Here is a 249,429-nt window from a genome sequence, read left to right as displayed (position 1 = left end):
GATGGCTCAGAGGTTAAGAGCACTGACTGCTCTTCAGAGGTCCTGAGTTCAATTCCCAGCAACCACATGGTGGCTCACAACCATCCTTTATGAGATCTGGTGCCCTCTTCTGGTGTGCAGATATACATGGAAGCAGAATGTTGTATGCATAATAAATAAATAAAATCTTTAAAAAAAACAGAAAAAAATTGCTCAATATACCATACTAATATAAGATATTCATAATTAAGGAAGCCTGGGTATGAGGTACAGGAAAACACTTTGCACTGTCTTAATTTTTCTGTTACTCTAAACTTTTCTGAAACAAGAAGCTTCTCTCTCTTTTTTTCAAGCAGCTTCTTTTGTTTTTTGTTTGTTTGTTTTTGTTTTGTTTGTTTTTTGAGGCAGTGTTTCTCTGTGTAACAGGTCTGGCTGTCCTGGAACTCATTTTGTAGACCATGCTGGCCTTGAAGTCACACAGATTTGCCTGCCTCTGCCCATCCCACCCCCTCCTCAGTGCTAGGACTAAGGTGGGTGCTATCACTGCCTGGTCAACAAACAGCTTCTTAAATGAACAAATCTGCCCTAGTCCTGACACTGAGTTATGGAAACAACATATTGCTTCCAGAATGTTCAGTATAGTTGTATGGGGCTCTAGACATGTAAAAATGCTATCGTTTGTCCTGACTGATAACAATCATAAGAAATGGTATGTGTGTGTGTGTGTGTGTGTATCTTGTTTTGTCATTGAATATACTGAAGTCCAGAAGATCAGTTGTAGAATTAGGAGACCTCAAAGAAACTGACAATCTGTGCCTAGACAACCACTCCTGGGTATATGGTGTACAATGTTATCAGGCATTTTTGTTTATTCCTTAGTATATTTAAATGTATTTACTCATTCTTTAGATTTATTTATTTTATGTGGACCCAGGTTCCGCTCCCAGCATCCACATGGCAGCTCAAGAGTCTCACCACAACTCCAGTTCCAGGGGATTTGGCACCTTCTTGTGACCTCTGGGGTACTAGGCAGGCATATGGTGCACATATGTACATTAAGAAAAACACGCTGGGTTGTGTTGGTGAACGCCTTTAATCAAAGCACTAGGGAGGCAGAGACATTCGGATCTCTGTGAGTTTGAGGCCAGCAGGGTCTACGAGTGAGTTCCAGGACAGGCTCCAAATCTATAGAGAAACCCTTTCTCGAAAACCAAAAACCCACCAAACAAACAAAACAAAAAATTGTTCATCCAGAGCTGGGCGTGGCAGCGCACAGCTTTGACGCTGGTACTTGGTAGGCAGAGGTGGGTGAATCTCTGTGAGTTACAGGCCAGTCTGGTCTATAAAGAGAGTTCCAGGACAGCTAGGGCTACCCAGAGAAAAAGTATCTCAAAAAATACAACACAGGCAGGAGATATGGCTCAGGGGTTAAGAGCACTGACTGTTCTTCCAGAGGTTCTGAGTTCAATTCCCAGCAACCACATGGTGGCTCACAACCATCCTTAATGTGATCTGGTGCCCTCTTCTGGCATGCACTGTATACATGACAAATAAATAAATAATAAATCTCTAAAAAAAAGGGGGGGGCTGGAGAGATGGCTCAGCGGTTAAGAGCACCGACTGATCTTCCAGAGGACCTGAGTTTAATTCCCAGCAACCACATGGTGGCTCACAACCATCCATTACAAGATCTGGTGCCCTCTTCTGGTGTGCAGATATACATGGAAGCAGAATGTTGTATGCAAATAAACAAATTTAAAAAACACAAACAAACAAAAAAGCACAAAACCAAACCCGAAATGCACATCCAGTCAGGTCTGACTGGTCACTCCGTCCTGTGAGGCTGAACTACAGGCCAGCCTGAACTACAGAAGGGGCCCTGCCTCAAAACACAAACACAAATTCTCTGCGAGCCTGAGGCCAGCCTGGTCTACAGAGTGGGTTTCAGAACCAGCTCCAAAGCTAGAGAAACCCTGTCTCAAAAACAAACAAAACAAAACACCCAAAGCCAAAACTCTGGTATACAGAGTAAGAGCGAGTTCTAAGAGGACACAGAGAGGATGTCTCAAAATAGAATAAAACAAACCTGTCTCAAAAAAGGACAAAACAAACACACACACAAAAAAACAAACAAATAAATAAATAAAACAAAACAAACAAACAAAAACAACCCATCTTTCCTGTCTCCCCCCCAACAAAAAAAAACATCTTCCCTGGGCGGCAGCCATAGGGGCGGGTTCTAGTACCCTAGCAACAAGTCCTTTCTGTGGTGCCCAGCGGCCCACACAGTGGTGGTCATGCGCAGAGAAGCATCAATATTTCCACAACTTTCTACAGAAATGACTGAACACAAACCCTAGCCAAACAAGGTCCCCACCATTCCTCAGCCAAGCTGCATCTTCCCTGGCCTGTGCGAAGCCTGCGCCACACTGGACCAGGCAAGGGGCGTGCCCAGAAAGTTCCCTGGGATCCCTCCCTCCTCTGACAAGAGAGAAAGGCAAGCAAACAACAAACAAAACCCGGTAGCCCTCCCTGCTGCCCTCAGGTTATGCGGCTGAAGTCTACCAAAATGTCGCTTACCTGGGGCGTCGAGCTCATGACACCAGAAGTGTCTGAACAGGTGATGACCACCAACATGAAGCAAACCGGAAGGAAAAGGCGGTGAACCGGAAGGAGCCCTCGCTCTCCTGAGGAGAGCTCGGGAAGAAACCCGCTGGTTCCCAGAGGTCCTCAAGACCAACCATGTGAGCCCAATAAAGACTGTATGAAGACAGCCTCATCCAAAAGGACTCCCTTTAATTAACCGAGGTCCCCATTTTCCTTATTTCTAGCGATTGATAAAGCTATTTTCTCAGTGAATAGGAAGAAACACATGTAGCCCAGAAGGGTCTGGAACTTACTATGTAAGCCTCCTGAGTGCTGGGCTCATACATATGGGCCACCCATCTGGCTCTTAGCTCTTTCTTTCCAAGTTGTCTGACTTCCTTCCCTTCAGTATTCTCTATTACAACACTCACCTCCTACCTGCTTGCTTTTGTCGGTCTCTAGTGCACCCAAGCTTCCTAAGACTACAGATCTGGGGGCTGGAGAGATGGCTCAAAGGTTAAGAGCACTGACTGCTCTTCCAGAGGTCCTGAGTTCAATTCCCAGCAACCACATGGTGGCTCACAACCATCCTTTATGAGATCTGGTGCCCTCTTCTGCTGTGCAGATATACGTAGAAGCAGAATGTTGTATACATAATAAATAAATAAAAATCTTTAAAAAAACATGTTGATAAAGTGAAGATCAGTATAAAAAAAAAAAAAAAAAGAATACAGATCTGCCAAGAGTGTATGCTGGTCTCTGCTTGACATCACATACCCGCAGGATAGGGAAATGAATTGAGAGGGATTTGTTTTTATTATTTGTATTATTTTATTTTATTTATTTATGTTTTGAGACAGGGTTTCTCTGTGTAGTCCTAGTTGTCCTGGAACTTACCCTGTAAACCAGGCTGTCCTCGAACTCAGAGATCAGTCTGCCTCTGCATCCCAAATGCTGGGGTTGAAGGTGTACATCAGCATGGATGGAGAGGAATTTTAAAAACTTGGTATTGTTGTGCATTCTAATAATCCCAGAAATGGGAATGTGGAGGCAGGAGATTAGGAGTTAAAATCCAGCTTCAGTCACATATGTAGTTCAAGGCCAGTCTTGGCTATTGAGTGAGTTGTAAGCCATTGTAAATTCCTGTCTCAAAATAAAATGAAAGAAGGGAACAAAAAAAGAGAAAGGAAAGAAGGGAGGAAGGAAGGAGCGGGGAAGAGTTCCTTCCCCGCTCTGTGGATCTCTGTGAGTTTGAGGCCAGCCTGGTCTACAGAGTGGGTTTCAGAACCAGCTCCAAAGCTAGAGAAACCCTGTCTCAAAAACAAAACAAAACACCCAAAGCCAAAACAAAACAAAAAAAAAAACCCAAACAATGTGGTTAAGAACATTGGCTTCTTTTCCAGAAGACCTGGCTTCAATTCCCAGCACCCACATGGCAGCTCACAACTGTCTGTAATTCCAGTTCCAGGGGATCTGACACCTCACAAAGACATACATTCAGGCAAAACACCAATCAATGCTCATAAAATAAAATAAAAATAAATTATAAAAAAAAGAAAGAGAAGGGGACAGTGAGATGGCTCAGTGGTCAAGAGCATTGACTACTCTCAGAGAGGACCAGGGTTCAGTTCCCAGCACCCATGTGTGAAAGGAAGAGAATTGGCACAGGATACGCAAGACCAAGTTCTTGGACCAAGTTCTCAGCACAAAAGAGATTTTTTTTTTGCCTCAGAGGCACAGGGTGGGGGGTGGGGAGTGGGGGTGGGCAGGGTTAAGGGGACAAAAGACAGGAGATAGAGGGAGAGGGAGAAGGGGAAGGGGAAAAGGAAAGGGGGGTGGTATTTGTCCCAGAGGGACAAAGGACTGTCTCTGGGTAGAGAGGAGACAGACATGGCACATAGGAAAATGGTAGTTTATAAAGGTACAAGGGGAAACCCGTGTTAGGATGAAGTGCTCAGTTTTAATTGGGCATGTTAATTAAGTGAGCCAAAGGTGGCTTTTGATTGCTGGATTTCAATACTTTGATAGGTGGACCTTGGTAGTCAGCCTCAATAGGAGGGATTGGCCACATAAGGGAATGGACCTTGGGGGCTAGCTTTAAGAATGTGATCTAGCCGTTTTTTAGCAAGGCAGAGGCAATGGGGGAAAGTGCAAGGCCTGCCAGAGCCAGATGCTCAAGTGGGTTAGTGTCCTTCCAACCTATTTGTTCACAACCATCCCTAACTCCACTTCCAGGGAATCTAATGCCCTCTTCTGACCTCTACTGGCATCAGACATGCATGTAGTATACATACATTTGTGCAGGTAAGCACTCACACATATAAATAATGAAAAATATTGCCAGGTGGTGGTGGCGCATGCCTTTAATCCCAGCACTTGGGAGGCAGAGGCAGGTGGATCTCTGTGAGTTTGAGGCCAGCCTGGTCTACAGAGTGGGTTTCAGAACCAGCTCCAAAGCTAGAGAAACCCTGTCTCAAAAACAAAACAAAACACCCAAAGCCAAAACAAAAAAAAAAAAAACAAACAAAAAAACAAGGGTGGGGTGGCACTATGAGGTGGCTCAGCAGGTAAAGGCACTTGACTCAGAGATCTGATAACGGACTTTGAACCCTGGAATTCACATAAAGGTGGAAGGAGAAAACTAACTGCACAAAATTGTCCTCTGACATCTATATTACATGTACTGTGGTACACCAGTACCTACACCCACAAACAAATCACGCGCACACGCACCACAATAATAAATAAAAAGTTTTGGGGTTTTTTTGTGGGGGGTCGTTTTGAGACAGGGTTTCTCTGTGGCTTTGGAGCCTGTCCTGGAACCAGCTCTTGTAGACCAGGCTGAACTAGAACTTACAGAGATACTCCTGCCTCTGCCTCCCGAGTGCTGGGATCAAAGGTGTGCGACACCACTGCTCGGCAATAAATAAAAAGTTAAAACTAAAATTTAAAAGCTGAAAGACAGAAAGAGGGAGAATGAGAAGAAGGGGGTGTTCACTGATACGGCTCAGAGGGTTAGGGCAGTATCTCCGAAGCCCGAAATCCTGTGTTTGGTCCTCAGGACACACATGGTAGAGGGAGAGAATTGACTCCCACAAATTGTCCTTTGATCTCTGTTCAGACACCCTGGCACTGTGTGCCTACACATATTCACACAAAAATAAGTAAATAAAAATATAATTTAAAAAATTAAACAAAAGCTGGGCATTGGTGGCGCACGCCTTTGATCCCAGCACTGGGGAGGCAGAGGCAGGCAGATCTCTGTGAGTTCAAGGCCAGCCTGGTCTCCAGAGCGAGTGCCAGGATAGGCTCCAAAGCTACACAGAGAAACCCTGTCTCGGAAAAAAAAAATTAAACAAAATGTGTCAGGTATAGTGGTGCACACCTTTCATCTCAGCACTCCAGACACTGAAGCAAGTGGATCTCTGTGAGCTCCAGGCTACTCTGTCTAAATGGAAAAAAAGCTGGGATCAGGAGTTCAAGGTCATTCTCTGCTAGATAGCAGATTTGAGACCAGCCTGGGTTATGGATGGTGGTGGCGCACGCCTTCACTCCTAGCACTCAGGAGGCAGAGGCAGGCAGATCTCTGTGAGTTCGAGGCCAGCTGGTCTACAGAGCGAGTTCCAGGACAGCCAAGGCTACACAGAGAAAGCCTGTGTCAAAAAGCCAAAATAATAATAATAACAATAATAAAAATGAAAACAGATGAGGATTGCATTAAACTAGATGGAGGGCTTATTTGACTAACATATACAAGGAACACTGACCACATCTTTATCGAGTGCTGTAATTGCAGGGGTGTGTCACTGTAGCTGTCTCTGAACATTTTACTTTTAAAATAATTACACACATACTGCACAGTGGCGCATGCCCTTAATCACAACACTCAGAAGACAGAAGCAAGTCGATCTCCATTTGAGGGCAGCCTGGTCTACATAGTGAGTTCCACTTAAGACAGAGCTACATAATAGAACTTGTCTCAAAATGTTTACGTTTTTGTGTGTGAGGGGTATGTATGTGTGTGTGTCTGTGGGTCGGGGAGGGGTGCACATGTGAGTATCACAGGACAAATAAAAGAGTGGGTTCACTCCTTCTACCTTGTGGTGCCTGGGCATTAGACTCAGGTTATCAGGTTAGGTGGGCCATCTCACCTGTCCATTATATTTTTTTAAAGATTTATTTATTTATTATGTATACAACATTCTGCCTCCATATATGCTTACACCCCAGAAGAGGGCACCATATTTTATTATAGATGGTTGTGAGCCACCATGTGGTTGCTGGGAATTGAACTCAGGACCTCTGGAAGAACAGTCAGTGCTCTTAAACTTTGAGCCATCTCTCCAGCCCCCATTATTTTTTTATTTTTTAGTTTTTAAAGATTTTATTTATTTATTATGTATACAACATTCTGCTTCCATTTATATCTGCACACCAGAAGAGGGCACCATATTTTATTACAGATGGTTGTGAGCCACCATGTGGTTGCTGGGAATTGAACTCAGGACCTCTGTAAGAGCAGCCAGTGCTCTTAACCTGTGAGCCATCTCTCCAGCCCGTCCTGTCCATTATTTTAAAAGAATGCCTTATTTTATCTTATGTGTGTGAGTGCTTAGTCTGCATGTATGTCTAGCTCTGGTTCTACACAAGTAGAAGAGAAAATTGGGTCCCCTAGAACTGGTTACAGATGGTTATGAACCACCATGTAGTTTCTGGGACTTAAACACTGGTTCTCTGCAAGCTCTTAATCAATGGGCTATCTCTCCAGCCCCTCACTTCAAAAAAGTTCTTATTGTTGTTTATTTAGATTTATTCTTATTTATATGTTTGTGTGGATCCCCCTGAAGCTGGAGTTACAGACAGTTTTGAGCCACTCTACGTAGGTGTTGGGAACTAAACTTGGGTCTTCTGCAAGAGCAGAATGCACTCTTAACCACTTTCACAGATTAAAAACAATGAAATTATTCTATATCAGAAAACAGAGGAAATGTACCACGTCAACAGTGATGATTTTTCTTATTGCTGAATGGCAGTCTTATGAACCGTTCTCTGAACATACCGTCTATTCACTGGTTTAGAGGCCACTCCATGTTCCCATGAGCCCACCTCATGCCTCTACTAACCTGTAAGCAACTTAAGAGCAGGGAAATTCTGGAGCGATTCCTTCGCAGACCAGCTGCATCCCACGTGGAAGGAGTTTGCTGTGTATGATGTAATAAAGGAATGGTGATGGCTTGCCAAATGGTGATAAGAGAGTCACAACTTTGATGCCACAGGCATTTGGCCAAACAGCCATGCATGGCACAGCCAAATCTGTAATTGCTTCTCCCCTAAAGACTGGCTCCCCTGGCCTAACGCCTCTTCTGAACCATGACCTATTACCCCTGGAGTCCATTCAAATCTCTGGGGTTTACACTAAAACATCTGTTCTCATTTGATGGTGATGGTGAGGAGGAAAGTGAGCAGGGTGTGTGTGATGTATGTGTATTCACGTGGGTGTGTGCAGACATGTATGCAGGTGTGTGTGCATCTGTGGGGGGGGCAGGGGTCAACCTTGGGTGTCTTCTATTACTCTCAACCTTTTTTTTTTTTTTTTTTAAAGATCCTCACTGAACCTGGAGATCACTGATTGGTCTAGGATGCCTGGGCAGTGAGCTCCAGGGATTTGCCTGTCTTTTTCCTGCCAGCAGCACTGGAGTTACAGATACACAGGATGGGGTCCAGCTTGGATGTATTTTACTGTCCAAGTCATATCTCCAGCCTGAAAGTCAGCAGTTTCATAAAAAGAGGGCCCATGCTCTAGTTTGCTCTCTATTGCTATGATAAACTACACGGTCAAAAGCAACTTGAAGAGGAAAGGACTTATTTGGCTTACACTCCCACGTCACAGCTCATCACCATGGAAACCCAGGGCAAAAACTCAAGGCAGGAACCTGGTGCAAAGAACTGAAGCAGAAGCCATGGGGGAGCATTGCTTATTGGCTTATCCCCATGGCTTGTCCAGCTTGCTTTTGTTTTCTTTCTTCCGCAGACAAAATCCCACTATATAGCTTTGGCTGGCTGGCCTGGAACTTGCTTTGTAGCCTCACTGTCCTCAAACTCTCTCTGTAGACCATGCTGGCCTAGAACTCATAGAGATCTGCCTGCCTCTACCTCTTGGGGATTAAAGGCGTGAGCCACCATTAGTCAGATTCAGCTTCCTGCTACAATCCAGGACTATCTGGCTGGTCTCTCCTACATCAATCATTAATCAAGAAAATGTCTTTACTCCCAGCACTCGGGAGACAGAGGCAGGCGGATCTCTGTGAGTTCAAGGCCAGCCTGGTCTACAGATCGAGTTCCAGGACAGCCTCCAAAACAATACAGAGAAACCCTGTCTCGAAAAGCCAAAAAAAGAAATAGAACTTGCCTACAGGGTAGCTTTTTTTTTTTTTTTTTTAAGTGTATATCTCTGGATGTACTGGAACTCACTATGTAGACCAGATCTTCAAATTACAGAGATCTACCTTCTTTTGCCTCCCAAATGCTGGGATTAAAGCTTGTGTAGGTGAATTTTTCTTTGAACACCAGCTCACAAAAAAACAACGTGGAGACTTATTATTAATTATGAAAGCTTGGCCTTAGCTTAGGCTTGCTTCTAACTAGCTCTTATAACTTAAAACTAACCCATTTCTATTAATCTACATGCTGCCACATGGCTCGTGGCTTTTGCCTCTCCTCCCTGTATGTCCTGCTTCCTCTGTGTCCATCTGGTGACTCCTCCTTTCTTCTTCCCAGAGCTCTCTCTGTCCAGAAGTCCCTCCTATACCTCCTGCCTAGCTATTGGCCATTTAGTTTTTTATTAAACCAATCACAGGGCTGGAGAGTTGGCTGAGAGGTTAGGAGCATTAACTGTTCTTTCTGAGGTCTTGAGTTCGATTCCCAGCAACCACAAGGTGGCTCGAACCATCCATAATGAGATCTGGTGCCCTCTGCTGGCATGCAGATGTACATACAGGTAGAACACTGTATACATAATAAATAAATAAAATATTTTTAAAAAATCACAGTGACATATCGTTACACACTGTAATTAAATCTTGCAGCATTTGCCTCTTTTTCTCTAAATAAAAAGGGAAGGGTTTTAACTCTAACATAGCAAAACTATATACAATAAGAATTGTAGGGCTGGAGAGATGGCTCAGAGGTTAAGAGCACTGGCTTCTCTTCCAGAGAGGTCCTGAGTTCAATTCCCAGCAACCACATGGTGGCTCACAACCATCTGTAATGAGATCTGGTGCCCTCTTGTGGTGTGCAGATATACATGGAAGCAGAATGTTGTATACATAATAAATAAATAAAATCTCTAAAAAAAAAAAAAAAGAATTGTAAAGTGGGACTGGATTGATGGCTCAGTGGTTAAGAGCACTGGCTGCTTTTCCAGAGGTCCTGAGTTCAATTCCCAGCACCCACATGGTGGCTCACAACCATCTATAATGAGATCTGGTGCCCTCTTCTGGTGTGCAGATATACATGGAAGCAGAATGTTGTATACATAATAAATAAATAAAATCTCTAAAAAAAAAAAAAAGAATTGTAAAGTGGGGCTGGATTGATGGCTCAGTGGTTAAGAGCACTGGCTGCTTTTCCAGAGATCCTGAGTTCAATTCCCAGCACCCACATGGTGGCTCACAACCATCTGTAATGAGATCTAGTGCCCTCCTCTGGCCTGCAGGTGTACATGCAGAGCATTGTATACATAATAAATAAATCTTTAAAAAAAAAGAATTGTAAAGTAAGAATTACATTTACAATATCCAGTCCATTTGTATTTTGCAAATTTGGAGAAATTACGCAATTATCTATCTTATCTTTATGAATTCAAAGTTTTATCTTAAACCATTTTTATCATAATTTGTATTATTACCAACCCAAGATTATCTTTTTAGACCTCAAAACATTTTCTTAGATAAATAATTTAAGCTTTTTATGTCTCTCAATCTTATACACTTTATACCTCCTTTGTGAGCTTCTTTTTTGAATTTGGTAACAAGGGAAACAGTAACTATAATTATCTCATCTTCAACTCTATCAGAGACCCAAGAAGGACATAATATGACCTGAATAAACAGAAGCGTAGGGCAAACAACTTCTAAAACTATAGAAAGGACAGAAACAGCTGGTTTCCTGGACAGGCACCAAGTTTCCTCTGTAATGTTGGGCATCCATCTTCAGCCTACAGGCCTAGAATATCTGACAGACTTTTTGTGAAGCAGGAATTTTGAAGGACTATTGTACCTTGTCTTGGCAAGGTTTGGCAGTCACTTTCTTTTGTGTCTACTTGTCTTGTTTACAGTATACTATCAACAGTCGAGGCAGGGGCAGTTTCTTTGCCCAGTGGCTAACTTTACTACAATAAAAGCAAACTTCCATTTGGATGTTCTTCGATGCCTGTCATCCTTTTTTTTTTTTTTTTAAATAAATTGGTGCTACCAGGAACAGATGTGCCTCACTGCCACAAAGAGCCTTATGTCATTAAAACATTTTAAATGGTGTATTCTGTAGGGCTTTGAAGAGTTTGAAGATCACCTATCTAAAATATATCTCAGTTTGACCTTGGAAACATACCTAACATGACTACAAGTTTGTTACAGATGGCTAACTATGAACCTGTATTTCTTTATTATTCTAAATGGCTTTCAAAGATTAAAATTTTACATTACATTGTTAAGTGATGTGCATTGGTACAATAACTTAAAAATAGTAGAAACATATATATAATATAACAAAATAACCTTAAATTTGTATCAATATACCAAAATCCATACAATGTAAACTATTTGAGACTAGTGGTTGTTCAAAAGTAGACTCAACAATCTACCACGTTATCCCATCATTTTTATACCAAATCACCCACTTTTCCCTTCAGAAAGAGATCCCTGAATCTAATCTCCTTTGTTTAGCTTTTTTTCCTGACTATGACAGATAAAACTTGTAACCAGTCCCCCTAAATGATGACAAAAATCAATAACTCACCAAATGACCAAAAACCACTCACCCTACCTCTTGGGAATGTGGGCATCATGTTCTCTAGACTGCTTCCTGTTGTCTGGGGGAGAGAGCATCTTTAGGAAACTCTGGGAATATTGGGATAATGATCAAGTCCTGGGAGAACTAGCTGTATTGCTTGTTGTCCAGTCTCTGTGATGGGAAAGTGCAGAGCTTATCTGAAGTACTGGCTGAAGTAATCTGTGAGGCTGGACTATCTCAGCTAGCAGCTTTGAAGTTGTTCTGGATGCAGAATTTTGAGGAAACTGCAACAGAGGCATTCTGAGAGGTTGGGGCACCTAGGCTACTTGTCTTTAGTGGTATCTGGTCCTTTTTTTTTTCCGAAAACACATAAACTTTTAAAGGTAACATATATATCTGTATTAACACAATTATGGAATATAAAGTGTGCACAAGTCAGTTAAGATGATTGTTTTATGTTTGAACAAATAAAAGGCATTTGTTAACTTTATGTTTGTTTGGACTGTATAACCAAACTGTAATACAAACCTCTATCCATGCCATATGAAAGGATGGCATGTAACAGTCATGAGGACTCTGTAGCCAACAAGATTTATCATGACTCTTCCCACACAAACTTCATCTGACTGGACCTCTAGTGAGTATGAACTAAGAAGACGAAGGCTTGGAAACAGTCTGAAGAATCAGCAGAAATTGAAATAAGGGGACAGGTGACCTCAGAGCAAGACTCTACTCAGACAAGCTTCCAGTTTGTGAAAAGGAAAAGCCTAATGAAATTTCTACACTTAAAAAGCAACAGCAAATTAAGGCTACTGGAAATGTGATCCAAGGAGGACTGGGCTCCATCCAAGGCCAGCAGCAAAACATGGGAGAATTGTTCACGTGGTTCTGGCTTTGGAGTCTCGAGGGATAAAGGATAAAGGGGGTTGCGGAATATCCCTTCACATCTAAGGAGAGATGCTGAGGCCAGGTAGGTAGCAGGGTTACAGATGTGCTAGCCCTGGCAGGCCATTGCATGAAGCTGTAAAAAGAGGGCCTGGATTGTACTGGAGACTCCAAGATGTTGGACATAGCAGAGCTGTAGAAGGTCTGCTAGGCAGAGCTGAAAGACCCGCTCGAAATGCCCCTGAGCCCCCTGCCCCGAAGCTGCCAGAGCCTCCCAAGCCTTCACCCCGGCAGGGCTCGCGCCCCCGGCCCGCCCCGCCTGGCACCGCGCCTCGGGGCTGGGGCCGAGCAACGAGCACCAGGTGGGCAGGCCCGAGAACGAGCACCGGGTGGGCCGGCCCGAGAATGAGCACCAGGTGGGCCAGCCCGAGAACGAGCACCGGGTGGGCCAGCACGAGGGCGAGCACCAGGTGGGTCGGCACGAGAACAAACACCGAGTGAGCCGGCCTGGAGCCCTGCCCCTGAGCCCCCGCCCCGCCCGAAGAGAAACACTCCGTCCCAAGGTCTCCGCCCCCAAGGTCAGCCATCAGGAAGGGGGGGGGAATTGAGTCTGCTGTACCAGACACCAGACCTTGAGAATATGCTGATCTGGAATGGCTCTGTGTCTCATTTGAACCATCCAATGGAAATGATTCTGTATTTCGCCTCATTTGAAAGACTCTGTGTTTCACCTCATTTGAATAACTCTGTACTTTGCCTCATTTGAATAACCCTGTATAGCGCCTCATATACATTGACCAATGGGAATAGCTCTGTATAATGCCTCATTAGAATTATCCAATAGAATCCCTGCTCCTAGCTTGCGCCTTTTTCCCTATATAAGGACCCCTTTCCCTTGGCTCGGGGCGCTTAGCCACACAAAAGCTAAGTCGCCCCGGGGTACCCGCGTCTCCAATAAAGCCTCTTGTTTTTTGCATCCAGTTTGTGGCCTCGCTGATTCCTGGGTGTGTGGGTCTCCCTCTACGAAAGTGCCTCTTCGGGGGTCTTTCAGAGCTATGTACAGGGAATGGAGTCAGCCCAGGAGAGAGCAGCAAGACCGGAAGTGTGGGGCGATCTAAGCCTTTGACACTGGACATGGAGCTACAAAATTTGGAGTTTGTCATGCTGGGTCTCAGTCTTGCTTTGGTCCAGTATCCCCCCACTTTCCCCCATTTCCTCCTGTTTTGAATGGTGGTGCATATTCTCTGACATTGTATGTTCGTTGTATCTGTAAAAGGATATCGAGAGAGGGTCCCATTCACTAGGCATGGTTCATGACTATAAAATCCCAGCACTCGGGCTGGAGACGTGGCTCAGTGGTTAAGAGCACTGCCTGCTCTTCCAAAGTTCCTGAGTTCAATTCCCAGCAACCACATGGTGGCTCATGACCATCTGTAATGAGATTTGGTGCCCTCTTCTGGTCTGCAGGCATACATGCAGGCTGAAGACTCTACACATAATAAATAAATAAATCTTAAAAAAAAAAAAATCCCAGCACTGTGAGGAAGAGGCTAGAAGATTAGGAATTTAAGGTTATCCTCCACTACACAGTTTGAGGACAGCCCCATTCATACAAGACCCAAACCTTTCCCTCCAACAAGAAAATAAACAGTGCCTAGTTCCTTACGCTTTTGGATGAGATCATTTACTGAGAGTGTTTAGAATGGGGCCCACACACATGCTCTGTGAGCAGCACCTTCTTGGTTAGGGCTGGCTTTCTCAGATGAAGACTCTGCCTAGAACGAACAAGCAGATTAGTCAGGTAAAGAAACTTTCCAAGTTGTGTCTTCTGTGATCCAGATAAAAAGAAAATCCAGGGCCTGAAGGATGGTTCAGCAGGTAAATGGGGGAAAGGCACTTGCTGCCAAGCCAGATGATCTCAGTTGGATCCCTGGAACCCTCATGGAGGAGGAGGGAGAGAAGATGTTCCCACAGTTGTCCTCTGTGTCTACTGAGCACACTGTGACATTTACCCTGATCAACGCCCCCCATGCACACAAAATAAATAAGTGGCATTAGTTTTTCTAGATTTGTTTAATTCTAATGTGTAGGGATATTTTTCCCAGATGGATATATGTGCAGAGGGCATCAGATCCCCTGGAACTGGAGTTGCAGATACTTGTGAACCATCATGCAGGTGCTTGGGGTCTGAATCCAATTTCTCTGTAAGAGCAACAAGTGCTCTTAACTGCTTAGCCATCTCAACAGCCACCAATTTACATTAAAAACAAAGTAAAAAAAGTGATGAAGAAGAGAGAGAAAGAAAAGTAAATTTAAGAAAATAATAAGGCCTAAGGTTTGGCCTTTGTGGCTCAGGACTACAGGAGGTCAAGTGAGGAGAATTGCCAGGAGTTTGAGGCTACAAAGTGAGATCCTGTCTCAAACAACAACAGCAAAAACAAACAAACTAACATGATGGTACAAACTTTTATCACAGCTCTTAGGTAGAAGTATCAGGAGTTCAAGGTCATCCTCACTGGATACCTGGTAAGTTCCAGGCCATCCTGGGCTACACAGTGAGTTCTAAGTCATCCTGAAACACATGAGACCCTGTTCCAAAAAACCAAAATATACAAAATGTATATTTTTAAAGTAAAAAGGAATTTCAGGCCACACAAAGGTAATCAATTCATTGTTTTGCTATCTTTTCTCCCCTCCTTGCTCATTAACACTCTGACTTTTGCTATTGTCCATTTATGTTTGTTTTCGGGATTAGGGATTGGTTCAGGACTTCACACACCTAGTTTTATGCTGGGCCAAGGATCTAGTCCTATGAAGCTAGATTAAGCCCTCTACCAAGTAAGCTACACCCCCAGCCTCCAATTTCATTTAAATCTAAAACTGTTTCATATGAAACTCTAAGGCTGAGAATGTAGCTCACGATGCAGCCGCACTCACACGGTATTTGTTGGTCTGGATCTGAACATTGATATCAGATACTAGTAATGTCTAAACACAAATTCACACAGAGAGATTTATATAATATCCGATTGTACACACCACGCATTTAAGAGATTTTTCTCATTTTATAAATGCAGGAACTAAGACATGACAGAGTTTGATTACGCAATTGTTAGTAACATTCACTAGTGACATATCGGTGACTGCCCCAGAGCAGGTTACTGGTGGTGGTGGGGCTTCCCCAGAAAATTCCCTACAATGCTTAAGCTCAGTCACATGACCCACACCCCCTCCCTCAGCTCCTCCTCTGCCCCTTACACAAGTGCCACTATCTGCCAGGGCTCCAGCTGTCCCTACATCCTTCCTTCGTCTGCTACATCTAACCGTCGCTAAATCCAGGATGCCTTCCTGAGATGTTTTCCCATCTTCCCAGCCCACTCTGTTTCTCAAGGATGGATACTTATGGCCTCTATTCTGCCTCAAGTCTCACGTCCTGTCCAAACACCCCTGTCTTTCTAGTATCCACACCAGATGATCCTTTCGCCAACTACAACCTTCAGTGGTCCATACAACAGCTTTCACTATCTGCCCAAGGCCAGCCCCTCTCTCCACTGCCCTTCTCAGTGCCCCCAAACATCACATCGTTTATAGATTTAGCTCTTTATTTTCATGATGACCATACATAATGTCTTTTTCTTTTTCTGATACTGGGGCTTGAATCTAAGGTTTTCCAACGTGCTAGACAAGAGCAGTCAGCATCATTCAATTGATGGAGTGCCTGGAAGCAGCCTGGCACCCTACAGCTGTGCTTCAGTTTTCCTGATGACTCTTGTTCTGTTGGACCCAAAAGTGAAGTCCAACTCCGGGAGACAAACCCCACAGAGTCACTCACAGGACACAAGTTCGATGCAAAAGCAAAAGGATTTTATTCCAACGCGTTGGGGTCGTTCCTTGGGAAGAGAACGGCCCCGAGTTTCCAAAGCAGGCAGTTTTTGTCTTTTTGGTCACTAGGCAAGTGTATGATAACATATTGATTGGCTATAACATACATGAGTCATTCTCTGATTGGTGGGGAACTGAACTTACAATTTTGCCCGGGAGGGTTTTGGAATGTTATTTTGGTTTCTACACCTGCAAGGCCATGGGACAGCTAGTGGTTTTTCTGGGAACTTATACTTATTTTCAAAACTTGGGTGCTCTGGAGCAGGATAACCCATAACAATTTTTAGAAACCAGACAGTTGTTGAAGATAATAGAAACTAGTAATAATAACAATTTCCAGAGACTGGCCATCATGACCGACCATTTCTTGTGTTCTTTGTCCCAGAGCTGTGTGTGGCCAGAGTTGATTTTCAAATACATGCTGGTGGGTATCAGGCTAGGCTATATTTTTTGGTCTTTCAGTTCCTCCCAGTACACCAAGGAGCCACAATGAGACACCTGGCACGTGGCTTTCCCATTAGCTCTGCTACATTGTCAATTTCATTCTTCCTGCTTTGTTTTCTGAGGGTCTCACCTTGTAGGCCAGGTTATCCTCCTTAGAAATCCTTCTGCCTCAGGCTTCCTAGTTAGTGCTGGAGATTGTGTCACCACAAAAAAGAAAATCACACAAAATGTAATCTCCAGCACTTCTGACCCGTCCAGCTACTTTCTGGAAGGTGGTGGGCCCCTGGGAGTGGAGGGAGGGAAGCTAAGACTGTTCTGCCTGTCTTTGTGAAGGTGGACAGAGACAGCAATTCGATTGACAAACAGATGTAGTCAGTCTGGCAGATGCAGCGGGCCTTTAAGTGACAATCTGAGGGAGAGAAGCTTCCGCGGAAGCCTGTTGCTGGACGCCGTAGAGAAATCCCGGGCTGCCCTCTAGCGCCCAATTGTGGAACTGCAGAAGGGCCGGCCGCGAGGGCTCGAGTTGCTCGGGACCCAGCACTGGCTCCGCCCCGCCAACCCCCAGTCTCCGACACGCCTCGCAGTAGAGGCTCCAAAGCGTTCGACTCTAGTTAATGCTCGCGTCTGAGAATCCGGAAGCACGTCATAAGCACGCGTCACGGGGGCGGGAGTCAGCTGAGCTGCCTGGGCGAGGTTGTGATCACCTGGGATCGGCTAAGGGGAGCCTCCAATCTCTTGGGACTAGAGCTGGGGCGCAAAACTGCAACAGATTCTAGTGGGGGGGTTCTAGTGGTTCGATCTTCTGGTCCTATACAGCGAAAGCGAAAAGGGCCTCAGAATTTTTAAAAGGTTTTCGGGATCTGTCAGACTCAGGGGAGTCACATTTTGCAAATCCAGAACGACGGGGGTCCCACTTGTGACCCCCAGGCCCTAGACCAGAGGCCCAGAGCTCGGATACTATGGCGTCCATCCTGGATGAGTACGAGGACTCATTGTCCCGCTCGGCTGTCTTGCAGACTGGTTGCCCTAGCGTGGGCATCCCCCATTCTGGTAAGTAAGAGGCCGCCACTGCCCCTTTCAGTTCCGCTAGCGTTTGCAGGGGAGGCCGGCTCAAGAGCTTGGGGCGTGCATACAGGATCTAAGCCCCAGGCCTCTCTTGTCACGCGTCAAAGTTTGAAAGAGCCACGGGAGCAGCCGCGTGATCTAGGCCCTACCACCAAGGTCCTTCAAAAGAGGGAACTAGGCTCAGATAAGGAAGTACTTGCCTGCCAGGCTGCAGTTTGGCTTTTGGGAGAACTGAAAATAGGTTCCAGGCTTCTCCGAGAGTCTGGCTCCGTGTTTTGTTTTTCCCACCAGACTTTTCTGGGGGAAGCAGAGAGGGCGGGAATGAGTACAGGACATGGTGGGATGTCAATGTTTAGAAGGAGCTTCGATCCTAAATGGAACTTTTGTCACTGAACAGGAACGATTGGAGATAGTCTGGCTACAGTTTAGAGTGTAGGTGTCAGTTTTAAGGAGCGTGGTGCAGAGTTGGCACGGTATTGGCAACAGTATTGCAGCTGACTAGTGAGAAGACAGCTGCAGTCCGCAGAACTCTCCCCATATCTTGGAGACTCACTGAGCCATGTTACTGTGTGGACAGGGAGGAAGGGACAACTTTACTTCTCTTGGGGTTGGTGGGCTAAGGGTCAGTGAGGGAGAATTCCCACACCACCTCCCCCACACCAAACCATCCCCCATTACCCCTGGGAACAAGCATATCACGATACAGCCTCATCTCAGAGAACTAATTCCTCACTACTGTCACAAGGGTTAGAAGAGCCCAGTACCCATACTGTAAGACACCCAGAAAATTAGTGTCGAGCTCTTCATTAACCATGGGCAGGAATATATTTGGGGAGTAGAAGAGTGTCAGGTAACACTGTTGTTTCTTATGGTTTTTCTGGACTGCCCCAACCCGCTTTCTGTGGATGCCACAATTTTTTTCTTCACTGCAAACCTACAGGGTACGTAAATGCCCAGCTGGAGAAGGAAGTGCCTATCTTCACCAAGCAGCGGATTGACTTCACGCCGCCAGAGCGCATCACCAGTCTTGTTGTTTGCTGTAATCAGCTGTGCATGAGCCTGGGCAAGGATACACTGCTCCGGTAATACACGTGGGACTTGTAGCTGACTGGGGTCCTTCTCCACAGCTGGCAAGTGAAACAGTAGATGTTCGGGAGATACCCTGTTCCTTCCCAAAGAGAACCAAGCTAGTGGTTGAAGACAGATTCCAGCTACACATTCAGATTATCAGCTAATGGTCTTGAACAAGTCAGCTAATCTTTCTGGTTTTTGCACAGTTAAAGGAGGTCTCAGTCTCCAGAGTTAGCCACACAGATCATTGGAATCCTGGAATATATCTACTAGCTGACAAGTGTTGACAGAATTGTTTATCATGTGGGATAAGCCATCTGGAATAAAACAGTCAGACCTTTATCTCACAAAGACAAATTGCAGAAAGAGCGGTTGTTAAGTAGTGCTGAAGAGTGGCTCAGTGATAGAGTACCTGGCATTCCTGAGGTCCTGGGTTTGATTCCCAGCACTGCAAAATGGAATGCTGTAAAGATTGGGAGAGTGCTTATGGAGCATACAGGGTCCTTGATTAGATAGATACTCAGCATAGCTGAGATGGGGTATGCTGGTGCACATCTGTAATCAAAATACTTGGGAGGTTGAGGCAGGGGGATCTGAAGTTCAAGGACATCCTTGGCTGCATAGTGAATTTGAGGCCAGCCTGGGCTATGTGAGACTCTGTTTCAAACAAACAGACTTCAGTGTGTGGCGTGTGCTTGTAGGCACTAGGGAGGCTGATGAAGGATATTGGGGAGCTTGTTCTGGGCTGCATAGTGAGACCCTCTCTCAGAAAACCAAAGAATAAACACACAACAAACCCCTTATACATCAATAAGATAACAATTTAGAGTAAAGGGCTGGGCAAACAATACACACAAGCAGGGCACCCAGAAAGAACTTCAGGGATAGGGTCAGCCAGTAAAGTGCTTGCTTTATAAGTATGGGAACTCATATAAAAAGCTGCACTTGGTAGTGTGTGCAAATATGTAAACTCAGCCCTGAAGTAGATCAGAGAGGTGAATGCTGGGAGCTTGCAGGACAGCAGTATGACCAAATTGGTAAGCTCCAGATTCAGTGAGAGACCCTGTCTTAAAAAATAAAATGCATTGGACTTTGGTTCCTAGCACCCACATTGAGAATCTCATAACTGCCTATAACTCCAGGTTGAGGGAATCCAGTGCCCTCTTCTGACCTCTGTGAGTGCCCGTACACACACACATGATTATGTAAAATGATTTTTTTAAAGATTTATTTATTATGTATACAGTGTTCTGCCTACATGTGTGCCTGCAGGTCAGAGAGGGCACAGATCTCATTACAGATGGTTGTGAGCCACCATGTGGTTGCTGGGAATTGAACTCAGGACCTCTGGAAGAGCAGGCAGTGCTCTTATCCTCTGAGCCTTCTCTCCAGCACCATAAAATGAATTTTATTTATTACACATTATATATTTATTTATTATACACTATTCTAGGTGTGGGGGCACACACCTTTTATCCTAGCATTGGAATTAAGGACAGTTGTGAATTGAACCTGGGTCCTCAGCAAGATTAAGTGCTGTTAACCCTTGAGCCGCCTCTTATATATATAACATATATATGAGAGAGAGAGAGAGAGAGAGAGAGAGAGAGAGAGAGAGAGGGGGTTTCTCTGTGAAGTCGTCCTGGCTGCCCTGGAACTCGATGTCTCCAGGCTGGCCTCGAACATGGAGATCTGCCTATTTCTACCCTCAGGTCCTGGGATTAAAGGTGTGTGCCACCACTGCTTGGCTTAACATATATTTTTAAAATTTTAAGTTATATTCACTAGTTGATTTGTTTCCTACTTCTAACATGTGGGACCCAGGGGTCAAACTTGGGCATCAGGCAAGCACTTTTACCTGCTAAATCATTTCACCAGCCCCAGAAATTAAAAAAAAAAAAATTTAAATGTCATTAATTTATTTACCTATTGTGTTGTGGGGTTAGGGTATGCATATACCATAGTGAACATGTGGAGGCCAAAGGACAGCCTTCTAACATGTCAGTCCTAGAGTTCAAATTCATATAATCAGAACTGGCAGTAAATGCCCTTACCCATTGGGCCGTCTCACTGGTCCTTGAAAATAATTTTAACCTCTGAGCAAAAGGAATTAAAATAGGTCAGGGATGGTGGCACACACCTTTAATCTCTTCACTTGAAAGGCAGAGGCAGGTAGGTAGATCCCAGAGTTCAAGCCAAGCCTGGTCTACAGAGTGAGTTCTAGGACAGCCAAAGCTTCAATAGAGAAACACTCAAAAATACAAAAAAGTAAAATTAGAAATAAAAATCAGTTAAAATAGGACTAAGGTGCTTTAGTCATTTATTTGAACCAAGATCTCTGCTCACACTGGGAAAGCACTGCCACGCAGCTACGTCTCCATCACAGATCTCAGGTACAGAATTACAGGTGTGTGCCGCCACGCCCAGCACCAAGAGGTGTTACTAAAACCCATCCGGTTGGTAAATTCAAATCCAGTAAAAAGTAGTGCTGGCAGAGCTGCAGGGAAATGAGAAGACTGCCATGCCTGACGCACTTGAGGTCCTAGCCTTTATTTCCAGCATCTTAAGTGCTATAAAAAAACCAAACAACTGCCACGTATGGTGACACAGCAGCAAATTGCCATCATCTTTTGAACGGTAAGCTGGTGCCATGAGCGTGTATATATAGTGGTTAGTACTCTGTGTTGTGAAAAGGTAAGCTGGCAGTGTCTTAGAAGTTAAAACATCTGGACTAGTAAACTGACTTAACTGGGTATGTATGTGCACATGAACTCAAGTCTCACACATACACACACACACACACACACACACACACACACACACACACACGAAAACGTGTGCACAATTCAATTAATTTTTTTTTCCTGGTTTTTCAAGACAGGGTTTCTCTGTGGCTTTGGAGCCTGTCCTGGAACTAGCTCTTGTAGACCAGGCTGGTCTTGAACTCACAGAGATCCGCCTGCCTCTGCCTCCCGAGTGCTGGGATTAAAGGTGTGCGCCACCACCGCCTGGCTCAATTATTTTTATAATAAAGAAAACCAAAAAAACTAGCCAGGCAGTGGGCCTTTAATCAGGAGGCAGAGGCAGGCAGATCTTTGAGTTTGAGGGCAACCTGGTCTACAGAGCAAATTCCAGGGCAGCCAGGGTACACAGAGAAACCTTATCTCAAAAACAAACAAACAAAAAAATTACCTAACAGTGCATGATGGCATATGCATATAATCCTAGCATTTAGTAAGGCCAGAGAGTCTCAGATAGGCTAGCCTGGGTTACACAGTAAGACCCTGATTCAAGAAACAAGAGGAAAATAAAAGTATTCTTTAAAAATAAATCTATAAATTAGATTCAGTCATAATTTGAATGGATATGAATAAAAAGAAAAATAGCTATTTGAAGGGGTACTGACTCATAAATATTGGTCATACCATTATTTGTGGTAAGAAAAAGTTCCCTGAGCTAAATGCCCATTTACAAGGAAATAGTGGCTAAATTATAATTCAGCTATAAAGTGGAATGCCATGCAATTATTTAAAACAATGAGAGCCGGAAACATAGGTAAGCCAGTAAAGGTGCTTGCTGCCAATGCTTACAACCTGACTTCAATCCTAGGACCTGTGTACGTGGTAGAAGGCAAGAACTGACTCCACAGGTTGCCCTCTGACTTCCACATGTATGCAGGAGTGTGCATATACACCTCCCCCACACTAAATAAATTAATGCAATAAAAAAATTAAAAGGTAGGGACTGGAGAGAGGGCTCAGCAGTTAAGAGCACTGACTGTTCTTCCAGAGGACCTGGGTTCAACTCTCGGTACCCACATGGCAGCTCACAACTGTCTGTAACTCTAGTTGCAGGGGATCTTGTTACCTTCACCCCAATGCATATAAAATAAAGGTCAAATAAATTATATTAAGAAAATTAAAAGGTTAAGTGCAGGGTTTGGTGCCTGGTGCTTAGAAAGTGCTGAGTATTCTTAAGTAGGATTCTGTATACAGTTTATAGTTCTTGAGATTTGTAAAAAAAATTTTTGGCCCAGATGATTTCCAGTGGTCTGGGGTGCAGGCTTCAAAAGCTGGGCGTTGGTGGCGCACGCCTTTAATCCCAGCACTCGGGAGGCAGAGACAGGCGGATCTCTGTGAGTTTGAGGCCAGCCTGGTCTCCAGAGCGAGTGCCAGGATAGGCTCCAAAGCTACACAGAGAAACCCTGTCTCGGGGGGAAAAAAAAAAAAAAAGATTTTTTTTTTTGTGTTGGAGAGATAGAAGGCTTGGTGGTTAAGAGTCTCACTGCTCCTCCAGAGAACCTGAGTTTGATTCATGACCTCATGACAGACAGCTCACAACCACCTGTAACTCTAGCTTCAGGAATCTAATTCCTTCTGGCCTCTGCAGGCACCTGCACACATATGACATTTGTTCTCATAGATACATATACATAAATAAAAACAAATTGCTGGGCAGTGGTGGCACATGCCTTTATTCCCCGCACTCAGGAGGCAGAGGTAAGTGGGTCTTTGTGAGTTCGAAGCCAGCCTGGTCTACAGAATGAGTTCCAGGACAGCCAGGGCTACACAGAGAAACCTTGTCTCGAAAAACAAACAAACAATTTTGTGTCTACTCATAGCCTTAGACTTTCAAATCTGTGATCTTAAAAGGAACTTCCTAGGTGCAGGAGGTTGGCTCAGTAGTTAAGAGCACTTAGCATTCATGCAGAGGACCTGGGTTAGATTCCCAGCACTCACATGGCAGCTCACAGCTGTCTGTAACTCCAGTTCCAGGGGATCTTCTGACTCCCATGGGTTCCAGCATACACTTACATGCATTCATGCATAACACATACACATTAAACATTGTAAATATTTTAAGAAGGGGGATTTCCCTTCTTGAAAGTGATACTTTGACTCTTGCCCTTATAGCATTGACTTAGGCAAATCAAGTGATCCCAACCGTGTGGAGCTGGGGCGCAAGGATGATGCCAAAGTTCACAAGATGTTCCTGGACCATACTGGTAAGTGTGTTGGAGATGGAGGAGGGTTCCTGTGAGAGTTCACACCTGGATGGGTGGGGTCTGAACAGGGAGCAAGACACAGTATCTACTCAGGGGCCATTTTCCATCCACTCCAGGCTCTCACCTGTTGGTTGCTCTGAGTAGCGCCGAGGTCCTCTATATGAACCGTAATGGACAGAAGGTCCGGCCACTGACACGCTGGAAGGGACAGCTGGTGGAGAGTGTAGGCTGGAACAAAGCACTGGGCAACGAGAGTAGCACTGGCCCCATCCTGGTCGGCACAGCTCAAGGACAGATCTTTGAAGCAGAGCTCTCAGCTAGCGAAGGTGGCCTCTTTGGCCAGGCCCCAGATCTCTACTTCCGTCCCCTGTATGTGTTAAATGAAGAAGGGGGCCCAGCACCTGTCTGCTCCCTTGAGGCTGAACGTGGTCCTGATGGAAGAGGCTTTGTCATCGCCACCACTCGACAGCGCCTCTTCCAGTTCATAGGCCGAGCCGTAGAAGATGCTGAAGCCCAGGGCTTCTCGGGGCTCTTTGCTGCCTACACAGACCACCCACCCCCATTCCGTGAGTTTCCTAGCAATTTGGGGTATAGTGAGTTGGCTTTCTATACCCCCAAGTTACGTTCTGCGCCTCGTGCCTTCGCCTGGATGATGGGAGATGGTGTGCTGTATGGCTCCCTGGACTGCGGGCGCCCCGACTCCCTGCTGAGCGAGGAGCGAGTGTGGGAGTATCCAGCGGGGGTTGGTCCGGGGGCCAATCCACCCCTAGCCATCGTCTTGACCCAGTTTCATTTCCTGCTGCTGCTGGCAGACCGGGTGGAGGCCGTGTGTACACTGACGGGGCAGGTGGTGCTGCGGGATCACTTCCTGGAGAAGTTTGGACCCCTGAGGCACATGGTGAAGGACTCCTCCACTGGTCACCTATGGGCCTACACTGAGCGTGCCGTCTTCCGATACCATGTGCAGCGTGAGGCTCGCGATGTCTGGCGCACGTACCTGGACATGAACCGCTTTGACCTGGCCAAAGAGTATTGTCGAGAGCGGCCTGACTGCCTGGACACAGTCCTGGCCCGAGAGGCCGATTTCTGCTTTCGCCAGCATCGCTATCTGGAGAGTGCCCGCTGCTATGCTCTGACCCAGAGTTACTTTGAGGAGATTGCTCTCAAGTTTTTGGAGGCCCGGCAAGAAGAGGCGCTGGCCGAGTTTCTACAGCGGAAACTGGCTGGCTTGAAGCCAACTGAGCGTACCCAGGCCACACTGCTGACCACTTGGCTGACGGAGCTCTACCTTAGCCGGCTTGGTGCCCTGCAGGGTGACCCAGATGCTCTGAATCTCTACCGGGATACACGGGAGTGCTTCCGTACCTTTCTCAGTAGCCCTCGGCACAAGGAGTGGCTCTTTGCCAGCAGGGCCTCGATCCATGAGCTGCTCGCCAGTCATGGGGACACAGAGCATATGGTGTACTTTGCCGTGATCATGCAGGACTACGAACGGGTGGTGACGTACCACTGCCAGCACGAGGCCTACGAGGAGGCCCTGGCTGTACTTGCCCGCCACCGTGACCCCCAGCTCTTCTACAAATTCTCCCCCATCCTTATCCGACATATCCCTCGCCAGCTAGTAGATGCCTGGATTGAGATGGGCAGCCGACTGGATGCTCGGCAGCTCATCCCTGCCCTGGTGAACTATAGCCAGGGTGGCGAGGCACAGCAGGTGAGCCAGGCCATCCGCTATATGGAATTCTGTGTGAATGTGCTTGGCGAGACCGAGCAGGCCATTCACAACTACCTGCTGTCACTGTATGCCCGGGGCCAGCCAGGCTCACTGCTGGCCTACCTGGAGCAAGCTGGGGCCAGCCCTCACCGCGTGCATTATGACCTCAAATACGCACTTCGACTCTGTGCTGAGCACGGTCACCACCGAGCTTGTGTCCACGTCTACAAGGTGTTGGAGCTGTATGAGGAAGCTGTGGACCTGGCCCTGCAGGTAAATCTTGACCTCATCTGGGAGAGGGACCTGGGGAGTAGTAACGTAAAAAGGAAGAAAGGTTGGGGGTGGTAAGGTACTAGTGCTTGCTGGCTTCCCCGGCAGAGAAGTGCTGCAGTGTAGAGGTTGAAAACTCAAGACTGAAAGCTGAGTTTGAGGTGTGCTTGTTACCTGTAATCCTTACACTTGGGAGGTTAAGGCAGAAAGATCATGAGTCTGAGGCCAGTTTAGGCTACATAGTGAACACCTGTTTTGTTTTGTTTTTTTAAATTATCCTTTGATTTGTTTGTTTTTTGAGATACTATTTAACTGTGTAGTCTTGGCTGTCCTAGAACTCAATCTGTAGCCCAGGCTGGCCTCAAACTCACAGAGATTCACCTGCCTCTGCCTCCCAAGTGCTGGAATTAAAGTCATGCACCACCATCACCCAGCACACATTTGTGTTTTGCCTGCGTATGTCTGAGTGAGGATACCATATCCCCTGGAACTGAAATTACAGTCTTGAGCTGCCATGTGGGTGCTGGGAATTGAACCTTGGTCCTCTGGAAAAGCAGCCAGTGCTCTTAACCACTGAAGCCATCTCTCTATTGAGTCCCTGTCTTAAAAAAGGGGGGAGGGCATGGAGGAGAAGGAAAAAAAAACACTCTCTAGGACATCAGGGTTTGAACTCTGACTTTTCGTCTTGCTGTGTGATTTGGGGCTGGTTTCTGAGCCCATCTGTGCCTTAGATTATCCATTAGATGGTGATAACATCCAGCAAAGATGGCTCTGCAGGTGAAAGTTCTTACTGTACAAACCTCATCACCTGAGTTCCACCCACAGAGCCCATTGTAGAAGGAGAGAACTAACTGCCAGAAGTTGTCCTGTGACCCTCACACAGGCATTGTTCATGCCTACTCTCCCTCCATAATTATAATAAAAGAAAAAATTATAAAAGAATTCGTGAAGGTAATGGTAAGAGTATTTCTGTTTTCTTTTCTTTTGTAGACAAACCTATAGGTACAAATCTGTGTAGCCCTGGCTGTTCTGTAACTTGCTCTGTAGATCAGGCTGGCCTTAAACGCAGATCTGCTTCTCAATGCTGCAATTAAAGGTGTGGGCCACCGTCACCAGGGTAAAAGTATTTTTTACCTTATAATCTGAATTAGTACTGTATAAGTAATTCATGTGGCAGCTGATTACTGTGGCTACTTAGTGAGTTCTAGGCCAGCCTAGACTACGTGGTAAGCCACTGCTGTCTCAAAAAAAGAAAACAAATCAATCAACAGGGTCTGGAGAGATGGTTCACAGGTTAAGAGAAGTTGCTGCTCTTGCAGAGGACCTGGATTTAGTTCCCAGCACCCACATAGTGATTCACAACCTGCTATAATTCCAGTTCAAGGGATCTGATGGCCTCTTCTGGATGCCACAGGCACCAATAAATAAATAAACTAAAATAAACACTCCTGAGCATGTGGTGCCTGCTACACACATTATCAGAAGGAGAAGATGTTAACTTACAGCTCTCAGATCCTGAAAGATGGCAAGGAAGCAATAGTTACTTATTTGTTGGTGTGTGTGTGGGTGCGGAAGTGGGCGTGTGGAAGCTAGAGGAAGGCGTCTGCTGGCGTCATCCACCATGCTCTGCCTTATTACTTTGAGGCAGGGTCTCTCTCTGAACCTGGAGGTTCTGGGGTTTTTGTTTGTGTTTTAGATTTATTGTGTATACAATATTGTGTCTGCATGTATGCCTGCATGCCAGAAGAGGGCACCAGATCTCATTACAGATAGTTGTGAGCCACCATGTGGTTGCTGGGAATTGAACTCAGGTCCTCTGGAAGAGCAGCCAGTGCTCTTAAGTGCTGAGCCATCTTTCAAGCCCCCGAGGTTCTGGGTTTTGTCTACACTAATAGCCCTCAAACCCTATCAACCCTCCTGTCTCCATTCCCCACAACTCTGGGGTTACAGGTGTTTGTAAGACCAGGCCCAGTTTGTTATGTGGTTGCTGGGATCTGAACAGCCGTCTTCCCAGAGTCTCACTCTATAGGTATCGTTATGCACCCCAAACTGATGGAAATCACTGTGTAGCCCAGGCTGGCCTCAACCTGAGCCTTGACTCAGGATTTACAACAATGCAGCAAGAGCTCAAATAGTTCCCAATGTGACTTGTTTTGCTTTTTGAGGCAAGGTCTCCTATAGCCCAGGCTGGCTTCAAACTTGGCAGCATTCCTGTTTCTACCTCCTGAGTGATGGGGTATGGGTGTCAACAACATGCCTTGGCCATTACCAACTAATCCTTAAATTCACTAAAATTAGAGGCCTGCCACCAAAAATAGCCTTTTCATAATTATGATAGGGCAGACCAATATAGATTTCTGTTGTGCCTCTTGCTACCTGGGGTGCAGAGAATCCTGCCTATGCCCTCTCCTCAGGCCTGATTTGATGTGACCGTCTGTCTTTCCAGTAGTCTGATCCTATGTGGAGAGTGGCTTGACCCTGACACCCATGGTTTCTCCACAGGTAGATGTGGACCTGGCCAAGCAGTGTGCAGACTTGCCAGAAGAGGATGAGGAGCTGCGCAAGAAACTATGGCTCAAGATCGCTCGGCACGTGGTGCAGGAGGAGGAGGACGTGCAGACAGCTATGGCCTGCTTGGCCAGCTGCCCCTTGCTCAAGATTGAGGACGTGCTGCCTTTCTTTCCTGACTTTGTCACAATCGACCACTTCAAGGAGGCCATCTGCAGTTCACTTAAGGCCTACAACCACCACATCCAAGAGCTGCAGCGGGAGATGGAAGAAGCCACAGCCAGTGCCCAGCGTATCCGGCGAGACCTGCAGGAACTTCGGGGACGCTATGGCACTGTGGAACCTCAGGACAAATGCTCCACCTGTGACTTCCCTCTGCTCAACCGACCCTTTTACCTGTTCCTCTGTGGCCACATGTTTCACGCTGACTGTCTCCTGCAGGCTGTGAGGCCTGGCCTTCCTGCCTATAAGCAGGCCAGGCTTGAGGAGCTGCAGCGCAAGCTTGGGGCTGCGCCTCCTCCCACCAAAGGCTCTGGGAAGGCCAAAGAGGCCGAAGCTGGGGCTTCAGCTGGGGGGCCCAGCCGGGAACAGCTCAAGGCTGACCTAGATGAACTGGTGGCTGCTGAGTGTGTGTACTGTGGGGAGCTGATGATCCGCTCTATTGACCGGCCCTTCATTGACCCCCAGCACTATGAGGAGGAACACCTCAGCTGGCTGTAGGAGGGCTGTCCCCTTGGGTGGACGGGCAGGGATGTAGCTACCAGACCCTCCTGAGAAGGCCATACTGTGGTTGGTGTTCCGTCTTTGGGGTTGCTGGGCCTGTGATTGTGGGGTTGTGGGACCCAAACTGCCTGGCTTAGAGCAGCTCATCCCCCAGGCAGCCCGTGAGCCTGGAGAGGTCACATGATCCTTCTAACCTCCTGCATCTAATAGCTTCTTTGTTCTTGCCATGCCCTAAAGTGGTCACCCAGATGGAGTAGCATCCCTTCCTGTGTCACTCTAGCCTCTGGACCTCCAGCCCTCCCTCCTCTGTCTGAACTAGGTGTCCCCGGGGCACTTGTGGAGAAGGTGGCACTGAGGGTAGGCATGCTCATGTTGACTCTGGGGCTCCACTGTGGGGTGTCCTGAGGGCAGACCAAGGACAAGCGGATGTGGTGACAAGTGGAGAACATTAAATTGTCTGCACTACAGTGGTGACTCTAGACTTGATGGCTTTGTGTTGATGCTGAACCTGACGGGGCACGATGCCAAGAAGGGCTGGGATGCCACAAGAAGGCCTCCTGTGCTGAGTGTGGTGGTGCCCACCTTTAATCCCACATTCAGGAGGCAGAAACAGGCAGATCTGTATGCATTCAAGACCAGTCTGGTATACATTCTGAGTTCTGGGCCAGCCAAGTCTACATAATATGACCCTGTCTCAAAATTTAAAAAATAAAAATAAAAAAGACCTTCCTTGAAAGTCTATGCACATGGTCCTTCACCTTGGAGTGAGACAGGACAATCTTTCCGATTTTACTTGCTTGCTGGTTTCCCTCCCTCTGACTATAAATAAGGCTCAATTAGGGATTATCCCAAATCATAAAGCTGTTCTCCCCTCTGGCTGGCAGGTGGCACTGCTGCGCTCAGAATTCACCCAACTCTGGCACCTTGGGGCACTGATTTCTCACATTAGACATATTAATGCCTCATTTGTTATTCCCTTCCTCTTGTTGCAAGAATTTTCTAGGAGCCCCACCACCTGACCATGATTCTAAGCCCTTAATTATTTTTCAAAATGTTTTTATTAGCATGTTACTTATAATATATGGGTCCCTTAGGTCATAGTCATCACCTCTCCCGTTGCTTTCTCTTATCCCACCCACACTGATACCCTTCCTCTTCCTCACTAGTCCTTCCCTCTTTTACACTCATGTCTGCATTTGTGTGCAGGCATGCATATATTCGGGTGTGGTCATATGCCTGAGTCCCATTGAGTTCCATTAGGGAAGAGTACAGGAGCACAGTCACCTTACCAGTGTTTGCAACACTGAGGAAAACAAGGAACTTTGTCTTCCTCCCCCATCAACCCTCTTTGTTGTTTTTTGAGACAGGGTTTCAACAAAGCCCTGGCTGTCCTGGGACTCACTCTGAAGACCAGGGTGGTCTCAAACTCACCAAGATCCCACCTGCCTCTGCCTCCTGGGAATAAAGGTGTGCACCACCACCTCCTGGCTCCCCATCAATTAAGCATTAAACCCACAGGAAGGAATGGGACCCCATGCGCCCACCCTCCCCCAAGACAGTGTGAATGGACTGTGCCAGTCCTGGGCAGATCTTGTACCGGTGTGAGATGAGCAGTCGTCTGTCGCTGCTATGAGTTTGAGTGCCCAGAGGCAGTGTTCCACCCCGCCACCCCGTCGTCCTGCTTCCTTTTTGCCTCTTCTGCAGTGTTTCTTGGACCTTGCAGTGGGTGTAGCCTATAGGTGTCTCCTGTATGGCTTTAAGTCCAGAATTCTCTCCAGTGGCTCTTACACATTCTATATTCTGCTTATGCCTCTGACAGGTTGGATCTCTGCCAGCCTGGGCATGGCTTTGCTGTAGCCACTCTCAGGCGCTCTGTGGCATCCCATCTGTTTTCTTCTTATCTGGCTCCTGTGACTTTGCCTTACTCATCCCCAGACAGCACTTTCTTAGTTGGTGCCCAAAGCTATATCCTAGGACATCCTGGAGTCAAGCCTTCCAGAGACAGCCTTTGCCCTCTGGACAGGTGCATAGTACATTGTCTGGCTTGATGGATGGAACAAAGTGAGTGTTTCTGTCAGGTGCAGGAGGCCAGCTGATCTGGCTTACAAATGTTCCTTGTCTCCTCCAACCTAATGCTGTCTCGGAAATTTTTATCTAGTCCTTACTGGATCTGGTCCTGCCAAGTTCCCTAACCCCTAGAACAACATGACCTCCTATGGTCTCTGCCAGCTCAGTGACTCCCAAGGATCCTGTCTTCCAGAAGCAAGAGTGGGAGCAAGAGGGGAGAGGTGCCTGTGTGTCTAGCAGGCATCCTAATCCTATGTCTTCCTATCCAAGGAGGACCTGAGAGAATTGTGTCTCTTCCCTTGCCAGGCGCTGGTAGCACACGCCTTTAATCCCAGCACTGGGGAGGCAGAGGCAGGCGGATCTCTGTGAGTTCGAGACCAGTCTACAAGAGCTAGTTCCAGAACAGCCTTCAAAACCACAGAGAAACCCTGTCTCGAAAAACCAATAAATAAATAAATAAAAATAAAAAAGAAAGTTTCCCTGTTCCACACGGTCAGTAGGTATTGAGTATAGACCTTGTTTTCTCCACCCCCCAAACTGATTGCTTAAGTGTGGCTTAGTTGAAACAGCTTGGAACTGCTGTCTTTGTACATAATGGGTGCCTAATACATGTTAGTTAAACAAACACTGCCCTATTGCTCCCTTCTCCCAGAGGGTTTGGCCATAGCAGCCTGGGACGCCCCTACCCCTTCTGTCTTATCCTAAAGAGGCCCATCTGGTCCTAGGCTGCTTCCTCTTTCCTGGGAAAAGGCCCAGTCTTCCCTGGCACTGACAAACGGGGTTCCGGTGAGTCAGGGCAACGGGAAGCCACAGCTCTTAGATCCCTGGAAACTAAGCAAGGCTTGGAATGGAGAGTAGAGAGCAGGCCCTCGGGGCTCTGGCCCTAAGCCTGGGGAGGGGCTAAAGGGGGAGGGGAGGGAGCAGTTGTGTGGGCAGGGGCCAGGATGAATGAGCTGCTTCTGGAGCCATCACTGGAAATAGGAGGAGTGGCCACAGGCAGTGACGTTGGGCCAGGGCAGGAGGCCTGTAAACAAGGAAGCCACCTGGGGGAGATGCGGGGCGGCGCTGGTCCTAGGGAGCAGGTGCTTCCTGGGGCCCGCCCTTGACTGGGCCCTAGGGGACGCCTCGTCCAGTTGTTCTCAGGCACTAGGGGGCGCTGTGGATTGGCGTCTGGACCACACTGCTGTCTACCAGAGCTCCTAAGGAGTGTGGCTACTGGAGGGTGTGCCCACCCAGATCCCTAGGCCCCCTGTCCAACTACCCTCCCTCCTATCCCCAAAGCACACTGGCCAGGAGCACTAGCCCAGACACTGAGGACGCAGGGCTCAAGCTAACCACCCTGGGTGTGAGTTCATTCCTCTGCAACTACCAATTCTCTGGTTCCTGCCCCTCCCCTATAAGGCTCAGGTCTCAAGCCAGGGCCTGGCACCAACTCTATTGGTTGGGAGGGGGCTCCAAGGCCACCAAGCTCCTGGCTGCCCTTGACGCTGCTCCCCCCATCCCCTGGCGCCAGGGAAACAAAAGCTTAGGGGCCCAGAGGGACTTATCTGGCCCCACCACCACTGGGTGGGGGGAGGGGGCAAGAGGGGGCACACCCCCTCTACACTCCCCCAGCACTACTGATTCTTAGAGACACTTTCACAGGCGGAAATTCCCAGAGGTCAGAGGAGGGAAACGGTTAATTCCTTTTATTCAATGGGCCCCCCCTCCACACCACCCCCTAGCTTCCTCCCTCCACTTCCCGCCCCCCCCTGTGTGAACAGGAAGTGGAGAGGAAAAGGCTCTGAGCAGAGCAGCTGGGAGCAGGAGGCAGGGAGTGGGCAGCAGGCTTGGTGCCAGCCCTGCTCCTCATGGTTACTTGCAGGAGAATCAGAACAACTGTGGCTGGGTATAGAACTTACAGACTCGCTGGAACGCGGCAACTGAACTGGGGCAAAGCCCAGCCTCTATGCCCCCTTTCCCCAACCTGCTGTCAGGCCAGGCGCTGCTGTCCTGAGAGTACAAGCTATCCTTTGCCCAAACCCCAGCTGCCCTGGCCACTGTGGCCTCACCCATGCTGCGGGGCTGGGCATCCCAAGGCTGGAGGGCAGCAAGCAATTCATGCAGCCTCCAGTCCTGGCACTGGCTCCACCAGTCAGCCCCTTGGCCCTGCCAGTCCTTTGAAGCTCAGTCCGAGCTTCCTGTTTGGGGCAGAGGATGCCAAGGCCCCTCCCCCACCATTGTTTTGTAGAGACCATAGGTCCATCTGTTGCCCCCATGGTAGGGCCCCTAGGCAGTACCACACGGGAGCAGAACCACAAAAGACCCTGCTGGCTGCTTTGCTCCTTGGGAGCAAGGCTGTCCCTGCAGCAGGTTGAGGATAAACAACTGTCAGAAGCAGGCCTGGAGGGTGCTGCTGAGGAGCTCTGGTGCTTGGGCATCTCCAGCCCTCTGCTACCTCCTACACCTGAGCATGGGTATATGTAAGCCACCAGGGGAGGGGCAACATTCTCCGGCTCAGATTCCAAAAGGGAAGACAGGGTGACTTCCTTTCCCAAATAAGTTGCATTTGCTGGGTGTTCGCCTTGAAGAAATCCTTGAACCGAGAGAGCCAGTCCTAGTACTGTGATATCACAGGATGTTGAGTGGCCCCAGGTTACTGCGAGCAACTGATGCCTAAGAAGAACGAGCCAGAAAATACCTTTAGGGAAAGGGTACTAGTGTGACTCCCAGGAATGTGGTTGCTGATCCTGGTTCCTAGGCTGAGTTGGTCAAAGGTCTGTTTGTGTTTCCCAGGCACATAGCAGGTGCCATATTGTCTCTGCAGCTCACTCTTGCCCCTAAATCCCACCAGGGACCAATTTCACACATCCAGGCTGTTTCCCCCCTCACCTCTCCATAGGGGTTAAAACCTAGAAATGGTCTGGCCCATTTCTCTTACCATATCCCCAACCCAGAACTCATCCTGCTCCTGGCTCTCAGAGGGCTAGAACTCTGAAACCTTAGCTAGAGGCCATATAGTGTTATGGAAACTGCCGCAAAAGGGTTTCTGCAACCATACAACACCTGAAGTTGATATGTGAGTGTCTGGTGGAAGCCAGGATGGGGTGCCCATGCCTCCCATTCATCTGTCCTGGCCTCTCCTTCCCAACTCTAGTCTGTCTGGGATGCCAGGCTGCCAAGGATCTCGGTTCACAAACTGCTAAGCTGCCATTTCTACCTCCTGGTTTACAAAAGCTGAATCTAAGAGGAAAAATTGGTGACTATATCCAGGGTCCTCTCTTTTCTCCATGAGATTTCATGTTTGCTATGGATTAGCTGTTGTCCTCAGCCTTTTATAATGCTCCTTTTCTTTCTTTCTTTTGTCTGTTTTTGAGACAGGGCTTCTCTGTGTAGCCCCTGACTGTCCTGGAATTCACTGTGTAGACCAGGCTGGCCTCAGAGATCCACCTGCCACTGCCTCCCAAGTGCTGGGATTAAAGGCGTGCGCCACCACTACCTTTTCTTAAATCTTTTTAAAGTTACATTTATTTATTTATTTATTTATTTATTTATCTATTTAGTGTGTGTGTGTGTGCGCGTGCGCGCGCACTCGCGAGCACCTTGAAGCATATGTGAAAATCAGAGTACAATTTGTAGGAGTCAGTTCTTTCCTTCCACCATTAGGTCCTGGGAATCAAACTCAGGTCCTTAGACTTGGTGACAAGTGTCTTTCCCCACTGAGCCATCTCAGTGGCCTTCATACTCATTTTCCATCACCAGCCAAAAAACGCTTAAGCTGAAGGATAGGGAGTAAGGTATTGGGAGGTGATCTGGAAAGAGTGAGGATAAGCCTCTCCCTGGGTTTGTCAGCCATCAGCCTAGCCACACCCCTGGAGCAGTCTCTTTACCTCCCAGATGAGAATATAATAGACCTTCAAGAGTTGATATGAAGCTTCACTGAGTACAATGAGGCATGTCTGGATAGTTAGTTCAGAGCCTGGAACCTTAGCAGTCCAGGTACCCCTTTTCCCAAGCCCCACAGCAGCTCTTGATTCACAACCATTCTTATCTCAAAAGAGGCTTGCTTGGGAAGGCTTTCACGGCTTCTCGTAAAATGGTCCAAGACCAGAATGAGGACTCTCTCTCAGAGATGTGGAATGCAGCCTTGAAATGGCATAGGAATGCGTCCCAGGGCAACAGGTCTTGGGTTCCTAGAGGAACACAGGGCGCAACTCCAGTTCTCCAGGTCCAGGGGCCTGGGCAAGCATCACACTGGCCACCTACCAGGCCCAGTCCCTCTGCCAGTCTGTCCTTGTGGTCCAGTCCAGAGCTTGCACAACAATCTGGCTGGCAGGCACTCCCCTGAGAGCTTCAGGAAGTCCCCCATGTCCCACTTTGATCTTTGACTCTTGGGTCTGCTCTAGGCCGAATTCCAGACAGATGTCCTCTCTTCTACCTTCTGTTCTTGGCCATGTCCCTAAGGGCTGGAACTTGAGTTGTCCCCAAACCCCTACTTTGGGTGCGTCTTCTCCTGTGCTTTCCTGCATAGTCCAGTTAGAACCTCCAGTGGCGATGCTCCCCACACCAGCCAGTGAGACCTTTTGGCACAGACAGTTGGCACGTGGCTCTCACTTGCTTGCCATGGGTTCTCCTGTCATCAGGCATCTTTCTAAATGCTGTGCCCACTTCGATCCCTGTCCCAACAGACAAGACAGGAACAGCAGACAGAACCCTTCCCTCCCTGTATCCTCCGAAGTGTCAAGGCCCGTTGATACATTCCACGTTAAACTGTGCTGTGCCTCTCGGCACTTGGTTTCACAATCGAATAATTCCCTTTTGGTTTCCAAGTGGAATTTTTGCTTTTATTTTTTAGGGTTTCTTGGCTTTTTCCTAAAAGCAATCAGTCTAAATTTGTCATCACACATCCCCCATTTCCGTGCCTCAGGGCCTCCTTTCATCCCCAGGAATCTGGAAACCATATGTGTGGGCAGAAACCCCCCAGCATCCCCCAGTGCCCTGGCCCAGCAAGGCCCCCACAGAGCCAGCATGTTTGCTGGGTAAGAGCTTATGCTCCAGGCTGGGACTAGAAAGGGAGTTTCTCTTTGGACCTTCCCAGCTTAAGCTGTGGATAATTCGTGTGGTCTAGTGGTTAGGGCTAGAACTCATGGGGTCTGCCCCCAGCAACCTCTTTGACTAACGCCAGAAGTCTGGGAAAGTCCAGGTGTCACCTAGGGACTCAGTTTCCCTACTCATTCAGGAACTCAAGGCTTCCCTACCTATATATCTCTACATTCTGGACCTTAGCTACTGAGGAAGCTGAAGCAGAAAGATTACAAACCCAAGGTCCACCTGGGCACGGAGTGAATTCAAGGTCAACCCTGACATCTTAGGGAGAACCTATCACAGAATTTTAAAAGCTGGAAGCAGGAGTGGGGATACAGGCAAGCAGTAACACAGGTGCCAGCATGTGTGAGACGTTAGGTTCAATCCCCACTGCCTCAAAAATAAAGGAAATAAATAAATAAATAAATAAATAAATAAATAGAATTTATTAGCTTGTGGTGTGACAAGCTGCACGTCCTAGGACATGACTACACATGACTGAATTGCTTAATCTTTTTGAAAGGAGTTAATTTACTTTATTCTTGTTTTTGTTTTGTTTTGCTTTTCGAGACAGGATTTCTCTGTACCTTTGGAGCCTATCCTGGAACTCACTTTGTAAACCACGCTGGCCTTGAACTCACAGGGATCTGCCTGTCTCCACCTCCCAGGACTGGGATTAAAGGCGTGCACCACCATGCCTTTAATTTACTTTCAGTGCCCTGCACCCCCACTTTAGGGATTGAACCCAAGGCCCTATACCTGTGAGGTGAGGCAAGCACTATACCACTGAGCCACACTCCCAGCCCCACTTAATCTTTCTGGGCCTCAGTTTCTATAAACTAGAGACAGTTATTGATCCACCATTTGATTCAATAAGTAAAAAGATATTAAAAGGGCCTAGAGCTAAGCACACTGCAAAAATCTGATAAGTAATTGTTGTTAGTGTTAGTGAAAAGTCCAAAGCTTGGCAGGCAGGAGTGTATTCTCAATGCCACTCTGTCTTTCCTGGGCCTTCCCCAGCTTTAGAACCACAAAGATACAGCCCTCTTCCTTGTGAATCAAGGCTGAGGCCTGGCTGCGCTCTCCAGTCTCCATGACGACTGGAGCCCCTCCCCTCCTTCCTTCCTCCAGAGCTTTCTGTTTACTGTAAACAGCTGGCCCAGCTCAACCCCAGCTGATCCGACCAGGGCCAGCCAGACCCTCTCTGAACCAGGGCCTGGTTTGATGGATGAAGGTCTAATGCCCAGTGTCCCTAAGCTCCACAGACCTTGAGCAGGCCACCTCAGTTATTAGGGAGGGAAAAGGGATGGAGTGAGGAACCTGTCACCTCAGACCACGCCTCAGAGACAAGAAACAGATGGGGTGTAATTGAAGAGGACCACTCCATTAGAGCTTGGTGGAAAGTCTCTGGCTTGGCCTGAGGTTGACCTGGGTGCAAATTCTGTTTATTGACTTGTAAACTGCAGATGATAGTACCTTCCTTGAGGGGAATGGCTGAAACATGAGCAAATTGGTGATTATGCCTGCAATGCTGGCTCAGGGTTTGGTTCACTATGATACTGGCTGCATTTGTTATGACACTGTTCATATTCTTTTCTACACAGGGCTATTACATGCTGGGTACGAAAGGAAGTTCATGATTGCCCAGGCATGGGAGACCCAAAAGGGTCTAGCTGTTTCTTAAACCCAGGCCTGAGTATGCTGACTTTGGAGCTGGGTCCTGTGTGTGCCATGAGCCTCTGGGCTTACCTTCTCTCTTGGCACTGGGTCTCTGGGGTACCCACCTCCTAGGCCAGGACAATGTAGCAGTAACAGTAATGATGTTAGGGTAGGAGTCCCCCTTTCTGCAAGTCATGTGTTCAGGGCATGGAGGCTACTGCCTCCCAACTCTGACAGGGCTCATGCTGCCCTCGATTCTCCTGCAGCCTTAGAAGTATTGGCCTCAGATTTAGACTTGTCCTTCTTCTAACCACCAGACCCACCAGCCGTCTTGGGGCAGAAGCTGGGGTTAGGAAGGGGCATTCATTGATTTGACTCACTCCCCACAGGCCCATGAGTAAGTCCCACTCTGGATTTTCAGACCCACCTCTCTCCTGGACCTGCTTGTTGGGGGTCTTCCAGGGTTGGGTCACTGTGGTTCCCGAGTGCAACCCTAGTGTTCCCTCCAGAGCAGGCCTTAGGGGCGGGAAGCCTGTGTGGGTCTAGCTGCCTCTGCTGCTCCCACAATCCCCTTACCCAGAGCTCTGCTTAACTGGAGTTTTTGTCCTATACCAGTCTGAACTATTTGAGAAAGAAGATGAGCCCCCAGTACTGAAGTCAGTCCCAGGGACTGGCCTGGAAATCCCCCACTTCTTACCTTGGCCACTTAGGGAAATGGCCTCCCTGCAGAAGGCGGCTCCCGCCAGGGACTTTTCTCCTGGGGATGACACAGAACGCAGGGCAGCCTCAAGGACCCCAGCCTCGACGAGCAGCTCTTTAGACAAAGTAACTACCATGCTCTCCATTGCAGGAAGCAGGGTATTATCTGGGACTTAAGTTGACCTAAGGGAGACACGGAGAAGGTAGGCCCATGGAACCAGTGGGGTGACGCACCCAGAGCACCCCAGTCTCCCCTCTTCCTAGCACCCAGTCTGATAGGACAGAAGTGTCATTGGTCTTCTAGATTATTATTTCAAATTATTAGGTTATTTTTAAAGATTTATCTTTACTTTGAGTGTTTCCTATGTATATGTACGTGTACTGGTCTGTGCCTGGTGATGGTGGAGGGAAGGATATTGGATCCCTTGGAACTGGAGTTATAGGCAATTGTGAGCTTCTATGTGGGTGCTTGGAATCTAACCTGGGCCCTCTGTAGAAACACAAAGTCCCTTAACAGCAGGGTTGTCTCTCCAGCACCAATTGCCCCAAATTTTCTTCTTTCTTTTCTTTTTCCCCTCTCTTCAGTTTTGGAGACTAAACCATCCCCAGCTCTCATTTCTCTCTGTCTCTAGGTCTCTCTATGTCGCCTGCTTCCTGCTCCCTCCTCCTGCTCCCCAGCCCAAGATAATCTCACTAAATTTATCAGATTGGCATTTAACTTTCTATCCTTCTACCTCAGCCACTCCAGCAGCTAGGAACAGGACTATATTAACGGGGCCAGCAAAGATTTTTAATTTTTCCTTGTTTTGATTACTGTATTTGTGTGCATGCACACACCTGAGTATATGTTGTTTATGTATGTTGAATGTAGTGTAAAAATTAAGACAGGATCTCTTAGTGACTACAGTTTTTCCATTCAACTGTCTCCCAGCAAGCCCAGTGAACTTGGCTTTCTTCCTTTTTTTTTTTTTTTTTTTTTTTTTTTTTTTTTTTTTTAAGGTTTTTCAAAACAAGATTTCTCTGTGGAGCCCTGGCTGTCCTGGAACTTGCTCTATAGACCAGGCTGGCCTCAAGAGATCGCCTGCCTCTGCCTCCCAAGTTCTGGGATTAAAGGCGTGCACCACCACTGCCTGGTTCTCTTTCTTTTTCTTCCTTCCTTCCTTCCTTCCTTCCTTCCTTCCTTCCTTCCATCCTTCCTTCCTTCGTATGAATTCTGGAATCTGAAATCAGGTCCTCATGCTTGTACATCAAGCTATTATGTGACTAAACTTCTTCTGGGGAGATGCAACACACACACCAACTCACCCTAGATAGGGAACCCATGACAGACCAAAGTACAGATTCCGCCAAAGTCCAACTTGTGAACCAATGAGTTTTATTGGGGTTACTTATAGGAATATAGGTGAGAGGTTACTTACAGGACCAGAAATGACTCAAAGACAGGTGCATCACCAAAGCCCACCCCAGGATGGGTAACAAACAGCTCACAGAGCTGGGAACCTGTAGCACACAAGACAGTGCCCTTTCCAAGTGAATCAGCTGGTCTAACCCTCTTCTGGGCAGCTCGACTGGCTCCCGTGTCTTCCAGGCAGCTGGTCTGGTCTCAAGAGTCTCCTCTGAGCTTGACTCTGCTCCTCTGAGAGGGCCTCTCAGCTTTTACATTTTTGGTTGTGAGCCTTGCCTTTCATGGCTGAGTCATCCCTCCAGCCCTCAGCTTCTACAGAGAACTCTGGCAGGGTGAGGCCTACTGAATCTGGTCAGTTTTGGGGACTTCCTGAAGTTATTTTGAGTTATTTCGAGACAGGATCTCATTATGTCCTCAAGGTTGGCTTTGAACTCCTGGACCCAAGCACACTTGTCACATCAGCCTTTTGAGTGATAGGGTCTATAAATGCAAGCTACCATACCTGTGAAAACAGCAACTTGTATCTACTTTTAGTTTTATTTACTTCCTTAATTATTTATGTTTGTGGTGCCGTGAGTAGAACCCAGGGCCTCAAGCACACTAGGAAGGAATTCCACGACAGCTATATCCCCAAGCTGTATGAACATTTATAAACACAAAGTTTGAACAAAGGGTACAAGTGCCTTAGGCCTGTAGCATTCAAGAGTTGAAATCCTGAGGCTCAGAAGTCAAAGATCATCATCTGTACAGAAAGGTTAAAGACAGCCTGGGCTAGGTAAGAACTTATCTGAAATAAAAATAAAAAATTTTAAAAGGGCTAGTTTGGGCATGATGACACAGTCTTACAATCTGGGAAGTAGAGGCAGGACCATCAAGAATTAGATTGTTTGGGTTGTATGAAACCCTGGCTCAAGAAATAAATTTAAAATAAAAAAAAGGGCTATAGATCTACCTTAGCATATATGAAGCCAGGTACCACAGACAAAAAGAGAAAGAAAGATGGAAAGGCATATGTTAAATGTTACTAGAATTCAAGAGGCTGGAGAGATGGCCTGAAGGTTAAGAGTACCTGCTGTTAGCCAGGCATGATGACACATACTTTTAATCCTAGTACTCAGGAGGCAGAGGCAAGTGGATCTCTGCGAGTTCGAGGCCAGCCTGGTCTACAAAGCAAGTTCCAGGATTGCCAGAGCTATACAAAAGACATGTCTCAAAAATTCCCCAAAGAGTCCTTTGCTGTTCTTCCAGAGGACCTGGGTTCCATCTCTAGCAATCACACGTCCTCTTCTGACCCCCCTGGGTATCAGGCATATATGTGGTGCACATACATACATGAAACCCATACATATAAAATAAATCTAAAATAAAAAATGTTATTAGGGTCGGGCAATGGTGACCAACACCTTTAATCCCAGCACTCAGCAGGCAGATCTCTGTGAGTTCAAGGCCAGCCTGGTCTACAGAATGAGTTTCAATACAGCCATGACTGTTATATAGAGAAACTCTGTCTTGGGAAACCAAAAAAAAAAAAAAAAAAAAATGTTAATAGGATTCAGTTTTCATTTTAGCTAAAAAATAAATCTAAATAGGAATTTTATTTCCCTTGACCCTCAACCTTGATAGCTGCTTTGGCAGGCCTGACACACAGGTCACTGTGTGGTACCCACCATGCTTATGAAGAAGGAGAGACCATCTCCTTGAAGGAGATTACAAGAGTGGGCCAATTACTTTCTTTGTGCATTGCAAACTGTGACTTAGAAAGTCACAGCTGAAGTCCTTCTGTTTGTTGTCATTTTCTTTTACATTTGTTTCTTTATTTTGTGCATGTGTGTGTGTGCAGGCAAATGCACAATCCATGGCAGGCCTGTGGAGGTCAAAGGACAACTTTCTTACAGAAGTCGGTTCTCTTCTTCTTCCATGTGAGTTCCAGGGATCAAACTCAGGTCATCAGATTTGGTGGCAAGCCCCTTGACCCCGAACCATCTCACTGGCCCTGTTTGTTGTCATTAAGTTGAAAGGGACTGAGTCATCATAAGCAAAGCCCTATTGCTGGAATGCTGCAGGTTTAGCACCCCAAAGACCCTGGCACCGCAGCAGAACAGCATAGTGAGTGGGAGTTTATTGATCTGGGGATGTATCTCAGTTGGCAGAGGGCTTGCCTAGCATACACAAAGGCCCGAGTTAGGTCCCTGGCCTCCATAAACTGGACCCGAAATTCATAGTTTGAGTCCAGTCTGGAATACATGAAACTCTGTCTCAAAAAAAAAAAAAAAACAAAAACAAACAAAAAAAAAAAGGCAAGAGTTTATCAGGGAAGAACATACACACAGAACCTGTTTGCTGATGGTTTCTGCTTCTGCTTTTCTGGTCTGCTATGTGTGGGGCCTTCCTGAAGGAGGCCACAGAAAACTGAGATGCTTTCAATTAGCAGCTTTGCCTCTGTGTGTGTGAGTGTGTGTGTGTGTGTGTGTGTGTGTGTGTGTGTGTGTGTGTGTGTGTGTGTGTGTGTGCGCGCGCGCGCGCAGGCGTAACCTCCTGAACTCAGGAATTACAAACTTGAACCACTCACCCAGCTCAAGTCCAGTCGGGAGAATCTCCTGACACCGAATCAGATCATTTTAATCTGTGTCCTTACAACATGACCATCTGGGTAAGTGAGGCCGGAAATCAATAGGGCCATGTTGGAGATGCACAGCCTAAAACATAGCGGGCTGCATTGCCCAAAGCCACACTGATAGCAGAGCTAAGGTTCCTGTGTATGCTAGCTTGTGCCACAAGGTTGCCTTGGTGGTTCGGAATTTTGACAGGGAAGATGTAGTTCCTAAGGCACATGGGAGTCCATTCCACATGTCCAGGGAGGGGGAGAGTACCTTCCTGCCACTCTAGAGAGAAGGCAAACCCAGGACCCTCTCTCTCTCTGTCTTTGAACATGTAGCCTAGCTATGGGCAATACTTCTAGAAGAAAGCTAAGGAGAGGGCATGGACTTTTTCCAATCCCAAGTTAAGTCAAAGCTGCCCCTGGTGTCCAGCTAGCCTGACTGGCTTAAGGGCCAGAACTTCCTCCTTTATCCAAAAGCTCAGAGGTGGGAGGGTGGCCAAGGGACAGTGAAGGGCAACCTCAACTTCTAGTCCCCTTCCCCCACCCTGACAGCTGTAATCTGCTTGGGAAAATCTCCTCCCCCCCCCCTGCACAGGAAAAAATATTAGTTGTCCCGATAACAAGGAAAACAAAATCCAGCGCAGGGCATGCGAGACTTCCTGAGGCGGAAAACAATGTCCATGGAGAGCTCTGTGGAGAAGGGCTAAGTTGGAAGGCTGAGTGGGAGCCCTAAGGACACTGGTCCAGTCCTATCCGGCCAGCGGGGGAGGGGGATGACAGATCGAGGAACTTGGAAAAAAGATTTCCACCCCCAAAACCTTGAAGTCTGGGCCGTTGAGCTACATCCGGGAAATGATTCAGGACAGGGTCACGTCCCCACACAGGACTCCAGACCCTTGCTCAGGTGTGCTCAGCCCATCTCCCTTCCCTCCTGGATCCAGCCTGCTTTCTCAGGGACTGGCTGCAGGCCCTATGGGATTGTAAGGCAGGAGAGTCACTTCCCCTAACTGAAGCCACTGGGACCCTATAAGCACTCCTCTCCTTGCCCACAGTCACTTTCCTGGGTAATTTTCCACAGGGGCAAAAAGAGTTGGACACTTGTGAATGCCTTGCTCCTTGTCCCTGGGTCAGAAGACTCTGTTAACCATGTCACCCTCTGGGGCCCTGGCTTCTGGGACGGGCGGGTGTGTGTGCCTTCTGAACACTATAGGCTTTGGGGGGAGCACCACCCCTTACACCAGCCAGAGAGCCTTTAGAAACACCTGCCCCCTAGGCCTCATCTCAGACCAGGCCTATCAGAATCTCCAGGGAATGGCCCTAATGATTTCTGTGTGTGGCCAGGACAGAGGATTCTTGCTCTGTGCTCCTGTAACCCTTTAGTCACTTTCTCTCTTCTTCCCACCACCACCATCAGAATTGGATCCTTGGATCTCCATGTGGGAGCCCCTCAGAAGTGGCCACCTAGGATGGTGGTCTCTGGAGGTGTCTGCAGAATTCCCTGCCCCAGCTGGAGGCCAGCTGCCCAGCCCAATAGCAGGTTCTGGGTTACTGCAGCCCCTCCCTCTGCTTCTCCTTCCCCCTGGGCAATGAAGCCTGGGGCCTTTGTTCTCAACCAACAGGAGTGTGACCAGAAACCCACCCACAGTTTAATTACAGTCCCATTCAGTGGCCACAGGCTGGCCACCGTCCTCACTCAACCTGCTCCTCTTTGGCCCCGTGGGCTTTCCAACCCAGACCAGCCCAGTGCAGCTCCCCCCATGTTCAGGGTCATGCCAGCTTTGTTCCGAGGAGGACCTTGGTCTCTCTTGCCCCAGTACCTTCAGCCCTTGTTCTGCACAGAGCATAAAGGCTGTGACCTCCCCGAGCATCAGTGACCTCCCCGAGCATCAGTGACCCTGATGTAGTGCTGCTACTGTGACAATACCTCCGTGCCAAATTCTGGAATCTCTTGAACTCACAGTCAGATGTGATTTCTGGCTCATTTTTCAAAAAAATACTCTTTATTTTATTTTATGTGAGGCACTGTTTGCCTGCGTGTATAAATGTGTACCACATGCGTGCCTGGTACTTGCATAGGTCAGAAGAGGTCAATGAAGTTATGAATGGTTGTGAGTCTCCCTCCATATGGGTGCTGGGAACTGAACCCAGGTCCTCTGCAAGAGTAAAGAGTAGCCTGCTGAGCCATACCTCCTGGCCCCAACCCACTTTTTATTGTTTATAATTATGTGCAGTCAGTAACCTGCCAAACCCTAAGAGGAATATGTACTCAGAAAGTCACCCACCCTGCTCTCACAGGCCTTGTCAGACAGAAGCAAGCACCATCACAAGGTAATGTCATTTATAGTCCCTGATACCTTCCCAAGGGCTCCTACAAGTGTGGTAGGTAGAACGTTGGAATTGCTCCATCTATATTTGCTCCATCAATGAATATTTGGTTGTTAGGTGACTTTACAGCTGAAGGTAGACATCTCAGGGGCAGGGCCAGCGTGAGCTTCCCTTTTACAGCAAATGCAGGAGAGGGAAGACAGAATGAGGCTTCACCTGAAACCCGGCCAAAAAGAAGTCATTGAAGTCCTTCCTCTTTGTCTCCTGCCCAAGCATTTGGCATCTAAGGGGCTTTTAAGTGAGAGCCCATAGGTTGCCACCTTCTGCTCAAGTGGTCTTGTTCACCTAGAAGGCAACCAGAGGGGCTGGACCTCAGAGAAGCTTTTGTGTTCCCCCTGGGGCTACTTTCTCCTGTTTCTCTCTGGAGGAGGCAGACATGGTCCCCAGTTCCCACCACAGTATTTTCCAAACAGGTGAAAGATACCATGGACAACTGGCCACCTGGTTGTAGGCAAGGGGAAAGCCCCCAGTGCGTATCCCTAGGGTACATCACTGGTGAAGGCGCTGCAGCCTGCTTCTCCTTAAGCTTCAGTGCTGACCCTTGGCCTGGGTAGTGAGGAACGGGCCTCAGAAGCTTGAAGTGAGGGGGCCTAGAAGGGAGGGGGTCCAGTCCCAGCTGCCTAGCTATGGGTACTAAACAGGCTGCGCCAGGGGCAGCAGAGATGAGGGCACTCCACCACCTGCTTTCCCTTGTTTTGTTTGCAGGGCACTAATTACTGTGCTGAGCTTGGAGCTGCCTAATGAGGCCGTTTGGATTTCCTGTTGTTCTGGCTTCCCAAGACCCTTAAAGGGCCAGCATCACACTGGGCGTATGCCCTGGGTGGGGCAGCATGGTCTGACAGGGTGAACATAGAGGAGCTGTCTCTGGGCTCAGCTTGGGCAATGAGCTGAGGAGGAACCTGTTCGGTTCACTGCTCCTCTAGCCCCCAGGAGTGCCCACCCAGAAGTGCCCCCTCCGGAAACAGGAGCTTAAGAACCTTGTGGTTTGGCCAGGGCTCAGGGTGGGGTGAGCAAGGCAAGGAGGCCAGAGCTGTGGAGGAAAGGCTGGTGATGTCACCAGTGCCCAGACTGTGAGAACCACTGCAGCACCAGCAGGAGGGAAATGCTGTGACGTCCTGTCGTGTTCCCCCCTCCTCCCACTGGAAAATAAACACTTGTTGTCTGAGAAACCTGAGCTACTTCTGAAGGGCAGGCTGTAGATCAGGCTACCCCTTAAGTCAGCCCCTCTGTACCACGCCAGCGAGGCCTGCAGAATGCATGCAATCCCTTTGCACTTTGGGGTTCGCCTTGACTAGCCACTAAGGAGCTGAGCACTGGGGATGTCTGGGAGTACATTCACATGCCACATGCCACAGGCTGCAGCTGGGCTGATAGGCAGGTGAGGGGGCACCATCTGTCTGCTTGAATCCCCTTCAGATCTGATGCACAGTCTTGGCCCCAGGACCTAAATGCTACTTGTGCTGTAAATGTCCAGGCTGCAGATCCCCTGGGTCCCTAGGAGGCCTGGCCTGCAGCACCCTCCCCTACAGACAGGGTGACGACATTGTTGTTCTTATACTACAGGGCCTTCCGCCTCAAGTTCCGGCTCCTAAATGGTGGGAATGAGGGTCCCCGGGACAAAGCCGGCCTGGTTCCCGCAGCCACCTCAGAATGGACGGAATCCCCATTGTGTATGGGCGCCCCATGCCCGCCCTCCCTTACCCTCACCGGACATGCCAACAAACAGCTCATTGAGCCTGGGGAGGGGCCGAGAGACAACAATGCCCCCCAGTAGGCCGTGGTTGTGAGCTCAGCTGGGGGTGGAGGCTGCTATGGAGGCTGGAGAGCGATGATCTCAGCCTTGGGAGGGTTGGCCAAAGTGACAAACTGACCTGAGCCTGGCCTCCCCAGTGAGGCTAAGAAAGGCTGACCTGCAGCCTTACTTTGACTGCCCCACCCCCATTCTGGGAACAGACCAGCACTTCCCATACACTTAAGCTACCCCTGCCCTACCTGGCGCCATCCAGGACCAGCAGACAGGTCCTGGGAACCCAGGAGATCCTGGACCCAAGAGTCTGGTGGAGACCAGCAGCCCACACGGATCACAGTAGAACTTGTGGATCCAGGGTAGAATATACTTTCTTTCTTTTTCCCTTTTTAAATTTAAATTAGAAACAAGCTTCATTTACACGTCAATCCCAGTTCCCTCACCCTCCCCTCCTCTACTACCTATGACCAAATCTTCAAAAGACACCGGGACAGTGTCGACCTGTCTTGAAAGTCCTGTGTGGGAGGTACTCCAGCCCTCCTTAAGCAACACGGAACTGGTCTAAGTGCCTTCGAGAGCCCCCTAACCTTGAGCTTATGTAGAACTTTCCAGACACAGGGCCTCAGGTCACTCTCCCAAAACACCTTTGTGGATTCCAGGCTTGACTAAACCCTGCTCCTCTGCTGGCAGGTCTCCTCAGTCATCAGGGCATCATTTGAGGGAACCAGAAGAGGTGGGGTGCTAGCCACAAGAAAATGTGTTCAAGCTGCCTCCACTCTGCAGACACTGGACAAGCCAGGTGCAGGTTTGCAGAGGTTGACGGGGGTGGGGGTGTCTTTGGGATCAGAGTTTGGAACAATGCTTGGATTCTGGCATTCTAGACCACCCAGACATCCACCCATGGAAGCTGTCGGCTCAGGCGCAGACCTGGGCATTTTGCTACATATGGTCCCTAGCCTCAAATGCAGGAAGGCTTTGTGTCTCTGGCCTCTTTGCACCTCCTCACACTACACTTCCTACATTTCTCTGTCCACCACTGCCCAGTGGTGGCTGTACTACTACCTCTGCTCGGGAGCCCACAGTTGAGGCTGAATTCGTCTGCCTGTCAAGTTTCCACACCCCAGCCACCAGGCTCACATTCAAACTCACATTCAAGACTCTGTCCCCCTTCCCGGCCCTGTCAGCAATACCTACCCATCCCCTCCCTTATCCTGGGCCTCACTGTGCCCATCAGGAATGGTCTCCTTCTCTCTTTCCAAGAAATGCTTTAGGCTGGAGAGATGGCTCTGTGCTGGCTGCTCTTCCAGAAGACCGGAGTTAGGTCCCTAGCATCCAGGTCAGGGGTCACAACCACCTGTATGTAACTTCAGTTCCAGGGCATCTGGCAGCCTTTTCTGGCCTCCACAGGCACCTGCACACATATGAGATATGCTCACACATATATACAAATACATAAGTCACATAAACAAGCAGCAAAGGTCTGGATTTTTGTTTGTTTGCCTCCATGACTCTTCCTCTGAGCCATGGTTCCACAGGCTAGCTCCTGCATTCTTTTTCTTTTCTTTTCTTTTCTTTCTTTCTTTCTTTCTTTCTTTTTTTTTTTTTTTTTTTTTTTTTTTTGAGACAGGGTGTCACGGTGTGGCCCTAGATGTCCTGAAACTCGCTCTGCAGACCAGGCTGGCCTCAAACTCAGACATCTGTCTGCCTCTGCCTTCCAAGAGCAGGGATTAAAGGTGTGAGCTACCACTACTCAGCTTCTTTTCCCTTTGTAAAATATATTAATCAGTTAGTTGTGTGTGCATGTGGACACACATGCGTACATGTAGAGGCCATGGGACAACCTCAGGTATTAGTTCTCACCTTTCAGCTTATTTTTTAAGACACAGTCTCTCAGTGTTCTCGAGCCTCCCTTCTTGGCCTCTATCTTTCTATAGGAGCCCGGGGGGGGGGGTGATAGACACACAGGACTGTACTTGGCTTTTATGTGGGTTCTTGGAATTCAAACTCAGGTCTCTCTGCTTGTACAGGAAGTACTTTACCGTCTCTTCAACCTCCCCACCTTCTTTTTCCTGTGCCGCCATGTTATCTCCACATCCCCTGGGTAGTGTCAAATCACTTATTCCCTTATGGCCTCATGTGGTAGATCTCCTCCACAATGAGGTGGCTCTGGTATTCAATCTTTTCTTTTTTAAAAAACATTATTTATTTTTATTTTATGTACATTGATGCTTTGCCTGCATGTGTGTCTGTGAGAGGATGCCAGATTCCCTGGAACTGGAGTTTCTCACAGTTGTGAGCTGCCATGTGGGTGCTGGGAATTAATTGACCTGGATCCTCTGGAAAAACAGCCAGTGCGCCTAACTGCTGAGCTATCTCTCCAGGCTCCTGTACCCAATCTTTGTGCATATATGTTTCATCCAGGCTTGCATGTACGCACATGAACTCAGTGAAGCCTCCCTCAGGAAAATGAACCAGGAACCTATAGTACGATGTGTGTGCTACTGTGGACTGAACCCAGGCCTTTGTGCATGCTAAGTAATGCCTTGCCGCTGAACTCCAAACCCAATGCACTGTTGATGGATTTGTTTCAGCTTCCCATAGCTTCCTCTAACCTGAGAGCTACAGTGCGGAAAGGAGAGTGTGGAGGCTAGTGGAGAAGGGAGGAAACTGTGCACAAAGCATCTTGAGGTCTCAGATGCCAAGAAGACGCCAACCACGGGGGTTCTCCTGTGACCTAAGAAAGATCCCGGGGAAGGGCGAGTGGGCACAGGAGTGTTGAGACCTCTCTATTGCTGAGCTTATATAACTGAGCCTCTAGTATTGGCCATCCTGACTTTTCACCATTGCTCAGGAATTCCCCATGAGTACCCTAACCTTGACTTTCTTACACCTACAGGGCTGCAGGGAGGCACTCACAATGGCCCAAACTCCTTGGGCCTAAGAGGAAGCCCAGTTCCTAAGGCCTCTAGGCCTGTCTGGATATTTTCCTAGATACTGGGCTGGAGGTTCTCTGCTAACTACAGGCAGGTCAAGTTATTCATTAGCAAACATCAGTATGTGATTCTCATTAACTCCAGGGGAGAGTTCAACCTGGATTAGCAACTGGGATACATAGTGTAGACACTGTCACAGGAAGTTCTCCCATATGTCTAACCTAAATCCTTCCTGCCACCATTGAAGTCCATTTCCTCTTATTCTGCCTGTGCTGGGAGAAAGGGATAGCTGGATACAGTCCTCTGCTTTAGACCCATCACCTACTTGACCAAGGCAGTCAGGTCTCTCCTCAGCTCTCTCCAGGGAACAGTGACCTGCTGGTCAAGCAGCTGTTCAACGTTGGCACCTGTCCCCAGGCTCTTTCTCTCTATGTAAGAAATGTGCACCCTACTTCCTGGTTTAGACCTAACCCTTCCTTCCAGGAGACTGGGCACTAGAGCTGAGTAAGCCCCCACTCCTAGGTTCCTGCTGGTAGACAAAGCCAGGGGTGTGGTCCCATCCCCCTCCTCTTACTTGTCCTGGGTGGCAGCTGGAACTAGAGATCAGAGTTCATGTCGGGGAAATGAGAGGGCAGAGTCACTTCTAAGAGATGAGTTGTGGGTTTGTGGGAAAAGATATAGGGCACAAAAGTACCCAGGGACTCCCGGGGGTCAGGTAAGGATGGGCCTGCATGCCAAGTGCAGCTTGAAGAATCAAGGAGGGCTGAGAGGCAACCTGAACAGCTTTGCCCTGGGAAAGGCCACGGGGAGAAGTAGGCTTGTGGAGAGGACCATAGAGGTCAGCCTGGTAAGGATGGAGGTCAGCCTGGTGAGGATGAGCAGATGAAGCAGCTTCTTTGGAAAAGCCTAACCGCAGGATGAGGAAGTCAGGCTAAAAGGTGAACTGCCCCCACCCCACCATTGCCACATCCTTCAGACCAAGTTATCTTTTGATGCAGTGATTGCTTGGACACTGAGGAACACAAATCAGGAGGTCTCCAACCTGACCTGTGTTTTTGGTTTGAAATTTCTAAAGACTTTCTCCTTAAAGATGGGGTCTTATTTCATAACCCTAGGTGGTCTGGAACCTGTTATGTGCTTAGAACAAGCTGGCCTCAAACTCACAGAGATGTGCCTAACTCCAGATTTTATTTTCATTTTCAAAGTGTGTCTGTGAGTGTGTGCTGTGTGTGGCGCCGAGAAAGTTAGAAGAGGGAGTCAGATATCCTGGATCTGGAGTCACAGATGGTTGTGAGCTGCCTGACACTTGTGCTGGCAACCGACCTGGGGTCCTCCAGAAGACCATATAGTGGTATAATTAAGGATGGCCTTGAACTCCTGCTCTTCCTTCATCTACTTCCACGTGCTGGGATTACAGATGTGCCCCACTACTTCTAGTTAAGCCTGGGGTCTTTCTGCAAGGTCTTCCTGAGCCTCCTCTTCCCTCTCCTGTGCCTCTCTGCTCATTGGTAGAGTGTGGACAGGAAGGAACTGGGGAAGGGGAAACCAGGACTCTGGGCAAGTTGCCATGGAGGCTGCCTTAAGCCCCAGCCTCCTCTATAACTGGAAATACCCGATGTGTGGTTCCTGGCCCTAGCTTTCCAGGCATCTCCTGGGTTTGGCAGATGTAGCTGAAGCAGCTGCCCGGTCATCATCAAGTTGGCCCTGACCACCAGGCTTATCTCAACTCTGCAGCTGCCAACCTATACCCTTCTCTCTCCTGTTTTTTTTTTTTTTTTTTTTTTTTTTTTTTTTTATCGTTCTTTCTTTTGGTATTTTGAGGCAGGGTTTCTCTGTGTAGCCCTAGCTGTTCTGGAACTTGCTCTGTAGACCAGGCTGGTCTCAACTCAGCGATCTGCCTGTCTTTACCTTCTAAGTGCTGGGATTAAAGGCGTGCACCACCACTGCCTTCCTGTCTTTTGGCTTACCATGAACAGTTAAAAAGAAACTTCGAGAATCCTTAGCTTCTCCTCTCAGGCCTACTGTCTCTGCTCTTATTGAGAAAGCACTTATTTCAGTCCCAGGCCCCACCTGCTTTGAATGAGTGCTCTGGGAAGGCCAAGGAGACCGCATGAAATTACTCCAGGCCCTAGGTGCCTAGGACCACAGAGGAGGAGATGGAAGGTCTTCCTGTCCTTTCAGGCCACCTTAGCAAGAGGACTGCCTCGGTGGGAAGACTTTTCTCTGGGAGGCCAAAGTGTGGACAGCTATTCTCCAGGTTGTTCAGTCAGGACCTTTATCACAGTCATCCTGCAAAAGGCCCTGAACTCTTGACTTCTCACACTTTGCTTTGCCCCACTCCTGCTCCTCTTGCCTCCTCCCTTAGAAGTGTGTGTCTCTTTTCTCTTCCTTTACATAAACTCTGATACTCATTTGTGCCCTGACCCCAGGGTGGCCTCTGGTTGTCTTCGTGTTGCCTGGAGGGAAGGAAAGGAACTAAATTATTGACTCTTGCAAATGCATAGTTGAATGCAGTCCTTCACTCTCCCAGGTCACTATTATTATCACACAGACGAAAAAACAGGTGTACAGTCATGGTTAAGTTTAAAGCCCAGGACCACACGGCCAGGTCCCAGTCATACTCATTCATCAGACCCCAGGCCACCTCAGTACTCGGCCTTGCTCTGTCCTCTTCAAATCAGAACTCATTGTGAGTTAGAATACCATGCCTCTCTTGTCTCCCAAGCCCTCGGGTTTTATCATCAGTTCCTGCATCCTGTTCCTTTCTTGAAGTCCCCCAGCCACTTCTCGAGGCCAATGCTAAATCATCATCTTCCTCTCTCCTCCCTTAGCCTCAGGCCTATTCTCACGGGAATCCACTCTGACCCTGGGCAAAAACTCGAAATACGCAGTTTCTCAGTTTCTCAATGGAGCAATAGGGGAAAGTGCGCCGCGCTGCGGGGCGCTGCCTGATAAGCGGGAATCCAGATCCTAACCGCTGGCGCCCCTCGAGGGGAGGGGAGAGGGCGGAGGTGCTTCTGCGGCGGCATCTGTCCGAGGCGGGCGGGAAGCTGCTGCATTAAATTGTAAAATCGATTTATTGACCGGCAGGTGCGAGCAGCAGCAGATGGAGAGCAGCGCTGCCCGGGCGCATCTGCGGGGAGCGGCGGCATCGATCCTGGCCCCCCTCTGAAACCGTTCGTCCTGGGCCTTTCTGTCTGTCGGTTCACTCTTAAATGCAGGGCCAAGGTCCGAGAAACTGCGGCGCCGAAGTGACTAGTGTAGTTCAATTCCCTTCCCTATCCCCTCCTGTCCTCAGGGTCCGAGCTGCGCCCCCACGGCTGGCAGGCTCTGCCAGCCCCACTGCCCCAGTTGGCACGCGGCGGGCCAGCCTGACGCGTGGCAGCGCCCTGCGGCAGATGAGGCACGCGCCGGCCTCATTTCAATGTGAATGGATCGAATGAAGCAGCCATGTGGCAGCAACAGTTTGCAAATCTCCCCGCCTTCTGTGCAGCTCCCCGGCAGCGGCTCCCAGCACGTGGCCCCTTCTCCGCAGCGACCGCAGCAGGGTCTCTCAAGGCTTAAGTGCCCCGCCCCAGACAGGCCTGCTTCCCCGCCCCCAGCCTGTCCCGCGGGCGCAGTAGCCCAGACCCCACCTTGTCTCTACCCGGGTGCAGTGTGCCGGGTCCAGACCGCTGTCCCTTGGGAAGGGTAGCGGCCAAGAGGAGGGCTAACACCGCGCTGGAGGTCTCCGAGCTGCGCTGGTGGCCCTGGGGAGCGCTCATAGGCTTCCAGCGGGGAAGGAGGCCCGAAACCTCACCCCAATAACCTGCGGCCAATTTGGAGACACAGCTGAAAGAAAGCTTTGGCTTTTTTATTTTATTTTTCAGTTTCAGGGGTTGGTTCTGCATAATTGGTGAAATTGAGAAGTGGCATGCTCAGTGGCCAGGAGGAGGAACAGTAGAAGCAGAAATGCTCGAGGGAGAAAGGCTTTGACTGGCTTCCCAATACTGAGGCTTCAGAGCTGGGAAATGCTGAGGATGTCATGGAGTTGAGGAGCTGGGGGCCCAAGAAAGGGCTGCAGTTTATGGGGACTCATGTCGGTCTGGCTTAGGGACGTAGGGAGTGTCTACGTCAGGGTCAGAGTCAGCTGGCCCACAGTGACCTGCTATCCTCCGCCTCCTGCCTCCTACCCGACAGCCTCACAATCTTTCATTCCTTTGATTAACCAGGACTGGGTCGCCCTTCTTCCACTTTAGAGTCGGTTCTTTTGCTCATAACTAGGGAGTAGGAGAGAAGGGTTCCAGCTGTGCGATATGGAGAATCATTCCCTACACATTCTTGTCTAGTAATTGATCCCAGCAGATGGGAACTCCAGCAGGGACCCGAGGCTAAGAGTGGTGCCCTGGCCAGGTAAGAACCACAGGGATATTGGGAGTAGGTGCTTCTAGTGAAGAGGAAAATGTAACACTTTCCTTTCTGGGGCAGAAGTTTTCTAGGTTGGATGGCTCACATTGTCCATTTCTGAGGAAAACAGTGGTCACAACTTGTGTTTGGTCCTTGACTATCTGCAAAATATTTTGGCACATTAATGTGTATGAGTGGGTAGAACACTTCCAAGAGTAATAGATACCCTGTGTTATGTGGAAGTAGATGTCTCCCTTGAGAGGCAAGTGACAGCGTTAGAAAGAGGGAGGGAGCACGTGCCAATGAACTCCCAAGCTAGGATTTTGGTATGAGAGCTAATAGAACCTGGTGGGTTTGGTTGCATGCCAGCTCTAAGGAGAGAGTGGGAGCGTCCTCGGACACCCTAAGCAGGTCTAGGGATACACAGAGGACGCAGAGAGGGGTATTTGGGAAGTCCACTTGCCAGGACTGCCGGGAGGTACGCCCTGAGCTCCCCCTCCCTCGGGCCTGGGACTCGGCTTGCCCATAACCTACATTAACTCGCTAGTGCAGCCTGGGCCCATCTGCCGGCCCCCGCCCCACCTCGGTTCCCCACGCCAACCCGCTCGCGCCAGATGGTGGCTGGGAGGGGTAGCCGTGCGTGGGGGACCCCGGAGCCTCTCTCCTCACCTCACCCTACCCCCACCCCACGCTCAGAACCTCATGTTCCTCACCCCCCCCATCAACACCAACCAAGTAAAAAAATCAGACCATATTCGTCATTGGCAGCTGTTGGGCTCCTCTTTCCCTACTACGGCCTCCCTGGGGCTGGAGCCGCGTCCCCGCTCACCCTCCCCCCTGCCCCGCACTGATCTTATCATCCGACGACAGCCAGCCATCACCACGCGGGCGGGCTGACAGATGAAGCCACAGTGCCCCCACCGCCCTCAGTGTAGCCGAGAGAGAGTTCTCTAGCACCCCCGAGACTAGGAGAAGCCAGCCTTCCTCGGTCTGTGGCCTCCGGGGAACACGACGGGTTCTGGGAAAGCAGCTGCACGGTTTGCGCTCAGAGGCCACCCGGGAGAGGCACGCGTGCGACGTGGGTGAAGCCGCCCGAAACTCAAACAACTTGTACGCCTCCAGTTCCACCCTACATCCTGCCCTATGCAGAGAGAACGGGTCCTGCTCAGCCTCAGGCTCTCTCACCTTGCCTCTCTAGTGGCCCGTGGAAACTCCGGAGTTAGGACAGTTCCTCCCTATCCCCGTGGAGCTAGGGGACACGGGTCGGGGCCAGAATAGGCGACGGTGCCCAAGCGTGACCCAGGTGAGGAAGGCACTGAGGGAGAGGCCAGGACTTCATTACCATACAGCTGAGGGCGCACCCCCACCCCTAATTCGAGAACCACGCCCCCTACCTCCCTTTCGGACCACTAGTGCTGGCGCTAGCACGAGCCAGGAGCGGGGGCGTGGTGAACAGAAGAGAGAAGGCACGCGCTGGGCACGCCCCGCTGCTGGAGAGCGACACGCCTACCAGGTGCAGAGAAGACCAGCGCCTTAGACGCTTGGCCCCTTGCCTTGCTTGAAATGGCCACGGAAAGGTTAACGCGTCCGATGGCTTCCCTGCGGTGCTGGGGACGCGTGGTGGGTGGGTGTTCATAGGCTGGAGGCCAGCGAGGCACGAGCTACCTAAAAAGTCTGGGAAGGAAAGGGAGATCCAAGTCTCCTGGCGCTGGTTTTCGCTTCTTGGTTTAAGTTCTCCCCAGCATAGGTAGCTATGCCTGGAGCAGATACACCGCCTACCGGTACCCCTTAGAGTTTCCACCCCCAGGACCATCCCGGAACCACCTCACCTCCCGCCGATCACTGGACTACCCTCCTATCGTCTGGTGGCGAGGGTCTCAGCCTTTAACCGGACGATCTCTGAGGACTGCGCCCTGGGCACGCGCAGAGCTGGGAGCCCAGAGGTTGGAAGAGGGGCGGGGACCTGCGCCCTACTGGCTAGTTGACCGGGGGAGCGGCGGGGGCGGAGGCCCCCACCGGTGGGTGCTGGGACTGTAGCCACTAGAGGCCTGGAGGGGAGGGGAGAGTAACCATGAGCCCGTCTGAGTGACAGGCTGCGAAGAGGAGCCAATATATATAAGAAAGGCTCCGGAGCGAGCAGGTTTCAGTAGCGGCGCTGCTCGCCGGCCAGGAACCCAAGGCCAAGAGCCTCAGCCAAAGCCGCTTGGGTGCAGTGTACCCCGGCGCTAGAGCGCTTGAGGCCCTAGGATTAGCTCCAGAACACATCCTTAGAGTGACCACCGCCCGGTTGCCTTCACCTGGATTACCTACAGAGGCATCGAGCCGCGGAGTTTTCGAGAAGGTGACAAGGGAGCAGAGCGCCGAAAGGAATCAGCTTTGCAGGAACTGGGCTGGCAGACGGACGTGCGGGAGGGAGAGCGACATCCCTAACAAGCAGATTCAGAGCCCCCCGAGCGGAGAGGACACCCCAAGGCATGACGCCCGGGTCTCGGAGCGCCTTTCACTGGGCGCTGCTGCTGCTGGCGGTACTGTGGCCGCAGGTAACGTCCCGCGCCCTCTCCGCCCCCTCCCGCGGCTGCGCTCCCGGCTTGCGCCCCGGCGCCGCTGAACCTGACCGCCCTCCTCCCTCCTTCTCTCCGTCCCTGTGCAGCAGCGCGCGGCGGGCTCCGGCATCTTCCAGCTGCGGCTGCAGGAGTTCGCCAACGAGCGCGGTGTGCTGGCCAATGGGCGGCCCTGCGAGCCGGGTTGCCGGACTTTCTTCCGCATCTGCCTTAAGCACTTCCAGGCAACCTTCTCGCCCGGACCCTGCACCTTCGGCAGCGTCTCCACACCGGTATTGGGCACCAACTCTTTCGTCGTCAGGGACGAGAATAGCGGCGGGGGTCGCAACCCTCTTCAACTGCCCTTCAATTTCACCTGGCCGGTAAGCACAAACTGAATGCACTGGGGGGATCACTGAAGGCAAAAGAAGGGAGCTCCCCGAAACCAGAGCCTCTCTCCTAAGCGGCCCCGCCCCCCCCGCGCCCGCCCGGAGAGCTCCAGGGGCTCTTTCTCGCCCTCTTCCCCCCCCACCTCCATTCTCTCATAGGACCATCCCAAAAAAGGGCTTTCACTAGTCTTTCTAGTTTCTTGCTTTTCTTCCACCCAGTTTCATTGCCAATACCCCAACTCTGCACCAACCGCCCATCCCCAGCTCTCACTTACATTCCCGCATCCCACATCCCTCCCCTGTCTTCTCAGCTCGCGCTGCCCGAGCACCAGTTATGTTGACCTGAGCTCGGTAACTGTATCCTGCAATTAGATTAATTAAACAGGCTGCTGTGCGAGGCACCCCTCCTTTCCCGCCCTGCTCATATCGCTATCTCTCTGTCCCCACCCCCCTTTTGCTTCCCAGGGTACCTTCTCACTCAGCATCCAAGCTTGGCACGCACCGGGAGACGACCTGAGGCCAGGTGAGAATCTCATTCCTCAGCCACAGGGGGGCGACATCACGCAGCGCCGAAAGAGTTAACCTGTTATAGGCGGGGGAAACGCGGGCTTGGGGGTGGGGGCCAGGACGCTTAGCTTGGCCGGAGCTGCGCCCCGCGCTGGACGCTCGGATTCCGCTTGCTGCCTGGACTCAGAGCACAATTGCGTTTCCTGCGGGTTATTTTTGGCGTGGGAACGCGGGGAGCACGGCGGTGAGAAAGGCCGAGGCTGCCAGCGCCGCTGACGGGCCCCTTCCTGTATTTTACACCTTTTGCGAATTCCGCTCCTTTGGAAAGGGAATAATGGCTTTGGGATGTTGTTCTGACACAGAGGAAAAGGATATTTCACCAGCACAACAATTCTCACTTTGAAAAGGAAAAAAGAAAAAAAAAATACCTACCTCTGGAGCAGAACCCCTGAAACCTCACCAAAGAACCCCTTGCTCCCAAATCTCGGATCAGATTTTTTTTTTTTTCCATTTTGACCTCTTTTCCTCTTTCCCCTCTGTATCTGCCTCCACAACCCTGGGATATCTTAACATCCGTCTATTGTACCCTTTTTGAATGCTATCAAGCCCCCTGCACATGCACACACCCTGGGAAGCTAAGTAGCAAGGCTTTGGGACCCTCTGTCCTGTGCTTGCTGGCAGGTGGGGTTATCTGGAATAACTGGTCTGGTTGTTAACTGACCACCATAGTCACCGTGGCGAAGGAGACAGTGGTGGGCCGCGCGCAGTCTCTGGCTCTCTGACCCGGTCCTCTCCCTGCAGAGGCTTTACCAGGCGATGCACTTATCAGTGAAATCATCATCCAAGGCTCCCTTGCTGTGGGTCAGACTTGGCAACCAGATGAGCAAAACAAGACCCTCACAAGACTGCGCTATTCTTACCGGGTCATCTGCAGTGACAACTACTATGGAGATAACTGTTCCCGTCTGTGCAAGAAGCGCAATGACCTCTTCGGACACTATGTGTGCGAGCCAGATGGCAGCCTGTCCTGCCTGCCCGGTTGGACTGGGAAATACTGTGATCAGCGTAAGCAGCCAGGCCCCTACTGGAATGGAAGGAAGGGGATTTCCCCCAAGAAAATATTATATAGTTGTCTCAGCTTCCCTCAGAGTGGGTCTGTGTTACCTACTAGCTGGGCCTCAGGGCCAGCTAGGGATGCTGTAACTTGGGACTCCATAAGCCCACATGGATCCCTATTCTTCATTCCACCCAGCATGGTTCTCTCCCACCCCCTCGTCCCTGGTTCCCTTTAAGATAACCATGGCTCCTCTTGGAGGCTAATGGTAGGAAGTGAGCTCAGGAGAGCAGGACAGGAGATTGAGGCTTTGGTACCCTAACCTCATCCAGCTCTATTTCCTTTCCTTAGCTATCTGTCTTTCTGGCTGTCATGAACAGAATGGCTACTGCAGCAAGCCAGCAGAGTGCCTGTAAGTTGGGGGCAGGAAGCGGGAGTAGGGGGACTCTTCCTTGTAACCAGGCCTCTCAGCTTACACTCAGCTTCCCTTTTGCCCTTCAGCTGCCGTCCAGGTTGGCAGGGCCGCCTATGCAATGAATGTATCCCCCACAATGGCTGTCGTCATGGCACCTGCAGCACCCCCTGGCAGTGCACCTGTGAAGAGGGCTGGGGAGGTCTGTTCTGTGACCAAGGTGAGTAGGGGAAGGAGAGATGGGATGGCAGGGGCTGAAACTAGAGATGGTGACTAGACCCTCTTCCTATTACTGTTCAAGGATCTTAGGACTAGTGAATGTGCACGTGTGTGGTGTTGGGGGTGGAACTCAGGACATCACACGTGCTAGGCAAGTACTCTACTCTAAATCTTGGTGCTTTTAAAGGCTCTTTCCAACTGAATTAGAATGGATGGTGGGGCATTCTTCCCCGGGTACAGAAGAGCCAGGCTGACTAAAGAGGCCCCAAGGGTAACAGCTTGTCAGCCTGGAGCTTATACTCATAAATTCTAGCAAGACCAAAGAGAAAGGGAGGCCGAGCTCTGTTCCTCTTTTTGCCTTTAGTTACCTATTAACCCTCCGAGTGTTTGCTCACCTTCCAAGGCTGTTTGAGCAGCTCTCCCCTAAACAGCTGTCTGGTGGGGTGTACCCACTGACTGCTCTGGGCTGTGGCCAACCTGGGCCTCTGGGTGGAGGGAACATCTAACTGCCTTTTTTTAGTGTGGGCACAGCCACCTGCCTTTCTCCAGTGACACTTGCCAGGCAGCTGCCTGAGCTCACACAATTTCTACCTGGTATTTAAGGGTTGTTACTCCTTGGCCTACACAGGAGTCTGTGAGCCCCAGCCTTGAGAGAGGGAACCTTTTCTTCTCCATCCCTGTATCCTCCCAGCTGCATCCTCCCATTTTCAGGGTCAAGCACTGTGTCTGCTGCCATGGAGACACTGCACAGGGCTGGAGAGGATGGGGAGGGGGGTTGCCATGCTGGAAAAAGCTTACATAGGCCCTGACTTGTTACCAGCATGGAATTCAGTCCTTGTATGCTCTCTCTCTCCCCCCTTCCCCGCTCCATACAGAACTTCCCCCATTTTCCTGTCCCCAACACACACACACACACACACACACACACACACACACACACACACACACACCTGGTCCCTTGCTCTCTCCCTTTCTGCAGTCCATATTTGCTCCCAGGTGGTACAGTCATATACTCATTGTATGCAAACAACCCTTATAGGCCCTCTGTTTGCTTTGTCTGGCTTTCCCTCATTGTTCTTCTCCAATAATAAATAGCTATCACTCAAAACACACTTTTAACACCTCCTTTAGAAAATGCCTGATTCTGTGTTGGCTGTCTTCTCCCTGCTACTCTTTCCACCTGTTGAAATTTTACTCCTTCTAGGTCCTCATAAGCTTGCACCTCCTCCACGAAGCCTTTCGTGACTTCCTCATTGGCTAGGGGCCTTGACTTCACCTCCTTCTCCTCTTCATCCTACTGTGACTGGTAGTGTTTGTGCGCTTACACAGCAGGACGTTGACCAATTGCGCTTGACTTTCCTATATTTGTGCAGCTTATATGTGGCTTAGGGTACTTCAACACTCATGACTTCACTGTCTGGAAAACTTTGAGTTGAAGCTTCTTTGGGCCAAGTCAGGGTGACTTCTTTGCAGGTAGGTGGGACAGTTTCTGGTCTTACTCAGCTGAATGCTTCCTGTCTCCACAGATCTCAATTACTGCACTCACCACTCTCCATGCAAGAATGGAGCGACATGTTCCAACAGTGGACAGCGGAGCTATACCTGCACCTGTCGCCCAGGCTACACTGGTGTGGACTGTGAGCTGGAACTCAGCAAGTGTGACAGCAACCCCTGTCGAAATGGCGGCAGCTGTAAGGTGAGACCCAAGCCTGCCCAGGGAGGCAGGGGTCTAATTAAGTAGCATCCAGGCAGTCTTTGGATGTGTATCCATGGATAGGCACTATGGGTAAGAAGAGGCTAGCTGCCAATCTCATATGTCCTTGCCCCATCCCCAGGGTCTAACTTTAGCCTGTTTATGGTCTCTCTCCAGGACCAGGAGGATGGCTACCACTGCCTGTGTCCCCCAGGCTACTATGGCCAGCACTGTGAACATAGTACCTTGACCTGTGCAGACTCACCCTGCTTCAATGGGGGCTCCTGCCGGGAGCGAAACCAGGGGGCCAGTTATGCCTGTGAATGCCCCCCTAATTTCACTGGCTCCAACTGTGAGAAGAAAGTAGACAGGTGCACCAGCAACCCGTGTGCCAATGGTAAGTCCTTTCTGTTACCTTACTTAAGTGCTGAACTGACCCTGGGGCCAGAGAGCCTAAGCGAGAGCCCTGTCAGCTACTCAGACTGAAATGGACTCTCCTTTGCTTTGGAGGGGGAAAAGCTTGTATAATTGGGGGTGGCACATTGGAGGAGAATCAGGTCAGCAACAGGCCGTAGGTGAGGGGTAGTGCCCCATCCTGTATGACTTCCATTTTTATTCCCATGGATGAGCCCTGGTCTGATGAGAATAGCCAAGTGACCCTCCTCAGGAAGCCTTGAATTAGAAAGAAGAATGATGGAGGCTTCATATCTCTTGTCAAGGGAGCAGTGATGGTTAGAGCTCTGACTCGTGAAGCCTCATCTTTCCCCACACTCACCTAGGATGAGTGTGGCACTAAGTATCTAGAATATCCAGCACATTTTGAGACACAAAACAGGTTGGTGACGCACACCTTTAATCCCAGCACTTGGGTGGCAGAGGCAGGCGGATCTCTGTGAGTTCAAGGCCAGCCTGGTCTACAGAGCGAATGCCAGGATAGGCTCCAAAGCTACACAGAGAAACCCTGTCTCAAAAAAAAAAAAAAAAAAAAAAAAAAAAAAGGTTGGTGATCTTCGAGCATTTGGTCAACAGGTAACTGTCTATAAGGCAGACAGGCAGACAGCCATTCGGGAATTATTGAGGGCCTGGGGGTGGCAGTGTTTCCACTCAGCTCCCTGGAGCCACAGTTTTATCATCCCTGAATGGGAAGATGTAACTAAGTGTCTTTGGTGTGGTAGCAAAGATTAAATTAAATGAGAATTGTGCCTACATTGCACTTCCTGTAGGTAGTCTGCACTTGCCCTTTTATCTTCCCTACCTGAGTCTCAGAGCCACCTGTGAAGTTTAACAGGTGAAGAAACTGAGGCCAAGGGGTCAGTAAAGCCACAGGTGTCAGATCCCCCTGCTAGAGAGAGCAAGCCAAGCATATCTGTCTTACCCTAAAGTTCTGTAAGATGCCAGTGACTGCTATACCAAATCCACTGAGACATGGAGAACCAGGGTCAGCCCAACTCCAAGACTTCACAGTCTTTGTTTAGGGCTCTGTCCATGCAGGCTGGACACATGGGGTTAGAATGGCCTAAACTCATGGATTAGGCCCCATGCCCTTCACCTGGGAATTTGCAGGCTGTTGCTGACTTGGGTCCTGTGTCCTTACAGGGGGCCAGTGCCTAAACAGAGGTCCAAGCCGTACCTGCCGCTGCCGACCTGGATTCACAGGCGCCCACTGTGAACTCCACATCAGCGACTGTGCCCGAAGCCCCTGTGCCCATGGGGGCACTTGCCACGATCTGGAGAATGGGCCGGTGTGCACCTGCCCTGCTGGCTTTTCTGGCAGGCGCTGTGAGGTGCGGATAACCAGCGATGCGTGTGCCTCAGGGCCCTGCTTCAACGGGGCCACCTGCTACAATGGCATCTCCCTAGACAACTTCGTCTGCAACTGTCCTTACGGCTTTGTGGGCAGCCGCTGCGAGTTTCCCGTGGGTTTGCCACCCAGCTTCCCCTGGGTCGCTGTCTCCCTGGGTGTGGGGCTGGTGGTACTGCTGGTGTTGCTGGGTATGGTGGCAGTAGCTGTGCGGCAACTGAGGCTTCGGCGGCCCGATGATGGCAGCAGGGAGGCCATGAACAACTTGTCGGACTTCCAGAAGGACAACCTAATCCCTGCTGCCCAGCTCAAGAACACAAACCAGAAGAAGGAGTTAGAAGTGGACTGTGGCCTGGACAAGTCCAATTGTGGCAAACCGCAGAACCACACATTGGATTATAATCTGGCTCCAGGACCCCTCGGGCGGGGAGCCATGTCTGGGAAGTATCTTCACAGTGACAAGAGCTTAGGAGAGAAGGTGCCACTTCGGTTACACAGGTAAGCCATACTTGGAAGCCAGGGCGTGTCTATGGACCCTTACATAGTTTGACTGTGTCTCCCAGGCTGAGTGGGAGACTGTCATCAGGCCCTGACTGCTTTTAAACAGTAGGGATGTGGTACGAACAACAAGGCATCCCAGCTGCATTTCTGTAGGGAGTCAGGCACATACTTGTAGTCCTAATTACTTAGGCTGAGGCAGGATGATGGCAAGTTAGATGCCATCCTGGTTAACACCGCACAGCATGTCTCAAAAACAAAACGAAACAGCTCAGAAGGTAAATGTGCACACTACCAAGACTGAAGACCTGAGTTTGATCCCTAGGACCCATGTGTTAGAAGAGGAGAACAGATTTCTGAAAGCTGCCCTCTGACTTCCACAATGGTGCGGTGACAGGCACATATGCACACACATGTGTATACACACACACGTGTACACACACATGTGTACACACACACACACACAACGATTTAATTTTTTGTTTTGTTTTGTTTTTTTGTTTTTTGAAACAGGGTTTCTCTGTGACTTTGGAGGCTGTCCTGGACCTTGCTCTTGTAGACCAGGCTGGTGTCAAACTCACAGAGATCCACCTGCCTCTGCCTCCTGAGTGCTGGGATTAAAGGCATGCACTACCACTGCCCGGCCAATTTAATAATTTTTTAAGAATTCTTCTAGGGAATTTTTATTTTTAAAATGGGGTTTCTCTGTAGAAACCCCAGGGCTGTCCTGGAACTTACTCTGTAGACCAGGTTGGCCTTAAACTCAGAGATCCACTTGCCTCTGTCTCCCGAGTGCTGGGAATAAAGGTGTGTGCCACCACCGCCCAGATTCTTCTAGGGATCCATTACTAGAAGCCCTCTCGCTCATTCATTCATTCTTCACTCCCAAATACCAACTGTCTACAGGGTATCTCTTGTGACTTCCATCTTTCTACAGTATGGCTTCTCTCTAGTGGCAATATTCGCTTTTTCTAGTGGCCACATGACTTTTCTGGTTTGGTTGAGTCTGGTGGCTCTCTTAAGGGGCCTGTTCTGAAGGTCAGCATTGAGCATCCCCGGCCTACATCATTCTGAACCACTGCAGTACATACCCTTTAACTCTCTGGGATCTAGATTAGCACCTCATTGCATTTCCAGGCTCCCCTCCTCCCTCTTCCTCATTCTTACCTGCCTGTCTTGTGTTCCTTCAGTGAAAAGCCAGAGTGTCGAATATCAGCGATATGCTCCCCCAGGGACTCCATGTACCAGTCAGTGTGCTTGATATCAGAAGAGAGGAACGAATGTGTCATTGCCACAGAGGTGAGTTCTGGGCTGGCCTTCTCTGTCAGCATGTCCCCTCCTGCCTTGTGTGGATGGAAAAAAATGCCCTGCTTACCAGCAACCTCATGCCTGAAGGGGTGGGCTCTTAGGTCCCCTGCTGGCCTTATTGCCACAGAGGGTGTGAAACAAGAACTAGGTGGTATGCCTGACCTGGCAGCTGCACCAATGAAAGGGACAGAATTAAGGAGCCAGGGGAACCTCTGGTAGAGCTAGGAAGGACAGCCATGGTACTGGCTACCTTTCAGGAACTGTTTCCCACTTGCATTTGGGTGAAGACAGTTGATTGTGTCTACCTGTTCCTTGTCACTGGCTTCCTCCAATGTATTCCCACATTAGTGCAAACTCCCAGACACTTGTTGTCTTAGGGAAGAAGACTAAGGGGACTGCCCCTCCCTCAGTGACTTCTCCCAGAGAGGCCCAAAGCATTCCGGAGACAGTGCCTATCCCCAAGATGACCATTTCCCCATTTTGTTTGTGCTCCCCAGGTATAAGGCACGAGCCTACCCAGACACCCAGCTTCGGCCCAGCAGCTGGGTCTTCCTTCTGCATTGTTTACATTGCATCCTGGATGGGACGTCTTTAGTATGCACAGTGCTGCTCTGAGGAGGAGGAGGAGGAGGGAATGGCATGAACTGGACAGACTGTGAACCTGCCAAGAGTTGCACCACCTCTGCATGCCTTCAGGAGTCTGCCTGGCTTCAGATGGGCAGCCCTACCAACAAGGGAGAGAGCTGAGGAACCAGAGGACATCAGTTGAGCTGATACCTAAGGTGCCACTTGGACTTGCTCTGCCAACAGTGGCCATCATGGGGCTCTTGACTGTTCTTCAGAGAGAAGTGGTGGCCCTAGTAGGTCTTGGAGCTGCTGTAGCTCCCATGGGCATCTGTGTTTCCAAAGTGCCTTTGCCCAGGCTCCATCATGACAGCTGGGTCCAAATGAGGGAGGAGAGATGAGGCTTGCAAGGAATGGGCCTCCTGTAGGCAGGAAAGCTTTGGAGTTTGGCTTTTGTTAGGAGCTACCCTGTATGTGACGTGAGAGAAGTGGTTCCTGCCCCCATCCACAGCATGGGGGGCGCCAGCTAGCCTGGACCCTCTGGGCAAAAGTTGGTAGATCGCCTCTCACTGGTCCTGGGGCCTCTGGGCTTGTGTGAACAGATGGGCTTAGGGCCTGCCTCTTTTGCCAGCTAGGGTTTCAGGCCTAACTGGGGAGCTGAGGGCCATCATGTTAAAATTCCACTGAGGGAGATAGCGGGTGCTGCTGTGGCCTAGGCCCTTTCCTCCCTGTGCCCATTTCTGTGCCCTTGAGCCTGGGCTCTATCAGTGCCCACTGCTGCCCCAGACCACCCTTGAAGCCGATCTTCAGAAATCAATAATATGAGGTGTTTTTTTGTAGTTTATTTTGGAATCTAGTATTTTGATAATTTAAGAATCAGAAGCACTGACCTTTCTACATTTTATAACATTATTTTGTATATAATGTGTATTTATAATATGGAATAGATTGTACAGGAATTTATTACTTCTTGGGTCCTGTCTTTGTAATGGTGGAGTGGGAATCTTTTCCCTGCCTTCCCACCCCAAATAGTCGGAAGCCCCAGCTCTTGAATGCCCTCCTGGACCCCCTCGGGCCTTCGCACACTTGGGTTTGGCATTTTGTATGGAAGGCCTGTGTCTCAGTCCGATCTTTGGAGAGCCTAACCTCATCCATCTCATCCCCAGCCTAGGCCAACCTTCCAAGCCTAGTGACTTTGAGACTGGGTGCCATTATCCCACTTTATGCTCCCACCATTCCATGGGGCTATCTTTCCCCTGACTGGAATCTCTCTCTACTTTCCCCCAAGTCTGAGAAGAAGAATGGGGGCCTTGATCTTCTCCTACTGAGGAGGACTCTCTCTCATTACTTATTCAAAAGGACTCTTATTAGATCAGGAGCTAAGTCCTGTTCCATCTGGGCACTTCCTCCTACACTAGCACCTGCTGTTTTCCCAGTACTAGTGTGGAACTGACCTGAAATGGAGATGGGTAGGGGCTTTGCCCTGGGCTTTGTCTTTCTCGAAGCTGGACAGAGATGAGGGGATGAATGAGTGAGGCTACAAGGAGTCGGGGGATCAGAGCTTCCCTGAGCCTGGGTTGCTCAGGCTGAGACACTAATGGGGGAATTTCCAATCTACTCCATGCCCAGCTTCCTCTAAGGCACAGGATAGTCCCTAGGGTGCCAATCCTCTCTCTGCAGCCACAGACATACCCCATGGTGAGCAAATGATGAAAAACCAAAACCAAAACAACAACCCCAAATGAGGGAGCTGCTCAGATGCCCCCAGCTCTCGGCCTGTTTACAGAAAGCAAAGCAGACTCAACAGATACCTTCCTGATGAATCCCACTGTGGGAGGCAGACCTGCCCTCACCCCCAGCTCCATCGTGGTGCCCCAGGATCTGGGTGTTTATTAGAGTGCCAGCAGCGTGCACATGTTCCACGGCTTGGTCATCATTCTCTGTTGCTCCACCGCACACACAGGGTATCAAACAGGAAAACATTCAGGGAACCGTTCCCACAGCCTGAGCCCTGAGCCGACAGCAGGGGAAGAACAACACGACCTCACTCTTCCTGCCCAAAATGAAACAGGAAAGCAGCTCCTAGGCTCTGGGGGCGGGGGAAACAGGGCTGGGACAGAAAGCTAGATGACGAGGCTCCCATGTGGGGGACAGGTAGGACACCCGCAAGCCTGCACGTCCACACCACCAGGCTGTGTTACATTGCCAGATGGTCAGAGAAGAGCCCTGGAGGGGTCCTGGTTGCTGGCTCAACCCTTTACCACCTCAGATATCCTAACTGGGGAGCTGAGAGCTCCCAACACCTCACCCTGGCTTCCTGGTGCAAGTGGGAACCCATGCAAAGACTTAGTGTGGTATGCTTGCTGGTACTTCAATCTGCAGCCCATGCCAGACCCTCTCCCCAGCAACTCAGAAGTGGGTTCCAGTTCTCACTTGGGGTGTGAACAAATTATAATCTTCTCTCTCAGGATTTCCTGAAGGTTTCTCCTTGAGGGGCCAGGCTCACTTGATAACTCAAGCGTCTGGGAGACTTGACATTCAAACAAGATTAGACTATAGTTTTAGACTAGCTGTAAAGTGCTCTCAGTAGCCTAGCAAATGCTCGTCTTTGTTTGTATATATATATTTTTTGAGTTTAGAAGTTCCTCAGCAGCCTGGAGTTACTGTCCTCTCTAAAGAATCAGTCTGACCTCCTAGTGACCTTCGGCCCTAATGACAGCTGGTTTTCCAGAGCTTGTTGGCTGGTGACCACCTGGAGATCCTTGTCCTCTGGGTTGGGAGGGACCATGAAAAAGGCCGTGGTGTCTTTATTGGCTTGCTCAGGCAAGGCCACAGTGGATCTAGTCCAGGGGTACAACGGTTCCTACCAGCTTCTGCTCAGGCTAGTTGAGGCCACAGGACTCAAGCAACAAGTGCCAGGAGCCCTACAGAGCCCTCTGCGAACTCCCTCCTCTCGTTATGTGTTGTCTCCCGGTGGGTCTGCACCATCTGTGGGCCCAGCCCTCCGCCCCGTGTGACCCGCTGCAATCCGGGAAGGAGATGGAAGTGATTCACTCAGGGAACTGTGACTGTCCCTTCCCAGGGAGGGGATGCTCCTGGGAGGTCCCAGTAACCTTTCCCCAGGGGGGCCGCGCCCACTGCTCCTCGCGTCCCGGGCTGGGTCGGATTGGGCAGCGGAAGAGTCAGGTGCGCTCGCCCGCCTGTCGGGGTCAGCTCTCCACCTGCTGCCACCGCCGGGCGCCCGGGAGCTCTGCGGCTCCCCGCCCTCTGCTCTTTGTTACAGCCCGACTTCCTGTTTGTGGTCGCCGACCCGGGCTCACTTCCCGGGCCGGGAAGCCGCCGAAGGCCGTGAGTTTCTCGGAGACACTCCCACTGGGTCCCGCCCCCTGCCTCCTCCGTGTCTGCCCCGGCTCTTCGTCCCTCCCCCACCCCTCCCTCCCGCCGCGGGAAGCGGAGTCTCCAGCGGGCTTCACGGCGGGACGGCAGGACAGCCACCGGACACTAGAGGGCGCTGCGCGGCCGCCCAGGCTGCTGTCCCGCAGGAGGCTCCTGGGGACCAGTCCAGGAATCCCGAATTAGTTTGCACCTCTGCTCAGCAGACCTGGGTCCTGATTCTGTACCACTAAACTGAGAGAGTAACTGGAAGGAACCCAGTGCGATGCTTTCCTCCAGATAGTGTTCTGGTGTTCAGAAGAGCAAGGGCCCTTCACCCGTTAAAGCCAACTCTGACACATCCCTACCATCTTCCATCCGCCTCCTGACCTGAATGGAAGGGAGCAGTTAGAGTTAGTGACTAAAACTAAACCCCTTTCCAACGCCAAGCGATCTGGGACATCTATTTCTCTTTGAACCCCTATATTATACATAGGCCAGACATTGATGGCAGAGCGTAGTTGTTTATCTGAAGAGAAAAATCAGTCTGGAGAGGCTAACCATTCAGGTTCATTTGGCTTTGTGTTTTGTTTTTGAGACAGGGATTTAGCTTAAACTGGCCTTGAACTCCTTAAGTAGCCAAAGATGACATTGTCTTGGGGTCAGCATAAAGGGGTAAATTCACTTGAAGTCACTTGTAATAGTGAGTTACAGTGGTTGCAGTTGCAAGCTGCTGTGACTCCAGGATTGGACATAGTAATGTCCATCTTTGTCCCCAGCACTTGGAACAAAGAGTGATTGAGTTCTAGGCCAGCATGGTCAACATAGCAAGTTCCAGGACAGCTTTGGCTACAGAGACCCTGTCTCAAAAAAAAAAAAAAAAAGAGAGAGAGAGAGAGAGAGAGAGAGAGAGAGAGAGAGAGAGAGAGAAAAGAGAGAGCTCTGTGACCATGTCAGTGTTTTTGGATGGTTGGTGCCAGAGTCTTATCTGGGCCCTAACTGCCTGACAAACACTGTTTCCTGTCTCAATCCCTCCTTAGAACAGGTGACCCTAAATGACTTTGGGAGGGAATAGATCAATCAAGCTACTTCCTGCTGAGGAGGGGTGTTTAATATTGACAGCAGTTAGGACCCCCATTAAAATATCCGTCAATGACCTATGGTATCAGTTAGGTGAAAGATCCACCTCAGGTTGTATGGATGATGTATGATTTTCAATCAAGAACACACAAATAAGGTACACTCTAAGATAAAACAAGCAAATACAAATCAAAATCAATAATACAATGTATGGAAGGTGGTAGAAAGAAACAAATCCAGTATATTCTTTCTTCTGGGATCTGATCGTGCCAAGAACCTTGAGCTATGTTATCCATTAAAAAACCCTTTCTTTTTTGCTTTTGTTTTTTTTTGTTTTGTTTTGTTTTGTTTTGTTTTTTGAAACAGGGTTTTCTCTGTATAGCCTCAGCTGTCCCAGAACTCGCTGGGTATGAACTCACAGAGATCTGCCTGCCTCTGCCTCCCGAGTGCTGGGATTAAAGGCGTGCGCCACCACTGCCCAGCCTAAACCTTTATAAGGTTATCTTTGTTTTTTGATAGTTGTTCACCCCCCCACCCTGGAGTCCAGAATTGACAGGGTTCATTAGTAAGATTGCAAGTGTCACTTGCCTGAGCAGTAAGGAAGTCTAAGGCTTTTGTTTGTTTTAATTTCCTGTGTATGTGTGTTTTATCTGCATGTATACTGGTGTGCTACCTATGGGCCTGGTACCTGTAGAGGCCAGAAGAGGGTGTCAGGTCACTGGGGACTGGAGTTACAGATGGTTGGGAATAGTCAAATGGGTGCTGGGACGTAAACTCATGTTCTCTGAAACAAAGCTCTTAGCCACTGAGCCATCTCTAGCCCAGGCCTCTAGTTTTGAAGGACTGCATCAGACAACGAGTAAAAGCTCTGCTGTTGAGTTTCAGTGGCCTGAAGACCCAAGAAAACTGCAGGACTTGGGAAATTTAGTGAAACTAGTAATGGTGAAGAAACTCTTCGAGATAGCCCCAATGGTCATGGGTGGATCCACAGAAAAGCTTGGAGAAGCAGGGGTTTGGTCACATGTAGAGTAGCATCTTGAAGTAGAGAATGCTTGTTTTAGGAAGGATCACAAATTGGAAAAACCTGATGGAGGAAAGTTTGGACCTTAAAGGTCTGTGTATCAGAGAAGACATTTGCTAGGCTGTATCAACTCTGCCAGAGAATGAACAGCATTAGGCAAAGATAGGAGCCACACAAATAAAAAGCCTGCCCTTTTTAAACCAACACCAGTGGAAGGGCCATACCTGAGTCCAAATAAATGTTTTGCTGGAAGATAACCCTGTCTGAATAGTCCAGAGGGATCCCAGGGGCCCCGTAGGATAAAATCTGAAGGTCTGCCCTGGGAAATAATCATCTACATAGAGAGGCCGATCTCAGGCTGAGTGGTTATGAGGTATTTAGCATAACAGATTCCTAGAGAAAAGCAGCAGGCATGGTAGATGAGGTTAGAAACACTGCAAGTCTTTACACTCTCAAACCTATCCCCCAGTGACATATTTCTCCCAGCAGGCCACAACTCTTCAACAGCACCACCAACTGGGACCAAGTATTCAAATATCTGAGATGATGGGGGACATCTGTCATTCAAATCATTATAAGGACTGTCTCTGAATCCCTGGGGGCAGGAGCACGTAGGTGAGTTGGATAACCTTGGAAGTTGGGTCATCAAAAGCAAACAGGCATTGGAATCAGGATACAGAGGGATGTAGAAAAAAGGTGCCCATTAAGCCTAGGGCAGTAAACTGTTTGGAATTCTTTGGGGTCGGGGCCAGGAGAGTATATGGGTTGCAGCTTCATTTGTAAATCTGACATCCTGGACTTGTCTCCGTTCTCTGTTCTCTGTAAGGTTTCTCCATGAACAGGTGTGTGTTGTAGGGGCTTTTACAAGGAGTTCTGGGCTTCACTATGTAATTCTAACTGGCCTGAAGCTTGCTATATAGATCGGGATGGTCCTGGACTCACAGAGATCACCTGCCTCTGCCTCCCAAGTCCTGGCTTTATTTTTGTTGTTGCTTTTCATTTTTGTTTTTCTCTGTGTAGCTCTGACTATCCTGGGACTAACTCTGTATACCAGGCTGGCTTTGGCCTCACAAAGAGCTGCCTGTCTCTGTCCCCACACCCTAGTTCTAGAATTTAAGATATGCAAGCACCACCTTGCCCAGATGTCTTATCATTATTATCATTTTTAATGATGTAAATGCATGTGTATCTTGCAGGGGTGTGCGCACATGAGTTCAAGTACCCACAGAGGCCAGAGGTGTCATATTGCTGAGGTGGTTTGAATGAGAATGGCCTTCAAGTTCGAATACTTGGTCCCTATTGGTGGAACTATTTGGGAAGGATTAGGAGGTGGCTTTGTTGGAGAGGGTGTGTCACTAGGGTTGGCTTTGCCATTCCCAGCAGCTCACTGGCTGCTTCCTATTTGTGGATCAGGAAGTGAGCTCCTAATCTTTCCTGTCACTGTGCTCTTGCTTCACTCTCATGGGCTCTAATCATCTGAAATGAGAATCCCAACTAAATTCTCTCTCTCTCTCTCTCTCTCTCTCTCTCTCTCTCTCTCTCTCTCTCTCTCTCTCTCTCTCTCTCTCTCCCCAGGGTTTCTCTGTGTAACAGCTCTGGCTGTCCTGGAACTCACTCTGTAGACCAGGCTGGCCTCGAACTCACAGATATCTTCCTGCCTCTGCCTCCAGAGTGCTGAGATTAAACATGTGCACCACCACTGCCCAGCTAAATACTCTCTTTTATTATGGTGCCTTGGTCATGGTGTTTTGGTCACAGCATAGAAAAGAAACTCGTAACTGTAACTCCCCTGGAGCTGGAGTTACAGGTAGTTGTGAGCATCTAAGTGTGGTTACTGGGATCATAGCTCAGATCCTCTCTGCAAGAATAGCAAACACTGTTACTCACCAAGCGTCTCTCCAGCCTTGTGCATCCAGTTTTAAAAGTTATTGCTGTTGGGGAAATAAAGAGGAATCTTAGATGGATTTTAGTAGGGGAAGTTGTTTGCCCTTCCAGTTTGTCCCTTGATGGCCCATATACTCAGACTAATTTTTTCTAATTTTCTATTAGAAAAAAGACGAGTCTTCATCCTGGGGCCATGGAGACAGTGGTCACCAAGTGAGGCACGTTTTGTCCCAAAAGGGCAAAGGACTTTCATGTTATTGGGGGGGGGGCTTTAGGTTCATTTTCTGTTGCTGTGATGAAACAACCTGTCACAAAGTAACTCAGAAGAGGAAGAGTGGATTTGGCTCATAACTCCAGGTTGCCATCCGTTGTTCACAGCTCCAAGTTACTGTCCAGTGTTTTGGGGAAGTCAAGGAGGACCTCAAGCAGCTAGTCAAATTACATCTACAGTCAGGAGGAGAGGAAAATAAATGCACCGTGCTGCCTGCCTGCTTTCCAGCTAACTTCATCTGGCTTTCTCCCCTCAGGACCTTCTGCCTAGGGAATGGTTTCCCTTTATCAATTAACAATGGAGACAATTCCCTAGCCAGGTGCCTTTAATGTCAGCACTCTGGAGGCAGAGGCAGGTGGATCTCTGTAAACTCAAGGCCAGCCTGGTCTACAGAATGAGTTCTAGGACAGCCAGGGCTGTTACAAAGAGAAACCATGTCTTGAAAATCAAAACAAAACCAAAAAAAAAAAAGTGCTGGGAATAGACCTCAGTGGTATTTTCCTAGCATATATAAGCCCTTCAGGACCAATCTGTGAATTGCCTGGCAAGAGAAGAGAATAAGAAGGCTAAAATTTGCCTCCACTGAATCTAAGTATTTAGCCTGATCACATTTCTAAGCCACTCAATTCTTCAAAGCTGAGTCAGACAGACAGATAGACTATGAGTCTGCCCTGGGTACAATAGAAAGTGGTAAATCTTAAATGAAAACAATTACTTAACCATGCATCAGACATTAGCTAAAGAGCTTCAGCCCTTGTTAAAGCCACAGGGTGAATGCCATTCCTATTGTTTCACATTTCAGAAGACTGATGACCAGAGACAACAAGGTAAGGGTGGCCCAACTGATAGGGGGTGGAGTGGGGCTTAAATCTGAACTTAGAGACCATGTCTGGGAAGGCTGGGCATTCTACTGGAATTGGCAGTTTTGTAAGGTAACTTCATCCTTAAGCAAAATTAATTTATGTAATTCTTTATCTCCCAAAACAAACGCTTCCCCTGTTTCAGATAAACATGCTTACTAGCAACCGTTGTTGATCCAAGTGTCTGGGATGAGAAGTGGGAAGAAACAGATCACAAGGAAATGGGAAGTGGTGGCTTTTTTTAGAACAATAAGGAAAGGTTAATTTGGGAAAGATCCAAAAGAGGAAGCCATCAGGTGCACGTCATGTGGAAGACACATGTGACTGTGCGAGGTAGAGGTGATGCCTGGGCCCATCACGCCTCCTGGGATGCAGCTCTGTGGGCATGGCACTAGCAGCCCCTCCCTGGAGGTCCTGTAGAAGGAAAGCTAAGGTGTGTTTGCTACTGATGTCAAAGAAAGCAGGCAGCTAAGTGAGGGTTTATTGCTTGAGAAAGAAATGTTGGCAAAGAGAAACAAAGATGACAATAGGAAGGTGTTTAAGATCCCCTAGCCAACTTTTGTGAACATTTCTATTTTGAAATTGTTGAACTTGTATCAGATAGTATGTGAGATATTACCCCAACCTTTTCAAGGTAAGAGTACATATTTTTGCTGGGCAGTGGTAGCATATGCCTTTGATCCTAGCACTTGGGAGGCAGAGGCAGGTGGATTTCTGTGAGGCCAGTCTGGTCTATTCTACAGAGCAAGTGTCAGGACAGGCTTCAAAGCTACACAGAGAAACCCTGTCCCGAAAACCGAAACAACAAAAAGAAACTGTTCAAAACAACAACAAAACAAAGTGCATATTCTCTCTCCTCCTTCTTCTCCCCCTACCCTTTCCCTCCATTGTTCTCAGCACATTTGTGAGTGGCTTCTATATGTATTATGATATTGACTCCAGTGGACCTTCAAAGATGAGTAAGTTTTGGGGGGAGCTCTTACCTCGATGGGAGGAGGGATACCAAATGATTGTCAGCAAGGAGGCTTGTGAGCCCTACACCCAACCTACCTGTATATTTATCTGTGAAATTATATCTACCTTCCAACAGAGTGGAGAAGTTTATATTATATATATATATATATAATATTTTTTTTTATATAATATTATATATAATATAATATATACAATATTTATAATATATAACATATACTTATATATAAATATATATTTATAATATAAATATATTTATAATGTAATATAATATATAATATTTTATATAATATATATAATATTTTATTATATTATATATATATATATATTTTTTGAGACAAGGTCTTACTGTGTAGTCCTGGCTGGACTAAAACTCACTATGTAGACCAGGCTGGCTTTGAAATTCCAGAGACCCACCTGCATCTGCCTCCCAAGGGGAATTTATAATTAGAATGGCTGCAAAAATATTTAGCAAACTGTCTGGCACATAGGAAAAACATGAGGTGCAGAGGATAGGTAACCAGATGTGACCCAAGGGATTGTAGGAGGGTCGAGTGAGTGTATAACTGTGTGTGGATAAGATCAGGTTCTGGTTTGGTTGGGTAGGAAGAGGTCTGAAAAGGAATATCACAGAAGAGTTCTCCAGGTGGTTCAGACAATGTGCTTTTTTATGTAATTATACATCATAGTTGTGTTCCCATGCCAGTAAGTACAGGCACACCGAATTGTTTCCAGTGGATTCACAGATCTAATGGGCTGTATCAGCTTTATGTTACCATCTATGGCTGGACGTTTAAGTTTTTCTGTGCACATGTGCCTGTGTGTGTATGTTCATTTCTGTCATGTGAATTAACCATAATTTACTTAAACATTTAGCTACTTTTGGGTAGCTACATAGTAAGATTCTGTCTCAAAGAAAGAAAGAAAGAAAGAAAGAAAGAAAGAAGGGAGGGAGGGAGGGAGGGAGGGAGAAAGAAAGAAAGAAAGAAAGAAAGAAAGAAAGAAAGAAAGAAAGAAAGAAAGAAATTGCACTTCAGTTGGAAGTGTAGCTCAGTGGCTAGCATGCTCGCCTAGCATACACAAAACCCTGGGTTTCATCCCCAGAATTGCACAAATCAGAGTTGCTGACGCATGTCTGCAATCTGGCATTTAAGGTGTGAAAGCAGGAAGATGAGAAGTTCAAGGTCATCTTCAGCTACATAGCAAACTCGGGCCAGCTTGGTTTACATGAGACTTTGTTACAACAGACAAAAACAAACACAGATGACATTTCAGGACCAGTGAGATGGATCAGTGTGTAAAAGGCCTTGCCACAATACCTGATGACCTGAATTGGATCTCTGGGACTCCTAAAAGTTGTCCCGTGACCTTCACACATGCTTGCATGAATATCCGTGCTCACACACATATGCAATAAATAAATATAATAGAGAATAACCATTTCATTAAAGCTTAGCGTTTCTCAACTGCAGCATCAACACTTCAGCACTTGTATTTGGTGTCTCCACTGTTAATGAGGCGCCCTTTCACTTATTTGTCTGTTGCAAAAGGATCTCACATTGTAGCCCAGACTTACTTGGAACTCACTATGTAGCCAAGACTAACCTCAAATTTGTAGCAACCCTCCTGCCTCAGCTTCCATAGTGCTGGAACCAAAGTGGTACCAGTCATGAGCCACCACCCTGTACATTGTTGTTTTTAATAGTTTTACTGTTGCTCATGTGACAGTCCATATCCTGCATTTTTGGTTTACTATACAGCCATTGGCATTTTTACTAGAATGTATTCATAATAGTTACCAATTTTAAATGAAGTCAAATTAGTCTTGTTGTTTTGGGAAAGAATCTCCCTATATAGCCCAGGCTGACCTTGAACTCATAATCCTATGGTCTCAGTTTCCCATGTGCTGGGATTACAGGTGTGAACCATCCCCCTTGGCAGAAATAGCTTCTTTTTTGGTTGTTTTGTTTTTGGGGTTTTCGAGACAGGGTTTCTCTGTGTAGCTTTGGAGCCTATCCTGGCACTCACTCTGTAGACCAGGCTGGCCTCGAACTCATAGAGATCCACCTGCCTCTGCCTCCGGAGTGCTGGGATTAAAGGCATGTGCCACCAAACGCCCAGCTGTTTTTTGTTTTTGTTTTTTGAGACAGGGTTTCTCTGTGTAGCCCTAGCTGTCCTGAAACTAGGTCTGGAAACCAGGCTGACCTCGAACTACAAGAGACAGATACCTTCCTTCGCCTCCCCATATGCTAGGATTAAAGGCATGCACCACCACTGTCTGTCTTATCTTTCTTTTTAAAATCTCAACCAGAATATAAAAAAGAAAGTCCAAATTTGCTGCCCTTCTGTCAGGGCCATGTAAGGACTCAGGCAGTCACTTTGAACATTTTAATGAGCTTTTCCAGACTCCTCCTTGCAGGTTAGCAGACATAGACTGCTTCTCTCCACAGGGCAGAGGATGGAAGCCAGGGCTTCCCACATGCTAGCTAAGCTCTCTACCAGTCTCACCTCAGACTTTCCCAAGTTGAAAAAGTTACATGATGTTATTTTACAAGGCCCTTTTTCATGTAATTATATATCATAGCTAATGTGTAAATCCCAGTAAGCCCAGCCATATAGAACTGTGTCTAATGGTTTCACAGAGGTAGTTGGTGTAGCAACTTCGTTACCATGTATGGATGGACACTTGCTTTCTCTGTGTGTAACTTTGTTATCTATCATGTGGACTGACCACAATTTACTTGACTATTTAGAGATTTTTAGGCTTTTGCTACCACAAATACCATTAAAATTTCAGGTATATGGCTTTTTTCATATTGTGAAGAATTCCCTGGAATGGAAAGAGTGGGTGGCAGGGTTGTTTGTCCTGACTCAGATATTTTCAGTTTCCCTTCTCCCACGGAAGATGGTGAGGGAAGACTCTTAGAGGCTATTTTCTGTAAGAGGCAATACCAAAGGGGTTACTAAGAGGAACTAACAGAGAAGACAGGGGAGATTAAACACAGAAAGTAGCAGCAAAGAAGAAAATTACCAGAGATCACCATTTTTCTAAACAATTTTCTATTCAGAAAAGTAATGTGTGATCTTCATAGGTAACCCAGACCTGGGGCAGGCAGAGATTAAAGGCAGAGGGCACATGAGTGTGAGGACCTATGTTCTATTCCCAAATTATGAAAGCAAACAAAATTTCCTCCAACTTTTAAGAATATTTGCACGCTGTTCATCCATACATTTATTCTTTTTCTTTCTTTCTTCCTTTATTTTATTCTTATTTTTTTATTTTTGGGCTCTTCAAGACAAGGTTTCTCTGTATAACAATCCTGACTGTCCTGGAACTCACTCTGTAGACCAGGCTGGCCTATAAACTCACTGAGATCCACCTGCCTCTGTCTCCCAAGTGCTGGAATTAAAGGCGTGCACCACCATTGCCCGGCCACATTTATTCTTTTAGAGACAGTCTTGCTTTGCAGCTCATGCTGGCCTGAACCTCCAGATCTCTGTCCTCAGCCTCCTTAATGCTGGGATTAATGCTTAGACACTTCGGGAATGAAACTATCTGGGTTTATATAATTCTGGGGTTAAATAAGTAAGACTCACTGACAGTTTCCAAGGCCTGGGAACTCACTCCAGATCCTCCAAGTGGGAAGGCTTTCTGCTTGTTGTTTCCCTTTCCTAACGAGAGATGCCCAGAGGGCAGCCTCTTGCTGCTACTTAGGAAGTTAAGCGCTATCTCCCCTCCAGCCTGCAGTTTGGGGTGGCAGTGGCTCACCAGGGGCAGCAAGGACAGGCTGCTGGGGAAAGGTATCTGCGGTGGCTCCTGCAGTGTTTGGGATAGAGAGGAACTGCCAGGGAGACAGCCGGTGCCCACATTGGTGCCGGGGGCCATACACACTGCCTGGCAAGAGGGGAGAAGGCTGCAGCTGCCACCAGTCCTCTGTGTTCTCTTTAATCAACATCCCTGCAAACCTCCCTCTGCAAGATCCCAAGCCCAGAAAAATGAAACCTATAGCCTTGGGATAAAACTGGCCTGGCATTCTTCTGTTTAAGGCCTTGCACCACAGGTGCTCAAAGTGACTGCTCTGCCCAAGGCTGTTTAGTTTGGGGTCCCACATTTGGCCCGGGGCGTAGCCCTCACGTGAGGCCTTTGAATTTGCACCACCCAGTCTGACTCAACTACAGCCTTGTGACTCAGTTTCTCCAACTGCTCACATGGGCAATAGCGTGAGGCACCAGAGTGGAATGCGGAGGGTGCCAGAGACAGCTTCTCTGCAGTGCGTGTTTTCAGGAGAGGCCCCAGAGGCAAGAGTTTGTGCCTCCCAGAGCATTCTTTCTGACCGTGCCCTACTCTGGCCACCGCTTTGGGTGGCAAGGATTCTGCAAAGGGCACCGGCTAGACTGCAGGGAGACACCGCCGGGGTCATTGAGGGCTTCCCGGGGAGACGGCGGGTGCCCGTGCCAGGCCCGTTCCCAGCACCCGCAGCCTGACGCAATCCGACGCGCCCTTGCTGCATGCCAGTGCTGGGGAAACCTTCTGCGCCGTTGCATCACTCCAGCCAGGTCTGCCACGGAGGAGGAGCCGAACCAATCAGCACGCTCACTGGGCCGGGGGGGGCAGGCTGCTCTGGTACCCACTTGGAGGGCGGCGCGGTTAACCGAGAAGCAAAATCCAAACGTGATTGGCCAAAAGGAGATTTGCCCCGCCCCAATCACCGAGACGGCTGGAGGCAGCTGAAGGGCCCTCCCCGCCGAAGGGTTTAAAGAGCGCCTCTGGGGGTACCACTCAGCTGGAGCGACCGATCGGTGCCAGGCCAGGTGTACGCGTCCGTCGGTCTTTCCGTGACCGTGCCGGAGACCAGCCCCGGAGGCCGCCTGGGCCCGTCCCTGTGCCAGGCACCATGAAGCAGGAGTCCGCTGCCCAGAGCACCCCGCCTCCCTCACTGTCCCCTGCACCGCCCGCGCAGCCTTCCTGGGAGGATGGCGACCCCCAAGCCCTGTGGATTTTTGGGTACGGATCCCTAGTGTGGAAGCCGGACTTTGCCTACAGCGACAGCCGTGTGGGCTTCGTACGTGGTTATAGCCGCCGGTTCTGGCAGGGAGACACCTTCCATAGGGGCAGCGACAAGATGGTGAGCATCCTACCCTGTCCAGAGGGGTGAGGTGGGGTTTGGCAGGGGAGTGGGCGCCCGTGTCCTGGAATGTCAGGGACTTCAGGCTAACTGAAGGAAATTTGTAAACCTGGTTTGTGGTTTAAATTTGTGTGCCTGGGGATCAGGTTGTTTTTTGCACCTGTGGAGTCTTGCGTTGATTACCAGTCTGGGCCACCGCTGTTTGTTTCTTCTGCATCTGCCATCACTACCTGTCCATGTCACTGGATGAATAGCAGGCTCTGAGGTTTGGGGCTTGGGCCGGCACTTTTGGCTGTTGACAGATACAATAATTTCTTCCTCTTCCTCTTCCTCCTCTTCTTTCTTGCCTACTTCTTGCTATGTGGTCTCAAACTTACACGGCAAACTCCCTCCCTCTCAAGGCTCTGGAGCTCTAGGATCACAGGTTTAAGTCACCACAGGATTAAAGCTCAGGGTGTGTGTGTTTGTGTGTGTGTGTGTGTGTGTGTGTGTGTGTGTGTGTGTGTGTGTGTGTGTGTTGCTGGAGATTGGACCTAAGGCCTTGTGCATGATAGGCAAGCAACCTGCCACTGAAGTACATACTCAGCCCTTTTGGAAGTGCTAATACCTAATTTGTCTTTTTTCAAACTCTTTCTTCCCTCTCTAGCCTGGCCGAGTGGTGACCCTCCTGGAAGATCGTGAGGTGAGTGTGCAGAGACAAGAGGGGAGCCCTGGGCCCAAGGGAAGGGTGGAGGGAAGTTGTAACCTAACTCATTGCTTCTTGGAGAATCACTTGAGGATCTTACTAAGATGCAGGCCTGAATTTAGGCGTAGAGTGGGGTGTGGGAGTGCAGTGTTATGTCTAATAAGTTCATTAATTCCTGTGGTGAACCATATACATAGGCCTGCTGGTCTTCTGGGGCAAGTCCACTTTGTCAACCCTTAAGAAAGGTGAAATAGGGGGCTGGAGAGATGGGTCAGCAGCTAAAAGCACTGCCTGCTCTTCCAGAAGTCCTGAGTTCAATTCCCAGCAACCGTATGTGGCTCGCAGCCATCTATAGTGGGATCTGATGCCTGCCTCTCAAAGTTGTACATGCAGAAAGAGCACTCATATACATAAAATAAATAAATAAATCTTGAAAATAAAATAAAGTGAAATATCCAGGCTCAGTGGCTCTTGCCTTTAAACCCAGCACCCAGGAAACAGAGCCAGGTAGATTTCTGTGAGTTCTTGACTACATAGTGAGTACAAGGTCAGCCTGTTTTATAGGAGACTTGGTCTCAAAAAAAAAAAAAAATCAAGGGAGGGCTATTGCTTCTGAGTACCTCAGCCAGCCCACCACTTTATTTATTTACTGTTCTAATTTCATGAAGAAATGGCTCAGTAGTTAGAACCACTTCCTGTTTTTTCCAAATGGCCTGGATCTGGTTCCCAGCTCCCATACAGTAGCTCACAATCTGTAACTCCAATTCCAGGGAATCTGACTCTTGTAGCCTCCATGGGCAATGGGTTACCAGGTACACATATGGCACAAACATACATGCAGGCAAAATACCCATACACATAAATTTTAAAAATTACATTTATTTGCATGTGTGCTCATGTGCACATGCTTAGCTCACTTGTGGAGGCAAGAGGACAACATGTGGAAGGAAATTCTTTCCTTCCACCACATATGTCCCAGGGATTGAATTTAGGTTGTTCGGTGATCAGGCATGGTAGCAAGTACCCCTACCCCTTGAGCCATCTCCCCCTCTCCCCATCCCTTCCCACCTCCTTTATAGAGCACCGTTGTGGAGTATGTCCAAGGTAACATTCTAGAATGAAGGAGGGACCACCAACGGACAATATGACTGACTGGAGAATTCTCTGCTTTCTCCTAGGGCTGCACTTGGGGTGTGGCATACCAGGTACGAGGGGAGCAGGTGAACGAGGCCCTGAAGTACCTGAATGTGAGAGAAGCAGTGCTTGGCGGCTATGACACTAAGGAAGTCACCTTCTATCCTCAAGATACCCCTGACCAACCCCTCACAGCCCTGGCCTATGTAGCCACCCCACAGAACCCTGGCTACCTGGGCCCTGCTCCAGAGGAGGCCATTGCCACACAGATCCTTGCCTGCCGAGGTTTCTCTGGCCACAACCTCGAGTACTTACTGCGATTGGCAGACTTCATGCAGCTCTGTGGGCCCCAGGCACAGGATGAACACCTAGAAGCCATTGTGGACGCTGTAGGAACAATGCTGCCCTGCTCTTACCTCACCGAGCAGGCTCTGGCACTGGTTTGAGAAGCCAAGCCCCTGCAGGGAGTGTCTGCATGGGTGCTGCTGAACAGCAACATGTAATACTCAAAACAGACTTGATGGAGCTTGAGATACTTGAGAAGGCATAGTGGGTGACTGGGGACTTTTTGCCCCTGCTTGTTTCACTCACTGTTTGATTGACCCTGACTTACTACTTGAAACTTTATTTATTGCACCATGTTGGTGTGGTGGGCAGGGCAGGTGGGGGACCTGCCCTGGACGTGGGCCCTGCTGTGCGGTGGCTCTGCCCTAGTCTTCTGGTGCCTGACCAGAATCCCCCCATTGCTGCTGCTAATCCCACACCACCCAGGCCTCCACACCTCTCGGGAGCCTCCAAGAGCCTTGATCCTCTGTCCACCCAGACTAACTATCCCAGCCCTGGACATATCACCTGCCCATGTTCCAACCCACTGGATGAGGGGCAGCAGAGAACGAGGAATGGTAGCCAGCCCATCAAGGACCAAGGTCCAGCATCTCTCTTCATCCCCTGGGCCCAAGGCAGTGCTGGAACCTGTGCACGGGGACACAGTTGCTGGGACTGGACCTCTTTCTGATTTCAGTTTCATTCCCTATCCTGTCTGTCTGGATCACCCTGAAGACCTGTTGGTCTGTTCCTGGGAAACATCACTACAGGTCCTAGTCCCTTCTCAGTCTGTCCCACACTATTATCCATAAATAATCTTTAATTGCCTTTGCCAGAGTATGTTTTGTCTCTGTATGGGGCTTGGGTAAGAAGTGAGGGCTGAACCTTGAAAGGCTCTCAGGAAGGGAAAAGACTCACTCTTCTCTGCCTTCTCCCAGCACCTAGGCAGGGAGGGCAGATTCCACTGTATCCAGGGCTTTGTTTATACAAATAATGCCCAGGGCTCCACCTACAAGCCTATGAGCAGCAAGCTTGCCTCTGCCCTGGAACCCTATGCTTCATCCTCCCCAACTGTCCCAAGGAAGCTGGTGTGCTTGGAGCTAGACTTTCCTCCATCTTTAGGGCCAGCCACTCTCTCTTTCTGAAAGCCAGTTCAGATCATGGCTTTTTATTGGAGGGGCACCTGGAGTGGGGTATGATGACAGCTTCTTAGGCAATGCCAATAGAAGGGTCCCGTGGCCTGGAATTGATGTTCCTTTATTCCCAGAGTCTCCCGAGGATGCAGTGTTGGCTGGCCAATCTGATCTGACCTGTCAAGACTCACCCACAATGGTCCCTCTGCCCCTCCTTGTTTGCTCTCTGCATGTCCCTAGATATTCCTTCTTATACCTTGGCTCCCAGGGACAAGTCGCAGCTCCCAGATCTTAGCCTGAACAGGAGTTTCTCCATTGGGAGTGAGTGTCCCCTTAGAGCCACTCCTAGCTGATTGGCCGTAGCAGCAAGAGAGTCTGAGTCCAACCTAGCTCCTCCCCTGTCCCCACTGTCCAGTTCAGGGAGGACATTGTTCAGAGAGGGGTGCTCTCCCTCCCTCCCTCCCTCTTGCCCCAGCTGTCCTGGAACTTGATTTATAGACCAGGCTGTTCTAGAAATCACAGAGATCTACCTAGGTCTGTCTCCCACCTGGCTCTAAGCTGTCTTTTTAAATGGTGGATGGGACAAGTTGGATGGGATGTGTTGCCACTGCTTTTGTGGCCAGTGTCTTCATTGGTCTTGGTGTCCCCAGCAGGGTCAGCTCTGACCAGCTGAACAGGCAGTGTGCCTGGGAAGAATGCCTTGCTGTGTTGTGTGCCTATGTTTTGACGGCCTCGTGTCTTGGCCATGGATGGGAAAAGTGTGGACTATAGCCAGGCTCTTCTGGGAACCTGGTCAGGACAACATAACAGGAGGGAGTTGGTGATGCGGAGCTCTTGGCATCCATGCCCTGGGCCCTTTGGAGCAAAGCAGGACCCAACTCTGCCTGCTCTGGAATGGACAGCGGCGAGAAGGTGTGGAGAAGGCTATGTGACAGCACACATGGGCCACCATTCTTTTCCTTGCTGTTTGTCAGGGCACTGGAGAGTGAACCCACGCCCTTATACGTACTAGACAAGTGCTCTGCTGCTGAACCACATTCTCAGGCCCATTTATCTTTTGCTTTGAAACAGGATCTTAGTAAGCTGTCCAAGCTGGTCTTGAACTCACCTGTAGCTCAGGCAGGCCTTGAGCTTGCAAAACCCCTGCCTCAGACTCCAGAGTAATGGGGATTGCAGCCTACCCCTTACTACTTACGCTTAAGCTACCGTTCTTCAAGCCACGTGTCATGCACAGCTCTAGACATGTTAGGGAATGCAGCACGAAGGAATTCCCCTCAAGGAATATGGAGTCTAGAACTGGTGGGGACAATTCTGCATGCAATGTGACCACCTGAACAGGTCCTCTGACTCAAGTGAGTAGACACTCAAGTAGGGAAGCCTGACTGGGTGAAGGAGCTCCAAAAGGGATAGTGATTCAGGGAACACTGTGTGCCTGAGGCAGAGACAGGGCAGATGGGCTAGTACAGCGGGAACATGGGGCCAGACAGGTGGCAGCCCAGAGGCTGCCCATGGAGGTGAATTGTGCCAGGCTGTGGCTGCGCATTCCTCCTGAGTCAGCAGAGGGCCCTGGCAGATTGTGAGCAGGAAAGGGATGTGCACGGAAGAAACACTAACTGGCTGGTTAGATTGCAGGGAGAGCCGCTGCCTGGAGGCAAAGGTGGCATGAGCCAAGGTTGCCACATGGACAAAAGTGGGTCTGAGAGCAATTTAGGGGCGAGACTAAGAAGGTTTGGTGCTAAGTTGGAGGAAGCAGAGAAAAGGACTGAAGACAAGGAGAAAGCAGATTAAATGCAGACTCCATTTCCTCTCTCAAACTCTCCCACTGCACTGAGGGGTCTCAGGGGCCTCACTGTGAGGAGGCTCAGGAATGGAACATTGTAGGAGGCACAGGGGAGGGCCCTGGAGTCAGGGGGCGGGTAGGCATCTCAGGAAGTCTGGGGCCTGCAAGGAGACAGAAGCAGACAGCAACTGAGGATTATAAGCAAAACTCTGGTGAGCACCACAAGAGGGGATGGAGAGTTGGGTGGTGGTGCACACCTTTAGTCCCAGAACTCAGGAGGCAGAGGCAGGGGGATCTCTGAGTTCGAGGCCAGTCTGGTTTACAGAGTGAGTTCCAGGACAGCCAGAGCTATACAGAGAAACCCCATCTCAAATGTATGTATGTATGTATGTATGTATGTATGTATGTATATCAAGAAGCCTGGAGAGATGGCATAGTGATAAAGACATTTATCACTGAACCTGGTTGTGGTGATACATTATTTATGATTTATTAAAGCTTGCCTGAGGATTCAGAACGCAAAGTCAGCCACAAGCTATAGAGATCAGGTGGTGGAGGTACACACCTTTAATTTTACCACTTGGGAGGTAGAGGAAGACAGATCTCTGAGTTTAAGGCCACACTGAGCTACTTGAAATTGATTCAGTTCTAAAGAAAAACAGCTCACACAAAGATGACCTCAGCACCTGGGATCAATGCCTCTAATCCCAGCCCTAGAGAGGTATATAAAAGATGGGAGCTCAGTATCTCAGACTGCATTTCTGCGATAGTCTGGATTCTCTCCAGTCTCATTGATGAGAGCTTGTGGATCAGCCCTTTCAGCCTGAGCTAGCGGTAAGAGCTAGTGGCCAGCTGCTTTGCTTTGTTGATCTCAGCACAGCCCATTGACTTATGACCAGTCTCTGCATCCACTCTGTTGCAAATACTCATTGTGGGTACATCCCCGAGGAAATGGGAAAATATTTAATAGATCCCCTGAGAAGCTTAGAGTACCCCTGGAGACTCCTGGTCCATACTCTGAAACTTCCTGGTGGAGGAACATTTCTATTTTATTAAACAATATTAGCCAGGTGTGGTGGCACCTGCCTTTAATCACAGCACTCAGGAGGCTGAGGCAGGCAGATCTCAGAGTTCCAGGTCAGTCTGGTCTACAGAATGAATTCCAGAACAGCCAGGGAGCTAGCTATACAGAGAAACCCTGACTTAAAGCAAAGCAAAACAAAACAAAACAAAACAAAACAAGGTGCTTTGTTTGTTTGTTTTGGTTTGTGGATGTTTTGCTTTTATCTGTGCACCACATGCTGCAGTACAGGAGATGCCAGACCCCCTAGAGCTGGAGTTACAGCTCATTGTGAACTGGGAATTGAACCCATGTCCTCTGGAAGAGCAGTCAGTGCTTGAACTGCTGAGCCGTTGCTCCAGCCCCTCCCCCTTTCTAAAGACAGGTCACACTGTCTGACTGGCCTTGGACTCCCAAAGATCCACCTGCCTCTGCTTCCTGAGTGACTGAAAGTGTGTGCCTCCATGTCTGCCCTCAATAACAAAGTCCTTTTGGTTTCTTGGGTGGAAGAGATGAGGAGGTGGGAAGATGGGGTGTCTACCTCACAATTTCAGAGTTTTCAGGGCTCTCCTAAATCACCCTGCCCATCCCTATAGAGTGTCTTCCCCAAACAGTCATTTCAGTGTGCCTTACTGAGTCGGCAGCAGTCCAGAGGGCCATTGACCTCCCCTGTTGGGGGACAGACAAACCGCCCATCCTCATACTTGGGGACCGGGGCAAAACAGCTTGGTTCTGGTCGGGCCCTGGAGAAATAACAATACTCACAGGTGGAGGAGACATCAGCAAAGGAGAGAGTGTATAAACTGACGACATGATTGCTCCATGGCATGGTTAAGGGGAAGGTTTTTGTTGCAGGTGAGAGAGAGAACAGCCCGGGGCATCTGGAAGAATCCAGAGCAAAGTAAGAAAGGAGTAGACTGGACATGGCCAGCAGACTGAACATGGCCAGGGCTATCTTTGGAAGAGGAGAGAACAGCAGGGAGTAGAGGAGAGAGAAGACAGTATGAGAAGCAGAGAGAGAGAGAGAGAGAGAGAGAGAGAGAGAGAGAGAGAGAGAGATCATTGAGAATAGCAGGGTTATAAGGAGAACTGGGGGAGGGCCTAAGGGCTGGGGGAAGTTTAGGGGAGGAGGTGAGAAGGGCTAGGAATGACTCTGAAGTATATAACAGGTACTTGAGATATTGAGGATACCTGGTAATAGGCACCACAGACAGCCATTTGTCCCTTCTGCCAATGATAAGGGAAATGACTCCTTTTGGTAGATGGGAACCAGTTTCACAAGTTCCTGAGGGATGCTGCTTCCATCTAACTGCCAGGTTGAGCCCATTTGTGGAATCTTGGACTGCCTTTTGGGGTTTGGGGGGATTGGAGTTCCTTTGGACCTGTCAGGGAGTTACAATGCTTCAGCAGCTGAGGATCCAGACACTACCTTAGGGTGAGATAAAGGAGGAAGTAGTTTTTGTTTTTTTTTTTTTTAACAGGGAAGTTGTGTTCTCTGGTGATGTTTTTGTTATAGCATGTTTTTCCTCCCACAGAAGGATCTTTGTTTTTGTTCTTTTTGTTGGTTTTGTTTTCCTTAAAGGCACCTGTGTTTATAGTGTGGAAAGATGCAGGAACCGATTGTGACCCACGGTCACAGGCAAGGGCTAGTGTGAACTAAAGGAGAGCCAGGGCCCAGAAGGCAGTGGGGATCCCTGCCTCTTGGCAGTTGGCTATGAAGCTGAGGCAAGCAGAAAGGAGGAGACTGAACACTTCAGATTTGCTGGGGAGGGGGTACTGCCCCATAGGGCATGGCAGGAGGGAGATGGAGATTACAGTTGATCTTGGTGACCACTGCCATCATTCTGTAGCTGGTAGTCTTTGGGCAGCTTTCTTGTGTGGCCCACACTGAGCCACAGGCAGTATCCCATTCCTTTGGGTGCTATGTTCTGAAGCGAGTAGGGGTGCTAGACAAGCAGAAGTTGTGAATAGAAGCCCACAAGTAGGAGCACTTCCTCTACCCCAAGTCTGGCTCTAAAGAGGGTCCTGGGATGCCAAAGCCTGAATCCTGCTTTAGTGCCTAACACTGAACTAGGGGTGGCAGGATCATAGGAGAATGTCCCGAAGGCCAGAGTGGGAGCTCCAGGCACAGCCTCCCGCCAATGGCTGGTTGACCACATACCCCCGTGTGTCCAGAACAGACCTAGTTTACTCTGTTATCCTGCAGCAAATTATTACTTTGTCCTCAGAAGTATCCCAGTTTAGACAGTTAATAACATGGTGGCCATAGGCTCCTGGATCCAAACAGGGTAGCTTTATTAGCAGACTCAGATGTTATCCAAGGAGCACAGCCAAAGCCAGCATGCCCAGATTATCCTTTACCCTCCTTGCCATAGCCACCAGACCTTCACCCACAGCTGAGGGGCAGAGGCCCAGCTTGGGACACTGAGTCTGGGCGGGGACTGGGCAGGCTCTACTCCTCTGTCCTTCCTCTTGTAGACCACACGGAGTTTGTGCTTCCTCCTCAGGCCCACTCCTGGCATCACCCTTGCCCCAGGCATTTCCTGGGTTATGAGGAGGGCAACATACCTGCAGATTCAAACAGCAGAGAGCTTCCTCCATCTTGTATTCTTGTTGGAGCCATTTTAAGTTTATCTAGAACTTGATCTCCTTGATAGAGAATCCCACAGAAAAATTATCAAAACCCTATTCTAGGAACCAAAGGTCAGGATGTCCAAGCTAACTTGGAACCTGAGGTCAAGATGCCCCAGGTACCTTAGCTTCTGTTAAACTGCCTGTTTGTACAAACTCCCCACCAGCTGCTGAGTGAGATACCATGATGCAGTTTTTGTTCAGCACCCGGAGCTACATTGCACTTGGTCCTGAGTACCTGTGTGTAGTCCTGGCCAGCTGGAACAGACTTTCAGCTGACTATACAATGTGTCCGGAGGGCTCCCTGTAACAAGGCCCTTCCTAGTAACACCATCTTCACCCTTGCCTCCCTTTCCTCCCATCTGCTCTGGAGAGGGACCACACTGTGCACACTGGCTCTTCCTGTCTGTTCCTCTGCCTGGCACTGCGGGCCTTGTTCTTGGCTTTGCTTTGGCTGCTGCTCGACTAGGGCTCTCTCTGGGAGACTACTGCTCCACTGCTTCAGACCTGGCTGCCCACCTTTCCCTGCATGAGCCAGGGCAGATCTCTAGCCCCACATAGTAAAAAAGCGCAGCATTTCTCCGCCATCTCCCTATCGGCCCTACCCTTGCTATTCTCATCTTCACCCCATGACCCCAGACTGCTGCTGAGACCTTTGAACTCCGCAGCTCTTGAGTCAAGTGAGGACAGGACTGCCCCGAGATATGGCTGAGGAAAAGGTTTTATTGTAGATGTATATGACAGAGAGAGAGAGTTCAGCTAGAGGTATCTGGAAAAGTCCAGAGCAGAGAGAGAAAGGAGCAGACAAAGCATGGCCAGCAGACTGGACATGACCATGACAGGAGAGGGCGAGAGAGGAAGACAAATGAGAGAGCCAAGAGAGCGCATGGCCAAAATGGCAGGGTTAGATAGGAATGAGAAGCTGGGGGAGAGGCAGCCTGTGAGCTGGAGAAGTTTAGGGTTAGGGGTAGGGTGAGAAGAGCCACAGGTACTGAGTGAGCCTGGAGGTCAGCACTGTTCCCCTATGCTAACAGGCACCCTAGGTAGCCATTTGTTCCAAGTTTCTTTTTCTGACAGCTCTGAGGTTGGTGTACTTATTTTCAGTATTATTCTACCTACAAATTTACCTACTCACACTGTCAGCCTTCAAGTCCCTGGAGCCTGGTCCTTGCTCCCCCTGTGGCCTCAGCCTCTTTGGCCCCCCCACTCCACAATCCAAGCTTGCTGATGTCACATCCTGCTACCTCAGACCATCCAGATCCTCCCAGCCCAGATGCCCTCTCATCTCCCTTCACCCACCTCTGTCCCCTTCAGCACTCAGCCTGGTGTCCCACAGCTGCTGTGCCAGGCTGGCTGTGGCCTTCTCTGTGATCCTTCTATCACCCCTGTCTACTTCCGTCTTGTTCCCAGCAGCTTGTGTTAACATGACCTGCTTAAGTCCATTCTCACTAAATGGAACACTCCTGAGAGTAGGGGCTGTGCACCCTCACTTGAGGCACAGGACTGAATCTCACAGAGGACATGTGGGAAATTAATGCAAAGCCATTTATTACCTTGGAGGGAAGGAACCCATGGAAGTCTCACCCAGAGGCAAGGGCTCTGAGCCGCCTCTCCAGGATCATAGTTAGTCCGAATGTCATGCCAAGTCCAGGAATGTGGGCTGGGAGACGGGGCAAGGGTAGACCAGCCAGGCATGAGCAGTGCCTGATTCTCTCCTTCAGTCTGTGTGAGACCATGGCTGTGAGTATGTCCTAGAAGATGAGCGAATCTTACTGTCAGGTCCAAAGGGTGTCCATTTCTCCTGAAGATGTCAGGCTCATTGATTAGGTCCAAAATTGGTTCAATTTAAGCTGGACTATAAAAGGATTTCTGGCAGTTAGATAAAAGCCAGCATTCCTCAAGAATTTGTGAAACAGGCTCCTGTCAACTCAAAGGAGTCATTTTCCTTGCCTCTGGCAGAAGGGACATAGGGCTCTCCATTGACAAATACCATGGTTGCATATCAAAGTCTGCTCTAGCCTTCAGGCCTCTCAACTCCCCCTCACAGATATGTTATATATCCCAGAGCCATCTAGTCTCCTGGGCCTTCTCATCCCCTACTCCCCCTCCACTATGCTAGCCCCCAGGTTGTTCCAGAACCTTCACACCCCCTGTCCTGCTAGTCTCCACTATTCCCCTTTTTTGCTATTTCCTGTTACTCACCCCCCCCCCCCGTCATGTCCAGTCTACTTTTTTTCTCTCTGCTCTGCTCTGAACTCTTTTTTTTTTTTTTTTTTTGGTTTTTCAAGACAGGGTTTCTCTGTGTAGCTTTGGAGCCTATCCTGGCACTCACTCTGGAGACCAGGCTGGCCTCGAACTCACAGAGATCCACCTGCCTCTGCCTCCCAAGTGCTGGGATTAAAGGTGTGCGTCACCACTGCCTGACTGCTCTAAACTCTTCCAGATGCCTCTGCCTCTGGATGTTCTGTCATAGCCACAATACACCCCCCCACCCCCCCCACCCCCGCAGTTACGGAGAGGCCATTTTGGTAGTTTCTTTATTGTGCCCCTCACATACACTTACTTACTAGTCCCAAAAGTTGGAGTGCTGAGCTGGAGCAGCGCCCATGGCTGAGTGAGTTCATCCCTTAGCAAGCCCAGAGCAGGTCTTTTGTCCTGCAGTGATCATTTTCACTGTGACACCACGACCCATCCCCCATCTTATGGTCTCTTTTCCTGTCCTGTGTAGCCTGCCTGCTGGTGTTTGGGGAACAGAGGACTTGGGTCAGTACTGTATCCAGCCTGTGACTTCTTCCTTCACAGAGCCCACAGCCAGCACCAGTCTTGTCCCCAGTCTGGAGAGGACAGGAGAGGGAGTGGGCACTGGCTGGGAGGGACATTGAGTCAGGATGGGGATAGCTAGTGCTGAGCTGTATAGATTACTACGCCATTCATTCCTGGCCCCGGGGTCCCAAAGGGACAGAGATACAGGCCACTCAGAGTTGAGGAGTCATGAAAGAACAGAGTGGGGTAGCCAGGCGTTGGTGGCACACGCCTTTAATCCCAGCACTCGGGAGGCAGAGGCAGGCGGATCTCTGAGAGTTCGAGGCCAGCCTGGTCTCCAGAGTGAGTGCCAGGATAGGCTCCAAAGCTACACAGAGAAACCCTGTCTCGAAAAACCAAAAAAACAAACAAAAAACCAAAAAAAAAAAAAAAAAAAAGAACAGAGTGGGGTACTGGGGCTCTTTCCATTCAGGACCATGCATCTCTGTTCTCATTGTGAATGTCTCTTCCTTGACAGTGTGGGCCTGGTGATCTGTCATTTAGATGTCGCTTCCCTTGGGAAGCTGCCCTTCAATCTCAACTCCCCACAACCACCAAGGTCTGGTCTTGGCTCTGACACGTGTCTCTGACACTTGTCCCTTCTCTTTGTACATGGTCTTGTTGGTTCCTATCTGTTTGGTACTGTGGATGAAATTTAGGACCTTGAGACTACGAGGCAAAAAAAAATCTACCACTAGGGAGCTGGAGAGATGGCTCAGCGGTTAAGAGCACTGCCTGTTCTTCCAAAGGTCCTGAGTTCAATTCCCAGCAACCATGTAGTGGCTCACAACCATCCGTAATGAGATTTAGTGGCCTCTACTGGCCTGCAGACGTACATGCAGGCTGAACACTGTACACATAATAAATAAATAAATCTTTAAAAAAAAAATCTACCACTGAGCTATGTCTCCTGGGCACCTGTCTCCATCCTGTTCTTGTCTTCTCAACAGACTGTGAACCCTTGATGGGGGAGACTAAGTCTGCCTTAAATGGTCCCAGAGGAGCCCGCACATAGTAGAGGTTCATGTCTTCCCACTGGTGAATGAAAGACCACTTTCCCATCAAGAGGCATTCACTGTTTAGAGTAGGGTGGGGCTGGAGGGACATTCTAGGCTGCCACTCAGAAGAGGGACTATGTAGTAGAGGTAGGCTGGGTAGAGCTTTGAGGAGAAGAGGCAGATTTACTTAGGACAAATCACCCTGGACCCTGGACCTGGACCTGGGCCTGACTACTGATCAAATGCAGAGGAAGGGTATGCCCTGAGACTCTAGAGGTTCCTGTTTGAAGTTGTGGTTTTGGGTTTGTTAGTTGGTTGGTTTGGGTTTTTGAGATAAAGTTTCTCTGTGTAGCCCTGACTGTCCTAGAACTAGCTCTGCAGACCAGGTTTGAACTCATAGAGATCTGCCTCCCAACAGCTGGGATTAAAGGTGTGAACCACCACCCAGCTCAACTGTGTGTTTTTGAAAAGCACCTTTCTCTCTGTTCATCTCAAATGTAAACCGAAATGCTGGACCAAAACTAGTCCTTTTAAAATTTCAGTGACCTCTTCCCGCCCCCAGGAAAGACAAGAGCTCTCATTGGGGGCAGTGGACTGTGCCTTTAGTTCTTGCTATTAATGAGGCTGAGGTAGGAATATAAGGCAGCCTGGGCAACACAGAGAGACCCGGTCTCAATTGTAGTAGGAGGGAGAGGGCTGGAGGGGAGGGGAAGGGGAAAGCAGGAAGTGGGGAGCATGGTGGCTCATGCATGTGACCCCTGCACTTAAGAGGCTAAGGATGGAGATTTGAGGCCAGCCTGGGCTACAAAGTGAAACTCTTTTCCAAAAAAACCCAATAAACTCCCATAAGGAAACAACCAGGGCTCCACTTACCAGCTTGGTCTTGGCTGGGTATAGTGTATAGTGGTGCACAGCTATTATTCCAACAGTCAGGAGGCAAAGCCTTTGCCACAAATTCAAGGCCAGTCTGGGCTACATGACAAGTTCTAGATCAGCCAGTCCCCTTATGAAACAATGTTTCAAAAAAGGAAACAAGCTGGGCGGTGGTGGCACATACCTTTAATCCCAGCACTCGGGAGGCAGAGACAGGTGGATTTCTGTGAGTTTGAGGCCAGCCTGGTCTACAAAGCGCTAGTTCCAGGACAGCCAGGGCTACACAGAGAAACCCTGTCTAGAAAAAAAAAAAGCCAACAACAAATAAACAAATAAAGCAAAAAAAAAACAAAAAACAAAAAAACAAAAAAAAAAAAACAAAAAAAAAAAATGAAAAGAAAAAACAAGACAAAAACCCAAAGCAGCTTTCAGTCCCTGGCCCGGTTATTCTGGGCTGTGATGACCTCATCAGCAACCTAAGATTGCTAACCAATATTGCTCCAGGTTCTGGGAACGAAGATACCCATTAGCAGAAAGCACTGCCCACACTCCCAGCTGCTGTATGGATGCTGAGCACTGTTCCTGCCAGTGAGTGCATGATTCATCTCACTAGAGTGAATCTCCATGAGGGCAAGAGCTGTGTCTCCTTATTTGTTACTGCATCCTTGGGTCTAGCTCAGAGCCTGGCTCGTCTCAGGCTCTCAAAGGCTGTACTGAATAAATTGATGAAGTTGGCTGGGACAAATGCTATATGAATAAATGAATCAACTCACTCAGCAGGGTGGCTAGTTTTGACTTGGCTGGTGAGAGACAGCAGAGTGGGAAGTGGCAGGCAACAGGGCTGGAGTGCTCCCTGGGCTTCCCAGGCCCTAGCCTTCCTCTGCTCCTCACTCCCAAGCACAGGCACAGGAGAGAGAGCTGGCTGTAGCCCGAGACTTCTGGCTTGTTTATCAACAGTGCAGTTGTGGGTCACCACACAGTCCGCAGCATCTGACGAAGCTAAATATATCTTCCTGGACCACACAGCCAGCTCTAAAGGCCACACAGACCAGGACCACACCGCTCATTCTTCTGGCTTGGGCCCTGGGCCCTGTCCTAACCCCAGAACCCTGTTGTCCCCAGGGAGCAAATAGTCAACCCAGGTCCTATGTAAACTGGAGTGGCTGTCTGAGTCCGTGTGGACAGTTTCATCTTGGACAGCGTCAGAAGACGAAAGGGCAGGAACTCTTAACTGTTCATCTCCCTTTACCCAAGTGTTTGTTTATGAAGAGAACTCATTAATTTTGAGATGACATTTTACTTTTTAAAAATATTTATTTTATGTGTGTGAGTGGATTATTTAAAGATCCATTTATTATTATTTTTATTTTGTGTGTATGGTGTTCTGCCTGCAGGTAAGTCTGCACACCATGTGTGTGCGGTGTCCATGGAGGCCAGCAGAGAGTGTCAGGTCCTCTGCGCCTTGGATTACAGGCAGTTGTGAGCCACCATGTGGGTGCTGGGAATCAAACCCAGGTCCTCTGTAAGAGCAACCACAACTCTTAATTGCTGAGCCACACCTCTGGCCCTGTTAGTTTATTTTTGAGGCAGGGTCTCATGTAACTCAGTCTGGTCTTGATTTTTACGATGTAGCCTCGGGTGACCCTGAACTTCTGATCCTCCTGCCTCCACTCCCAAAGTACTGCAATAATAGGTAGTTACACACCATACCATGGGTGCTAGGGATGAACCACAGGGTTTCATGCATGCTAGGAACTGAACCATATCCCAGGCCCTTGGCTAATATTATTATTATATACTGTTAAGTAGAGGTTAAGAGCACTGACTGTTTCCAGAGGACCCTGGTTTGGTTCTCAGCACCCATGTGGCAACTAACACTGTCAATGACTCTAGTTCCAGGGGATCTGGCACCCTCTTCTGGCCTATGAAGGTACTAGTTAAATGCGAAGGACTTAAGTACATTCAGGTAAAACACCCCATAAATATAAAATTGTAAGAAAAAATATCCTTTTTTTAAGGTGTGTGTGTGTGTATATGTGTGAGCGTGTCCGTGTGTGTGTGTGCGCTCGCATGCAGGAAAACCAGGCAGCACACTTCTGCTATCCTAGAAATTGGGAGGTGGGGGTTGTTAGCCATTGCCATGACACTTTGTGATGCCCCTCCATTTTGACTGACTGTTCCTAAAACTAATTGTCTTCCCAATTAAATGCTTTCTTTATAAGCATTGCTGTGGCTGTGGTGGCTCTTCACAGCAATAGAAGCCCTAACTGAAACAAGTCTCTTATCTTCATGGCAAAAAGCATGCTGGCATGCAGGCAAACGTGATGCTGGAGAAGGAGCTGAGAGTGCTACACCTGGGTCTGCAGGCAGCAGCAGGAGACTGCTCCACGAGGCCTAGCTTGAGCATATGAGACTTCAAGCCAGCTTCCACAGTGATACACTTCTTCCAACAAGGCCACATCTCATAATAGTACCCCTGCCCATGGAACAAGCATTCAAAGTGCCACACTAAAGCAATTTTATTTCCAGAACTGTAGTAATTTATCTTGTCCTTGTTCTCCTTGCTACACTGAATCACATGACACTCCTCACTTTATTTCCTCAGCTACACCTAGCAATGGTCAATCATAGTCCAAAAATGAAAAGAAGAATCCGTGCCTTCCCCTTCTCTGCCCTATAACTGCCCTCCCTAATCTGTAATGACCCCAGCCTACAATGCTACCTGCCTTCTTTCTCAGATGTCCATGCTGAAGATGAACCACTCTCTCTCTCTAACAGCCCTCTTCATTTTGCTGCTGTTCCTCCCCAAACTGGCCTCAACATTTCACCCACCTTCCTGCCAAAGCCAAACCTTTACTGCCTTCAACTGTTCCTGTTAGCCAACCCTACTCCATTCTTCTTCCTCTCCAAGAGGTTGCCATCCCTGACCACCCCATGCTGTCCACATTTCATAAATGCTCGGAATCCCTGTGTTTAACCCCAACCCCCACTACTAAGAATTCAGTATCTTATTCAGGCCTTTGACATGACCTTTCATGATATATATTTATTTATGTCACTTGGCCTCCACTTCCTCTTTTGGGGACAGGAAGTACGTGCCATCACTCTTCATGCCAGTTCTTTGCATGATCACAACTGGAATTACTAACCCAAATCAGATGATCTCCAGTAAGGGTCTATGACTGCATGCCTCCTGGTAAGAATGGGAAAAGCTGCCCTTTCTGGTCAATTGTGATAACATCAAAGCGATTACTCAGGGAGCTGATGAGAATCTGGCCTTAGTTTTTCACTCACTGATCTAAAACTGATTAAATAGACTAACCCTTGACAGGGAAGAGCAGAGATAGCAGCACCGATTGTTAGAACACAGCCCTGAAGGTTAGAGGTTGGCTGCATACTCTTCAGAGACCTTATAAAAACAGGTTTTTAAGTCTTTAATAACAGAGAGGACCTTAAACCTCGAGTCGCAATGAGAACAGGTCAAATATCAAATACTGGAGGCAAACTCACCAGGGCTCATTGCAGATAACTCAAAGGGCCTGCTTTAAATGTGGCCAAATGGGACAGAAGGCAAGAGCACCCCCCCCCCCCATCTCATGGCCACTGCCTCAACGTTGCCTCCTGTGTGCGGTGAACAAGGACACTAGAGATGAGGCTGTGCCAGTTCCCAGGTCCTCTGGAGAATGCTCTGTTCTTACCAGGTTCCAGTCACCGGATTCAGGCTTGGCGAACTTGCACTAACAACTGCTGACAACTGAGGAGTCCCAGGAGTTGAAGCCCCTACTGCCATTATTCTCCCCAAACCCAGGGCAACACTGTAGTAGCTGGTAAAGTAACTGTTAGTCATTGTTCATTGCTTATTTATTTTAGTTTTTAGGTTTTTTGAGACCTGTGTAGACCAGGCTGGCCTTGAACTCAGAGATCTGTCTGCCTCTGCCTCTCTGCTGGGATTAAAGACGTGTACCACCACTGTCCAGCATTATTTTTATTTTAAAATTAAAATGTAATTCCATCATGTTCTCCCTTCCCTTTCTTCCTGAGGTCCCCCCATGTTCTCTTCTTTGTTTCTCTGGCTATCGTGGCCTTCTTTGTTATTGTTACACATATAAATACATAAATGTGACCTACTCAGCTCATTTAGTGTTACCTGTATGGATATGATCTCCAACCATTGTTAATCTTTGGGTGTGTGATACCTTCTCCCAAACTCTACCATACCCTTAAACTATAGGACTCCACTTTTGTGTGCCTGCCTGGACCAATACTCCCTTGCCTGCTTCCTCCCAGCCTTAAGAGACTTGAACCTACACATTATTAGATCCCAAGGCCCCTACTAACTATCAACTACTAGCAAAGACCCACGAGCACTCCCCACAGTACTATTTTAGCAGTCCAAAATTCTAAAGGCTTCTACCCTAGTCCAAGATTTATTCCTGAACAACCAAACTGCTGCGGTTCCTATTCACCTGGGTGGCCCCCACAGCCTTTTATCCCAGTTTCTTCTTCCACTCCTCACTTATCAGTCCTAGATCTCAAGATGCTTTTTTAAAAACCATTCCCCTTGACCCTTCTTGTCAAGACCTTGTCATATACTGACGTGGATACCTTTGCATAATAGCAGCTCCAGGCTGTTTCACACACTTGAGATTCTCCAGACTGTTCATCTGTTCATCCAATCTGATGATGCCTCTTCTGCTTGCCCTTGTCTCTTCTCAACATCCCCTGCCCCAAGGCTCTCCAGCTAAAAGAAAGGAGAGCCACCCACAAAGACTACTATGTTCTCAATAACCACCTTAATTGCCTATCTGCAATGGAAAAAGGCCCCCTTTCTATGCTACCCAATGCATTCTGTGTGGGACATCAGCCTCTGCTTCTCAAAGACATTTCTCTACTTGTCACAAACTCTACACCATCACTTCCCCTTGTACTGTCTGCTCCTGAGTCTTCCTGCTGGAAGTTCAGACTGCCTCCCTTCCAAGACGCCAAGCCTAAGGTCATAATCCAGGACAGACCTGGCAGATGGATCTTCCCCATATGCCACCGTCTGGGTGACTCAGCTGTGTCGTCACATGGGTGGCCATTGCTCAGGCTGCAAAGAAACCCTCCCCACTTAGTCTGAGAGGGCACAGAAGTCATTCATTACCACCCTTTCTATCTCAAATCCTTCTTCACTCTGGCTGGCCTTCCTCTCTGCAACTAGGAATAGACCTGTCCTATTCCAAATTGTTTTGCCTGTTGTCTTCATTTTGACAAGCAAGAAACCCTTTAGCATAGCATGGTAATCCCTAGGTTCTTGGGATGCTGGAGTACAGGGATGGTCCTATAAATGACAGCAATCAGACAGGTTGCATTTGGGGATAGGCCAGATACTCAATAATGCATGGCATAGGGAGAACCCAGAGGACTGTTAGTGGAAGGAACAAAGCCAGATGTGGTGACACATGCCAACATTTGATTGATTTAGACCACTTTCCTGAAGCAGAATCTACATTTTAAGATGCCAAGGTAGGCTGGCCTGGAGGTGTACTTGGAAGCTGGAGACAGGAAGACCAGGAGTTCAAGGCCAGCCTCCTCTATATAATGAGTTTGAGTTGGGCCTGAGTTAACTAAGGTCCTCTTTCAAAAAACCAAAACCAGGAAAACAAAACAAAACCAAACCAAAATGACTCACAGTGTAATTAAGAACTATCTCCTGATGGGATGACTCAGGTTTCAATTGCTTTTTTTACTCAGTAGCTTAACTCTCAGGCAGATTTCTTCCCTGGCATTAGAAGTAGTGGTTATATGCAGCCTGAGTAGGACTAGCTGACCTGACATCTGTAAAATTCCCCAGACCCTAACTCCAGTCTAAGTGTCCAATTGTACATTTAAGGGGACCAAGCAGATCGCCTCTAAGGGCCAGGTGGGGTGGTGCACGGAGTACATGTGAAGCAACACCTGCAAACACCCAGGCTTGTACACAAGACACACAGTCCACTGCTCAGGCTGCATGGCCCACATACTATGCCCAGCCCAACCTCCCAGACACAAGCCATTGCAGGAAGCTTCAATGAAGCCCTAGGCATGGAGCCTGTCAATACAGATCTTAAAACCCGTTTCTGTGGGCCTTCATGGCTGACTGCCGTGGTGAGGCACACTGTCAACGGGACTGCTCATACGTTTATCTTGGATTGGGCCCCTAGGCTTGCTTGCTGAGGAATGCACTTTTATTCCATCTGTAATTCTCCAGCCATATGTGTTTTTTTTTTTTTTTAAGGAAAAAAACTGCCCTAGAGAGCTGGGATTTTTGTTTTGTTTTTGTTTTTGTTTTTTGAGACAGGGTTTCCCTGTGGCTTTGGAGGCTGTCCTGGAACTAGCTCTTGTAGACCAGGCTGGTCTTGAAATCACAGAGATCTGCCTGTCTCTGCCTCCCGAGTGCTGGGATTAAAGGCGTGTGCGCCACCACCGCCCGGCCGAGAGCTGGGATGTTTTTACATGGAAAACACACATGTTCTGAAAGTGGGTAGATGGGATATGAGACACTTGTGTTCAAAGCCTTTTTTCTAAAGATGCCAATCCTCTAACCTGGCAAAGGAGAGACAGGTGCGGATTAAAGCAACGAGCTAGCCTCAACATGTCATGTTAGGTCTGCCTTCAGGGGCTGTACTGGTGAACGAGGAACACTGTAGTATGTCTGCAGTTCTGAGGCTGACCCAGAACTCACATCAACACGAGAGTGAAGCTCTCAAGGATCTCAGCTGTCAGATCCCCAGAGGCAGCCACTGTGGATCTTGGCAAGACCAGGCAGTTTTCATCTCTGCTGAGATGAAAACTGGAGGCCTCAGTCTGATGGGTGAGCTGATTCACTAGGCCACAACAGCCACAGCAGGGAATGGTTAATTGGGAAACTCATGCCAGTGTACTTCCTATGAGGCCTTGGTCACGTTTACCAGCAAGAAAAACAGGACCCAGGTTATCAACAGTGCTATTTGAAAATGAAGGTTCCCTTTTTAGGACTGGAACAGCAGCTGTTCAGCAGCCAGTCTGTCTGTCTCTATCAAAGTGTACAGGGTGAGCCAAGGATAGGGAGGCCACGCTGAAGTTACTGGGAATAGTATGAGCCCTGCTCAGAGCTGATGCAAGAACATGTCAGTGTTGCTAACTCAATCACAAAAACAGCGACTGACAATCTAGGCAGGCAGCTAGTGTCCCTTTCTCAACTGACCAGTCAGCTGTCAAAAACATGGATGTCTGGAATCCCCAGGATCTCATTCTACTGTTTTCTTTCACAATTCTTACAAGTACTCTGGGACACTGTTAGTATTCATATTACTACTCTGCTAGGTCGGTCACACTGTCCACATCTTGGGTCCAAGGAACCCACACACCAGGCACTTGGTCAAGCCTTCTTTGATGGGTGGAGGCAAAGCCCCAAGTTCAGTTAACACTGCTCCTAAGCAAACACCAACAGCACACGCCATGTTCCACTCCCCTATCCTTTTCGATCAGAGTAAAAGATCTACATTCTTTTGATCCTGTCAAGTCTCCAAGGGCGATACTTGGTATACCAGAAAGGCAGCTGCAAAGACCACAGACACTTTAATTTACATAAAATTATCTCACTCCATTTTATTTAAGATTTTTTATCCAGTTAGTAAAAGAAAGATGTGTCTCTCTTTATACATATGTACAAGTTCAGCTATAAAAATAGACAGCACATTCAAAGAGAAAAAGGCTTGGCATTTTTCTGATCCCCTCTAAAGAGCATCTGTACACAGGAGTCAGGGTTTGGGTAGGGGAATCTTTATGATTTAAATTAAATGATTTCCCCTACACCTACTCCAAAAAAAAAAAAAAGTTTTAAAAAATCAATCTATCTAAACTCAATTCCGCGATTTTCAGGTGTGCAAATTAGAGGCTGGCCCGCCCAGAAGCACCTGTTCCACCAGGGACATCAGGTGGAAAGCCCTCCCAGCCGCCCCTTTCCCCTCTCAGAGGGCAGCAAGCTCAGGCGAGTGGGGCTGGGGCTGGGAGGAGTGGTGCTGAGCTTGCTCCCTCCCCATCTCATTCCTGCTGTGCCTTCTTTCTCAGTGCAATACAGACAGTGCATACAGCCAAGCAGGGGCTGACGGGCAAAGCCAGGGAGACTGTGCATTCAGGACGGAGAAAGGGGTGTCTTGCAAGAGGGTGGTGAGGGTGTCCTGCTGATTGAGGTGGCTCCTGGTCTCCTTACTGGCTTCTGGGAAGTCCCTTGAGTGGGGGCTGCTGCTACTGTTGCTGGTGGGACTAATGCTTCCCTGGTGTGAACGTGCTGGACAGTGGAGGAATGCTGGGAAAACTGCCTGTGGGTCTGCTTCCTCCAGCCTCTGCCATCCTACAGCCACCATCTTCTCTGGCATCCACTGCACACTTCAGTAATGACACTGTGGCAAATGGGGTTTAGAGACCCTGAAGCGCTCTGGACTGTGGATACCAGGGAACCATTTCCTCCCTTTCTAGCCCTATAGGAAATCATAACCTTTAGAGAGGTCTCCACTATAGAAGGCTCTTCACAGCACCGGTGGAGCCTTCATAAGGGACATGGTCAGAGCTGAAGAGTGGGATGTGGATGGAGACTGCCTGAGCATCTAAAAGGGGTCTGTATCAGGCCCTTCCCCGGAAAGAGGTTAAGACTCGCTGCAGAGTTCATCTGGGATGCTGTGGGCCGAACCCAGGACACTCCTTTGGAAACAGGTGATAAAAGTGCTCACACCGACTGACCACCTGCCTGTCCTCTTCTGCTGCAGCTGGTCTTTTCCACTCTCCAGATAGGATGCAAGATGCCACACTGGGTAAGCCATCCAAAGACCACCTGTGGCCTGGGACTGTAGCCCTGGTTTCGTTGAAGGAAGCTGGAGGGCAGAGATGGTTACCGTCCTCCAGCGGGGTTGGTGCCTTTGCCCTGTTTCCGGATCAAGGAGTCTGAGGCTAGGCTGCTGGTCATGTGGAGGCTCTTAGGAGTCCCAGGGATATTATTTCCTTTGTTCAAAGGGGAACTTAAGGGAGAAGAGGCGCTTGAAGGTCCAAAGTCTGCAAGGCCAGCAGGTCGGACAATGGATGTCTGCAGAGGACTGCTTGCTGAGATTCCTGTGGGGATGGGGAAAATGACAATGACCCTTAGTGGCAGTTGTCTAAGAGCTGCCCTGGCAGTCTGCAGTACCGGCCTAAGTGTGGGCTGCAGGAAAGGGCTGGGAACCCCTCTCTGCTGTTCTTTGCCAACATCTTTGAGGTGCATTTGCTGGTTTTCCTAGAGATGGTGATACACTCAGCCCTACCTGCATTACCTCACCCAGAGAGGAAGACACCCGGCTCTGGAGAGGGCAAGTGTCCAGTGCGGGAGGTCTGGATGTAGGATGAGAGCTCTAACTCACTAGGCACTAATGTTTCCTTGTCGTCTTTCTGGAAAGCACTTCTGTACAACAGTCCTGGCTGTCCTAGAACTCACTATGTAGGCCTGGCTGGCCTTGAACTCACAAGAGATCTGCCTGTTTCTGCCTTTTGAGTGCTGAGATTAAAAGTGTGTGTCACTATACACGGTGATGGTTCCTTCTTTGTTTCAGAGGCCTCTACTCTTCAACAAGTCTGGCCTGGTGAAAAAAGGTGAGCCAGCCTATCATGTGTCTATACCAGTCAATTCTCTAGCACCAGCCAAGGCTACCTCTGTTCTCTTGGGTTAACCTCTTGTCTTTGGTGACTGTTCCTTGAACAACAATGAACTTTCCCTTCCCTAGACTGAGACAAATGTACCTACTTCTCATATCCACATTGTCTAGTATGCTTGTTCTGTTTGCTTTTCTTTTTTTCAGTAGCCCAAGCTGGTCTTGTCAAACTTACTACATAGCAGAGGATAGCCTCAAACTCTTGATTCTCTTAACTGTACCTTCCAAGTACTGGAACTACAGGTGTGCACCACCATGCCTGCTTCTGTTTCTTCTGCATTACTCCGTGGGCAGATAGATCTGTTTCACCCACAGTGGTGTTCTAGACCAGTCCTTCTCATTTTTCACTCCCAGCTGCAGTCCCTGTTGATTATTGTTGGGCCAGTCTATCTCCTTATCCCATCTCCTGTACCCCCCTGCTTGCTTCTCTGATGTGCATCACATCGCCCCATTCATGGATGAGCTCTGCCATAGCAGCTCTGATTACTGGAGTGACTGCTGTTTTCCAAGGATACAAATGAGCTAGCAAAGGGTCAAGAAACACCAAGGTAGGCTACTTAATGAGCCAATAAATGAATGTTGAGGTTCCTGCAGTGGAAGAAAGGAGGTGAACCCACTTTTACTGTGCACTCACAATAAGTCAAGTACTTTCTATACAAGTATGTCTTTCCCTGCTGTAACAATGCCATGAGCCATTGGAAGTTCAAGGTCACCATTGTCTGCATCATGGGAACAAGAACAAGGCCAGCCTCAGATACATGCGACTCTATCTTAAAATCTAACAAGTCCCCCACAAAAACCTATGAGCCATACAAAGCCCACATGAGATGTCTGTTTATAGCAGGTGTCACTGTGTAGTCCTGATGGTCTAGAACTTGCCTCTGGGTGCTGAGACAATGGTGTGTGCCATCCTCGCTTGCTGAGACTAGGCTTTGCATAGGGGTAGGGAGGCTTACAGCACTTGCAGGACTTGCATTCTGACTCTAATTATCCTTTCTATGTCTCTCCAACTGTCAACAGTCCATTCTCATACACCTGTTAGGTTCTTACCTATCAGGTCTGGCCATGTCTTTCCGACTTTGACTTCCATTGCTCCTCTTCAGTATAACTTTGCAGACATGCTCAGTGAACCACAACATGCCATGATGGATGCCAACTCTTATGTTTGCCTGAAACCTTTCTCACGCACCTTCTCCTCCATTCTGAACAATACCCCACAATTCTTATAGGAGGCCCATAGTTCCTCCCTGCTTTAACCTGTAACCACAAGTAAGCTGGCCTCTTTGTACTTATCTGTATACTACCTTGTACTGTTTATAAATCATCCATGAAATGCTGCTTTTTCCACTTGTTATACTCAAGGGCAGGATCTATAAGCTTTATGACTTCACTCCCATGTACACCAGGTGTTCACTGCTTAAAGTGATGGCTCGGGTAGCTGGATGAATGAACTATCCTTGTTTGGATTAATAAAAATAAATGTCTCAGAAAAAAAAAAACGAACAAACCTACAATTAAAAAAGTGCAGCCCCCAATTCAGCTTGCTCTGGCCAAAGCTACTTCTACACCAAAGACAGCAATTTACCAAGCAGAGAGGGCAAGGGGTGAGTCAGAACTACTCAGTTTGAAGCTGGGCTCTGGGGTTTTGGCCTGGAGTATCCTATACACTCTACCTTGTAAAATGCTAAACAGAGTCTCAGACAGTCCTTGGCCACAGTCTGCAGCCACCCTGGCCTCCGCACCTTTAGACACATTGTACCCGTATGCGGCATAAGCAGCTGCAGAAGCTGCTGCAGCCCCTGCTTTGGCTCCGGCCATCGCAGCAGCACTGCCTGCTGTGGACTTGCGGCTTCGGCCTTTCCCTGCTCCTTTGGCTGTGCTTCCTGAACCCTTGGGGCGGCCTCGGCTTCGAGCTGAGTGACCACGTCCTGCAGCTGGCACTTCCTGAATGGAAATTCCTGTAGAGACAAATAGCCAAGAGGGAAAAAAAAATAAATCTCTTAAAAATGTTAACAAATATTCCCTTGATGGAGAATGCTGGCTCTCAAGGTATTCTGCTTAGTTTGAGACAGGGTTTTCTAATATTGCTCAGCCTAATCTCAAACTCCTGATCAAGTAATCTAGTTTCAGTCTCCTGAGTTCTAGACTACAGGAACAGGTACCCGGCTCGCTGAGTGTCTAAGGTCATCTGGGGCTGTCATTTATCACAGCTATGTTCTTCAAACTGTCTTTCTAAGGAGTGGCTCTACTATGGTTATTTTATTATTATTTCTTAAATTTTTGCCCCTTACTAAATGAACTCCAAGGACTTGCTGTGGGAAATTAAAGTGTTTCTGCCTTGGATCTCTATTTATGCCCCCCCTCCCCTTTTTGGTTTTTCAAGACAGGGTTTCTCTGTGTAGCTCTGTAGACCAGGCTGGCCTACATGACCTGGGATTAAAGGCATGCGCCATCACTACCTGGCTTGGACCTCTATTTCTTTAAAAAAAGAAAAAAAAAAAAAAATGCTGGGTATTGAACTAGACCTTGGGTATGATATACACACACTCTACCACTGAACCAGGACAGCCTTCAAAGCTACAAAGGAAACCCTGTCTTGAAAAACCAAGTCAAATAAATAAATAAATAAAATAAAATTAAGGTTCCTTAAGATAACATTAGGCCTCATACAACAACAGAAAAGAAACACCACCAAAGCTAACTTTAACTGAAAAACAGGGGTTGGGGAGAACCACTTCCACTGGTAGAAGTGCCTGCCATACTAGCATTGAGACCTGAGGTTGGATCTCCAGTACCTATGAAAGTGTGGCAGCATGTGTCCTGGGGATGGGGAGGGCAAACACAGGTGGATTCAACCTATGGCCTATTCACACTCCACATTCGAACTCATGCACACACACAGAGAAACACATACAGAGTTAAATAACTCTTACAAGAAGGACAAAACTCCTATATCTGGGTTTGTGAGATGGATAAAGATTGGAAACCAAGCCCTATGGCCTGATTTGATCACTAAGACCAAGGTGGTAGAAGGAGAGAACCAACTCTCATAACTTGTCTTTTGACCTACACATGTGTGTACACACAATAAATAAAAATGTGCCCAGTATGGTGGTGTATGCTTTTAATCCCAGGATTTGTGAGTAAGGACATGCAGATCTCTTACGAGTTTAAGGCCAGTGTGGCCTACATAGTGAATGCCAGACCCTGTCTCAAAAAAAAAAAAAAAAAAAAAAAAAAAAAAAAAAAAAAAAAGCAGTAAAAAAGAAAAGTCCTTTATCATAAAAAGAACTGTACCTCACCCACCACCAATGAATGCTTCCTAAGAAGTAGAGGAGCAGGCTGGGGCTGTAGGGACAGCAGCATCACTTACCATTCACAGTGTCCGAGACAGAGCCTGTTATGGAAGCGGGAGAATTAGTGGCTCGAGACTGAGGAGCTGAGGAGGCTGGGTCATCCACGATAACCAACATGTCACTGCTGCTCTCATCAGGGGGAATGGAGCCAGTGTGCAGCTCACTGCTGATGGAGATCTAGAAGCAGAAAGGTTGAGATAGTATCATGTTCAAGTGAGAACAGCCTCAGGGGACCTGCAAGTATGTCTCTCCTGCCTGCCTTCAGTGTTGAGAGCCAGCCTGTCCTATGTAATCCTTTCCCACGAGGCTGGAAGCAAACCCTGCCCAGCAGTCCAGCATTACGTCCCTGCCAGAAGGTGAGGATGCAGTCCCACTGCTATGAAGAAGATATCCAGGAGCCTCACCTCACTGAAAGGGCTGGGCATGGCTGAATCCACACTTATGAAGGAATCATCGCCATCAGCAGAGAGGTTGGAGTTATCAGCAGAAGGAACAAATGGGATCACGAGGTTCATACCCTCTTTTCTCCTTTTCCCATCCAATTCATCTTCCTTTTTCTTCTGGGAATAAAAAGTTCAGAAAATACATAAAAACATTGGCATTTGTCCCAAAGAGAAAACGGAGTAGGGAATAAGCTGATTACAGGCAGAGTCTTGCTATATGGCTCCAGATAGCCTGGTACTTGTTTTGTTTCCTAGTTTGGTCTCATCACCCTGCCTCAGCTACCCAAGTGCTGGGACAACAAGCAGACAACACTGCAATTGTCTTGAGACAGGGTTTACTCTATAGCTCAGGCTGGCCTCAAATCTCTTCCATTTTCCTACCTCTAACTTCTTGACAGCATCACCATTCTGGCTCAATTCCTTTTTTGTGTGTATAGTTTATGTGTGTACTGAGGATAGAACTAAGGTCTCTCACATGTGAGGGAAGTATTCCAGCATTGACTCGTATCTCAAGCCCTGAATCACAGTATCTTTTATTTTTCTTTCTTTTTTGAAGACAAGGTTTCTCTGTGTAATAGTCCTAGCTGTTCTGGAATTTGCTTTGTAGACCAGGCTGGCCTTGAACTCAGAGATATGCCTGCTTCTGCCTTCCAAGTGCTGGGATTAAAGGTGTGAGTCATCACCACCCAGCCTTTTTTTTTTGTTTTTCCTTCTCTAAGACAGGGTTTCTCTGTGTTGCCCTGAAACTGGCTCAGGCTGGCCTTGAACTCACAGAGATCTGCCATCCTTTGCCTCCCGAGTGCTGGTGTTAAAGGCAAGCATCAACACTGCTGGCTCTGAATCACCATATCTTAAGGAAGTAAAAATTCACAGAGGAGGAGGAAGATAAATTGTGTCTCTCCACATTCTCTACTAAGCCTGTCATCTGTCTCTGTCTGTCTGTTTCTAGTGTATGTGCATGTGGTGAATTCATCTGGAAGTCAGAGGATAATGTGCGGGAACGGGTTCTTCCCTTCTACCACATGGTTTCCTAAGATCAAAATCAAGTCATTAGGCCCATTTTTGGATTGTTGAGACAGTCATGCTGTCTACATATATTACAAGGTAAAGAGTGTACAATACTGTGTAGTTCATGTTGTCATTGAGTACTTTCTATTCTATACTTGGAACAGGGATGACATCTGACTGAAACTGTTAATCTAGAACAGGCAAGATGGTTCAGTGGGTAAAGGTGATTGACACTTAAGCCTAAGGATCCCAGAACCCATATAAGGAAGAAGGAGAGAACCAATTCCACAAAGTTGTCCTCTGACCTTCCCACACCCAGTGTGGCATGTGCACACGAGCACATACACACTAACACTTACACATAAAAGAACCGTTAATTTCTGTAAAGTCCTATGTGAGAAAGCTACCCTTTGTTTTGACAGGTTTTCTGTCACACACCCCCTTTTTTAAAGGCATAGAGATGATACCAAGTACTCTAACATCAAGCTACACCCCCAGACCTTGACCATTTTCTGAATGTTAAGTCATTTTTAGGGTTTCCTAACTATAAAAGAAGCTAGTACAAAGTATCCACAGGCTAAAACTGGCTCTTCATTAAAAGGGTCTGTAACAGACCAGCTCTAGGCTGTTGACCATCAAAGGCCGAAGACCAAAGGGATACAGTCTCATTGTGTAGCCACGGCTGGCTTGGAACTCAGAAACATCTGCCTACCTCTCTCTCTGCCTCCCAAGTGCTGGGTTTAAGGTGGGTGTCACCATGCTTGGCCAGTCCTTTCAGAAGATTCTATGAAAGTCAAGCATGGCTGATAAGTGGTGGTGCAGGCCTTTAATCCCAGCACTTGGATCTCTGTGAGTTTGAGGCCAGCCTGGTCATTAGAACGAGTTCCAGGACAGGCTCCAAAGCTACACAAGAGTAACCCCGTCTCAACAAAGAGAGAGAGAGAGAGAGAGAGAGAGAGAGAGAGAGAGAGAGAGAGAGAAACAAAAAAACCCCAAAAGTCAAGAGTGGTAGCACATGCCTTTAATCCTAGCACTCCTGAGGCTGGGGCAGGAGGATTTTGTGAGTTCCAGTCTACCCAGGGCTATGTAGACAGACTGCCTCAAAAAACATATAGTTTTATAAAAGCTAGTTAGTTATGTGAGTAACATTACCTTAGCCATCACAGTTATTACTGACAGACAGGCCCTAGTCCAACTGTGACCAACTCTACATTTGGTATGTTTTACCTCAGCAAATGTGTATCAGCACCAAATCACACAGATGGGACTAGTGAGATAGCTCAGCAGATAAAAGCACCTGCTTGCCAATCTGAAGGACCTGACATTAATCCTCAGAACCCACATGATGGAGGGACAAAACCAACATCCACAGCTTTCTCTGATCTCTACATGCAGGCCGTGGTTTATCATGTATGTACAAATATGTATGCACACACATGACCCACAGCCTTTTTTGTACTTCTGAAACTCATTCTAGGCCTTGCCAGTCCTGTCCAACCCCAGTCTGGAGATACCTTCTCTGCATATTTTTCCCGCTTGCGTTTTCGTTCTTTTACTCGGTTGGTCTCCTCCTGTTGCCGTTTCTCCTCCTGCCGTAGTCTCACTACCAAGAAAATATAAAAACACTGAAGAGTCTTTGCCAATCAACCTTTATTTTATCCTCTGAAATTTTGGGCCATATCCTTGAGTGGTTCCTAAGGTATAATTTTGTGTCATTTTAAAAAAAAAATACTGGTGTTGCTGTGTGACTTTAATCCAGCACATGGGAGGCAGAGATAGGATTCCTGAGGTAAGCAGATCTCCGTGAGTTCTAGGCTAGCCTGGTCTACAAAGCAAGCTCCAGGACAGTCAGGGCTACACAGAGAAACTCTTGTCTTGAAAAATAACAAACCAAAACAAAAGAAAAATACTGGTGTTTTCCTAACTTCAGAAACAGTAGTTATTGGTGTCTTAACAGCTTTTAGGTTTAAACCAGGATTCCATTTAATTATTATAAGTTTTCCTACTTGAAAAAAGCTTATTCTTAGATGTGGGAGTGTGGACATGCTCACAGGAACTCAGTACAAACCTAGAAACTCTAGGTGAAAGGTCTTTATGGCTACAACAGCTTGCTGTTGAAATTCTGTATAAAATATTTCCTCTGGTTCAGTGGGAGGGCTCACCAGATAAAGGCATTTGTGACAAACCTGACAACCTGAATTCAAACTTAGAACCACAGAAGTAACCATAATATCCTGCAGGCTATCTTCTAACACACACCCACACCCACACCCATACCCACCACACACATATATACTTTAAAATAAAAGGAAATTCTGGCCTTAGCATACACAGTGCTCATCTCATCTGTGAGTCTGGGGAGGACAGAATGTTAGCTGCCAGAGTACGTACGTTTCTTCTCCAGCTCTTCATCATCTAGAAGAAGGCTAACCACCTCTTTGGGTTTCAAGGTATCTGGTTTGAAGTTCCCACCAGAAATCACCATTCGCTGAATCTGCACAAAGTGGATTAAAATGTCATCTCCAGGTATCCATTCCCATACAGCAAACATCCAGAACCTTCCCTCTGAAACAGCTCCAAAGGGAGGCTTTGGCTTTACCTCTTCTTGTTCATATGGCTGACTCCTCCACAATACTTGTCCCAAGGAAAGGACAATTGGTGTTCTTTTGTTCGGGACTATTAACAGTAGTAGTTACTCAGGCACATAGTCAAGAGGTAGGCAAACTGAGGCAGACTGAAATGTTAACCTTCCTCCTCTAAAACTGAGCATGCCACACACAGGCCCTCCGCAGTGTCAGTGTGCACATGAGCAGCCTGTTATGAAAGATAAGAATCTTAAAGTGGGGGCTGGAGAGATTGCTCAGAGGTTAAGAACACTGACTGCTCTTCTAGAAGATGTGAGTTCAATCCCAGCACCTATGTGGCAGCTCGCATCTGTCTGTGACTCCAGTTCTAGGGGATCCAATACCTTCACACAGAAGGCAAAATACCAAAACAGCCTTGATCCAGTTAGTGCAGTACAATTCCTTTCTTCCCCTCCCTTACCTCACTCTTTTCCTTGGCTCTCTGCAGAATGCGCTCCTCAATTGTGCCTTTACAGATGAGCCGGTACACAGTGACCTGCTTTGTCTGTCCTAAGCGGTGGGCCCTATCCATGGCCTGTTGGTCTACAGTGGGATTCCAGTCACTATCGTAGAAAATCACCTGCATAGGCAAGAAGAGAATACAACGAAGACTGATGTGCTCTGAGTGCTGGACAGAAATTCTAAGAGCAGTACAGCCACTGACCTGTCTGTAAACACTAGCCAGGCCAGATTTTTTTTTTTCCTATCGTCTATGCAGTGATGAGAAAACATGTCCATAGAAGACCAGCATGTCTATATCCACAATTTTCATCGAAAAGACGGAAGTATGGACTGGAGAGATGGCTCAGTGATTAAAAGGAAGAGGACCAAGGTTTTATTCTCAGTACACAATAGGAGGCCGATAACCTCCTATAACTCCAGATCTAGAGACTCTGATGTGCCTAGCCTCCATAGGTGCTCAAGCGCTTGGCCCACACATGAACATAAAGGGGAGGGATAAGATAGACCCTATCTCATGGAACCCAAGCTGGCCTTGAATTTGCTATGTAGCTAAGGATGACCTTGGATACTGATCCTTAAGTCTCTACTTCCCAAGGGCTAAATATTACTCATAAGCAATTTATTTGTGTACAGAGTGTTGGATCTCCTGGGACCAATGTTACAGATGGCGATGAGCTGCCATGTAAGTGCTGGGAATAGAACCAAGATTCGCTGGAAGAACAGCACATGCTCTTAACCACTGAGCCATCTCTCCAGCTCCCTGCTTTTATTTTTTTGATATAGGTTGTCATTATGCAGATCAGGCTACCCTTGAGCTTACAGTGATCTTTTTGCCTCTGCCTCATGAGCGGTAGGATTACAGGTGTGCACGACGATGCCTGGCTATGGGATCAGCATTTTAATGCTTTTGGATGTATTGTTACTTGAAACAGTTGGCTGGCTCTTTTTTATGAAGTCCTTTTTGTTTTGATACTTCATTTTGGTTTTTTTTTTTCAGACAAGGTCTTTCTATGCAGTATATGCAGGCCATGAGTTCACAGAATAGTCTTGCGATCCTCCCGTCTCCCAGGATTAAAGATGTATGTCACACCTGTCTGGCCTTGCCCCTTCCCCCCTCCCCAAAACAGGGTTTCTCTGTTTAACAGCCCTGGCTGTCCTGGAACCCACTTTGTAGACCAGACTGGCCTGCACGTCACAGAGATTCGTCTGCCTCTGCCTCCTGAGCACTGGGATTAAAGGAAGGTGTGTGCCACCAATGCCCAGACCAATGCCATTTTTTAAAATTGAGCTATACATTTCCCCCTACTCTCTTTCCCTCTTCCCCTCTCCCCAATTTACTCAGGAGATCTTGTCTTTTTCCCCTTCCTAGGGGGATCCATGTTATATCTCTCTTAGGGTCCTCCTTGTTACCTAGGTTCTCTGTGGAATTGTGGACTGTAGGCTGGTTGAACTTTCCATTATGTCTATCCACTTATGAGTGAGTACATATTATGTTTGTCTGGGGTCTGGGTTACCTCACTCAGTATGGCTTTTTCTAGTTCTATCCATTTGCCAGCAAATTAAGAGATGTCATTGTTTTTTACTCTGAATAGTACTCCATCAGGTAAATGTACCACGTTTTCTCCATCCATTCTTTGGTTGAGGGGCACTAGGTTGACTCCAGGTTCTGGCTATTACCAATAATGCTGCTATGAACATAGATGAGCAAATGTCCTTGTGGTGTGGATATATGTTCAAAAGTAGTATTGCTGGGTCCAGAGGTAGAGTGATTCCCAATTTTCTGAGAAGCCACCATACTGATTTCCAGAGTGGCTGCACAAGTTTGCACTCCCACCAGCAATGGAGGAGAGTTCCCTTACTGCACATCCTCGCCAGCATAAGCTGCCATCAGTTTCTGATCTTGGATATTCTGATAGGTGTAAGACAGTATCTCAGAGTTGTTTTGATTTGCATTTCTCTGATGGCTAAGGATGTTGAACATTTCCTTAAGTATCTTTTAGCCCTTTGAGATTCCTCTGTTGAGAATTCTCTTTTTAGATCTGTACCCCCATTTTTTTTTTCTTATTGGATTATCTGGTCTTTTGATGTCTAATTTCTTTAGTTCTTTATATATTTTAGAGATCAGTCCTCTCTCAGATGAGGGGTTGGTAAAGACCTTTTCACATTGTGTAGGCTGCCATTTTGTCTTGTTGACTGTGTCCTTTCCTTTACATAAGCTTTCCAGTTTTAGGAGGTACCACTTAGTCAACGTTACTCAGTGTCAGTGCTACTGGTGTTATATTTAGGAAGTTTGTCTCCAATGCCAATCAATGTGTTCAAGGCTACTTCCTACTTTCTCTTCTGTGAGGTTCAGTGTGGTTGGTTTTATGTTGAGGTCTTTGATCCATTTGAACTAGAATTTTGTGCATGATGCTAGATATGGATCTTTTTGCATTCTTCTACATGTTGACAGTTATACCAGCACCATTTGAAGATGCTTTCTCTTTTCCACTTTATAATTTTAGCTTCTTTGTCAAAAATCAGGTGTTCATAGGTGTGTGGACTGCTATCAGGGTCTTTGATTAGATTTCATTGGTCCACCTGTCTATTTGTATGCTAATACCATACTGCTTTCATTACTGTAGCTCTATAGTAGAGTTTAAGTCAGGTACGGTGATGCCTCCAGAAGTTCCTTTATTGTACAGGATTGTTTTGGCTATCCTGGGTTTTGTGTTTTTCCCTATGAAGTTGAAGAATTCTGCTGGGTACTGCACTGAATCTGTAAACTGCTTTTGTAAGACTGCCTTTAATATGTTAATCTTACATATCCAAGAACATGGGAAATCTTTCCATTTTCTGATCTCTTCTTCAAACACTTAAAGTTCTTGTCATATAGGTCTTTCACTTGTTTGATTATAGTTACCCCAAGATATTTTATGTTGTTTGTGGCTATTGTGAAGGGTGTTGTTTCTCTGATTTTTTTTTTAATACTTTATTTAACTTTTATTTTTTATGTGCATTGGTGTAAGGATACCAGATCCCCTGGAACTGTAGTTACAGACAGGTGTGAGCTGCCATGTGGGTGCTGGGAATTGAACCCCTTGAAGAGCAGCCACTGCTCTTAACCACTGAGCCATCTTCTCCAGCCCTGTTTCTCTGATTTCTTTCTCAGCCTGTTTACCATCTGTATATAGGAAGGCTACTGATTTTTTTTTTTCTTTTTGAGTTAATCTTGTATCCTGCTACATTACTGAAGGTGTTTATCAGTTGTAGTAGTTCCCTGGTTGAATTTTTGGGGTCACTTATCTATACTATCGTATCATCAGTAGAAATCGAAAGTTTGACTTCTTCTTTTCCAATTTGCATCCCCTTGATCTCCTTTTGTTGTCTTATTGCTCTAGCTAGAACTTCAAGTACTATACTGAATAGACACAGAGAGAGTGGACAGCCTTGTCTTGTTCCTGGTTTCAGTAGGATGATTTTGAGTTTCTCAACATTTAGTTTGATGTTGGCTTCTGGCTTGCTGTATATTGCCTTTATTATGTTTAGGTATGTTCCTTTTATCTCTGCTCTCTCCAAGACCTTTATCATGAAGGGGTGTTGGATTTTGTCAAAGGCTTTTTCAGCATCTAGTGAGATAATCACCATGCAGCTTTTTTCTTTCAGTTTGTTTATATCGTGGAGTACATTGATGGATTTTCCTATGTTGAACCACCCCTGCATCTCAGGGATGAAGCCCATTTGGTCATGGTGTGTGCCACCACCTGGACATGGTTTTGCTTTTATATGAAGTATGATTCTTCAAATTTGGCACAGGTTAAATCCTTGGGGGAAGAAAACACAAAATGCTGGCCAATGCAATTGATGTTTATAGATCTGATGTGGAAATATACAATGCCTGTCACTTGTACAGGAAGGAGCACAAACTTTACCAGAAGACATACTAGAATTTTAAATTGAACCTAAAGATTTTTAGAAAATTTACTTACCTATCTATACATTCACCCACCCACCTTCCCACCCCCTCCTTTCCATCTATTTATCTATGATGGTACAGGGGACCATACTTTGTTATATGCTAGCAGCTAGGCAAATACTCTACCATTGACCTACATCCTCAGTCCCTTTATTTCTTTATCTTGAGAGAAGGTCTTTCTATACAGCCTGGAATTCACTATGCACACAAGACTGGCTTTGAACTCAAAAAGATCCCCCACAATACACAACACCATACCTATCTTACAAATTTTCAGGAAGAGCAAAGTAAGAAAACACAGACTTAAGAAAAAAGAGATTTGAGGGGGCTGGAGAGATGGCTCAGAGATTAAGAGCACTGACTGGTCTTCCAGAGGTCCTGAGTTCAATTCCCAGCAACCACATGATGGCTCACAACCATCCGTTATGAGATCTGGTGCCCTCTTGTGGTGTGCAGAATGTTGTATACATAATAATAAAAATTGTTTAAAAAAAAAGAGAGAAGAGATTTGGATGGGGCCAGAAAGATGGCTCAGCTGCAATAGATGCTCTTCCAGAGGACTTAGGATCAATTCCTGGAGCCCACAGCAAACAACAGCTCACAACCTTCTGTAACTCTGGTTCCAGGGGATCTGACATCCTCTTCTGACACCAATGAAAGTGGCACATGAACACACATGCAGGTAAACACCACACAAAAAATAAAATACTTCAACATTAGGATTACCATGTGTAAAAATGACACACATGTGATGAAATGCTGAAGTCTGGGACAGTGAAGTCACAATAGACACGCCTACTCCATGAATCACAAAATTGCCTTAACATTTCATTTTTCCCTAGATATCTCAGTGACAATCAAACACTGATTCAACTTGGGCTCTTCTGGGCTCATAAACAGAAGACTAAAGCCTAAGAAAGTTAACTTAAAAGACGTTATTTGTGATGCCAGTCGGTGGTGGCACACGCCTTTATTCCCAGCACTCGGGAGGCAGAGGCAGGTGGATCTCTGTGAGTTCAAGACCAGCCTGGTCTACAAGAGCTAGTTCCAGGTCAGCCTCCAAAGCCACAGAGAAACCCTGTCTCGAAAAAACAAAAAACAAAACAAAAAAGACGTATTTGGGAAGAGAACAGAATAAAACAGATATGTTAACCTAAATGCCCTTCCCTATAATGAGACTGATGACTACTCTTTATGCCATCTAGAGCCCTCATCCAGTGGCTGATGGAAGCAGAGGCAGACATCCACAGATATACACTGAACTGAACTCTGGAACCTAGCTGCAGAGAGGGAGGAATGAAGATCAAAGGGGTCAGTACCAGGCTGGTGAAACCCACAGAATCAGCTGGCCTGAACAAGGGGGAGCACACATGGACCCCAGACTGCTGTCTGGGAGGCCTCCACACTCCAGGGGGCCCCTATTAGTGGATCAGTATTTTTCCCTGGTGTAAGAAGGGACTTTGGGGAGCCCTGTCGAGGGCCCTACCCTGCCTGGGGAGTGGAGGGTGGATGGGGTGGGGAGCAGGGGGGGTCATGGGAGGGTTGGGGGAGAGGGGAGGGAGAAGGGATTGACATGTGAAGAAAGCTTGTTCCGAATTTGAACTAATAAAAAAAACCTAAAAAACAAAAACAGGATTATGTTTAGAAAAAGAAAAAAAATCATAGGAAAAAATAGCAAAATATATATAAATTAATAGGTTAAAGCAATAATAAGAGTGAAAAGAATAAAATACAAACGAGACAGATGAACACTGGGATCACCATGACATGACCTGGTGAGTGTGCTGGGGGTGGGGGCAACAACTGAGTGCTCAACTGAGACACAGATGACACACGTATTTCAGGTTTCTGGTGAGGCAGTCTAGAGACAAACAACTGACAATTATAGGACTAGAGCTGATTTTAGCTAGAGATGATGAAAGTATGTCATGTAGAATGTGCGGCCCAGCAATGACTAAGATGAAATCTATGAACAGTACCTTCATGAAGCTGTAAACACCAAGCCAGACAAGCATGTGGAGAGGCATGGTGAGAGCTGGCATGGTGTTCTGGGATTGGACTACATAGGTCAAGGAATGAGGGAGTGAAATGGAAAACTCTATAGGAACAACCAGGGCTGGGGGTGGTTTTCTTCCAAGAGAACACATTAGTCCAGTCCCTTGAGAGAGCTAAAAGCTAACTCTATTGGGCATAGGATGTTACTACTAAGAGATAAAAAGCTCCTCTCTCAACATATAAGCACTTGAAACAAGTCAACCAGAAAATAAAATATATCTGGGCAGTTTATTATAACAACCCTTCCCTAAACAGAGTCAAACATAAAGACATACTTACTCCACAGAGATATGAAAAGAACATGGTACAAATCACCAGTCATTCATCATTGCTAAAATCCTGTTTTTAGTAACCAAGTAGACTAGATAGTTGCCAGTGTTTACAGACACATGCTCACAATCATTTCCTCAATCATTAAGACATCAAGTCTTTCTCCAATGAAGCACACCATGTACAAATAAATTAGAAAGGAAACACTCAATGAGCAGACCAGGAACTCATCCAACTTGCTCATCAAACCAGAAGAGATGCAGTGGTTTTTTAAACAGTGTCAAATGGTCCATTAGTTGTATGTTGCTCTATTTACTTTCACTTTATTACAAAAAAGTTTATTATGTACTTATTATAATGACTGCAAACTGGTGCCAACTTAATAATTATAAAGCTTTTTCTAATGGATACTTGTGGTTACAAGTCCTATGTGGACTTTTTGCTGGCTTTGTGGTGGCAGATAAAGTGAATGTTACTGATTAAGACTTTGTTCTGTTTGTGTAGTTAATGTGTTGATAAAGACAATTCCTTGTCCAATGTGGCCCAGAGAAGCCAAAGGGCTGGGTAGTCTTATCACAGACCAAACCAAAGACAGTTAAGCTAAGAATGGAATACATTTGTTCTTAAAATTTTTTAGATTTATTTATGTGTATGAGTGTTTGCATGCATGTATGTCTGTGTACCACATGCATGCCTGTTGCCTGCAGAGGGCAGAAGAAGGCATCAGATCCCCTGGAACTGCACTTACAGACATATGTATGCTGCTATCAAACCTAAGTCTTCTCTTGACTGCTGAGCCATCTCTCCAGCCCAGGAATACATTTTCAAAAAGTTAATTATGCTGAACTTCTGCAGGGATCTCATCTAGCCTCATACTCCTAAATATTATCTAGAATCCGATGATTGCAAAATATGTCTCCAGGTGTAGCCTTTCTTCCAAGCACTGTCAATTCAAGTCAGACTCATTTGCCCCACTTCTATCTTTCCGACTATGGTGTTCTGTATGTTCCCTCCTAACCCACTGTAGAAGTCAGAGGGACAAGTTTCTTTCTTTTTATTTCCTAATATTTCTTTTTATATATTAATTTATTTGTTTATACTCTACTTGCACTGGTGTTTTGCCTACATGTATACCTTTGTGAGGGTGTCAAATCCTGGAGTTATAGACAGTTGTGAACTGCCAATGTGGGTGCTGGAATTGAATCCGGGTCCTCTAGGAAGAGCTGTCAGTGCTACTAACCAATGCACCATCTCTCCACCCCCTTTTCTTTCTTTCTATCTATCATCTATCTATCTATCTATCTATCTATCTATCTATCTATCTATTTATTTATTTTTATGTATGTGTTTTGAGTACATATATATCTGTATACCCTGAGCACGCCTGGTGCCCATAGATGTCAGAAGAAGGAGTTGGCTCCCACGGAACTGGAGTTACAGGTGGTCATGAGCAACCATGTGGGTGCTGGGAATTGAATTTTAATCCTCTACAAGAAGAGTAAGAGCCTCTAACTACTGAGCCATCTCTCAAGCCTCCTGAGGGACATGTTTAAAACCCAAGCTGAGCCAGAGGGGAATCATTTGAGCCCCTTAGGTGTGATGGTAGCCTGAAAAATATAGTGAAATCCTGTCCAAAACAAAACAAAACAAAACAAAACAAAAACCCAAGCTAGCCCATGCTAATCCTTTGTTCAAATTCTTGTCCTCTTCCATCTCAGAGTCTTGACATCACCTATCGAGTCTTGCATGATGTGCTTGTGGGAACATTGCACTTCTTCACTAACTCTGCTCTACCTACTCTCTATTCCTTGCTGTTGCTTGATTATGCCAACCAAGCTCTTAGTCCAGTGCCCTAGACTTACCTCCTCTGCATTAAGTATTTTCTATCTGGCAGACTAACTCTTGGCTTGCTTTCTCACTCTCTTCGGGTCTTGGTGTAAATGTCATCCATGAGAGGATCCCACAGGAAACAGCAACCTGGATCCTTCAATCATTTTCACTGTTGTATTTTTCATTATAACATTTAAATTAGTTCTGTTTATACTGTATCAACTACCACAACTAGCAATGTAATTACTAGGAGAAAAATAGAACTTCATTTTATTGAATGTTGAATTCTTAGGGTCTAAAACAGTGCCAGGCACTTGCCTGATACACACTAAGCATTTGTTTAATGAGTGAATGAACAAATATAAGAACTGGTCCAGGTATTAGAAAAAGGGCTTCCTCTCTACTGATGAGGTAGGTCAAAGTCTAGCATGTACAATAATAACTTACAATATAACATGATTGAGTAGAGGGAAGGGACTAGGAAGGAATGTGATACTGGACTAGGATTTTGAAATATAAACAGAAGTTTACTAGGTAGAAAAGGTAGCTCAGAACATGATGATCTAGTCTCAGGTAACAAATAACACAGTAGTGTAATATACGTAATGGTATACTCTAAAAATTACAAGCCAGTTATTTACTTCTTTCTATGAGGGGAAGGGATCTGGCAATCAGGCTGTTAAGGCTCGTAAGCCATGAATAGGAGCTTTAAGAAGCACTTTCAGTAAAGAAGGATACAAACAAACTGTACTAGAGAGTTGGCAGAGGTATATGTGCTCAAAAGATCAGCTAGTTGAAAAACTGACAAATGTGTAACTGTTGGTACATCTTAAAAAGAAAAAAGAAAAAACAAAACAAAACAAGGTCAAGGGTAAATTTCTGTCATGTAATAAGACATATGTGAGCAACCACAGAGTAACCATATGAACAACATACATCACCACAGTCAGCCTTCCACGATATGGCAGGTTGGTGCACTTTTCTAACCAGCTATGCCAACAGTCCTCAGGTCCTCACGCCCTGTCCCACTTGGTAGTAAGCAAGGCAAGTTTGAATGTTATGGTTGATAATTAGCACTCCCATAGTATTTGATTTTCATTCTTCAAGGCACACAGCTTGGGGACACCAAGGTTATTAAAGAGAAAAAGTGGCCTAACGTAGGAGTGGAGACTGAGACATGGGATGGAAATCCAACTCTGGTACTCAGTTTCCTGAGACCTCTTCTCTTTATCACCCTGACCCTCATTCCTCCATGATCTCAAGAACCCAAACCTTCCTCACACTTGTGGGGATTTTGACACACAACAGCCACACTGAGTGCCATTTTTAGAGTCATGCCTTTTATAAAACATTTTCCACTTACGCATCTTTCAATCTAAATGCTACTACATGGAATAATGCTGAGACTCACAAGGAAAGCTCTTTTCTTTCCCCTCAGAGGCTTAAGTATTCTCACCAGGAGACTGGGAGTAAAAGGATGGAAAATTTTGCTAGAATATATTTTTTTTTGGGGGGGGGGCAGTCTGAGACAGAGTTTCTATGTGTAGCCTTGGCTGTCTTGGAACTAACTCTGTATATGAAGCTGGCCTCGAACTAGAGATCTACCTGTGTTTGCCCCCCAAGAACTGGGATTAAAAGTGTGCACCACCACCACCTGGCTTAGATAACTTTTTTAAATTATCAAGGTCATTGATATCCAAACAGCTCTTGAAGTTCAGAACACATAAACCTTACCTTTTCTAGTAATGAAACCACGTATTTTCCACATAAAACAATTGTTAGGGCTCCTCAAGCAAATCTGACTGGATTGCTTGGCCACGCCCACCCCACTTATTTTCACTGCTTTATCCCCAAACTGTCAGAAACGTACTTGACACATAATAAGCAATTCATTAATTTTCTATTGAATTAATGTGTAAAGAAATCGTCAAAAGAAATGGATAGGAAGAACAGAGAGGAAAAGTAAAATGCTCGATGGATGAAGTATTTATGAGAGCCCGGCATACTCATGCATCATGATCTCTCCAATCACTTACTGTATCTGCAGCTGTGAGATTGATACCCAGGCCTCCAGCTCGTGTGCTTAACAGAAACACAAAGATGTCATTCCTAAAGAAAAGGGGGAAGAACATGTTAGGAGGGAAAGGAATGATGTAATGTGGGAACAGAGAGGAATTTCTACAAACAGAATCTAGGGCGAGAAAGAGTGCCGGAGATACAGCACCTGACGACTGAGACACTGCTAAGGCGTTCTGTCTTCTTTAAAATTCAAATGTTGGAAGTCATCTTCCAATGTACACATAAGCTCTTGCTGCCACACAAATATCTGACTGATAACCAATAAATGTTCAAACATGAAGCTGATATAACAGAAAAATGTCACTGTAGAAACAGACCTCTGCACATATACTGGTTTGTCTTCTTTCCTGGGGATGCTTCTGGGCACCAAACCTAGGAACCTGTACATGCTCGGCAATCACTCTCCTGCTGAGCTACACTTTCAGTCCAATAGCTTTTTCCTCTTCTGAGATACTTTCTCGTATCCTTGGCTAGACTAGAACTTGCTATGCAGCAGAGAATGACCCTAGAGTCCTCTGGCTTTCATCATCCAAATGTTCAGATTACAAGGAAGCACCACTAAGTCTAGAATTTCCATTAGTATGTTTCCCCCGCTTGAGACAAGGTTTTAACTATTATTCATGGCTGGCCTGGAACTTGCTATGTAAACTAGGTGGCTTTGAATTCACAGTTTCCCCTGGCCTCTGCTTGAGTGCTGGAATTAAGGAAGGTATGTGTCACCATGCCCAGCCTGTTTTCTGGTTTGTTTCTGTTTATGTATTTGTATATATACATGTGCCTCCATTTGGAGGTCAGAGATCACACTGGGTGTCTTCTTTTTTTTCCTGTATTTTGTAAAACAGGCTTTCTCAGTGAACCTGAAGTTCATGGACTGGCTAGGCTAGCTGGCTAGCAAACAGCAGAGTTTCTTTCATACCAGCATCTGAACTCAGGTTCTCATGCTTGAGTAGAAAGCACTTTACCAACTGAACAATGTCCCAGCCTCCCAACAGCCCTATATTTTAATCTTTTGAGACAAGGTCTCTGTGTAGCCCTGGCTGTACTGGAACTATGTAGATCTGTTTGCCTCTGTCTCCTGAGTGCTGGGACAGACAGCCCTATTTAAAAGTAATTTATTATCATTAGAAGAGAGAGTGTGTGTGTATGACGTGTGCATGTGCCGAATGCATGTGTGTGTGGAGGTCAGAGGATGACTTTCAGAAATCAATTACCTCATTCCACCCTAGGTTCCAGGGAACAGAACAAACTCAGGTAGGCCTGCTTGGCAGGAACTACTTTACTACCAAACCATCTCATCAGCCCCCAATTTTAATTAGTCAAAGTATTCCTAGATCATGCAGAGGCAACAAATCAGAACAGAATTTTAATAGTTCTAAAGATTTTCTCTCTTCCTCTCTCTGGGTACATGTGTGTATGAGAGGGGGGGGGAGGGAGGGAGAGAGAGAGAGAGAGAGAGAGAGAGAGAGAGAGAGAGAGAGAGAGAGAGAGAGAGAGAATATGTATGCACACAAGGTCACGTGTCACGTGTGCCACACTGAATGACTGGATATGTGAAGGTCATAGGACTGGGATTCTGGCTGATGTCAGGCTTGGCAAACAAGGTTATCCGCTGGCTTTAAAGCACTCACTTTTAAGATGATATAACTTAGAAAAATAAGCACACATTGGGAATTCAGGCCCGGTCATGACTTCTGTGCACTAAGTTGACATAGGACTAACTCAGGGAAGACATTTAGGATGGATAAAGTTGTAGAAAAGGCCAACTCAATCCTCACATAGAAACAAGTAGATACAACCTTGATTCCTTTTACATTCTAAGTCCTTTTAAAGAAAGAATTACAAATCAGTAGACGCTAGTCACTTGTTAGGCAACAAATTATCTGCCAAATAAAAAAGGCCCAAGCCAGATCACAAGGACTTTTCATTGTAAGATTTATATAAACAAACAGGTGTTCAACTGCAGCCTAGTTCCTGTAGATATCCTATGCATAGCCCAAGATAACCTTTCATTTTCATGTTCTTGAATTAGGTTGTTTTCCAAAGCAATTCTAATAATCTATTAAAAAAGATTACTACTGAAAACTCAGGGTCTGCTAAATCAAGCTGTTAATTTCTCTGTATGCAGTGAGAACGACAACTGGAATTCAGTTCACATGGTTTTCTTCAAACTGCAACCTATACTCTCTCTCTTTTTTCAAGACAGGGTTTTTCTGTGTAGCTTTGGAGTCTGTCCTGGAACTTGCTCTGTATGTAGATCAGGCTGGTCTTGAACTCACATAGATTCTCCTGCCTCCAACACCTGGCAAGACTTTATTTTTTATTTTATGTATATGGGTGCTTTGTCTGTATATATGTGTCTGCAAACCAGAAGAGGGCATCTGATCCACGGAATAAAGTTATAAATGGTTGTGAGATGCCAAGTGAGTGCTGGGAAGAGGGGCGTTGCTCTTAACTGCTGAGGTTATTAAGAAGAAATATACTTGCTGGGCGGTAGTGGTGCATCTAGCACTCAGGAGGCAGAGGTAGGTGCCTGGAACTCATAGAGTTCCAGACCAGCCTGGTCTAGAAAGCTAGTTCTAGGACAGCCAGGGCTACATAAAGAAATCCTGTTTTAAAACAAAACAAACAAAAAACAAAAAAAACAAAAAAAAAAAAAAGAAAAGCAAAAGAACAAAGAATTACACTTCTAAGATATGTGATTCAGAGATGGAAGGAATATTAGAAGCTGGGGGTTCATTTACCTTATTTGATATAATAGGTTCTTACTCTGTAAGCCCAGGCTGGCCTTTGACTCAGAGTAATTCTATTGCCTCAGAGTACTGGGATTATAGGTGTGGTCACCACCAAGCTTTCTGTTTTCCTTTTTAATCTTTAAATTCATCCATTATACTATTTCAGAAGTTTATTAATTTATAACATCAATTTTATGATTAAAATACAAAGCAAAGCTGGGCATTGGTGGAACACACCTTTAATTCCACCACTCAGGAGAAAGAGGCAGGTGGATCTCTGTGAGTTCGAGGTCAGCCTGGTCTCCAGAGCGAGTGCCAGGATAGGCTCCAAAGCTACACAGAAAAACCAAAATAAATAAATAAATAAATAAATAAATAAATAAAAAGCAAACAACAAAAACTGCAGGGCATTTGCTATTTTACAAGTACATTTCCCCAGAGATACAGGCTAATGTATATGGAGACTTGGACACTCACAAGAGGTGTGATCCTAGGAAGAACAATAATAATAAGGCTTCAAATAAAAATTGACTAAGGATTTGTGGGCCAACTATTGTTTAAAGAATGCCCTATTATTTCACTTGAGCACTGAGACTGTTCTGGCTCCATAAAACTTCCTCTCCTGCTCTAATACCTGTGTGACATCCACCAAATGCCAAGGGCTTTCAGTGGGTAATTCCTGAAGAAGCCTAGCATATGAACACCAGGTGGACTTCAGGGAAAGTAACTATGTATGTGACAGAAAGGCAGAAGGCAGCTGGGAAGACGAAGAAAAGAAAGAGCAGCAGAAAGATCACATAATCTCAGTGATCTGGAGGGCTGAAGAAATCACACCCTGAAGTGGTAAACACTCATAAATAGGAAACACACACCCACACATATGGACTGCCTCTGCCCCTAGAACACCGGAACTATAAGTGATCACTACCAGTGCCAGGGTGAAAAATGCTTCTTTCAAATATCAATTTTGTAGTGAAAAGACAGCTTCTGGTCAAACAATATTTAGTATAGCCAAAATCTTCTTACAATCAACGTGATTAAATCATGGGAAATAAAGATTAGACAAATCTTGAGTTGTAATTATCAAAGGGTTTAGTTTCCATTCTGGACTATATTGTCAGATTATCATAAATAATATATCTACAACTTCTGAGAAGTTCTGTTTTACTTAATATACTTAGGTTTTTAAGAGTTCTGATTAGACAAGACAAACTCCCAGAAGGCAACGTAGTCTGACTGCCCCCTAGGGGCTCGAGTCATGCTCAAGGCTTGCTGAACAGCAAGCTCCTTAGGGGGTGAGTAGGGAGTCTATGAAACCCCACATTGCACAGGCACACCTTGGCCTCAATCTCTCCCTTTTAAAACATCCCACTAGGTCTCCTTTGCACCAAAAGCCCAAGCAGTGCTAGGCATGAATGGATGGGAGCGAAACTTCTTGAATGACTGAAAAGGCAGCAGACTGTAAGAAGATACTGCAGCATCACAATGCTCTCATTCTGAAGAAAACAAACAACAAAACCCATGCTACAGTCATTTCCCCCATGTTTTCCAAAGGGTTACCCTAACTGGTCAGATATTGGGGTACAGGGAGAGGAGGGGGACTCCATCTGGTAAGGCCAAGGGGTAGGAGAAAAGGAGGCAAAGGTTAAGTGGGGATCTATTTGGTAAAGGTCATAGGGTAGGAGGAAGGGAGGCAAAAGCCAGCTCATCACAGAGCAAAGACCTTGTGAATGGCTCCTAGGATCACATACTGGTCACATGTTCTGAACGCTGCCAGGACATCCTGGCCAAACAGTCTTTAGTCTCAGCCAGACTTTTTCCTGGAAGGATCCCTCATAAATAAGTCTTGTATGAAGGGAATGTAAATGGCTTTTTATAGGAGTTCTTGTTTACTCTGGCTGACCTTTGAGCCACAGGGCTTTTGAGTTGAAACTGCAATTTTTTCTTTTGATGTTTTTTCACTAATTATAATGAAAATATTTGGCAAAGCATGCCTTTTGTTTTGAAAAACACCTGTCTTTTTCTCTATTTTAAGATGCTACTCACACTTACAAGGTGAAAACATCTTCTGTGGGAAATGTGATAGTGCAGTATGTGTATTCCTACTGCCTTTAGAGGCCAGAAGAGAGCACTAGGTCTCCTGGAACTGGAGTTAAAGATAGTGGTGAGCCACCACATGAGTGCTGGAAACCACACCTGGATCCTCTGCAAGAATACCAAGTGCTCTTAATAGGCTGAGCCTTCTCCAGCCCCTGCAGGAAAGTTTTTGAAACGCCTGGTGCTACTGGGCCTACTCAGTGAACTCTTCTTACTAAGTCAGTTAGGAGATTAGCCAAGTATGATCCTTCATGCCTATAATTTCAGCACTCAGGAGGCTGAGGATTACTTTGAGTTCTGGGCTAGCCTGAGCTGCATATCAAGACCCTCCCCCCTAAAAAAAAACCCCCAAGAACAACAACAAACAAAACAAAAAAAACTCAACACTGAAAGAAATGGCTGGAGAGATAGTTCAATGTGTAAGCAGCTGCTGAGTTAGCATGAGGACAAGGACCTGAGTTTGAATTCCCTACAGTCCACACAAAGAGCAAGGGGCAGTGATGCCTTTGTACTCCCAGAACCAGTACTGGTAGACAGAAACAGATAGATCCCAGGGCTTTCTGGCCAGCTAGGAAGCACCAAGAGTGAGCTCCTGGCTCAATGAGAAATCCTATCTCTCTCTCTCTCTCTCTCTCTCTCTCTCTCTCTCTCTCCTCTCTCTCTCTCTCTCTCTCTCTCTCTCACACACACACACACACACACACACACACCACACACACACACACACACACACACACACACGAAGAGTGACAGAGGAAGACGCTTGGTGTTGACCTATGGCCTCCAAGTACATGTTCTCTTCTTCTCTCTCTCTCTCTCTCTCTCTCTCTCTCTCTCTCTCTCTCTCTCTCTCTCTCTCTCTCTCTCTCTGCCCCTCTCCTTCCCACCCTGGAATTGGATCAGCTAAATTAGTTGACAGCACCAGATGTCAACATGTTACAAATTTCAGGCCAATTTAGGCTACAGTGGGAGACCCTGCCTCAAATGAAACAAGACAATCAGCTAAAGACATGGGCTCTATGAGATCTGTCTCAAGAAAGCAAACAAACAAGTAGAACAATAAATAAATAAAACTGAAATTAATAAACATAAATAGCTAGTTGCTTAAATTTCTTCTCAAGAACTAAAAAGATAACTACTAACTGGACATGTAACTAAAGTCCAGAAACTCAGAACCATTCTTATTCACACTGTAAGGTCTAAATTATTTCTCTTATTTTTTTTTCTTAATTTTTAAGCCTTAAGCTGGATGCGGTGCTGCACACCTTTAATCTCGTACTCAGGAGGCAAAAGCAGGTAGACCTCTATGAGTCTGAGCCCAGCCTGGTTTACAGAGTGAGCTCTAGGACATTAGAGCTGTTACACATAGAAACAAACAAACAAACAAAAATGTGGTTAGACTTCATGTAAGTCTGTAGCAAGTATATGCAGTACCCCAGGAGGCCAGAAGAGGGTGTCAGATTCTTTGGGACTGGAGTTATAGGCTGTAGTGAGCCACTATTTGGGGGATGGGAATCAAACTCAGGTCCTCTGGAAGAGCAGTCAATGCTTTTAATCACTGTGCCATCTTCCAGCCCGTCTACCATAATTCTCAATTCTCTGAATATAAGAAAAGGGTTTAACAGATCTATCTGCAGAAGAATGGGGCTTTCTCTTTGAGGAGACCAGTGAGAAAAAAAAAATGGCTGTGTGGTAACTCATGTCTGTAATCCTAGCATTCAGGAAGAGGCAAAGGGTCAGTGTAAACTCAAGGCCAGCCTGGTCTACAGAGCCAGTTCTAGGACAGTCAAGGCTACACAGCCATATCATGTTTGATACTAATACTCATATTCCTTCTTTGATCTGAATCACTCTAAGCAGACTTGGCAAACTCTAAGAATAGTAGGTATTAGCTGCTGTGGTGGTGCATACCTGCCACCCTGGAGCCAGGGAGGTGGAGATCGGAGGATACCTAGATCTCACTATCTAGCTATTCGTGTCCAGTCAGTAATCTCCAGGTTTAGTGGGTCAGTGGAGAGCAAACTGGTAAGGAAGACATGTAATGTCGATCTCTCTGACCTCCACAAACACATAGGAACACATATATCAACACACACACCACACGATAGGTATGCTATCATGATTGCTTAATAATCTAAGATGCACTGGCTTAAAACAAACTAACTCATCACTTAAAGCACTGAGGAAAATCAAAAGAATTTTGGTAATTCTCATTAATGTTACCTGGTCTGAAAATCAGCAACCATGTCCCGTCTCTCTGAGATCTTGGATGAACCATCCAGCCTCATGTAGGTATGCTTCCTGTAAACCATATATTCCTGCCAACCAGAATAAAAGAACACAGTAAGTCTGATGCCAATCACTGCATTCTAATTCTCAGGCTTTTGCCCACCTTACCCACACCAGGTTCAAGTCATTATATACAGAATGGGGAGGAAATGATTGTAAAAGGCCATCAAGTGTGTTTATTGCTCCTGTATGAAATCCAAAATCAACCTGTAATCTCAACCTCAACTTGGAAACTTAGCTACTATAGATTTATGTAGGCTTGATAAAAACTTCCCCCCTTGAGCTGGAGAGATGGCTCAGAGGTTAAGGGTTAAGGTTAAGGCTGTTCTTCCAGAAGTCCTGAGGTCAATTCTCAACCACAAGGTGACTCACAACCATCTATAATGAGATCTGGTGCCCTCTTCTGGTGTGTAGGCAGAGCACTATCTATAATAAATAAATAAATCTTTAACAAAACAAACCCCACAACTTCCCCCAAATAAAAACTAAATCCCCAAACTAAAATGGCTTTTCAGTCACTAAGCATACATTTTTCATAGCTATGACCACAGCCAGTTTCCTTTCAGTCATTAACATTTATACCAATGTCCCTAGGCCCCACCCTTGGCAAATCCCTTTGGATTAAAGTTCTTGAATTTACAGTCTTGAGTATCAAAGTGAAACACAGGACAAAGTAATTTTCCTAAGCTGAGTATGTTCTTCACATCATCTTTAAGAGGAATCACAATTTTAAAAATAGAGAAAAGATTTTAAGAGATCCAAATGGAAGAATGTTTCTCTTGTCACCAAAGTTGTGGTACCTCAGAGATCAAATTCATGCTTATTTTCCCTTTTGTTAACCAAGATCATAGAACACAAAGTTCACTGCAGAAAAGCTCACATCCAAACCTCAACATGGCAGCCTATTTATAAACAGACATGCGGTCAGGTGAGGTGGTGCAAAAGCATCAGTAGTTTTAAGAACCACCTCAGCTACATAGCAAATCCAAGGCCAGCCTGGGCAATATGAGACCTGAAGCAGGCAGGCAGGGAGACACAGACACCACAGACACAGACAAACACACACTCAGCAAACAGTAACAGTAGCCCTTCAATCTGTGGCTTTACTTTTGTTGCTTCAGTCTACTTACAGTAAAGCTGCGGTTTGAAAATATGAATCAGAAACAAGAAATAAGTAATTAATAAGGTAGGGTTTCTCTGTGTAACTTGCTGTCCTGGAACTCACTCTGTCGACCAGGCTGGCCTCAAACTCACAGAAATCCACCTGCCTCTGCCACCCCAGTGTTGGGATTTAAGGTGTGCACCTCTTGGGTTTCATTTTTGAGATCAGGTTTTACTCTGTAGCCCCACAACCCTCTGTAGACCAGACTGCCCCTTAACTTCCCTACAAACAGGGCATGCACATGATGCATATATATACATGCAGACAGAACATTTTGGGTTTGTTTTGTTTTGTTTATTTTTTTGAGTCAGGGTTTCTCTGTAGCTTTGCAGACCAGGCTGGCCTCAAACTCATGGATTCTGCCTGCCTCTGCCTCCCAAGTGCTGGGATAAAGGCACGTGGCACCCCAACCCCTCCCAAAACATTCTTTTTTTTTTTTTTTTAAAGATTTTATTTATTTATTATGTATACAACATTCTGCTTCCATGTATATCTGCACACCAGAAGAGGGCACCAGCTCTCATAACGGATGGTTGTGAGCCACCAAGTGGTTGCTGGGAATTGAACTCAGGACCTCTGGAAGAGCAGTCAGTGCTCTTAACCTCTGAGCCATCTCTCCAGCCCCCCCCCAACATTCTTATACATAAAATAAACTGTAAATACATGGCCAGGCTGTGGTAGTGCACCCCTTTAATCCCAGCACTCGGGAGGCAGAGGCAGGTGGATCTTTGTGAGTTTGAGGTCAGCCTGATCTACAAGAGCTAGTTCCAGGAAAGCTAGGGCTACACAGAGAAAAATAAATAAATAAATAAATAAATAAATAAATAAATAAATAAATAAAGTAAAATTAAATGTAAATACATGCAAAAGGCTTTTGACAAAATCCAACATCACACAATAAATGCTATAACCTTAAATGGGGGGAAAATTCAAAGAATTCTATTAAAATCAGGAACAAGGTAAGAGGGCCCACTTTCTCCACATGTATTTAATATAGTGTTGGAATTGTTAGTTTGATCAGCAAGACAAGAAAAACAAATAAAAAGCACACAAATAGAAAAGGAAGGCAAAGTACCCGTTTGCAGATGACAAGACTCTAATCTATAAGATCCTAAAGAATGCATCAGAAAACTTTTAGAACAGGTTAAGTATTTTCAGCACAAAGTGGCAGGATACCATGCTAGCAAGATGGCGCAGCAGTTAAAAGCACTTAACAGCTCTTCCAAAGGACCTACATTTGATTCCCAGCACCCACAAGGCAGCTCACAACCACTTGTTGTAATACCATTTCAGGGAGACCTGATGCCCTCTTCTGGCCTCCTCAGGCAATACACCCACATTTTGCACACACATAAATGCAGGCAACGCACCCCATACAAATAAAAAAGGGAGAAAAATTGAGAAACAATCCTATTTACAGTAACCTAAAACATACAAAAAACAACAGCTCCAAAACAAAAATAATCAACATGGAACAGTTCTGCAATGAAAAAACATTAACTTATTGTGTGTGTGTTGGAGGTCCTGTTCCTAATATGGGTGCTGTGAACTGAACTTGGGTTCTCCATAACAGCAATGTGTGTTCTTGACCATCTTTCAAACCGGTTCAATGAAAAATTTAAAACACAGAGGAAAAAATTAGGAATACACCAGAAGATGGAAAGACACCCCCATGATCATGAACAGGAAGAATCAATACTGTGAAAAATGCTGCCTTACAAAAACAATCTGCAGATTTAATGCAACTGCCATATGGAAGCCCAAGAGATCCTAGACAGCCAAAGCATCACGAACAAAATGAATACTGCAGGAGCTGCCATCACACCCAATGTGATGTCAGAATGTAGAGTCACAGAACTGCAAGCAGCCTAGTATCCACATACAAACTGACTCACAGATCAAGGAAATACAAGAGGAAATACAAGAGAAGATCCAGTTACGCAGCTGTGTAACTACAGATGCCTGATTTTTGACAAAAACGCAAAAAATACACATTGGAGAAAATACAACATCTTCAACATATAGTGTTGAGAAAACTGGCGATCTACATGTAGAAGAACGAAATTAAATTCTTATCTTTTCATTCCGCACAAAACTCAACTCCTAATAGATCAAGGGCCTTAATATTATACTTGAAATTCTGAAACTGCTAGAAGAAAACACAGGGGACACACTTTGAGATAAAGGCACGGGCAAGGACATTTCTAAATAGGACTCTAAGCAAGCAGACTATAAATAAAGCTGATAATCAACAAACAGAATCACATGAAATTAAAAAAACTGCTGTACAGCAAAAGTAACTGTTACTTGAGTTAAAAGACAGCTTACGGAATAGTAATAAAATCTCTGCCAGTATGTACCTGACAGAGGACTAGTATGTAGAATATAGAAAGAACCCAAAACCCTCAACACTAATAATTTTATTAAAAAATGGGGGAGGGGGACAGAACTAGAATTCTCAAAATAAGAACTATAGCCAGTGGTGGCACATGCCTTTAAAACCAGCACTTGGGAGTCCCAGGCAGGGGGATCTCTGTGAGTTAGAGCACAGCCAGGGCTACCCAGAACTGTCTTGAAAAAAAAAAATAAAAAAAAAAGAACTATAAATGGCCAGTAAACAATTTAAAAATTGTTCGACATCATTAGCCACTGAGGAAACGTAAATTTAAATTACTTTGACACTCCATCTCACCCCAGTAAGAATGGCTATTAACAAGAATACAAATAACACATGCTTGGTGGCATACATCTTTAATCCCAGCACTCAGGAAGCAGAGGCAAGTAGATTTCTGTGAGGCCAGTCAGAACTACATAGAGTTCCATGATAGCCAAGGATACATGGAAAGACCCTAGCTCAAAAAAACAAAACAAACAAGAACACAAATGCCAGCATGTATCGAGAGAAAGGGGAACACTTATCCAATGTTTGTACTAGTGTAAACTGGTACATCAATTATGGATATTACTTGCATATCCATGTTCAATGCCACTTTATTCACAATAGCTAGTAAATGGAATTAGGTGAGATGTACACCAACTGATAAACAGATAAATGAAAATGTGGCAAACAAACACAATAGAATTTTACTCTGTGCTAAAAAAAAAAAAAAAAAAAAAGAGTATTTTTGGTTTTTGTTTTTCGGGGAGACCAGATTTTCTATGTACAGCTCTGGCTGCCTTGGAACTTGCTTTGTAGATCAGGCCGGTCTCAAGCTCACAGAGATCTGCCTGCCTCTAACTCCAGAGTGCTGGGATTAAGGCGTGTGCCACCACTGTCCAGCTAGAAAAATGATTTTTCCCCCCCCAAGACAGGGTTTCTGTGTGTAACCCTAGACTGTCCTGGAACTCAGTCTATAGACCAGACTTCATGTTCTCACTCACATGTCCATCTTCCCACTTGTAGATGTGTATGCAATTTCGAATGCTTGTAAAGGTCAGTAAGCTAGAAAAGCCCACGAGAGGGGTGGTGGGGTAGTAGAAACATATGCTATAAAAGTACAAGGAGAGGGTTAAATATTTAAGTGGGAAAAGAATAGGGAAGGGTAAATGAGAGGGGAGGAAGAAGGAAGTAGGTTAATCCAAAGATGAAAAACCCTTATGGAAACATATTATTTTGTAAGCTAATTATTAAAATCTCAGTACCATGTGTGGGTTACCTCCCTATGGAGTTAGTGGTCAGGGAAGTTCCAGAAGTCACCCAAACAAGGCAGACTATTTGCCATTGCGCACCATAACTATACAGTAAGACTCTGCAGCTGAAGACAGCACACTTTGGATGCAGGACATAGAGAAATTAAGTTGGGGCTGATATGAAAACCTTTTCCTTGTTGGCTAGCTTTTCATAGTGCCAGAAAGTGCTACAGAAACTGGGGAAGAAAAGTCATCAATTGTACTACCCTGCCTCATATGAACTCTGAATGTTATAATATTGGCCTGCTAGACAAGAGGCTCACTGGTACAAAAACAGTATGAAGATAACCAAGGTTCTGACTGGATATGAAGACTGATCCACAGAAGGGAATCCATGCCTGCATTACTCTGGAGGTCATTTGCCCTAGTGAGGAACCTACTACTTTTGTGTTGCTAAAGCACATGTCAAACTGTCTTCTAAATACCATAGATTAATACCACTCTCAACCTTGGCCAGAGAAGCTTCTTTTTGTAATGCTCAACAGTTAATGCAGCAATTAACAACTGATAAGGGGATGAGAGTGACTACAGTATGCTTGATCCTAAATGGGACATCTCTGTCAACTCACCTCCACCCTGCCAAGGTTCAGAGAACATCATAGAAGAGGAGGCAGAAAGAAGGTGAGGGCTGGAGGATGCAATGCTGCCTTCTGGACACGACATGGCATGGCCCGTCTACTCATTGCTCACTGCAGCTGTGGCTACCTGCACACTCCAGTAGGCAGCACTAACTAGACTCCATGGGCTATCATAAAAAGAGGGGTGTATGCACGTACAGGGCATGCTGGGGAGGAGAAGAGGGAGTTGAGGTTGTATAGGATCAAGATCCACTATATACATGTGCAGGATTGTCAAATACATTACACATTAAAGAAATTTGATTGCTCCATAACAAATATGATATATATATATGTATATATATATATGAGTATATACTGAGAATACATAATTACGTATATATGTTATAGATATTTATAAACATGTATACACACATATATGCACACACACAAAAGTAGAAAAATAATAGAAACATACTACCTTAAATATAATTTGTTTTGTTTTTTTTCCAGACAGGGGTTTCTGTGTAACAGTTCTGGCTGTCCTGGAACTAGCTTTCTAAACAAGACTGGCTTCAAATTCACTGAGATCCACCTGCCTCCCAAGTGCTGGGATTAAAGGCATGCACCACCACAGTCCAACCTATGATTTTTACTTGTTAACGATACCTTAAGTAAAGTTTCAAAACTGAAACTAATATATACCCCAAATCCACAGGTGAGAATATAACCAAAGCATATAAAGCCTTTGAGCCCTGGTATCGGACATGATCCTAAAATGACATTCATCACTAGAGACACCTGGAGTTTGTCAGAAATGCAGGATTGACAGTAGAGCCATTTTGATAATGTATGGCTTGTAAGCATCAAGTTTAATGCTGCTGCAGAGAGTGAAAAACTCTGGAGCACTCAGTACTAAATGGGATGTCTTCATCAACCAACCCCCAACCCCCACAAGATTCTGTATAGTCAGTGTTTTCTATATATTTACTTGGTTCAGCTCATGTAATCCTCAGGATGGCTTTAAGACAGGTGATATTACAGTCACTCCCACTTCACAGTGGATGTTAAATAAAGTCTACAAAGAGACCTAGGGCTAGAATTGGGACTCACAAAGATTGCTTCATTCTTCTATTTCCCAGGTAAAAGGATGCTCACTGCTAGGTGGGGAAGGGAAATGGGACATGGCCCATCCATCCTAAGGTTTATTTCAAAATTGCCTTTGATGTTTGTTTTTAACCCAATTCCACTTTGATAAAGCAAAATGAGAGAAAGACCAAGTGTCAAAGTACAAACCTCCAGACATGGCGTACACACACACACACACACACGCACACACACACACACACACACACACACACACACACACACACACACACACACACACACAGAGCTCCTCTCTACATCTGTTACATTTTCTCTGCAGCCTACCTAAGCATACTGATGTATTTCTCTTACAAAATACAGGTCTTTCCTAAGATTCTCATGAGTTCAACATACTTCTTGTCTTTCTTGTCTCCCACACCATAGTTTCCAGGCACAGTGGACTACCTCCCCAAGTCTATACTTTCTCATCATTGCCTTTAAAAAAAACAAAAAAACTTTTATTTTTAAAAGATTTAATTATTTATTATGCATACAGTGTTCTGTCTGCATGTACCCCTGCATGACAGAAGAGGGCACCAGATCTCAATACAAATGGTTGTTAGTCACCATGTGGTTGCTGAGAATTGAATTCAGCACCACTGGAAAAACAGTCAGTGCTCTTAACCTCTGAGCCATCTCTCTAGCCCCTCATCATTGCCTTTTAAAATCAGGTTTCTTTAGTTTTAAATTTCCTTTCTTCCTGATGGTTAAAGTCTGATTTAAATTCAGTTCAGATATTACTCTCTATGTAGCTTTCTGCAAAAGTGACTGAGTTACAAATAATCACATTCCCTCTATCTATCCTTAGTTTTGCTAGTGCTTTATTTTGGCACTAGTATCAAGGTTTATTTGGCAGGTATTTGTATATGTAAAGTCTATTCCACTAGGCACACTGCTGATTAGCATAATGCCTTGCTCATAAGTACCATGAAAATAAATATATTTATTTATAGATTTTAGTTTTATTTTTTTTAATGTATGTTTCCTGTGTGTGTGTGTGTATATACACACTCATCTGTATAATAGAGTATGTCAGGTGTCCTGCCCTATTACTACCCACTTTATTCCTTTCACAGGGTTTCTTACTGAACCTGGTGTTAGGCTGGCAGCTAGCAAGCCCCAGAGATCCTCCTGTCTCTGCCAGCTGCCTCTCTCCCAACGCAGAACAGGTGGTAGTGATGGGGGCAGGTACACACACAAGAGAGTGCCCATGCCTATGTGTCCACAACTCGCTTTTTATATGAGTGCTAGGGATAAACTCAGGTCCTCACACTTGCATAGCACACCCTTTTTACCCACAGGGCCACAGCCATGGTCCCCAGGCCCTACACAGATTTTAAATAGTATGGCTGTAAGCTAAAGCATTTCCTATCATTCTTAAGGCCTTATGAAAATTCAGTTGATGGTGACACAAATTTGCTTTTAATTCTTTGGGGACAGTTAAGAATATGCTAGCTTCCCAGAATATTCAAAACCATAGTTCCTAAAGATAATCTGGAGTTCTAGAGAAGCCAGTGCTCAGATGACAGAGTGTCTGTTTAGGATGAATCCTTCTCTAGTACTTGGATGGCTTGCTCAGGCAAGACACACAAACCAGTGGTCTCAGCTCAGTTGTTACAATTAGCTATGGATTATCTGGATTTAATTCTATAGTCTACTTTTGTGTTGAGACAGGGTTTCTCTGTGTAAAGGTCCTGGTTGTCCTGGAACTTGCTCTGTAGATCAGGCTGGGCCTCAGACTTACAAAGATCACTTGCCTCTGTCTCCTAAGGGGTGGGATATATTCTACTCTTTAAAAACATTAGTTCAGGTGAAGATGTGTCTGGATTTAAGTATTTATTGGATCATATCATATAAGCATGAGCTGACTAACTTGTTACAAGGACTTTTATACTGCACAGAAAATCCAGTGGTATATTTCTTTTAAATTCAGACTCAGTTGCTTATGCAACAGGAACGAATCTCCAAAGAGGAAACCCAGACATAATGTAGGTTGACTGTAATGAATGAAAAGCTCTCTCTAACTATGAAAATATCAAAGAGGGCATCCTTCCCCCAACAAAAAAGGTGGTTGTAGAAGGGTTCTGTCTGACATATAGCTGTACAACATCATCCTAACTGCTCAGGGCTATGTCTTATTTCTATAGTACCCTCGACAGGTAAGACAGGATAGGTGACTCCAGGAATATTAAATAAACCAGAATGCACTTACTCATGTACCATATCCTCTACTTTTGTCTGTGGAAACTATAAAATTCCTGGTTCTATAAAGAAAAATTTTTTTCTGTTCTTTAATCCCCTTACTCGGAAATATGTATTTGGATACTATGTAATAAGCTAAAACATTTCTGAGTACAGAGTTATATTTCGAGGATCAGACATTTACATATTTAAGTGAGATTTTTATCAAAAGAAAAAAGAAAGCTATCAATCACTATTCATGTATTTATTTGAGATGGGATCCCACTGTATCGTCCTGGCTGACCTGGAACTCTATGTAGATCAGGTTATTCTTAAACTCACAGAGATCCCCCTGCCTCTGCCTCCTGAGTGCTGCAATTGAAGGTGTGCATCAGCATGCCAGGCTGTCAATCGCTTTTGAAAACAAAGGCCAGGTGCCCAGAACTAGTTGCTCACAGATTGGAGACTTGTCTCACTAAAGGCCCTTTATCAAATTTTGCTGAACCCAGAACAGCAGAGCCAAGGCAGAAGACAACAATAACAGGGAGGATAAAAAGCTACTGAATGAACAAGAAATGTTATGCTCCCCAGCTTTGCACTGGAATCCGGGTGGTCATGAGTGTCCTACTCTATTGGGAAATTTTCTTTCCCTCTTTGTACAACTATAATATAACAGTGGGGATGGGACAGGGGGTGGGGAGAAACTTGAAAATAAAACTCGACTTTCTGAGCCTGAAGAAACACAAGAAATCTTGTGTCAAAGAAGTCTTTCTATAAATGCCCATCTTTAGTCACAAGGACTCGGATTTAACAAATACGTACTTTAAGAGTCCATTATGAAAGTGACTGGAAATATTCTGACAGATAGAGGAATACACACCTGATGCTGCATTATTCTGAGATCCACGAGACATTTACAGTAAATCATTAGCCAGACAGTATTACGGCGGGCACTGTCACTTGCTGCTCAGAAGCTCTGTAAGAACCAACTACTTGGAATGCAGAAAATGGCTCAGCTGTGTAACTCAGCTTGTGAATCGTCTCTTTCTTAATTTATAATTCTCCATAGAGAGGCATCTGCATTTTAAAGTTCTCAGCCGTCTTGTTCATAAATACAACCCACTCAGTCCACTCCAAAACCCAGGGCCGTTTCAGACTTAAAACAACCACACTCGTCTTCACCTGTCACAGCTAGTTTACAGCTTACTTTGAGGTCACTCACTTATGATCTCTCAAACTTCTATTAATATGAATCAACTCTATATAATTCTGGTATAGCCCTAGAAAAAGAAAGGTTTTTGCCATCTTTACTATAAGCCCATTGTGTTTTGTTCTTTCTGTAATTAAAAAAAATTATGTGTATGACTGTTTTGTCTGCATATATAAACATCTGTGTGAACCAACATTTGCAGGTTGCTGGTGTAGGGCAAAGAAGATCCTCTGACACTTCTCTTTCTAATTCTTTTTTTTTTGGGGGGGTGGAGGGGGTTCAAGACAGGGTTTCTCTGTGGCTTTGGAGGCTGCCCTGGAACTCACTCTGTAGACCAGGCTGGTCTCAAACTCACAGAGATCGGCCTGCCTCTGTTTCCTGAGTGCTGGATTAAAGGCGTTGGCCCAGTTAATTCTATTTTTTTTAATAAAGATTTAATTTTATTCATTATGTATAGTGTTATGTCTGCAGGACAGAAGAGGACACCAGATGTCTTATGGAAGATTGTGAGCCACCATGTCGGTGCTGGGAATTGAACTCAGGACCTCTGCAAGGAGTTCTGCAAGAATAGCCAATGCTTCTAACCCCTGAGCCATCTCTCCAGCCCCTCTTTGCAATTCTTAATTCACAATCACAACCTTCACTTGTACTTCCCCAACTCTTCAGGATGAGGCAAGCAGACAAGAAAGAACTAAGAAGAGCCTCACCATAGGACTGGTACTTACATTGTTCTGACTATTGGCATCATTTGGTCTGAGCAGAGTATGAGAGATATACAGTTCTTTTAGTTGAACTGCAATTAGAGCCTTACTGTATTTAAGATTCACACCACCAAACATGGCTGAGGATATCACTTATCTAGCATACATGAAGCCCTAGGTCCTACTTGCTAAGCTGTATGTGGGGAAATGGGAAACTGGGGCAAACACCAACTAATCAAAAGAAGATATTTACAACCGGTTTAATCACCTCTCTTATGCTCAAACTTGTTAGAACTTTCCCATCATTTATAAATAGGTGATGTCATGAAACAAATCAAAGTACCCAAAAATCCAAGCACTGTATGAAATCTAAGACTTAAGAGATAAAATTGACCCCAGATGTTGCTTATTAAATCTCTTGCTAAAAGAAGTTGCCAAATTATTAAAAGGAGCCTACCCACAAAATAGATAAACACCTTGCAAAATCTACCAAGCCAACTTTGGCATTCAAAGAATCTAAATTGTTTCCACTCCTTTTTAAAATAATGTTTTACCATTTGTGTTTGTGTGTGTATGTATATGTCTGCATGTGTAGATGTGCATGTGGAGGTCAGAGGACAATCAGTGGGAATTGAATCCCTCAACCATGTGGGTCCGGGATACTGAATGAAGGTCATGAGGCTTGGAGGCAAGTCCTCTTAGGTGTTGAGTCATTTCACTGACAACCTTCCTTTTTGCTATCTTTATTCATTCTGTATTGCCATGTTCCTGACTCCCTTACTCTTAAGTAGGGACAAACATGGCAATCTCTACTTAATACTACCCCTTAAAGTAGCAGGCTAGAATACAGAGCTTGTCATATATTAAACTCAAGGAAAAACACGAGTCACTTACACAGTTGTGATCACCAGATACCTTAGCCTGTAAGGTAATTTTCCTGTAAGAGACGTAACTCTGGCAGTTTGTGATTATTTGTTCTTATTCTTTTGTTTCTATGTCTATGACCTCCATGTCCATAAGTAAGTCATCATTCAGAAAACAAAACAGAACCTAACCATGTAAGTAACAAAACAAACAAAACTGGCTTCCTTCACACAGTTGTCTAAGATGGCTAACCCAGTGATGAACCATGGCTGTACATTACCATTATCTCAGATTTTAAATATCCCAATGCTAAGACATCATTCCAATGTCTGCAACATATAGTCAAGATGAGAACCATTAAATTTAATCTGCTTGAATAGCCGTTTCCCTGGGTTAAAACAAACAAACAAACAAACCAAAACCAAAAAAAAAACGGAATCCTCAATTTTGAATTCTATATAGAATTTAGAAACTTCCCAGTCTGGGGTCTGCTTTAAAATTGTGCAATATGCGGGGTGGTGGCGGCGCACGCCTTTAATCCCAGCACTCGGGAGGCAGAGGCAGGTGGATCTCTGTGAGTTCGAGACCAGCCAGATCTACAAGAGCTAGTTCCAGGTTAGCCTCCAAAAGCCACAGAGAAACCCTGTCTCGAAAAACCAAAAATATCTTCTCTTGTAAAAGAAGAGTACTGTATTTCATTGGCTAAGGGAGGAGAACAGACATCTCTGATTACTGGGGGATAGGGCACTCTGCTCCTTCTACAGAAGGTAAACACAAAGAAGAGTTTGGGTGTTCCCAGTAATTATGGCTGACACTCCAGGGATATCAGATTCCTATCAAGGACTCCTAGGTCCCCAAGGTTCCTTCTCCTACCTCCAGCAGGTCTATCATCCTGGTCATCTGAGAGTAGATAAGGACCCTATGTCCTTGAGACTTGAGTCGAGTCAACAGGACATCAAGGGCATACAGCTTTCCACTGTCTGTGATGAGGCTCTCCTTGCCTGGGGAGAAAAAAAGGGGCGGGGGAGGAAACTATTTAATTGAAGCATCAAATCACCCACTGCAAAGCTGTATGCAGCTAAAATTTCTGTAATCAGGGTGCTTGTCTTCCTGAGAACAGGAAAGTGCTTGAGAGGTAGACTGGAAAGCCCTCTCAAACCCTGACTCCAGGAGTGCTTGCTAAAGCATAGCCTGAAGAGCTGGATTCCGCCTCTCAGCTGACAGTGTGGATTAGGTGTTTGGTCCACATTCTTACTGAGGGGACACCAACCATACAAGGCTAGGCTATCTATCAATGACAAGTATGCTGTGTGCTGTAAGGAACACCTCAAGACTCTACTCTAGAAATTTGTTGCTTCTAATTCTGTGTTCATGCTTGTTTGAGAGTCACAGGAATGCTTGGTTCCCAATTAGTCAACTGTTTGGAAAAGATTAGCAGGTGTGGCCTTGTTAGAGGAGGTGTCACTGGGGGTGGAGTTTGAGGTTTCCAAAGGCCAAGTCAGGCCATCCCTCCCCCTTCTCTGCTTCCAATTTGCAGGAAAGATATAGGTTCTCAGATACTGCTCCAGGACCATGTTTATCTGCTTGCTGCCATGTTCCCTGCCAGGTGGATCACAGATTCGCCTTCTAAAACTTAGAGCCCCTACCTAATTGCTTTCTTTTATAAGTTGCATTCACCATGATATCTCTTCACAGCAACAGAACAGTAGCTAGGACACAGGTTATGTCCTGAAAGTATGAGAACAAACAGAGGCAAGGGAATCTGTCTGAAGATAGTGTAAATACCAATGAAAATAAATGTGTCCACCCTTGACACCCTCCAATAACTGGCTAGCAATTCCAGGGCCATGTGCCCAGCATGTACTCTTTCAATGAGCTCTACTCCCAGTTTTTCAGAAAGAACAGACTTCAAGCTTCTGTGAAATGAAACTGCTTTCACTCACTATCTTGTGTTTTCTCTTTCCTCTTCCCATATGAAACACATTTCAGTCAGAGATCTTTTAAGAACACTTAACTCACAAGTTTTCATCTTATCCATTCAGAACCATTCACTCACATCATATTCCAGGAAGGAGAGTTTCCTGTTTGCAGAGGGTTCATAAACATGCCCTGAACAATTGCTGCATTAAGAGGGGAAGAAAGAAGGCTTGAGGGGTTGCATAAGCGTACATATGGAAGTGGCTGGGAAACACACACACACACACACACACACACACACACACACACACAAAGAAGAGAAACAATACAGAGAATTATACACTGGCAACTACCTCCCAAAAGTAAAAGAAAAAAACTATTAAGTCAAACTATCCATCCTTAGTTTCCGGGGTTGAACCATACTCTTTCTTCAGAACTGCAAAGGCCAAGTACTGACAGCAGTCCAAGAATTTTCAACTGTCATTCTTGCTACTATTTGCCAATATACAATTATTGTCTACACTGAACAAGAACGGATGTGCTGACAGCACCATAACAAATCACCAACTGCTCTGTTTTTGCTACAAAGCTATGGGTCCTGGATGTTTACTCCTCTGCACTGCACCCTTTTCCCACCTTCGGAATGCTGCCAGGACACGCTGCCCTTCCCTCCCCGCCCCGCCCCACCAATGCTCCACACCTTTGTTCAGACTCTTTGTTTGCTCCTGTTTAGATTACTGAAATGCTCTTCTCTTTGCTGTCTCCTTACAAGCACAATCAAATGACTGCAGCAGGGCAAGAGGGAGTGCTGAGCTTTCTCCTTGGCACCAGACAAGGAGGCCAGTGGGAATTCCTAGTCTGATCAGGCAGCAATGTTTTCTGAACAATTCAAGAAGTTCCCTTCTCCTCATAATTCCTTCTCTGCTGGATTGTCAGGAGTTTCTTGATTTTGGTGGCTTTTAGTATTTCCCACAGAGCTAGTCATCTTTTTTTCTTGTTTTTAAAGCCATACAATTTTCAGTCACTGAATGGAAGTGGGCAAGCTAAGCTCTTCATATTTTTATAGCCCTCTTATAGCCCTCTTATGTCCTCTCCCTTCAGAACAAATCACCAGCAGAGCACACACAAATTTGTACGGCGTCTAAAAGCATTAGCTGACTTTGTAATGAAAGATTTATTTTTATGTGTATGTGTCCTGGGTAGTTTAATGTAAACTTGACACAAGCTAGAGTTACAGGAAAGCATGGAACTTCAGTTGAGAAAATGTCTATGTAAGATCTGGCCGTAAGGCATTTTCATAATTAGTGCTGGCCAGCTCATTGTGGGTAGTGGGTGACACTCCTAGGTTGGTGGTCCTGGGTTCTATAAAAAAGCAGGCTGAGCAAGCCAGCAAGCATCAGCCCTCCATAGCCTCTGCATCAGCTCTTGCCTCCAGGCTCCTGGCCTGCTTCAGTTCTTATTCTGACTTCTTCCACTGATGAACAGTGATGAGAAAGAATAAGCCAATAAACCCTGTCCTCTCAAGTTGCCTTGGTCATGGTGTTTCATCACAGCAACGGAAACCTTAAGACAGTAAGAATATTTGCCTATATGTATATATGTATACCATGTATATGCTTGGTCCCTCTGGAGTCAAAGGAGAGCATCAGAAATCCTGAAACTGGTGATTCGGACCACCATGTGAATGCTGGGAACAAAATCTAGGTCCTTTGCAGGAGCAGTGAATTCACTTTAAGATGGAGCTATCTCTAGCCCCTTACTAACTGACTTAAAAACCATGATTAAATAGTCTTCACACTTCCCTGCTTCCCAGGGTAATTTTAGATTGATAACTAGAATGAACTGATGCTAGGATTAGAAAAGTGCAGAGGTAAAGACACAGACACACATGATGATGAACTCAAATACACAAAGCAGTAAAAACTGCCAGCTTGTCACTGTGCAGTTGAGGGAAGTAGAGGCAGGCGGACTAGATCTGGGTTATGGTTTTTTTTTTGTGTGTGTGTGTTTGTTTTTGTGTGGTGCTGGGGATCAAATACAGGGCTCATACATGCAAGGTAAGTGCTATACCAGTAAGCCTTAGACTAAATAGACCTGTTTGGACTGTTTGGAAAGCAAAGGCCCCAAAGAAACTGACTTGAACCAAGAGGATAAAACACTTATGCAAACAAAAATACTTCTGAGTTCTCCAGTGAGTGTGCTAAACGGATCAAATCAGTGTCTAACATTTGTCCTTAGTGATGTATGCAGAAAAAACAGGCTTCTTTTGCTGTCCACACTGGTATCTTTAGGGCCTGGTATACATCATTGAATTCTAGAGCTACCAAGGTGTGCTGTACAAAAGCACCACCTGTGGCTAAGCAGGGCACAGAGCCAGGGGAAGTATAATTCCCAAGAGATCAAGCAGATTCTGCCCAGTCAAACCCAGCCCCAGACCATTCTTTAAAACAGGACCTCAAATGATATTGAAACAACCAGATCTACCCTCTCTTATAATCTTTCCAGCAATCCTATGGTATTCACATACTGTCCACTCTGTTCAGTGACAAGCAAAAAGATTAAATATTGCTCCAAGGAAAGAAGCCCTATGAAAGGCTGAAGATTACAGAAGCAATCAAGGTATGAAACTCAGGAAATTTTGGTCAATCTTTCAAAAATTCCACCTTTCCCAGGGAAACAAAAAATGCAGAAGTATAGAACACAGAGATAAAACATAGAGAGGTTCAAGTGATACCCTCCCTGCCCCCACCCCGCCCGGGTTAGTCCACAGAGCACAATGGGGTCAGTGAGGAGCTTGTCGGTTCTCACAGTAAACAGCCAGTGAGGCTGGTGCTTTTTATCGATGCAAAAAGAACTCAGACACTTCCTGCTATTTAAACAAGGTCCATTTTTCTTTCAAAGAACAGGAAAAGCCACAAGAGATTCCCACAGCGCCAGCAATAAGCCTTCTACTCCTATACTGGGAACTAAAGAGTAGAATGAAGGAAGAAGAAATAGGGTATACTTGCTTCTTTGGGTACCTATGCTTCTTTCCTACCTGCATGACTCTGGTGTCCATTCTGTCCTGCTTTATGCTTGGGCTTTCTCTTCCCCTTAACTTTCAAACACTTTTACCCACTACTTTCATGTGTTCTAAGTCACTCCTGAGGCCATGTGCAATACATAGATTTCACATACCCAAACAGACATCTTATAGGCAAAGCATTCTAAGGATTAGAAAGCCTTCAGACAAGAAACAAAGAAAAGTCGGCCTCCGCATAGGAATCCAGCTGTCTCTTATAGCAGATGCTCCCTTTGAAGCATAGTTCTAGTGTGTGTCCATTAAATTTCAATGAAGAATACAATCAAGATACCAGAGAATTTGGACAATCAAGCTAGCACCATAGCTCTAAGCAGGTGTAAAGTGCATCAGTCTGTGAGCCCTCTGTGTTCAACTTCCTTAAGTGCAGTCTCACTGAAGCAAAGATGAAAACCTAGTTTCCTTTCAACCCTGGACCTTGACCCCATGGGGTCTGGGAATCTGCTAGAGTTTTGGCACAAAACATACTGTTTTTCCTCTTGTTATCATTTAGATCTCTAGGCCTTGTGCAGGACACTGTTTGCGCTACTTAATCTAGGCTCTCTGGGAATGACGACATTCTCATTCACTGCACCAGCAATGGCACAGACAACTGCACTCTTTCAACCTGAGGCCTTTCCTAAACCTTTAGGGGAGTAGTCTCTGAGGTGGGTGGAACCCAGAGGTCATGTGTATACTCGATAAGCACTCTACCCATGAGCACCCCAACCCCCTCCCTTTAAAAAGTGGCACTACTTTCTTATCAAAGGAGAGAACTCAAGAACAAATCTAGAAACATTTCTCTTCCCATCTTTTCACTCAAAACACAGGTTCCCTGTATTTTTACTTATAAATTACACATGAAAGGAGAGTCAGAAACCTCACAAACACTGGAAACTATCACATGGACTTTCTCCGTGTTCTTCTCTTACCAAAGCTGGGAACATGCTCTCAGGGGGCAGAAAACTTACCTGGAATTCTGATGAAAGACCAGCCGTTCTGAGGCCTGATGCTCCATAGCCCTCCAGCAGGCTCTGGGAAGAACTGTGACCTTCGATTTAGCCATTCCGTAGCCAGCTCAGGAGCCCCATTCAACAAACACTGCTTGGCAGCAAGACTCCCTCCCTCCTTCAGAACTCTTCTCTCATACTCTGCACTTCTGTCATTACAGTAAGAATCCAACGGCACTGCGGTGACCTACAGGGCAAAATTCACAGATGATAAAATAATCTCTTCTGCATTTTTCACACACACCAAGTCTTGAGGGAACTTCAACTGTTTTTGTTTTTGTTTTGTTTTGTTTCTTTTAAGACAGGATCTCATGTAGCCTATGATGGCCTCCAAATTCTTAAGTAGTCAATGATGACCTAGCTGATCCTATCCACCTTCAGCACCCAATGTGGGATTATAGGCAAATTTCAGGCTTGTGAATGCTAAGCAAGCATTCTACCAACAACTGAGCTTTATCCCTAGACCCAGAACTCTGAAATCAGACCAGCATGGATCATCTCAGGCTGTTGGCTTTAAATTTCCTCAATTAACAAAATAAGACAATGCCAATGCTTGACTGGGTAAAATAGAAATCTCTAATAAAATGAACCTACAATCACAAGATACAAAAAGAAACAGAGCATGCCGATAGGTTAGGGTGCTAGTAGGATAGTATTCTAATCTCAATAGACACTCATTACTAGATGCTGTTCTTGACAAAGAACTATTGGCCACACACGATGGTGATGCTAGAAAGGGAGCTGGAGATGGACAGACATCATTAAAGGACTACAGTACTGGTCTGACACACATGAAACTATCTTTTTGTTTTTCGAGACAGGGTCTCACTATGTAGCTCTGGCTGTCCTAGAACTCACTCTGTAGATCAGGCTGGCCTCAAACTCACAGAGATCCTTCTGCCTCTCTGCCTCTGGACTGCTGAGATTAAAGGCATGTGCCATCATCACCTGACTTTGCCTGACTTTAATGCTTTCATGGCAAGATTTTTGTGTTTAGTGATACTTCTCATGGACAATCCTAATGGAAAAGAAGGGAAGCCTTCTTTCAAGCCATGCTGGAGAAGGAATATGGAACACAGGGGATAGAGAGAAGCAATCACCAGCAAGCAGCATATTCATTTCCTGTCTAAGGCAGAGACTACACAAAACTCTTAAGTCATTATATAGTACAACCGAGTAAGACTAAAATGTGGCCTTCCCAATGGAGAAAGGGCTCTTTACCACCTTAGAAACACAGTTCATCCTTTCTCAGCTATCTGTGAAGTCATCTGATAAGAAGCCTGTTGACGGTAACTTCTTGATAAAAAGTAAAGGTTGTGGTGATCCACCAAATCCAAGATGATGAAAACACTAAAAGTCCACTCACTGTAAGCAGTACATTACTCAGACAAAGCTTAAAAATAAACAAAGGGATGGGGTGAAAGTGGATATAAGTAGCAGAGCATATAAAGAGCCAAGGTGTGGGAGAGATCAGAACAGAGCATTTGTTGTACCTAGGTAGGCAGTTCTATTACTGCTTGAAAGACAGGTACTTAGGCAATCTGTTTTGCTATTAACTGCTCTATTTTCACGAGAATCAACCTTTAGAGCAGCGATCCCAAAGTTTGGATGCTGAAGAACCTTGATGGGAAGAGATGACAGATGTGAGAGGAGGGAGAACCAAATTTGATCTAGGTTAACAAACACCCCAGGCTATGAAGCCAAGCCTAAACAATGCTGCTAGCTGATCATGTGGTTGCAGGTGCTTCTGCTAAGAGCCACAGGGTACCAACAGCAGATAAAATGTCTCATTTATCAATAGCCAGAAAATAAACAGCACTAACTGGCAAAAGGAGAGGAACTGAATTTCTCAGGGAGCAGTGCCATCTGCAGTTCAGTTGCAAAACTACCTAAGGCCACAGCAAAGGGCCTAGAGTTCTAAAACTTGCTCAGGGTTAAACCAGTTTATGCAAACAAGAGCGAGGAAGCCTTACTAGTTTTGTTTCCTCTAAAATATTTTTGTTATTGTTTTCCTTCTTGTTCACTTTATTTTTCCCTGGATACTTATAAAGATGGAAATATAGAACAGGTTTACAAACACACACACACCCTCATGGTTTACCTACTCAGCAACACACACACACACACACACACACACACACACACACACACACACACACACACACACACACACACACCAGGTTTACAAACACACACACACCCTCATGGTTTACCTACTCAGCAATCCAGCAGACTCTGAGCCATAGCAGATCTCTCCCATGTAGGATGGAATTCACATCCCCCCAAAATCTCTAAAACTGTACTTCCATAAAAAAAACTATTAAAGCAGTTGTTTTGAACTTAGGGGACAGTTCTACATGTGCTCAAATAGCATTCCCTACTGAATGTGTAAAACACTCATTTTTCCTTCCTGACTGCATCACTATCCCTGAATGGGGATTGAACCTAGCTAGGGACATGCTCATGTTAGGTAAGTGTTCTTCCACTAAGTCCCCACCCCCACCCCCGCCCTTTTGTGAGGAAGGTCTCTCGTGTAGTTCAACTATCCTGGAACTCATACTCATCCTCCTTTAGCTTCCTGGATTATGGGATTACAGGCTTGAGCCACCATACTGGATAGTGGAGAATAAAACTGGCATATTCTACTTTTAAAGACAACCCTTTTATCTTCCCTTATTTTCTAGTACGAAACAGAACTCAGACTGGAATCAAGACTCTGAGCCATAATCTCAAGATGGAAAGTCAGAAACTAGATGCCCAGAATGAAGGACAATGGAAGATCAGTGACAAAGGCAGAATATTCTCCTTGCTAAGGACTTGTTGTATAGGCACTCCCAAACATTTAAAAAGCAAACCATTTTCATTTATAAACTTTCAATGTTGCTGACATCCTTCCAAGTCCAGTGCTAAACATATGCACTACGTGTATGCCTGATACCCATGGAGATCAAACAAGGTATCTAGTTCCCTTGGAACTAGAGTGATCAGTTGTGAGCCACCATGTGGTACAGGGAATTGAACCCAAGACACAATTCTCTCTCCCTCTCTTTTTAAAATAATTTTTGATGAGCTTTGTTGATGATTCCTGGTTCACGATATATAGGTGGAATTATAGAATACCATAGTCTAAGTATGTGAGCCATATATTTTAAGGTACAAAAGAGCAAAAAGGTCCATTTCTACTTAGAATAAATCCTGCTTGTAAGTTAGATCCATCCTAGACAGCTTGTGCTCATTCTGCAAACCCTGATGGTGTAGAAATAGCAGTGATGAGGCATGACAAACCATCCTTCCCTCCCCACAAATGCAAATGCATCCCGAATCTAACCCAGGCATATCCAACCTGCGCTTGCAGGCCAGGTGCATTCATGGACAGCTAATGAAATCCAACTGTTGTACTTGACAGCATCATATCACAATGTCAAAGGGTTGTACCCCTTGCAACTCTCACATGCCAATCCATGCTTTGCTTCATTAACCTCCTAAATTACTGTAGTTAGAGGAGCTGCTTTGTCAAGCATTTCAGCGTCCTTCCTGACATATGTGTTCCTGCTCTGGCTATGGGAGCGTGACTGCTCCAAACATTTCTGGGTTTTGGTGAGATGACTGCCCAGGATCTTCCTTACTCTACTAACCTTGTAGAACTATTTCTCAGCTATTGATAAATAGCTCCTTCCTTAGTGGCAGTCACCCCAGAACACACACCAGGGAAATGACTTCTAACAGTGGTAGGCCAGTTAAAGCTCCAAGGAAATCAACTTCTCTTTCCTCACCAAATGTTTACCATCAGTAGAATGAAAGGCACTTCATGAAATATCATTTTATTCATCCCCAGGGCTGATATGAAAGGTGAAGCCTAGTTATGTGTGAATTAAATATTCAGACATGGTTAGAATTCTCATGTGTCAAAATCATGTTCCAATTATTCCTATTTTCAGGTTCAGTACATGCTACATGAGAAAAATCTACAAATATGAGGAAAGAGACTGGCATAGGAAAAGAGGGTGGCAAGTTTTCTACTATTCACTGAAGATCACCACACATTTACAGTGATTACAACTTCCTCCAAGCAACATTTATTATTCTTTAGAGAAAGGGCACCAACAGACATGGCAGTTCAGACTTCTGTCTAGCCTCTGTTAAACACTGTGTTTTCTTTTCTTTTCTCAACTCCTTCCCTTGTGAGACAAGGCTTGACTTGAACTTAGAACTCTCTTGCCTTAACCAACCAAATGCTAGAATGGTAGGGATGTAAACCACCATGCTTCAGCCCACGACTGATGCTTATATTTTTGTTGGTTTAAATTTCTAATTTTGGGAAGACTGTTTTAGAGTACAGTTGATCATAGAGATTTAGGCAGTCTTGAGAGGTAGCAAATATTCTTACGTGCATAAAGACAATTTTTACATACATGTTGATTTATTGGCTTTTACTGGCTCTTTGGCACACTAGAAATAAAGTTTTGGCATTCCTGTTCTAGAAACCTAAGCCTTCTCGCTTAGGATCTTGATACAGAGATCAGGTTAAAAGAGAACAAAACAAACCATGCAACAGTGAAGCCTGAAGACTGCTTTCCACAGAGTACCCAGCTTCAGTTACTTTTTTTATAACTTCAGTCCTAAGAATGCTCTGGAGGAACAGGATACACATAGATTCAAAATACTTTCCTATAAATATACAGCAAAATGTCGAGAGTGGCATAGGAATTAAGCTCACACAGCACAGGACCAGTAGAGAGAAATCGAGGTGGGCAGTAGTCCATGGGACTTAGTACTTAATTTCTATTTTTCATCTTTCTTTAGACCCTTTGTCTCATTCTCTTTTGGTACATTTAATAAAGTATGCAAACTGACAAAAATAATGGCAGACAAATGTTTCCAATGAAGACTTAAAGTGCCTTTTCTAGACAGAACTGTGAAAATAGATGAGTGGAGGAACAAGATAAAAACACAAAAGGGAAAGAGCTCCTTAGCTAACCCTGTTGTTCCGGAAGCAGAAGAAAACAGCTAGCTAGGAAAATAGATAGGTGTTCTTTTCTTTTTCAACATGATGTTTGGTCACATCACTAGTCCGCCTTTCTCTCTTCACATACTTTTTTATGGAATAGGGAGAATTCACGTCTGGCTATGACCAATGAGGAAAAGAAAGGAAGGTGGAGTCAGAGTACCCTATCTAGTGAACCAAAGGAAGCCTCTCAGAGCTGTTTGTCAGCAATCTTGTAGAACTGTTTGGATAAACAGGGTATGGGAAAATAAAGAGAGAAACCCTAAACCTGAAACCACAAAAGAAACACCACCATTTCCACCACACCCCCCCACCACACCAGCAGGAAAAAAAAAGTTTAACTACTGAATGGTGAGTAAGATGCAGCAGCCATTGTGGTTCTCAGATGGAGCACACCTGAGAACCACAGTCCAGGCAAGGCTGTTGAGGGAGTGAAACTGCCTGACCCTGGAGTGACTGTACTGAGATGAGACAGATGAACTCTTCTACTAACTGAGCCACCATCCTATGACAAACTTAAGGAAAAAACCTCAAAGCAGGTGACAAAAGGCTCCCTTTGCTCCTGGCACTGCTGCTGGGTACTGATCTTCCTGAGAGATGGTTTGTCCCATTACAGTTTACTGCCTGTAATTAATTTAATGAAAAGCAATCTGATTTAATCAAAAGCCATCACCCAACATATAGTAATTCTCAAATCTATACATTTCAAGGTGAAGAGGTACTGTCTTGGGAAGAACGGGATCATGGATATTTTCCCATTTTAAATTTTCTTTTGAAATAGGTCTTATTATGTAATTCAGTCTTGCCTTGGATTCACAAGCCTCTGATTTACTGGGATCACAAGTTAATAACCATTCCTAGCTCCCTTCTTTTTAAAAACTAATTGGTAAGTTTTCAAGATCTAAACAGCTTAGAAACTGGCCCCCTCCCCCAGTACTGATTCATTTTTTTACAGTATTATCTGTTTCATTTCTTCCCTCCTGTGGCACTTACTCGTGGACTGGCCACACTCAAAAAAGATGGCAGCTCAGTGAGCAGGCAGCAACGAAGTGAGGAGGTAGCTGATCTCCGTTGATGGACAACCTGGTCTGAGTAGCCACTCACTGCTTTACAATGGCTGCTAAAAACAAGAGACTAAAAAGAAAAAAAAATATATGTATAAATAAAATGTTAATAAAGCAAAACAGAAAATGTGTCACATACTGAACATCCAACTTAATGAACTTTTTTCCTGGCCAATACTATTAATTCTAAATAATCATTAATCAGAACCAAATATGTAATATATAGTTGAAACCCATGTTAACTTCAAAATGTGGATTTATTAGTATACAAAATCAAGTGTCATTTCTAATTCTACTTCTAGAAGAGCTATTTCAGACAAAATACTATGTGTGCTAGGTGGATAGTTGGTTTGTTGTGACTATGAATGCAAACTCGAACCACACTGTTTAAGACTAACTTCTTCTAAATTTTCCTGTAAGACAATGTAGAATCAGGTGGTAGCAGTGTCATGTGGCTCTAGCAAAGTTGGTCCTTCTTGAGACAGTGTCTTACTGCGTAGCCTATAATGGCCCAGAATTTTCTACATAGACCAGGCTGGCCTTCAATTCACCGAGATCTACCTGCCTCTGCTTCCTGAATGCTGGGATTAAAGATGTGCACCGCCATACCCTGCCAACAGTGGTCCTTTTGAGCCAGACTGGCACTATTGGAATTATGTGGCCTACATAACTCATTAAGTAGTCAGGCTAGCAGTTAAGCTTGTGGCAATACTCCTGTCACTGCTCCTCACATGCTGACGATTACAGACATGCACCACCACCATTCTGATTGTATTTCTTTTCATTCACACAGAGACAGGAATGTAAGTGTTCATGAACAGGAAACAATCTCTCTCTAGCCTGCATCAGACAATCAATTAAAAATGTTAACTGAGGCTGGGCAGTGGTGGCGACTGCCTTGAACCAATCCCAGCAACCCAGGAGGCAGAGGCAGGTGATCTCTGTGGGTTCATGGCAAGTCTGGTCTACAGAGCAAGTTCCAGGACAGCCAGGACTACCCAGAGAAACCATGTCCTGGACAAAAAAAAAAAAAAAAAAGGTTAATTGAGACTGAAGGGATACCTCAGAGGTTAAGAGCACTTGTTATAACAAATATTCTAGAAGACTTAGGTTAGATACCTAATATCCACACAGTGGCTCATATTATCTGTAACTCCAATTCCAGGGGATCCAAACACTCTCTTCAGGCCTCCTCAGGTACCATGTACATACTTGGTGCACAGACAAATGTGCAGGCAAAATACCCATACACACAGAAATAATTAATTGAAAAAATGTCTTCTAAAAATATTAAGGAATAAAAGTATTAATTATTGTGTTGGGGATATTGCTCAGTTGGTGTGATGCTCACCTAGTATGCATCAGGTCTTAAATTCAACATGAAGTACTGAATAAAGACTGGGTGTGGAGGAGGAAGATTAGATACATGAGTTCTAGGCTAACCTGAGCTACATGAGGTTGAATTTCACAATAAAATCGCAAGATTGTCAAAAACTTCACATAGGTCACTCTTTAACTCACTCTTTAGGCCATGCTTGGCTTCCAACTCAAGAGTTTGCCTCTGCCTGTGCCTCTGCCTCCTGAGTGCTGGGATTAAAAAGGCATGAGGCCACCACTGCCTGGCTTTTACATATTTTCTTTTTACATATTTTTCTTTTCTTTTCTTGAAGACAAAGTTTCACTATACAGTCCTGGTTGGTCTGAAACTCATTCTGTAGACCAGGCTAGTCTTAAACTCACGGAGATCTGCTTGCCTCTGTCTCCCAAGTACTGGGATTAAAGGAATGTTACCACCATGCCCAGCTCCATTTTGTGAATTTTAAACTGAAACATCTAAAACTGCCCTAATTTCTAAGAGCCACTTAGCTTATGAGAATTGAGTCTGTAAGGCTCTTAAAAGAGCTAGAGAGACTACTCAGCAGGTAAAGGCACTTCCTGGGAACCCTGATGACCTGAGTGCAATCCCCAGAACCAGCATGGTACAAGGAGAGAAATGATTCCTGCAGGATGACCTTTGACATCCACAGTGTGTCAATACACATTCTTTATACACACGGTAAAGACAAGACACTAAAAAAAATACAACTTTGGCTGGACAGTGTGGCCCATGCCTTTAATCCCAGCACTAGGGAGGCAGAGGCAGGGGGATCTCTGTGAGTTAGAGGCCAGCCTGATCTACAGAGTGAGTGCCAGGATAGACTCCAAAGCTACAGAGAAACCCTGTCTCAAAAAACAAACAAACAAACAAACAACAAACAAACAAAACAAAACAAAACAAAATCAATCCAACAACAAAAATACAACTTTGGCTGGGTGTGTGGAGTCCCACACCTTTAAGTCTAGAACGTAGCGGGCAGAAACAGGCAGATCCTTGAGTTACATGCCAGCCTGGTCTACACAGGTAATTCCAGGACTGTCAGGGCTAAACAGAGAAACCCTATCTCAAAACTAAACAAAAAAACAAAACAAACTTTCAACATATACTATGGCTAAGGAGATGATTACCATGACATCTGTACCCAAAGACAGTATTAACGACAATCAACAATGATACTTGCAGCCGGGCATTGGCGCATGTCTTTAATCCTAGCACTCAGGAGGCAGAGGCAGGCGGATCTCTGTGAGTTCGAGGCCAGCCTGGTCTACAGAGCAAGTTCCAGGACAGGCTCAAAAACAATAGAGAGAAACCCTGTCTTGAAAACCAAAAAGATACTTGCTTTCTGACAATAATCATTTCTGCCAAGGTCTTCAATAGGATACAGCTTTAAAAAAGGTTTTGCCTCAAAATAGTATTTCCTATAGTTCTAGATTTAATCTTTAAGTAAAAGATTTTTTAAAAATCCACATCTACAAGATTTACACTCATCAGTACACATTACCACCTAACAAAACAATCCTTGGGAAGCGCTCTCAGGACACACACTAATGGAGCTACATTGACAGTTGAAGCCAACTTTTTCTTTTCCTGTTTTCCCCATGGCCATGACTAAATACAGACAGTGGGAAGTTTTTTCCTCTGCCTCTCCCCACCAAGTCTAACAATAGAAGTAAAACTACACTGTATGTTTAGTACATATATGTGTGGCTAGGTATATGCCAGAGTCTGAAACTCCTCAACTGTTCTCCATCTTGCTATTTTTGCAATTAAATATTATTTATTTTTGTGTGTGAGTGATGGACAACTTGTTGGACTTAGTTCTTTCCTTCTATAATGTGGGTCCTGAGGATTATACTCAGGTTCTTTGGATTAAACTCAGGTTCTCAATCTTGGTGGCAAGAACCTTTTTCTCTGAGTCAACCTGTTGGCCCCATATTATAATGTCTCCCCCTCTGAATCTGGATCTGCCTTAAACATACTTCTGTCAGGAAGAAAAAGAAGGGGGGGGGGCAACAAGAAGGAAATAAAGGCAAACTATATATAAAGGAATATTTCTCTTACAAGTTTATACATACAAATTTTGCTATATACGTATGTATTTATCAAACACTTGTATATAACAAAGGATGAACTGTTGTTATACCTGGCCCTCAACAAAGTAATTCCTAAGCAAAACCAAAACTGGGCAAATAATATGACATTACAACAGCAACAGGCTTGTTTTTCTTATTTGGAGACTGGGTCTCACTAAGTTGCCCAAGCTGCACAAGATGTATAGGCAGGCAAAACTCCCATACACATAAAATAAAGGATAAAGGGAAAATTAAAGGAGACCAAGTCAAGCAGCTCTTCACCATAACAAACTTATATACGAAACATTTGCACAGGAAAATACACACACAATATATGTGTAACTCAATACATGGTACAAACCCCTCAGAACACTGGGATTGTTTGCTTTTTGTTTTGAGAGATGTTTTCTCTGAAAAACAGTCCTACCTGTCCTGGAACTCACACTGTAGACTAGGTTGGCCTCAAACCCACAGAGACCCACTTGCCTCTGCCTCCCCAGTACTGGGAATTAAAGGTATGCGCCGCTACCACCCAGGTGAACATTGGGGTTCTTGATGACACCATTTAACATTATTTTTACCAATGCAAAGAAATGGGAAGTGAGGGCACTAAGCAGACAATTTATTCACAGATAATGGCTTACCTTTAACAAAGGGCAGCTACAAAGATTAGGGAAGGAAAGTGGAAAATCAACTCCAAGAAGAAAATCCTTATTTCTCAGATATCTCTGATGGCTCTCCCTGTCTGGCTCTTCCCAAAAACGTAGCTGATGAAGCCTGTAGGAGGCTTTCAGAGACAGGAAAAGAGCTAACCACCTGAAAGAAACCACAGACATACATATATGCTTACTCAGGGCACCTAGGAAATTTGGTAGTTCACAACAAGGACCTAGCTCAGTATCACACACCATTTGTAAATCTCGAGCATTTTGGAAAAAATTCTATCTTACCTTCAGATAAAGCCATTATACACTTTTGTTCTACATATTCGCTCACAAGATGTTTTTAACATAAAATGCTCTATACAGCTATAATAAAAAGCAAATAAATATAAAAAAATTCAGAAACATTTATTTCTACTTCAAAAACTCTACCTGAAGCTGGTGTTGCGAGGCAAAGACAGACAGATCTCTGTGAGTTTGAGGCCAGCCTGGTCTACAGATCAAATTCCAGGACAGGCTCCAAAGCTACAGAATAATCCTTCTCGAAAAACCACCACTACCACCACCACCATCAACAAAAACAAACAAACAAAAAAAAGCAAACAAAAAACCTCTTAGTATAAAAACCATCCTAGCAGGAAGACAGTCATTCCTAATGAGTTATCTATTACATTAAAACAACTAACAGGGGCTGGAGAGATGACTCAGCAGTTAAGAATACTGGCTCTTCCAGAAGACCCAGGTTCAATTCCCAGCATCCACTTGGCAGCTCACAACTGTCTGTAACTCAAGACCCAGGGGATATGATACCCTAACACAGACATACATGTAGGCAAAACACCATGAACATTTAAAAAAAAAGAAAAAAAGCAAAAAAAAAGCAAATAAATTTTACAACAACATAATTATATCAGTGAAATCCATTTTACAAAGAATAAAAACACACAGCTGTACAGCTATATTTCCCAGAATGCTTGAGGTAGAATCATATCTCTATGCACCTACACATACACACATACAAACAGAAGAAAAAGGAAAAGATTATAATAATTCTTTTTTATTAGGGACTGGGACAAGGTTTCATGTAGCATAGGCAGCTTTCAACACATGATCCCCCTGCCTCAGCACGCAAAATGCTGGGATTATAGGCATGTACCATCACCATTTCTAGCTCATAAAAAATTATTAATAGAGGGGGGAAAAGAAGTTTGAATAATGTAATATTAAATATTTAATGTCATTTTATTTTTGTCACTATCTATTCCCAATTCTTCTATCAAACAGCAAGCAAATTACTCACCTGGCCAAAAGTCCCTGAAGCATGAGGTTTGCCATTTCTGCTGGCGAGACATCAATAAATCGAAGGAAAGAAAAACAGCTTCCTTCATTAATACCTGGAAAATCAAAGAACAATGCTGAGCCTGTTAGCAAACCAAGACAAACCAACTCAACTTAGCCTGCTGACCTGTTTAATTCTTACAAACAAACTGTAAAGATTCTGATCTAGCCAGAATAGCACATTTGTGTACTACAGCCACAGACAGAAGCCGTACCTGTGAAGTATAGCACATACAGGATGGAGTGGAGATGGCTCATCAGTTTGGGGCTTTTGGCCTTTGGTTAATTTCTATGATTTGAAGAAAAAGGAAAGGACAGAACAGAAGAGAAAGGTTCTGAACTTTCGCCTTAATATTTTGGACAATGCTCAAAGTCAAGCAGCTTAGGATAAGGAAGAAGAAAGGAATTCCGATTAATAAAAAGCATTAATGTCAAATTTCAAGCCGAAGAAATTCTTTGTTTTGAGACAAGTTCTCATATAGCCCAGGGTGGTCTCAAACTTGTTATATGCTCAAAGATGACTTTGAACTTCTGATCTTCCTGACTCCCTCTCCTGATCGAAGGGATAACAGGTATGTGCCACAAAGCCTGGTTTTTTGGGTGCTAGGGACTGAACCAAGGGCTTTGTGCAAGTTAGGCAAGCATTCTACGATAAGAAATTCTCATGCTAGGCTAGACTGGCTTCCGTCTCCTGAGTACTGAGATTACAAAGGTGAATTACTGGACTTGGCTTTAAGTATGAGAAATTTCTAAAAGAGAGGGAGGTATAAAATGAAGCTAGAAAGTCACTATGACTATTTTGTACTGCTTCCTGTTATATCTGCAAATGACAGAAACTAGATCTGTATAGCGACACATGCCTTTGATCCCAGGACATGGGAGGCAGAGGCAAGTAGATCACTCAGTTAAAGGCAAACCTCTTCTACATAGGGAGCTCCAGGGCTATGTAGATAAACCCTGTCTCGAAAAACCAATAAAATAAAACAAAAATTACAGAAATCATAGGTGAAGATGACTAACTTGTAAATCTTTTTTTGCCTTTCATTTGTTTCTGGGTGGTACGCAAGCATAGGCACATGCATGTGCAAAGATCAGAGTTAATCTCAGCATCTGCCTTGGTCTCTTTCTATTTACTGAGGCAAGGAATCTGGCTGAACATGGTTGGTACTCACTGATTTCACTAGTTTAGCTAGCCAGCTGCTTTAGGGATCCTGTCGCTCCCACTCAAGTGCTAGAGTTATAGGAAGGCTAAAACACCCATCCAGCATTTACCCGGGTTCTAGTGATCTAAAATCTAGCCCTTATACTAGTGTGGCATATGCTAATGTTCCATAGTCTAAGCCATCTCCCTAGCCACTAACTTACTAATTTATCAAGACATTAGAAAATAAAAGCCCAAACCACTACAGCCACAGGCAAAAAGCCAAAACAGTCACAGGTAAAACAAAGACCATCCTGGTAAAAACCCAACCCTCCTTCCAAAGATCAAAACTCCTACCTTTTCTGTGGAAGAGCGACTGCTGGATATAGTCCGGTGCAAATGGAGAAAGCAGAACCTTTAACCACCTGTAAAGCAAGTAATTAAAACAAATCCGTAGGGAGTACACACATTTCGAAGTTAACTAAACTGGAAGCTCCAAATTAAGGAAAATATTTTAATAATATGTCTACATGTAAGAAGTTTCTTGTCATATTACTATGCAAATCATGGCAGAAATACTGAAAAATACAAAATTGTTATGGTAATATAAATCTCTCCTGACTTCACAATTTTACCCTGGACAACAAGTACAATTCTAGTCTGTTTCTCTTGCTCAAACCTATTAAATGAGATTCAATTTTACTTTCATTAGATAATGTTGGTAGAGATTTTTATAACAAAGCTTTGAACTTTCAAAATCCACAGCTCTCAAAATGCTGGCATACAGATATCCATTTAAGAATACAATAAAATGTCTGAAATCCAGAACTATCCTGACTTAGAGGTATAAAATGTATCATATACCAATTTTCTGAATGAAATGGTATCTAGCATATTAGTTTAATGACTAATTTAACTTTACCAAATTTATTACTGCAGACTCTATCAAGAGAGTAAGTTTAATTAAAAAGTAATAAACTCAGTTCTGGAGTTAAGTGTGACTCTAAGTCACTTTAGCATAACTTAAGTATACCAAAGTGTTTTTTTAGTAAATTTACTGTTGACTTTTGATGCAAACACACAGGCACTCATTCCTGATTCAGAAAGTTAATAGAAATAGCTAAGGCAGTTAAGGCCATCTAATGGAAGCCTTAACAGTGCTCCTACTCCTTTCATAACAGCCCTCAATAACTGTTCATCATTTGTTTAAATATATCTTTATTGGAAACTCACATATTCAACACTGACTTTATCTACTCCTCTAAGGCTTTAACTCTATAGTAAGTAGATCATCTACTTAAGCATGAGGCCTTGGGTTCAATCCCTAGCACTATTAAATAATAAACATGCTCATTGAGCCAAATTATAAAAGCACTCAGCATCAACAGGTATCAGTATTTGCTCACCTATCTCGTGAATGGTTGAAGACCCTGATCTGTCCATGACGATAGATAAACTTTGAAATTTCATATGGCTTTAGGGAAATATGAAACGGAGACCAAGTTTCTTGCCGTTCAAATAACTCTGGGTGATTACACACCTAAGATGAAGGGAAACAGAAGAACACTGTCATTTACAGACATCATTGCTGAATGTTAAACTTCATGAATACTTACCTTCCCATTTTCATCGCTAGTGGTCTACCTGGCATCAAGCCTAGAGCCCTCTTCATGAAGTAGGTTAATGAAAACATCAAAGCAGATGACCTAAGCCTTACCTTCCTGAACTGCATGACAAGATTCATGAGGCTGCTGGTGGTGGTCTGTGCTTGCTGAGTGGAGCCCATAGAAGACTGCAGTAAGTCCTCAATGGAAATTTTATTCTTTAGTGCCTGATATAAGAGCTTCTGGCGACTGGTCAATTGGCAGTACATTAGAATCTCAATCTAAAAAAAAAAAAAAAGAGAGAAGAAACAGAAAAAAAAAATCAACAAAAAAACATTCCTATTTGTAAAAATTAGGTGAAAAAAAATCAGTATAAACTTAAATGAAACAATGTTTCCTTGAACCACTTCTCTTGTTACACACACAGGATGTCCTCTCTGAATCCTTTTTTACTTCTAACAGCACCAATTATCACCCATCCCAGTCATTTACAAAAACTTATTTCCTGAATATCCCACGTCCATATTTTCAAGTACCAACTGTGAAAGGACTACTCAAGTCTACAACAAACACATTATGTGGTATATCAAGGGGAAAAAGATCTCTTCTACAACTTACCAATTGGCTAACAGTATTACCATTCATTCAGTTGCCCACAGATCATAATACCTGATTTATAAAGACCAAATCTACCAGGCATGATGGTACACAATCAAGCCCAGTACCTGGGAGGCAGAAGCAAGAGAATCTCTGTGATCTGAGGCCAGCCTCAGTCTGTGCTACAGTGAGACCTTATCTCACAGGAAAATAAAAACATTGAGATATGCATGGAACCTTTAGAAAAGATTTAGTTATTTAATGTGCACTGGTGTTTTGCCTCTATATATTCTATGTGGGTGTCAGATTCCCTGGAACTGGAGTTACAGACAGTTGTGAGCTGCCATGTGGTTTCTGGGAACTGAACCCAGGACCTTGAAGAACAGCCAGTATTCTTAACCACTGAACCATCACTCCAGCCTGCATAAAAATATTTTTAGATAAAATAATTATAAGACTTATTTTACAATATACCAAAGGTTAGGAATGGCCATGAGCTGATCACTGCTGATGCTATACCATGGGTACAACTGAAGTCATGACATTATTCTATTTTTGTAATGTTCCAAATTCTCCATTAATAAAAATACAGCCAAGCATGATGACTCATACATATAATCTCAACAAGTGGTCAAAAGGGTAAGGGCAGGAGAATTGTTCAGAGGATTGTTCATGAGATCCAGGACACCCTAGCTTACAGTGTAAGACATGTATAAAAATAAAAACAAACCCATCGTGTGTGGGAGGAGGGGAGGTTAATGAAAGGAAAAGAGTATTTGCCTCGATTAGGTCCCCCATGACCATTCAAGTTCAAAGATTTCAAACTGGGTATCTTTCAACTAAATATATACCAAGGAAATTTCCTGACAAGAACCCTAATTGGGTACCATCACAAGTTCAAACGCATTAAAAGTAAGGTTTTATCTTACCTTGTCAGACAATTCATTTTCTACATCTTTTTTTATTCTTCTCAGCATAAATGGCTTCAAGATCATGTGTAATCGAGAGAGCTGATCTGAAACAGGAAGTCCATAAATAATGCACTGTACACTGATTGAAGATAGTCAAAACAAACATCATGTTCCTCCCTACAAACCCTACAAATGCCACTGGGATCAATGATTTTCTGAAAGAATGAAACTTCCAAAGTAGAAAAACAAGCATCTTGTATAGGCTGTATTTACATTAGAAACTATTTTCAGAGTATATCTGGAAAACTATTATCAATAATAAGGTTTTCACAAAGATCCAAGGAAAGGTAGAAGGGACTCCCAGTGTGAACTATTTTTTGTCAACTTGATACAATGTAGTTACCTGGGGAGAACAACTGAAGAATTCCTTCCCATCAGATTTGACTGGGGAACCTTGTGAGGGTATTTTCTTTTCTTTTTTCTTTCTTTCTTCCTTCCTTGTGTGTGTATTTAGTTGTTGTGTCCCTCCCCTCCCCACCCCCATAGCCTTGGCTGTCCTGGAACTCACTCATAGACCAGCCTGGCCCGGGACTCACAGAAATCTGCCTGCCTCTGCCTCCCAAGTGCTGAAATTAAATGCATGCACCACTACACCTGGTTACATTTTCTGGATTAATAATTGATTATTCAGGGGGAGCCAGCCAACTGTGGGAGGTGCCACTCCTGGGCAGGTGGTCCTGGGTAATACAATAAAGCAGGCTGAACAACTCATGGAAGCAAGCCAAAAAGCAGTATTCTTCCATGGTCTCTACTCCAGTTCCTGCTTCAAGCTTTCTGCTTCTACTCCTGTTCTAATTTCTATGATGGTCTAAGTGTGTAACCCCAATAAATCCTTACTCTCCAAACTACAACAGAAGGCAAACTAGGATACAATTTGCTCTTCACCACTGAGCCATCTCTCCAGACCCTACCTAATTTTTCTTATAATTAGTGCATGTCAAGTTATGTCTATATAATAATAAGCAACTTGGCATGTTCTTAATATTAGGCAAATAGTACAAAACTATTGACAAACAAGGTTAAAAATGTTTGCAATAGAAACCAATTCTAGGCCAGGTGTTGGTGTCGCACACCTTTAATCCCAGCACTCAGAAGGCAGTGGCAGGCGGATCTCCGTGAGTTTGAGGTCAGCCCAGTCTAGTTAGTTCCAGGATAGGCTCCAAAACTATTTACAGAGAAACCCTGTCTCAGGGGAAAAAAAAAAAGAAAAAAGAAAAAGAAAAAGAAACGACTCCTAGAACTCATAAAATGGCTCAGTGGGTGAAGATGCTTGCCAAGCAAGCCTGGTAACCTGAGTTACCACATACAAAGGTAAAACAAAGAAGAAAATGATTCCACAGTTGCCCTCTGACCTCCACAAGATCACTGCGACAAGCATCCTCCCACCGAATAATAAGCAAAATTAAAAGAAAAAATAAAGAAATCCTAAGTATACAGTTGCCCATACTAAAAGATTGAAAACAAAGTTCAGAGCCAGGTGTGGTGGCTCACATCTGCAATCCTAGCACTTGGGAAATTGAAATTGTAAATGTCTAAGTTTGAGGCCAGACTACATAGCCAATTTCAGACCAGTCTAGACTGTAGTGTGAAATCTGGGTTAGTCTCAGAATTACATACACAAAAAGAGAAAAGCCATGATACTACTTACTCTCATCAATAGCAGATTTGTTTTCAGCATGACTTTCAATGTCCTTGGAAAACCATTCATTAAATTCTTCATGTGAATCAAATAATGTTGGCATAATGAAATGCAGCAGAGCCCAAAGCTTGAAACAAAGGAAAAATGTTAAAATGTGTCATAAAATGATGCTAAGATGACAGTCAAACAGCTGATTCCACAACTGAACAGTTTTGTGGTAGCATAACTAGGTACTAAAAACCCTAGAGAAGGAGCCAGACTGGTTAACTATGTGTTTTCATGAATAAAGTTTTATGTGAACATAGCCAGATCCATTCATTTCTACCCTATTTATGACTCCTTCCATACTGCATAAACAAAAACAATCGGTTGTCAATAGTGAATGTATTGTCTACAAAATGTAAAGTGATGAATTCTAAAGAAAGAATTCTCTCAGAGTTAGAGAATATATCAGCTTCCAATTCTAAAGTAAAAACTCATCCAATATAGGATGGGCAACATTTCCTAATGTGCTCAATATTTACTAAGGAAACAAGAAGGGACACTGAATTAATGAATAGTAAGAAAATAAGAATGGCGCCTACAAGACATTTAGGAAGCTACAATTCAATTCTTCTATGGTGGTGAATATCATCTGTATAGAATTGTAGGAGTCCCGCATGGATACAATTGTCTTAAGAAGATATAAACCGTGACCTTGACGAGTGCCTACCTCTGCCATGGTATTCTGAATGGGGGTTCCAGTTAACAAAAGCCGATTCCGACACTGGAATTGTAAGAGAATCTTCCAACGAACACTGTTCAAGAAAATGTTACAAATTCCAAGTTGGCAATAAGTCTTTCTTTAATGATCCTAAGATCCAATATTCATAAAAATGCTTCTGAAACAACACTTATGAGTCACATATGGTATCGTGAACACAACAAAAATATATTTTAACAAAGATGAAGATAAAAATTCCAGCAGAACTAAGACTCATCAATAGCAATAGTATTAATGTTTAGGAAAAAAAAATTTCCTCAAATAGGTAAAGTGGGTGACCTTTGACCTTTCTAGCTTTATACTCTCCAGCTATTCTTGCCTTTAAGAAAACAAAACAAAACACACAAAAAACAAGGCATCTACTTAGAAACCACTTATCTGAAACACAAAGTGTTGAAAGTATTAATCTGTGCCTTTCAAGCTCATCTGGTTGAGCAATGGAAGAAGGCTGGACATAACTCAAGTCTTTAATCCTCTTAGCCAGGCAGATCCTCTCTCAATGAGTACATTAAAAAGTCCACTTGCTTATTACATGAACCTCTAAGAGGAAGTCCTGCAGATTCACCAAGAGAAAATGCAGCAAATCCAATGCTGAACAGCACCAAGTAAAAACAGCTAAGCACTATTCTATTTCAGTTTGGGAATCACTTTACAAATGTAACTTACAATAAAAAGACTCTTTGAGGTCTAATAGCCATGCAAGGACTGGAGGGGGGAAGTGATAAAAGAGATAATCTTGCCACGAGGTGGTGGTGCACAACTTTAATCCCAGCACTCAGAAGGCAGAGACAAGTTCCAGGACACGCTCCAAAGCTACAGAGAAACCCTGCCTGGAAAATCTAAGAGATAATCACTAAGCCTCCTGGAGTAATATTTTACTTGCTGCCTGGAGTTCTTGTACAAAATAATCCCTCAGAGGAAAGGCCAAGATCCCTTCTCCTATAGAATTTTCCTTAACAAAACTCAAAACTAACTGAGATTAAGATTGAGAAAAACCTTTATATTCTAAGCATATTTGAGTCTCAAAGAAAAATATACAAATAAGAAATTCTGGCCAGGCAAACTACTGAGGCATAGACCCCAGTAGTTATGTTCTGAAATTTCTGGCCTTTGCAGATTCTATATGTAGACTCCCACCCATGAAGGCTAGTTTCTAATACGCATGTTACCTGGAACTACTCTTCAGTGCCTGAGCTTCATCCAGTACCATGTATTGCCATTTGACCCGCTGGAAATACTTGACATCCTGTACTACCAGCTGGTAGCTAGTGATGACCACATGGAAGGGGGCATCCTGAGTGTATAAGGTCTTCTACAATTGTAAGAGGGGAAATAGGAAAATGATATGTAAAAAAAGTCAAACATTTTTAGTGTATGTGGGTGCATAAATATGAATAAGCACATATACATATGGAGGTCAAAGGACAATTTTCCAGAGTTGCCTCTTCCTTCCACTGTTGGTTCCAAAGACTGAACACACATTATCAAGCTTGCTTAGCACCCACTCAGCCATCTCTCCAGTCCAAATAACAATTCTCCATAAGGAGCCAGGTGGTGGTGGCACACACCTTTAATCCCAGCACTCAGAAGGCAGAGACAAGTGCTTCTCTGTGAGTTCAAGGCCAGCCTGATCTACAGAGCAAGTTCCAGGACAGGCTCCAAAGCTACAGAAAAACCTGCCTAGAAAAACCAAAAAAACAAAACAATTCTCCATAAGGTAATGAATGAAGCCTGGTGTAGTAGTGCAACCTTTAATCCCAGCACTGGAGAGGCAGAGGCAGAATGATCTCTGATTTTGAAGCCAGCCTGAACTACATCATGTTCCATTCCAACTCAGGCTACATAGTGAGATCTTGTTTTAAAAAAGGAAATAAACTATGAACAGTGCACTAAAAGAAAGATGAGGAATAAATGTTCTTCCATCTGTGTGCGCAGATGTGCAATGAGGTAAACTGGCAACATCCAATGTCTTTAAAGCATTTCCTTTTATAATCGAAGTAACAACTAATATCCAGTTCATGAAAGAAAAGGGAAGATGGAACTGAAGAGATGGCTCAGTGGTTAGAACACTAGCTGATCTCGCATGGGACTCATAACAACCTATAACAACAGTTCCAGGGGATTTGATGGCTTCTCCTCTGGCCTCTTCAGGATCCTGCATGTACGTGGTGCACATATACTCATTCAAACTCACACACACACATATTTTTTTTTTAAAGGTACATCTTGAAGAAAAAAAGGTGTCTTCACACTAGACTGTAAAAAAACGATTGGCTGTACAGGAAAAACAATGCATCTAAAGAAAAATATATTTGCCCCATATCCAGAAATGTATTGTAGATTTTATATACATGAGGACTTATTCAAAGAGAATTGAGAGAGTAGAGAGAAAGAGAAAGGGAGAGGGGGCAGGGAGGGAGTCAGAGAGAGAGAGAGAGAGAGAGACACACACACAGAGAGAGAGAGAGAGAGAGAGAGAGAGAGAGAGAGAGAGAGAGAGACTTAAGTTACCTGACTCCAGAATCTCCGGATGACTTTTCTATCATGAGGATTTCCCCAATATGGTAGCACCTGGAAAACGGTTAAATAAATACTTTATTTTCTTTGAGAATAAACTGAAAACATTATCAATAGTTATTCTGAATGGTTTAATAAGAAACTAATAAAAGGGCATTTTTGTTTTTGTTTTTTAATTTTTGGGGTTTTTTTGACACAGTTTCTCTGGGTAACAGCCATAGCTGTCCTGGACCTAGCTTTGTAAACCAGTCTGGCATTGAACTCAGAGATCCACCTGCCTCTGCCTCCCAAGTGCTGGGATTAAAGGTGTGCACCACCATTGCCTGGCAAAAGGAATTGTTTGATTGATTTTCCTACTGACCAAATAGAAACACATATACAATACATCTTTTTTAAAGCATCAGAGCTACTAAAGCAATGGAAAAGCAAGGAGCCAAGGACCAGAAAGAATGAGAAAACCTAATAGCATGTGGTATTTTCTCTATGCAGCACGGATACACTTCAAAATTTCCAGCTGAGAGAATATGCATCTTAGCAGAGATTTAAAAGAGGGGGGGCACTTCTTGCTATTTTGGAGGAATTAGGTTCGAATCCCAGCACCCACATGATGGTTCACAAACATCTACAACTCAAATTTCAAGGGATTCAATGCTCTCTTCTGACCTCCGAGGGTACATATATACACGCAGGTAAAACACACATAAAATAAAAATAATAACCGGGCAGTTGTGTAGCACACCTTCAATCCCAGCATTCAGGAAGCAGAGGCAGGAGGATTTCTGTGAGTTCGAGCCAGCCTGGTCTGTAGAGTTAGTTCCAGGACAGCTAAACAAAGAAACCCTATCTCAAAAAGCCCAAACTAAACCAAAAAAAACCAAAATGAACTGAATAAATCTAAAAAAAGAAACAAGAAAAGAAAAGAAATGCAGGGCTAAAGATTAAAAAAAAGAGAGAGAGATGTAGGGCCAAGGTTAAAAAAGAAAAAAAAATACAGCTCAAGTTGGAATAATCTGGTCACCCCTGGCTCTAAATCATAAATCAAGTTTATGCATTAAGTAGTAAAATCCTTGAATTATCTCATGTCCTGATTAAACAAAGAAAAGAGTGAATTACTTATGTGCCAGAGGGGCAACAATACTAGTAGGGGAAAATTAATAAGTCAATAAACACATGAGGAGTGGGCATACAGCTCGGGTGGTGAGACTACTTGCCTATTTATTACATATGAAGCCAGGCCATGGGAAGTGGAGGGAGGAGAATCAGGACGACTCATTCTCAATTACAGAGTGAATCTGAGGCCAGCCTGGGCTACAAGTGATACTATCTTAAAAACAAATCAACCTTCCCTGCCCATATATATACATACATATAATAAATATATATAATCAATTCAATGTGGAAGAAGACTACAACATCTACAATTATCTCTAGAAATTGTACTGACACAGGATTAAGCAATAGTAACCAAACATAAGAAAAGATAACAATAAAAACCAACCCGAAAAATTATGGAAACAAACCCAAACAAGACTGAGACAATGAGAAGACAAGGATTAGACTTTTACGAATGTTAAAGTATCTAGGTGTGGTAATGAATGCCTGTAATCCCAAGACTGAGCAGGTTGAGGCAGGAGAATCATGAATTTGAGGTCATCAGCGATCACCTAGCCAGACCCTATTTCAAATAGATAGCATAAGAATACACAGTGTTTTCTCCTAAAAAATAAAACTGGCTGCCAGTGAGATGGCTCTGGATAAAAGGGCATGCCACTCAAATCTGACCACGTGAATTCAATCTCTGTAAGCCAAAGTGTAAGGAGAAAACCAATTCCTAAAAGTGGTCCTCTGACTTACACACACACACACACACACACACACACACACACACACACACACACACACACACACACACACACAAGTCCTATGCATGCAAGACTACATACCTGTAATCCTAATACTCATGAAGCCAAAGCTTGTCAAGGCTACAGAGGCTTGCATAGGGATACACAGTGGTTAACAGCACTCGCTGTCTATGAGGATCAATCTTCAGTTCCTAGCACCCACATGTAGGTTCACAACCACCTGTAACTCTTATTTTCAAGGAATTCAATATCCTTGAAACACAGTCAGGACATATAAAAACTGACCATATGCTACAACATAAAAACCAAGATTCAAAAATTTAAAGAAGTAACATAATAATATCATTGTCCTCTTGCCACAATGAACTCAAGCTATGGAATAATAACAGGAAAGATGTAAAATGGCCTTCTTTATTTGAAAATGAACTATACTTTTAAACAAATCATGAACCAAAGAACTTCAGTGGAAGTTAGATATAATTTTACCATGTGACAAATCAAAGCTCTAGATGCCAGGTATGGTGGCAAACACCTTTGATCCCAGCACTTAGGAAGCAGAGGCAAGCAGATCACTGTGAGTTCCAGGACTAGAGCTACAATGTGAAACCCTATCTCAAAACACACACACACACTCTGGATAACTAAGGGCATAGTTAGAAACCAGTGATAGCCTCAAACCCGCATATCCATAAAGATGAAAATCACCAACACATGAAAGAAGTTTAGAAGCAGAGAATAGAAGCAGAGAATAGAAACAATAAAGTAAAAACAAAACAAAACAAAAACCCCAATAAAGCAGGGGATGGAAAAAAAAAACCAAAAACAAACAAAAAATGCAAGAATGAACAATGATACAAGTAACTACTTAAAAAACGCAAATCACATTTTATGAGGAAAATAAAGAAATTGGGGAAGAGTAGATATCATAGAACCATACACATTTTTCCAGTCACCAACACCAAATATACTGAGTTTCTAGATGTCAGCATCACGGATCTATGCATCTCATACAATCTAGCTATAAGCATGAGTAGAACATTTATCTAACAGAGAAGTAAATAAGTTTTCAACAATCTAAGAGAAATAGCAATAAAAATAATAAATGAAGGGGGGGGGCTGTGGTGGTGGAGTTCCAGGACAGCCTCCAAAGCTACACAGAGAAACCCTGTGGGGGGGGGGGCGCAGAAGGGGATGACACTAGCTAGGGTCAGCAAATCTTTTGTAAATTCTAAGCTTTACAGTCCATATGGTCTCTGTCAAAACAACTATGCTGTTTGAGAGTATAAATGAATCTATAAATAATATATAAAACAGTGTGGTTGGATTAAAAAAGATTCATATTTTAATGTCTTAACCCGATATTATAAAGTATTTTCTAATCAATAATTATAGTGGGTTTCTAAATAGCCAAAACTATAGTATGACCCAGTAATTCAATTCAGGATATGCCCTAAAGTAATGAAAACAAGACAGGAGTCCAAAAAAAGTATACACAAGTGTTTATAGCACTGGGGCTGAGAGCAGCTAAAAGGTGAAAACTACCCTTAAAACTCTATCAACAGATGAGCAAGAGCCATAATAAAATATACAAAGGAATCAGGAGCTATAAAAAAAGGGTGAAGCATTGATATCTGTTACAAAATTGATGAACCTGAAGACTTTTTATGCCAAGTGAGAGAAACAAAAATGTAAGGCCACATATTGTATAGTTTCCAATTAGATGAAGTATTTGGCAAATAAAGTTATCTATAGAAAGCAGATCTGGGGAGGGGGGAAACTGGAGAGATGGCTCAGAGGTTAAGAGCACTGACTGCTCTACCAGAGGTCCTGAGTTCAATTCCCAGCAAACACATGGTGGCTCACAACTATCCCTTATAAGATCTGGTGCCTGCTTCTGGTGTGCAGATATACATAGAAGCAGAATGCTGTATACATAATAAATAAATCTTTTAAAAAAAAAAAAAAGAAAGCAGATCTGGGAACTGGAGAGATGGCTCAGCAGTGGAGAGCACTGACGCTCTTTCAGAGAATCCAGATTCAATTCCCAGCACTCATAAGACTCTCATCTGTCTGTAACTCCAATCCCAGGGATTCTGACACCCTCACACAAACACATATGCAGGTAAAACACCAATGCAGATTAAAAAAAGACAAACAAAGCAAATTTGTGTTTCCCAGAGGCTGGAGGGAAAGGAGAATAGAGAATTACTGCTTAATGGACATAGGGTGTTTTTTTTTTCCCTTTTTTTCTTTTTTTTTTTACTTTTTGAAGACAGGGTTTCTCTGTGTAGCCCTGGCTGTCCACTCTGTAGACCAAGCTGACCTCAAACCCAGAGATCCACCTCCTGGCATGGATATAGGGTTTAAGGGTATGGTGAAGACAGTAGGAATGAGAGCAGTGATGGCCACACCCCACTGTGAATGTACTTTAACCACTAAACCATACATTTACATGATTACATATGAGGTTTATTACACTTATTTTACATGTATGTGAATGTGTATATATGCATGTGTACATACTCATGTGCCACAGAGCACAGGCAGAATTCAAAGGACAACATGCAGAATTCAGGTATCCAGGCTTGGTGGCAGTGCCTCCACTCCTCTGGCCATCCTACCTACCCTGAACAAGGTAGTTTCTTTATGACTGTTTAACTTTTTGAGACAGATTCTTGCTAAGTAGTCCTGCCTGGCCAGAAATGTGCAATTTAAATCACGGTGGCCTTGAATTTGTGGCAATCCTTCTGCTTCAACCTCCTGAGAGGCTAGTACATACACACTCATGGTAAAAAGGTGATTTTTATGGTATATGTGTTTTATAATAGAAAAAAATTGGAATAGAAAATCTAACAGGGAACTGTAGGGGGAAATGCTGACCATGCCCACCTGAGGGCTGGCACAGGTGACGCTGACCAGGCACACTTGGGCGTAATCAGAGTGAAGTAGCAAGGCTTTAAATATGAGGGACGCACGTATGCAGCTCTCTTTTCCCTCTCCCGCCTAGCTGTACAGGACTGGCTCCATCATGTGAGTACTTCCTAATAAACCATCTGTTTTTCAAACTAATTCTGGCTCCATTGGAATCCGAATTAATTGCATTCTACTATAGGGAACACTTAAGACATGGCTCAAAGATTCTATAATTTTACCACCCCTACACTAGTGTTAAAATTAAAATCAATAAACAAATAAACAAGAAGGAAATTGAATATTATCACACGAAAGCTCATTTCTAGGCATTAAAGCAAAGATAGGAAAATTTAAAAGTACTATCACACTGCCATCTCTTGGTCAGTAAAGGAGCTGCACAAGCTCCAGTGGCTGGGTAGAATTTAAAGACTTTTTGACCCTGTATTTAACATGTATCTAGCCATAATTTGAAAAGAAAAGTAAAAAAAAAAAAATGCCCCCCCTTTTTCATATGCCTAACAATTCAAGAAAAAAAAAATCTCAATCAAGCCAATCTCACATTCTTAGGGAGCTGAAAGTAAGTACGAAAATCAAGAGCCAGTCCAAAAAACCAACAAAACCAAAAGAAAAAGCCAGATGTCAAGGTTTACCTATTGTCTCATCAACTACAAGTTCAAAGCTGGCCTGGACTACAGAGTGGGGCTTTAAGACAGTCTGAAGTACTGGGGTTAGAGTATGACTCTGTTTCTAAAAAACAGAAGCAAAGAAATAAAAAAAATTACAGATATAAAGGACTGGGCAGGTATTTCAGTTCACAGTAACTGTCTAGCATGTTTGAAGCCTTGTGATTGACTCCCAACACTACATAAAATCTTCTATGGTGGCATATACTTATAAAATACTGGCTACTTAACAAGTTTGAGGACAGTCTGTGATTCATAAGACTATATATCAAAACAAATATATGGGAGCTAAAGAGATGGCTCAGCAGTTATAAGCACCCGAGTTTGATTCCCAGCACCCACTTCAGGCAGCTCATAAGCACCTGTAACTCTAGCTTTAGGAGATCCAACACATTTCTTTGTACATACCTACACACAGCTATGACAGTTTAAAAATAAAAATTGAACAGCCAGGAGCCCTGGCATACACCTTTAAAGCTAATGATTAGGAGGCAGAGAAGAGGTAACCAACCACAAGTGAGAAAATGACTCCGTAATGTTGGTCTGTAAACTAGATACGGTAGCACAAACTTTTAATCCCAGCATTCTGGAGGCAGGTGATCTATGTGAGCTCAAGGCCAAGCTGGACTACACAGTGTTCCAAGACAGTCAAGGTTACATATAGAGACCCTATCTCAAAAAAACAAAAACCAAAAACCCAAAAACAAGCAAAAAAAAAAAAAAGGAAAAGTTTGGCTTATAACAAGTCTTTAGTCATTGTCTTGATTGATGTGGGAGGTCAAATCCCACAGGGGGCAGTGCCACACCTGGGTAGGTGGTACTGAGTGAAAGCAGGCTGAGCAAGCCATGGAGAGCAAGCCAGTAAGCAGCACTCTCCTCCCAGGGCCTGTTTCAGATCCTGCTTTCAGGTTCCTGCCCACTTTAGTTCCTGCTCAGAATTCCTAGGATGATGGAATACAAGCTGTGAAGTGAAAATAAACCCTTTCCGGAAGGAACCAAAAACAATTATTAGTAAGGCAGCAAAATAAGGGTCAGAAATCTTATCTTAAAGAGCTTCTTTACCTTAAATTTAGGAACAAATCTTGTAAACTCCTGGTGCCAATTATTAAGTGTAGAAGCAGGTGAAATTATCAAGAAAGGTCCCCAAATGTTTTCTCTCTGCAACAGAAAACTGGGTCAGCCAGCTGTTGGAAAACTAAAGATACTCAATACCAAATAATAAGTGACAAAGTTAAAAAAAAAAAAAAAAAAAGCAGAAGCAATGTTAGTTGAGGCAAGCCTGGACTACAGAGCTGGTTTCCAAGACAGCCAGGACTACAGAGAAACCCTGTCTTGAAAAGCCAAAATAAATAAGTAAATATCAAAATAGAAAAGAAGCAATATTAGCATAATAAGAGCATACCAAAGAGGTAATGTATTAAGCAATGAGAGTCTTACGACTTTTAGGTTTTAATTTTCTTCATAAAACATGTATGACAATACTGATTGATTTTTATTATTTTCTACTATGTTACCATAATTTCACTGTTATTTAACTGGAAGAGTATTAATTGTTTTCAATGTATGTTATATACATTTTCCAATTTAATTTTTATAAGATTCTTATGACATATATACATGCATATATTACGTCTGATTTGAAAAAGGTAGAAAACTCAGCCTCAAGAGATTTAAAGTGAAATCACCTCAAAAGGGGTTGAGTGGGTTGCCTACATGACATGGCTAGAAGGAGCAGTGCTGAGATGGGAATCTAGTACCAGTTCCTGCAATCTAACACTAAAGTCCTTGCCACTACACAGGCAGCTCTTAAAGCAAAGTGAAAGACAAGAATTCTGATTATACCTGTTCCAACATTGTTCTGGCCCCTTAAGAACTAAATGTTATACCATTCTGTTCATTATGATAGGCCTTCAGATGTAGCAACAAGTGCTATTACTTTTGATATGGTACCAAGTATAACATTGCTTTTAAGTTGCTGTCAATAGAAAATGAGCCTAAATTTAGGAGAGAGGAAGACAGACTGACAAGTCTACCTACTCACCTCAGCCAGATGGGCTAGGAGGGCAATGCTCTGTACAGTTTTACCAAGACCCATTTCATCAGCAAGAATTCCATTAATACCCTGGAAGACATGGAGAGTGAGAAACATGGTCAACATCTGATTGCACCACATAGGATTCTTTCCATTCAGTGACAAAAAATCTAACAAGAATGGAGGGACAGATCAACCAAGATTGATTGGAGACACTCAGTACCAAGACTACTAATCACTACTGCAACAGTTTCTTTTGCCAACATTACAGTTATATGTGTGATTTATGATATATTAGACCAAGAATAAGGCCAGTTCTTTGCCTAATCTCGTCCACATCAAGCAAATATGATGTTTACCTAAGACTAAGACTACCTAACAGGATACAAACAGAATGTCCAAGTTAAAAACACAAAGATACCTTTCAGACTCTTGCATCAAGCTTAAGTTTTAGGAATGGAGAGAGGGCTCAGTGCTTAAGAGCACTTGCTGTTCTTGCAGAGGACTCAAGTTCAGTTTCTTTTTTTTTTGGAGACAGGGTCTCTCTGTGGAGCTTTGTAGACTAGGCTGGCCTCGATCTCAAAGAGATCTGCCTGCCTCTGCCTCCTGAGTGCTGGGATAAAAGGCGTGCGCCAACACCGCCCAGTTTCAAGTTCAGTTTCTATCACTTATATGGCTCACACCCAGCTCTAACTACAGTTCTAGGGGACCTGGCCCCCTCTTTTGACCTCAACGGGCACTGTATGCCTGTGGTATACTTACATAAAGGTAAACATTTATATATACAAAATAAAAATCAGTAAATCTAAAAAGAAAAAATCTAAAGGTTAACTTACTTCATAACTAATCAAAAGAAAAAGAATAGTAAAATATAAAGAATAGGTTTGACACATTTCTAAAACTTACCTGTTCATAGAGATTGGCTAACCAGTTCATGCCTTTCAGCTGGTAACCTTTCAATTTGCCATTGAAAATAGTGGGTTGTGGAATATCCTCACCAGCCCGGATGGATGGATTCGCAAGGCTGTAACTCTCCCCAAATCCAGAGCCAGACTTGTCTGCTGCCCTAAGGGCAGCTGCTCGACTTTCTTTTGCATCTTCATCAAATGACCTTGTCTGGAAAACAAAAAAATCAAGAAACATATAGAAAAAAAAATTTAAACATAAAATTCATTAACTTATCTTACACTATGCTAAAAATTTGGACAAACTTTGTAATATATTACTAAGTTAACATAACAATTATATTAAAATGTTTTTATTAACATTCTAAGCTATATTATGTTACCTGCTAATTCAAAGATTTTATTAAAAGTTTGTTGTTGTTTTTGTTTTCAAGACAGGGTTTTTTTGTGTAGCCCTGGCTGTTCTGGAACTCCCACTGTAGATCAGACTGGTCTCAAACTCAAAAAAAACAGCTTGCCTCTGACTCCTGAGGGCTGAAACTAAAGCCATGCACCACTAGCACCTGGCTTGTTACAAAGTTTTGATACAGGGAGTTGAGTGCATAGAGCATGCTGATGATTAAAGACCACAATATACTTGAATAAAAATATTATGAAATTCACCACTTTGTAAAATGAACATATCTAATAAATATTAAATCTACATAACGCTATACTGGAGCTCACTACATAGACCAGCTGGCCTCAAACTAGATCCTCACACTTCTGCCTCTGAGTGGTGAGATTAAAGGTGGTCACCACCACATTCAGCACTTGTATCTGTTCTTAGTCCCGACAAAGTAACAGAAAGGCTCCCTGCTGGACACTAAACTGCACTTCTTCACTTATTTCAACCCAAATACAGTTTCTTACTAATTTTATTAACGATCACTAGGTCCTCAAGGGCTGGGGAGATGACTCAGAAGAACACTGGCTGTTTTTTGAGAGGAGCTGGGTTCAGCTCCCAGGACACACCTGGAGGCTCACAATCATCCTTACTCCAGTTCCAGGCAACCTGGCACTGTCTTCTGGGCTCCGTGAACACCAATTAGGCACACAGTACAAGCAAATAGTCATACACATAAAGTAAAAACATATTTTTTTTAAAAAAGACTAGCTCAGGAATAATAGAACAAATTAGTGCTTGAGTGAAAGAAACCAGTGACTTAATTTTCTCAAGACATAAGACTATTCAAAAGAATACAAAAGAAAACAGTTTGTAACGTAACTGTAGCTATTTCAACTTTAATAATAAAAATTCTACACAAGAAAATATTTGTTATTCTGCCATACTAGCACTATTCTGAAGCAGAGATGGAACCAAGGGATGGTTCAGTGGTTAAAAGCACTGGCTGTTCTTCCAGAGGACCTAGTTCAATTACCAGTACCCACATGGTGGCCAATAACCACCTGTTTTTGAAGTAAGGAGAGACTTCACCCTCCATGTGATCAGAGTAACACAGACACAGACACACACACCAGGCCAAACTCATTTAACTGAAAACAATGAGCAAAGAATAAAATAAGAAAGCAAGAACATGCAAATGAAAAACTATGGGGCATTTCCTGGGCCTATTACAATATGCCTTTTCTTTCTTTCTCTCTTTCCTTTCCTTTTCTTTCCTTTTTTGTTTTGAGACAGGGTCTCACTAGGTATCCTTGGCTGTTGTGGAACTGATCTTATACACCAACCTAGCCTCAAACTCATAAGAGATCCACTGGATTCTGCCTCCTGAGTGCTAGGATCAAAGGTGTGGCTACCATGTTCAGTCTGCTTTTTCACCTGAGACTTACTCGAGCTTGGTGAATATGGTAAGCATTTTCAGCATTCTTCAGGGCCTGGGCTTTAAAATGGTTACTGTCTGAAAAGAGAAAACATGTAGGTTATCACACTTTACCTCCTTCAAAGACACAATTTATTCATCCCACACATAAGTGGATCCCCAGTTCTCCACTGTATTTATCCCAAGGCTAACAATGGACAGGGAGGAGGAAAGACTAAAATCCTTGCCAGAGATAAGAACACTGAAGCATGAGGGTTGCACCTTCAATCCCAGCACTCAGGAGGCAGAGGCAGGTGATTTCTGGGGGTTCCAGGCCAGCCTGGTCTACAGAGTGAATTAAAGGACAGCCAGAGCTATACAGTGAGACCCTGTCTTGAAAAAGATAAAACAAAAGCAAACAATCAAAGGAAACTAGAAAAATAAAGTAGTTGTGGATGTCCCTGATCTCCAACAGTGAAAGCCAGCACACTAAACCCATAGTAGTTTTAAGATCTACTATCTATCTCTCAGGCCTAGGTTTTCTTGCATAAATTGATACCAATTGCCAGAGGAAGCAAAATCATGCAGATTCAAATGAAACAACTGAAGCAGATGAAATCTAACTGTGTATGTGTTAACACTCAAGATCTCTAAATACATCCATTCTCCTACATTTCTAGGTCAACATGATCTTGATTACTACACTATGAAAGTTCTCTTACTATGTAACTGAGGATGATTTCAAACTTCTGATCCTCCTGCCTCCACAGTGCTGAGATCACATGGTGGCACTGCCCTGCCTGGTTTATGTGGTGCCAGTCATTGAACCCAGGATTTGTGAAGGCTAGGGAAACGCTCCTACTCTCTAAACCAATACTGAAAATTCTTTCATAAGTTATTTTATAGGCTTCCCTTGCAAAAACACACATACTTCCTTCTACAATATAACAAATCTCCCTCTTCTGTTCAGGACAAAACTTTCAAGAATTGTAACACATGTAACCATTAAAAAATAGAGGTTACCTGCTCCTTCCACCTCCTGACTCAGAACTCACCATAGTCTTCCTGGGTGATGTTAACCACTACTCCACCACCAATGTCAATTTGTCTCTGGGTAGAACTATCTTCTAGTTTCCTTAGGATTTCTTCCTGGATTCCATCATGACCCATGTCACGTTTTCGACTCATGAAATGAGCATACAATTCTGTCTGAGTGATTAAGAAGTTGAGTTTTCGCTGCTGCCTCTTAGCCTAAAGTGGGGGGAAAATTGGAAGGTAAAAACATCCAAATTAAATGATATGTAGTCAACAGAATTTATAAAATCTTTATATAGACCTGTGTATAATTCTTTTAAATAAGTTTTTATTTTTAAAAAGGCAACCATAAGCACACAAAAAAATATAAATATAATTCCTTATTCTCTACTCTTACATATACAAAGTCTAGACTAGTTTAAAGTTTAAAATGGTAGATGGGTCTCACAAAACTAGATTAATTGTTCACTGTCCCTATGTAACAAATTCTGTTACTCCAGTTCCAGGGTATCCAATGCCCTTCTGGACTCAGCATGGATCCGAGTTGTTCACATATCCATAAGGGCAAAACATCTACCCACAAAATAAAAATTCTTTTTTTAAGAAATTAAAACAAGGTGCTAGAGAGATGGCTCAGAGGTTAAGAGCACTCACTGCCCTTCCAGAGGTCCTGAGTTCAATTCCCAGCAACCACATGGTGGCTCACAACCATCTATAATAAGATATGGTGCTCTCTTCTGGAGCGCAGGTGTACATACAGACAGGACACTGTATACATAATAAATAAACCTTGAAAAAAAATTAAAACAAGCTGGGCGGTGCTGTTGCATTCCTTTAATCCCAGCACTAGGGAGGTAGTGGCAGGTGGATCTCTAAGTTCAAGGCCAGCGTGGTCTGTAGAGTGAGTTCCAGGACCACAAGCACTACACAGAGAAACCTTTTCTTGAAAACCAAAATGATGATGATGATGATGATGATGATGATGATGATGATGAAATTAAACCAAACAAATGAAAAACAGGAAGAAAAGAGCTGGACATTCAGGAGGCAGAGGCAAGTATATCTGTGAGAATTTGAGGACAGCTGGTTTATATTACCAGTTCCAGGAAAGCTAGAGCACTATCTCAAAGATACAAAGCAACAAACTCAATTCTTAGTGCTTTATACTGAAAAGGCTTTTAGAATTTGTTTGCTTTTGCCTCACCTCCCGCATTTCCTCATCCAATTTCCGCTGCTCTAAAGCTTCCTTCTCTGCTCGTTTTCGGTGCTCTTTCTCCACCTTCTCATACTTCTTCCAGTACAGAAGCATCTCCTTGGTTAGGCGCCGAGCACGAGGCAAAGTCTCCTTACAGTTCTTCTGTGCTTGCAAGGCAGCTCGACGTACCTCCTTCATGCACTGGTGGGCAAGCTGCAAACAGCATCATTATTATAACAGGGAAGGACCTAATTCCAGCAAAGGTTCTGCCTGGACTTTAAACTAGTGTTCCCCATTTTTTTTTTTTAATATCTACGGTGTTCTCCTTTTTTTTTTTTTTTGTATCTACAGTCCTGCTAAAGAGACAATGCCCCTGAATTAATCTGTCAAAAATTACATGTAGTCAACAGAATTTATCAAATCTTTATATAAGGCTGTATATAATTCGTTTTAAATGCTTTTATTGCTGGTGAACAACAAATAAACACAAAAAATATAAATGCAAAAGAAAAAAGGAAGAGAGGAAAGGAGTGAAAAATTAAGAGGAAAAAAAGGATGATTAATAGTGACTAAGGAGCCGGGCGGTGGTGACACACACCTTTAATCCCAACACTTGGGAGGCAGAGGCAGGCGGATCTCTGTGAGTTCGAGACCAGCCTGGTCTACAAGAGCTAGTTCCAGGACAGCCTCCAAAGCCACAGGGAAACCCTGTCTCAAAAAAAAAAAAAGGTCCAGACAGACCCTTGAGGTCAAACCTCCTAATTAAGAAACCCATGTACATCTACCATTTTAAATAAAACAAAACATACTATTCTGGAACTCTGTACTTTAGGCATGAAATTGCTCTTGATGTATTTATTGGCTTGAGACCTTCACAAAAGGTGACCTGCTAATATTCCCTTGTGAAAGGTGGGGAGAAACTGCAGGATAGCATATGCATGAGGGAAGAAGCAGCAGCTACTGAGGTGGCTACCTAGGCATCATTCAGTAAGCCTTTCTGTCCTGCAAGGACTAGGGGTGCAGTGGCTTTTTGTTGAGACCTGTCTGTAAGTTATCCATGTACCTGAAAGTAACTCCAATTAAACTGAATGGTTCACCTGTCCTTGGTACCCTAACTGGGATGAACATATTTCTTCACATTTACCCAGGAAAAGAAAAGCAACAATGAAAAAGACCTGAAATTTACTGAGAAGTTACAAAGTGTTATTATCATATTAATAATAATAATAATAATAATAATAATAATAATAATAATAGCCATCACTGCTTTTTTACGTGAGCCGTATTTTAACATGTTTTTTGTACACAAAACCCCTAGGTAAGCAGTGTTGTCATCATCAGCAGCAGCATCTTCATCTCTATTTTATAGATTAGGAAATAAAGGGGCTGAGAGCCTAGTAATGGAGAAATCACACTAAAAATGTTACCCCATCTGATCCTTACAACAAGCTGCTATTTTCCTCTCAGTATATTCACATCAACATTGTTCTTTTTTTAGTTATTGTGTGTGTAATAGTTATGCAAAGATGTACATGTACCATGGCACAGGACAACTGTGGGGAGTCAGCTCTTTCCTTCCACTAATGGTTCCAGGGACTGAACTCATGCTGTAGGCTTAGCAGCAAATACCTTTACCCACTGAGCCATCTCTCTGACCACCATCATTGCTTAAATGGAAAGACTGAGCACAGATCTTAAGGATCCTATGATTTGCCCAAGAAGCAGAGATTAATTAATTGGTGTGACACAAAAAGTTCAAAGTATGAGAAATATGATGAACAATTTTATTTATTTTACTTATTAAACAGAATGATACCACCTAGAAGTTCCCTTCCATACTATCTAATTCATGATCAACAGAGAACACTCAAGAATAGTGAAAAATAGGCGCAGATGAGAACACACACTGGGCAAAATAGAAAACATAAAGTATATTACCTTTCGACTATTGGTGAGAAATAAGTTTCGGGCTGAAGACTTCTGTTTGTTGGCCTAAAACAATTGAAAATAAAACTTAAGATTCATTTCTAATAGGACTATGTAGTATTATTTTAATTCCTGAAGCAATGAAAACTAAAATGTCAAATACATACAAGACAAATTACTTCCAAAAGTCATCAAGAGAGACTGTCTGGCATAACATGAAACTACCAAAATAACAAGAAGAAGCTACTGTTGCACCTGCCTTGCCTTTAGATTAGTTTTGCGTATGTATAGTATATGCATGTATATATTTTTGAATATATGAGAACATGTCTGCACATGTATGTAGAGAAAAGCAGTAGATGTTGGGTGCTTTCCTCTATCACTTAGCTACTTATTTTTTGAGACAGGGTCTCTCAGTGAACCTGGAACTCACAGATTCAACTAGACAGAGTGGGCAACAAGCTACCTGTCTCAGATGCCCATGAGCTAGGATTCTAGGTACAGGCCATGATGCTTGGCTTTTGACGTGTGTGCTGGGTACTAGATCTCAGGTCCTTACACTACTAAGTGTAAGCAAACCAACCAAGATATTTTTCTAGCCCTTTAAATAACCTGTATTCTTTTAGAAAGGATTTATAAGGCTGAAATGGACTAGGACACCATAATAAATGCAAACCTGAACTCTACCCTGATTCAAACATGTTGCTTTCCAGGGTCAATGTACAAAGCTGAGGAAGCAGGACACTGAGATAGAAGCAGCATTATAAGCAACATACTAGCTCTAACTCCAACAAAAGCAAATTGCTTCCACTATTACTCATATTTTTGCCATCACCCAAGCCTCATTCCAATAAAAAAAAATAAAGGCAAACCTAACTCCAGCTCCCAGTCTTCCTCTACCATTTAAAAATAACCCTGACTTTTCACTAGGTGTGATGGCACCTGCCTTTAATCTCATCAGAGGCAAATGGATCCTGTGACTTCAAGGTCATCCTGGTCTACATGGCAAGCTCCAGGCCAGCAAGGACTGTATGTATAGTAAATCCATGAAACCATGTCTCAAAATAAAGTCAAACTAACTTCCAGTCATGTCCATTTAATTACAGGAAAGACAGAAGAGGCAGCTCTCTGCCTACTGCATCGTCCCCCATGCTAAATAAAGGTTTAATGTTACAGAGAATGCCTGAAAGCCAATTTTTGGGGGGGGGGCAGGGAAGGGGATGGGAATGGGACACCGACACACCAGACAGGATTTCTCTATGTAGTCCTGACTTTCCTAGAACTCACTTTATAGACCAGGCTGGCCTGCAAATCAGAGATCTGCCTCCAGAGTGCTAGGACTAAAGGCATGCAGCAGCACCACCCACGCTGAAAGCCAATTCTAAAGTGGTCTTACCTCATGGATTTTTTTTTTCAGCCTTTTATTAGTATCTTCCTCTAATTCATATGTTGCATTTTTTTTTCATCAAAGCCAACAATCTCAATTGCTCCTACTGAAAAGTCATTTATCATCTGAAGGGCATCATCTAAAACTTCTTCAGACACTAAAGTGTATTTTCCCTATCAAGAACAGCTCAAAAACTTAGAAATTGATACATGAAAAACCAGTTAACTTAGCTGGGTGATAGTGGCACATGCCTTTAATCCCAGTACTTGAGAAGTAGAGGCAGGCAGATCTGTTGGTTCGAGGCCAGCCTGGTCTACAAAGTGAGTTCCAGGACTGCCAAGGCTATATGGAGAAACCATGTGTTGAAAAACAAAAATAAGCAAATGAATAAACAAAAATAAGTACTTAAGACAAAAATAAAAACTAATATCAGCAGTGGACAGAAATGTGCATATTACCTAGACAAAGAACACATCACTATGATAATCGTGTGCAAATGCACAACCCAAATCTGCCCATGTAGACACACCAGGTACAGATCTATCACAAAGGCAAGGTCTGAAAAACTCAAACGAAAGAGATTAACAACTAAATGCAACATGGAGTCCCAAAATTGGATCCTGGCTTGAATCAGGAGAAAAAAAAAAAACAGCGAAATGTTATTATGAACTACAAAGCAGACAAATAGTATTCTGCTAAAGCTCCTGGTGTTTGACTACACTATGCTTACAGAGGGAATCTTTTCTTAAAAAAACAACTAGGAAGGGAAGTCAGGAATCCAAGGACATCCTGGGCTTTCTACTGATAGCTAGTCTGGAACACATGTTACCCTATTTCAAAAAACCAAAACCAGAAGCCATCTGGTGGTGGTACATGCTGCTAATCCCAGCACTCAATAGACAAAGGCAGAGGCAGGCAGATCTATGATTTAGAGGCCTGGTCTAAAGATCGAGTTCCAGGATAGCTATGGCTACACAGAGAAATGCTGTCTTGAAAAACAGGAGGGAAGGAAGGAAGGGAGAGAGGGAGGAAAGGAGGGAGGCAAGGAGGGAGGGGAGGGAGGCAAGGAGAGAGGGAGGGATGAAGAAAGGAACAAAAGTTTTGGCATATAGTTCAGTGGTAGAGCAACTTCACTTCTACCTCGACAGTTACCTATGTAAGTCTCCATGAATTCATACTAAGATCTCTAATTCTAGTCAGATTTCACAGGCTGTAACTATTATTTATATCACAGGTAAATACATCTGTTTGACTTTTCCTATTACATTTGGCCCTTTTCCTCTCATCACTAATATCCCCATTCACCCACATAATGGTCAGTTGTGGGGTTTTTTAAATTTTTAATGATTTATTTATATTTCATGTGCAGACAAGTATGTCTATATAAGGATGTTGAATCCCCTGGAACTGGAGTTACAGATAGTTGTGAGCTGCCATGTGGGTACTGGGAATTGAACACAGCTCCTCTAGAAGAGCAGTGGGACTCTTAAACCACCAAACCATCTCTCCAGCCCCCATATTGGTCAATTTTACTTACTTTGCTTATTTTTGAGGGTTCTAAGAAATATCACGAAAGTCACTGCATGTCTAAAAGTTGGTCCTACACCAATCAAAACTCCCTGACGCCCCTCCTGCTACCTGTTCCCATGCTTCCCTTTCACTCCCTTACCTTTGGTAGCTCCTTCTTCACGATGCTGAGCCATACTTTCCTGCGGCGAGCATTAAGCTGCTCAATGGATAAGTGTTTCTTCTTGGTGCCAGGGGGAGGTGCATCATGAGAAAACTTAGCAAAGACTTTGGTCTGGTGATGGTGGTGACGTGGGGATTCTTCAGAAGAAAGCTCTTCATCTCGTCGTCTTTTTTTCTTCACCTTTTTCAACTTAGCTACAAAGGAAAGACATGCTTACAAGGATGTGTTTTCTCCTTCCAGAGGGGCAATGTTGCTTTCTTTTATCAAACCAATAAATATTCCAAAAGAATTCACTAATTTGAAAAAAAAAATTGGACATTCCTTCTGTTCACATGAAAAAAAAAAGAGACTAAAACTCAAAACCCAGTGCTTCTGAACTCTGCACTGTGAAAGGTTTATAATAAAGCATCGCTGGCCTCAAATGACAGTCACAGCATAGAAACCTACTTCTGTTTGGTGGAAATGCAAGACAACTAAGGAAAACAACAGGAAAAAAAATGCATCAATTGATAGGACAATAAATTTTTAAGGAAGAAAATCATAAATGGCACAAATGTTTAATTTACATTTGGAAGGAGAGTGGAGGATAATCAAAGGGGTGTGTAAAAAAGGAGGGAAGACTAAAAATACGTTTCTTGAGCAGAATTGGTGTCTGCAGAGAAATCTGCCTTACAGATATTTTCAGCCTCTCGTCCTGTGTCCTTTCAGCTCTCCAACTGCTTAGCGATCAGTAGGAGATGAAGACATTTTCCGGCAAACACTCATCAGGAGGTGATCCACTTTTCTCTTATTCCTCACACTCCCCTATGCACAACCAACTTTTTCTCACCCCAGACTACTCCCAACAATGGCAGAGTTTGTAAAAGAGAAAAAGAAGGAAACTATTTTACCTAAACCTTTGGCTAACAACCCATAGCTGTAGCTTTCTTGGGTTGGAAGGCAAAGAGGAGGTTGCAAGACAAGGTCTCCTGTAGCCCAAGCTGGACCCAGACTCCATGCAGCCAACAATGACCTTGATCTCCAGACTTTCCTGATTCTACCCACCAAGTACCAGGATAACCGGTATTGTGTTTACAATCTACAGCTCTTAAGTCTTTATTTCTAAAGAAGACCACAAAACAAATATGAAATAAGTTCAATAATGCCACTAATCAGAAAAAGACTATAGTTTTTCAGATAAAGTAATTTTCTACTACATTTAAAGTCCAAATGCACCACAAACACTTGTGAAATTAAGAAAGAATAAATATGGAATAAATGCTCACCTTTAAGCTTCTTGTCCTCCTTGAATTTCTTTTTTTTGGGTCCAAGTAAATGACGCTGTTGCTCATAGAAAGGGTCATATGTTGAGAGCAGGCCTGCACTGTAGTACTGGTATTGCTGCAACTGAAGCAGGCAAATACTGTGATGGGCCTGCCTACATTCCACAGCACAGCCTTGCACTAATCTTAATTAAAGAAAGCTAAGCCAGAGGAAATCATAGCTCCTAAACATTGCTTCCAACAGGAACCAATAAGAAATTAGTACATTAAAGAGAATTTCTTTAACTTAGAAGCAAATCAGATTCAACTGGGAAGGAAAACCTTTGGGAATCTGAATTTCTATCACATTTTCTTTTCTTTTCTACCTTCTTCAACAGGAGCTCATGTAGCCCAGGCTGGCTTTGAACTCCTTATTCCAAATACTAGATCTGTTAATATGTACCACTACACACATCAGATACACATTTGGTATGAAGTTAATTATTTATAACAGGCATTTCCCTTTAAGCTAGTAATTCCAACACTGGCTTAAAGGGAAAAGGAAAGTGGAGGCAAGGAGATCAGGATTTCCAGGCCTATGAGCTACATATGACTCTGTCTTTAAAAAAAAAAAAAAAAAACTTTTGGACATTGGTGGCGCACACCTTTAATCCCAGCACTCAGGAGGTAGAGGCAGGCGGATCTCTGTGAGTTCAAGACCAGCCTGGTCTCCAGAGCGAGTGCCAGGATAGGCTCCAAAGCTACACAGAGAAATCCTGTCTCAAAAAACCAAAAATAAAAAACAACAACAAAAAAAAAAACATAGTAACTACAACAAAAAGTGAAAACAAAACAAAAAAGAAAAGAATTGTTTCTCTTTAGAAATTCATCAAGGGCTGGAAAAGATACCAGTAGGTAAAGGCCTTTGCCACCAACCCTGAAAACCAAAAGGTAGAAGACAGGAAATGCTGACCTCTGACACCAATCACATCCATGCTGTTGCCGTGGCAAACACATGGGCACACACAAACTAAAGCAGTGCATGTAAAAACAAACAAAAGAAACTCATCAGCAAGAAATAAGCTATACATGGCCACATACAAACTAAAGCAGTGCATGTAAAAACAAACAAAAGAAACTCATCAGCAAGAAATAAGCTATTCCCACACAAACTAAAGCAGTGCATGCAAAAACAAACAAAAGAAACTCATCAGCAAGAAATAAGCTATATATTGCCACATACAAACTAAAGCAGTGCATGTAAAAACAATGAAACTCATCAGCAAGAAATAAGCTATTCCCACCACCAACTGGTCCTTCGATTTATTAGGTTCCTAATATTGGCTACTAAGGCTTTTACCTTTATATTTGCTTTTTGTTTTGTTTTGAGCTGTTTTTGTTCATGGTAACAAGGCCTCAGTATGCAGTCCTGGCTGTCCTGAAATTCACCATGTAGACCTACTGGCCTCATGCCTAAAGATGACCCCCCTGCCAATGTACCGGTTGCATATGCTGGAATTACAGGCATATGCAACTAAGTTGTCCCTGACGGTGTTACCAACCTGTCATCTCAGTCCTTTCACCTTTCAAGTGCCCTACTTCTCACCAAAAGAACTTATTATTAAGGAAAAGTGCCTATTATTTACAATTAACACGAGTATCTCGTGTTTTTCCATCCACATAGCAGTAAATCCTTCCAAACATTTTGTTTCAACTAACTCTCAAATCCCACAATAATCTTATTTCCCATATAAATTAAAATCTGTTGAGATTATAAATGATGGAATAACATGTAGGACTAAAATAAAGCCTGTCAATTGTCAAAATTAAGTGAGTATGCATCAAGCTGTACACTTACAGTCCAATGTTTATATGTTTTATTTCAATTAAAAAAATTCAAAGCAGGTCATGCCTGTAATCCCAACACATATGGCTGAGGCAGACTGCCAGGAACTCTAGGCCCATCTGGGCTATAGTGACATCTGTCTCAAAAGAAGTAAAGGAGAAATGAGTAAATATATGGAAGTACCAGGTGCCATGGCATCAGGTTTCAGAATCAAAATTGTTAGATTTTGCTGGGCAATGACGGTGCACACCTTTAATCCCAGCACTTGGGAAGCAGAGGCAGGCAGATCTTTGTGAGTTCTGGGCCAACCTGGTCTACAGAGTGGCTTTCCAAGATAGCCAGGGCTATACTGAAAATCCTCTCTCAAAACAAAACCAACAACAAAAAAGATAGATATTCCAGTGTTTATCATTCCCATAGGTTTTCTGGTTTTTAAGTTTGTGTGTATTATTCAAGGTTCTCTGAACTCTGAACCTTAATATTGTTGGAAAAACATTAAGACTTCAAATATACTACAGTTCATTATATACAATAGGTTTTATTTCTGGCAAAAATCAGAATGTTTTGGTAACACAGGCCAAATAGTTGTCATTAAAACTAGCATCAGCCAGGCGGTGGTGGTGCACCACCTTTAATGCTAGCACTTGTTAGGCAGAGGCAGGCCAATCTCTTGAGTTCAAGGGCAGCCTGTCTACAGAGCCAGTTCCAGGACAGTCTACACAGATAAACCCTGTCTTGGGAGGTGTGGGTGTGGAGGTGTGAACTACCATCACTGTAATATTGGTCTATGAAGAAGTTTTTCCCAGACAGAAAATATCAATAGCAATTGTACTAGTAAAGATACACTAATATTCTCACAAAGTTAAGCATAGTTATCACATGACCTAGCAACTTCTGTGCTAAGTATAAAACCAAGAGAAATAAAAACATACACCCAATACCAAAACCTCACAATAGCATACAAATGCGGGGGGTGGGGGGTGGAGATCAGCTCATTGAGTGAAAAACAAAAACACCATGTTCTATAAATAAAATTTGATTATTTGTCAATAAAAATGATGAGGTAGCAATGCTCGGTACAAGCATCAACAAATCTTGTAAACATTACACCAAATGAGAGAAGCTAGGGTAAAACGCACCATGTTATCTGATTCCATCTGTATGAATGTATGAAATGTCTATAATAGACATGTCTACAAAGATGATGCATGCACAAGGCCCTGTATTCAATCTCTAACGACAACCAAAAATAAAACCTCAGCTGTATGTGGTGGCACATGCCAGCACTTCGAAGGTGGAGATGCAAGTTCAAGGTCACCCTACTAAGCAAGTCTCAATAAATAAGTACATAAAATATACATAAATCATATCAAAAAAGGTAGAGTGATTGCTGCCTGGCACCAAGAAAGAGAAGAATGAGAGCAGAAGCTAAGAGTTAGGGTTCTTTCAAAAGTGGTGAGTGGCCTAGAACTGAAGCACTGATGATGAAGACACAACACTATTAGCATATTTAAAAGACATTCAATTACCTACTTTTCAAAAGCTGAATTTTTGTTATGTGAATCCTATCACAATAAAGCTATTAACAATTATTGCTTCATATACATTAAAATAACTTGGTGCGAGTGTTCTCGTGAAACTCTCACCTCCTTATCTTTACTATATTTATTTTGGTGAAGTTTCTTATATTTGTGTAATCGAAGCATGTTGTGAAGTTCTTCTCTGCTGAGATTGAGTTCTTCTTCATCATCATCATTGTCTTCACTCTGAGAATCTGCCTCACTGGACTCATCACTTAAAAGAATGCTCTAGAAAAAGGGTGAAAATTGAATATAACTTTTGTTGTGAAGCAATTTCTTCTACAGCCCAATCATTTTTAAAAAGATTTTATTTATTTATTATGCATACAACATTCTGCTTCCATGTATATCTGCACACCATTAGAGGGCATAATGGATGGTTGTGAGCCATCATGTGGTTGCTGGGAATTGAACCCAGGACCTCTGGAAGAGCAGTCGGTACTCTTAACCTCTGAGCCATCTCTCCAGCCCCAACCCAATCGTTTTTTCCCCAGATGCTAGAACAATGGTCAAAATAGCCAGAGTATAGTCTTTTCAGAATCTTACACTACTCTTTATCAATTTAGCAAAAACAAAAACAAAAACAAAAAAACCTAAATGTTGAATATGTCAAGGCAAACAAAAAATTTCAGGGTACAGGAACAAAGAAAAGGAATATAGCATTTAAGGGAACAAGGACAAAGCAAGGTATGATAACTAGAAGGGGAGAAATAACTCAAATTCAAATATCCAGTAGTTCATGAAAGGATAAACAAAATGCAATATATTCAAATGATTAGGCGATAAGAAGAAACAAAGAATTAAAATATACAACAAAGTACTAATTTATACCACCACATAATAAACCTTCAAGTATTACACCAAGTAAGAAAAGTCAGCCACCAAAGTCCCCATACTATGATCCAATTTATCTGACATGTCCAGAATGGGCAAATCAACAGAAAGAGAAGCAGATTAGTAGCCAGCAGGGACTAAGAGACTCTCAGGATGGGAATGGCTGCTAATGAGCAAAGGGTTTCTTCATGTAATGATGAAATGTTCTCAAATTAGACAGTGGTAATTAGCAAGAACTGTGAACTTATTAAAAGCTACTAAGTGTCACTGTTTAAAAGCTTAGATTTTATGGTGTCTTACATTTTTTTTTGTTTAAAGATTTATTTATTTTGTGTGTGTTTTGTCTGCATGCACTTCTATGAACTTTGTGCATACTTGGTGCCTGCAGAGATCAGATGGTACCAGATCCCCTGGAACTTGATTATAGATGGTTGTGAGACACAATGTATGTGTTGGGAACAGAACGTGGCTCCTCAGCACAAGCAACAAGCATTCTGAGCCATATCTTTCTAGAGCCATATCTCAATCCTTAAAAACGTGATAGTTAAGCATAAAGGTTTATTTCTAACTTCCTAAAGAAATCTTCCAGATAGAAAGCAAGTTAGACTTGCTTTTGAAGTACATAGTCATGATAAAGGATTTTGAGCTCATAGTAAAAGTAAGAAATAGTAAACCAATTAGTTTTTTTTTTTAATTAAATATTTACACATGCTAAGAAACCTTTTTAAAAGAAGAAATATCACCCTTTGTTCACTCTGGCCACTCACAGTAATGTAAATACTATGCAACTCTAACTATTTATGACGGTGACCTGAATAAGTGCATCCCTAACGATGGAGTACAGCCCACAACATCAGGTTCTAATCCGACTTCTACTACCCTATTCACTGTGGGCCAGCCACACTAGCCTCTCCTTCTCCCCAGAAACACCAAGTTGCTTCTTTGTGAACGATTCTTGTTCATGTCTCATATGATCAATGGCTCTTACCCTAAGACATTCACATGCCTCACTCTGATCTTTCAGAAATCTGTTGAAATGGTCTTTTAAAGAAGTTGTAGTTATTTTTACTTGTTTAGACTCTTACTACCTCCCTTATGTAGAATGTAAATGACTTGTCTACCTGTAACAGTACTTGGCACATGGATGCACTTGGGATATTTGATGACCTACTCAAAAATTCACAAAAAGTAAATTGACATTCCTAACTACAAGGTGAGCCAATGAAGGAAGTATCTTTTATGATCAATATCCACTCTTTCCTCAGTGTCTCATATTTAATAAAAGTCTACTAAAATTACTTCACTGAGTTCTCTTCACTAAACAAACTCCAACGGTTAAAACAAAACAAAACAAAACCTGTCTCTGTCTCTATAAACATCTGTCAATATGCCCAAATGAACTGGTGACTTCCCTCTAATGGTAATCTTAGGTTATTTGGACTGAATGTTCTGTCTTATTTCTTACCTTTAGCCACTTTCTGCTTTTCTTCAACTTAGAGAAGTTATATAAATTCCCCTTGTCAGATTTTGATTCTGGATAAAGAAACATAAAGAATAAAAAAAAAAAAAATGAAAGGATGACTGCCCCCAAGAGAACTCCAGGTCCAGAGGAACCCCACTCCACACTGACCTGACTGCAGAACTCCATTGAGTGAGTATGGGTTCAATAATCCAGAATTGCTTGCTCCCGAAGTTTCACCAAGCAATGAATTTGGAGGTTCTTCTTTTACTTGTATTAAGGGATCCCCAGACTCCGGCAATAAGGGATTATTGTCATCGAGTCCATCTTCACTGTCATCACTATAAATTGAAGAATAACAAGTCCATAATTAAAGATTATCCAACAAAGCATATTTAAGTCAAGTGTGTTGACTCATGCAGGAGGGTCAGGGTTCAAGGTCATTTGAGACTAGCATGGGTTACATGAAACCCTATCTCAAATATATGTACACACACAGAGTATGCATGTGTAATCTAAGCGGTCAGGCAAGCTGATACACAGACCTCTAAAGCTGGTGCTTTAAGGGTAGAGGCAGAGAAATCTGTGAGTTCTAGGCCAGCCTAGGCTACATAGTGAGACCAGGTCTCAAAAAAATAAAATAAAAAATTGATTGATTAATTTAAGGTTATTATAAATGAACACTTAAAGAACAAAGTCTTTGAAAAAGTTGACTGTTTTATTTAAAAGAGAAATAGCAAAAATAAAAACCATACAATAGTCTAAATCTTAGACAAAGTAATCAGAATGTAATAAAACATTGTTACATATAAAATAACAAACCTAGAAATATTCCTGTTGAAGATGGCCGATGTTTGTCGCAGAAAATGGTCCAACCGCAAGGCCCTCTCCAGGTACTGAAGATAGAGGGGCTTTGCCAGCTCACTGCAGCTGCCATCGTCCCCGGCACCCAACTCCGAGGCCATAGAACAAATCTGTCTTCATGCACGAGGACCTCCGACTGCACAGCTGCAGAATGAAGTTTAAAAAAAAAAAGAAAAAAGAAAAAAGAAAAATGAAAGGCTATTCCTCTTCCCCTTCTCCTGCCTGCATGCCTTCTGTATAAACAGAAATCAGGCTCCCTTGAACACAAGATACTAAGACAACAGATTACACAAAGTTCACAAGATACTGCCTGCTAGTGCAACTGCAACACAATTTATAAAACACTTTTCAAACAATTCATACTCTCTCTCTCTCTCTCTCTCTCTCTCTCTCTCTCTCTCTCTCTCTTTTCCTGTTTCTCCTCCATTAATAATTACAAGAATGAGTAACAACTCTCCAAGTGAGGTGCTGATTGTGTGCACCTTGCAGAATACAGTATTTGTTTTCAGTATCACCTTTTTATACTTATGTTCATTCAATGTATGAGGCACCCTATTTGCCAGGGGAATATATACATTATCACCTGCCTCTACCTCCTGAGAGCTGGAATTAAAGGTGTGCACCACTATGCCCAGCCATCTTTTTTTTAAAGCAGGGGGCTCACAGATTAAGGAAATTCGTAAACTTCCCAGGTATGGAAAGACTCCAAGGAGGAATACCTTGTTGTAAAATGCTGTCAAATCCATTCCAATCTTAAAGTGAGGAGCTCTTCAAAGTTTATATACTGACTTACATTGCCATTTCTAAGGATGGAAAACTATTGATACATTGACAGAGCAATTCACCACTGACTGGCCTGTTCCGAGGCTCTCTATCATCCTGGTTATACTCTGACTTCAGCTCCTCCTAACAATCCCATGTCTATGTTAAGTCTACATATGTGCACATGCCTGCATGCATACATACATACTTAAGACAAACCAGCTAGTGTGAGGATTGTAATATTGCAGGCCCATTACTAGTTCAGAGTTAGAGTTTTCTTGGCCTGTGAGAGGTCCTAGGTTGGATACCCAGTATCAAAAACTTGAAAAATAAGCCTGGTGATGATGGTGCATGCCTTTAATATCAGCACTTGGGAGGCAGAGACAGGCAGATGTGAGCTCGAAGCCAGCCTGGACTACAGAGCAAGTTCTAGAAGAGCCAGGTGTTACACAGAGAAATTCTGTCTGGGGGAGGGGGTGGGATGGACATTAAAAAGAGCACTGGCTGCTCTTGCAGAGAATTCCGTTCAGTTCCCAGCACCCATATGGAGGCTCACAACTGTCTGTTAACTCCAGTTCCAGGGGACCTGACACCCCGGCACCTGTGGGTACTACGTATATACGGTACACACACACTAAATTTCTTAATTTCAAATAAGCAAAACAAACTAGCTCATTTAATCTGTATAATAATAGAAATTCTGCCATGACACAATAATGCACACCTATAATTCCAGCACATGAAGGGAGGTACAGGAAGGAGGATCTAAAATTCAAGATCAAACTCAGGTACATGTCACAGTGGGGGCGGCTACATGAAATTGCCTGTCTCTCATACTCAAACATTCCAGCAAAAACATGGTACTCTCAGCCCAGGTGGTAGTTGGCATATAGAGTCAGGGGTAGATAGATCTCTGTGAATTCAAAACCAGCCTGCTCTATAGATCAAGTTCCAGGACAGACAAGACTACAGAGAAACCTTATCTCCAAAAGCAAAACAAAAAGTTACTCTCATTTTAGTTTTAAACAACTAAGTAATGAAATATAATTTGGATCTCCTATCAGTGACTAAAGCCCTGGATCTTTACTATCAGCTGCTTCTACAAAGCAGCAAAAACAAGAAGTCCACCATTAGATGACCTATCTCCCACTAATCTGACTTAGGCCTTCTTCCTTCACTTTCCAAAGCATCCAGGTTTGAACTGTAAACTGGTTACCTTATCCTGGTAAACAAAGTCACAAAGCTCTTGAGTAGGAAGAGTTAACTATGTACCACACAAACTAAGGAGAAATACAAGGAGAAAACTGGCTTGCCCTCAAAAGCAAAAGTAGGCAGAGCACTCAACCATTAGGTCCAGAAACACCGCTCGCCTAAGGGGTCCCTATAACATGGAAATAGTCTAGCAATTTAAGAAGTCAGTTTACTCAAAGCATAGTGTTCCTGAGATTTTAAAAATAAAAAATAAAAAAAGTAATACCTGCATTTTAAAAGTGAACTGAAGAAGTTCTGGCTAAAAAAGGCTGTTCTTTCCACAAATCCCTAAGTGGCAAAGAATAAACTGCCACCCCATAAGTATATTGTGATTATTTATTCTTAATCCTACTTTTTCTTCCTTAATGAAACTTGCATGCTACCTCTCAAAATGAAATATAGTCTCATTCCTAAGTGTACACAGGATATTGATTTTAGAATCCCTGCAAAACTCATAGCTATGGATGTTCTCACATTAAAACGGCACATAATCTGTTTATGGCCTTTACCTATTGTTTACCGAGAATCTCTCAGTTACTTATCTAATACACTGCAAATGCTACACAAATATTTGCACACTGTATGGTTTAAAAAGTATGTAACAAGAAAAAAAGTCTGCACATGCCCTGACTTTTCCAAGTACCTTTTATTTGGATGAATTTTTAAAACCAACTTTGAGCATCAGGCAAGCCTGGAAGGAAAAGCACTAAGAGCAGCAGCATTTTCACCTGAGATATAACTCAGGTGATACCCTGCTTGCCTAGCACACACAAATTCTTTTCAGTCCCCAGCACTGCATAAAACCAAGCACAGTATCATAAGCCTATAGTCCCAGAGCCAGAAAAGTGCAAGTGGGACTGGAGAGATGACTCAGTAATTATGAGCAATGCCTGCTCTTCCTAAGGACCCGGGTTCAATTCCCAGCACTCACACTGAAGCTCACAACTGTTCATTGTTCATAACTCCCATTCCAGGGAATCTGATGCCTTCACATACACATACACGTAGGTAAAACATCAATGTACATAAAAAAAAATAAAAGTGCAGCCGGGCGGTGGTAGCGAACGCCTTTAATCTCAGCACTCGGGAGGCAGAGGCAGGCGGATCTCCGTTAGTTCTTGAGACCAGCGTGGTCTACAAGCGCTAGTTCCAGGTCAGCCTTCAAAGCCACAGAGAAACCCTGTCCCAAAAAACCAATAAATAAATAAATAAAAGTCCAAGGCTACACTGAGTTACACAATGAATTCAAGGCCAGCCTAGGGTACATGAAAACCTGTCTCAAAAACCACAACCAAACAAAAGACCAGGGCTTGCCACATGGATCAGGTGGTTTAAATAAAAAAAAAAAAGAAAAGAAAGAAGGAAACTTGCCACAAGCCTGATGACTTGAGTTCAATCCATAGGATACACACAGTAGACAAGAACTGACTCCCACAAGTTGTCTTCTGTCCTCCACATATACACTGTGGAGGACACACACTACTGCACACCTGTATTCTTGCGTGCACGTGCACACACATACACAAATAAACATTAATTTTTTTAATTAAAGAATATCATTATTGAAAAAACAAAAACAAAAAAGGGCAGCAGCAACAAGTCCAAATTGACAGAGTACATCAAAGCAGCACCATAACCAATGGGAAGAGGTCCCAATAGCCAACTGGGGAACAACTTGATTTTTATCACAATCACCTTACTTACAGGTATCTTATCTTAATCATATATATTTCCTCCATCAACTCTGTAATTGGTCATTTCTCCAAGCAGTCTTAGCTACTGTTCTATTGCTACACAATGACCAAGGCAACTTACAAAAGAAAGCATTTAGTTGTGGGCTTACAATTTCAGATGATTACTCCATGATCACCATGGCAGGGAGCGTGGAGGAAAGCAGGCACACTACTAAAGCAGTCGCAGACAGCCTAAATCCTGATCCACAGGCAGGAGCAGAAAGAGACTGAGGCTAGGCCTAGGGTAGGCTTTTGAGACCTCAAAGCCCCACCCTGTAATACATGTCTTCCCACAGGGTCACATCTTCTAATCCTTCCAAAACAGTCCACCAAATGGGAACCAAATATTAAAATATATGAAACTATGGGGTCTAGTCTCATTCAAACACCACACAGACTTTTCTCTCATTTTATAAAAGATCTAGGTACTAGCTGGGTAGCAGTAATGCACAATTTTAATTCCAGCACTAAAGAGGCTCTGAGTTCCAGGCCAGCCTGGTCTACAGCGTGAGTTCTAGGACAGTCGGAGATATAGAGAAACTCTACCTTAATAAAAAGGAGAAGAAGAAAAGCACAGAAGAGAAGAAGAAAAGAAGATGATGAAGAATTTTATTATTATATTATTATTATTATTATTATCATCATCATCATCATCATCATCTAGGCACTAGGTGTACTACAGGGTGTCATTATGTAACTTTCTCTAATACAGCATGGATGTGTTATAAGTGTTTATATTAAACAAGAGCACATATTCTTTTTTGTTTGTTTTTGGGGGACAGGGTTTCACTGTCTAACAGCCTTGACTGTCCTGGAACTAGTTCTATAGACGAGGCTGGTCTCAAACTCACACTGACCTGCCTGCAACTGCCTCTGCCTCCTGAGTGCTGGGATAAAGTCAAGTAACACCACCAGCTGGCAAGAGTATGTATATTAATGTTTCTAAGTATAGTAATCAGTATTTATATATTAAGCTAAACTTGGGTTCATACTGAAATCCTCTTTTCCTTGCTTGACTATAAATTCTCATTCAAAGTTGGGCATGGTGGCACACTCCTTTAATCCCAGCGCCTGGGAGGCAGAAGCAGGCCAATCTGAGTTCCAGGTCAGCATTGTCTACAGACTGAGTTCTAGGACATCCAGGGCTACTCAGAGAAACCCTGTCTGGTGAGGGAGGGGGGAAGATTCCCATTTCAACAGTGAGAAGCCTGTCTCCAATCACCCATTTAGTTAATTGTCCAACTGTATTATGCATGTACATCAGTATCAAAACTGTTAACCTGTAGCCATATGGAATAGGACTTTATCAATTAATGAGTGCCCCAGAATAGCCAGCAAAATGGCTCAATGGGGACAGCCTTAGTTCAATCCCAAGGACCCAGATAAGGAAGGAGAAAACCAACTCCTACAAGTTGTCCTCTGATGTCCCCACAAAACACACATGTGTGCACAAACACAAAGATAAACCAAAATGTAATGTAATAAAAAAAAAGTTTGAAGCCGGGTGGCCCACATCTTTAATCCTAGCACTCGGGAGGCAGAGGCAGTCAGATCTCTGAGTTCGAGGTCAGCCTGGTCTCCAGAGCGAGTGCCAGGATAGGCTCCTAAGCTACACAGAGAAACCCTGTCTCGAAAAAAACAAAGTTTGAGTATAGGCTTGTGTACACTTATTTGTTTCAGATTTCATTCCTTTTTAAGGTTATTTAGGTGAGCACATTTCTCCCCTCACACATGTGTGTGGAATACAGAGGCCAGAGTTTGGGAGCTGCCTTCTTCTATCACTCTCCATCTTTTTTCTTTTGTATGTAAGTTTGTGCATGATGTGTGTGACAGTGGGTATGTATGTGCTATGGGTATGTGGAAATCAGTTTTATGGGTTTACGGATCAAAGTTGAACTGACAATTTGGCAAGTGCATCTATTCACTGAGCCACCTCAATGGCCCTTCCATCTTATTTTATAGAGTTCTCACTGAAACTGAAACTTGCCAATTTAGTAGCCTGATGGGCCAGCAAGCCTTTGGAATCCTGCCTCCACCTCCAGCACTGGGACTCCAAGAGCACACCTCTAGACCCAAACTTTTTTTTTTTTTTTTTTTTTTTTTGAGATAGGGCTTCTTTGTGCAGCCTTGGCTGTCCTGGAACTCACTCTGTAGACTAGTCTGGCCTCGAACTCACAGAGATCCCCATGCCTCTACCTCCCAAGTGTTGGGATCAAAGGCGTGCACCACAATGTCTGGCTTACAAACTCAGGTCCTCATGACTACACAACAAGCACTTTATCCACAGAGTCACCTTTCCAGCCCTCTCTTCTTTCAGTAAGATAGTTTCATATATTTATTATACAATTAAGAGTCTCCTCAGTCTGCATTCCTTCCTAGGAGCCTTTAACAGCCTAAAACGATCTTTTACTTTAATTTGCCACACTCACTGGTCACAGTGGCTCATGCTTGTCACACCAGCACTATGAAGGCATAGGTTTATACCTAGACTAACTCACTTGCATTACAGACTAGTGGTGTGCCTGAGTATGGCAGAGCTCAATAAACTATTACTGCTAGGAAAGCAAAGGTACTCATAGGCAAACAGGAAATGGGTGAACGGAATAATTTTCATAAACCATTAAATACAAAATATCAATAGTTTACTGGCCAGATCTGAAACAGGGTTGCATCACAAATCTCTGGCTTTATAATCCTTAAACTGTATCAGGCCTTTATTTTAAGCCTAAAAATCTCCCACACCAGTAAATTTAAAGGACTATTAGCTCTTTTTATTTTATGTCATCTATTCAGAGTATGTGTGTGTATGCATACTCATGTGCTCCTGGCATGAGTATGAAGGTCAGGGGACAACTTCCAGAGCTGGTTCTCTCCTTCCGCCATGTGGGTCCCAAACTCAAGATCATCAGCTTGGATTCCAGAGCCTTAACCTACTAAGGTAACTCTCCAGCCATACACTATTTGCTGAAGTCCATCAAGCATTATTCATCTTTCAAGCAGTTTTAATTTTCCAAGTTTTTTTTAAACAAATTTACAATTAACATTCTATTTTAGTCTAAAGATGGAACCCAAGGCCTCATACATGGTAGTTGAGTGTTTTATCATTCAGCCACAGGAGTCCAATTTCTTCATCTTTATATGAAAACCCCACCTTTGCCTTCATCATTTTCTGGGAATTCCCTTTCTACTCAATCTGTTCTTTTCTGAAGTATAATCACTGCAAATCATGCAAAAGTCTGAAAGTAAAACCAAGAATGGGCTGGGCAGTGATGGCGCACACCTTTAATCCCAGTACTCAGGAGGCAGAGGCAGGCAGATGTCTGAGTTTAAGGCCAGCCTGGTCTACAGAGTGGGTCTCAGGATAGCCAGGGCTATACAGAGAAATCTGTGTGTTGGGGGAGGGAAGGGTGAAGTGGTGAACACACACACACACACACACACACACACACACACACACAGTGGGGGGGGGGGATGGTGGCTTACACCTGTAATCTCTGTGCTAGGAAAGTAGGCGGATCTAAAATTCATGGTCATCCTGTGCTACACAATGCCAGCCTGGGCTACAAAGGACCTTATCAAAAAAAGGGCAGGAAAGAAAAAAATACCTGAGAGTAAAAAACTACTGCTCCTTATCTAGAAAATGGTTTTAGTTTGGGGCTATGTATGCACTATGGTCATGAGTACTGAGGACTGAAGCAAGGACAACTGAGCTGTGCTTGTAGACTGACATTTATTTTATACGGGCCCCCCCCCCACCTCTTTTTTCAAGACATGGTTTCTCTGTGCAGTCCGGGAACTAGCTCTATAGACGAGGCTGGCCTCAATTTCACAAAGGTCCAGGAGCCTCTGCCTCTCTAGAGCTAGGATCAAAGGCTTGCACCATCACTGCTCAGCTCTTCCTTAAATTTTATTTACTGTGCATGCACATGCCTCTGTGCAGAGGAGAAAGCACAAGTTTTGGGAATTGGTTCTCTCCTACTGCTGGTTTGGGTTAAAACTCAAGCTGATAGACTTGCACAAGCACTTTGACCTGTTGGACCATCTTTCCATCTCATGGGGCTCACCCTCTTTTCATAGTCTTGGAAATTTTTGAGATAGGGTTTCTCTGTAACAGTCCTGCCTGACCTGAAATTCATTTAGTAGACCAGGCTAGTCTTGAATTCACAGGCATTTACCTGCCTCTGCCTCCTAAGTACACCACCACCACCCAGTTGGGAATTACTAGTATAGACCTTTCTGGAAACCTATCTGGATAACATTATTAGGGATTAACTCATTACTGTGCCTATATATTTTTTTAATCCTACAGAGGTTTATTATTTATTTTTGTTTCCACACACAGACTAAGATTTACCCACATTTTATTCTACTCAGCAACTTCTGAGCAGAAAAGTTATCACATGCAAAGCTGGATGTAACTCACTTGTTCTTCAATAGGAAATAAAAGAATATAGTAGTGGTAGCACACGCCTTTAATCCCAGCACTCAGGACGCAGAGGCAGGTGGATGCCTATGTGTTCAAGGCCAACCTGATCTACAGAGTGAGTTCCAGGACAGCCAAAGCTAGACAAAAAAAAACCCTGTCTCACTGAGTAGTGATGGTGCATGCCTTTAATTCCAACACTCAGGAGGAGAGGCAGAAGTAGGAGTTCAAGGCATGGTCTACAGAGCTAATTCCAGGACAGCCAAAGCTGTAACACAGTGAAACACTGTCTTTAAAAAAAAAGGGGGAGGGGGGCTGGAGAGATGGCTCAGCCGTTAAAGGCTAGGCTCACAACCAAAAACAAACAAACAAATAAACGAACCAACCAACCAACCCTGGGCAGAGGGGATATTTATAGCAGCATTTTTCTAAAGGTACATTCTAAACTTCCATGTCTCAGAAATTCCAGGCTCTATCAGTTGTTCCCTCTTACTACATAAGCCAAGAGCACCTTTCTACAGCAAAACTGAAATGTTATAGCCATTGGTGTACTATTTCCTAAACGAAGACAAGACATAACTGACGTTCACTGATGTGCTCAGTACTTAACACATGATTTGTTTCAGAGGTAAAAATTCATAATGGCTGGGCTTGGTAGTGTACATTTGCAATCTTAGTTTATAATCCCAAGAAGCACTTATGAGGCATATGTGGGACACTCAGATTCCAAGTCATGAGACTTTGTCACACATATACAAAAGTAGTTAAATAACTTGCCCAGTAAATGAGGTTAAACTGAAGTCTTTGTATTTCATTTTGCTCAGCTGGTTTTGTTCCTATGTCAGATTTTTGTTGTTTTTGAGACAGTTTCTCTACTTATGCTGCCTCTGCCTCCTGAGTCCTAGGATAAAGCTCACTGTCATATGCAACAGGTTTTGTTATTGCATTTGAGTTTTATTTTGTGGGGGGGTTTTAGCCCTGCTGGGGGGGGATAGAAATTTATTTTAATTTTCACAATTGTAAAAAATTTATCTTATGTGTAATCTTCTATCCCAGAGTTTTTCTATCCAGCTGTCTTTTTAAACAGTAAGGTGATGTCCACAGGGGCTATAGGAGCCCTTTCAGGATGACCTTTGTATAAAACTTGCACAGTGATTTTAATCAAGCTGACTCCTGATACCTTCATTTAAAAGGTCTCCACAATCTGAATCTAAGCAAGCCATCAAAATGGAATCATGCAACTAACTAAAAATGACCTTGAACAGAGGAGTCTCCTACTACCTCCCAAGTAATTAATATTGTGGTTTCTTTTAAGATTTATTTTTATGTGTATGTGACTGCCTATATGTCTGGGAACTACATGCCTTCCTGATGCCTGTGGAGGCCAGAAGAGGGTGTCAGATCCCCTGGGACTAGAGTTACAGACAGTTGTGAGCTGCCATGTGGGTGCAGGGATTTGAACCCCAAACCTCTGCAAGTACAGCAAGTGCTCGTAACAGCTGATCCACCTCTCCAGCCCCATGCCATAGATCTTAAAACACGGTTTCACTATGCAGCCCTGGCTGGCCTTGAACTCATTTTGTAGTTCAGGCTGTCCTCCAACTCCAAGCAAACACCATCCCCCTACCCCACCACCCCTAGTTCCCCACCAATTTGGATTACTGCTATACCCAGTTGTCAAACCCAAGTCTTTCAAGTGAAAGCCCTTTTACTTATTTTGGGCAGGCTGGCCTTGAACTCACTATGACCTTGAAATTTTGGCCCACCTGCTGCTATCTCCCAAAGGCTGGAATTACAGGTGTGTGACACCACACCCAGTTTTTATGTTGCTATGACTTTATGGATGCTAGATAAGCACTCTACCCAACTGAGATACATCACCAGACCCTATATATTTGACACTACCAAGTTCTCTCTAAACTATTACAGGTTCTCAGTAGGGGATGTCCTTGAATTCCTATTATTCCTGCCTCCACATGCCAAGAGCTGGGACTATAGCTGTGTGCCAAGCTAGTTTATGGGAATGCATTTTATAAAGAAACCTAAACTTTTCAGTGAGATTCTTACTGCCTTTTTGTTTTGAGGGCGGTGGCACATGTCCGTAATCCTACCTCTTTGTAGGTGGTAGCAGGACGAAGAATCCTACAAGAGAGCTTTCTTCCAACAAGTGAAAATGCTCTAAGGATCTTTCTGGGAATGGAAGAAGAGAATACTGCCACTTACTGAGTTTTATTTTATCACCTGTAAAACAGGGATAGAAACCAACCAAGCTTGGTGGAGACTGAAATAAAGTACTGACCATGTTAACTAGCTTACATGTTTATTCATTTATATAGTTCTTGCCTTTTGCTCTAGTTGCTTCACTGGCAATAGGTCTTGAGTGTGTTTGTGAGCATACTTGATATTTGCTATCTTTACATATAGTCTTGTATCAAGCCTAAATCTTTTTCTTTAGACTAAAAGGGGAATTGTAGTGAGATAACCACCCCCGCCTGCACCTGTAGCACTGACCACACTCAACATTTCTTAATTTCTCTGTGTAGCTCTGGCTGTCCTGGAACTCGCTGTGGTCCTGGCCTGCCTCGAGCTCACAGAGTCACCTGCCTGCTTCCGACTCCACACCCAGCTCTTTTATTAATTTTAGAGACAGGGTTGGAAAGAACCCAAGCTGGCTGCCTTCTATCAAGTAGTACCAGGCCCAGACAGGGATTGCTGGGGATCAAACCCAAGACTTTGAGCACCCTTCCAAACTATATCCCCAGCGATAATTGGTTCTTAACAGGTCTTTTTTTTTTTTAATTTACTTATTAATGTATTTTATGTACATGAGTGCTCTATCTTAATGCACATTAGAAGAGGGCATCAGATCTCATTATAGATGGTTGTGAGCCACCATGTGTTTGCTGGGAATTGAACTTGGAACCTCTGGAGAGCAGACAGTGCTCTTAACCTCTGAGCCACTTCTCCAGCCCTTAACATGCCTTTTTAATAGCAGTGCCTAAGCTTTTCTCATCCTCTGAATGCTAGCATTCAAATTCTGAGACTTAGTAATCAACTTTAAAACTTGACCTCGGAATACCAGATGGCTCAGTGGGTAGATGTGCTCACTGAACTCGTATGTAGCCCAGGCTGATTTCAAGCTTAAAACTCGATTCTCAGGGCTGAAGAGATGGTTCAGCCATTAAGAGCACTGGCTGCTCTTACAGAGGACCCAGATTCAATTCCCACTACCCACAACTGTCTGTAACTCCAGTTCCGGGGGATCTGACACCCTCACAGACATACAGGCAGGCAAAACACCAATGCACAGGAAATAAGAATAAATAAATCGTTTAAAAAAAAAAAACAACAATTTTGTGGGCCAGGTGGTGATGGCATATACCTTTAATCCCAACAATCGGGAGGCAGAGGCAGGTGGATGGATGGATCTCTCTGAGTCTGAGGCCAGCCTGGCCTACAAAGTGAATTCCAGCACAGCCAAGGCTGTTACACAGAGAAACCCTGTCTCAAGAAAAACAAACTAACAAAAAAACAAAAACAAAAAAACCACCTTTGGATTTTCTTGGCTTTAGGCTCCAATATGTTAGGATTGTAAGCATGCATCACCAGTGTTTTTTGGGTTATTATTGTTGTTATTACTATCACTACTACTGTTGCTACTGCTGCTACGGATCAAATTCAAGGGCCTGAGCACACACTCTACTACTGAGATACACCCCAGCCCAGTCAGAGAATTTTTTCTGGTTACATTCCCTATTAAAAAAAAAAAAAAGATGAAAAACTAGTTTGAGAACTGGCAAGATGGTTAATTAAATGGGTGAAGACAACTGCCTCCAAACTGGATGACCTGAGCTTGACCTCTGGAACTCATATGGCAGTAAGGATTACCCCCACAAGTAGTGCAAATTGTCCTTTGACTTCTACATGTGTGATGTGGCATTCGCAAACAAACTCTAAGTAAAAGTTAATAAATACACACACACACACACTTTAAACTTGCTTTAAATTCTTCTCAAGATGTAGAACTGTAGTTCTCAACCTGTGTGACAAAACCCCTTCAGGATAATCTAAGACCATTGGAAAACACAGATATTTGCATTCTGATTCATAACAGCAGTAAAATTAGTTATGAAATAGCATGAAAACAATTTTATGGTTGGGGGTCACCACAGCATGAGGGACTGTATGAAAGGGTGGCGGGTTAAGAAGGTTGAGAACCACGGATGGAGAGGAAAGAACACAGTAAACTAAAAAAATGGAATTTAATCTCTTAAAAACAAAATTCACTTTAGAATATAGGTAGAAGCAAGGCATGTGGCTCACACCTGGAACTGCTGAAAATCTGAGGCTGGCACAGTCCACACCCTAAGTTCTAGACTACCTCAAGCTACAATAGTATGACATCATGTTTCACCCCCCCCAAAAGAACCAACAGAATCTAAAGATATGCACATACTTGCATATGCACAAACTAGGCACATGCATGCATCGTTCACTGATAAAGACACATTCTGAGAAATGTGACCTTGAACTATTTCTGTTGTCATATAAGCATCATACAGTGGGCTTATATAAATCCAGTTGTATAAACTACTACACTCCTGGGCTATGTGGCAAAGGCATGGTCCTATATGTAGTTCCCAAATCACTCATGATTGCAGTATAATTCAGTATCCTGGGGGCTGGTTCCAGTGCTCTCTCATACCAAACTCCACAGATGCTCAAAATGACATAACCCATACATATACATTAAGTCACCATTAGGTTATGAATAATGTAACATGTAAGTATGATGTGAATAGTTTTTTAGGGAATAGTAAAAGGGAAAAAAATTCTGCTCTTGCTCGGGACAGACAAAACCACCATAGACCTAACTACACAGCACAGAAGAGACAGATCAAAGTGAAAACTGCTCAGATCAGAGTGAGGGAGAAGGGGGCCTGTGAGAGAGGGTGAGGCAGCTCCCACACAGTATGCCTACACACTACTTCATTAGCCTGCATTCACCATAATGCTGGGCCCAAAGCAAATCCAAATTTGCTTTTTGAAAAATTTTGAAGGTTTTAACCCAACATTGGTTAAATACAAAGATGCAGAAGCCAGTGACAAGAAAAACCAACTTAACAATTTCAAAGTGTTGTTTTATAAGAAGATGGAGCTTGTGAAATTCCAGCATTTAAAAAAGAAAAACAGGAGGCAGAGGCAAGAGAATTGTGAGTTCAAGACTACCCTGGGCTAGTGAGACCCTGACTCAAATAAACAACTGGAACACGGAGAGGAGAGGGCTAAATAGGCAAGAGTGCTGACTGCTCTAGCACAGGACCAAGGTTTGGTTCCCAGTACCCACATGGTGGCTCACAACCACCTGTAACTCCAGTTCTAAAGGATCTGGTATTTTCTTCTACCCGAACACACATGGGTGCTTAAATACACTCAGGCTCACACACATATACATAAAATCTCTTAAAAAAAAAAAAAAAAAAAAGTAACAGCAATAAACAAGCAGCAAAGTATAATGCTGTACCATATATGAACCTCGAAAACATATTACATTAAAACAGCTTGTAAAAAGTGGTTACATATATTAGCATCCCTTTATATAAAATGAAAATGTCAAGATTTGGCAAATTTGCTGGACACAGTGTTGCACATCTTTAATCTCAGCACTCAGAAGGCTTAGGTGGGCAGGTATCTGTGAGTTGTGGAGTGTTGGAGGCCAGCTTGGTCTACATAGTGAACTGCATGAGAGCTACACACCCTGTCTAAGAGATCCAGTCTCAAAAGAAAAAAGCAAATCTAAGACCACAGAAATATATTGTTGTGCTGTGGAAAGAGGAGAGGAAACAAGGAGTGATACTTAAGAGGATTCTAGACCTTCTTTTGAAGTGACTGGTTGATATGTGTACAACTCTGCATACACTGAAAATTTCTGACCTGTGTCTAATTCACCTGAACTGCGATCCTATCTGAAAAACGGGGGGGGGGGGCATGGAAGTGTACAATCTCAGCACTGTGAAGGCTGAGGCAGGAGGATCTCAAGTTCCAGGCAACACTGGCCAAAAACAAAAACAAACATAAGAAAGACAAGACCGGAAGGAAGGGAAGGGGGGAGGGGGGAGCGCACACGCCTAAGACCCAAGGACCAGGGACCCGCATCACTAAGCCACAATGAAAATTAGGAACGTAAATCAACTTAAAAAACTAAGCTCATCACCAGCGATGTTTTAAAGAGTTCAATCTCCACATTCCTTCCCCTATTCTTAACGAGCACAAAAAACGTAAATCAAAGAATCCTGAGCACAGTTGGTTCTTAACTAAAATAGTTAAATGCCTTCTCTGGCTCTATCCAACTTCTAAACTGTAGGGGGCTTCCATCCTCCGTGATTACGGAAGTAGTACTTTTCAGCAGCAAGATCAAGAAGGGATTGTCAAAATAAGATGACACTTGCTTAGCCACGCTGCAAAAGCCTCAAAAAAAAAAAAAAAAAAAAAAAAAAAAAAACAGAAGGGATGTCAGGGACACATTTCTAAGTCTGTGCACGTGTTAGCCTGTCCCTCTCTAACACCGACCAGCCAACTTGCACCATTCGCCCGCATCGCGGCTCGCTCCCCATAAGCCGATACTTGTACTATCAAGCCCACAGATCTCATTCACTTAAATTGACAGGTCGAACCCTCGCCGGGTTCCCGGTCCAGCCCCGACAAGCCTCCGCCCTGCCCCTCCCCACCTCCAAACCCACACACGTGTTAGCACGACACCGCCCCACCGGGTCCCACGTGCACCTGGTCTAACACTCCCCACGTGTGGGTGCTCCACGGCCTTCCTCGGGTAGCTGAGGTCACCCATGACCCCAAGTCTCCAGAGGTAGGAGGAGAGAAAAGCCGAGGCCCAGGTCTCCGAGGTCCCAACCCTACGGGGAGTGTCCACACCCATCCTCTCTACTAACCCCAACAAATCCAAGGGCCGGGGGCGACGGCCCCTTTAAGACGCGGCCCAGTCGTAGCCCGCAGCGAGGGGCGCATAGGGGCCTACACTACACCCCCTCCGTCCACCCGCCCACGTCTACTCAACCTCACCTCGGGCCGAGGGGCCCCGCCGCCGCGGCGGCGGCGGAGGGGGGCGGGGTGCGGGCGGGGTCCGGAGGGGGGGTCGCCCCGCCGACTGGGTAGCCGCGGTTCGCTCTCTGAGGCCGAGGGACGGTGACTGCGTTGGACGGGAACGCTCCTAGCTCGCTCCCTCGGCGGCTCCTGGGACCCCAAGATGGCGGCGGCGCTGAGGCGGCTGCGGGCGCTGGGCCGGCGGCGGCGGCGGCCACTTTCACTCACTGAGAGGAGCGGAGCAGGGACACGGGGAGCCATGGCGGGGGGGAGGAGAGGCGCCATAGCCAGGCCAGAACAATCGAGCAGCTACTCGGCTGGCTTACCCCCGCCCCGCCCACGCTCTCTGCTAGTCGCCAGCTCGTGTCCACCCACAGTGCCGCTACGGTCGGCCTCGTGCAGCTTGTACCCCGCCGCTGCCGCCTGATGCCCCTCGCGGACCGAAGTTCTGGGGGAGACCCTCATCTATACTATCTGAGTGCAGATTGGTCGGGGCTGGGACTGGCGAAGATTGCCGAAAGGCGACGGGGAGGAGGAGGATGTCATCGCTGGAGTGAGCAAGCACATCTCGCGGGAGCAAATGTCGCGAGAGCTCAGCGGCCCTGCAACCGCCAAAGAAAGGTTACTTTGCCCGGAAGTAACGTCAATGGAACCCGCCCAAGATCCTGGGAATAATCTTGTACTTGCGGGCAGCCGGTGGGAGGGGCTACCTGACGTTCCCTCGGGAAGTTTTCTCCAGGTAGTGGGCGGAGCTTCAACTCAGCTTGAGCGTGGCCTGGTAGGTGCCGAGGCGATTGTTAGCTTGGGGACGTCCCCAAGTCCTCTTCCGGAAGGCGTGGCCGACCCTTGGCTCGAGACGGTTGGCACAGAGGTGCTTGATCCTCCTTGTACTTTTCATTTCCTTTAGCGGGGTGAGTCGCCACCACACGTGCGGCCGCAGGATTGGGGGTGGGGAGTATGTGTGTGTCTGTGTGTGTGTCTGTGTGTGTCTCGTTGTTTGCCTGGGTTTGTTTTGACAGAGTCTCGCTCTGTGTGTGTGTGTGTGTGTGTGTGTGTGTGTGTGTGTGTGTGTGTTGTTGTTGTTGTTTGCCTGGGTTTGTTTTGACAGAGTCTCGCTCTGTGTGTGTGTGTGTGTGTGTGTGTGTGTGTGTGTGTGTGTTTCGTTGTTGTTTGCCTGGGTTTGTTTTGACAGAGTCTCGCTCTGTGTGTGTGTGTGTGTGTGTGTGTTTCGTTGTTGTTTGCCTGGGTTTGTTTTAACACAGAGTCTCGCTCTGTGTGGGGGGGGGTGTTAGTTGTTGGACACACAGTCTCGCTCTGTGTGTGTGTGTGTGTGTGTGTGTGTTGTTGTTGTTGTTTGCCTGGGTTTGTTTTAACACAGAGTCTCGCTCTGTGTGTGTGTGTGTGTTGTTGTTTGCCTGGGTTTGTTTTAACACAGAGTCTCGCTCTCTGTGTGTGTGTGTGTGTGTGTGTGTGTGTGTGTGTGTGTGTGTGTTTCGTTGTTGTTTGCCTGGTTTTGACAGAGTCTCGCTCTGTAGCCCAGGCTAGCATCAAACTCAGGGAGAGTCTCCTGCCTCGGCCTCCCAAGTGCGAGATTACAGTGTGCGCCACCATGACCAGCTCTCTTCCCATCTGTATTTGTTAGATACTCGGTTTGGAGAAGTATAAAGAATTGTTGGACTCCACCCGTTCGTTTTCTGCAAGAATCGGTTGTTGGATTAAAGTTGTCGGAACTGTGCATTGAGCGACTCCAATTTGGTTCAGGTCGCACCCTTTGGAACTGAACTGTTTATAAAATGAAAGACTAGGAAAAAAAAGAAAATTTCTTAACTTCTTTTTATTATTATTATTATTACTTTGAGACAGGGTTTTTCTGTGTAGCCGAGGCTGTCCTAGAATTCACTCTGTAGACCAAGGTAGCCTCGAACTCAGAGATCCGCCAGCCTCTGCCTCCCGACTGCTAGTATGTTTCTTGTCCTCAGTTTGCCTTAAATTCGGAAGGAAAAAAAAATGTCCTGTAAACAAGACTTTAAATTACACAGTTAATAGTAACAATTATTTTGTAAGAGGGTCCATCGAGACAGTGAAGTGGATAAAAACACTTGGTGCCAATTTTGACAACCTGTGTTCAACTCCTGAACCCACATGGTACAGGGAGAGAGCTAATTCCTCATTATTGGCCTCGGACACACACACACACACAGAGAGATGTAATTTTTTAAAATTACAAGAATGAGTCTGCAAAAATCAAAGCAAGTACAAAAGGAAGCCCATATGTCATCTTTGAAGGAGAGAAGACAACTGGAAAGAAGACCTCCAAGAAGCCTTGTTTTGCAAAAAATAGCCTTCTCAGTACAGATGCAAAAGTCATGTTTCTAGAGGCAAAATGCCTAACTTTGCCCCGATTGGTACAAATGGGAAATAACTGCAAATGCTCAAATTCCACTAGTGCCCCCCCCCAAAAGCTCAACTGCAGGGAAAACAGGTCAGAAAAACTGTTGAGAGAATGGTCTCCCCACCCGTCAGGGTACCCAACTGGGCAAGGAGCCACCAATGCCCATGCAGGGAAAAGACACACACATCTCTCTCTCTCTCTCTCTCTCTCTCTCTCTCTCTCTCTTCTCACAACACACACACACTCACACTATTATTTTCTACTTCTGATCAGTTTAATTCTAAAAGTAATATCCATGTCAAGATATCCATCCCACATGAAAAAATGTTTGCCTCCATTTTGGCTACCTAGCACCTCATTTGAGCTGGTATTCCGGGGCTCCTGAAACTATGTTAATAGTTGAAGCCCAAGGGCTCTATCTAGTGTGTCCACTGAATCCTGCTAGACTAGAAGCAAGTGAATCTGAAATGTAGAGACGATACCTATCCATAAGACTTAATTACAGAGCCTTGACAAAGCATTGGAGGGTAATCAAAAACTTCAGGATGACCCTTAAAAAAAAAAATTGGAGTATTATCTGTCAGACCTACTGTTGCCGTCTAGATGCCAAGCCTGAGAATCCCTCCCCACCACCACAACCACCCAAAAAAAAAGATAAACATCAGTTTTATCAGCCAAAACATTACTGATGATAAAATGAAAACTGCAAAAGGTGGATGTTACTTTAACAATGTGTGTATGGGCTAGAGAAATGGTTCATCAGTAAAAAAGCACTGGCTGCTCTTGAAGAGGACCTGGATTTGGTTCACAGCACCCACAGGGTGGCTTACAATCATCAGTAACCCCAGTTCCAGGGGATTTTCTGGCCTCCAGGGAACGAGACATGCCTATAATATACATGCATCCATACGGGTCATACACAAATTTGGGGGAGTTTTTATGTTTTTGTAATGCCTAGCAGAGAATGGATGGCTTTGAAAGAGTTCACTGTAACAGAGATCAAGCACAGGATTTGAAAGAGCAATGGAAAAAAAGTGACAGGCCTGGCTTGCAGGATCATTCATATTTTAGGGTGGAAACAAAGGATTATTAGAATCTAAAGGATGGAAGCCCCTCTAAGAAGAAATCAGTGCAATACTGTAAGGGAGAAGGATGCAGAATTAAAGATTGCCAAAGGTGAAATCGATGGCTCAGTGGGTAAGAGCACTTGCTCTGCAAACATGAGGACATAAGCTCAAATTCGTAACACCCATGTGAAGGTGGGGTTTAAATGAGTTCACCAGACCCAAGATAAATGATAAATAGGTGTTTCATTAGGGAAGAAGTTACACAGATCAGAGTAAATAACCATAGTGGCCTTCCTGCTCCAGAAGATGCAGTCTCTGCCCTTCCGATGCTCTCCGAGACCCAAAAGAACATGATCCTGCAGCTCTTCTACCTTAAAAGGGTCACATATTCACCTGAAACCACGCCCAAAGGGAACAGCCACTACTACAAGTTCACTGGCAAGGCAAGACACCACTACACCCATGTGAAAAAAAAAAAAAAAGCACTATATGGTGGCACATGTTTGTAATACTAGTGCTGGGGGACCAACAAGCGCATCCCAAGAGCTCACTGGTCAGCCAGCCTACCCAGAAGCTTCCCGTGCTTTCAATAAGAGATCCTGTCTCAAACTGATAAAATGCACTCCATGTGATTCAAACAGGCCAGCACATCCATGTGCATACAATATACACTATACAAACACAAAAACAGAGTCAAGCTGAAGAATCTAAAAGAATTGGAAAAACAAGGTTAAAACTCTGCTATGCAAATCACCCAATTAGAAGGAGTAATGTCTGGTGAAAAAAATGAAGAAACCCAACAGTTATCTTAGATCTTATGTGCCCTCTTTTGGTCTGGAAAGGTGACTCTGTAGTCAGGAATACTTGTTGCTTTTATAAGAGGACAGGAATTCAGTTCCTAGCACCAGTATCAGACAACACAAAACCACCCATTACTCCAGTTCCATGTTATTTAATGCCATCTTACACATGCATACATACACATGAAAATAAAGTAATTAGGTGTGGTGATGCATTAAATAATCAATTCTAGCACTCAAAGGGCTATCTCAGTTCCAGAGCAGTTAGGGCTATCTATATAGTGAAACCCTGAATTAAAAAGAAAATCCAGCACTGGGGAAGGTAGAGGCCGGTGAATGTGAGTTTGAGGCCAGCAGGGTCTACAAAACTAGTTCCAGAACAGTCAGGGCTACAACAGAACCCCTGTTTGGAAAAGTCAAAAAATAAAAATTTAGATATTTTAAATGGCTTCCCATATCCCATGCAAGAGCTTGTGGTACAAATGGGCAGTCAGTGAAGAACAAGTTAATGTAGAAACGATTAATTCTGTCATGTAGAAACGATTAATTCTAACATCTCTTAATTTTGAAAAGTGAGATGTTTCAGTGGGAAAAACACTTGGCATGCAAGCCTGACAAATTAAGGTCAATCCCCAGAGTGTGAAATGGAAGAAGAGATCAGACTTCTGAAAGTTGTCTTCTGACCTCCACATGTGTTCTGTGACGTGTATACATATGCACTTATACACATTATTAATAATAAACTGTATGACTATGAGGGAGCCAGTGGGTGGCCTTAAGCTAGCCTTTCTGTAGTGTTTGGGGTGTCACCTTGGTGATATGAGCTTTAACCATAACATTCTATATGACTGAATGCTCAATTTCTCTACTTGACTTGCTCACAAAATAATTGGGTAACTTCACCAGTCTGAGTAGGGTTAGGAGTATGACCTGAATTTGCCTGTACCATGCAGATTCTACTGCTATAGAAAACTGAGTCTTTAAGGGGAGTAGAAGACAACTTAGACCAGGTAAGAGAGGTCATAAAGCAGATAGAAACTAGGACATACCCAAACTGCTGTGAGTGGTTGGGTAATCCTAAAGGAAAGCCATGAAATACATAAACTCATCACAATACCCTTAAGAGGAATGTAGTCACTCCTGGTGGCTTCTAATTTTAAAATAAGTCATCATAAGACCAAGCCGTTCTTTATATAACATCCCCATCTTTTTGATTCTTTGTTTTTCAAGGCAGGGTTTCTCTGTGTAGCCCTGGCTGTCATGGAACTCATTCTGTAGACCAGGCTGGCCTTGAACTCACAGAGATCTGCCTGCCTCTGCCTCCCAAATGCTGTGATTAAAGTTGTGTGCTACCACAGCTCAGCCATTCCCATCTTTCTAGTCCAAACACTAACAAAAGGCAGTTTATGTCGACGGGCATCTTGTTAGAAAGTTTTCTCTATTTCCCATGAAAGTTGTGTCTGCCTATTTTGTTGGAAATTTTTGTCTGTGTTTTCTAGTGTGTCTGTAAATTTTGTTGCAATATTTTTGCTGTATCTGTGCTGTCAACCACCACTACCATGGCTGCTTTTTTGACTGGGGCTCAAAATTTATCTCTGAGCTCTCTGGTCACTGGATTTGGGTTACCAGTAGTTAAGATATCTTTTTGGTGTGAATAGCATTAAAGTTGTTTTATGCTCTTCTATTTTATTGGAAATATAGCTCTGGAGTTGTTATGGCTCTCCCTTCTCTAGACTCAGGTATGCTTACTTAAAAATTCCTTTATGTCCTTTTGTCAGTCTGAGCCACCAGACTTGACACTGACAGGGAGAAGAAATTGAGGCAGAACAACCAAAAAAATTAGAATTGGTTTCTGTGAACATTCTGTGCCTCAAGATTTATGTTTATTTTGTTTGATGTGATTAAAATCTGTAAAATCTGTGAAAAGGGTTAACAAAAAACTAGTAACACTGAGAGCTGATAGTTAAAAATTGATACATAGGTAATCTGAAAGGAATCATGTGGCAGGATTCCATGTGTGATAGAAGCAACATGTGGCTTGCCACCATCAAAGTGACAGAATTGGTGCTATAAATTATTTATATTTGCTTAGGGGATATTAAGTCACAGAAAATAAAATTTAGTCAAGGGAACTATGTCCAGGATACCCCCATAGATAAGTAGCACACTAACCAGGGCTGTTGATTAGTGAAGTTTAAGGTGCTAGGATAGATGCTAATGTCTGTTCAACAAGACTGACTTCCATTTGGGCTACAGTCCTGTAGCAAAAAGAGACTGCCCTCACAACTGGCCATTAGGCTCCTCCCTGTAGCAAAGAACAGAATGTCTCAAGGACATTCAAAGGAGACAGCACAGAGTCACAGGCAATGTTAAGGCCTGGTCTGCCGTTATTAAATCCCCTGTGCCCATATCAAGAAAGGCATAATTCTGCCACGTGCCAAAAATGAACCTGAGAAACGACTATTTAAAAAGAACAATACTTGTGTATTTAAGAAATAATTTAGGCAGGTGTAGTAGAAAAAGTAGAGAGAGAGAGAATCTCCAACATTTATGCTGTGTAAATCTCCCATCTGGCCATGTGGCCAGACTTGCAATTTCCTGGCTCTGGTTGAATTGTTCAAAGTGAAGCCAGGCTTGGTGGTGCACACCTTTAATCCCACGACTCAGGAAGCACAGGCCAGCAATTCTCTGTGAGTTTCAGGCCAGCTTGGTCTACAAAGAGAGTTCCTGGACTACCAGGGCTGTTACACAGAGAAACCCTGTCTTGAAAAACAAACAAAAAAATTGTTCAAAGTGTAACCTGGGGCTGAGACATGAAAGAGATTTAATGATGAGAGTATTTATGGAGTGCCTAAACCTAAGATGTACAATCTTGAAGTAAAATCTTGAAGGCACACTATATATTAAAGAGTGTTTTTCCCTTATTAATCTTTAAGTATTCAGAGTAGTTTCTCATTGGGAAGGCATATTAATATTAATTCTAGAAAAAATACACCCCACTAGTAATGGTAGGCTTTGAGGTTTCCTATGCACAGGATACCACCCATTGTGTCAGTCAACTTCCTGTTGCTTGCAAGATGTAGCACTCTCAGCCTCAGCACCATCCAAAGGATTGTAACCATATCATAATGCAAAAAAGGATTTATTTAGTACAACTTCAAAAATCTCCATAGTCCATAACAGTCTCAACAATGTTTTAAAGTTTAGTCTCTTCTAAGATTCATGCAATCTCTTAATTATAATCACCTGTAAAAATAAAAATAAAGCAGATCACAAATTTCTAACATATAATGCCACAGGGTATAGATTACCATTCCAAAATGCAGGGAAGAAAGCATAGCAAGGAAATACTGGACCAAAGCAAGACCAAAAACCAGCTGGGCAAACTCCAAAATCTGCATCTCCATGTCTGATGTCAAAACACCCTCCACAACTCCAATTCTATTCAGCTTTGTTGACTGCCACACACTTCTTTCTCTTGGGCTAGTTCCACTCCCTGTTAGTAGCTCTCCTAGGCAGGTATCCCATAACACTGGTATCTCTGACATCTTGGGTTCTCCAAGGCAATCCAGGCTTCAACTTCATAACTTCACGAAATGGCCTCTCTACTATACCTCCTTTCAGGGAAACCCCTGACACATGTCTGGCCTCAGTGGCTTTATTTTTTTTTTTTTACTATTATTCTTAACTCTAAATCCAGAATCACATGGCCAAAGCTGCCAAGTTTTGCTGCTTACTGGGGCTGGAAGTTGGCCCCTCCAGGATTCAGGCATTATGCTGGTCTGCCCATGTCACCTGACAGAATTCACTGAGGCAGTTCCCTGGTCAGCCCAGAGTTCCATGGCTACATAGTCTGCAGGCAGGTGCAAAGGACCCTTTAAAAGAAAAGCCCACATCCACTTAAGATCTCTTTCCCACTGTTCCCCTGGGGCAGACAGGACTTTTCCTGTCTTCCTCTTCTGTCCTCTCTCTGTCTCTGTGACTGTTTAGCTCCCCCCCCCCCCCCCCGCCACTTCCCTTTCTAATAAAACTTCTCACTTAAGCCCTGTCTGCCCGGCATGTTTGTCCCTCACCTGCCATGGACTCCGCCAAGGTCCCCCACTCACTTTGTCATAACAGCCCCCTCGTTCAATTACATATCCACCAGTTTTTTGTCTTTCACTGCCTAAGATTGGCTGCCAGCTTCTGTCTTCTAGTGCTGGAATTAAATATGAGCCCCACCACTCCCCGATCTAGGCTTTTCTTTAGTTCCTTTTAAGAAGTTGGAAATTTAGCTGGGTGGGAACTTGCCCTGAGGTTACCACCTCTTTATTCCATTTCTTAATCCATTTATCTCCTTGAACACAGAGCTTAGCTCCATTCTACTTCCTGGTGCTCTTTTTCTCCTCAAAATTTACTTTTTTGTAACTTACCCTGCTCAGCTTGCTCCTTTGCATTATAAATCTTCATTAGAGTCACCACTAATATCAACACTACAGAGTGTATACTAGGCTGTTTTGAGATTTCTTCTGCCAATGGAATTAATTCAAAAACTCTTCACTTTACCTCAGGTAGACTCTTAAGACAAGGGCAAAAGGCAGCCACTTTATTCACCAAAATATCATAAGAATGACATAGGCAACGTAGTAATATTTTTTTCCTTGTGAAATCTCTTGAGTGAGCCCCCAAAAGTTCAAATAATTCTTAGTTTCTCTTTCTTCCAGACTCCAACTAGTATGGCCCATTAAGCAGCACTTAAAGTGTTACACTGCTTTCATAACCCAAAGTACAAAGTCCAAAATGTCCCAAAAAACAGTCGGGCCTATCATAGCAATACCCAGTCCCTGGTACCAACTTTTGTCTTAGTTGGGGTTTTCTATTGCTGTGAAGAGACACCATGACCATAGCAACTCTTATAAAGAAAACATTTAACTGGGGCGGCTTGCTTACAGTCTCAGAGGTTCAGACCATTGCTAGCTTGACAGGGAGCATGGTAGTGTGAAGGCAGACATGGAGCTGAAGCTGAGAGAGCTACATCTTGCAGGCAACAGGAAGTCAACTGACATAGTGGGTGGTATCCTGACCACTTTGAGGAAACCTCAAAGCCCACCCCTACATTGACACACTTCCTCCAACAAGGCCGTATCCACTCCAACAAAGCCACACCTCCTAATAGTGCCACTCCCCATAAGATTATGGGGGCCAATTACATTCAAACTACCGAAGTTGGGGAAGATCAGGTTCCAGGGCTTAAAAAGGGCAACTGAGAGCCGGGCGTTGGTAAACCCTGTCTCGAAAAACCAAAAAAAAAAAAAAAAGGGCAACTCAGTGTGCAGGGTATTTGTTCACACTGTGACACTCTAGAAACAGTTAATAAAGTTAATCTTGAATCAGGACAGCCAGCGACTAGCTAACTGGAATTAGCCATAGAGAAACCAGGGAGACATGGAGGGAGTCAGATGTACAGACTGGAGGAGAAGTAAAGGGCCATTTGGCAGAACATAGATTAATACAAACAGGTTAATTTCAGTTATAAGAGCTGGTTGGGAACAAGCCTAAGCTAAAGGCCAAGCTTTCATAATAATAGGTCTCCATGTCATTATTGGAGACTGGCAGTCCAAAGAAAGCCTAACCATATCTCAGCTCTTACATTAAAATAGAGTTACTTTTAACAATACTGCATAATGTCTCGTGCCTTCAAAATGGAGTCAGGCAGGTTCCTCATTTCTCCCTTGTCTTATGTTTCCCTGTCAAGTCTTTGAGACAGGATGTCTTAATAATATCATCCAGAAGCAGTGATTCTAAAATTGTTTATCTGATGGGTGATCAAGTTAGTGATATATTGAAGGGCACAGGGCCCGATTAGGATAACTAATAAAAATATTATTAGAGGGCCAACCAAGGGGCAAACCATCTTAGCCATATTAGCCAGTCAAAATTTATCTGAAAGATTTTGTCTCTTTTTTGTAGATCATCAATTTGGTTGTCAATAGTATGAGAGAAATCAGAGATATTAAAACAGCATATTCCACTACATTGCTGGCAACCAAGAATATGTTTAACTGACAGGTAGTCTATGGTAGCTCTATGTTGTATAACAGTTGTTCTCAGTTCTCCCATTTCTTGATTAATTTCTGCTAATATTTTTGTTGTAATATTAGTAGTTTTTTGAAGTTAGACAGGCTATTTCAGAAACCTCTTTGTAATCTAACAAGTCCTGGGACAGGTAACAGAAAGGCTGCAGTAGCAGCAAATGATGGGGGAAGTCCTTCTGTATATATCTTTCTCTTATTAGTTGATGAATAAAACACTGACTGGCCAGCAGAGGCAGGAAGATAGGCGGGACCAGGAGATGAGAATGCTGGGGAGAGAAGGCAGAGAGAGGCCACAAGGAGATGCCATGTAGACACCAGGAAGATAGGACAAGCTGGGCGTTCTCTGGTAAGATAAGGTCATATAGAAATATGTAGATTAGTAATTATGGGATAATAATTAAGAGAGAGCTAGCAAGTAAGAAGCCCTAGCCATTGACCAACAGTTTGATAATTAATATGTCTCTGTGTGTTTATTTGCAGTTGTGAGACCAGGTGGGACAGAAACCTCCATCTTCAGGCAAATGTAGTGGGATCCAATCGATGGAAGGAACCATCACAATTTTCAGGGAGAGCTCTTGTAATTCTACTAATAGATTATAAAGATTTGCTGAGTAAAATAGGAGTAACGCATCCTATCCCACGTAAACTCTTATATCCTGCTGGAGTGCAGAATAAGTATGAAGAAAGTCCACCCTAAGGGCAACTGTTTACCCTTAGCGGGGAGGATGGGAGAACAGGTGGAATTACAGTAAGAAAGGACATCAGTACTATCAAAAAATAGGTAGTGGAGGAAAAAGCCATTATCAATGGGAACACCAGCCACAGCTTCTGAAACAATAGTGTGGGCATGTTCCATTTTGTCCCCATTATCCTCGTGTAATTTTCATAAGAAACCCCTATTCCATACAAATTTCTTTTTAATAGGCAAGGAATAGATGGATCTCCTATGACACAGAAGGAGTTTTCTCATTGGCTTTTTAGTGCTGCATGCACCCAGAGATTATATTCTACATTATTAATTACAGACAGGGTCACTCTGGGTATGTTAAGTTCAATTGAAGTGATTAATAAAACTTCCCTTCCCCTTCTTATTTTGGCACACCTGTAATTTCCTTTATCAGAACCTTTTAAAGAATATTTGATGGGGGTGGGGGAGGAGGGATAGGGTGAGGGGAGGGAGAGGGAGAAGGGACTTGAAACAAGCTTGTTCCCTAACTAGAACTAATAAATAAATTAAAAAAAAAAAAGAATATTTGAGCCAGGCATTGGTGGCACACACCTTTAATCCAGCAGTCAGGAGACAGAGGCAGAGGCAGGCGGATCTCTGTGAGTTCGACGCGAGCCTGGTCTCCAGAGCGAGTGCCAGGATAGGCTCCAAAGCTACACAGAGAAACCCTGTCTTGAAAAACCAAAAAAAAAAAAAAAATATTTGATTATTCTGACATCTATATTATTACATTGGGATTGGTCAGTTAAATTAGTCCTCTCCAAGTATCCTCCATCCATCTGGCTAAAGACTCTTTGTTCACCTTTCTTTAATTTTTAAAACAATCTTATTTTATATACAATCCCTGTTTCTTCCTCTCCTCCCACCCCTCCTGCCACCTTCTCCCTACCCCACTGCCGGTCCACTCTTCAGGGAGGGTGAGGCTTCCATGGAAATCATCAAAGACTGTCACATAATTTGGGGCAGGACCAAGGCCCTCCCCCCCCCCTGTATCTAAGTTGAGCAAGGTATCCCTCTATAGGGAATGGACTCCAAAAAGCCAGTTCATGCACTATGGATAAATCCTCATCCCACTGCCAGTAGCCCCATTCATTAACTACCCAAGCCCCGCCCCAACTGTCACCCACATTCAGGGGGCCTAATTCAGTCTTATGCAGGTTCCCCAGCTGTCAGTCTGGAGTCAGTGAGCTCCCACTTGCTCAGGTCAGCTGTTTCTATGGGTTTCCCCAATATGGTCTTGATCCCTTTGCTCATATTAGTGTTCTTCTCTCTCTACAACTGGCCTCAAGGAGTTTGGCCCAGTACTTAGGTGTGGATCTCTCTGCATCTGCTTCCATCAGTTGCTGGATGAAGACTCTATGATGGCAAGTAAGGTAGACATCAATCTGATTATAAGGGAAAGTTTTTCCCCCTATTTTCACCAATCTATGAACCCTAATGGGTAAAGGCAATCTTTTGCATATCAGGGTGTTTCCTTATGATAGGGATGCCCCAGTCAAGATGCATTTAGGTTCTGTTTGCATAGGTTGAAAACAAAATAACAAGATTGTTAGCCATAAAACAATCATGATGCAAATTTTTTGTTTGTTGTTTTGCTTTTTTGTTTTTTGAGACAGAATTTCTCTGTGGCTTTTGAGGCTGTCCTGGAACTAGCTCTTGTAGACCAGGCTTGTCTTGAACTCACAGAGATCCACCTGCCTCTGCCTCCCAAGTGCTGGGATTAAAGGCGAGTGCCAGTACCACCGGCCCAGGATACAAATTTCAACTACAGGAACACAAAGTTATCCAGGCATTGGTGGCACACGCTTTTAATCCCTGCACTTGGGAGGCAGAGGCAGGCAGATCTTTGTGAGTTCAAGGCCAGCCTGGTGTACAGACTGAGTTCCAGGACAGCCAAAACTGTTATACAAAGAAATCATGTCTTGAGGGAGAAGGGAACTGGGATTGTCATGTAAAACAATCTTGTTTCTAATTCAAATAAAAAAAAACTCTGAAAAAAAAAAAGAAATCATGTCTTGAAAAAGCAAAGAAAAAAAAAAAAGGGGAGGAAGGTGCCAGAGAGATGAGTCAGAGGTTAAAAGCACTGGCTGCTTTTCTTGAGATCCTGAGTTAAATTCCCAGCAACCACATAGTGGCTCACAACCATCTGTAATAAGATCTGGTACCCTCTTCTGGTGTGCAGGAATACATGCAGGCAGAACACTGTATACTAAATTAAATAAATAAATAAATAAATAAATAAATAAATAAAATCTTTTTTAAAAGCCACAAAGTTGACACCAGCTAACAATCTAAGCAACAAAGGAGAGGCTACCTTAAATGCCCTCCCCTGATAATGAGATTGATGACTGACTTAATGCCACCCAATAGCCCTCATACAGCTATGGTGGAAGTAGAAGCAGACTCCCACAACTAAACAACTGAACTGGAATCCAGATGCAGAGAAGAACGAGTGAAGAGCAAAGGAGTCCAGACCAGGTTGGTGAAACCCACAGAAACAACTGACCTGAACATCGGGGAAATCTTGTTCCCCAGACTGATAGCTGGGATACCAGCATGGGACTGATCCAGACCCCAGGAACATGGGTTTCAGTGGGGAATCCTCAGAAATCTACAGGACCTCCTGTAGAAGTTCAGTACTTATCCCTAGCATAGGTGTGGACTTTGGGAGCCCATTCCACATAGAGGAATACTCCCTGAGCCAAGACACACGAGTGTGAGCCTAGGCACTATCCCAAAGGATATGATAGTCTCTGATGACACCCTATGGAAGGCCTCACCATCCAGGGGAAGCAGAAAGGATATGTGATAGGTAGGGTTTTAGTTGGGGGGCAGTGGTGGTAGGGGAGGGACAAGGGAACTGGGATTGTCATGTAAAACAATCTTGTTTCTAATTCAAATTAAAAAATTAACAAAAAAAACCCCACAAAATTATTATATTTGATTTTTAACAGTTTCTTCTCAGTTACTCTCCACCTCTGGGGGTTGGGCTGCTCTTCTGTGGGTTCCTTGGGTACTTTCTTGAGGTGTGAGTGATGAACCCAGGCAGAAAAACCAGCAACTTTAGCAACAGTAGGCTTCTTGAGAATCATGATGCAAGGTCCTTTCCATCTAGGTTCAAGCCAGTCGGTTTTGAAGCGGCAGACTAATAACAGCATCTCCAGGCTGGCACAGTGATCAGGTGGGCGGTACCCAACAGGTGGAGCAGCCTGGACCTGAGGGAGAATCTTATCCAAAGTTAATTGCAATCCTTCTAAGGGCTCCGAGTAGGGTAATCTGATAACAGGCCGGCATGTACCCAAGGGATCATGGGAGGTGGATGCCCATAGACTATTTCATATGGGGTGAATTTTTCTCGATAGGGAGTACATTGAACTCTGGGAAGGGAATAAGGCAAGAGGTCAATCCAGTTACCACCAGTTTCAAGAGTATATTTAATTAAGGTCTTCTTTAAAGTTCTATTTATCCTTGCTACTTTGCCTGAGCTCTGAGGATGATAAATACAATGAAGTTTCCAATTTATGTTAAGAGTCTTAGAGAGCAATTGAGATAACTTGGCTGTGAAGGTCAGGCCATTATCAGACTCCCAAAATGTGGGGAGGCCAAATCTGGGAATAATTTCCATTATTAATTTCTTAGCTACTACTTGGGGCATTTTTGTTCAGGATGGAAAGGCTTCTACCCAGTCTGTGACAGTATCAACAAAGACCTGTGAAGTTCAGTTCCCCAAATTCACCAGGTACTGTACCTTAGCCCTGTTGACCTTGGGGAAGTACTTCCTTCTTTGCATTTACCTGGGCAGTGATCTGAAATGCTCTGAAGGTTTTCTTGGTGTCCAAGTAGCCAGACGTGAGGGGAGATGAGTCCTGAGATTTTCTTAGGTGTGCATGGTGTGATGCAAAGCAGTTAGCTAGTTTTGGCGCAGTACCTTTGGCATGCAGATTCTTCCATCGAGCAAGATGGAACCATCCGTTGTGGCTCTCCTGAGCCTGCAAGTCGGAATATGACTTGATCTCCTCTGGGTCGTACTCAGGAAAATCAACGCAGATGTTAATTGCACGATGATGAGTGGCACATGTTTTGCCAAGCCATGAGGGTTGCCCTCTGCCCCAACTGTATGAATGTCCTGGATCAGCAACTTTTTCAATTCCCCTTCCAGGGAATGGGCTGGACTTTGGAGGAGCAGGTATTCCTCCCTTATTGGACAGGTTTCAGTTAAAGCCTGAGCAGGTCCTCCCAATGCAACCTAAGAGTCCTGAGAATGACATTGCTGCCTGGACCTTGCTCAAGAGGTTCCACCCCAGTAAAGGATAGGGACATTCAAAATAATAATAGAAGAATGAGTCACAGTTCCTTGTCCTAGGCTAACAGTCTGGGCAGTGGTCCATTTGTGTTCTTTGGCATCCTCTGTTGCCCCTGTACTTCCATTGTTTGGTTGCTAAAGGGTCCTGTGGCTCCTGTAATACTGAATGAGTAGCCCCTATGTCCACCAGGAAATTTACAGATTGGCCCCCCTGGGTGAAGGTTACCATAGGCTCCTGGGGGCCTAGTTTGAAGAAGCCTTGACCTTGCTAATCCTCCATAGCTAGGATTGGCTTGGGTTTGGGGGAGGGGTGGCTGTTTCCAGCCTGAACATTCATTTTTCCATTGACCCATTTCTTCGCAGTACATGCATTGGTCCTTTTGCAAAGGTCTCCTCTTTTTATTTTTATTTTTAATTTTTTTTATCATGGTGTCCATGGGCTGGGGCTTGTAGTGAAGCCACAGTGGCATGTCCCCTCTTTATCAAAAGAACTTCTTTGCTATCTCTGCCATCAAACACGTTCTGGGCTATCTCTAATAGCTCTGACCTGTTCTTTCCTGCAAACCCATTTATCTTTTATATCTTTCTACATATGTCAAGGACTGACTGAGTAACAAAGGCCAGGTTAATTTTGTTGAGATTGGCTATATCCTCTGAGCCTATAGGGATGTATAACTGATAGGCTCTTCCAGTTATAGAGATCTGTAGTGGAGAAAGGGACACACAGGTAGTGTTTGTCATGAAACAGCTGTAGAGGAGTGATTACTGAAGGAGGTACCACCCCAGAACCCAAATTGGGGGAGGAATCAGGAAGGCCATATGGAACTCACTGGTGCGTGTAGGGAGGGGAAAAGACAAGAGGGCATAGGGAAGAGTTGTGGGGGGACAAGATAGGTGGAGATAGGGAAGAACTAGATGGTAGGGTAGGGGTAGTTGCAGATGGGGGCAGAGTAAGGCCATGGTGGTAGGGACCAGAGTGTCAAGGAGGGGAGAAGGAGATAAACATGGTTATGTGGAGGATGGAAGGATTTTTCCACCTATGAGTCTTGCAGAACAGTTTTCAAAGGGGGCTTATTGCTACCGTCCTCAAAGAGTCAACACCAAGGCTTGGTCACCTTGCCTTTTACAGACCATACAGACCTTCATCCAGGAGGGTGGGTTAAAAATTGCTTCAGCCTAAGGCAAGATGTATCCAATTTGATATCTAAGAATCAAAAGTACCCTGGGAGGGCCAGTCAACCCTGAATGTAGGCCATTCAGTTTCACAGAATGTTTGGGGGCAATACTTGGTGGTGATAGCATAATCATAATCCTCCTTAACTATAGGGGGTAAAGTTTATCAAAATTCTTTAGAACACAGGTTAGAAGGCTGTTAGCCTTGCTAGTCTTATTACTCATACTGTCCATCAGTTCAATCACACCAAGTCCAAGATAAACAATTTAATTAACACATAAAGTACAAAAGACAGAATAGAAACAGTAAAAATGAAGCCAAAAACAAGATGTACAAAGTCATGACAAACAGGATGTAAAACCAGCCCAAGAACTTTAGGTGGGCTGTACAATGTCTCGATACTCACTCGATACAACCCAGATAGGGATCCCACAAAACAGAACCAGGTCTCTGTAGAGGCTTACTGCATTTTTCAGCATGGTAGTTCACTCCAGTATTCCCTGAACCTAGAGCCTTGGAATGTCTCAAGGCACATGCCTCCTGAGTCAGCCCCAAAGGTTTAGAGTTTGGGTGGGTTGTCTGAGTCATGCTGGGGCCTCCAAAAAATGTTAATCCCGCCGATCTTGAATAAGACCATTGCCAGAGTTTAAGCCAAATTTGAAGCAAGCTTGATTTTTTTTTTTTTTTTTTTTGTTTCTTTGCTTTGTTTTTCCAGACAGGGTTTCTCTGTAGCTTTGGAGCCTGTCCTGGCACTCACTCTGTTAACCAGGCTGGCCTCAAACTCACAGAGATCCACCTGCCTCTACCTCCCCGTGCTGGGATTGAAGGCGTGCACCACCACTTCCAGGTGAAAGCTTCATTTTATTGGATGCACCCAAGAGCTGGTCAGAGACTGCCTCCTAATTCAGCTTAAAGAGAGCAGCAGCAGGGCTGGAGAGATGGCTCAGAGGTTAAGAGCATCGACTGTTTTTCCAGAGGTCCTGAGTTCAGTTCCCAGCAAGCACAGGGTGGCTCACAACCATCTATAATGAGATCTGGTGCCCTCTTCTGGTGTGTAGATATACATGGAAGCAGAATGTTGTATGCATAATAAATAAGATATTTAAGAAAAAAAAGAGCAGCAAGTCCATTTCTTGGGCCCCTTTTAAGGAATAAAATCACAAGTAGTTGCAAAGCAGGTTTACAGAAGAGACACTGTGGTGATACATTATAATTTATTGAAGCTTGCCTGAGGATTCAGTAAGCAAAGTCAGCTACAAGCCATAGAAGCCAGGCACACACCTTTCATCCTAGGACTCAGGATTAAGAGGTAGATGGATCTGTGAGGCCAAGCCCACCTAGATCCACACAAGATTGATCCAGTCCTAAAATCTCATCACCTGGGATCACACGCCTTTAATCCCAGCACTCAGGATGCAGAGGTAAGTGGATCTCTGTGAGTGGGAGGCCCAGCCTGGTCTACAGAGTGAGTGCCAGGACAAGTTCCAAAGCTGCACATAGAAACCCTATCTCAAAAAAGAAAAAATATATCAAAAAGAAAGAAACTCAAGCAATGATTTCATAGAACCTTGAATTTTCTGTAGAAACTATTGAGTCTATCAAATTCCTGTGAAGCAGTTTTTTCCCTCCATCTCATGTATACCACCTCATGTTTCTTAGTTACTCTTCTATTCCAGTGATAAAATACCATGACAGAGGCAATGTACAGAAGGAAGAGATTTTTCAGGCTTATGGTTCCAGAGGGATAAGAGTTCAGCAAGGTGGGGAAGTGACAAACATCATGGCTGAAGCAGCAAGCTTAGTTAGAGCTCACATTTTAAACCAAATTAGGAAGCAGAGAGTGAACTGGAGTGAAGTGGTATGTGGCTTTTAAACCTCAAAAGCCTCCCTAGTGACCTGTTTCTTTCAGCAAGGTCACACCGTCTAAACCTGTCCTAAGCGCACCACCAACTAGGGCCTGAGTATTTAAACCTCTGGGCCTATAAGGGTCATTCTCATTCAAACCACTGCACCCATCTCAGAAGGAAGTAGCCCATCAGTCAATGTCTCTCATCCTACAACACTGAGCAATGGTAAATGGAATTGGAATTTGTAACTGGCCTCTGTAATGAACGTAACAAAATACAGTGACTGGTATGGTGGCAGATGCCTGTCACCCCAGCACTTGAGAAGTATAGACAGGAGGATCAAGAGATCAAAGAGGTCATCTTCAGCTAAATAACCAGTTCAAGGGCAGCCTGGGCTCTGTGAAACACTATCTCAAGAAAACTACTAATATATACTATATATTAAATAAATTGTGTATGTAAATATTAATAAAGCAGTTCTCTCTACTAAGAGTTTTGAACCATTTTCCTTTCTAAAGCTGATTCTCTTATTTATTTATTTACTTTGAGACGAAGTTTCTCTGTAGCCCTGGCTGTCCTGGAACTCACTCTGCAAACCAGACTGGCCTGAACTCATGAAGATCCACCTGCCTCTGCCTTCTGAGTGCTGGAATTGAAGGCATACACCACCAGCAGCTGGATTCTTTTCTGTCTTTCTGTTCAGTTCTGGAAATGGAACTTGACTTTGCTAATGCTAGTGTTTTAGGCAAGCACTCTACCACTGAGTTCCCTAAAGTTAACATACTAAACAAAACACATCTCTTCCTATGGTCAGTCTAACCTCACATTCCTTTAATTATGGAGAGCAGACCTTGTCTGTTACAGAAGAGGTGTTACAGATGATTTGCAGGCTTGTCTTACTGAAGCATACATGTCCAATGGTTTGTTTACCAGATGTCCTCTGTCATGAAAGTATGAAAACCTTGGTCCTATGAAAGCTTGTGGAATCACTTTCTCCCCATGGCTGACTCCTATCTTATGTGTGTGCTTCCCTTCTATGACATACAATCATACTTGCTGGCAAAAGTTGGATTCCAGGCTTGCCTTCCATCTTCTCAGTTTGTACCCGTTTTTGTCTTAAAGATGGCCTACACTGCTGTTGCCCAGGCTGGCCTCAAATGTATAATCCTGTTCCTTCAGCCTCTTGAGTACTGAGATTACACACATTCTCCACCATACCCTGAACTTCTTTATTCAGTTTCCTCTGTGTCAAGCTTTGTGTGTTCATTGCACATCTGGCACACAAATGTGATTTCAGAGATTGGTAACAATAAGGTAACAAGAAAAGGATAGGCTCTGAATTAATACTTGCTCCTCAATTTGGGGCTCCTGTGGAGAGGTTATACATTGCAAGGAAGTTCCTGCTGTGTGTTACTCTGGTGCAATAATTAGTTTTGGGGCTTTGGCCTCGGGAAACCACAGCACTACAGGTTATGTGAGGTGGCATAGCCAGCTGAGATGGCTGCATGTGGCTTTAGGATTCCAGGCTTATCAGGAATGGAATCTTGTTTCCACAGAGCCGCTGAGAGGGAATAATTCACTTGTTAAGTGACTGGCTTTCTTTTCTTTTTTGGTTTATAGAGACAGGGTTTCTCTGTAGCTTTGGAGCCTGTCCTGGAACAAACTTTGTAGACCAGGCTGGCCCTGAACTTACAGAGATCCATCTGCCTCTGCCTCCCAAGTGCTGGGATCAAAGGTGTCTTAAATGGCATTCTTAATTAGGGTTTCTATTGCAGTAGTAAAACACCATGACCAAAGCACGTTGGGGAGAAAAGAGTTTATTTGGCTTACAATTTCACATCAGTGTTCATGTTGAAGCAAGTCAGGACAGGAACTCACACAGGGCAGGAACCTCGAGGCAGGAGCTGAAGCAGAGGCCATGGAAGAGTGCTGCTTGTTGGTTTGCTCCTCGTGACTTGCTCAACCTGCTTTCTTAAAGAACTCAGGACCACAGCCCAAAGATGGTCCCACCCTCAATGTCTGCCTGCCCTCCACATCAATCACTAATTAAGAAGATGCTCCACAGACTTTCCTGCTGCCGGATCTTATGAAGGCATTTTCTCATTCAAGCTTGCCATCTCTCGGATAGCTATAACTTGTATCAAGTTGACAGAAAACTAGCCAGCACAGTGGCCATTTAGTAATGTTAACATACTATAGAGCAGGATAGAGAAATGGTTCAGTGGTTAAGAGCAATGCCTATCCTTCCAGATGGACCCAGGTTCAATTCCCAGCACCACATAGCAGGTGACAACTGTCTGTAACTCCAGTTCCAGGGTACCTGACACTCTAATGCAGACGTACATGTAGGCAAAACACCACCAGCACACATTAACACACACACACACATACACACACGAGCACAGAGGTAGAAGAGGCTTAGACTCCCTGAAGTGACACATGTTGACATTTTCTTTCTTTCTTGCCTCCCTTTCAGTGCAGCTTTCAGCACTGTAGCAGAAAAGCATTTGCTTAAGATGATCATAAAGATCTGCTTGCCTCTGCCGTCCGAGTGCTGGGATTATGCATATGCATACGTGGGACTGCCTGCCCAGGGATGGCACCACCCACCAAGGGCTGGGCCCTCCCTCAATGATCACTAAATGAGAAAATACAACTGGATCTCATTGAGGCATTTCATCAACTGAGGCTCTTCTCTCTGATGACTCTAGCTTGTGTCAAGTTGACACACAGAACCAGCCAGTACACCACTGAAACACATCTCCAGTGGGGACATAATCTTTTATTGCGCCTGGCGTTGGTGGCACATGCCTTTAATCCCAGCACTCGGGAGGCAGAGGCAGGTGGATCTCTGTGAGTTCCAGGCCAGCCTGGTCTCCAGAGCGAGTGCCAGGACAGCCTCCAAAGCTATACAGAGAAACCCTGTCTCAGAATAAAAAAAAATCTTTTATTGCTTGTAGTGTCTGTCCCTGCTCTGCACACGTGAAGTCCTGAGACCTTGCAACTGTATAAAGGGTCCTTAGTGTGATGTTTAAATGGGGTATGTATTGTCTCCAATACTCAGGTAATCCCATTAGTCTTTGTGCTTCATGCTTCAACACAGGTGTCCCTGTTGCCATAATTTTGTCTGTCACTGTCCTGCCTGCTATCTTATGAGCATGTAACACCCAACAATTTACAAGTGAATGTAACTGTCTGTTCCTGTTGTTTTATGTTTTATGTTATTTTAAGGTGTATGACTTTTGTTTATGCTGCATTTGTTTAACTCTGTGAAGCTGTGTTACTTTGCCTGTCTAAAACACCTGATGGTCTAATAAAGAGCTGAACTGTCAGTATCGAGGCAGGAGCAAGGATAGGCCAGGCTGGCAGGCAAAGAGTATAAATAAAAGGAGAAATGAGGGAGAAGGAACTGCAGGAGAACAAGAGGAGGACTTCAAGGGCCAGCCACCCAGCCACGGAGTAAGAAGGAAAGTAAGGTATAAAAAAAAGGAAAAATCCCAGAGGCAAAAAGTAGTCAGAATAATTAAAGAAATGCTGGCTGAAAACAAGCCAAGCTAGCTGGCTGTGGTGGCGCACACCTTTAATCCCAGCACTCAGGAGGCAGAGGCAGAGGCAGAGGCAGAGGCAGGTGGATCACTGTGAGTTCGAGACTAGCCTGGTCTACAAGAGCTAGTTCCAGGACAGCCTCCAAAGCCACAGGGAAACCCTGTCTCAAAAAAACAAAAACAAAACAAAACAAAACAAAACAAAAAACAAAAAAACAAACAAACAAAAAACAGCCAAGCTAAGGCCGGGCATTTATAACTAAAAATAAAACTATGTGTATGATTTACTTGGGAGCCGGGTGGTGGCCCCCCTGAAAAGAGCCGAAAGACCAAAAGATCAAAAACATCTGTTACATTTTTCCCTTGCTAGTTCTCCAACTTCTGTGCCCAAGTTCCTCTATTACTTGTTGCTTTTACATGTATGTACTATGTACATGTAGCTTAAATGTGTGCACTTGTGTGTGGCTGTATATGCATGTAGAGGGCAGAGGTTAACGTAGTATCCTCCACTCTCACTTTCCACCTTATCTTGTTTTGTTTTAAGACGGATCTCTCTGTGCAGCCCAGGCTGCCCTCAAACTCACAGAGATCCTCCTGCCTCTGCCTCCTGAGTGTTGGGATTAAAAGTGTTCACTACCCCTCCCAGATTCCACTTTATCTCTTGAGACAAGATGTCTAGTGAACCCAGAGTGGCCAATTGGCTAGATTAGCTGACCGGTGAACTTCACAGGTCTGCCCCTGTGACAGGATCTAGGGTTAACCATGAGACAAGCTTCGTGAGCACACCTGTGAGGGGTTATCTAGCTAGTTTAAGCCAATTGAGCTGTGGCAAATGAGGGATAGTATGCAAATGGAGTAGAGGAGAACTCTGTGGAGTCAGTTCTCCCCTTCTACCAGTATGTGGGGTCTAGGGAGGAGACTCCTTGGGAGGCTTGTTTGTCAAGTGTGATCGACCTCATGCCCATCTTGATTGCATTAACTGAAATGGGAAGATCCACGCTGAATGTGGTTAGCACCTTCTGCCAGGAGCGGGCCAAAAGAAAAGACTTTGCTTCATGGCTGCTACCCATTTTGCCTCACTAGTGTATCTGGCTAGTGTATCTACCTTGCTCATGGGTTTATCTATCCTGTTGCTGCCACCACCATATTTTGCTGACATCGGAACCCAGTTTCTTCAGCCTACCAACACATACTGAAGGCAATCCTGGAAGCCTCTGACTCTTCTGAACTCTGAGACTGTGGAGGCATCTAGCCTCGTGGACTGAGCAGTTACAGGTTCTCAGCCTCTCCAATGTGAAGACGTCCATTGTTGGACTAACCAACCCATATGGTGTAAACTGATCTAATAAATCCCATTTTAATATAATATATATTTTCTGTATAGGTTCTGTTCCAGTTGAAAACCTAGTATCTATCCTCAGTGCCAGGGTTATTGATGTCTGTGACCATACCTGGCTTATACCTGGGAGCCAAGGATATGAACTCAGGTCCTCATCTTTACATGACTTTACTGATTGAGCCATCTTTTCAAACCCTCTATTGTTTCTTTTCTGTCCCTACTTATTGTCATTATTGTATAATCTACATATGACAGAATTAAAGTCATAATTTGCCTAATCTTGGAGTATAGTATCAAAGCTGCTCTCACTGGACTATTTAAAGTGCCTTGTGGGAGTCTCACAAACTTACATTGTTTGCCCTCCCATATAAAGGTGATGTATTCTTGGCTTTTAGCACCCAGGCATATTGCAAAGAGGATATCAACCCTATCTGTTGATACACAGTACTTCCCATTATATTGATATTGAGTTACTTTATGAATAACTTCTATATCTAGTAATGCACCTGGGAGTTTAGGAGATGGCCTCTACAAGTTTCTGCAAGCTACAGATCATTATAAGCCATAGGGGTTTTTTGTATGTATATGAGTGCATGTGGGTGGATATCACAGGAACTACAACATGCATGTGGAGGTCAGGAGTCAGTTCTTTGCACCTTGAGGCAGGGTTGAGTTATAGCCTGTTGTGGATTGCCATGTGGGTGCTGGGAACCAAACTCTGTAAGAGTAGCAAGTGCTCTTAACCACTGAGCCATCTCTCCAGTCCCTTTCCTTTGAGAGAGGAACTTGCTATGTCCCTGGCTAGCCTGGAGCTCATTTGGTAGACCAAGCTGGCCTTGAACTTGTAATGATTCTTCCGCCTTTACTTCATGAGTGCTGGGATCACAACTGTATGTCACATCAGTCATAGTGAGACATTTTCTTTAATAATAATTAATAATAAAACATGATTCAGTTGTAACTCACACCTTTAATACCAGCACTTAGGATGTAGAGGCAGGTGGATCTCTATGAGTTTGAGGCCAGCCTGATCTACATATCAAATTCCAGGCCAAAAGCTACATAGTAAGACCCCCTCTCTCTTAATATAAATAAAGAAAAGAAAAAATTGGAAAATTCATTGACATGAATTGGCACATACTCAAGATTTTTTAAAGCTTGACTGCATACAGATATGAAAATATTTAATCCTTCCAGTAGGCCAACATTTTGAGAAATCCTTACATAATTTCTAACCATAAGAATTCCAGAAGTGACCTTTTTGACTCAGACAAGTAAGTTTCATTTTCCTTTTACAGCACTGATTGTACAAGCTCTTTTCAAATTCCCACTCTGAGAATTCTCTCCCAACCCCCTCTCTCTCGCTAATGCAAGCCGTACTGAATCTGCCTTCATCTTTCCCTTACAAATGTTACACTCTGGTATGAAATGCTTCCTTTTTGTTCTGTGGCCCCACATTTTTGAGCACCAGTTGCCTGCTGTCTATTGAATGTCATACTGATGAGGACCTCACCTGACTCCATTTCTACTCCTTTTCCTCTAATGTGGGGTATTCTTTGCCTTGGCCTTGTGACTATTTATCCTCACAGCCTGCATGGGTCAGTCTAGATAGGCCTCACTCAGTCTGTCTTCCTGGATTCAGTCTGATCTCCTTTCAAGGTTGCATCCTGACTCTGGAGCCTGTTCAGTGGAAGCATGGCCCCTTACAACGTTCTAGTTGTATTTTTCTGTAGTTTACTATCATTTTTTCCCCCAAGACAGGGTTCTCTGTATTGTTTTGGAGTCTGTCCTGAAACTTAATCTGTAGACCAGGCTGGCCTCCCAAGTGCTGGAATCAAAGGTGTGCGCCACCAATGCCTGACCTCTTTTTTTTTTTTTTAATAATTTATTTAGTATATGTGTTGGTATTTTGCCTGCATGTATGTCTGAGTGAGGGTGTCAGGTCCCCTAGAAATGAAGTTACAGACAGTTGTAAGCTGTCATGTGGATACTGGGAATTGAACCCAGGTTCTCTGGAAGAACAGCCAGTGCTCTTAACCACTGAACCATCTCTCCAGCCCCTACACTGACTCTTATGACCAGTATCTGTGCTGAGACACTCTACAACCACAGTCTTACCTCTCACTCTGATACCTTGACAAACCCTCAGGTTCCCACATAGGGCTTCATTCTAAGCCCCTTTTGTTTATTTATTGACATTGGGTCAAGTCCAAACCAACCTCAAACTTGCTATCGTGCCTACCAAATACTGGGGGAAAAAATTCAACTTATTTTGAACTCACATAACATTTTTTTTCTTTTGGTTTTTCGAGAGAGGGTTTCAGGGTTTCTTTGTATAACAGCTTTAGCTGTCCTAGAACTCTCCCTATAGACCAGGCTACCCCCAAACTCACAGTGATCCCCTGCCTCTGCCTCCAGAGTGCTGGAATTAAAGGTGTGTGCCACCACTACCTGGAAAACTCACGTAGCATTAAATGTTGCATGGCAGACTGGGTGCGACTGGACATCCCCATGATTTTAGTCATGAGGAGGTGGAAACAGGAGGACTAGGAGTTCAAGATCATCCTTGACTATGTAGTAAGTTCAAGGATAGCCTAGGCAGATGAAGCCCTGTCGGAAAAAAAAAAAAAAGTGTACAGGGCTAGAGAGAAGACTCAGAGGATAAAGTGTTTGCCATCCAAGTGTGAAGACAAGAGTTCAAATCCCCAGAACCCTGTACAAACCAAGCAGATGTGGTAAGCCACTTATAAATCCTAGCACTTGGGCGGCAGAGGGTATGTGGAACAAGCTGCCTAATTATGCTAGCTAAACAAATGGGCAAGCTCCAGGTTCAGTCGCCAACAAAGTGTAGAGTGGTCAAGGAAAACACCTGATGTCAACCTTGGGCCTCCACATACATGTGCACACATGTACATACACACCACACAAACACATGCATACCTGCACACATCCCAACATCAACAACAGCCACCAAATTTTCACAAAGAAAAATGCATATCTAGCTGATTTTGTCAGTAAGTCCTAGTAAACATTCAAAGAAGAATTAATTTCAAATAGGCATGGTGGCCCTTTCCATTAATCTCAGCATTTTAGAGGCAAACACTGGAGAATTTCTGTGAGTTAAAGTCTAGCCTGTTCTACATGCAGAATCCTAGACCAGCCAGGGCTACAATAGTGAAATGCTGACAGAATAATTGGGAGGAGGAGGAGGAGGAGGAGGAGGAGGAGGAGAGGAGGAGGAGGAGGAGGAGGAAGAAATAGAGGAGGAGGAGCTGGAGAGGTGGCCCAGAGGTTAAGAGCACTGACTGTTCTTCCAGAGGTCCTGAGTTCAATTCCCAGCAACCACATGGTGGCTCACAACCATCCATTATGAGATCTGGTGCCCTCTTCTGGTGTACAGCTATACATGGAAGCAGAATATTGTATACATAATAAATAAATAAATCTTTTTTAAAAATCACAGTTCTATCTAAGACACAATCTAGCGCGCGCACGTGCGTGTGTGTATGTGTGTGTGTGCGTGTGTGTGTGTACAGGAGCTCATTTGTGTGAGTGGACTGTGATGTGTCAGGTGTGCTCACCTGTCCTTGCAAAATTGGAGACTGGAGGTTGACTTTGGATATCTTCCTTGATCATTCTTCACTTTATTTTTTGAGATAGGCTCTCACAGAATGGAAGCTCACCCATTTGGCTAAACCAGCTGACTAATGAACCCCAAGATCCATCTCTTCTGTGCTTCCAAAGATGAGGTTTGAGGCATGTGTCACCACATGTGAGTGCTGGGAATCCAGACTTGGGTTCCACCATCCCCCCACTCCTACCACAGAACTAACATGGGTTAAATAGTAGATCTTGGCCCTTCAACCTTCTGAAACCTGGAATTACAAATTTCTACAGTAGAATTTATGGTTTTTCAAAACAGGGTTTCTCTGTGGCTTTGGAGGCTGTCATGGAACTAGCTATTGTAGACCAGGCTGGTCTCGAACTCACAGATATCCACCTGCCTCTGCCTCCTGAGTGCTGGGATTAAAGGTATGCGCCACCACCGCCCAGCAGGTCTTTGTTTTATTGAGTATTGAGACAAGGTCTTTTGTAGACCACACTGGAGTCAAACGTGATATGGAACTGATGCTGGACTCAAACTTCTGATCCTTTTGCTTTCTTCTCCAAAGGGCTAGGATTGCAGGTGGCAGCAATGTGGTAAAATTAATATAATCCTTTGTATTTATTTATTTTTTGTCTTTGAAGACAGGGTTTTTCTGTGTAACCCTGGCTGTCCTGGAACTCACTCTGTAGACCATGCTGGCCTGGAACTCAGAGATCCACCTGCCTCTGCCTCCCTTGTGCTGGGATTAAAGGCGTGTGCCACCACTACCTGGCACAGAAATTTTTCTTAACTTAAAAAAGTAGAATTATTTATTTACTTATGTGTATGAGTATTTTGCCTGAATATATGCATAGCACCATGTGCATGTCTGGTGCCATCAGAAGTCAGAGACAACACTGGATGCCCTGGGATTAGAGTTATGGGTGGTTGTGAGGCACTGTGTGGGTATCATAGGAACTGAGCCTGGTTCTTTGCATTGGTAACAAATGCTCTTAACTCAAGAGCCATCTCTTCAACACCGCTCAGAATGTTTTCTTACTGAAGTAAAGAACAAGACAAGGATGCCTTCTATTCCCAATTTTCTTCTGTAGAATACTAGAAGCTTCAGTCAACAAAAATCCAAGAAGGAACGAAAATCCTACAGTTTTATGTTTGATTTTTGAAACACCATGTAGTCCAAGTTGGCCTCAAACTTTTTTGTTTTTGGTTTTTCAAGATGGGGTTTCTCTGTGTTAACAGTCCTGGCTATCCTGGGACTTGTTCTGTAGACCAGGCTGGCCTCCAACTCACAGAGATCCGACTACCTCTGCCTCCTGGGTGTTGGGACTAAATGAGTGTACCAACACCACCCAGCTTCAAACTTATAATTCTTGTCTTCTAAATGCTACGATTATAGGTTTGTGATGCTACACCAAAGTGAAAATTCTGTAGTTAAAAAGAAATAAAAGTCATTATTCATAAGTAATATGCATTTGTAGAATATATGGAGTAATTATTAAAATTGGTAGATTTTAATATGCATACAACATTCTGCTCCCATGTGTATCTGCACACCAGAAGAGGGCACCAGATCTCATAATGGATGGTTGTGAGCCACCATATGGTTTCTGGGAATTGAACTCAGGACCTCTGGAAGAGCAGTCAGTGCTCTTAACCTCTGAGCCATCTCTCCAGCCCAAAATTGGTAGATTTTTTTTAAAAAAATTATGCATACAGGATTCTGTCTGCATACATCCCTATAGGCCAGAAAAGGGCACCAGATCTAATTTCAAATGGTTGTGAGCCACCATGGGAATTGAACTCAGCCACCAAGGGAATTGATGGGAATTGAACTCAGGACCTCTGGAAGAGCAGCCAGTGCTCTTAACTGCTGAGCCATCTCTACACTGCCAAAAACTGATCAGGAAGTCAATCAGCCTGCTGAGTATCTGTTTCCTTTTCATTTAAAAAATTATTTCTTTTTCATGTGTATTGGTGTTTTTGCCTGCGTATGTCTGTATGAGGGTGTCAGATCTCCTGGAACTGGAGTTACAGACAGTTGTGAGCTACCATGTGTGCCCTGGGGATTAAACCTGGGTCCTCTGGAAGAACAGCCAGTGCTCTTAACTAACAGCTGAGCCATCTCCCAGCCTCTAGACCTTTTTTTTTTTTAATGACAAAAAACAAAATTAAAGTGTAGGGCAATGGAATACTAGTAATAAGCAGTAGGAAATAAAATTTTAACAAGTGCTATTTAAAGTAACACCAAACAAAATGCAATGTAGTATCCTGGATTGAATAATGAAGCTGAAAAAATACATTACTGGAAAAACAGGTGGACTCTAAATCAACTGTATAATTCAGCTCATCATAGTTTATAAATATTAATTCCACAATGGTTACAGATGACCACGATGTTGTAAGACACTAGGAGAACCTGAGTGAACAGAGTTCCAGGAATTTCTGTTCTTTGTATCTCTTCTGTAAATCTAAAATTATTTCAAAATAAAAAGTACCTAGAAGTTATCCTAACAGAAGCTGTGTCAGACACTTATGGGAAAAACTTTGTCAAGAGGTATTAATGAAAACTCTAAGTAAATAGAGATTCAAACCCAGCTCATGCTTGGAATTCATGATTTCCTCGGTATTAATTATCCCTAGAGTCATTTGTGGACTCAGTACAAGCCCAACCAACACTCCAAAACTTTATGGGTTTATGAGCTTAACATTTTTTCAAAACTACCTAAAGCCAGCTAGTCACAGAGGCACACAAGAATTCTTACATTTCTAACTCTTCCTAGGTGGTGGCAGGAGGGTTGAGAGTTCAAGGTTAACATCCACTATATAGCTAGTTTGAGGTCAACCGGCACTATACAGGATCCAAGTTCACCAGCAGTGCTGAAGATCAAACCCAGGGTTTGGTTGCTTTAAGCAAGCACTCTATCTCTGAGACATATCGTCAGCTGCTTTCTGTGTTTGGTTTTGTTTAAAAGGCTTCTTTTTTTGAAAATAAGGCTTTAGAAGACTGGAGAATTAGCTCCATGGTTGAGAGCACTGGCTTCTCTCCTGAAGGAACCCAGCATCGTTGTGGTGCTCAGGGTCATCTGTGGCTTTGGTTCCAGGGTTTCTGATGGCTTCTTCTGGCCTCCTTGGGTACCAAGCATAAACATGGTGCACAGACATACGTGGAGGCAAAACACAGAAAATAAAATCTTTTAATTGTAAAAAAAGAAAGAGATAGGGTTTTAGCTAATCTTAATCTCATGATCTTTCTGCCTCAGTATCCAGAGTGGCCTCCTGACTTATTTTCTTTTTTAATTTCATTTTACATTCCAACCACAGTTCTCCCTTCCACTCCACTTCCCACCCCCTCTCGGCCTGTTCTTCATAGCCCCAGGTGCAGCACCAGTGTCTCAAAAACAAAATAAAACAGTATATTCCCATGTAGAATTTGCTTCTTCAGGGCTAGTGAGATTTCTCAGTGAGTAAAGCATTTGTCATGCAAGACTAACAACTTGAATTCAATCCCTATAACCCACAGTGAAAGAAGAGAACAAGCACCTGAAAATTGTTCTCTGTCCTCCACATGAGTGTGATGGAGAGCGTGTTCGCACGAGGACACACACATTAGCACACACTAATATAATAATAATGAATATAAAATTAAAATTTTATGTTTCTAGTTTATGCGTCTGAGTGTTTTACTGGCATATGTGTCTGCTCATCACATTGAACCTGAACCTGGTACCCAAGATCGGAAGAGGGCATCAGATTCCCTGGAACTGGAAATAACAGATGGTTGTGAGCTGCTATGTGGGTGCTGGATATCAAACCTAGAAAAAGCAACCACTGCTCTAGACTGATGAGCCATCTCTCCAGCCTAAAATTTAAAAAACTTTTTTTTTTGGTCTGTTGAGACAAGGTTTCTCTGTGTATCCCTGACTGTCCTAGAACTCAATCTGTAGACCCGGCTGGCTTCAAACTCAAGAGATCTGTCTGCCTCTGCCTCCTGAGTACTGGGAAAATTGAAATTTTTTAAAAAGAATTTGCTCCCTCTGATTGTTTCCTAAAATGAGAAAATACAGGAAAAAAAAAGCCAGGTTGACAAGTGTACAGATTTCAACAGCAAGGAACAGATAAGTTTCTGTTTGTTTAGTCTGGTATGTGCATGTGGGCACATGTGGGTGTGGGTGTGGGTGTGGGTGGGTTGTGGGTGTGGTGTGTGCATGTGCACATACCTGTAGGGAGATCAGAGGAGGACGTCAGGTGTCCTGCTCTGTCCTCTCCACCTCATTTCTTAGATATATGATCTGTCATTGAACCTGGAGCAGGGCTGGCAGCCAGCGTGCTCCAGTGACCCTCGACTCCTCTACTCACTCTGCTGATGTTAGGCCAGTGCAGCCACGTTTAGCTTTTGATGTGGGTGCTTGATATTCGAACTCAGGTCTTCATGCCTCAGTAACAAGTGCTTTTACCACTGAACCATCTCTCCAGTCTTGTTTGTTTTATGCTTCTGTTGTGTTAGTGCGATTCATGTAGACGTCAAAGGACAACTTGAAGGAGTTGGTTCTTTTTTTTTTTAAAGATTTTATTTATTTATTATGTATACAACATTCTGCTTCCATGTATATCTGCACACCAGAAGCAGGCACCAGATCTCATAACGGATGGTTGTGAGCCACCATGTGGGTGCTGGGAATTGAACTCAGGACCTCTGGTAGAGCAGTCGGTGCTCTTATCCTCTGAGCCATCTCTCCAGCCCCGAGTTGGTTCTCTCCTTCCATCATGAGGATTCGAAGGTTGAACATAGGTCATCAGGTTTGGTGGTAGGCCCCTTTGTCCACTGAGCCCTATCTCTGACTCCAGTTTTTTTTTGTTTTAAGACAAGGTCACATATAGCCTAGGCTAGCCTCAAACTTACTATGTAGCTGAGGATGGCCTTAAACTTCTCACCCTCCTGCCTCCACCTCACAAGTGCTGGGATAACAGTCACAGACACTATATCCAATTTTATGTAGTGCTGGGGACTGAATTGCTAGGCAAGCACTCTACTAACTAAACCACATTCCCAGCCCCAAGAAACAAATGTTTGTTACTGTAAACCAGAAACTTGAAAGTTGTTTACTGCCTGGCAGTGGTGGTGCATGCCTTTAGTCCCAGCACTCGGGAGGCAGAGGCGTGTGGATCTGAGTTCAAGGCCAGCCTTGTCTACTAGTTCCAGGACAGCTAGGACTACACAGAGAAACCCTGTCTCAAAGAAAACAAAGAAAAAAGTTTTTTACTGCCTCAAAACTGAAATGTGCAACAGAATAGAAAGTGGTAGTCACGTGTGGCTTGTGGTGTGTGTATGCACATGTGTGCTCATGCCTGTGGAGGCCCAGGTGGATGTTGGGAGTCTTTTTGATTGCTCTCCTCCTTATTGACATCGAGGCAGGGCCTCTCAGTTGAATACGGAGCTTGCCTATTTGACTAGCTTGGCTAGGCAGCTTGCTCCAGGGGTTTCCATTTTCCCATTCTGATAGACAAGTAGCATTATAGACAGGTTACCAGGCCCATCAGACTTTTAAAAAATAACTTATTTAATTTTATGTGCATTGGGGTTTTGCCTGCATGTGTGTAAGGGTGTCCAATTCCCTGGAACTGGAGTTACAGACAGTTCTGAGCCACTATGTGGTTGCTGAGAATTGAACCCCGGTCCTCTGGAAGAACAGTCAGTGCTCTTAACTGCGGAGCCATCTCTCTAGCCCCCAAGCCTGGTCTTTAATCCCAGCATTTAGGATGCAGAGGCAGAGGGCAGAGGGCAGAGGGGGCAGAGAGGGCAGAGAGGGCAGAGGGCAGAGGGCAGAGAGGGCAGAGGAGGCAGAGGAGGCAGATCTCCCAGTTCCAGGTGTCTACAGAGTGAGTTCCAGGGCAGCCAGGGCTACAAAGATAAACCCTGTTTCGAAAAACCAAGCGGGGAGAGGGAGGGAGGGAGGGAGAGAGAGACACAGACAGACAGAGAGAGAGAGAGAGAGAGAGAGAGAGAGAGAGAGAGTGAGTGCACACCCTGCTGGGGGAAGTATGTTATGTCCCTGGGGTGCGCTTTGAGATATTCATTGCTCAGCTTCCTGGCCCTGCTGCTACGATTACCACTTGCTGCCATGCTTCACTGCCACGATGACTCTTAACTTTCTGAAACTAAGCCAAAATAAACTCTTTCTTCCATAAGTTGCTTTGGTCATGGTGCTTTACCACAGAACAGAAAAGTCACTAATAGAGTGTCCCTATGTAGGCCTAGTTGACCTGCTGCGACTTGGAGATCTGTCTGTGTCTGCCTCTGCCTCTCAAGTGCTGGGATTAAGGGGTGCGCCACCACTGCTAGGCAAGGCTGCATCTCTCTCTATCTCTCTCTTTTTTTTTGGTTTTTTGAGACAGAGTTTCCCTGTGGCTTTGGAGGCTGTCCTGGAACTCGCTCTTGTAGACCAGGCTGGTCTCAAACTCACAGAGAGTTTGCCTCTGCCTCCCGAGTGCTGGGATTAAGGCATAAGGCTGCATCTCTTAAACCTCCCCAAACAGCACCAACTACTAGAGAACAAATGTTGAAATATGCTAGCCTATAGGGGACATTTCTCACCCAAACCACTGAAGAGACTCTGTTTCAAACACACAAAAAGCAAAAGCCAGGTTCTGAGGTGCATACCTTTAATACTAGCACTTAGGAGGCAGAGGAGGGTGAATCTATGAATTTGAGGTCAGCCCGGTCTACATAGTGAATTCTAAGACAGCTAGGGCTATGAATATAGATAGACCCTGTCTAAAACACAAATGAACAATTCAAAAACCAAAACAAGTTAAACGAGAACAAAATCTGTCTTTGCTATAACAGTATATCTGTCACTGGGATCAGTGATTGCTCTGACTTTGGTCTGGAGACTCTGGTCTTGCAATCCTCCTGCACAGTCTTCACACAGTGGTGTGAAGACCATCTCATAACATACTTGTCAGAACATATCTGTCGCCAGTAGACTTCACGTAATACCATATACAGCAGAGAAAATCAACTAGACAGAGACACACAACAAACAGCAAAATAATATTGGATAAAGGAGCCAGGCACAGAAGTATACATGCAATGTGATGTCATACATGTGAATTTCAAAAATAGGCAAAACTTTATTTGGGGCGAGGGTGGGGCACTTGTAGCTATAAAAGCTAAGGCCTACAAGTAGGACTGAAGATGATGGCCATCACTGTGATGGAGATGTGGAAGGGAGCAAGGTTAGGGGCTGGAGGCTGCTCTGCAGTTAATAATGTATACCTCAAGGACCTGAGTACAATTTCCAGCACCCATATCAGGCGCTTACAACTGCCTGTAACTTCCTCTCTAGTTGATCTGATGCCCTCTTCTGGCATCTTCCGTAACTGCACTCACCTGCACATACTCATATCCCCACACAGACACTCAAGCACACACATATTTTAAAATTTACCAAAAAACAAACAAACAAACAAAAAAAAAAAACAATGTTTGTAAGGGAGCAAGGTGAGATTCTGTGGCACTGGTAATATTCTATTTCCTGAACTGTATGTTCACTTCAGGTTTGTTTTTCTCCGAACAGCATGGTTTCACTGCATCAATTTCTGTGATATTTCACAATGGAAGGTTTCTGATTTGTTCCCCAGCATTGCTCATTTGTGTCTCTACATCTTCCTCAAGTGTTTCCAGTCATTACCTTCACCTGGAAATCCCTCCATGTGAGCTTCCACTGGAGGTTTCACAGGACGGTAGGTCACACCACATTGCTCATAACTCAACAGAGTATATAACACTTTCACACTTTCCTTCTCTTGTTCCTGGAATTCTTGATCCAAAAACCCCCCAGAAAACCACTCACACCAATCTGGCAAAGACAACTATTTACATTTCTGCCTAATGTTGGTAAGTCGATTTCTCCATTCTTTGGAGGCTTATGAGTTTTGGACTTTTAAGTATCTATTTTGTTATTTTATTTAATGTTAAGATCATAGTTGTGGTGGTTTCCAAACGCTGCCCTTCCTTCCTTTCATCTTTCCTTCCTTTTTTCTTTCTTTTTGAGACAGGGTCTCACTGTGTGTAATCCTAGGGGTTCCTGGAATTCACAGATATCCACCCACCTTTGCCATCTGAGTCCTGGGATCAAAGTCATGGACCACCACACCGTGCCCAATGCTTTTTTTTTTTTTTTTTTTTTTTTTTTGAAAGAGCGAATCTCAGAGTGTAGTTTTCTTCTTCTTCTTCTTCTTCTTCTTCTTCTTCTTCTTCTTCTTCTTCTTCTTCTTCTTCTTCTTCTTCTTTTTTTTTTTTTTTTTTTTTTTTGGTTTTTTGAGATAAGGTTTCTCTGTGGCTTTTGGAGGCTGTCCTGGAACTATCTCTTGTAGACCAGGCTGATCTCGATCTGACTCCCGAGTGCTAGGATAAAAGGCATGAGCCACCAACGCCTGGCTCGTTTAGGCCTTCTTGGGACCTCAGGATCCTCCTGCCCCAGTGCTGTAGTCACAAGAGTATGTCACCTTGCCTAGCTTCAGAAATATTTTTTTTGAAATTCTAGTGTTATTTTCTCCTTCTTCCCTGATATATGTTATTTGTTCAATACCTGAAGCACAAATATAAACACATGGCCATTGCAATGACCTTTTTTTCTCTTTAAGTCAGGTTCTCACCTGGCCCAGGCTAGCAGAAGGTGACCCTGAATTGCTGTTCTCTTTGCTTCTACCTCCAGGGTGGATTACAGGAGTCACTCAGCTGGGGACAGAGCCAGAGCTTCACACGTGTATAGTAAGGACTGTCCATCCGAAGCACACACACAGAGCCCTGCATTTTTTTTCATTTCAGGAAAATAATACAAATAATATTTAACCTAAAGCACAAGAGAAATAGGACTCATACATGATATTGTCACTTTCCTGTTGTTTTTTTTCTTTTTTATAATTTATTTTTATTTTACTTGGTGTTTTGCCAGCATTTATGTCTGTGTGAGGGTGTCAGATCCCCTGGAATGGGAGTTACAGACAGTTGTGGGCTGCCATGTGGGTGCTGGGAATTGAACCTGGGTCCTCAGGAAGAACAGCCAGCGCTTTTAACCACTGAGCCATCTCTCCAGCCCCCTCCGGTTGTTTTTCAACAGTAACACTGAGTCATACAATTTTCCTGTTGTTTGAATTTCATCATGACTGGACCTTTTAATACACAGCTTTTCAGCTGTCTGACTTTGATTTTGCAATTCTCCCTTTGTTGTCATTTTTCTTCTAATTACATTTCTAGGATATCACTCCAAAGACCACTTCCTTTCCTACACACACAACTCATTAATACATCCTCCAAACCATCATGATTGTAAGTTCTCCTCACCACATTGCAACGTGTCTCTGATAACAGTTTCTCTTATTCCTCCAGATGTTCTATGGGAAGCAAACTGAGAAGTAATGGGTGGATGTGGTAAGCACGTCAGGTGCCGCCTTATATATGCCCTTCAAATTTTATGTGGGGATAGCCAGATGAAGAGACACTCACCTTTAATCACAGCCCCTGGGAGGCAGAGGCAGGTGGATCTCTGTGAGTTCAAGGTCAGCGTAGTCTACACAGTGAGTTCCAGGACAGCCAGGGCTGTGTGTAGAGATCCTGTCTTAAAAAGAGAGAAAGAAATGAGGAGTCAGGAGGTCATGACACTCATCTCCCAACAGTCACGGAGCTACTCAAGGGAGAAGAAATAAATTTATGTTTCATAGACCTCGGGAGTGCCAGTCGATGGAACATTCAGATAAACAAAATCCAAGTCAAATTTGAAGACGATTTAAGACCTGTCTAAAAGGGGGCTTAGTTGGGCATGCTGGCTCATACCTCTAATCCTAGCTCTCTGGAGGCTGGGGCAACAGGATGACAGCCTGGGCTAGAAAATAAATTCCAGAGTAGCTAGCAAGACACTACTTTTAAAAAGAAAGTAATAGGGTTGGAGAGGTAGTTCAGTAGTTAAGAGTAGCTCTTCCAGAGGACCTGGATTCGATTCCCATCACCCACATGGTGTTTATAACTGTCTGTGACTCCCATCCCAGGGCATCCCATGCCCTCTCCTGGCCTCCTGGGCACACATGATACACAGGTAAAATACCCATACACGTTAAAAAAAAAAGAATGTAACAACAAGCCAGGCGGTGGTGGTGCTTGCCTTTAATCCCAGCACTCGGGAGGCAGAGGCAGGCAGATCTCTGTGAGTTGGAGACCAGCCTGGACTACAAGAGATAGTTCCAGGACAGCCTTCAAAGCCACAGAGAAACCCTGTCTCAAAAAACAAAACAAAACAAAAAAGTAACAACAAAGCCAAAGCACGATGGCACCACTTCTCCCAGCAGTTGGAGACTTCAGGGCCAGCCAGAGCTACACAGTGAGACCCTGTCTCAACAACTGAAAGTATTCCACAGTGTAGCCACGGGTAGGGTGCCCAGGCTTCTGTACATAAACTTTAAATAAATCTCTTACACCCAGGTGCACACAGAAATGGGGAGTGTCCTTACAGTTTATAGTTGTGTACGTATTGTTGAAATATTACAATTGCACTGGTTTTTAAAAATAAATTATCACATCCATAAAAGCCATAACAAATAACTAAAGGCAAAATCAGGGTAATAACTGTTGCAATCCAGGCAAATCTGGCCCCGACCCTTGGAACTTGCCACCCCTCTGCCCATGGCAGGCTTACTTACCCTGGCCCTTTAAGAGAAAAACCCTACCCACTTGTCTGTCTTTCTTCTGTCCTGTCTCTGAGGAGGCATCTCTATTTCGTCCCCCTCTGTCTCAGTGTCTCTTATCTCTTCTCCCTGTTCCCCCACACACCATAAAACTTCCCACATAAGTCACATCTTCAGGTCTCTGTTTCCTGTCTGCCGAGGGACCACAGGACCCTGCCACACGGTACCACAACTTACTACATTCATTGCCCTCGGTATTATTTCTAACAGTGACTATGTGGATATTCACTTTTAAATCATTTGATAAATGAGATACTAGAAAAATATCCCTGACGGCAACAATACTATCTTATCTACACAGCAGGGAGGATTTTCTGTTCTTAGGAGTATTCGTTATCTATACATTATTGGTAAAGGAGAGATCATAGTATGAGACAGCTATATAACCAACCATTTAAATATGATTAATTATTAAAAATATGAAAACAGGCACAGTGACACGGGTGTGTAATTAGAGCACTTGTGAGGTTGACAGTGAGCTACCTTTCCCTGAAACTCTTTCCCCTGACTAAAAACGTTGGGAGCATTTCTGGGCATGGTGGTATATACCTTTCTTTAATTCATTACTTGGGAAGACAGAGGCAGAAGGAGATGTCACTTCCAAGCCAGTCTGGTCTACACTGTTCCAGACTAGACAGGACTTACACAGTGAGACCCAGACTCAAAAGAAAAAAAAAGAGGGGCTAGGCGTGATCACTCTTGCCTTGAATTCCAGTACTTGGGAGGCAGAGGCAGGTGATCTCTGTGAATTTGAGGCCAGCCTGGTCTATAAAGTGAGTTCCAGGACAGCCAGAGTTACAATGGTTACAGAGAAAACCCACTTTTAAAAAAACAAACAAAAAAGAGGGGGTGTTTTAGGGCTTTATTGCTGTGAAGAGACACCATAACCACAGCAATCGTTATAAAAGGAAAACATTTATTTGGGGTGGCTTGCTTACAGTTCAAGGATCAGTCCATTATCATCATGAGCAGAAGGCAACAGGAAGTAGACTGGGATGCTGAGAGTAGCTTGAGCATAGGATAACTCAAAGCCTGCCCCCATAGTGACACACTTCCTCCAACAAGGCTACACCTCCTAATAGTGTCACTCTCTGAGCTTATGCAGGTCAATTACATTCAAACTACCACAGGAAGATGAGGACATGATATACAAAATTTTTTCAAGATTTATTTTCATCTTTAATTGTGTGAGACCATGAATGGGGAGGCTAGAGGCATTGACCTAGAGTTATAGCCACTTAATGGGGTGGCTTACAGCTTCAGAGGTTTAGTTCATTATCGTCATGGTGCAACATGGTGGTATGTAGGCAGACATGGTGCTGGGAAGGAGCTGAGAGTCCTATATCTTTATCCACAATCAACAGGAAATAAACTGTCTCATGGGGCATGGCTTGAATATATATGAAACTTCAAGGCCTGCTTCCACAGTGACACACTTCCTCTCACAAGACCACACATATTCCAACAAGGCCACACCTCCTAATAGTGCCTCTCTCTTTAGGGGCCATTTTTTCTCAAACCAACACAGGATACTACTCTGATTTTCTTCCTATCTAATTTTCATTTTCTTGGCTTTCCTTCCTTCCTTCTTTCCTTCCTTCCTTCCTTCCTTCCTTCCTTCCTTCCTTCCTTCCTTCCTTCCTTTTCTCTTTCTTTTTGAGTGTATGTACATGCAAGTATGGTGTGTGCTTATGTGTGTGCACTCACACTTGTATTGAGACCATCTGACATTTTCCACTGTGTGTGTGTGTGTGTGTTTTTCTGGCCGCTGTGTCTAACCTATGTAGTTCAGACTCTTTAGATTCTCTCGCTATGAGTTGTGGTAATACTTTGTTTGTGCTTTAACAAATAAAGCCTGCCTGAACGGAGTGCAGAACTAGCCACTAGTTAGCCATAGAGGTCAGGCAGTGGTGGCACACACCTTTAGTCTCAGTGCTAGGGAGGTGAAGACAGGAGAGATATGGCTGAGCATAGACAGGAATATAAGGTGGGAGGAGACAGGAGCACATTGCATTCAGTCAGAGGTTTTGTAGAGACAGCATTCAGTCTGAGGATTCATAGGGACAGGATCACCCCTTTGGTCTGAGGATTCAGTAGAGGTAAAGGTCTCTCCTGTGGCTGGTTCCTTTACTTCTCGGACCTTTCAGCATTTGCCCTGATATCTGACTCAGGTTTTTATTATTAAGACCTATTAGAACTCATGCTACAATGAGTATTTTGCCCACATGCATGTCTATACACTGCATATGTGCCTGGTGCTCAGTGAGGCCAGAGGGCAGTGCCAGGTGCCCTGGAATTGGAGTTACAGATGGTTCTGAGCTCTCTTGCGGGTGCTGGGAATTGAACCTGGGTCTTCTGAAAGTGCTGCCAGTGCTCCTAACCCCCCCCCCCCCCGCCAAGCCATCTCTCCAGCCCTTAGACTTTCTGTATTCTCACTCCTCCTGCCTCCATCCCCCAAGTGCTGCAATTTCACACACCACCACACCCATTATACTTTAAGTGCAAAATCTTAGTATTTTCCTATAGCTTTTTGTAATGTACACTAAATTATGTCATCCAACACCCACAGTGTAATAACACACTTCTAACTATAACTAACTAATGATCCCAGTTCCCATCTCCACTCGCTGCCTGGAGTCAGATCGAATTCCAAGTCAGATTATTCAGTGACAGAAACATTCATATCGGCACTCACTCCAACAGCTGAGTAGTTTCTGCTACCTCCAGTTCTGCAGCGTCCGAGATTCTATTTCCAAGTTCAATTCTCTAAATTTCCCATCATTTCTGAGAGCCACTCATCTTTCCAATAAATTCTCTTTTTGCTTACATTAGCTGAGTCAGTTCTTTGGCTTGGAACCAGAAAACAAAACAAAACCTAACCCAGAGCAGTCATAAGCGTGCTATCTGCATCCTTGATGATCAGACCCTGGATGCTTTCTCCTTGCTCAACAGTGAAATCCTTCTGCTGCGGTGCACCCCCTCTCACCTCTCAAGAAGCATGCCACACACTTAGCTCCAAGACAAGTGTCCTCTCCTCTCTACAGCTTCTCTGCCTCTTTCACCACCATCATGGACACATCGAATGTTAACTGTTATTTTAGTTAAACTTTTGCATTCATGTCTCCCACAAAATCCTAAGAGTTTGTGTTTGTTTTGAGGAACTTGCAGCATCTGTCACTGTGGGACTGAACTCAGGTCATTAGACTTGGTGGTAAGCACCTTTACCTGCTGAGCATCTGTACCACCACCCCCCCCCGCCGGTTTTTTTTTTTTTAATACAGCATACAGCAAGAAAACAGTGGGTGGGGGTTGGAGAGATGGAGCAGCATTTAAGAGCACTGGTTGCTCTTCTAGAGGACCTGTGTTTGATTCCCAGAACCCACACAGTGGCTCATAACCATCTGTAACTCCAGTTCTAGGAGATACAGTGCTCTTTTCTGGCCTCCGTGGGCACTGACATACATGCAGGCAAAATACCCCTACACATAAAAATACATAATTTAAAAAGAGAGCAGTAGGCTGAGCAGAAACTAAGAGTCCTACCGCAGCCCTCTCTCTCTCTCTCTCTCTCTCTCTCTCTCTCTCTCTCTCTCTCTCTCTCTGTGTGTGTGTGTGTGTGTGTGTGTGTGTGTCTCTGTGTCTGTCTGTCTCTCTGTCTGTCTCTCTGTCTGTCTCTCTGTCTCTCTCTCTCTGTGTGCCATACAATTTTAATTTTTATTCCCCCTTCCTTTTCTTAATGAACTCATGACATGTTAGATGTAAACAGTTGATGAAAATCATCTGACTACAATGTAAACTAGAGGCCTAGAGCTTTGATGCCTCCATATTGCATCAGTAGTCTCAGTGACTATTTCTGCATTCTGGAGTCTTCAAATTCCCCCAAGTGCATTACTGTTTACAGCTTGAAAGCCACCTGACAATTAAATGCTAAGTACTGTAAATAAGAACCTTGTAATAAAACAAACCAAGGCAAACAGTCATTAGGAATAAGTTCCAGGAAAGGACAGGAAGGAAGGAAAGGGTTCTCTTTTATGCAACTTGTTGGGATGCCAACCATACATTGCTTCATTAATTTTGTTCTTTGACAATTTCACACGTGTGTGTTTATATTGATTAATCTCCCTCCCCTCCTTATCAAGTGCCCCCTCCTCTTTACTCGTTCCTATCACAGATTCATGACTTTTTTATCTTTTTTCCTTTTCTGAGACCCATTTAGTTTAACCAGGGCCATCTGTAGGACCACTGAATTGGAACTACCAACCAGAGCTTGGTGGGGTCACTAGTAGGTATACAACTAAAGACAATGAATCCCTGCTTCATGAATCTCTAAGTAAGGAATAGTTGGGTAGTGATAGGTCCTGAGGCCGTCTTCCACCCAGGCTTGACTGACAGGCCCATTCTTGTGCAGCCACCTACAGATGTTAAGTTTGTGTTGCCATGACTGTCTTGCCCAGAAGACATTTGTAGCCCTTTGTCTCTGGCTCTTTTTTGTTGTTGTTGTTTTGTTTTATTTTGTTTTTCTGTGTGCAGTATTTCTGGCTGTCCTGCAACTCTGCAGACCAGGCTGGCCTCAAACTCACAGAGATCTACCTGCCTCTGCTTCCCGAGTGTTGGGATTAAAGGCATGTGCCACCACTGCCCAGCCTGTCTCTGGCTCTTGATCTTTTTCTACCTCCTGCTCTGTTCCCTGGGCCTTAGAGAAAATGGTAGAAATGTCTTGTTTATGGCGGGGATCCAATGCCCTCCTCTGGCTTCTGAGCATATGTGGACAGATACACATGTAGGGAAAACATTCATGCACATAAAATAAGAATAAATAAAAAGTTCAAAACTTTCATTTAAAAGTCCTTCTCCTTTTTTAAAAATTTTATTCATTTATATTTTATCTATGAATGCTCTGCATTTCAGAGAGGATTTCAGATCCTATTATAGATGATTGTGAGCCATCATTTGGTTGTTAGGAACTCAACTCAGAACCTCTGGAAGAGCAGCCAAGTGCTCTTAACCACTGAGCCATTTCTCTAGCCCTAAAAATTCTTTTTCATTTAAGAGCATTTCATTTAGATTGCTTTGTTTCTGTGATGGGTTTCCTG

The 249,429-nt window shown here is 44.5% G+C and overlaps 4 protein-coding genes across 6 annotated transcripts; 3 read left to right on the top strand and 1 right to left on the bottom strand.

Annotated features, from left to right (window-relative positions):
• The first annotated feature begins 17,431 nt into the window (after positions 1 to 17,431).
• Positions 17,432 to 29,615, top strand: Vps18 (VPS18 core subunit of CORVET and HOPS complexes). The gene is made up of 5 exons (XM_027422170.2): positions 17,432 to 17,835; positions 18,791 to 18,932; positions 23,835 to 23,926; positions 24,043 to 25,913; positions 28,413 to 29,615. The coding sequence occupies exons 1-5, from the start codon at positions 17,745 to 17,747 to the stop codon at positions 29,136 to 29,138; spliced, it is 2,922 nt and encodes a 973-aa protein (XP_027277971.1). The 5' UTR covers positions 17,432 to 17,744; the 3' UTR covers positions 29,139 to 29,615.
• A 26,944-nt stretch (positions 29,616 to 56,559) lies between these two features.
• Dll4 (delta like canonical Notch ligand 4) lies at positions 56,560 to 68,649 on the top strand. Its single transcript, XM_035447049.1, has 11 exons — positions 56,560 to 56,625; positions 56,736 to 57,008; positions 57,480 to 57,537; positions 58,323 to 58,586; positions 58,927 to 58,987; positions 59,077 to 59,207; positions 60,733 to 60,902; positions 61,077 to 61,296; positions 62,496 to 63,198; positions 64,389 to 64,497; positions 68,194 to 68,649. Exons 1-11 carry the CDS (start codon positions 56,560 to 56,562, stop codon positions 68,647 to 68,649), a joined length of 2,511 nt encoding a protein of 836 aa, XP_035302940.1.
• A 10,042-nt stretch (positions 68,650 to 78,691) lies between these two features.
• Positions 78,692 to 82,627, top strand: Chac1 (ChaC glutathione specific gamma-glutamylcyclotransferase 1). Its single transcript, XM_027422168.2, has 3 exons — positions 78,692 to 79,656; positions 80,303 to 80,338; positions 81,520 to 82,627. The coding sequence occupies exons 1-3, from the start codon at positions 79,426 to 79,428 to the stop codon at positions 81,919 to 81,921; spliced, it is 669 nt and encodes a 222-aa protein (XP_027277969.1). The 5' UTR covers positions 78,692 to 79,425; the 3' UTR covers positions 81,922 to 82,627.
• An 18,031-nt stretch (positions 82,628 to 100,658) lies between these two features.
• Positions 100,659 to 206,838, bottom strand: Ino80 (INO80 complex ATPase subunit). Of its 3 annotated transcripts, none has more exons than XM_027422166.2 (36): positions 206,701 to 206,838; positions 191,413 to 191,598; positions 190,762 to 190,931; positions 190,597 to 190,664; positions 188,364 to 188,525; positions 184,896 to 185,016; positions 183,610 to 183,824; positions 180,566 to 180,619; positions 178,637 to 178,840; positions 177,453 to 177,648; positions 176,429 to 176,496; positions 174,597 to 174,806; positions 173,700 to 173,780; positions 172,721 to 172,816; positions 166,195 to 166,254; positions 164,853 to 164,995; positions 163,633 to 163,717; positions 162,930 to 163,047; positions 161,240 to 161,325; positions 159,827 to 159,994; positions 159,516 to 159,649; positions 158,467 to 158,534; positions 156,931 to 157,024; positions 155,613 to 155,784; positions 151,448 to 151,588; positions 145,411 to 145,636; positions 140,338 to 140,465; positions 127,888 to 127,982; positions 120,793 to 120,865; positions 110,606 to 110,764; positions 109,952 to 110,054; positions 109,075 to 109,163; positions 106,514 to 106,666; positions 106,127 to 106,286; positions 104,496 to 104,711; positions 100,659 to 102,181 (listed from the first exon to the last, which is right to left on the bottom strand). In XM_027422166.2, the coding sequence occupies exons 2-36, from the start codon at positions 191,553 to 191,555 to the stop codon at positions 101,964 to 101,966; spliced, it is 4,677 nt and encodes a 1,558-aa protein (XP_027277967.1). In that variant the 5' UTR covers positions 191,556 to 191,598; positions 206,701 to 206,838; the 3' UTR covers positions 100,659 to 101,963. The 3 variants fall into 3 exon arrangements, with proteins under 3 accessions (XP_027277967.1, XP_035301970.1, XP_027277966.1); XM_027422165.2 differs by having other exon boundaries at positions 101,964 to 102,181; positions 106,514 to 106,669; XM_035446079.1 differs by lacking the exon at positions 206,701 to 206,838 and having other exon boundaries at positions 106,514 to 106,669; positions 191,413 to 191,555.
• Positions 206,839 to 249,429: the final 42,591 nt, after the last annotated feature.

This window comes from Cricetulus griseus, chromosome 6 (genome assembly GCF_003668045.3).
Source record: "Cricetulus griseus strain 17A/GY chromosome 6, alternate assembly CriGri-PICRH-1.0, whole genome shotgun sequence".
In the NCBI taxonomy this organism is placed as follows: Eukaryota; Metazoa; Chordata; class Mammalia; order Rodentia; family Cricetidae; genus Cricetulus; species Cricetulus griseus.
Note: the sequence above shows the minus strand (reverse complement) of the source record. Positions and strands in the feature narration are given on the sequence as shown.

What these genes read in the sequence shown, in the direction of transcription:
- Vps18 (XM_027422170.2), top strand. Translation starts at nt 17,745, where the DNA reads ATGGCGTCCATCCTGGATGAGTACGAGGACTCATTGTCCCGCTCGGCT. An exon ending in CGTGGGCATCCCCCATTCTG is followed by an intron (nt 17,836 to 18,790) that starts GTAAGTAAGAGG and finishes GCAAACCTACAG; the next exon opens with GGTACGTAAATGCCCAGCTG. An exon ending in GGCAAGGATACACTGCTCCG is followed by an intron (nt 18,933 to 23,834) that starts GTAATACACGTG and finishes TTGCCCTTATAG; the next exon opens with CATTGACTTAGGCAAATCAA.
- Dll4 (XM_035447049.1), top strand. Translation starts at nt 56,560, where the DNA reads ATGACGCCCGGGTCTCGGAGCGCCTTTCACTGGGCGCTGCTGCTGCTG. An exon ending in CCTTCAATTTCACCTGGCCG is followed by an intron (nt 57,009 to 57,479) that starts GTAAGCACAAAC and finishes TTTGCTTCCCAG; the next exon opens with GGTACCTTCTCACTCAGCAT. An exon ending in CAGCAACCCGTGTGCCAATG is followed by an intron (nt 61,297 to 62,495) that starts GTAAGTCCTTTC and finishes GTGTCCTTACAG; the next exon opens with GGGGCCAGTGCCTAAACAGA.
- Chac1 (XM_027422168.2), top strand. Translation starts at nt 79,426, where the DNA reads ATGAAGCAGGAGTCCGCTGCCCAGAGCACCCCGCCTCCCTCACTGTCC. An exon ending in ATAGGGGCAGCGACAAGATG is followed by an intron (nt 79,657 to 80,302) that starts GTGAGCATCCTA and finishes TTCCCTCTCTAG; the next exon opens with CCTGGCCGAGTGGTGACCCT. An exon ending in CCCTCCTGGAAGATCGTGAG is followed by an intron (nt 80,339 to 81,519) that starts GTGAGTGTGCAG and finishes GCTTTCTCCTAG; the next exon opens with GGCTGCACTTGGGGTGTGGC.
- Ino80 (XM_027422165.2), bottom strand. Translation starts at nt 191,555, where the DNA reads ATGGCCTCGGAGTTGGGTGCCGGGGACGATGGCAGCTGCAGTGAGCTG. An exon ending in TGGATGAGGAAATGCGGGAG is followed by an intron (nt 177,649 to 178,636) that starts GTGAGGCAAAAG and finishes CCCCCACTTTAG; the next exon opens with GCTAAGAGGCAGCAGCGAAA. An exon ending in ATCTCACAGCTGCAGATACA is followed by an intron (nt 110,765 to 120,792) that starts GTAAGTGATTGG and finishes TTGCCTATGCAG; the next exon opens with GTGATTTTCTACGATAGTGA.